At 47.0% G+C, this 231,621-nt stretch overlaps 4 protein-coding genes across 4 annotated transcripts; all 4 read left to right on the forward strand.

Moving 5' to 3' along the window:
- Window positions 1–4,204: 4,204 nt before the first annotated feature.
- Window positions 4,205–14,770, forward strand: LOC119432390 (uncharacterized). Its single transcript, XM_049658372.1, has 3 exons — window positions 4,205–5,611; window positions 9,615–10,095; window positions 14,646–14,770. The coding sequence occupies exons 1-3, from the start codon at window positions 4,205–4,207 to the stop codon at window positions 14,675–14,677; spliced, it is 1,920 nt and encodes a 639-aa protein (XP_049514329.1). The 3' UTR covers window positions 14,678–14,770.
- A 3,315-nt stretch (window positions 14,771–18,085) lies between these two features.
- On the forward strand, window positions 18,086–22,661 carry LOC119432725 (cylicin-1). Its single transcript, XM_037699880.2, has 2 exons — window positions 18,086–18,252; window positions 21,914–22,661. The coding sequence occupies exon 2, from the start codon at window positions 21,954–21,956 to the stop codon at window positions 22,659–22,661; it is 708 nt and encodes a 235-aa protein (XP_037555808.1). The 5' UTR covers window positions 18,086–18,252; window positions 21,914–21,953.
- LOC119432914 (MAGE-like protein 2) lies at window positions 22,551–43,481 on the forward strand. Its single transcript, XM_049658439.1, has 4 exons — window positions 22,551–23,214; window positions 24,995–25,284; window positions 40,937–41,055; window positions 43,337–43,481. Exons 1-4 carry the CDS (start codon window positions 22,696–22,698, stop codon window positions 43,366–43,368), a joined length of 960 nt encoding a protein of 319 aa, XP_049514396.1. The 5' UTR covers window positions 22,551–22,695; the 3' UTR covers window positions 43,369–43,481.
- A 16,701-nt stretch (window positions 43,482–60,182) lies between these two features.
- On the forward strand, window positions 60,183–193,329 carry LOC119433726 (uncharacterized). Its single transcript, XM_037700982.2, has 12 exons — window positions 60,183–60,726; window positions 77,135–77,241; window positions 80,925–81,042; window positions 83,253–83,306; window positions 144,669–144,795; window positions 153,533–153,929; window positions 157,361–157,885; window positions 176,346–176,950; window positions 182,012–182,137; window positions 183,035–183,210; window positions 186,333–186,431; window positions 193,005–193,329. The coding sequence occupies exons 1-12, from the start codon at window positions 60,670–60,672 to the stop codon at window positions 193,149–193,151; spliced, it is 2,538 nt and encodes an 845-aa protein (XP_037556910.1). The 5' UTR covers window positions 60,183–60,669; the 3' UTR covers window positions 193,152–193,329.
- The last annotated feature ends 38,292 nt before the right edge of the window (window positions 193,330–231,621 follow it).

Raw genomic sequence — 231,621 nt, forward strand, 5'->3', positions numbered from 1 at the left:
AGTAACTCGCATTGTCGTCCATACAGTCAGCTGCCCCCAATGAAGGGAAGAAACTTCAACCAAACAAAGCCGAAACACCATTAAGCATCGCTGAAAAAAAAAAGTGTTTATTTCTGGCCATGGAGAGTGAATTTGTACCAAAAGAAACAAAATCGAGTAAAAGTTATTAGTATGGTAATTCATTTGCAGAGCTATACCCACAACTGAAAACTTTACAGCGTGTCATACAGTGCCTGGAATTCGAACAAAAGCCGAAATCTCATCACCAGCTCTCAAGCAGCTTTCACTGATCATGCTGTACGAAAAATACAGTGATCATACCCATCTATGCACTGATGGTTCAACCACCATAGACGGTTCAGCAGGTTCAGTGTTTTTTCCTGCGAAAGTCTCCACCTTGAAGTTCAAGACATCACACCAGACGACATCTACAGCTTCGTCGACAGCTACGAAGCGCTTGCTGCTCTTCGTAGCGCACTTCGCATAATTCGTGAGGAACCACCTAACAAATGGAGTTTTTTCAGTGACTCCAAGGCAGCGCTACATTGCTTGCTTTCCGCCTTACGCCGTGGACCCTACGAACAACTAGTCCTCGAAATCCGAGAGCTCCTTCATCGCTCGTCGAGCGAGGACACGACGTCACCTTTCAGTGGCTCCCTAGCCACTGTGCCGTAATGGGCAACGAATATGCCGATGAAGCTGCTCGATCTGCTCATGAAGTCGGTGCACAGGAACCAATCCCGCTGTCAAGAACAGATGCAGCAGCGAAACTTCTAGTGCTTGCAAACGATGCCAGACAATCGCTGTGGAACACACCTAGTTTGCAACACACACGTCTGTATCGACTAGACCCCCGTCTTCGACTTCGACCTCCACCTGGACTATCCCGACTCGAAACAACGGTACTTTGCCGATTGTGGCTTGAAGTCGCATTAACAAAGTCGTTTGCTTTCCGCATCGGATTCGAACCCGCGTACCCACGCGGGTTCGAATGTCACGGTTCGAATGTCACGGTCCCAAGGCGAACGTCGTAACCACTAAGCTATGCAGCCTTTTCTTTTTCTTTCATGGTATTTATTACACTAACATGTAATCCAATAAAACAGTCACTAATTGTGCATAGTCATAGAATGGCGGGTACAATGAGTCACACACAGAAAAACAGAAGAGGCACTGTTCCGCTTTAAAAGGGAGGCTTAGCTTAGGGATATCCTCCAAAGGAGCTTTACAGCATCGCTTGCAGAACATGTATTTATGCGAACCGTATGATTGCGTCCACAGCTGGCGCGTTCGCACGCGCTCGTGCCAATGCTCTGCGAGGTGAAGAGGGTTTGCGCGCTATGCTCGGGAGAGAGAGAAAGAAAATGAGAGCGAGAGAGAGAGAGAGAGAGCGAGAGAGACGCATTCAAAGAGTGGGTCTGCTGGAACGCATTGTCAGCATTGGAATTAACGCGGTGTCGGTGTTGCAAGCTGCGCTATGCAACGCGCAGTGACGGCCGTAAGTTCGCGAGAGAGAGAGAGAGAGAGAGAGATAGAGAGAGAAAGACACGCATTCACGGAGCAGGTCTGCTGGAACGCGTTGTCGGCATTGGAACTCAGGCGCAGCCAAGACCGAACCTAGGTACTATACCAAGTTCAACCTAGCTACACGAGTATAGGCCTAGCTACAACCACGTTTAACCAAGTTCAACCTAGCTGCAACCAAGCGACGCAATCAATCGGCCAGCTTCGCTGTGTGTCGAGCTTTGCGCGGCCTAGTGCAAGAAGAAGAACGTAAACTTTATTATCAAATCAATAAGATTTGAGTCCGGCGTACCTTTAGTGGGTCTGGGCACCCGCCCCGGACACGGTTCCGTGCCTAGTGCAAGCTTTCACCGTTTTCATTGTCCACTGCATCGTCTTAGAATTTACTCGCTTTAATATATTCACCAAAATTGTACATTTGCTAAATTTATTTACTTAGCACATATATAAAATCTGCCCAACTCTTGGCCAATCCCCGTGAGTGGGTATGCGCCAAAGACGATAAGATCATCATCATCATCATCATCATCATCATCATCATCATCATCATCATCATCATCATCGGCATCATCATCATCACCAACTACCCACCGTGGGTATATGTCAATACACAGAGGAAAGAAGAAGTGCCTCGCGCTAAGCCCAGAAAAAAGGAAAGGGTCAATTACCGCGCCTCGAAGAGCGAGAGAAAATTACCCCCGGTGTATCAGCGATGCGACGCGTTATGATCTAACAGCGGACCCACGGTCCGGGCTAAGGGGGTCCATCACGGGACGTCATATCGGTGCAACTCGCTTCACAAAGGTCAGTCTATCCGTTGTTTGCATACGATGAACTGGTGCATGGCGACCACACAGCACTGGCGTGACTGGGCCCACTACATTTGAAACAACCAGATAAAGCGAGTGATGCGAAGGCTAATGGAACCCAAACGCAGGCAGCAGAAGACACAGACCGGAGAATTTCAAATAGAAACAGCGAAATCGCTAAGTGATTGCAATTCAGGCGCAGGGACAAATTGACGTGCTTGATAAGAGAACTTCGACGCGCAAGGCCCAGTTTGTCGCAGGCGAAGACGAAATGCACTTTGTGTGTAATTAGTCAGAAGAAGAAATAAACTTTATTGAAAGGACCGGCAGTTTGGTTTTGGTGGCCTCAAGTGGCGGCAGAAAACTAGGCGGGGTGATGAAGTTAGGAAATTTGCAGGCGCAAAGGTGGAATCAGCTAGCGCAAGGATTGTTTGCCGCCGGCTTAGGAGCCCCGGTAAGTGGTGCGTGCCCTGCGATTGGCCGTTCGTTGTCACATGACACGTGCCACCGATTTGCGGCCAATATTTGCAAAGAGCCGTTATGCGAAAATTTGTCGTAAGAACTGACAATTTCCCAGCCGATCTTGACACTGGTCATATTATTAATGCGAGAGCATTATAATATGACCTTGAGGCGGATAATCCGGCGTTGAAGAGAACACGATGGTCCAAAAAGTCAAGATAGCCCAAGTGAGCCAATGTTAGGCGTAACGTTAAGAGACATTGTTTACTGTGAGGCGAGTCATCATCATCATCAGCCTATATTTATGTTCACTGCAGGACAAAGGCCTCTCCCATAGGCTGATGATAATAATGATAATACCTTATGCCTAGATAGTCGCGTCTTTCCTGCTGGCAGCGCGCATCCGTTTGTTGAATGCACGGAGCCATGAGCTTGTTCGTCAGTAAAATATAGTTTTCAACTGCGAACACTCTGAAGTGAGTTAGAGCTGGAACACATTGAGTATTCATGATTCGTGGTTATGAAAGCAACAAATTGTGGTTTCATGTTCATGAAACACATAAGGATGAGTGACGCTGAGCGCGGACATGGCTCGTTTAGCACCGATGTGCCGACTTACGCTTGAGAAGCTAAGTAATGAATGGACATTACGGATATCTATTTTGAAACAACGGGGTGGTGGCAGATGTCACCAAGCCTGTTAATTTTACCTTCCTTCTGTGCCTATTACCGCACTTAGTACCCACGTTTCCGGTTAAATAAAGTCATTGATCGCGAAATAATTTTATTACCCTAAAATATGCATTGTCCCCTGCTTCTGCGCCACCAATACTCCAGTCGTTTTCTACTATTCTCCACCTCAGATCCATTAAGCTTTCCTTTAATATCCCTAAATGCCATTGCTTCGGACAGTGATTGCTATCTCCTTATTGACCACGCTGACAAAACATTTTCTTTGTTTCCCGCGCTATCTCCACACGCTGCGCAAATAACATCGTATAGTCGGAATCTCTCCTCCCATTTTATCTCCCGTTTCGATAATTGATGATGATGATTTATTGGCATTCCCTTTGAATCAGGGCAGTGACAGACAGTCACCTAGCCTGCTTGAGTTAATCAGGTGTGCTACACGTTCTCTTCATTCTAGCATTTCTGTAAACGTCTCCTTAATCATTTTTTCTCTTCCTCAAAACTTATCCATCTACCTGGCACCGATACCTGTGCTTGCAACGGATCCGGTCGTTCCCTCCTCCCTAACAGCGCCTCCTAGGGGAAGAGCGGCGAAGCATACAACATGCCGGAGGAAGAGGAAGACGACGACAAAAAGTCCAAGGGCAAGAAAGACGACAAGAAGGCCGACAAAGGCAAGAAGGATGACAAGAAAGGAGACAAAGGCAAGGGAGGCAAGGATGCCAAAGCTAAGGGCTGGCAAGGACAAGGGAGGCAAGGACAAAGGTGACAAGGACGGCAAGGGAAAAGGAGGCAAAGACGGCAAGGACAAAGGAGGAAGCAAAGGAGGGAGCGTCAAAGCGACCAAGTCGGGCAGCGCTGAAGGGATCGCCAGCAAGGACAAGAAAGAAAAGGACCCCACCAATAAAGAGGCGATCATGAGTCCCATGCAGGAATGGGCAAAGGAACCCAAGCCGGGACCCGAGAAGGACAAGCCGGCGGAGAAAGGAGGAGAGAAACTGGTGGAGAAAGGAGGAGAGAAACTGGCGGAGAAAGGAGGAGAGAAACCGGTGGAAGGAGCCAAGGCGGGGGATAAGCAGCCCGACGACAAGGCAAAGTTGCCCGGGTCGCCCATATCTGCAAATGAGGCCGATAAAAAGAGCGGCGGCGCAACTCCGTCGGCTTCGAAGGAGAAAGCGGGCAAGTCCGAAGGCGCCGAGAAGGCCGAGAAGTCTTCCATCAAGAGCGCCACGTCCGTGGAGAAGACCAAGACGGAGACATCGAAGACCGAGACGAGCGACAAGTCGTCCGTGCCCTCCGACAGCAAGAGCGAAGTGTCCGAGGTGGCGCTCGAGCTCAAGAAGAAGTCGTCCGTCAAGGCCCCCAAGGGAGACGAGCAGGCGGCCTCGAGGACCGTGGTTCGATCGCTGACGGCCCGGGGTCCGGCGTACGCCGAGCACTACTACGACGATGAGACGGACGACGACGGGAGCCGGAACTACATCGAGATCCAGATGTTCGGCCGTCGGCACTCGGGCGGCCACGTCGACCAGGCGTCGCAGGGGGGCCAGGCCTGGAACCAGTGCTACTACGACACGGTGCAGCAGCCGTTCTACGGAGCTCCCGCCACCCAGAGGGCGACCGTCTCGTACGCCGGCTACGGCTCCGACGAGGGACAAGTGCAGGCCGGCAGCCGATGGACGTCGAACCAGCAGTTCTTCTCCGGTCCCGATCCCGGAGGCTACAGCGAGCAACACGCCAACTACGGCGACCTCACCGTGTCCGTGTGGCAGGCGCCTCCTCAGCAGCAGCAGAGCGACTTCTGCCGCGACGTGGCGATCGTGCCACAGACGGCTCATTACACTTCGTCCAGGGAACTCAGAGGAGCTGCTCGCCTGGACGCGGCAAGGAATGCGATGATCGCGCAGAAGCTCAAGGAAATGCAGCAGGGTTTGGCGCAGCCACTGCCGGACGACGCGGTGACTACGGAGCGCGTCATTTACGAAGTGACGCGCGGTCAACCGGGTACGCCGGAGTCGCCGGGAGCGCCGCCGTACCGACCTTCCAGCGGACCACTCGACTTGCGTGGTAGCCAAGGAGCAAGCCAGTTCTATGGTGCGCCCAGCGTCAGCCAGGCTGTTGTTCGAGTAAGCTATGTTTCTGTCTTTCGGTACCTTTGTTAGATGCGATCGCGGCACCAAACGACTCGTCAGGATATACGGGCACGAGGAAGCGCAAGAAGCGAGAAATTAGGCGACGTCAGGTAACAGGCTCCAAGCCCTGCCTCACGATACAGAAGTGTGGTCGTCGTGTTGCTCCTTTATTTGACCTTGAGAGCCTGGCCCTATACGCAGAGATGACCTTTTTTTCTCAGGATGCACGTACACGTCACGGTCTCCCCAGGCCTGAGTTACGGACGTTGGCGTGCGCAGAGGCACTAATAGAAGCTTCGGAAAACTGGCGTGAGAATGTGAGACTTTCATGAAGAAGAAACGTTAGCTCGAGGTCTAAAACTGTGATCTATGTTATTTAAACACACGTTTGCACAAGACAGAAATGACTGCATTAAGCAACCACTGAACAGAGTTGAAATAAATTTGGGGCGTTTGGAATAAAATATCAAGTTGTGCAGGGCAGTCATGTTGCTTAGAAAGCAAAATAGTTAGAAAATTCCTAACATTAGTATATTATAAAGAATTGAAAGACCATGTTAAAAGCTTCGTAACAAAAACAAAGGTGCCTCTATTTGAGCGCATAAATTGAAAAGCATATGACTTTTGAGAACCTAAGTGAAGTTATAACACTGTTATCCTGAGTATCAAAAGGATTTTTCGGTAATTATTGATGTATTTCGGTCGCGATATACAGCATATCAATTTTATGCTCATTAAAGCGTAATAAGAGAGGGGGTTTACAAAACTGTCTGTTTTTATTGTGGCATTAGTCTCGTAAACTTAACATTCCGGTGCAAAGGCGTATTGTTATTTTCGCTAATTTCTGTGGGAAAGTTGAAAGCCTAAACAGATAGTCGGCCCCCAAGAGTTACAAGAATGTGTTGCTTTTTAATGCAAATTAATTTGTTCAAGTAAGTTCACTGGCGGTGCTGTGAGAGCCCATCTTCGTTCCACGTGCATTAAACATGAAAAGGGGCGAGCCTTCTTGGCATGTACACATTAGTAATAAGCATAGACGCAAAAAAAGAGAGCCTGTTCTTTTAACACGATAGCATTATGAACAGGATAAAAAAAGACAGATGATACTTGAGGCGCTGCTTTCATGGTACCGTTCTTTTTGCGTTCCTTTACTGCGTCAGTAAATAATGACAGTTCCGCTGCGTATTAGGGTGGTCAAAATAACCCGGAATCTCGCATCGTGGCGGGTTGGTATACTCGTTGAATTACTCTGGGGCTTTCAATCAATCAATCAATCAATCAATCAATCAATCAATCAATCAATCAATCAATCAATCAATCAATCAATCAATCAATCAATCAACCTACGCATCCACTGTTCTGACTGTGCAACTCTTCCAACTTTACGAGAGAGAGAGAGAGACAGAAGAGAGGGGAAAGGCAGGGAGGTTAACTAGATGGGAAGATCCGGTTTGCTACCCTACGCTGGGGAGAGAGGTGAGGGGGAGGTAAAGTGACAGGAAAGTGGAGATAGAGAAAGAAAGCAGCACAGATACACAATCACAGTCGGTGACTTTACGAAACATCCGTTATGCTTAGAGGGACTGAAAGCTTAGCAAGATTGACCGCTTGGCGCTGCCTTCCCTTGAGCATGCGAAGAAGACATTTACCTCCACTGTGCCGCCTTTCATTTGAGGGACGGTGTTTGTGTGCTTTGTAATGTCTTTTTCGTTCCTTAGAGTGTCTGTGTTTGCACGCCTGCCTTTCAGCGCTATGAGTCATGTTTCCGTGCGTACGAGGCGGCCGGGCTTCTAAAGTAAAGCTGTCTAACCAGCTTTCTTGCCTTGTCTCTCGCAAAAGTGTTTCAGCCCGGCAATGAACCATTCTTCATCGAACAATAGCATGACACACTATACCGTGTGCCCCGGCTTACGTTAGCCAAGCTGTTCAGCCAAAGAAAAAAAAAAGCGGTGCACGATACATTTATAAAACCTATGGTGCTCGGTTGTCAGCGGGGGTCGGACGACCGAACAGCGTAGGCCTTAAAATTGTATGTTGCACCGTGTTTTTATAGCGATAACTATTACATGGACACTCCAAGCGTATTTCTGTCGTCGCCATCGCCGTCATGTTCAGGTTAAAGTCCAAACATGATAACATCATCGCAGCGCGCTGCACGCTGTACGTGCGAGTAAAAGCGTCTGAGGGTCAGCCGACGATCGCGGAATCTCGCGCACGCGAGAGAGAGAAAGCGCGCCGTCTTCTGTCGCGCGCGAGTCACGGGGTGGGGGAGGTGAGGAACGGGGGGGGGGGGGGGGGGGGGGCGTTCTACTCAGGCGGCTGCTGCCTACGGCGCTGCTTACGTCTGCTGCATCTGCGACATGGACCAAGTGCGCGTCCGCGCGGGCCTCATCTTCAAAGCGATATGCGATGAGGACCAAGTACGCCCAGCGCCGGTACCTTCGTATGCCGGTAGCTTCGTATGCGCTGTGCTTTCGACGCTTAGTTCGCGTTGAAGTTCGGTTGCTGCTGCTGCTGCTGCTGCTGCTGCTGCTGCTGCTGCTGCTGTGCTTCCTGACTGCAGCTTTTCGACAGCGAGTTTCCGCGGTCATCGAGTGAGATGTGTTCAAGTTTACCTGTGCGCGCATGACACCGTGCTTGCTAAATTAGTAAGTGAATGTTTGCAAGTTTACACGGCCGATAAGACCAATATCCTTACTTCGTATAGCTGTCCACTAATTTGCTATCGCAATCGATGCTTTGCCTTTCGGGCTAAACTGCGACATTTAAAATCTTTTAAAGCTTTCTCTGCCTCTTCCTTTGACTTTTCCACTACTGCTGCTGCTGTCTTGCACGCCGCGTCGGGAGATGGTTAAGTGCGTGCATATGCATGGCAGGAGCGTGGCAGAGACGAAAGGCGACGCGAGAAACTCGTTTGGAGCTTCCCATGGACGGTCGTCACAATGCCCTCTGGATCTCCCTGGGCGTCGGCGTAATACCACCTTGAGAGCTGTAATTATCCGTGAGCCACCGGAAAAGCATAGCAGAAACTGCCGCGCTTACCTTTCTATAAACGTGCAACAGCCCAGACGGGAGATAGATAGAATGGTAGAGCAGGAGGTAGGGAGAGGAGGCATAGAATAGGCAGAACCAACGCAGCCACGAATAACGAGTGAATAACAGCCTTACCACTCTTCGCTCTCAGTTCCCATACATGAGGGGAGGGAGGGAGAGAGAAAGGGTGACGTGAGAAGGTGAGGGAACGCTACTAATATACGCGACAGCGGTTGCGGAAAAACTGGATAAATTCACGTTCGAGGTATACGGTGCCGTACGTTTTTGCTGTTTGCGAAAATTAAAAACCATGCAAGTTTGTCAAGCTGGAAACTGACACACGGCGTGCAGACGCAAAGCCGCATGGGGGCAAAAACCCAGGAGGTCAAAACCCCAATGGTATGGTATGGTATGGTAAAACTTCAATGGTCCTTCGGATCGCGCGTCAGCAAGTAGCGGGCCGCTCCCACGTTAGGGGGGTCCAAATTAATCCGTAGTCCGCCACTATACGGCGTACCTCATAATCCGATTGTGGTTTTTGGCACAGTATCATAATTCAATTACAGTTTAACACTTCTGCCACGACGCGATGTGCCGCGTAACGCGACAATGATAACCTTCTCTCGGAGGTTTTGAACAACGGCCCACAACAACGCCTCAAGCGAACACGTCTCGCTGTTTGTTCTGTGTACTACTCAGACAAACAGCAGTATTGCACGCAAGGTAACGTTTAACAGCAACACACCCCTCTCGTATTCTACTAAACGCTGACGAAATTAAACACGGGCCGTCAAGACCACCGCTAATTACCGCGCAAACAGCACAGAAAGCTTCGCTGACGTCGAATCCCGCAGTGCGTTGCATAATAATTTTTCTGCGTTGAACAGCCCGGCTTAACGTTAGCTGGGACGCCCTATAGACACGCATTCACCCGGCATACATTCTCGCCGCCTACGAAACGCAGCGCGAGATGCGGCAGTCGAGCGCCACGCGCCTCCAGACCGCGAGTCCCGGATTACAAGTGCGCGCCAACAGCAACCACGGGATGATCTGCAACGTGGCCCCTGGTCCGAGCGCGATGCACGGAAGTTCCCACAGCTTCCGCGGTCCAGCTGCGGCTCAACCCGTGTCTCTCAGAGTGAGCAAGAGCGTCGGTGGCGTGCAGCCCCTGCAGCCCCAGGCGGCGGACATCATCAAGCAGCAGGCGAGCATCATCGAACGCCAGTCGAACATCATCAAGCAGCAGTCGAGCATCATCGACCAGCAGCTGAACCTGGTGGACGCGGCGCTCAGAGGGGGTACGTCCGCGGGCTGCGGCCAGCAGCGGGAGGCGTACCACGTGACGCAGGAGTTCCCCGTGCCCGCGCTGCTGCCGGGCGCGCAGGCGGACGGCGCGTACGACAACGAGATGGTCGTCAGCGCCGAGTTCGTCGAGACGAATCGAAGTCAGTGTGCAGGCGTTTCGCGTTTCTTTCAACCCGTCTCGGTCTAACCCCCTTTTTGCAAAGCGTTCTCCAGCGAACGTGACACTTATCGTGATTATTATCAATTTCTAATGGCGGCTTCTCTGAAATGAGGAGGCGTCAAGTAGTCCCCTATAGCATCGCTTGAGCTGATAATCATCGTCATCAGCCTATTTCTTTTAATGTCTACTGCAGGACGAAGACCACTCACAGCGATCTCCAATTACTGTTGTGTTGCGTTAGCTAATTCCAACTTATGCGTGAAAATTTCCTAACTTCATGACAGCACCTAATTGTCTCCCATCCTCGACTGAGCTTCCCTACCCTTGAAACCTATTCTGTGTCTCTAATTGATCACCGGTTATCCGGCCTACGCCATTAGCCTACATCGACTGCCCAACTCAATTTTTATCCTTTTGAGCTGATTACTAAGACCTAGATCCGAGCTAGTTTGTACGGTAACGTCTTCTACTAGAACAGCGTATACAACTGGACATTTGAGTGGTAAAAACACACGCATTGCGCTAAAACTTGATCATGCTTTACGATTGGATAATTCTTTCTACAGAATTTTTAAAAATCGCCTCAGGTGGAGCAATAAAATTCCTGGAGCTGGATTACTCGACGAGGTTTACATTACTTCCACGAGATCAAATAATGAACAAAAGTAATCAAATTCGGTTTATAACTGAGTAAATTGCGGCACATATTGCAATTTACGAATTGAAGCGTGTGTGGGGAGCCCTTTGGAACTAACTCTCAGGAGGATCAATGCTTATGGCTGCCACTTTAGCAAGCTCTTCGGTGGAACACCGCTCACGCTGTTTAACCTATATTAATGCTAATGGAATTCTTGGCATACCTAGGCTAGTTTTAATGCCGTATATCTAGCCATCTAACTATCCCGCCTAAAGTATGTGCCGATCCGGGAGATAGTGCAATCTAAAGAAAAAAAAATGTGGGCAAATCCCGAAGGTAGTGATGCTTAGAAATGGGGGCCGTTCACGTGGGTATTCGTCACTGGCTGTGTGTCTTTCTTCAATGAACTTCCTCGACGCCAACTTGGGTCACTGCATATGTGCCACTTTGAATGGGCGTACTTCATGGCGGCGCCACCAGAGGGCACGAGGCGTCCAGAGAAAAGCGCGAGAGGGGAGTCTTTTCGGCTATCGCATATTTGGATAACATATTGGGAATTTCATTTTGTCCTGGAGTATCCGCTTGCCATATAATTTAGCCCTGTTTGCGAGAGCTTCGGTTCTAGCATTGGGGGGGGGGGGGGGGATTTCTTTTCAATTTTCAATTTCAAATTATTTTTCTTCTTTAGTGTTAGCCACTCGGCGAGACAGCAGCACCCAGCCAGCAGCACGATCAGAGAAAGACCGCGAGGGCTCGCAAAAAAAAAGGAAAAAAAAAGAGAAAAGGCTCTCAAAAAAGTTCGTACGAGAAAACGGCCGCTCTTGTAGAACATTGCACGCGTAATGTCGAAGGCGTGGGTTTGGACCCCACCTGCAGCGGCAAGTTGTCATTTCGTCCACCTTCCATTTTCCCCTTCTCTTAATATTTATACATTTCAATTAAGAGAACGGTAATCTCTCGTATATTTCCCCTGTCTTTATATCTGTTGAATTCATGTGGTCATATTAAGATAAAGGAAAAATCAAAATCGAGCACCTCAATTCCTCCTATCCTTCAAGCTCAGAAAAATGAGTTACGCTACATTTTTTTTCAGAGTGACTACACCCGGTGGCAACATGAGAACTCTGTACAAGAGCAGTAATACTTGCTGTTAGACTAGTCCGTTCGTACTGTATTACGGACCATAAGAACTACCGCCACTTTGCGCAAGTCGACATAAAAAGACATGGCGCTCAAGTTGTCCCTTCGTTCCCCTATTTTTATGTCGATTTTTGCGAAGTGGCCATAGTTCTTACGTTCCGTAATAAAATTATGTACACGCTCCACCAACAAAGCATCGCTGCACCAACCCACTGTGCCTCGGCGCTTCAAAACAGAATTCCAGACGCCATTATATATTAGAAATTCGCCTACGCGGTGAGGCCAGGAAAATGAGCGAGCGATAAAATTTGCCTACGGCATCTACGGGGTGTTTTCTTTAGAGCAGACAATTTTTTTTTTGGTAAAAGATGGCCTGTGGTAGAAAGTCTAATTGTAGTCCTTGAACTGCATTACTCGAAGTGGCGGACATTACTCGCACGATAAATCGAAATGCATAATCGCTGCTACTTAAGTTTTTGATTACTTACTTTATGGCACATATTGCAATTTATGAATTGTAGCCGGTGAGTTGCAAGGCGTATACACTTGGAGCGAATTCTAAGGATCGCATGGTTTTCGAGAAATTTATTCCAAGGGGATATGCCTTGCAAGCTCACCGGCTGCAATTCGTAAATTGCAATATGTACCGGGAAGTAATTATTTATAACAGTTCATTGTCAGTTTTTCTTAAAGTTAGCTCGAATATGCATTTTGATTTCTGCTGCGAGTGATGTCCGCCTTTTTGAGCAATCCAACAGCTCAATGACTAGAAATATGCTCTCTGTCACAGGCGAGTTTTAAATATTCTGTAAGGTCTAAAACACGCACGCACGCACGACGCACTCACGCACATATATCATCATCATAATAACCATCATCATCCTATATTTATGTCATCATCCTATTTTGAGGAACGTGAAAGAAAACTGGTTTCTTTCATGTTTAAAGAAAAGAAAAATATGAAAAGTGAAAAAACAAGACGTTCACGCACAGAGCTATGAGAAACCCGACGCATTCATTTCTTTAACACTGAAAAGAAAATAATTGTTACATTATTTCATCAGAAAAGGCCCATCAGAGCTTCCGGGTTCAATATCTAGGCACGATTTCATGTCAAGGCTTTGATTTCACGTCAAGCTGTCAAGACCGACATATGTATCAATCTGTGTCCGATTACCCAGTCTCCAATTACCCCTGTCTTGCGCTAGCTGATTCCAACTTGCGCCTGCAAATTTCCTAATTTGCTAACTTCATCACCCACCTAGTTTTCTGCCGTGTATATATACATGTATCCAGCGTACAAATTATCTGTGAGGGACAACAATCTGTTCTCGGAGGCTCTTTATTGCGATAACAAATACGTGGACGGCGGAGGCGCCTTCGCGCAATTGCCGTCGGCGTCGTCGTGCTGTTCAACTATATACGACGCATGCGCAGTAGCTTGGGAAGCGTTCTGGCTTCCGCTGCTGGCACGAGCGCTGTGCGCACACCCATTAGCGTTTCTACCACGGTGTAAGAAATGTACTACAGGTGTTGACACTCCGCCCAACGGCGCGACGGGCGGCGAGTGTCAACACCTATATTTCTACACCGTGGTCCCTACTGAGCAGCTATGTATACGGTCGAGACCAAACGTCTAGAGACTATGGCATCATAAAAAAAAATTCTTCTATAGCACAGCCGTGTAACGTGAAATTGTCTTAATGCATGACGCTGGTCCAACATACAAACGCAGGCAGTACCACTTCATTTCAGCCTTTATGCCTAGGCTGCGAAGAAAAAATTAATTTTTAGTGGCACCTTTGGTCCTCAAACGTTTGCTCTCGATTGTATATACCACACTGCAGTGCATATACATTGATCTGAGCGGGAAGGACGGCAAACGTCAAGCTAAATTTATGAACGAAAATGAAATGCAAGAGATACGTTCTTTTTTTTGTATGGTAGAAGGGTTATTTATTAATACAGCTCACAATATTTTTTAACGACCTTTAAATATGACCCTTGTGCACTCAGCGATGACTCTACATTGGTGGCTCGCAATCGGCGTAAAAAGTTGGCCCGCGTACATTGTCTTTTCTCGGCGACCGTTTTTTCGGCGGCTAGCCACTGTTGACAAGGTCTGTGTCTCCGTGATCGGAACCTTCCCGAATGTTGTCGCCGATTCTACAGCGAAATACACTTCTCTAATCAGATTGCGTGTGCTACACCACCAGTGGTGTACATTCTCGAACGAACGCGAGCACCAACCTAGAATTCACGATGAGTCATGTGTAAAGAGCCCCCAACGGACTTGACCTGTAGATCAGTATTCGACGACCAACGACTGTGCCAACGCCACCTATATAGCTCAAGGTCTGTGACGGCTTTATGACGTCATGCTACTATGCCCGAAATTTCCATTGCCAAGCCTGGGGTGACGAAAGCGGTGACGTCAAAATCACCGCGGCTTACTCGGGAGCGTCCCCATTAGATACTATGGCAGTCCGGCCAGGTAGCATGAGGTCATGGATCGGAGTGCACAGGCCTTGTGCACCTAACCTAACCTAACCTAACCTAACCTAACCTAACCTAACCTCCGGTGGCGTTGACTGTGCTCGCCGCCGTCGTTGTGTTTTGATTGTCACTTGTTTTTCTGCGCGCAAGTTCGCCCGTATAAAGCGTTAAATTCGCGGCTCACACTTTTGCTACTGTTTGTTTCTTTACCGCCACTACAGCGCGATAATATTGAATTTTTGTCGCTCTTGTTCCAGTGTCCAGGAACCCTTGGAACCGCCGCCAATGACACCGGTAGGAGCGCGGGGTTCCACGCACCTATAGCCGTCCCTGCACCGGTGTTGGCGCTTATAGGAACAAACGAAGCAGCCAGTTCACTCTCTCTCTCTCTCTCTCCACCAGCATGTTGCAGTCTCTTTATCACGTTCGAATAAAAATTCGCTTCATACAATGTCCTGGTGAGTCGGTGTACCTCTCAACCACAAGCTGAACGCCAGAATAGATCCGACGGCCGGTGAACGAGGAATCGCTTGGACGGACTAGAAAAAAAGTTTGCACCTTTAGGCGAGAAACGAGCATGACGCGAACTCTGAAGCAACAGTTAATGAGTGTCCTGCCGTAGACGCTAAGCAGTGGAGGTTTAAAGCGAAGCTTTCTTCTTCACTTTGAGTGAACGGCTGCTTGGTTGATAAGACTGGGCTGATCCCGGAGGCTGCGTACCAAATGTAGTGACTTTGGGGGCCGATCCTGAGGCCCGCGCACGATGCGTGCCCGCTCGAGGGCTTCAATGTGGTTTGTAACACGGGTCGGTTCTGGAGGCAGCGCAACGTCACCGAACGCACAGGCCTGATAGCATTAACCAGTAGACGCGATCGGTGTGCCCATCTTTATACCTCAGAAGGTCTACCGGTAAGCTATTGCTGACACTGACAGTCATTCTCCGATAATGTCTGCGCTTTTTGGAGCGCAGCTTTAATGGCCCGTTCCTAGAGCGAGCATCGACGTTGTGGCAAGGACTTGGCTTCAACCAACCCTTTAGAGCCCTTGACTGTCGCGTACTGCAGATCCCTCCTTCTTCTGCGGCATGCGAAAGAAACTGGTCCGAGTTTGTAAATGTGCTCACCAAGCTACGCAACAGGCTCACAGGGGATCGCGTGCAAAAATTAGTGTACGTGCACTCGAACCTCAATGTCCGGAAGACTTCGTCCGCTGCACAGCGAAGTGTTGACGCGTCAAGCGGAAATGAATCGGACACAGATTGATAAATATGTCGGTATTGACACCTTGATCTGAAATCAATGCGTTGACGTGAAATCACGCCTACATTTTGAACCCCGAAGCTCTGCTGGGCCTTTTATGATGCAATAATGTAACAATTATGTTCTTTTCAGTGTTAAAAAATATATGAGTCGGGTTTCACATAGCTCTGTGCGTAATCGTCTTTTTAAAAATTTTGTATTTTTCTGAAAATATTATGAAAGAAACCAGTTTTCTTCACGCCCCTCAAAATTTCACGAAATTTTGCTTCTCTAGTGAGGACACTGTAGAAACAACAGTCAATGAACCGATGGACATTCAGTAATTATGTCAAGTGATGTGCATATGTGCAATTGTAAAGCTGTAAGTAATCATCGTATGTAACAAGGCTAGCGTCATTAGACATTTAATCTTCACAAGCTGCGGTGTACGTTTCGCTTCGGCAAATTACCACGGTTCGTGAGTGCTCTTCTACTACCACACAACAGTGCTTCTCATTACTGTAGCGCTCAAATGGAGTTGTGGCTGCCATATCTTTCGTCTCCCACGCGATGACTTTATGGTCGTTAATTGACCACGCCATCTTATACACGTTTCTTGTAACCACCCGATTCTTGCCAAATCCCTCCTTTGCGGGTACGTGCCACTTAACTGTCGGTCGTCATTGTTGTTGTCCAGCTGAATGATTGTGGGATTTTCCTAACTTGGCCATTTGCCCACAGTGGGTATGAGTCACGGTTGGAAACAAACAAACAACCAAAAAAAAACACAAACAAATAAACCAACAAACAAAAGATTGTGGCGCCTACCCACAGTGTGGGATTGTTCACGAATACGTGTACACCACAGTGACTGGGAATGAACTGAAATGTAATGTGGTGGCCGTTCTCTTCGCTAAAGTGTATAGCTCGGCAATTTGTAGAGCTAGCGCTCTGTAAAAGCTTTCTTTCATTACAACTCTAAGTAGCTGCAGAGCCGATTTCGCGTCACCGAAAACTGCCCGTGGCCGATGCCGAAGTGAAGAAGGCACTCGAAGCAATTAAGCAAGCAAGCAAGAACCAGAACCACTGCTTGCAATTCCTTTTTCCAGAGCAAACGTCAACTGCCTTCTCTCAAGTGTCATCCGAGAAGTAAACTGGGACAATCCGAATAATCGCCACAGGCGACTCCGAAAATTGGACCCTAAGATGAAATTTAGCTTACCACCAAGAATTTAGCGCAGCTGTGCCAGCCCTCTGGACAATACACATGAGGCTGGGTGTCACATTTACGCCCGGGTACGCGCACCTAATGCGACGCACCGAATCTCCAGACTTTGAGCTGTGCAATGCGATTGATACCATAGGTCACGTGCTGTGCGACTGCCCTCAGTATGTGGAAGAGCGACAAAAGTTGAACAGCGGTCTTACGCGCCTCGACAGCCCACCGTTGTGGGAGGACGTTATTTTGGGCCCTTGGCCAGACGTTAAATCTCATCTTCAGGCCATACAGGCCTTACTTGACTTGTTAAAATGTACGGGCCGGGACTACAGGCTTTGAGCAAGCCTAATTACTTGTTATATGTTTTACATCCTCCTTCTGTCGTGATCGTGACCCTTGATTAGAGTGCACTAGAATGGGGGAGTGGGGTCCAGCGGACGCCTTGGCAAGCGCCGAGGGTGAAGCAAAAAACGTTGAAATTGTGGCTGCGCTGCCGTCGCCTTATTCTGAATCTCCAGCCAATAAACGTCGGCTCCGGCTGTTTCGGCGGCGCTCATTGGCTGAGGCGAGCTCAGGGGCTGAGTAGCTGTCGTCTGCTCGACGCACCGTCGTTGTTGCGTCGTTTGCATTCTTTCCACCGCTTTTTCCATTTTATTTACAATAGATCGGTGAGGGATAATATCAGCGTTGCCGCCACCGAGTATCCGCCTGTCAAAGCTCCATGCAGCTGCGGTAGGGTCTCCGACGCGACAAGCGTCCGGCTGGCGCCCAGGGCCGCTCATTCGGGAGAAGCGACGGTGGCGCCACCAACTTTTCAATAAAGAAAGCCTCAGCGGGGAGCTTGCGTTGGACCCACTCCCCCAATCTAGTACACTCTACCATGACGCTCCTCTTTCTTCCCGCTTTCTTCCCCTCTCCTCCTTCTCCCAGCGCAGAGCAGATGGCCAGAGGAATGATAGTGATGATGATGATGAACCTCTGTCATGGCTCGCACCCACTAAGGGGGATAGGCATATAACCTCAGGCCGCCATCTCTGCATTTCGTATCATTAAACTTTTTCTCTCTGGTCACATGGGAGCAGCCCGCAGCTCAGCCCTAGGGCAGGGCTTCTCAGGACCTACTGAATAAAGTTCTTTGTCTGTCTGTCTGACGAATCGGGTGGTTGAACGACAAGCGGGGGAGGCAAGCGAAGACGTGGAGGAAGCGGTGGCTGTGCGCGCGCTTTCTGCGCGTGTCCGAGCCACGCAGGGCGTGCCCGGGCCCGTGCCGTATTCCAACGAACGCGAGCGCCGTCGGCACGCAGGTCAGCGGGGCGGCCCGGCGACCGACAGCACGCCCTTCCAGGAACCCAGCCCCGACGTCTTGGGCCGTAGCCTCCGGTAGGGACCCCCGCCCGCTCAGTCGAGGTAAGCCGCCGCCGGCCATCACCGGCTTGGCGTGACGCGGTCAGCGACGGCAGGGAGGCCGGTTAGCGTAGCCCTACTTCTTGTCTTTGTCCGCAGACCGTGGGTCCAGGTTTCGGGGACAACGAAAAAGCTTTAGCTTTATTCGTGAAAGGGGGGAAAGAAAAATTGACGTCCACCCGTCTCGTAGCACGAAGCTGCGAAGGGAAACCCGTACGTGTTTCTCGGGAAGAAAGCGTCACAAATGAAGATTCGTCCTGGTCCGGGACTTCGAACCCGGGACCAACGCCTTTCTGGGACGGTGCTAGAAGTCGGGTGGCAATTTATTCCCCCTTTCATGAATCTTTCCTCCACTTTTCGGACTTCCACAGAACTGATTGCCATATTTACTGACTTACTATTGTTACTCTTTATTATTTACCGCAGAACTGATTTGCCAATACTGACTAGAGCGCGCTCTGGCAATGCGCTCGTTCAGCCGCCATGGGAATGCATTGGCTAGGGCGTGGATTTGTCTAATCTTTGTGCTTGTGGCTTTAGACGTTCTTGTGGCATCGTTAACTACGCTTTATCTGCCTTCATTGGCCTGAATTTCAAAGGAATCTCTACTTTTGTTCTGAAACGCAGAAGACAATAATAATTCGTGAACACGCATAATCGCTGCTAATTGCTGTGGTCCCACTTGTCCATGCGTCCGTCGCGTAATGGTTTCAATATCGGGCTTGTGTGCTTAGGGGGCCCGTGTTCGAATACTGGCGTCGCACAATTTTAATACAGTTTAATAATTTATAGCTCGGTACTTTACTTGAATATGACCAGTTTGCAAAGTCAGGAATCCGTTTTAAAGCCAGAAGGACGAAGTTTAGTCAAATCAACGTTCTGGTTGAACTGAGAGCTCAACCGAGAAGTACGAGAGCTGCCAGCGCCACATTTCACTCTATTAATTGTATGCAATGCTGAGAAGCCACGTTATACGTCACTTCCGGCGAGCGGTAATGACGCGCTTTTTTTTTTTCAGTATAAAAGACATCTATTTTTTTCTGAGCTTTTTCCTATTGATTGTATTTAATGTAAGGAAAGCATGGTTGCGCGAACAGAAAGAAAGACTTGGTAAGAAAAGTAGGAAACGATAGGTTTCAGCGCCTGACCTATCGTTTTCTACGTTTCTTACCAAGTCTTTCTTTTCTGTTCGCGCAACCATGCTTTCCTCAGATGTCAACCAACTCGCCCAGCAACAAGTTCTACTCAAGTATTTAATGTAGCTGCATGTAGAGGGGGGGGGGGGGGTACTTGATGCATCACGACGCGGACTTTTCTCGATTTCTAGTGACGTGGTTTTTAAATATGTTCGTGGCTGCTTAATTGTTCACAATAGAGAAGTGTTAAACCGCACTCTAGGAAAGCGACTGAACCAACTTTTCGGGAAAAGAATAACACGGCACAGAAGTTAACCTATCGCGAAGACGGCGTGTGACGTCATAAGCGCCCTAATAGGCACTGGGTTGGGAAGTAAAACTTAACTGAAACATGATTGGCCCTAATTTTATCAGCTAATTGTCATATTTTTTTCCTGCCGGGAAAATGCGAATTCTTTCGAAAGCTATTATACAATTAAAACTACGAGTGTTATACGCCTGTATACGTTGGTATATATATATATATATATATATATATATATATATATATATATATATATATATTTCCACGGTAGCATTCAAACTAGCCTTAACAAAATAACGCCCATATACGCATACGTTGAAGGCGGGCATATTGAACTCTGGCAAGGCACGCGTCCGTTTGCACCTTTCAGCAGCTGTTATCATCGACCGACAACCAGTGGTCACATGACCTGGCGATGCGACTCTACTCACCTAGTTACTAAAAACTGACGGAACTTTTTTTAGGGTAACGCGTCAACCACATGAAACTTCTCGCTTATTTATGGCGCCTCGTCGGTGATCGCTTAGTGCCGCTGTACGCCACTGACTAAAATCCTTTCTCGCAGTGAAGAACGCTGAACAAATTTCGACGATTGTCTTTGTGGGGGCAGCGCCTGGCGTATACAGGGTGACCCAACTGTCATGCATCAAGATTTAAAAAAATGCGAATGCGACGTAGCTGGACAAAACCAAGGAAGCGTTGTTTGCAGTCGTCTGGAGATACTCAGATATGCTTTGCAATCCACCCAATTACATAATTCGTCTTAAATAATTAATCAACTTCTCAAATTTTATAATTGGATGAAAAGCGTCAATGAGAAAATTGTTGAGCAACATGAAAACCCCGATACAACTTTCTGTTGCTCAATATGTGCCACATAAAAGTGTTTTTCCGGGAGTGAAAGAAGCCCGCAAATACACGCAAAGTGCCTCGAGCGGCCAGTCGCGCGGAAATTTTGCTGTCCATTCGTGGGCTCCTTTCACGCTCGGAAAAAGTTTTACGTAGCACGTATCGAGCAACAGAAAGCTGCGTCGGGAGTTTTTCATGTTGCTCTACAAAGTCCTCATTGACACTTTTCATCCAATTATAATATTTGAGAAGTTGATTAATTAAGACAAATTATGGAATTAGGCGGAATGAAAAGCATAATCTGAGCACAATCTCCAAGCGACGGCAAACAACGTTACCTTGGTTCTGTCTAGCTACGTAGCATTTCCACATTTCTTAAATCATGGTGCATGATAGTTGGGACACAGCTGTCGCACAAAAAGTGCGCGCGGCTTGTGGCTTTCGGCTCAAGCGCAAGCCACATGCTCGCGTTTTTCATGCGCTTCCGCTCAACAGAAAGCGAGTTGGCAGCATCGCTATCGGCGAATAGAGACTTCATATTGTTCAGGAAGGCTTGAGAGCTCTAATGTGTGGTTATATAAATGCACCCCTCTGGGTCGCAATAACATTCGGCTGGTTTCCGCCCATGCGCCTCTTGCAGCAAGGACTTGTACGCGTATAGTGACGCATGGAAAGTACGTGTCTGTGGTTAATCGCAATGCACCGAAGTCGAAGGGCGATTGGACGGGGCTGACGGAGTGGCAGTGCAATGTTGCGGCGTTCTCTTCCCTGGTTCAATCGAGTTCACATCAAACTCCTTTTATTCTCAACTATATTGAGCACATGTTCGTCGTATTTACGGCTTCCGGTCGCTGCATCTCGTGACCGGAAGCCGTGATTGACGCCTCGCGACGTACGCTCTTAAATTTAGCATTACAGTCGAACCCGGATATAACGAACCCACATATAATGAATTATTGTGTATAACAAATTGAAAACTTTTGTATAAAATTTTTATTTTATATATCGAATTATCTATGTATCGAACTTTTTTTGTGATACCCTTCAGATTCGGTATATCCGGGTTCGACTGTATTGATGTTTTACGTTGTGTCGCTCTTGGCGCTTATGTGTCGTTCCAACATTTTTGTTCTTGTTTCGGGCGGAAGTTTCTATCCGCAATGACTCCTTACACGTGACTGTAACTTAGAATACAGAGACCACGTCAAACGCAGTAGAACCTTGTTAACAATGTGGGCACAACCGCCACTAAAATGCTACCATGCTGCACCGTAAATACAGTGACGTAAATTCCACATTACTGCTGCTTTAGAACTGTTTGGAGCGGCGAAGTTTTGAAAACACTGTCCGCGGTTCCTCTTGATCCGTTTTCCAGGTGTTAGTGACTCGGCGAGCGTCCAAATCTAACCGCGAGCATGCCAGAGGAGGAAGACGATGACGACAAAAAAGTAAAGGACAAGAAAGGCGGCAAGGACGACAAGAAAGACGACAAGAAGGACAAGAAAGGGGGCAAGGACGACAAGAAGGACGACAAGAAGGACAAGGGAGGCAAGGACAAGGGAGGGAAAGAAAAGGACAAGAGCCCCAAGAGTCCGACGAAGGGATCCACCAAAGGTTCGGGCAAAGGATCTGCGAAGGGATCGGTGAGAGGCTCTCCCAAGGGCGAGAAGCGCATCGAAGAGTCTTCGGACAAGAAGGTCGAGAAGTCTGACAAGTCGGAAAAGTCCGAGAAATCCGAGAAGAGCGAGCGAGCCGAGAAACCAGAGAAGCCGAAAGAAAAGTCCAAGAAGCCGGCGTTGAGCCCGTACAAGGCACCGCCCCCGTCGGAGACGATGCTCCGGGCAATGGCCGAGCCGGGACCGGTGTACGCGGAACGGTTCTACAACGACGAGTACGAAGACGAACAGGAGGGCCGAAACTACATCGAAGTGCAGATGTACCAAAGGCGATCCGGCACAAACATCAGCGAGGGCGAAGGAGGAGGGCACGCCATGGGGGGCGGTGGTGGGCGGCGGCGGCGGAGGCGCACGCGGCCAGACCTTCTACGTGGACGTGCCTCCTCCGCGGCCGCCGAGGCCGCCCGCGTTCGACGACTACTACGCGGACGAGCCGCCGCCTCCTAGACGCGAGCGGTCGGAGCGGTTGGAGCGACAAAGCATGACTCAGCACTCCGTCTTCTACGACGAAAGCTGCGGCGGCGGCGGCACCCTGCAACGCCAGCGCCAGGACGCCTACTTCGACTACTCGGAGCCTGTCGGCCCGGCCGGACCGGTGCCGCGCCAGGAGCCGCCACAGCCGCCCCGGCGTCCCATCATGCTTCCGCCCACGACCGTGGTCGTCAACCTGAGCGAGTCCGGCGTGCCTCCTCCCCCGAGCGGTCCCCCGGCGAGGCCCGGCAGTTACGACACGCGGCAGGTTGCCACGAGGGCCTCCATGAGGTCCCACGAGGAGTTCCGGACGCCGCAGCGCCATCAGCAGTCCGATATGCAGGTCCGCAACGCGCCCATGACGACGCAGCTGACGCAGCAGCTGCGCGACATCGCCCTGCAGCACCAGAGGCCCCTGGACGACAACGTGATCTCGTCCACCGAGCGCGTCATCTACGAAGTCATTCGCAAGATGGAGTCCACATCTTCGGAGACTAGCGAGGATCGTCCGCAGACCACGATAGTGCGGGTGAGGGCGATGCGTTAAGACATAAGCTGCAATTAGAAGTGTTGGAATAGGCCAACTGCGAATACGAATAGAACGACCCTTGCTATTCGTTTCCTATTAGATTCGGGGATTCACTATTCGAAATTGTCGAATATTGGCTTTTGTTCGAGAACGAGGGTTAACATTAGTGGAGTCTCGAGGGACTCCACTAATGCAGGTGAGCGCTGTTCCAAATGATTCGGCTGAAGAAGAACCGATAACAGAATTTAGATGACAGAAAGCAATTGTTCCTCAGTGACAAGCTCCTGAATTGACCGCACGTACTTTTGTCAACGGCATTGCTTGCATGCACTAAATGATGTAAATAAGCGCAGTATTTCTCCAATAGAACTTTACATATATGCTTAATATTTCACTGTTTGCAAAGGCACACATTTCGCTCTGTTTAAAAAGAAAAAAATGGTCGATATTCGGAGGTAATTATGCTCAAATATTCGTATTCGATCCGATCCGGACATTTTACTATTGGAACACCCCTCGCCACAAAATGTAATGCTTTTTGTTTTTCTTTCGGAGCGTCGACCTCGTTTCGCGTCAAACTGCTGTCGACACCGTGGTTGCGCCTGTTCTTCATTAGTCAATCTGCCCATATTATACTCGCGTACGGCGTCTTCTACTGGTCATTTCAGAGCAGACCGGGAGCAACATCAAGATCTATAAGCTGGCTGTAATGATGACATTGCTACTGACACCTTGCTTATCACCGTGATAACGCTTTGAATGATGTCTTGGGCGACCTTTGCCGGAGCCCTGCGAAAGGACCAGTCGAAGATGTAAATAAAGAAGTTCTCGGATACGCTCCAAATGGCAGTTATGACCCTATGGCACCATGACGCCACAAAGCAGGGCTTCCACTTGCGGTGGCTTTCGATTAGGCTTGGATACGCTAGTCATGGTGTTTCGCGCTCGTACGAGCTGAATAAAAATAACGGCGAGCTTGCGTCTCTAATACCTATGAAATGCATGGACACTACTAAGGCCTTTGGAACTAGGGGACATCTACGGGAGAAGCATTCGCGTGAGACGAGACGTGACAGAGGTATTTCCTATTCGGTAAATGTCCCTTGGGAAAGCGGGGGGAGATAATCCGAACTCTTTTAGCGCCTAAAGGTGTTAGGCGCTAAAAGGGGGGCGCCTAAAGGTGTTAGACGGCCAGACCTTCTACGTGGACGTGAGGCCGTTATAAATTGGACCAGTCCTCGTTTGCATCAATAAACACCCTGTTACTCGGTTGAGTTTTAATTGAACGCAAGTATAAGGTTGATAAAGCGAACATCTGAGCACAACAAAACCCATTCATTTGCCTAGAAGCAAAAGCATTGCTGCAGTCTCAAGCTCTGGACTGAGCTGTAGCACTACACTACGCCTCTAAATACGGTGTTGAGTAGAGGCCACTTAGCGCTGTTTGGAAAGTTTGAAGCTCAACTTTGTTGACGAGACGAGAGAGCACAAAAAGTTCAGTATAAGTGTCACCCATTCGTCCGAGACAGTTTGGGGACGTACTCTGCCGTTCTTAACTGGGACTACCAAAATGGCTAGTACAACAGCGCTAGTTTGATGCCATACTTTGCTTATCCGTGTAACATAACTGTTTTGGAGCACTTTGTTTCGCGTCTTGTTCCGTCTACCATTCGTGTTGTTTTCAAGTAACCTGCGCAGGGTGCATCGCGCATGGAGGGCTAAGTGGCTCCTCTAAATCTTTGCGTTCGCTGAAAACCGCGCGTCTTGCGGCGTCTTCCAGGCACAGAACCAGGGCATGGGGGCCATGTCGCCGATGATGTCCCCGCAGCGCCAAGCCATGTCACCGCAGCGCCCAGCCATGTCACCGCCGGGCGTCATGTCGCCGGGCATGATGCGCGGCCCATCGCCGGGCATGATTCGCTCGCCCATATCCGCGGGAAGCCGCGGGTACCTGGTGCGCGCGCCCTCGGGCCTCATGCGCGCGGTCACTCCCAGAATGCCGGTCCAGTACCCGCAGCGATGGCCACCCTCCGCTCGGGCTACGCCGCTCACACCGGCCGGCAGGCCCAGGTAAGTGCTGCCCCCTCTCGCCTTTATCTTCCTTTGTTTCTTCCTTCGCCACCCATGTAGTTTCACTTTTTTCTTCATCTTTGAAATTTCCGGTAGCACGGACATTGGTCTTTGTATCCCCGCCTTTGATCGGGAGCTAACCCTAACGCTCGACTAGCTGGATGAGGTGCTCTTGGTCACTGCCTCTCAGCGGCCACGACCATCTAAGTCAGCATGCCGCTTTCTTTTTCTTTACTGCAGTTGCCACCTTATTGGTAATTACCGTAATTTCGGCAGCTCGGACATTGTTTTTAAACCCGCTTGTTCGTTGGATAGGCCTAGCGTGATGCTCGACCCGTGGTGGACCTGGCTCCTGCAACTGCGGACTGCTGCGACCGCGCAGTTAATGCGGCCTTTTTACTTTTTCGTTATATTGTCACGAAGATAATTAATTCGAACTCGCCGAAAGAGAACAGCCTTCTTTAATGATGGCCGACACTCAAGAGAACGCGCGCACACCTGCGTCCTTCGTCGTCTTCTCTCTGGCGATCTTGTGCCTGTAGTGGGCAGCTGACTTATGACGATCGGTGCCTGTAGTGGGCAGCTTACTTCGCGTCAATATGTACGCGCTCTTTGTTTTTATGGCAATTTTCGGCGGATTCAACATTGTCTTTTTGTCGCTATTGTTCACATTGTCAACATTGTCTTCGGTGGCTAACCCTAGGGTGATAGGTGACCGGTTCGATTACGGTGTCCTGGTCCCTGTCAGTGATTACTGCTTGTTAGTGAAGCCTGCCCATAAATATTCCTTCTAGTAGTTGATGTATTCTTGGCTAGCTTTGTGCAGACTTTAATTTTGAATACCTTTTTGTCCATAGCCTTACCGTGGCACTTCTTTAAATGAGCAGGGTACTCTCCTGTCATCGACCAGTTTCGCCCGGATATTGTTTACCTCCTCGCTGTTTATAATGCTATTAATTGCTACTGTTTACTATTTACAATTTTGGCCTGTCGGACTCTGGCTCTTTGTCTCTTGTCCGTCGGCTAGTAGCTTAACCATTTTGGCACTCTGTGAGCTGGTCCTGGCTACCTCATCTCTTTCCTATATTCTTTTGGAAGTTACTATACGATTCTACGAAGTGTTTCTATAATAGACATGCCTATCACAGGTTATATATCTTTCATTTTATCCACAAGGATACGCTTACGGCTAAACTTGTGTAGACAGTAGGGTATGGACACCTAACCGTAGCATCATGTGGGTGGTTATCGAGACTTCATCCAACCTTTACGATATTTGCATTTGTTTGTTTGTGACTTATCGGCCCCATTTTTGTTTACTTCAGAGCAGGCAGTTATTTCAGTTCTCCTTAATGCTTTCATTCGTAGAGAGACTGTTAACCGTGGTACTTAATTTATGATTTTTGGAGGGCCCGAAGGCATTACATAAGGGGGGACGTGAAGATGTCCTTTCCTCGTATGTCCTTCCCTCGTAAGTCACCGTAGTTACTAGACAGCCATTTTTTTTAAGGATTTTTGATAATGACAGCGCATACAATGCCTGTTTTGCTGCATTTCGGACATGCATTTACCACTTTTTGCGCGCTTTGATTTTGTCCATCGGATAACACACGCAGAGTGCTTAGACCAATTTAAATTTTGTTTTCTATCTTTAATAATTATCCATCTTGCGTGTCCACGCCCGGACATTTTCCCATACTGTCCCTTCTATTCTTTAATGTTCAGATTGTGATGGTGCAGTCAATGCTTCTGAAGCAGCTTCTTAGACATACTTTACGGCTGGGTGAGCGAGTTATTCGTAGCGTAGCACTCCTCTGGGATGACACAGCCGGGGCTTGTCTATAGTGGGTAGTCCCTAAATTATCCCCCTTCCACTCAGACATACTATATAATTCTTCTGATATTTATTACTTCTCTGTACTGTACCTCTGCTATATTTCACGGTTTCGTTTTTATTGGAACATAGCAGTTTAGACAATGCTTCTTCACCGTTGTCCCTATAGCATTAACGCACTGCAGCATTTGTCTTGGTAAAAGCCACCATGGTTTTGTATTGCAGCGCATTAACTAATAGCGTGTTTTCATGACTTTATCTTCTTCCTCAGACGGTAACGACGGTTGAAACTTTACCTTTTTTTGCCTATCCTCGTTGCGTTGTAATTGCCCATGAATGGCTGTTCTGTGACTAGCCGAATCTCGTCTACCGTCACTTTTTTCCCCCCTTGTGATTTCTTTTCGTGTCTCGACTTTAGCACCGACAGCAGTGAGGTCCTTCAAGTTGTTTTCGTTTCCGTTGTCCGTAGCCTAACCATGGCATTGTACTTAGCCGGAAAGTGGCCGCCTGTTTGCCCCTCCAACCATTTGCTTTTTTAGTCCCGTCTACCAGTCTTTCCATCAGATTCCAGGCGTTTATCAGGTCGGTGTCGTCCTGTTCGTTTCATACACTAATTATTTAGCACAGTGCTTGTCCCCTAGCTAGTCCAAACTCGACCACCCATTGAATGCATTCTGTTCAGTATTCTTTCTTCTGGTAACCTATTTCTTGCGGCGCGACCTAGTAGACAGGGTGCCCCAACTGTCATGCATCAAGATTTTAAAATATACAAATGCCACGTAGATGGACAGAACAAGCGGTAATGTTGGTTGCCGTCGCTTGGAGATACTCAGATTATTTCGTGCATTCCGCCTAGTTACATAATTAGTCTTAATTACCTAATCAACTTCTCAAATATTATAATTAGATGAACAGTTTCAATGAGAAAATTGTAGAGCAACATGAAAAACTCCCGATGGAGCTTTCTGTTGCTCAATACGTGCCACCTAAGTGTTTTTCAGAGCGTGAAAGACGCCCACCAATACACGCAAACGGCCTCGAGCGTTCAGTCGCGCGGCAATTTTGCATCTATTCACGGGCTTCTTTAGTGTTTTAGAATCTTGATGCATGATAGTTCAGACACCCTGTGTATAGGTTTATAAGGATCCTTAGGCTTCTCACTCACACGTATCTTGGTTTTTTCAGCCTGTTGATGAATCTGTTCATGATATGACAATCAGGTTTATAGAGGGCGTGCCGCGTAAGTAGTCCAAACTGCAACCGCCCACGGACTGCTTAAAAAAAAAAATCGTGTTTTGTTATTGGTAGCCTATCTGGTTTCTTAGAGGCGCTACATAAGATACTTAGGTTTATTGTGATCCTTAGGTTCCTACCTATTTCTCCGTTACCCGGGGTGTTTTTCCTTTTTTTGGCTCCTGGCGTATCTGTTCATGGTATTCATGTCGCGGCGTTAGTAGTCGCCAAAAGTTATTCTCACCGAAGGTCTTATCGCGGGTCAGCGAAGTCTGTGTTGCCCTTTCGTTGCTATTGCGATATACATGCAGCCACCGCCATTGCCGCACGGCCACCGAACGCTGTTCAAAGCGGCGCTCAGAGGACACGTATTTTTGAAGTGGCAGAAACACAACACGCTTCCCGCGCATTTGAAAGAACGACGCTTCGCCAGCATACAATTTAGGCAGCCTTGGCGTCATTAACCGTGACGTCATTACGCAGAGCGAAATTTGATGACGTCGTGTCGCTATGAGGGTAGGTGTTAATAAAAGTACTGCTTGAAATTTTTCTGACTGTGGTAGCCGCGGCAACCGCAGGAGCCAAGCGAGGCAATGTAGGAGGGCGTGACTGTGTCGTGACGTCAATGGCTCAAAAAGCGGTCACGTGGGGGAGCAGGACATCGCGGCGTTTCGACCGTCGCTCCAATCGGTCGCCTCCTATGCTGCGACTCGTTGGTACGCCCGATGTAGCAGCACATCGCGGGTGAGCATGCGAGCGAGCCGGAGCGACTGTCAAGACGTCGCGATGTCCTGGCTCCCACGTGACCACCGCCTGCGTCATGACGTCACAACAAGTCAACCCCTGGTAAACGAAACCAGACCGGCTGTGGAATAGCAATCGCACGAAATTCAGTATTTTTCTAGAGATCTAAAACCTTCATTTAACGCAAATAATTATACTACTACTACTACTACTGCTACTACTACTACTACTACTACTACTACTACTACTACTACTACTACTACTACTACTACTACTACTACTACTACTAAATTATTATGAGACGAGCATACTGTCGGTACTTCTTTAACATTAGATTGTTGGTAGGGAACCGCATGTTTCAAAAACAATGTGCGCAAAGTGGGCACCAATTATGCAAGAATGTCCACAATTGGTAGCTCACAAACTCACAGGCGGCAAGTTTTTTTTTTTTTTTGACGTCTACTGTCATTTTCCTTTAATTCATCCTTCCTCTGCACTTCAATTAAAAACAACAAATAACTTCCCCAATGCTTCCCTTGGCTTCAAATATCTGTTGGCTTCTAGCGGTTGCGATAGACAAAAAAATCGGGGCCCCTCGGTTTCTTCTCTTTTCGATTATAGTTCCCCAAAACAACACAAGCTGGGGGGGGGGGGGGGGGTCAACGATAACTGCCGTGGACGGGGGTTTCGAAATATTTTCCATCATCTGGGGTTCAACACGTGCACCTAAATCTAAGTACACGGGTGCCCTTGCATTCGGCACCATTGAAATGTGGTCGCACCTTCTGGGTATCCAACCCGGGACCTCTCGTGCTTAGCAGGAGAACGCCATTGCCATTCAACACCGTGGCGGGTCAACAGCAGGTTTATACCAGGTGTTCAACATTAAGCTTTACGGAATGAAAAAAAAAAAAACGCCTGTGGCAGGTAGCGTAATTCTTATCGTTGAGCTGGGTTATTCGAAGAGGCGGACATTAGTAGCACGAGAGAGGGAAGCACATATTCAACTGATTAACAAAAATCACTAATCAACTTCTTAGTTAATTACTTTACGACACATATTGCAATTTACGAATTGTAGCCGGCGAGTTCGCAAGACGCGTCAACTTCAAATGATGTTCCAGGATGGCACCATTTTCGAGATATTATTTCCCAGAGTGTGGGACGAAATACATGGTCGTTCCAGTTACTTTTGCGCTTCAGTGTATAAAACAGCATTTTGGTAAAAAAAAAAAAAGTAAGTGGAACAACATTGCATTTTTACGGCGAGTTTGATGGCACATATCTCCAAAATGGTGTCATTCTGAAAATTCATTCCAAGCGGATACGCCTGACAAGCTCACTGGCTACAATCAGTAAACTGCAATATGTGCCGTAAAGTAATAATTAAGAAGTTCATTAGTAAATTTTTGTCAATCAGTTGAATATGTGTTTAGATTTCTCGTGCGACTAATGTCCGCCGCGTCGAATAACCCGGCTCAACGATAAGAATTATGCTACCTGTCACAGGCGATTTTTAAAAATTCCGTAAAGCTTAATTCTGAAATTTTGAACACCCGGTATTTACACACATGTGTAAGGCCGTAGCAAGCACATCTTAATTAAAACTCCCGAGTTGCCCTAGGACCACCTGCTCATGGTGGGCGAAAACAAGAGACTGATGCTGGATATATTGCCCTCGTTTTTCATTGCGTTAGCATTAGGAGCGTCAAAGTGGAAGAGAAGTCTGTGTGTGATGGGTGGGAATCCGGTCACGTGGTACAATGTATACGTGTGAGCTCCTAAAAAAAGAAAAAGAAAAAGAAACCTTTGAAATGTGGCGAACGTGAATTAAATCGTAGATCCGGGACCTCCTATAGAGATGCAACGTAATGCTGACGCATTTCTCTCGCCCTTACCGCTGAATCGACACTGAATTCTTATCTGTCGTCTTTTTTTGACACTGGTCTACATAGAGGCTTATAACCAAACCCGAATAACGCACTATGCTCAAATGTTATCGCGTGTTATCCAATCTGTAGAACAAGGTAATGCCGGTTTCCAGTTGCTTCGTCTGCGGAGCTAGCTCTTCATTATACCGTATTGATGAGTGGAGCTTGCAGTGGTCTTTCATATCTCCGCGCTTTCCATTCAATATTATAAGCTGCGTAATTGTTTGAGTGTTGTAGTTATGCGCCTTTCTGAACTGCCTGTGGCCATGACTGGCATCATCATCACCATCATGATCAGCTTGTTTTTATACCCGCTGCCGGACGAACGGCTCTCCCAGTAATCTACAATCACCCATGTCTAGCGCTAGCAGGTTACCAGTTGAGCCTGCAAATTTCCTAATTTTACCAATTCCTAGAAATCGTGAGGCATTGCGCATAAAGGACCGCAAGCTTTTCAAGCATATCCGCTCCATCCTTGAATAAATAGACGATTACTCCATCTTCCCTTGCCTCTTTTCCCGGGGACGTGTCTTGCAAATCCCTTCTCACTTCATCGCTAGTAGATACGAGGAGGCCTCCGTATCGTTTGGTCACTACTTCCAACGGATGTTGCGTGGCTCCTCTGGGTACTGTATACAGCTCAGTATGGAAGGCATATCTACTACCTTTACTATATCACCGAAATTGCTGATATACTGCAATACGCCTGAATTACAATAGACTGTGTTATACGAGTTAAATAATGTGATACATACTGCGCGCTGACTGTCTATAGCAGCGAGTTCTACATAACCTACGTTTTAGTGCGATATGAATCATACGGACACTCGAGGTGCGTTTACGCCGTCGCCGTCGCCGTTGGCATCGGCGTCGCCGTCGCGTTCTCTATCGACGACGCTATAGGGAGCCTACGTGCAAGGCCGTTTTAAAACGGCGTTACATGTAGGCTCCCTAGACGACGCATGCGCTGCACGCGCGCGGTGGCTTGCTTAGAAGGTCTGCAGACACTGCGTTTGGTTGCAAAAAACCAACGAAGCGGACCGCATGCACCGTCAACGCTACGCTCAATCACGTCGGTGGCTTTGCTAGGACAGCGCTCCGCCTTCCGCTGATGGCGCGAGCTAACGTTATGCGCGCGTATACGCTATGAGCACACTGTTAAACTACCGCGTTATGCAGTTTTCCGAGAGGAACGAGCAGTAAACGTCAAGCTGAGGCTACCCGTTTCACAATACTCCGTTTTATAACATCAGGTACAACGCTGTGGAGGCAATAGATACTTTTCCGAGTGGCTGCGTTCGCACTTAGAATAGTTCGGTGTTTTTTGGCCGATTTTTCTGAAAATCTTTTTTTATACAAGCTCAGATCTGAATGAACAGAAGAATTTACCCTTAGGAACAAACAAACCATGTACTCATACGGCTGCTAACTGGTTGTGTTAGATCAATTTGTTTTTCGTTTTTTTTTTTTTAAGCAGCTCGTCGTGGCAGCCTCACATGCATGGTCGCGAGAGCAAACGCCGCTGGCGCGCAGCAAAGCATAGACGGAACGCGCGGAGCGATAAACTGTGGTGCTCGTACTTCTGGCGTAGCTTCCATAGCGTTGCACACGAAACGGAGTATAGGCGCTCACTAACACCGACGGTTTCCCGTTCGCTTCATCTCTTGCGCGATCGAGGTGCGACGCCTGCAATACCGCTGGCGGCACTCTTCATATAGCGCCAGCGCAGTGAGACGCTTGGTAGCTGTTCTTGGTCGACCCTGTGCCGTCGTGCTGCTTGGTGTCACGCTGGTCACGTGACCTGCGAGCGAGAGGGGCAAGATTGAGGCAGACAGCTGCGCCACGCGTATAGAAGGCGGCGAGTGAGTCAGGCAGCCAATGAGCGTTTGCGAAAACTAGGTCAGTGAGAGGCAGTTCTTGCTCCGCATTCGCTCTTCGAGAATGGTCAAGACTGAGGAAGAAGCCGCCCGACGTGAGCGTCAGCGAGAGATTGCGCCCGTCGTGAGGAACGCGCTAGGAACTCTGTCGCCCGTGGACACCGACGCGTCCCATCCACCTGCAACGCGCTAGGAACGCCGTCGCCCGTGGACGCCGACGCGTCCTATCCCCAGCAATTATAGCGCCGTTCGGGCTAGCCAAGCGGCCTCGAATGCACAGCTTCGCTGTTGGACTATATTCACGGAGTGGAAGGGGCGGTGATTTTTTTCTTTATTTTTTTGTTTAATGCGAGGCATTCTTTTCTACGTCGTTAGAGCTGACAGTTGAGCAAGTTGGTAGGGGTTAACTTCGCACAACGACTCCACAGACAAACACGGTTCTTGTCTCTAAGTCTTTCTGTGGCGCCGTTTCGAAGAAATTCTCCCTGCCAACCCAGTTTCTGACTTGTATCTTGTCGTTTTCGTGGGCCGATCACGGATTTTGTGCAGTCTAGACATACCACTGGGGATGGGCTGCTGGGTAGGCGTTAGTGGGTATGTTCCCATGACTTGGGGCTAGAGGGCATTTTCGCTCTTCAATGAACGTATCTGACGCACACTTGGGTATGTGACACTAGGTGTGTGCCACTGAGGCAATAGACCTACGTAGTGACATCTACGTTTGCGTTACGTTAGGTCTCCCTTTCTCTGTAGCATTACTTTAGATGCCAACTGCGGTTGAGCCTGCTTGGATTTTTAGAGCGAAAGCTCTACTATGCTATGTCTCGCAAGGTCATTCATCGCGTCGCGATGACCTTGAGCCGCCGGAGCACGCGCCGACGGAGTGCAAGTGTGGCAGGTGTGACGTCACGCCATGTGATCCACTGCGGCGAGGCACCGCAGCTGCGCTCCCTCGGAGCCTCGCTGCTGCGGTACCACGTGACTAGGCGAGGGTTTAACGACTGCTTCGCCGGCACTTCGTTGCTCAGTCTCGCCATAAATGGTGCGCCGGCTGGGCCGTCTGTGCGTGCGCTTCAGCGAAAGCGACAGGCTGAATCCAATCATCCAGTAGATATAGCTAGACGGCAGGCTGCGAAATCTCAAGCAAAGGCTAAGTTGGCTGCTTAAACACCGGAGCAAAGGGAGGCCAGATTAGAACGTTATAGAGAAGAGCACGGAAGCGTGCATTAATGAAACACTGTGTGCATGATCTTTGCAAAACCAAGCCAAACAGATCTTTCGCTCGTGATAACTAGGTTTACAAGAGTTAAACCTCAGCCAATTTTTTTGTCGCGCTTACTTAAAACTGTTGACAGCACACCTGCACTGGTAATTAAGAAATAAAACTGTTTATCTTCCCCACATTCAGGAGTTAGAAATAAGGTTTCGGGCTTCTTGTCAGAAATAGCCTAAAGAATTTGTTATCACACAGAAATGACTGTAGTTTACATGTGCATTTTTTGAGAAGTTGCAGAAAAACCTTGTGCTGTCATTTATGCTGATACGATGGAGCCCTACGTTGCAATGTCCAGTTTCTGGCTCCATGTGCACGCAATCGGATCTGCATCTTGATATTATTGTCGCAACGTCAAAAACAGAGGTCGCACGTAACTGATCAAGCGGAAAAGCAGCAGGGCACCTTTTTAATACTGCGCGCTACCGCGACTACTACTTCGCTGCGCCTTGATAGAAACGCTCACACCTGCTCGCATAGTCCTCCTATTCATCGGAGTATAGGGCCGCGATTTTGTAGCAAGGCATTATGACTTATTCTACTCTAGTCTTATCATCCACCACTCACGGCCGGCTGATCCCGTTGATAATGCGAGCGGACCGTCGCTCCGACCACTGACAAAGCGCGATAAGCGCGAAAAGGCATTATGACATTAAAGGCATCGCTACAAAATACCGGCCCAGGTGCGGCATTTGCGTCGCTCTGAAGGCAGCATCATCCCGATGCGCAACTTTAGCGTATGAGGGCGGTGTACAAAGGCACAGAGTAACACATGAAAAAAGAAACAACAACAGGAAAGTACAAACAAAACTTAGTTCGACAGATACGGCTTCATCCGCACCACATGCACCACTTCGGGTAAGTGCTTGCGGATACGATCGGTGACTGGAGCTACTGTCACTGTCAGGAACGACCTCGTATAGGTCACGTCGCTCAAGCGTCGGATCACCCGGTATGGCCCAAAGTACTGTCTTAGTAGTTTTTCGGAAAGTCTACGACGGCGTGTGGATATCTAAACCCACACTTTATCGCCGGCAGTGTACAGAACGGATCTGTGTCGAAGATCGTACCATTTTGCATCTTGGTCTTGCTGATAGCAGATGATGATAGCAGATGATGATAGCAGATGATGGCAAGCTGTCTGGCTTCTTCGGCGCGCTGAGTAAATTAGTCATCGTCGGTATGTATGTCGTCATACTCGTGCGACATCATGGCATCCAACGTCGTCGTGGCTTCGCGACCGTGGACCAAGCTGAAGGGTGTCATTCGAGTAGTTTCTTGTCGAGCGGTATTGTATGCGAAAGTTACATAAGGCAAAATCTGATCCCAGTTCTTGTGTTCCACGTCGACGTACATGCATAGCATGTCTGCGAGTTTCTTATTAAGGCGCTCAGTTAGTCCGTTGGTCTGGGAATGATATGTGGTTGTTTTCCGGTGGCTTGTATACACTTAGTCTGAGAACCGAGTCAAGAAGTTCTGCACTGAAGGCAGTTCCCCTGTCTGTGATGACTACTTTTGGGGCGCCGTGCTGAAGGACGACGTTTTCGATTAAAAAAATAAGCTGCTTCGGCTGCTGTGCCCCGCTTCACCAGGCTGTCCTGGTACAGCGTGGTACGTGGTGAAGCTGCTTTGCTGGTCGACAGGTGATCACTGTTCGGGGAACAACGGTCGCCAAAGCGTAGAGCTAGAAGCGGCCGGCGAAAAGCTTGCCACCCCAGCCTCTCGATGGGGACAGTAACGGGCAATGTGGCCAGGTCCCCCGCAGCGGAAACAGAGTGGTCGACAGTCGGCCGTGCGCCACAAGTCAGTACGGCGAACAGGAGGTAGTCTCACAGACTCCCGTTGCCACCACGGCACGGGAACGGTCCGAGGCTGAAATGGCGGTACCTCTGGTGAAGGGGGAGGACGTCGGACCACGTTGGTATAGTCTTAGGACATGCGTCTGGGCATGGAGCTGGTGAGAAGGCTTGCCGCAACTCTTGGCGCACGACTTCGGCAGCAGAAACGACTGGAGACTCAGTAGGAGGAATGCCGAGGGCTCGCAGCTCTTCACGCAGAATGACTCTAATAATTTACCGTAAATAAGTCTGCTCAACACCCCGAGCTGCGGTGCTTATTGGTGTGTTGTTGGGTAGGTGGTCAAAGTGGCGGAAACGTTGCTGAAGTGCCCGCTCGATGATAGTCGCTTCTTTGACGAAGTCGTCGACCGTTGAGGGCGGGTTTCGTACAAGGCCTGCAAACAACGGTTCCTTAATTCCCCGCATAAGATGACGCACCTTCTTGGACTCGGTCATATCGGGGTCAGCTCGGCGAAACAGACGGGCCATATCCTCCGCATACATGACGTCGGATTCATTCGGCTTCTGTACGCGAGCCTCAATAAGTTAATGCGCGTAATCCCGCCGGTCCGAGCTTGCGAATGTATCGAGGAGCTGACGCCGAAAATTGCTCCACGTGTGGAAGCTCGCTTCCCTGTTTTCGTACCATGTGCGAGCACTCATTTCGAGCGCGAAATAAGCATGGGTGAGTTTCTGTTCGGTCCAGTGATTGACCATAGCGACGCGCTCGTACTGATAGAGCCAGTCCTCGACATCTTCAAAGCATCACCATGGAAGATTGCGTGAACGCGAGGCTATTCAAGAGTCACCTGGGGAAGGCTTGGCGCCGTCTGAGAAGGAAGAGTGGTCGATGGTGTAGGAGCTGCCACGCTGGTGGGAGTCGCAACGGGAGGGAATTCCGGGCTGAGGCCGAGCAGGCGCCGACTGAATCGGTGGACTGGAGTCGTGACGAGAGGCGGAGCTTCCGGACTAGGTGTACGGGGCCTGATAGGGGTTGAAAGCGTGAGGTTCAAGGCTCCAGCGCCTCCACCAGTGTCGCAACGTCAAAAACAGAGGTCGCACAGAACTGATCAAGAGGAAAAGCAGCAGGTCGCCTTTTTAATACTGCGCGCTACCGCGACTTCTTCGCTGCGCCTTGATAGAAACGCTCGTGCCTTCTCGCATAGTCCTCTTCATCGGAGTACAGGCGCGGCAATATAAATAATATAATAGTCATATTCGCAGCATTCAATGGCCATATCACATTGTATCTATACTTTCCTTGCCCTTAATTTTGAACCCTTCCTTGTATCCTTCCTTGGATGTGTCCTTGCCCATCACTGATTTTTTTGTCCTATATTTGTTTCATAGACCCCATTTATTATTATTATTTCTTTCCCCATTTATAATTTATTATTTCTTTCTTTATTTACATATCAGATCCACCGCGACGCACTGTCTGTGGAGCTCTTTCCACAGACAATGCAGGATCCTCGTTTTGGGCTTGTTCCCGCCGCTTGACTCGTCGTGCAGCGTTCCGCGCTTCTCTAGCTTCTTCAGGCGTCGCGTACTTCCTAGGCCTACCGCTGACTCCGCTAGAACCTGACTGAGCGTCGTCCATGTCGCAACGAACGCAAGCGAGCATCTGCCGCGTCGGCAGATGCGGCGTTCCCCTTTCCCCAGCTCTGCTCTGTCGAGGCCCGAGCCAGCAAGCGCGAGCCACGGGTCACACGGGTTCCTCAAGCACAGCAGCCGGACACTTCAGCGACCTGCGCCACGAGGGCCCGCGGGCAGCTAGGAAATCATCCTCGGCGTTTGCACGCCGTACTCGCGCATCCCTGAGGCCACGCGCGGACTTCGCGGGCACGCCGCTATGTGGCGCAGCGTGTCCAAAGCGGCGTTTCGCATTAACTTAGTGATGGTGATATGGGTTCTGCTGCAATTCGTTTCACCAACAATTAAACGAAATTGTTTTTACTTGGACTCAGTGATAAATGAAAAAGATATATATATATATATATATAATCCTTCAAAGTTAGGAAGGCGATTCAACCGGTAGTTGAAGTTGATGAAAGCCAACGTATTCCTGGGCGCGTTAAGAGTGAAAAGGGGGCGGAGTCAATGTGCATAGCGCTCTATCGCGTCATCCATTGCATGACGGGAGTATATAGGAGGACCGTCAGACTGCTTAAATTTATTGGCTGCGCTACCTTCAGGATTGACCCACGTGTTTAGACTGCACTTTCTCCTCGATCGGCCCACGAAAAAGGCATAAATTTACATACCCGATACGGAAAAATGACGATAACTCTTTAAGGAAGGAGGCATTGTCTTCAAAATGAATTAACTGTGTGGTATATGGTTAGTAATAAGTTCTTTTAGAACAATTTGCTTTTCGTTGTTTTCCTTTTGAGATTTTTCATTTCCTGCCGCTTGTGCCAGCCTCAACCGCAAGCTCGCGCGAGCATGCGCGATACGAAACTTGAACGCAAAACGCGCGAAGTGATTCATTTTGATTACCGAACTTCTCGAGTAACTTCTACAACGTTGAAAGTTAAGTATGGAACAAGGTACGGAAAATGAAGACAGTGTATCTCGTGGACTTCGCCTTTTCAGAGCATGGTCTACTTCAGAAGGGGATTTAAATTCCCCAAGAAAATTCTTATTACTGCCATAGCAATTATACAGACGCGCGAGGCGTACTTGCGCCGTCTCAGCTGGCGTCGGCGTTGTCATGCTATCCTGCTATTGACGACGCATACATGACCCGCACGGGGCATGAAAAAAGCGACAAAGCTAAGGTGACCGCAGGGTAGCGTTCTGGCTTCCACTACTGGCACAAGCGTTGTGTGCGCACACGCACTAGCGTTCCTGCAGAACAGATGTGTGCGCAGTACACCGGGGTGAACGTCAAGCTAAATTTACGTAACCTTTTCCTTGGCCGCTGACAAACGCCAACGGTTTTCTTGCGGCCTCATCTCGACCATAATCGAGGTTCTACGCTTGCAACGCCGCTGGCACGCTCCTCATCAGCTCCAGAGACGCCTACAGTGCAACGTTAAACCTTGCTGTCGTCGCTTTCAGTGATTTCCCTTCGGGCAAAACTGAAATTTCTAACAGAGAAGCTGTTTACGCTGGTGGTTAGTCCAGGGAGTGTGCGCAGTAAAACCTCGCCGAGCGATGACGTCACTCCGCGTCGCCTAGCAACGCTGAGCCTCGCAACAGCTGTGTAGGTGGAGCTAAGCCGTGACGTCATCGCGCGCGCCGTCCTTTGCCCAGCTTTGCCAAGCCATGACGTGGTCACGCCGAGCTCCCGCATAGCCGTGTCGCCACAGCTGTGGTAGGCGGAACTAAGACGTGACGTCATTGCGATGATCCTCATAATAGCTCCGCGTCGCCGCTGCGGCGACAGAATGCCTCATGTCTCCGGGCCGAGCACATCGCCGCTGAGAATGGGGCAACCGAAGAAGTGCGTTACTTCCGAAGAGAAGGAAGCGCGGCGCGAAAACTGCCGTGCCGCTACTCGAGAGCGGATGAGGCGACTTCGGACCAACCCCGAGTATCGCGCCGTTGAAGCGTCGGCGAGACGTCGGCGATTTGCAGGAGATTCGGAGTTACGAGCTCTCGTTACCGAGCAAAAGCGTGTGTGCAGCCAGAAGAGTCGACAAAACGATCCGGGCTAGCGACTAGGTGGGTTCGACAACTTCGCTGTTTGCACAGTGTTCGCACCACTAGTGTGAAGCTGCCCCCATTTTAAGGCGAAAGCCTTTAACGGCTCATACTCGCGGCGTCCGACCGTCCGTCCGTCCGTGCCCTGGAACGGTGCCAGCTGTGGCCTCTCCCCCTCATGCTCTCTCAGCAATCACGTGATAGCACAGCGGCGCCCGCGGCAACGCTTCTTCGTCAGACGTCTCGTTGCAGCAGTCGAGTTAGTCGGATGGCTCCCAAGCGGCCCGGTGATGATTCCACGGCATGCGGTTCGGAGAAGCGCCCCAAGAATGTGGATTCCTCCGATACCAATTGCCAGAAGAAGAATTAGCGAATGCGCATGCGGCGGTAGTCAGTCGAATGAGCACAGGCTTTCGCCGAACACACTTTGGAATTTACAAAGTGCCCTTCAATTTTTTTTCAAGATCGGTAATTATAGTTCTCGCAGGCACAGCGGGATTCTCGCAATCGCGACGTTTTTCTAAGGTCATACAGCGACGCCATGGAAATAAATTCGCACGGTGGAAGCAGCTGCGTTTGAGCAAAAGCTAGCATCTACTCGAAAGCCGCATGGTGTGCTACAAAGGAAATCGGCATGAGTTTTCTCATAATCACATTTAAAGAAAAATTTGTGCCTGATCGGGTCATGATCTTTCCGGTACAGTTGCCCTACCAGCAGAGTTTAACTGGGAAATAATCGTCATGGTGAACTTGAAGAAAACATAGTATATTCAAATGCGCACTCTTTGTTGCCTCACCGCGAGTGCACAGTAGGTTTGTGCGCATGGTGTCTTATTTTCATTTCCATGAATCTGGTTCGTAAGCCCTTGCTTTAGAAAACGTGGCTACAAACTGGGAAAACTGGGAAACGTGGCTACTGGGAAAACGTTACAGAAATGAGGACAACACTAAAGGCAACGCCAAGCGTTTCGTCTAGTTCTGGCAATTCATTAGATAGCGACAGCTCAGAATAATTACTAAAAATGATGACATTTTTTAGCACATTTCTATCGATTTCCAATCTTTATAATTAGTTTTTTGTTAAAAACGTATAGCGCGAAAAGGTAATTTTTTTACGCGTGGATAATAGGTATAATCTCTGCCGATCATATACTATGTCCGGAGAGGACAATATTAGCCAGATTAAATTCCAGCCGGCTACGCACCGGGCTCGGACTGTAGTCCAGAATTGATATACATATCCACCATTGACAGTTACCGCTCTCTCTCTGCAGGAGGGACGACGATGGCATGACCCTGTTCCCTGAGCGTTCTCTCATCATGCTCCTCGTCTTCCTGTTTTTGTTCGTCCTCGTTGTCGTCATACTGGCCATCTCGGGCATGAACTTCCCCGGTAAGAGGCGTCCATAATAAATTACCTATGCCATCTCTTAGGTGACGTGGCCACTCCCACTCACTTACTCCCGCACTCTCATGCACTCACTCACTCACTCACTCACTCACTCACTCACTCACTCACTCACTCACTCACTCACTCACTCACTCACTCACTCACTCACTCACTCACTCACTCACTCACTCACTCACTCACTCACTCACTCACTCACTCACTCACTCACTCACTCACTCGCTCACTCACTCATCACCAGTCACACTCAAACTCTCGCTCACACTCACGCAATCATGAACTCGCTCACTCGCTCAGTCACACTCAAACTCGCACTCTCACTACCACTCACTCACTTTCACGAAATCACTAACTCACTGTATCATGCTCACTTTCACTCACGCACTCAATCACACATACGCTCACACTCCCACTAACGCAATCACTAACTCACCCCCTCATTCACGCTCTCACTCTCCCACTGAGTCTTACTCACGAAACCGCTCACTCCCTCAAACTCACTCACTCACTCACTCACTCCCTCAACTCACTCACTCACTCACTCACTCACTCACTCACTCACTCACTCACTCACTCACTCACTCACTCACTCACTCACTCACTCACTCACTCACTCACTCACTCACTCACTCACTCACTCACTCACTCACTCACTCACTCACTCACTCACTCACTTCGGCACTCACACCGAAGTGCCGGCGCAGCATGCAGGCACATATGCAGAAGGACTTGTTGGTGTTTGCTTAACGACAATAATGTAACGCGATGGCACAATTACAAAGAAGACACACCCGTCATGTCGTCAAAGGAATTCGTCAGGGCCACGTTGCTTGGCTAAAAGAGTATCTTAAGCTGGTGTCTTAAGGTAGCAGGCAAATTATCTAGCAAGTAGCACATGACTGAGCCCGGTACTTGAGCTTTCAGCCATCGCTCAGCGGCACCATCGTTGAGTGAAGATGCCCTGTAGATCTGGCTTCTCCATGACTTAGTGACACATGTGGCGAAGACCTACTTCGGTGCCTAACTGGCTCCGCAGGGACCCTGTAGTCGCGATCACATTTATTCAATCAATCAATCAATCAATCAATCAATCAATCAATCAATCAATCAATCAATCAATCAATCAATCAATCAATCAATCAATCAATCGACCAATCAAAATACGAAAATTAACTGATTATCTGAAACACTCTTGATGTCGAACAAACGAAACTCGATCCAGGAATATTATAATTTTGTCCTATTTATTTACAAGTAAAGAAGGAGCATTTTGGAGAAGGATCGGCACTATTCGACATAAGCGGCATTTAACTGTGGCGTTTCTATATTTGATTTCTAGTTAGATACAAGTACATTGCTACGCCGAGCGGTGCCGCAGCACATGTTTTTCTCACATTCAAGCAATTTTCACCCCGATACATTTCTCTGTATTCACGTAGTAGCTGTATAAGCATCGGACATTTCGATTCTTAAGCCGCCGTCAGCAGATCATTCATATCGCATATACCGATGACACTACATTGATTTTCCTTGAAACAAACGAAACACACTTAGTAACCTTAGAATAAATTCTCTACTAGCCAGCCCCACTGCTAAAGCTAAGCAGTATCATGCTTTAGACCTCGTGGCAATTGAAGCGGGAAACTCCTTCGTCTCTAGGTGTCACACTATTTAGCAATTCTCTAGAACTCTGTCTTAGGATTGTCTCACTGAACACCGTAGCCGGGAAACCTCACATCTGCAGTTCGCATTTTGTCACTTCTGAGGTACACAGCCCCTCTGGAAGTAAAAATATCAATTCATAGTTCTTTGTGCATTCACTCTAAATACCGCCACGTAGCTTGTCGAGCGACATCGTAATCAAACCGGAATATAACTTACATTAAAAAGAGGTAAGATCTATCTGACCTCCCACCTGATGTATTCACCGAGCCTTTCTTCTTTCATGCAGATATAGCTACTAGTACTTTGTATAACCTGACTTTTTTTCTCGCGTATGAAAAAAATTGCCTTTTATTTTTGTCGCACACCTTACGCAAGCCACCAATATTATACCGACGACACTACATAGCTTTTTCTCGGAACAAAAGAAAACACACTTAATAACCTTAGATTAAATTTGATTGTTAGCACCGTCTTAACCATCGCACACAAAAATGAAAGGCACAACCTGCGCGCCCTACTTTGGTAGAGGGAAGGTCTTGGGGAACATTTAGGTTTGCACCGAGCGCTTTAAACTAAGCTTGGCTTTTCTGTCTTTGAACAGCTTTTTCAAAGAGCAAGAACAGTTCCTCGTAAGCGGAGCGCAATCATGGAGCGGCGAATGAGGACTTCCATCGTGCACACTGCATGCTGTCTCGGCGAGCAGGGGGCTTCCCAACCATCAGCAGGAGGCGATTAAAAAAAGGAGGAACCGAGCCTGTCTGGTCATTCTTTTTTTCAGCGATGTTAAGGATAGTTCCCCAAAGGTTCTGTGCAGCGGAGTGGTTCGGGGAAACTGGCGTCGGGAATGAGCCATTGCTATAAACGGCCAGCAACACAGACATACCAGGCCGTCGGAACGCGCAGCCAGACACCGGCATCAGAAGTGCCGGCGCAGCATGCAGGCACATATGCAGAAGGACTTGTTGGTGTTTGCTTAACGACAATAATGTAACGCGATGGCACAATTACAAAGAAGACGCACCCGTCACAGGCTATAAAACATTGGATTGGATATAATGGAGAGTACAGGGGTTGTACTGCGCAAGAGTCCACCTAGTGGACTGTATTTCGGCCGCCTCTGCTTGGCCGGAGTTGGACCAGCGAGAAGGAAAATGGCTGTGGGCGCCTGTCTCCTCTTCGATCCTGCACCTCCAGCCAATTGGCGGCGGCCGAAATGGACAGTCCACAAGGTCGAGCGCCCGAGAAGCGCTAAGCTCGGATGTACTGAAACAATTGAATAAAGGAACGGTAACAGAGAAAATGCGGAATGCGGATATGCGGTAACAGAGAAAATGCGGATAACTGCGAGAATAAGAGTGATAACCTCTTGGGAGTGTAGAGCCGGATCTTCCGTAAAAGTCTTGCATTTTTCAGCCACAGCACACTGATTCCCGCTCTCTGGTCAGCAGGGCAACATTTTGTATATTCGAAGGATCTTGCGAGACTATGTACCCCGTGGCTGCCGATTCTGGTCATTCGCACAGCACATTAATGCAGCAGACTAACATTGCAAGATAAGGACGCAATGATGGTCGCCATGATTCGGTGAATATTTGGCGTCAGTCAATCGCAACGCTTGGTCTTGCTGCCAATTTACGTTTCCCTTGCATTCATCGGTGCAGGAATAGACTTACCGAGGCAATGGGAACTTGTTACTTGAAAATTCTGCGTTGGCCTCTCCTTTGATACCCTGTCGGCTACTTATTGGATATTGCGCGATTACGAGCATGGATGGAAAAAACTTCAGTGAAAATCCGGCGAAGTTTAATGACCCGGGCTCAGGTCTCCCATGAGGGGACTTCGAGGCCTTGCCTCGAAGCCGCCTCCCGGGCCCGCTGGACGGCCCATTCTTTTGTCTTGAAGTTGGAGCTGCGCAGAGCGGTGGCCTACTTTGACGCAAGAGCCTCCGTCCGGAGCTACTACCATTTTCGCTGCTATAACAGGACACTCCCACAACACCTGTGAGAGAGTCGCCCTAGTTGCCTGACATAACTTGCAAAGAGCACTCGGGTATTGCGCGGGGAAAATGTGCCGCAATCGCACCGGACTGGGGAAGGTGTGTGTCTGTAGTTGTCTCCAGACGACTGCCTGGCGACCTTTCAGTTTGGGGTGAGGCGGGGGCCATATCCTCCCGCCTAACTGGTATTGTTTGGTGATATCGTTATATCTGACTAAGCGTTCTTGCGTGTTTCGCACCAGGAGGTCCGAACTCCAAGAGGGTGTGTCTGACTCTGCGCGGCGGGTCAGTTCTCGCGCAGAACGGTGTGCCACATCATTCAAGTTAGGGGGGCCCTCGTCGGTGGGGGTGGCGACGTGCGCTGGGAACCACATGATGGCATTGCTATCGAAGTGCTGTAGAGCAGCTTTCATCAGGATCTGAAGAGCTTCGGAGGAAATGCGCACCCGTGCGTAGTTACAAACTGCGGATTGTGAGTCGCTAAGAGCTACCTCGCAGAGGGGGTCGTTAAGCGCAAGCGCAATCGCAACCTCTTCCATTGTTTCTGGATGTTCCGTGCTGACACTACACGCGTGCGTAAGCCGGAAGTTAACGTCTAAGACCGCCATGAACCGGTGCTCTGGTGTGTATTCTGCCGCGTCTACGAAGCGCGTAGTCGTCTTCCCACCCAAGAAGCGCAGCAGTGCCTTGGCGCGGGCCTGGCGTTGGCCCCCGTTGGTTCGGGGTGCATGTTTCGAGGGGTAGGGGCGACGATCGGCGTGTCGCTGATGTCGTGTGGAATGGCCTGTTTCTGACCGTGTTGGACGTGGTAATTGAAGCCGAGTTTCTGCAGGATGTACTGACCCATGGTTCGAGTTCCGAGGCTCTTTGCGCATCCAGGATTTCCTCAAGCGTGTTGTATACCTCCAGCTGTAGCAGACGAGCAGTGCTCGTGGACTGCGGTAGGCGAAGGGCGCTCGAGTAAGTCTTGCGTATAAGGGTGTTGAGTTTTCCCCTTTTGGTGACGAGGTACGAGCATTACTTCGAAAGTTCGCGGCGGAAGGCACCACCAAGCTTCATATTATCATTTTTGCTCTTGCGTCGCGTTATTGTCATTTAACACTAGGCGGCAACAGTCACTTCCCTAATACTACTACGATACCTCGAGATTACCACCAACGTCGAAAGCTGAGGCTAGTCTAGCGTTAGCCAAAGATGCCAGAGCCTCGGCAAGGCAAATCATTTGCTCTTGGCCCATTCTTAACCGAGTTGCATTGAGGTAAGCTAACCCGGGAAGGACAAATTAAAGTTCAAGGTACCGACACCTGCTTCGCCATAGTTGCGGAAGCATGGGAATTGCAAATTATGTTTTAATAACAAGGACGCCATCCACTGTTCTGATGAAGGTCTGCTGCTACGCATTTTTGTGATCGTAAGTCATCATCATAATCAACATGAGCCTATATTTATGTCCACTGCAGCACGAAGACCTCTCTCTTTGGTCTCCAATTACCCCCGTCTTGCGCTAGCTGATTTCAACTTACGCCTGCAAATTTCCTAAGTTCATCACCCCACCTAGTTTTCTGTCGTCCTCGACTGCGCTTCCCTTGGTATCCATTCTGTAACTCTAATGGTCCGCCGGTTACCCATCCTACGCATTGCATATGACCTGCCCAGCTCCATTTCTTCCGCTTAATATCAACTAGTATATCGGCTATCCTCGTTTGTTCTCTGATCCACACCGCTCTCCTCCTGTCTCTTAACGTTAGGCCTAACATTTTTCGTTCCATCGCTCTTTGTGCGGTCCTTAACTTTTCTCGAGCTTCTTTGTTAACCTCCAAGTTTCTGCCCCATATGTTAGCACCGGTAGAATGCAATGATTGTACACTATTCTTTTCAACGAGAGTGGTAAGCTCCCAGTCAGGATTTGGCAATGCCTGCCGTAGAGAACTACAACACAATTTTATTCTTCTGTAAATTTCTTTCTCGTGATCAGGGTCCCCTGTGAGTAATTGACCAAGATAAACGTACTCCTTTAAAGACTCTAGAGGCTGACTGGCGATCCTGAATTCTTGTTCACTCGCCAGGCTATTGAACAATATCATTGTCTTCTGCATATTAATCTTCAACCCTACTCTTACACTTTCTCGGTTAAGGTCCTCAATCATTTGTTGGAATTCGTCCCCATGGTTGCTGAATAGGACAATGCTGAGATATTCGCCGATGATCCTCACTGCTAAGGCTTCCCAGTCTAAGAGGTTGAATACTTCTTCTAAGCATGCAGTGAACAGCATTGGAGAGATGCTATTCAAGGAGATGCCTGACCCCTTTCTTGATAGATATTTTTGCACTTTTCTTGTGAAGAACAAAAGGTTCTGTGCAATCCTTGTAGATATTTGCGAAGATATTCACGTATGCCTCCTGTACTCCTTGAGTACGCAATGCCTCTATGACTGCTGGTATCTCTACTGAATGAAATGCTTTTTCACAATCGACGAAAGCCATATAGAGAGGTTGATTGTACTCCGCAGATTTCTCTATTACCTCATTTATGACATGGATATGATCCGTCGTAGAATATACCTTCCTGAAGCCAGCCTGTTCTCTTGGTTGGCTGAAGTCAAGTGTTGCCCTGATTCTATTGCAAGTTATCTTGATGAATATTATATACAATACTGAAAGCAAGCTAATGGGTCGGTAATTCTTAAATTCTTTAACGTTTCCCTTCTTATGGATGAGTATAATGTTGGCGTTCTTCCAACGTTCTGGTACACTTGAAGTCGTGAGGCATTGCGTATAAAAGGTCGCAAGCTTTTCAAGCATGATATCTCCTCCATCTTCTCCAGCAGCAGCAGCAGCAGCAGCAGCAGACATGACCCCTGGTCATGCCTTTCAAGGCCCTTCTAACTCCATCGCTAGTTATAGAAGGAGCATCTGTATCATGTTCATCACTACTTCGAATGAAAGTAGCTTTGCTGCTCTGGGAACTGTACAGGTCAATATAGAATTCTTCCGCTGCTGTTACTATGTCGTCGAAATTGCTGATGACATTAACCTGCTTATCTTTCAGCGCATACATTTTCCCTTGTCCTATGCCAAGTTTTCTTCTTACTAATTTCATGCTGCGTCCATATTTACTGCTTCCTCAATCTTTTGAGGAAGCAGTAAGCTTTTGAGAAAGCGGCGGCGGTGTTTTGCCCGCGTTCGCACCGAACGCGCGCGGCGTTGGTGACGTGTTTGTGAAGAACGTGCCAACTAGGTTGCATGTAGGCTCTCTAGTGCCAACCTTTGCCGTAAACCCTATGGCGGTGTACCGTAGCGACCATAAGGCCATGGCCCCTGTGGTCACTAAATAAATGAGAACCACCGGATCATATTTATTTCTCATTCTTTAATAGTTCAAAAAATTTGTCGCAGTTTCACCCGAAAGGCGAAGCATCAATTGCGATAGCAAATTCGTAGAGAGCTATACGGAGTAAGGATAGTAGTTTTATCAGCTCTATAAACTTGGACATGCAGCAGCACCAGCAACGCGAAGAACTGTGGTCGACGCCGTGACCGTTTTGCCCGCGTTCGCACCGAACGCTCGCGGCGTTGGTCACAGTTGCCGGTGCCTCTGGGGGCGGCTCGGAGGCTTTCGACGAGATCAGAATGGGACACTCGTCGAGCAGCGTCGGAAACCTTACCCACCTTCTCGCCTGGCAACGTTTTATTGCGATAGCAGTTATATGGACACTCAAAAGCAGATTTCTGCCGTCGGCGTCGCCGTCGGCGTCGCTGTCGTCGTCGCCGTCGTCGTCGTCGTCGCCGTCGTCGTCGCCGTCGCCGTGAGGCTCCGTATGACGTCAATGGAGATGAAATCGTCGCCGCGCGCCGAACGCTGCATGTGCGAGTGAAAGAGCGCGAGGGGCGCGCGCTTTCACGGGGAGTGAACGCACGGCGGAGAACAAACGCGCGTTCTGCGCCGTGCTCCCTTAAAGGCTGCAGAAGTAGGCGTCTGTTTCCTCCTTTACAATCACCATATATGTAGAGCAAACGTGCCTTCTTCCGACGCGGAAGGGGGGGGGGGAGGCGACGTTTAGCTGCGGCACCAAGTGCCTATTTATATCAGAGGCTCCGGCAACAGTCACCAATGCCGCACGCATTTTGAGCGAACGCGGGCAAAACGCCGACGGCGTCGACAACGTGCTGCGTGTCCAAGTTTATACAGCTGATAAAGCTACTATCATTACTCCGTATAGCTCTCTACAAATTTGCTATCGCAATTGATGCTTCGCCTTTCAGGTGAAACTGCGACAACTTTTTTTTTAATTACGCATTTGGTGCCGCAGCTAAACGTCGCCTCCCCTCCCTCCCTCCCGTCCCCCCACGGCCTTTCGGGCAAAGGAAGAAGTCGCGTTTGCTCTCTATATATGGCGATTGTAAAGGAGGAAAGAGACGCTTAATTCTGCAGCCCTTCAGCGAGCACGGCGCAGAACGCGCGTTTTTCTCCGACGTGCGTTCGCTCCCCGTGTAAGCGCGCTTCCCTCCCGCCCTTTCACTCGCACATGCAGCATCCGGAGCGCGGCGACGATTTCATCGCCATTGACGTCATACAGAACCTCACGGCGACGGCGACGACGACGACAGAAATCCGCTTCATAGTGTCCATATAATTGCTATCGCAATAATAACCAATTAAACCATCACATCTTAATATAGTCATAATTGGAAATACATAATTCCCACCATAGTAAAGCTTCGCCGGTCTTCCAACTCCACCCCAGTGAAAGGGCTGACAGTTTTTTTTTGTCAGGCTTACTACCTCGAAGAACCGTTGGCAGCACACCTGCACCAATAATTAAGAAATAAGCATGCTTATATTCGCTGTATTCGAGAGTTTGAAATAAGCATTGTTGCTTCTTGTGAAACATAGTCGAAAGGATTTGCTATCACACAGAAGTGATTGTAGCTTAGATGTGCAGTTCTTGAGAAGTTGCAGAAAAACCTTGTACTACCATTGTTGCTGAAACGAAAAGGCCCTACACTGGAATCCTCAATTATTGGCTCCGTCTGCAGTAAAAGATCGAATTGCTGGGCCAGTTTGCAGCCTTCACAGGGTATATCGCACTCTATCTATACATAGTTTGCATGTGCCTTTCTTCCGGTCCTCTTCGCGAGTGCGTCCACCATCGCTGGATAGCTGCGGCGTATACACGGCTGCTCGCGCTGCTGTGTCGTTGATCCGAGGTTCCTACTCACGTCGCGATCATGCCGATCTGTGCAATTTTCGTTTGACGCGCAGCAAGTAAAGACTGCCAAGAAGCTAAACCAGGCATACGTTAGGTCTGCACCGTTTACCAAAATTGGCAACCGAACATCCCGAACACATAGTGTATGCTCTCGGAAAAAAAGTAAATGCCGGTTGCCAGCCTGGGCACACGGATAAATACAAATTATTTCCAGAGTACGATGTTACACCAAAGCTCAATTGTATCAACAGCTTCATGTCCAGCTTCTGCAGTTATGCCCAGAGACGCGCTAAGCACGAAGGATTGCCACATGCTTAAATGTTTGAGGGCTGACTATGCTTCACGAAACAAATTGTTTACTTCATAAACTGGGGGCACCTGCCAAAATCAACACTCGGGAAAAACAGCGAGCACCTCATTTAAATGTGTGTCATCACCTCGGGTTTCACAACAGAAAAATTGTGAACGCATGGATGAACCTGTGCAGTAAGCAGGGCCACCTGTGAACGGAGCACCGCAAAAGATAATGAGACAGGAAAGTTTTCACTGGTGCACGCCAGGGGCGGATCCAGAGACCCTAGTAGCTCCTAGTACCACAAAGAGTGCGGCGAGCATAAGTCGAAGCGAACGGCGAGCACACAGCGGCATACAAGCGAGGTACCCAGCAATGGTGGATGGTCGGGACAGATGGCGGATGTGACGTCACATGCAAACTATCTATACTTCATTTCATTGTGTGCAAAACCGTCTGGAGTCTAGCAATACTTCTTGCAGAACACGAAGAAATGGTTCGATGTTTTCAATGCGATTAGCACTGTTGGGGATGCCCACCCACTTTGCGCTATGGGACGGATTTCTTTCTCGCCTCCTTACGCAGCCGCCTCTTCAGTATTAAAAAATATGCTTCGAAATTTACCAGTGATGGGCGAAATGTAATCCACGTCACATAGATTTCTCAAGCACTGCAGCTCGAGACTTTAGGGAGCTGCGTCACGAATGCCCGCTGGCAGCGAGGAAATAATCTTCAGCGTTCGCACGCAGTTCTCAAGCATCTCGGAGGCCACGCGCGGAATTCGGGGGTGCGCCGCTAAATGGCGCAGCGGTCTAGAGGGAAGTGCCATAGAGGATACCGGCTGCAGTACACGGCTCGTGCATGACATCTTTGGCATTAACCTCCACACTCATTGTGAGTTAAGGTCTGCCCTAATTAGTTTCACCAACAATTAAACGAAATTGTTGTTTACTTAGGCTCGGCGATAAATAAAAATGTGAGAAGGTTTAAAAAAGAAATAACCATGTTTATTTCTAAATTATCGGTGCAGGTGTGATGCCAACGGTTCTTCGAAGTAGTAAGCGTGACAAAAAAACAACAAATATGTGGGCTGCTTGCACTAGTGGTGCAAGGCTGGAGTAAGCAGCGGAGCTGGTGATCGACCTAGCTTTTTCCAGGTTTTAATAGCCTTGGCTAAGTTTTGCTAGGAAATGTTAAGTGCTGCTAGGCAGGGTTTCCGAATCGTCTCACCGCCGACGCGCAGATTCTCGCTTGGCCGCGCGACGCACTTCAAGATGAGTGGCTTCTTCTTCGGGGGTCCGCATCTTCTTTGGTCGTCCCATGTCAAGGCTACATGTACTCGCCACAGAGTCAACGAGAGTTCTGCCGCCGTCGCGGCGGCTCCGAGATTTATCTCCCCGGTGATGTCACGGCTAAGCTGCGTCTCCACAGTTGCCGGGGCCGTGGCTGGTCGAAACATGCCGAGCAGCCGCCGCCGGCTGCAGTCACGGACACCGCGCGGACACCGCACGGACACCGCGCGGAGTCACGGACAACGCGGGGAAACGCGGACGACGTCGGCAGCAGCTCTGCGCGTTGCCTCATTGGTGCTGCTACAATTTCTTCCTCTATCTCTCTCTTCTCTTTCGCTTTCATTTTCTCTTTCTCTCTCCCGAGCATGCGCGCACCGCGCGCATGCTCTCCTCCCCCCTCCTTAACGTCCCATGTCAAGGCAACATGTGCACGGCACGGAGAAGAGGCGAAGCACAAGCCGCCCCGCGAGGTGGTTGCTAGGCGACGCGCGGTGACGTCATCGCAAGGCGCAGTTTTAGGGGCGAAGCACCTTAGGGCCGATCCTTGTCCCTCGTAGTTGTCCGTTGTCCGTAGCTCTGGTTTGCATGTATACTGTGTTGCGCCCTTTCACTCGCACATACAGCGTCCGGCGCTCGGCGACGATTTCATCGCCGTTGACGTCCTGCGGAACCTCACGGTGACGGCGACGACGACGGTGACGCCGACGGCAGAAATTCGCTTTGAGTGTCCATATAATTGCTATCGCAATAAAAGCTGGAAGGCGATTCAACATGTGGTTGGAGTTGATGAAGGCATTGCCTTCCTGAGCGTGTCGGGGGTCAAAACGAGGCGAAGTTGGTGTTGGATGGCAGTCATCCATCCCGTGACGGGAGTAGAAATAGCGTCGTGCGGCTTAAATTTGTTGACAGCACTAGATTCGGGATCGACTCACGTTTTAAATGCGAAGCATTTCTTGGCGAACATTTGCTACTTTAACAGTATCTATCTATCTATCTATCTATCTATCTATCTATCTATCTATCTATCTATCTATCTATCTATCTATCTATCTATCTATCTATCTATCTATCTATCTATCTATCTATCTATCTATCTATCTATCTATCTATCTATCTATCTATCTATCTATCTATCTATCTATCTATCTATCTATCTATCTATCTATCTATCTATCTATCTATCTATCTATCTATCTATCTATCTATCTATCTATCTATCTATCTATCTATCTATCTATCTATCTATCTATCTATCTAGCCGCCTACGACTTTGTGCTCTCATGGTCGTTTCGTTAACTTGGTATGTACCAAAATTGGCCTACTTTGACAACAGTATATGACGAATATAAATGATATGTCATAACATGAATGTCATGACATGCGTGTCATGTAGGTCATGAAACAGCCGCCTACATCTTGGCGCTTTCATGGTCGTTTTGTTAACTTGGTAGGTACCAAATTTCGCATATTATGACAGAAGTGTATGACGAATATAAATGATAGGTCATGACGTCATGACATGCGTGTCATGTAGGTCATGACAATGAACAAGCGAAAAATATTAACACTCAAAAACCATTGAAATGGGTTCGGACGTGGGTACTAAGTGAAGGAAACACTAAAGGATTCTGGTAGAAGTCATAGCCATGAGCGTGACTCAGCAAAAATGACAATGACTCAGCGAAAAAAGATTAACACTCAAAAACCACTGAAAGTGGTTCGGACGAGGGTACTAGGTGAAGGAAACACTAAAGGATGGTGGTAGGGCATATTCATGAGCATGACTCAGCAAAAAATGACAATGACTTAGCGTAAAAAGATTAACACTCAAAAACCACTGAAAGTGGTTCGGACGATGGTACTAGGTGAAGGAAAAGTCAGTCACGAGCATGACTAAGGCTTTCGCCTTAAAGTCTCTTAGGTGTATCTAAAGGGACTCCTGAGGACCCATGACATGAATGTCATGGCATGCGTGTCATGTAGGTCATGAAAGAGCCGCCCACGTCTTGGTGCTCTCATGGTGGTTTCGTTAACTTGGTAGGCTCCTCGCACACTGCTTCGCATAACATCGATTCCCACAGGGCATGGGATCTGCCGGCTTTTTAGACTGCACTTTCTCCTTGATCGGCCCACGAAAAAGGCATAAACTGACATACCCGATACGGTAAAGTGCCGATAACTCGCCAAGGGAGTCATTGTCTTCAAAATGAATTAACTGTGGTACACGGCTAGTAATAAGTTGTTTTAGGCCAATTTGCTTTTCGTTGTTTTCCTTGTCGCTTCTTTTTCGTTTCCGGCCTGTCGCGGCAGCCTCAACCGCAAGCTCGCGCGAGCGTGCGTGCTACGAAACTTGAACACAAAACGCGCGGAGTGATACATTTTGATTACCGAACTTCTCGAGTAGCTTCCACAGCGTCGCAAGTTAAGTATGGAACAAGTTATGGAAAATGAAGACGGCGCATCTCGTGGCCTTCGTCCTTTCACAGAATACGGTACATTTCAGAAGCAGCGCTAAATTGTCAAGAAGTGTGTTATAAAATGCGATGCATTTCTTGGCGAACATTTGCCATTTTGACAGTATCTATCTATCTATCCGCCAACGTCTTTGTGCTCTCATAGTCGTTCCGTTAACTTGGTATGTACCAAAATTGGCATAGTTTGACAGGAGTGTATGACGAACATAAATGGTAGGTCATGACATGAATGTCATGATATGCGTGTCATGTAGGTCATGACAATGACTCAGCGAAAACAGAATAACACTCAAAAACCACTGGAATGGGTTCAGACGTGGGCATTAAGTGAAGGAAACACTAAAGGATGGTGGTAGAAGTCATAGTCATGACCATGACTCAGCAAAAATGACAATGACTTAGCGTAAAAAGATTAACAGTTTAAAACCACTGAAATGGGTTCGGACGTGGTACCAAGTGAAAGAAAAGGATGAAGGTTGATGGTCGAAGTCATAGTTATGAGCATGACTAAGACGTTCGTCTTAAGGTCTCTTAGGCGTAGCTAAAGGGACTCCTGAGGACTCATGACACGAATGTCATGACATGCGTGACATTTAGGTCATGAAACAGCCGCCTACGTCTGGGTGCTTTCATGGTCGTTTCGTTAACTTGGTAGGCTCCAGGCAGGCTGCTTGGCATAACATCGATTCCCACAGGGCGCGGGATCTACCGGCTTTTTATTGCCATAGCAATTAAACGTACGCACGAGGCATACATGCAACGTCTCCGCTGGCGTCGTCGTCGTCGTCGTCGTCACTCACTCACTCACTCACTCACTCACTCACTCACTCACTCACTCACTCACTCACTCACTCACTCACTCACTCACTCACTCACTCACTCACTCACTCACTCACTCACTCACTCACTCACTCACTCACTCACTCACTCACTCACTCACTCACTCACTCACTCACTCACTCACTCACTCACTCACTCACTCACTCACTCACTCACTCACTCACTCACTCACTCACTCACTCACTCACTCGGCTCGCAGCGCATTCATAGACGCTATCACTCGCTCGCATTCACGAGAAAGGGAGGATGCCGCGAAAAGAATTCGCCAGGGCCACGTTGCTTGGCTAAAGGTGTTATTTAAAGCTGGTAGCCTTAACGTTGTGCCAAATAATCTAGCAAGGACCACACGACTGAGCCTGGAACTTGAGCTGGCAGCCGCCGTTAAGCGGCAACATTGTTGGGTGAAGATGCCCTGTAGTAACACATGTGGCGAAAACGTAGCGTACTTGGGTGCCTGAACGGTTCGGCAGGGAAATCAATCAATCAATCAATCAATCAAAACACGATAATTAACTGATTATTTGAAACACTCTTGATATCGAACAAACGAAACTCGATCCAGAAATATTAAAAGTTCATTCTATTTCTTTACGAGTAGAAGGAGAATTTCGGAGCAGGGTCGGCACTTCTCTCGTTTATTAATTGCGATGGTCTCGAATCTGGCAGCCTTGATGTCATTAGGTAGCATGCTGAGGGTTTATTAGGCACGTGCTTGCTCTCCCAAGACCACGTGTTACGTGACGCCATCGGGCCTAAAAGGATGTTCTACATCCGCCCACCATGGTTCTGAGTGGCGCTGGTTAACACTCCTAGGGCTGGATCTAGTAAACATATATACCGAAGCTAGTCGACCAATTGATGGCCGTCGCCGTAACACAATTGGTAGTGCAACGCACGCGTAATGCGGAGGTTGCGGGTTCGGCTCCCGTCGGCGACAAGTTATCTTTTCGTCCACTTTCCCCCATTTCCCTTTTCTTCATTATTTTCAACATTACTATTTCAACCTACTTAATTTCCCCGATGCTTTCCTTGGCTTCATTCTTTGTTGGTATTATGCGACAGAAAGCGAGGAAGATGCAGCAGACTCTGCAAGCCTGATTACAGGTCACCAATGCACGCAGTTGCTTAATGAGCCTCATCCTTATGGGCCACCGTGAAGCGATGAGACTTCTCCGGCTTATCGTCCGACGACTTAGGCGTGGACGGAAGCATGTCGTGTGTGCGGTTCAGCTATGAAAGATGCCATATACTATACCGTATACGACGGTGCACCTACTCCTCATCTGGCTCGCCTCACGTCAGCACGTCTGCACCACGCGGATCTCTATACACGTCATATCTCACGTGGTCTCTCACGCCAATGTCACATTTGCGCCGCTAAGCCGTCTCCACGCCCACGAACCCACGCCGCGCAACTCCTTCGCCTCGTTATGTACCCTAGTCGCTTCTCTTTAGTAATTATATTTCGTTACAACGCCCCTTCTAAACCTAATTAGTAATTTCCTCGCTAACCGTTGCACACACGCGCCGTCCATTCATTTGCTTACTTATTTTGAATCCGCTATAGAGAGGGTGCGGGTTTGAGCGTGGTGCTACGTCACATGGTGTAACAGATATGCAGCCGAGTTCTGAGGACACAGCTAGTTAGGGAAGTACAATTTCAAATTATATCTTTCTGCGACATCATTGCTCTGACGAACATGCATTGTAAAGACGGATTCTCTACGTGTTACAAGCAGCTGCCGAAGGCTGCATGATTTGTAGCAGGAAGATTTAGGTCGAGACAAGATTACATAAGTACCCGCACTACTCGGTAAGTAGTGTTTGGTAAAGTTGGCTTCTTCACGTAGTGGCAAATAATGTACCCAAGAGCGCATCACCTTAGAATGCGGGATGTGAAATTCGCAGCCGCTCTGCTCTGTAAATCTGGCTTCTTTACGAAGTGACAATTAGTGTGGTGAAGACTGCTTGCCTAAAAAACAGGAAGCTTGAGGTCGCAATTGAATTTCAGCCATACGCCTTGTAAAACTGAACAAGTAACTCAGCGCAATATAAAAGACAGAAACAAGAAAGGGACAAACAAGGAACAAACAAACAAGCTTGTAAAGCTGGCTTCCTTGTTCAGTGACAATTAGTGTGGTGAAAAGTGCTTTGCTCAAGGGCGAGGGCATGGCGCTTGCAGTGGCAATTTCATTTCAGCCGCACGCTTTGTAAAGCTGGCTTCTTTATGCAGTGACCATTAATGTGGTGAAGACTGCTTGCCTGACCGTTAGGGAGCTTGAAGTGGCAACTGCATTTCAGCCGTACGCTCGGTAAAGCTGGATTCTTCTCGTCAGGACAAATAATGTGGGAGAGACTACACACTTAAGATAGCACGTCAGCTGGTACCCGTTCGTGCCGTCAACGTGCTCTATAGATTGTTACTATCAAACAGTCATAACGTTACGGCTCGGGATCTACCGAATCCTATTGGTAAATAGGATTCGGTAGATCCCGAGCCGTAACGTTATGACTGTTATGACCAAAAAAAGGCGAGTCTGCATTCGGCTGGCAACCGGCCACCAATGAAAGCCAGTATTCGATCTCGGGTAAGTATGGAGATTATCATCTGTCCATTGGGGGTTTGTATCGATGAGAGAGTGGGGACCATCAGATTCGGCACGCTGATTCTGACATGTGGCAGTCAGTGATCCCGCCTTGTAATATTGCGCATGTTCACAAGTTATCGTCAGCAGGTCCCGCTTACGGTGCCAAGCGGTCAGCAGCCTGCGTGTTCCTGATATTTTGCAAAAAGTGGAACAATAAACTTTTCTTGGCCGATATGCTTATGGCTGTAAATTGTGACAACGTTGCAAAGGCTACGAATCTCGTGTAATCCTAGGTTAATCCTAACTTGACCGTACGTGAGTGTCACGGTGCGTGCCTGACAGGAGGCAAAGTATGCATAAAAGCGCCGGGAAGAAAGATAGAAAAAAATGTTCTTGTTGTGCTAAAGAAAGAGAGGTCGGCCGGAAGAGCGTTTCTTCATTATAGAACTCCACACTGGGATATGAAGAAAGGTAGAGAATGAATAGCGGTGATAATGCAACAATGAAATGAGCTATGCACACAGCGTCCTACAAATGGCATTCGCAGACTACGCGTACACTCTACTGTTAGCATATCTACAAAACACACGCTAACGCAATCGTGCTGAGTTCACACGCTGCACACGGACATGGGCAGCGTCAAGCGTCCAAGCCCGTCTGGGACAAAAGCTGCAACTATGTGCACCGTAACGTAAGGATACGCAAAACCAACGTGACTATCTCGGTTACGCTTAGTAACGGCATAGGAGTGTGTGGCGGCCCGCGTGGCGGCCCCGCCATCCAGGGATCTCAACAGGTTTAACCCGCCCTGTCAACCGTCGGGTCAAACTCTTCACTGTGCTCCACATTCGTGACTGGGAACCCGACAATGTTCGCCATACCGCTGAAGAAAGAAAATACAGGGCTGAACACAAAACACAGGTCAGCATAGAAGAGAGAGAGAGAGAGAGAGAGAGAGAGAGCTGCTCATTAGGTAGTAGTCTCACCACACCGGAAGATATGTCCCGCTACGCTGCCGTGCATACGGAAGCCAAAAAGGCAAAACTGAGAGAGGCATGCATGTAACTAGGGCGGCCACGAGATGTCGCGCAAAAAAAAATAATGATAAAAAAAAAAAACTACAGGGGTGAAAAGGGCGGTGGCGTTAGTCGTGGTGACTCCACCTCTTTTGCGGCCGGAGAGGCGAGCCGAGGTCAGTGTGTTGCCGCCGCGCCTCGCTTCCTCTCCCTCGTACAGCGGTTGAGCGCTCATTACATCAGTCGACGCGCATTTCTTTTTTACTCGTTACTTCAGCGCCCGATCGGCGGCCAGCCTAGCTCCCTGCTGCAGCCCTTGGCGCGAACCCTGCGGTCGTATGCGGCAGCGCGGAGTTGACGTGCTCTATATGGAAGTACTGCTGCGCACAGATGCGAAGTCGGAAAGCGTGCGCGGCAGCATCAACAGAAGAAACGAACTTGTTTATGTTCTTCTAATATTTCTTGTCACATTTTACCAACAGCAAGCGATAGCGAAAATGTATTTAGGATAATATCGACACCTCTCATACTTCGCGGCTCGTTATGGCTAATTAGCGGAAAGTAGGTTGGCGAAATTTTCTTGACATGCAGACGCACACACGTACACGCACGCACCCCTTTCTGTTGCAATGTTTGGTAGCATTGGTTTTAAGATAATGTTATTGCAATACGCATCTTATAGGGGGGGTTGCTTTAGCTTGGTGTCAATAAAGTTCTCGCGTCGTTCGGTTCATCAGGGCATTTTTGATCGTATGAAGTGCAGCGGTATTCCACTGGAACGAAATCGATGACTGCGAGGAAATGCTTCGTTACCGCCGTTACATGTTGGTTACGTGGTGGTAAATTAGGATGGCAAATTGGGCTAATTGGATCAGATTCATGGTTACAAACAAAACTAACAACTTGGTAACAGTAATACATACATCCACACCACGAGAGTTACAATGTTTTTTTTTTAATTTCTTTATTTATGTCTATTGACATGGAGCTTCTTTCCTGCTAGGTATTTTTGGTGTGTTTATTTGTCGTCGGCTTTTGCATGATTTATCACCATAACTTTCTTGACTACACGTGTATTAAAGCGGATGCCTCATTAGGTCTTTGCGCATTGTGTTGACTTCGCTATGTTTACTCCCTTCTCAATACTCTTTTCTACGACTGTGCACTCTGCAAACACCGTAGACAACCGGAAAAAAATTGAGGTCTAAGGTGATAGTGCAGTGTTGAACCCTAAATAACTATCCGAACTCGGCGCACATTTAACAAGGTACAGCTTCAATAGCAGTTACAATACATAGTCGCCGTAGCATGGATTACAGCTTTCGTCTTAAAGTAAAATATCACTCTTCTGCTGTTCGTCGCTGCGACTGCGCACAGGCTCAAGATGTGGACAAAAATTCTGACCGGCTTCGCGAGAAACTATTGAATGCCCAGAGGCGACCTTAATTCGAATAGAACTGTCACGCATTAGCTTCTGGAATGTCCCGAGCGTGAATTCCAGGGAGCAGGTGCAAACTGTGAGCACCCCGGCTCTGACGCAAGACCTCGAGTACCGCTTCATTCTTCAAACGGGGCCTCGTGTGTGCGTTCGGAGTCACGTACTCCACGCTGTCTCCCGGACAACGGCCCGTTTGCAGTGGTCGCATCGACCAAAGGCGAGTGAGGGAGAAAAAAAGGAGAGGGGGAAGGTGAGGACATCATCGGATTCGTATCGCGCAAAACTCGAAACTCTCACTTCGCTCGCTCCCCCCATCGACATCGTTGCTGTGAGGCCCCCTTCTTTAAACAGAAGTTGCCCAGGCAGGGCAAGCAAGCAACTTTGTCTATCCCCCCCCACGCTCTTCGTCTTTTCGTCTGCTACTTGTCGTCGTCTGCTGCTATTGCTGCTGCTATACCTGTAGTCCTGTTTGCGATCGTCTGCTCGGTGTGGCGCGGCATGGCTTGGCTTGGCCGACGGCGTAGGCGACGTTGAACGAAAGGAAACATGCGGGCGCCGCGCCACCCGGTGAAGAAGAGAGAGACACATGCCCCGATGTTTTCTCGGGGCAAACGTTTGAGCAGGCCTCCCCGAGAGGCATGCGTTCGCGCTGCGGCATGATTACCTCGCGATGTTCGGCGGTCGGCTTCGGCTCGGCGCGGCCGTGACACGCCCGCCGAACCCGTGCTGTGGTGCTTGCGTGCTGCCGCGAGGAGTTGTTGGTGCGGGTGCCGCCGTGTCAACAAGCCATGGATCAATCCGGTGAAGACCGAGAGAGTCGCAGGAGTCGACCGCCCTCCGAGCAGGTAAAGGCGAGAGACATTCGCGTCACTCTTAATTCTATTTCTCTGCCCGTTTGCGCCGCCTGGGGGCGAGTCTTAACTAACTTAACCTGACTAACTTAACTAACGAGCGCGTTTCTTTTTTTGACGAGGTCTTCGTGTCCAGCGCCTCGTTTCGATGCAACGTGGACAGTGGTGGGTGAACTGTGTTTTACGTTTGCATTTGTATATTCGTTTATGATATGTTTATGCACTTGTATCTACCGAATGAAACAGCGTTGCTTTTCCTGACGTATCCATTTTTGGTGCGTTATTATATTACTGTTTAAACCCCTAAGTAGCCTTTACAATTGATCTACTTAATCGGAGGCTACTGTTACAAGTTATTTATTAGTGTGTTCGTGAGTTAAAGCGCACGAAATATGAAACATGATTTGAAATTATAGCCGACGCACATTGCCTAACTTTCTTCTCCCGCTTCATTGTTATTCACTACAAATACGAAAGCTCATCGAAGCGTCAAGTAATAGTAGAAGTGATCGGTTGAGATAACAACTACTGATAACGCTGCCTCTACTTTTACCCCTGCACTGTTACTATCGGCTCCGCAGGTGCAGTCCGGGTGTAATGTGAAGAGAGCGAAAGAAAATGCGATGCACGAAAGCGAACCACAAGGACACCTTGTTCACAACCTTTCGGAGACTGACGGATATGAAAACGTTAAAAACACAAGGTTCGCTACCGTGTTGGGAGTGTGAGATTTGAAAGGTTCAAGCATATGTAGAACATTCAAGTTATAGTCCAGGCCGGTGGTAGATGACATAGTGTAATTGAGCTCCAATAACTCTACTGGGATAGCCGATATTCTAATTGACATCAAAAGAAAAAAAAATGGAGCTGGGCAATGCGTAGGATGGATAATCGGTGGACCATTAGAGCTAGAGAATGGATACCAAGAGAAGGGAAATGCAGTTGAGGACAGCAGAAAACTAGGTGGGGTAATGAAGTTAGGAAATTTGCAGGTGCAAGTTGCAATCAGATAGTGCAATACAGGGGTATCTGGAGATCGCAGGGAGAGGCCTTCGTCCTGCAGTGGACATAAATATAGGCTGGATGATGATGATGATGATGATGATGATGATGATGATGATGATGAACTCCGATATCTCGGCATATGATTGATGTGTAGATAGCGTATAATATGCGGGGTTCATAATGACGTGTCAATGTTAGGTGACACGGGATAGACCGAAAGCCTTTTCGTAGTTTTTAAAGAGCTTAGACAGGGGTAACTGGACATTGCAGGGAGATAACTTTGTCCTGCAGTGGACATAAATATAGGATGATGATAATCATGATGATTAGAGCTTCAGTTTAGGATAGTATATATAAAGCGGCGCTATGCAAGTGTGAAATTTTCGGAAGAGTACAGAACCATACCGGTCAGGACAGTGTAGCCGAATCGATTATGTCTGGCTTGGCGTTTCTAAAATAATACCGAAACAGGGCCGAATGAGAGAGTGTGAGAGAAAAAAAGAGAGAGGGAGAACGGGTAGCGCAGTTTAAGTGTACCCGTGAACAGGTAAAACACAAACGCCAACAAGCAGATGAGTTTCGCAGTTCACTTTGAGACAGCATGCGCTTTGGCTTCCCTAAACAAATGCGTATTCAACACTCATGTTCAAATCTATGGGAAGCGAAGCTTAAGTAAAGTAGTTAATGAAATGCTTTACAGCTTAACGGCGATGCAAACAGCCTCCCGCATTTCTAGCTACATCGTGCGAGAACACTATAACATGGTCGTGCGTCGTCCTGAAGGGAACATCGCATTAGACGACTCTTGCACAGGAGAGTGCTTAGTGCACTTGAGAGTACTTCTGCCGGTCTGGCTGATTATCGCCGCTTAAAGGCGCTAAAATGACGCATGACGGACGCTCGCGTGATATAGCTAAAAAATGCGGGAGGCTGTACAATTTCGATTCTACAGGTGTATGCACATGAAAGTGCGACACGTATAAAGCAACATTTAGGGATTCTGTACCTCATGCGTCACAAATGGACATAGCCGTTCTGGAGGATTGGCAAAGAACGGGCACACACACACAGTGGCACATACCGAATGGCTAAATCCAAGAAAGTAACGTAAATAAAAAGAATTCGTGAAATATAATAAGCTGTTCTACTAACAGATCGGTGTGCTTTACCGATATCTGTGAGCCGACATTATATATTCATGCTTTATGCAGGAATCGTACATAGTGGGACATTCTGAAGGATCAGCCATGAGCCCACTGGCACACACTGAGTGACTAAATCAGAGAAAATAAAGTAAATCAAATAATCCATTAAAAATCAGTAGCCCCTTCTCTATCGAGGAGATGGGGGTAAGTGAAGCTTGTCGTGTGTTTCTTCGGTGTTCCTCCGAACGAATCGCACTGACCAGTACCACATTGTACTCGAGCCACAACCGGTCTCACGCACTGCAGCTGACTCCGAAGTTCCGGTTGAAAAACTCGCGCTGAAACCTAGCTGTCGCACCGGGGAAGTTGGCGCTAGTGTTGCGGAGGCGTGCACCACCGTTGTCGGGTTCCCGGAGGGCAAGACGACACTGACGTTTCGCCTGGGCTTCGGAAGCCCTCACGCTCGAATCGGCACGTTGACGACGATCCCTTTCCCGAGCGCGTTCATTCTGGACGGATTTCCATGAAATTTCTTCGGGACGGATTTCCATGAAATTTCTTCAAAATTAAATCTGTCCGTTACGTAAGACAATGAATGGCTCATACCCCGTTGAGCAATGGCTCATACCCCCGTAAACGCGGCCTCCCGATTACGACGACAGAAAAGTGAAATTCTACGTTGGAATGATGAGCGGCAACGCAGCCAGCTGTGGAAGACGACGACGACGACGAACGCGGGAGCAGTGGCACGAGCGCGTGCCGAGCACGAGCCACCTGTGCAGCTCTGAGAGCAGCTGGTTCTTTTAGCGTTACATCGCCGGCGCAGGCTAGTGTATACAAGCTGCGCTTGAAAAATTCACCGTCCATGCACCCCGTACAAATGGTAAACCAGCGAAGCTGAAATGTGTGGCCCCCGTATGAGCCACACGTGATTTACCTTCATTCTTTGTTTGTTTGCTTGTTTGTTTCTATCTTTCTCTTTCTTTCTCGTCCCTGGCTCATACCCGCATATCATTGGCACCTACCCGCACATCCAATGCGGGAATGCCTTTTGATAATCTATAAAAGCCTTTGTATATACCTTTGTATATAAATCCGCAAATATATTCGGCAAGACGGCAGCCACTGTCAAAAAAAGTCTGGGGGAGGGGGGGTCGCAAAGAAATCATCGCTTTGAGAGTACGGTGCATCGCCCATCAAAACGTTCAAATCAACCACACCAAAGCTTCACCAATATGAAGCACCATCAGCTAATTTGGCTGGTTTAGGTTCAATTTTACGACTCTTCTATAATTTCGGGCTAACCCTGACCAATTGGCCTTAACAACCAATTAACCTTAATGAGTATAATCAATTGGCCCTAATTGCAGCTGTAAAACCGCTTCAGCCTTAGGCATTACTGGCGTTAGTTAATGGAGAGTTGCAGTGGCAAATAACATGACATTGTACACGCAGAAATGGCCCATTCTCTCCTTCTCTCATCCTCTGCCACCCTTCCTCCCCTCCGCTTCCATCTAACCGACCACCCGTTCGCACACTTTTGATATAACTATAACAGCGGTGGTCATCAGGCGACGACATTGCGAACAGCCAAGGCCACGGGACCGAACCGTCAGAACAACGTTTTGTCACGCGCTTTTTGTTGTTCACCGTTGTACATGCTTTCACTGATGACCATTGCTGTCATTCATCCGCACGGTAGTACTAGCAGAAGATGAAATTGAAAGTCCCGTCACTCAATAAACAACAACGTTGTTTATCAAATGTGGACGTTGGTGCTAGCAGCAGTATAGCGACATATTCACTCGAGCCAGCGTTTCACAAACTAACAAATAAAAAGAACAAATCTCTCCTTCAAGTCCGGAAGTCCATTCTCCTGGGGGACATGCGCTCACTCATAACCCCGTGCATCTGATTTCCGCTCCAAAACCTTTTCCGGTAGACCATTTTTGTTTTTGGACGTTTTGAGCAGAGGTGCCCTTAATACCTGCGGTCGTCTAACCTTGGGGATTTAAGACCATAACTCCTGAAACTGGGTCTACGTGCTAGGCTCCTGCGTCCGCGGGAGATGCTCATCACTTACTTCGTTCTTTTTCTTTTTTTGCCGAAACTCAGGATATTAGGCCCAAATTCATAGGGAGGCCGAACTTAAGGCTAATGTTCCGGAGGAACATAGTACCGGTAGGATAACGGCCAACAAATGCGCGAACTCATTGTCACAGTACCTGCATCCCACAAAGGTCCGTGAGCTTATTTGATGTCCTCTTTATAAATATTTTACTGCATGTGCTTTGTGACAAATCATCCGGATACAAAAAGATGAAGAAAAAAACGGATAAAAACGTAAAGATTCGGAGCACAAAATACCGGGTAACATTACGCTATAGTTGAACTATTTCCCTATAAGTATATAGCACCGTTGTTATGAATGGCTATTGCACATAACAAGCGCATCCGAAATGATGACGAAGCACACGATCATTGCTGCAAGCACGTGATAAGCAGCAGTGTCATTAAGCCATGCCACCTCCCAATTGCGTTCACGGTTCATTTAGCGAGTACTTCCGCATGCGCGATACCGCGGGAATACATGCGCATATAGCGCCATCTATACTTAAGGTAGTATATATATATATATATATATATATATATATATATATATATATATATATATATATATACTGCGCAGTGTGGATAAAGCTACAGCGCGAGCGTCGACCACTCAAGGGACAATTCAACGATGCAAGTTCACAAAGGACCGTTCGCGACTGGTCAGTGCACGAGCTCAGACAATTTACGCGCTGTTGTGGCGCGCGGACAGCTCCGTAAACTCGGCTCCGCATTGGCTGCTGTCACTCTCCAGCTTCTACAGTGCTGCAATAAGTATTTCAGAAAATGAGAAAAAAAAGAAACGAAACGAAGAGACGAAAAGCGTGAGTGTCGAGAACGCTGCAAAACTTGAGAGTACCTGGCTGTTGGGAATAACGGTGCACGATGCGACAGGCCCGGGAACGCGCGGCAGATTAATGATGACTCGCTTCGCCCCTTACATATTCATGCGCTCCCCACGCCTATGTCGCCTCGCAAGTAGTCGCGCACATTTTTATGCGCCCAAGTTTACGGCCGATGAGTTGGAGAGGACGGCCGGCAGGCTGCGAAAGTGGCGAAGAAATATCACAAAAGCAAACCGACGCGGCGCAAGGCCGTCGCACTTAGTCACGTATATACTTCAGAGAACTTCGTGGGCGTAGGAAGGTCACAGAGAATCGCTCGAAAAGAAAAAAAAAACAATAATTGAGAAGCCTCGAGGACTCACGTGCACTGTCCAGACTGACCGCGGTATTCAGGTCACCGGGGCACGCCTATGTGGTCGTTGCGGCGATCAGCTTGCGACGGTTCTGCGTGACAGAAAATGGACCTAAGCAGAGGAGAAGCTTTCGCACAAAGGACACACGGACAGACAACGACGCGTGTCGAGAATGGTGAAAGACCGGTTCTAAATAATCTTGTAGTGCTTCTTAACGGCGTTTCACAAACGTGTCTCACTTTCTACTTCATGTTCTGCTCCTCACGCTTGGTACCTGTCTCTTGCTTCGTCTTATGTATTGTATTCTTTACTCAAGTGTTCCCATTGGTTTTTGGAGCATTCTTGTCTGAAGCCTTTTATATGTCCTAAGTGCCTTCGCGATGTGCAATCCGCCATTTCACTTGCGATACCAAGTCATACATTTGTGCGGTCGTGCGGGTTATCTTGTCTGATACTCTTTGTGCGTCGTACTTATAATCTGCGCAAAAAAAGAAAAGAAAGGCTTATAGAGAAGTACAAGTGCGCTTCACTATCTCAGAGGCCACAAAGGTCCTTCGCATGTTTCTCTTGTGCTTTCAAACTGCGTCTCCATTGCTTCTGTTCCCCGCCCGGCGTCATTTAGGCGCAGGCGTGTCGTTATTCTCGCCGGCTTGCCCACGTATTCGCAGGTATCGCCCCGCGATCACCCGACGTATCAACCTCTCTCCGCCTCGCGACGTCCGGCTTTCATTAATGAATGCACCGCGACCGCTCTTCGGGTTTTGAGGACGCACATACTCGAATTGGGCGGGGGACGCGCATGATTGGCGGAGGAAGAACGAAGGAGAGGGGAGAGAAGCGAGGGAAGGGTTGGCTAATTGGAAACGCCGATGACATCGCCAGCAAGGCCGCTCGCAAGGTCAGCTCGCATCGACGCCACCTGTCAATAATGATTTTGCTTTGTTAAAAAGCGGCGAAAGCGGCCTCGCGAGGTATCGTACGCGTTTTGCATCGACGCAACATTGCTTCTTCTTTTCTTTCGATTCCTAAAGCGCAGGCGATGTTCTGCGGAAATCAATACGTTTGTTCCGGCAATGCGAAAAAGAGAATCTATTGTGACCTTCGAATTAAACAAGGTCGGCGTTGTGCCGCAGGGATCGCTATAACCCTGGTCAGATGGCACAAGTAGGAACGTAGCGATGTTCGGGTTCGAGTGATTTGTAAACATGACAACAACACGTGCCTGTTTTTGGATTTAGACTCGTCTTTATACGTTAAGAATTTTTTTAAAACAAGCATTGAGGCTTTTGTTTGCAGGTAGAGTCGCTTTTTGTTTTATTTGTATGAGTTACCACGCGGAATAATGTTAGAATGAAATTACAAACAAGCATGGAGGCCCGTTTCAGGCAGATATTTGAACAGCAACATTCGAGTTATCTATTGTCCATGAACCATCGTTCATACATTCTTCGGATTGGTCACTTCTCTACTTCACACCCCTGAGTACACTTTGGCGGACTGTATTTGTCCCGAGGCACATCCAAAGTAAATGACGGGCATGCGCTGTAGACGGCGTAGCGGAGCACTTCGGACATTAGACATTGTCTTCATACGGTTGACCGCAGTTACAAGCGATGGGCTGGTCTAAGGGCCGCCCCATCCGAGAAAGATTGTGAAAGATTGGTCAAGGTTTGTGATGCGCTGTTTCAATATGCAAGAAGGATTTCTTGTTGCGTTGATGCTCTATTTTGTGACGGCGCGTACACCACGTCAGAGGCTCGGAAGCAACTGCATCAGAGAAAATAGAGAAGTAAGGAAAGGCAGGGAGCATAACCAGTTGCACGCCCAATTTGCTACCCTGCATCGGGAGAAAGGGGACATCGGGGACGAAAACAGGGAGAAAGAGGGGCGAGAAAGAGCCCTAGCTGCGCGCACACGTGATGTTGTGCAGAAGCTCTATAGACCTATTCTTCATGGGCGCAGTCCATATTGCGAAGACAGTGGCGCCATCTATGACCTCTCCGCTTTCGCCGCCATGCTGGCTTGTGCGAATGCTCTATGTTGTATGCCAGATGTACGCTCGGCGACAGTTGCTAGTGGTTGTTTTCGGGCTTGCACGGTCTACTAAGTATAGCGTGCATCTTCTAGTTGTAACACGTTATGCGATACGTACTTTAGTGATTCAACTCCACATGACCAGAGTTTCAGCCGGCGTCGAGGCGGACGGAGCACCCAGTGCGATGTATACTTGTATGTTTCAATCAGCCTCTGAAATCAGTTGTGTATACCTAAAGAATTCATTCTACGAAAGTGCCCTTATTGGCAACACTCTCCCTGCTGTCATAAGCTGTGGTTTAGCAGCAATGAGTAGTTATAAGAAACATACGCGATGATTGTAACACTGTGAGTACCGTTCTGGTACGCAATAAGTCCGGCTGCTTACTTTCACGAGTTAAAAAAAATTATCTTTAGATACATTGCACGTCCTGTTCGTGGGGCGCGGGCTTCGCCCACAAGTAAATCGGTTTTGGTTAGCAATATCGGTATACCGTACAGTGTGGATCACACTCGCATGTTGTGGTCCACACTGGCTGGATGAGGATTGCACGAGCGTCCGAAGCAGCTACTTAGCAGTAGCTGCTGGGTTACAGATCTGTTTGTACTTTAGCGCACGGAATTGAGCATGCTGCATAACAAAGTGTGGTTTTACTGCGGCGTTAGCTCATGATTTTTGTCGCAAGAGATGGCGACCAAATCGGCCGATTGACAATTATCGACAAACGTGATTCACACTGTACAAGCCGCAAAGGGGATGAAAGCCAATGTTTTTGTTCGGTCTCCTACGCTCCGTCCTTTGCGACGCACTCAAGCACTTTGCGGCAATAGGCGTCGGATTTTCTTTACGCGATCTCCGTTGGATATCACTGACTTACAGGGCAAAAAGGCAATGTGTAAACGCAAAGCTTATGTATCATGTTCGTTTGCGAGCCGCAGTGATCGCTGCGTTGAGCCACGCCATCGTCCTCAGGCTATCGTAGACGTGGCATAGTAGACTTGAAATGCGTGAGACCGGTGGATGACGCAAACATTCTAACGATTGTCGCTTAGATGTTTCGGCGATGCATTTGGTTGGCCGTAGGCAAGCGCTCTTAAATTTCAGTTCCCAGGACAAGTGATTAGGTGGTGAAAAGATTTTCAATTCGCACTGGCAATCTACAGACGCCGCTGCTATTCGTCGAGTGGAGTCCAATGCACACAGACATCGGCTTGTGATGCACGCCGCATGTTTGCACAGCCGAAAATTTTTCGCATACTGCAGTTACAGCGGCATCTAAAGGCTACACAGTGATTCCGCAACATACTTAATATCACGCAATTTTTGGGGGAGAACGAGATAAAACGTCTCCAAAGCGTTTCGCAGCACGCGATGACCACATATGCAAAACAGGACCTCGCCGTCTTGCATAAGCCACAGAGGAGGAAGGGCTCACCGCGCCTCAGTTGCCACACGTTTCCTCCTCGCCCGATGAAATTGTTTATAAACGCTCGCAGAGACCTGTTGACGAAGTGCTACAGTAATGCTGTCGTTGACTTTTTGCACCAGCGATGCGCATGACCATGGCTCAAGGGTCTTCGTGTCTGAAAACGGTCTCAAGTCCAGCCGGTTCAATGCTCTTTGGAAGTGTACATGCTCGACGTCGCACCGAGGACTAAGGCGCAAAAAGTGTTTGATAGTTTCTTCGCTGCCGTAAGGGTCACACATAGATGTGTCACCCATTCCAACCCGAACGAGCATGTCTGTAAATTCCGCTTCGAGCCAAAGGGGGCACAACAACGTCGCATAAGAGCAAGATGTTTCTTAGATCTAAGGCGACGCTCCTGTGTTTTTTAACATTTTGAGATTCGAAGAACTGATGGCTTCAAAACCGGCACGCTGCCCAACAATACATCCGTGGTCAATTGCAATGGCTTTCAAACATTCGTCGAACTGCAACTCCCAGTCTTAGGAGCGTAGGTTTTTACGCTTTAGTGTAAAGAGGTGCGCTGGACCCAACTGGTGTACCGAGTTCAATCCTTAACCTTACCGGGAAAAGATAAGTATTACTGGCTTTGTTCCTGTATTTTGCTAAGAATATACACCTTGCAATAGGTAGTGTCGAAAACATTGCGACCATGACGTGTTTTCGGCTTCTGCAATCGCTTCCAGCGCTTGCAGTCAGTGACAGAAGCATGACTTTCGTGATCGGTTTCCGTTATATCGAGAGGCTCATCGATCGAGGTGCGATTTGAAGAACACCTATTGTCTGTCAAGGTAGAGATTATAGAGGTACGGACGCGGCATGGTGAGCAGCGCAGACGACGGTACAATCGACAAAACTTGAACCAGCATATTCTGTTCCTGATTTTTTGTTTCTTGTCATGTAGTGCTCCCTGTTCGCGAACCAACTAGCCCAATTTCGTTCTCAGGTAGAGGTACGTCAGGCTGCGGATCAGCTGGTTCACTGCAGCGCATGAGCTGCCAGCGGAGAAGCACATCTGCATATTTCTTGGCATGTTCTTGTGCATACGAAATGCGCCCGCCTTCGGTAATGGTGAGCCATTGATTTCATTACGAGCGAAAACAAAGCAGCAGGTCACCGCGGCCCCACTGCCCTTGTCTCGAAACCGAGCGGCGAGGCGGTCACAATAGCGAGGGGGCGGGCGTTTCGTGGAGTAGCTGTATAGAGCAGAAATGCAGCGTTTTGAATCTTGCAAGCAATGCGTGCGTATCGACGTTCGGACGACCTAATCACGAGGGCAAAGTTAAGCCGGTGAGAGCACCTCAGCTGAAACACCGTGCAGTAGAGCGAAAGCTATGGGCCACGCCAACCAAAATAAAACAGAGGAAACGTTTTCCGCCATTGTCTGCCACGGGTCACCCTGCGCGCGACGCCGACTTAACTCGGGAACTCGTATATCTAAATACATGGAAACGAAGAAATCGTTTTCCTCGGCAGCTTCAGAACCGAATTTGAGGACGTTTGTTCCATTTAGAAGATGTTAAAATCTAGTTACTGTAGGCAGTGAATTTTAGAGCGCAGCTCTTAGGCGCCCGTTATGGCGGCGAGCGTCGGCGTCGGCGTAACCGAGCGAACGAGCACAGCGAACGATGAAAGAGCGAACGCCGAGCGCAGCGCGGCATGAACGACGCGAGGAGGAAAGCGGAGGAGGAGGGAATGGCGAAAGCGTGAGAAGAAAAGGCTAACGTGGCTACGACGGCCATGAGATGGCGCCAGAGTAGCGTGCGTCGTCTGGTAGATTTGTCGGCGGTGGCTGCTGGTGAATTGCGCCCACACGTCACCCACGAGCGGCCTCTTGCGATCTCCAGATTATGGAGGTAGTCGCGCCACACTTCGCTCAGTTTGCAACGTGCCGCACGAGACAGATTGTCCACGCCAGCCAATATATCGGGAAATGAAAACACGTACAGAGATGCGCTCAAATTTCGCTTTGGGGAGTGTCGTAATCGTCGGTGAATTTTTTTATATAGGTGGCCAATTAAAAAAAATTAATGAATATTGGAAATTTGTGAAATTGAAAAAAAATAACATTACAGCTCTTTAACTAAGCAATAAGAAAACATAACACAATTCTGTAAGTTTCACCTAATAATGCATCGACAGCGTACGAAATTGATCTATTACATGGCACTCTGAAATATATTACTAATTTCTGACTAGAATTTAGGCAACACCCTCGTAAATATTGTAACAAATTCAGGTAAGCTGTGAATTCATATATGAAATTTCTTCGCTTTATGTGCTCTAACGCATGCAATTTAGAAAACTGCGATATCTCTTTTAGGTGCAGAGGCGCGGATTCGTAAACCTCGTGTTACAATTTTTTTTTCAACTTCCGAATTTTTCGAATACTGTAAAAACATCCAAGCTCTAAATCAAAATTGTGCTCCCTACATTAACTAGAATTGAACGTTTTCTCTCAAACGCAACACATTTTTGTTGAAATTTACCAAGCGCGGTTATCTCATGAAAGCATTTCGGCGTTTTACATGTATTTGAATAGACCGCATCGGAGTTGGCCCCGACATCCCCCGTTTCTCTTGAACTCGCAGTTGGTTCTCGTTACTGATTGGCTGACGTGATGCGTAGCATTCGCCGCGCTGCGCGGAATCGGTGAGACGGAGCGGGTGACAGGGCCTTTGCCGGCAATGAAAGGACGACCTCGGTGACGCTGCGATTCATTGAAAACAACAAGAGCAAATCGAAGAATCAATGAGGACATTGAGAAGCAGGGGAACCCCCCCCCCCCCCCCAAAAAAAAAAAAAAGAAGAAGGAAAAGAAAGAAAGAAGGAACAAAGGGAAAGAAAAGAAACGAGCGTAAGCAAGGAGGTTCACCATGCGAACGTTCTGTTTTGCTACCCTACATGACAACAATGAGAATGAGAAAGAGTACTGATCGACATCAAGACAATGCACAACGAGGCCAGCAGTATTGCTTCGATGCAAAACGTGTACGAGACCTCGCGAGGCAGCTTTCGCCGCTTTGTCAAAATTATTATGGCAAATCATAAGCAAAATCGTTATTGACAGGTGGCGGCGATGCACAACGTAGTCAGCCGGGCCGCACGCGTGTGATCTATATATATATATATATATATATATATATATATATATATATATATATATATATGCTTATAAGTTAACGTGTTACGTGACACCATCGGGCATAAAAGGAAGTTGCACATCCGCCCACCATGGCTCTGAATGGCGCTGGCTAACACTCCCAGGGTTAGTAAACATAAATACCCAAGTTAGTGGATGGATTGATAGCCGTCGGCAGTAGCATAATTGCTAGTGCAACGCACGCGTAATGCGGATGTTGTGGGTTCGGCTGCCACCGGCGACACGTTACCTTTTCGTCCACCTTCATTTCCCTTGTCTTTATTATTTGCTACAGTTCGAAAACAACGACAGTTAAATTCCCCGGTCCTTTCCTTGGCTTCATTGTCTGTTGGTCTTATATATATATATATATATATATATATATATATATATATATATATATATATATATATATATAGATGGAGAGAGGGAGGCTCTTAAATGAGAACTGGAGAGGTCAACCTGGCGGCACACCTAGCATTCCAGTCCAGTTGAATGCGATTGTAAATGAAATACTACACACAGGACATACCACACTTACCATACGCATAACACAACATGCAGAATTAAAGTTTGTCGTTAAGAACAATGTCTCTCTGGAAAAGTTAAAGTGCCTTGCAGTGTGGGACGCACAGGCGGCTCTCGCCCAAGGACAAAGTACATGTTGTAGCTCAAGGTGTGAACGCTAAAATACATTTAGTGCGGTCGTTAGGACGATTCATTGGAGCGCAATGATGTTGAAGTTGCAGATTAAGTGTGCTTTGTCGGGTTCAGAGAAGTTCGCATTCAATCAACGTGAGCTCTCAAGTGGTGTAGCCTGAAAAGGCCGTTATGCAGGCAATCACCTCCAGCATTTTTTAAACAGATCATCTTTGTGTGGAATGTTTATTTTTAAAGTGCCGTGCCTACAGATTACACAAAATCGCAAATCACTGCTCTCCACGCAAATGGCGAAATAGCCTACCAAGGAACAAGTGTTATACAAAGGCCACAAATCCTCATTTTCAGAGGTGACAATGTATTTTTATACATTTTTTTACGAAGCAATACGCATTTATCTTTTTCTTTGTTCGACTGTCAATAGACAGTTGTAGCGGACCAAGGATATGATCAAAGTCAAAACGAAGTCGATGCCGTGTGGGTGCGCAAATCCCAGAGGTCACGCTGGTCACACTCATTAACTCCGAGCCCGTACCGTGTGCCGCGTACCGTCGCTCTCAGTATGACCTACAACGCGCGACTGCTTTGCCACTTTGTACTTCGCTCATGCTTTGTACGTGCACATCGTAGGTCATACTGAGCGCGGTAGTACATATATATACACCCGTGAACTAACTGATATGCCGTTTCCCTATCATGGCAGCAGGTAGGCTATCAGGAACAGCTGAGTTTTCCAACTACTCTGTGGATGAATTTCAGGCAGAATGAGTGCGCAGAGGACAGTTACACAAGAAAACCTAAAACTCACCTCAGGCGGTATTTTGTAGCGGTACGTTATGCTTTATTCTATACTAGTCTTATCATCCACCGCTCACGGCCGAAAACAAACGCGAGCGCTTGGAGACGCCGCAGTTGAGGGCTCTAGATAATCTTTGATTGTCATGGTGATCCATAATAGCCTTGTTGCGATGTCATGCGCTCGATTTAATGCCACTCTTGTCATCCACCGCACACAGCCGGCCGCTCCCGCTGATAACGCTGGCGCAGCATCGCTCTGACGTCACACTGACGGAAGCGCGAAAAGGTATTGGCATCGGAAAAGACATCACTACAAAGTAGCGGTTCTGGTGATTTTTACCGTACCATCAGCATAATCTAATCTGAAACGCGAACAGAAAGTAATTGATCAAAACACCCGTTACGTTACCGACCACGTAGCACGTAACAGCGTTTTTGATATTCAGGAGTGAAATTTCGGCTGTGGATAGGTCAGAAAATCTTGGAACAACTAGTTATTTTATACTTAATATGTTGCAAGTAAATTAATTTTTTTTCTGTAGGAATGTACTCTTCATAGCCAGAAATATAGGTGAACAAGCTCTTGTAATCTTCGATGTGGAACTGTGTTTGGGTGCTGCAAGGCTAAGATGAAGTCCGAGTAAGTTCGTGCAACACCCAGGATTGAACTGGCAACTAATTCACATAGCTTTTCGTTAGTAAGTGATCTTTTCCATTGCCCGGGCACCTTAGCCAATATATCCAGCACAGAAATTGGCTAGCATTTTCTCTGACGAAACAATTCTAGTGCAAGTGCTTTTTGTGAAAACAGGCTCTGATAATCATACGTATGCCTACTACTACTACTTCTACTACTACGACTACTACTACTACTACTACTACTACTACTACTACTACTACTACTACTACTACTACTACTACTACTACTACTACTACTACTACTACTACTCATAATTATACGTATGTAGACGTATGTATTCAGGCCGCACCACATGACCCACCCATAAACACAGGCGCGCAATGCGTCCCTACCACGCGAGTCGCTGAACTCGGAAGCGCCGTTCGAATCCCTCGCTCAGCAAATATTAATAGCCAACAGTGCGCCAAGCGTTACCGCGACGACGTTTACCTTACGCGAGGACCTAACGATCGAGGGAGACCACAATAACTTTTAATTCGCTCTCGGAGGATCGATCTCACGGCCCTGGCTTGCCGATGTTCCGGTCGCTTCCGTGTCGAGGTGAGCTCTCTGGTTGGGATCCGAGCGTACAGTAGCGTGCTTTAGCTCGGCTCTTTCCTCAATGTTGCAGAAAAGCTCAGACACAATGACGATAACCACAAAAAAAAAAAAAAAAAAATAAACGAAAAAGATACGAGGCGGCTACTTCGTTAGGCTTCACTGCAGTATATAATTTGAAACTGCAACCACAAAACGAGCCTCTCTTGCCGAGCTTTTCGAATTTATAGGTTCCAGTACAAAAGGGCCATTAAGGACTATGTGTGTTGTGTCGCCATGTCCATTCACTGTGCTTCAAGTCCCGCAGTAGCAAGAGCCCCACGCAGACGAAGAACAAAAAAAGCATGCAGTTCGGGGTGCCGCCAGCGCAAGTGATTAAGTTGGTGGAGATGTCAATAATTCAGTACTGAATTCTTTACGAGAATAACCATGAACCACTGCGGGACGTTCGACCGCGTCTGTGTCCGGCGTTTAAGCTGCGTGTCTGCAATGGAAACCGTTGCGACAGAATTCCAACGACTACGTCCCGAAGTTTGAAGCCAGCCAGCTTAACCGCGCGACTGCAGTACCTACGCCCGTGTGCCTTGATTCATATAGCGAAGTGTCAGCGTATATATATATATATATATATATATATATATATATATATATATATATATATAGAGAGAGAGAGAGAGAGAGAGAAAGCTTTACAATAACTGGAGAGGTTAGTTGAGCTGCAAGCTTTGAGTGTGCTATTAGACATGAATTGTAAAAGTACTGAAAGTTGGGCGAGTTGGTAGCACTTCCTCATGAAACTGCAGCGCACACACAAGAAAAGAGAACACGAGCGCGTGTGTGTTACCTTCGCCTTGTGTCCTCGGTTCTTGTGTGTGCGCTGCAGTTTCATGATGAAGTGCAATTAGAGGTGTAATAGAGAAGGTGTATCAGACGATGCGTTCAAAATCCCTAACCACAGCGAAAATGCGATCACTACGTGACTTTATTGGGGTTGTTTATACCACAGAGGCACACACTCTAAAACGACTCGAGGTACTAATTAGACAGGTAATTACGAAAGGTGACCTGAGACCTCAGTAATCTTTAGAACACTGAAGCCCGGCATCTGAGGGGTATGTAACCACTTCCAGGCATGCAATAGGCTGACGATGCCAATTTCTGCAGCGTGCACTTCCCTTGCCCTGTAGCGCTACAAAGGCGTAACAGGACAGCACGTACCAACAGATTAAAGCCAATTACGAGCTTATAAATGCTCTCGCAGTAAAAATAACTACAGCACATCGAAGAAAGAAAGGTTCTTCGGAAGTGAAGTGAATCCTGCTACTGAAATCATCATCTGGTTCATGCTTTCCATAACGAATAAACGTTTTGAGCTGTTGACTGCAACTTTTTTAAAACATCTAACGTACAAAGTCTCCACGAACAAATGTTTATTTTTGGTCAATGGTTAGGCGCTTTGGATGAAATATCGTTTTATTCAAACGCCAATAATACTTTTAGGTCAACCTGTACAGAAGCACTTAGACAAGAAAAAAAAAAATAACGAGCTGAAATTCTTGCACGTTCTCTGTCTTTCTTTTTTTTTTTCCATTTGAACCTCCAACGCAGCTGGTGGATCTACACGTGTACATTATCCCCGAGGAAAGATGGCTGCGAAAGCGGAAGTTGGCTCGGAACTACGTCGTGGACTACGCCATTTCCGCCGGATTCATACGGTACGTCAGCATGATGCAGCACTTCACCAGCAGTTACAGGCGTAGTGACCGGAGAGTTCCAACTTTTCATTTCTTTTTTTTTTGGTAAATGAAAGCCCCGGACCCCGATACCGTAGAGAAAAACATACTGCGAAGCCCTAGAGCACCCTAACTAATTTATACACTAAGGTCTGCACTAAGGTCTATACTAAGCAACCTTTCCTGCAGCGTCGATTACGACATGCGCTGTGACCTGGGCGATGTCTCCTTTGAGGATTTTGTCAGCTCTGATGTCAGTGTGGAGATCAGTGGGACCCTGACCGACAATAATATGCATAGTTGTTGTAATAGCGTATTGAAGTAGGCTGTCGACTATGACAGACCATACTTCACGCATAAAATAAAAGATTGAAATTCATTTATTTTTTCAGCCGTTTGTTAATTAGACTTAGGATATTTCAACTACATTTTTCCCTCACGCAAGAGCCGAATTGAGGGGAGGTGACGGTATAGTAAATTATTTCAAGCGCTGTAACACCTGTCGTTTTTTTGTTCCCCCGACAATTCTGAGGTCCAAGGTTTTCTCTTAACGGAACGAAATTAACAGTCGGAAATGTCGTGTCAGCGCTGTTTTAACAACTGTGCAGACATCAGTAGACAGATTTAGTTACTGGACAGCACAAAAGTGCATTGCGTCGTCAGAAGTTGTACACTACGTATATATGTACAATGTTTGTAATCATTTCCACGAATGATGACATAACTAGTGTTAAAAAATTAAAGTATGGGGTTTTACGTGCCAAAACCACGATCTTATTATGAGGCACGCCATAGTGGGGGACTTCGGAATAATTTCGACCGCCCGGGGTTCTTTACCGTGCACCTAAATCTAAGTACACGGGTGTTTTCGCATTTCGCGCCCCATCGAAATGTGGCCGCCGCTGCCGGGATTTGATCCCGCGGCCTAGAGCTTAGCAGTGCAACAATATATCCACTACGCCAAGACAGCGGGTACTTTTGCAAAACCCTCGTTGTCATTTTCACAATTTCACGTAAGTTATAATTTTATATATAAAATTTGTCCCTTCGGGATCTTCTAGCAGATGCATTTTACAGAACTGCCATGTCTGTTTTTGATGCAGCGTAACGGAATAGTACACTTCGTGCTTCGATTGCTTTAAGGTTAGCAATTTTCAGACATATCTGTAAAATCTTTCAAACATTCAATTAAAATTATGCTTCTTAGAGGCAATGAATAATAACTTTCTATTTCAAACGCAAGAAATGTCATTCGAATCGGTTACGCGGTTGTTTCACAAACAAATGTTTGCGTTTTACATGTACTTGAATAGGAAAATCGGAGTTCGCCTCGGGATAAAATTTTCGCTTAAGTGCTCATTAAATAGACACGTGTTGCGCAGTAGCGTCCCGTGGCGATTCCTTGTATGTGTGGTCGTTTGCTTTGCGCTAAACCTATAGTAAGGAAAATTCCGAATGCACCACTGGCAAGAGAGCAAGGCAATAAGAATATTTTATCTATACCGCCTACCCCAGACTGCGCATGGGCGGGATTTACCACACAAGCGCGGTTGATGGTAGACGGTAGCGGCAAGGATATAATGGTAATGCTACGCCAAATCATTCTACTTGGATGCGGTCTTTCTGGCACTGTTAATAAACTGTAACCAGTGCATGAACGCACTAGTGGTTATTAGACATTTTGTCTGTTTTGTGTTGAAGTATTGAGTACTAGGTATAGTGCTGCTAAATTGGTAAAGTTTTGTTAAATTAGCTTGTTGGAGAGCGATTACGGTGATTTTGTAAATGCGCAGGTTAGCATGTACTGAAGTGAAATGCATCCCCCCCCCCCCCCCCCCCCCCCCTCTAACAGAGACAACCAATCACTTTCTTACGTGTAATTTTATTTTTGTACATCGAATTCGTCTCATGGAAAGATCTAATGACAACTTAGTGCATTGGATGGTTGGCACAAGTGTTCAGCTGCGCACACCCAAAATAGGAGCCCTGAAATTTCAAAATTGACGTCGACCACCCGACAGCCTCGTGCTACAGTCGAGTGGATCACGATTTTTACCTTTCACGGACCTTGCTCCATCTTGCGACCTTTCGCAGAACTGATTTGCCATAAAAGTCCCTTGGCGCAAAAAGGAGATGTCGGTGGCAACAATGGAAAAAAACGACTTTTCAGCACGGCCCCCAAGACTCGCGCACGGCGAATATCGACCGTCCGTGAGGCTGCGGCTTCGGGTAGTTTAGTTGGTCGTTCCTCCGCCAGATAGCAGGTAAAGCTTCGTCGTAAGCCGATGGTGCGATTGATGCGAAGCCAACGACCGTGCGAAACAAAGTAATAAACACTGTGACAAACGCAAAGTGGTGGGCCCACCCATGCAGGCAATTTATGCTGCGCTGAAAATTAGTCTCGACGGTCGACGCAGTAGCGAGTCGGGCGGTTCGTTTCCACCACAAAAGAGTTCGCACTTTTGCCAGCGTAGCGTTTTGCGTACAAATATTCGGGCTGTTCGCGGAGAGCAGCTCAATGTGTCAGCTGTTCAACATTTCTGCGATGAAAGAGGCGGTCAAAAGCTTTCGGATGGTGCAGTAAAGGACGTGCTCTCCACGGAAATGTGTGCGCTGGGCGAGAGAGGTCAGTGAACCTAGCTGGGCGCGTGTGTTTCATTTGCCCCCTCCATGAAAATGCATTCAGGGACTTTCACTTCCAGGTAAACGTTTATTTTATATTTAGCACGTGCCTTTTGCCTCACAAGCGTTGTGAACTGTTCATTTTAAATCGTGCTTCGAGTCAGTTAGAGTTGGCTTGACGAAAAAGTATGTTCAGGGAGGAATGTTTGTGAACGACGCACATCAAAAAGAATTTGTGAACGTCACAGCAGGCTAACAACGCACTTTCGATAAGTGCATTTTTAGGTTAGGCCACACGAAGTACGCAGGCCGTCTATAAATTTCCGACTAATGGCTGTCTATAGGCAGCGATGAAATTGATTTTCGCGGCACTGTCTTTATTTCTGTCTTGTTACTAAATATTGTCCCTGTGTCTGTATACATTTGCATACACTCAATAATCCTTGTTTGCTTTTCTCGTAATTACACTCTTCCTAAGTACTTGCACGTTTAAGTAGTAGTAACTCTCGTCTATAACTTCTTGACATTGTCTGAAATAGAGTACGCGTATATGTAGGGGTATTATATTCTGTGCGGACTGCGCCCACTTCAAGACACTCTGAACTCACCATCCACATGTCCGCCAAACGCCTCAGCCCTTTGTCAACACTTTCCCCCAAATTGCCTTAAACCCGCATTAGGCCTTCTTTAGCGATGAACGAGCAAAGCTTTGGTGGAGCTGAATCTGCTGGCGAGAATTCTGGATGTAAGCAGCATTAGGTGGCATGCCGATGAGCCCATTCTCACTGGCTACCTTAACTAGAAGCCTTCAGTATTGCGACTTACGAAAACACCCCTAGGTGCTTTCGTAAGTCATACCAATCTTCGCAAAATTGAGACGCGCCGATCGGCCAATACCACTGAAGTATCTAGCCCTCTTCTTCCCATCATGACGAAGAACGAACTTAGTCAGTAAACATTTTTTTTTAATTTTAAAGAAGTGTGGAAGAGCAGAATAATTGCTGAACCAAACGATCGATCAATCGAATTGCCCGTGCCGACAGAGTCCTGCCCACTGCTCGCCTGGTGGACGTGCGGCGGGAGATCGACCGGCAGCTTGGCCACGACGTGGTTCCCAAGGAGTACGTCTTCCTTCGCAGCGTCGGAAGGAACTTCACCCAGGTACGTGGCAGCGTTGTCCTCGCGGAAGGACGCTGAGCGAACGCGCGAATCGAATGAGCTCGCCAACAATTACCGCTCTCCCGTAATCACAGAATTAAAACGGATGAATGTCGAAATACATACACAGGCAAGTGCTGTTGTCTTCGTCTTACGGCTACGACTGCGTACCCAGCTTATGACGTCATCAAGAGGCTCAGCATGGCGGACACATGCTTCGGTGGACGTGTACGGCAATACCAGAAGGTGTATCCGAGAAGGACAAGTGTTGGCGGTGACACTTCGTGGCTCTGTGAGGAAAGATAACGAAGTAGAAATGTATGTTCTTAGCCTGCATGACTACTCAAAATATCAGAGAGAGAGAGAAGGCAGGGATGTTAATATATATATATATATATATATATATATATATATATATATATATATATATAAGACATATAGGGGTAGACATTCTCATCGCAGCCCTATACGCGTTGCAGGCATCGCGTGAAGCTCACTCTTAGCCATTCCGCTTAGTGCCGAGCAAGTTCGAAGGCAACTCCCAACCGCTGCCGAACACGGAAGAGGGGGAAATATATTTAAGCACGCCACGAGTGAAGCATATACCAGAGCTTAATAGGTGACTTCTTCTTTTTCTTCCTTCGTGATCATTCGTGAGCACACGAGCCTTCGAAGACCCTAATGTTCGTGAACAAGACTGACGGTTGCTACGCACGCTTCAGACGGAAGCACACATGTTCACGTGGACGTTCGAGCGTACCGGAACCGTGTTAAAGAATTGCGCAAAACTCGAAGCAACGCATTAAGAGAATGCCGGAATTCTGGAACGTGCCCCGAATAAAAAAATATGAAGGGGGTTAGAGCCTCAAAGTCCTTGGAGGCGTAGAACAAGGCACCGGGTAATGCAAGCGCGGTGCTGAACTGTACAAAAACACCAATAAAAGAGTGAAAGACGAGCAAAATCCTTTTTTTTCTTTCTTTTTTAAATGTCCTGTCGTTAGGAAAGCATCTCAGCACTGCTTCACTGAACATCAGCATCCTGATAGAAACTTTGATGGCGGGAATTTTACGAAGCTGAGCGGCTTAAGAAGCACGTCTCGTCTGGAGCGTCGGGCCCGATGCAAGTTGGCCTTCGACCTTTCCGAGGCGCGCCATGGGCTGTTTACCTATGCGGTAGGCGCCGCCTGAAATTTACTGTTTTATATGCAAAACGCGCTCTCAGAGTGGAGCAAGGAATGCCGGCAGCATGCCAAGAGTGACAGCAGCGAGTAATGCCTAAAGTCAACGAAACTTTATCTCGGCAATCTCACGGTATGAATAGAGATTTATAGCAGGCCTATATATATTGTGCCTCTAGATATTCTTTACGAATGGTTCGCAATATAGTTAAAACTAGTAATTTATTATTCAATAGGTTTTCAACAGACACATTGTAAGAGGCAACATTGGACCTGCCAACCTAATATGTGAAAAACACTATATCCTTGAAACCAAAGATACTAAAATATGTTGAAAAATTGTAAACATTTTTTAAATGCAGAGTTGACAGTTTATTTTAAAGAAAATGTATGACCGTGTTCTGGCCACTGTAGAGCAATTCTTATTGCCGAAATATAGAGTTGAAAACTTGATGCTTTAGTTGACCACTTCGGTAATTGTGACTTTGGTCTGTCGAGCTGAAATCCTAAGTAGCGCAAAAAAAGAAAGAAAAAGACATAAAGAAAGACAAGGGCAGACATTTTAAAGTCAAGAAGGTTAATAATATTGATGCTGCAATATTGTTAACCATATTAAATTGAAAATCCGTGTAAACTGTGCTGCTCGAAATTAGTAGCCTGTCTCTCTCGGTCGGTAGAGTATAATATTTCAATTTCGATGCAAGAACGTCCATTTAAATAACTTCAGCGGTGACCATTGAGGGCATTTTTGCATTTCAAGTGTACTTGAAAGACTCGACTGTGAGACGATTTTGTTGGCGCGTTTCTTTTTGCGCAAGACTAAATGTGCTAATATTCTATGGGTCTGAATGGCGCTGTGAGAAAACCACCTTAACATAATAATTTAAACTATTTGACCCTATTCCATTCTATTCAGTTAACTTATAAAAAAAATGTTGCGTCAGTTAAATATCAACACAGCGAACTTATTTCCGAGTTGCCTTGTAGTTTAAGGTGGTAAAGTTTGATTTTGCACCATTCCTTGTTATTTTTTAGGTGAAAGACTTTCAAGAGATGGACCTGAAGGCGAAGAGCTTCCTCCCTCCTTGTGTAAGTGCTATCATGATTATATCTGCATTCGCCTTAGCCGTGGGCTCTTATGCAAAAGAGAAAAAAAAATCGAACCTGGAAGTTTTTGCGGGGTTGGTGATACTATAACTTTCTATTACGTTTCTTTGTGTTAGGCAGTTTCTGCTACTAATACTCGACTGGGAGAAGATTTTGTTGGCGCGTTTATTTTTGTGCAAGAAAACGGTCAAGTGATCGGTCACCCGCAATTTGCATGACACCGGTAATTGCATAAGTTTATAGTGGGAAAATTATATCAGAGCACCTCTCATGTTCATAAGCACTAATCATTGCTTTGTCACAAGAAAGAATGGTATAAGTACAGATGTTCCATGAATTTGTACATCCGGATTCATAAACTGTGTTTGAAAATTGCTAATAATTGTGAAAAAAAACGATGATCAAGATATTTCCGCAGGAGCACCTTTACCGCAGAAACATACATTTTAACATGACTGGAGGTAGTAATTAGATGATTAGAAAAAGTAGACTAATTAGGTTTTTAGGCGAAAGAACGAGACAATTACTAAACACAAACGTAACATTTCGTGTTATGTAGCGTAACATACCATTCCGCGGTAAATTAAAAATTAAACAGTGAGGTTTTGCCAGCCAAAATCACGATATGATTATGAGGCACGCCGTAGTGAGGTGCTCCGGATTAATGTTTGCCTCATGCGGTTCTCTAAAATGCAGCCAAATCTAAGCTCAAGAGCGTAAGTCACTCCATACGCGAACTATGGACATCTTGTACCTAGTCGCTCTGTTGCAAATATGTAAATAGTTCGCCTTCACTTTATCATCTCTCCTTGTTCTTTTATTCAGACGCTCATGAGTGATGCGGCTCATTACGGTTCACCGCCGGGCTTCGCTGAAAGCGCGCGAGATCACAGCTGGACAAGGAATCGCAAACTTTTTTTTTTAAAGTGATAGTTTATTTCAAAAATTTTAAGACCGTGTTCTGACCACTGCTCAGCCGTTCTGATAGCTGAAGTATAGAGTTGTAAACTTGATGCTTCAGTTGACTACTGCCGTAATTGTGGCTAGTTGGTCTGCTCTGCTGGGATCTTAAGTAGCACCTAAAAAGACAAGGACAAACATTTAGAAATTAAGGAGGTTAATAATATTGGTGTTTACGTTCCCGCCCGAGTGTAAAGCGCGGACATGCACGTCACTTATGGACATCTGCTAAGGGCGTGGCAACTGCGCTCTTCCGCAGTTGAGTTCTGGATTCCAAAGTAGAAATCAGCCAAAGTTCGTTAAGTTGCAGAAATTAGTAAAGCTTGCTATTTCACGCGTCTGGAACTGTTTATAAACGCTCCGAAAGATGGAATTCATAGTCTTGTATTAAGATCAATCGTAGGACTCTTTCGGTTCAGACGTTGATTTGGACTGTTGCTTTATAAATGCCTGTGGGAGGAATAGGAAGTGACGAATCTCGGACATGCACCCGCCGAGGCGTCTTAGTGGCTATGGCGTTGCGCCGCTGAACACGAGGTCGCGGGATCGAATCCCGGCCGCGACGGCTGCATTTAGACAGGGGCGAAATTGCAACAAAGCCCGTGTATCGTGCATTGGGCGAACGTTAAAGAACCACAGGTAGTCAAAATTATACCGTAGTTTCCTCCATTACGGCGTGCCTCATAATCAGATCGTGGTTGTGGCACGCAAAACCCCAGAATTTAATTTAATAATTCTCGACATAAAGCACAACAGGCTGGTTTATTCCTTCCCCGAATTAATTATAGTGAAACGTAAAATGCAGCAGATCAGCGGTGCTATTCTGGACACTGCCGTATTCCGCCAATTTGTCCGATTTGCCATCTTGTTAGTTCTGATTGGCCTGGATGGCTGACGCGGCTTCTCTGATTGGCTCAAAATGTCGCCGTCACAGAATTAGACAATATGGCGGAATGTGGCAACTTCTAGAGGAAGGGGGGTATTCTGTAAGTGTCCACCTAGCGGACATGTCCATTTCGTCTGCTGCTGAAGTTCCGATTGGCCGGGCTATGGTACGCGTCAGCAGACATGCGCCCACAGCCAATCAGCACTTCAGCAGCAGACGACATGGACATGTCCACTAGCTGGACACTTACAGAATACCCCTCGCACAAGAATGGATAGTTGGGCGAGTTGGTACGGTAACATATTCTTGATATAAGCGCGAAGAAGACACGGACGGAGGCGGAAGAAGACAGGACGAGCGCCTCCGTCCGTGTCTTCTTCGCGCTTATATCAAGAATATGTTACCCCTCGCACCCCCCCCCCCCCCCCCCCCCCCTTTCCTAGAATAGCACTTCAGTGCTGATGAAGGAAAAGGAGCAGCCGCCAGGTACGGCTCGACGATTCATCAACGGCAAAGCGTGTCCGGGGCCGTGTCGGACATCAATTTCACTGCCGTTCCAACGGCCAACACCGACGGAGCATGAAGACAATAACGCCACATTTTTCGCTGGTAATATAAGGAGGGAGCTTTGCGCTTGGGGTGGTACACGCACGAACGCTTCATGAAGATAAAGCTTGTACGCGAGCGCGTTAATTAAAAGAACCGGCTCGTGAACAGTGAGCTTGCGCGTTCTTATCCCACTCTTCAAGCCCTTACCGCGCTCCACTCTCGAAAGCTTTCTTGCTTTGAGTTCTGAATTAAGGTCTCTGAAGTGGCGCCGCGCATTCGTAGCAACGCTGTGCGCGAAGTTGTTGCGCAAGGCCGATGAACAGAAGTCATCACTTGGAGAGTAAGTATGCCGCGCCAAAGGAGTCCCAGTTGGAACCGGAAAAAAGAAAAAAGGAAGTTGCCGAGTTTCTGAGAGGCGTCTATGGAGACATACGTCGGACCACCTTCGTGCCTCTATTTTAATAAATGGCTTCGAGTGCGCAGTCGGCCTCCGACAGTTAGTTTAATTAAGCCGGCGCCGTCCCTTCATTAATTATTAAAGACGAAGGAAGAAGGCATCCAGAAAGAAAAGGCAGACTAGCAGTCGCATAGTGTCAAATTCTTTGAGGCTCCTTTGGAAATTTGAGGTGCGTAAGACTATCGTTCAGTTTCTTAACTGAGGCTAGAATCAACACAATACTGTTTTAGGACTTCTGTCGTTCTTTATGACGTCACTTTATGATATGCCTAAAGTTGAAGCAGACGCGATAAGAAGAGGTAAGATGCACTTTCGATTATTAAGCTATACGCTTTTGCAGCAATTATCAAGAGAGCTGAATCTTCCGCGGCTATCTCGCGGTGTTTTATTGTGAAAGGCTTATCCGCAGCATGGCAGCCAAGACGGCTTGGGGCATTTTATTAATGCGGAAGCATTATATTTCCCGTGAGGGCCGGAAAGCCGGCGTTGCCCTAAACGAGTGGTACCAAAAATCAACGTGACGTCATCAGCGTCTTGTATGACGACGATGAATTAGAGTAAGGTGACTTAAGGCGGAGTAAAGTTAATTAAGGTGAAGTAAAACGAATGAAGGTGGGTTAAGGTCGATTAAATAGGATTGAGGTGGATTAAGGTTGGTGCAAGTTAGAGCAAGGTGGACTAAGGTGGATTAAGGTAGAGTTGTGAGGGACACGTGACAATGTGTGACGTCACGTATCATGAACGTAACCAATTAATTAGAGAAGTTTTCGCATTCAAATTACATAAGGATACCTAATTGATTGTCAATTTTCAACACGCTTTTAACAATGCGGGTGACGGATTAAGCAGGTACTTTGAGTTGAACGCCTATCTCAGAGTTGTGCAAAAGTGCTCAGCAAACGAGAAGGCTCGTCTGATTGCTACTAGCACACATGCATGCGCTATGATTCCTTCGGCGCGTTGCTTGCGTGTCCAGTCAACCCGCTCGAAGAGAAGGTCAAGCCTGTCGGTTCTTATTTTTTACTTGTCATCGCTGACTCAGCGATTCACTCGCTGTTCTGTTATTATTATTAAATTATTATTAATAATATTATTTGTTTTGAAAACATATATACATTTGACAGAAAGAAAGAGCGAGGTGACAAATGTCAAAAGAATGAAGTAGAACACACACAGTGCAGGTCACACACAGTAGGGCCGGTCACTGCAAGTCACGCTACTAAAGAAATGTTAAATAGAAGAAACAGCGTCTTAGTTACAAACGTGAACAAAAGTTAGCTAATTCTAGGAAAGCAAGGAGAGCGCGATGATCCTGATCGCGTCCAGAGGCGCATCGGGCATAAAAAGAAAATGCAGAGCAAACGCACGTGTTCCAACTTAGGCGAAGCGAACGAAGCTTTAGTCAAGCCGATTGCATTAAATCCCACACAACAGTATCGTTTACATTCATCTTATGTGACGTGCAACATCCCGAAATGCCTATTTTTATATCCCCCACCTAGGTCAGAACTTTAATCTCGTGATATCGCGTTGATTTTGCACTGCACCGGTCACGAGACGTTTACGCAGCAATGTTAAGAGGATGAAAGCGATGAATGGTCCTTGTTAAAGAAAATTAAATTATGGGACTTTACGTGCCAAAACAAGTTCTGATTATGAGGCACGCCGTAGTGGGGGACTCCGGAAATTTGGACCACGTGGGGTTCTTTAACGTGCACCTAAATCTAAGTACACGGGTGTTTTCGCATTTCGCCCCCATCGAAATGCGGCCGCCGTGGCCGGGATTCGATCCCGCCACCTCGTGCTCAGCAGCCCAACACCATAGCCACTGAACAACCACCGGCGGGTTGAATGGTCCTTGTCGAAGGAACAATGGTGACAACAGGCGTATGTGCAGAGGCGCATACGACACATATCCAGCTACATTTAACGGTTCTGTACCATTTTTTTTGTCAATGTGGCAGATGCTAGTACTGGAAGATTGGTCGGAAATCGGCACACACGCAGTGAATAGCGCATATCAAATGGCTAAATAAAGAAAATCGACTAAATTGAGTACGCCGTTGATTTTTATGTGGTGTTTTACAAAAGGTCAGCGTCCTTTATATGTGTACCTGTGAGCCTATATATTCCAGCTAACATACATCGCGTTTTTTTAAAGGAAGACAGGCCATTCTACGTGAAGATAACCAAGTGCACATTGTTCCTAGTCAAGTAGGGGAGCTGCCAGTAATTTTTGTGGTTGATGCCATTCAATTTAATAATTATTTGTAATCAGCTATATTTAATTACTGCTTTGAATGACAGGTGATGAGATAAGATTGTTGAGAATAAGGCAGGATTAGCAACGCAGGCAATGGAAAGTGACAGACAGTTTTGTTCGATGATGGTGCTCAGCTTGAGGGATCCACGCGATACCTTTTGTTTAGGAAGTTGCGGTAGAACGCAACAGCCGCCGGTTGAAAAAAAGTCACTTCGTTCCTTTATTTCTGTTTGCATATACAAAATTAGATGCCCGGCCTAAACTACATTTGTCATGACGTTAATGTACTTGTCGGAAGGCCAGCTGGTTCGTCTCCTAAGAGAGTTGTAAATACGCTAAAGAAGTAAACGAATGAGAGACAGAAGGACGACTTAAACGGGACTTGTGTTTCTGTTTAGCGCTTGCGTATTTAGCATCACACTTGTCATGTTTTTACTCTTCTCACCTAAGTTCGACAGTGATCGTACCAATTGACAACAACCTACAAGAACAATCTGATATCCTGTACGTCATTTTCGCGCTGTGCAAGGTCGTCTTTCGAAAGAAAAACCGGCTTGTTCTTTGACGTGCGACGAACGTCATCCGCCCCGTGACACCCGCAGGGTTGAAGAAAAAACCAACTCCGAAACTTCGGCGATGTTGACGCTAACGCGGCTTAACGCACCTGACGTCAGAGATATCTTTAGTAGCACAGCACACCCCTGCAAGCTAGGCCGAACCAAGGCCACGCTCTGAAAAGGCCGTTGGTCTGGCCGTTTGTTTCGTCGTTATTGCTGGCGACTCGCTGACGTTTTTCCTGGGCTCCTGTCCTGTTCAGCTGTCGATAAACGGAGCTACAAAAGGCGTCGTGTTTCGCACACAAACTTATAGCGTGTCACGGATGTCGCAATGAAGCTTGTCTGACGTTTAGCCGCAGGGTTCAGAGCACACGCGCGCCCGGTCACATCGAAAGTTTGAGATTTCGACATCGCCGAATTCTGTGCTGCTAGCGGGTTTTTTTTTTTTTTTGGATGCCCCGTGTTCTGCCAGTTGTTCTCGGTAAACGCTGTCGTGATCTGTGGGATTCTCAGGTGTGCTTCACCGAAAACTTATTTTTTTAACAACAATACGAAAAAAAAAATGTCTTCGGAAACGCATTATTTGCGCCGGCGGACTTCAGAAATTGAGATAGTTAACGATTAGGTAAGTAAAATTCACTAATTACCATCATCACTATAACGAATCATTGTAATATGCAAAAAAATGTGCTTTTACAAGCTCAAGTTTTAGGTAGGTAGGATTAACTGGTGCATCGCAGAGGCTGCAAGGCCTTGCTCCCTGCCACTCTTTAAACGTAACTTTTACAGGAGTTGAGGCGCTGTGAGCAATATACACAGTACTGAGAGCAAGTAATTGGCCTATAATTCTTCAATTCTTTAACGCCTCCCTTGTTCCGGATTAGTTTGGTGTTGGAATTCTTCCAACTCGCAGGCACACTTTCAGTGTCTTGAGGCATTGCGAATAAAGAGTCGCAAAGCTTTTGCAATATAATATCGCTTCAATTTTTGATCAAATCGACTGTTTACCTTCTCCCATCTCTTTCCCACTGGACATATATTGCAAAGCCCCCTAACATCATCGTTAGTTACACATGAAACTTCTGTATCCTATTCGTCGCTCTAGTTTCAATCAAGGTTGCGGGTCTGCTTTGGGTATACTATACATGTACAGTTCAGTACATGAGTTTCCCTGCTGCCTTTACTGTACCATCAAAATTGATGAAGACATTGCCGTGTTTATCTTAGCTGCGTACCTCTTGCTATTTCGAAGTCCATGTTTCCGGTGCCAGTTAGTGTATATTTCTATTCAGCACGCTCATAATACTCTATCAAAGCTTCATACTACTCAAACATCACGTATGAGAAAGCAGCTTACGGCATAGGTTGCCATGCAACTCGACATGCTATTGAAGCATAGCCCGAAAACGCAGGTCTGGGCACAGTAGCGGAGCTGCACAAATACGATTCTGTGAAACGCGCACACGCTCTGCAGTAAACTCGTCCGCTGAAAATACGCATTCACCATTGTCCTCGCAACGCTGACGTGAAAGTCACTGCGCAAGATCGACCATTGTCAGTCTCTTTGAGGGGACGCCAATTAAAAGGAACAAAGATTTCAGCTGCGTTAGCAAATTATCTGTCTACACTGCTAAAAATATAGCCGGCTTGAATAAAGTGTCATCTACCATGCGTATACGGTACGGACAAACATATAGCATACGTATACACAGTTATATACGGAACATCACGGCGACGCCGATCCCGCCTCGAAGTTGGCGCACCAGCTCGTCGTGATCTCATGAATTTTGACAGCGTACTTTCGGGGGGGGGGGGGGGGGGGGGGAGGCTGTGGGAGGGTCCACTTAGTTGTTCATCAGTAAAGATGGACTACATCGTATCATAAAGGAGCCAAAGACTGGAAATAGGAAGTTTGGATAACTTTTTACTGGCCCCAAAAGAGCCCCCATGTGCACAAAAGTATGTTGAAATCGTGCCGTGAAAAAAAAAAGAAATTAACTTTGAACTTCTGTTTCTCATCTAACAGAGAACCTATTGCTGCGAAATTAACGCTAATAGTGTTCTGAAAGAATAGTTTATCAATAAAAACTGTTTAACAAACCAATCATCATTGTATACCAATTCGATAAATACACCAAAGCCACCACAGCCTAAGCAGCGTGGCTGTTTGGGGGGCTACGCTGTTTGTGGTTACGGAAAACGGGAAGTCGTATCCGCTGTCACGCTGCGGACAACGCAAGCCGGGAGGGATATTGCGCCTCGCTATATTCTATTCTTACCCCGCTGCATTCATTAGCAGACCGTGCGGTCAGCGTTTCTCACGGCGTTGGCTTTATTGCGCAGACAGTGACGATTCTTCTTGCGGGAGGTAGTGCGCCGGCGAGCGCATCTCGTTTGCGGCGTGCGAAAAGAGCACCCAGTGGACGGCGCGCACTTCCCCGCTGCTCGCGGCACGAGGCATCGTGACACATATTGCGTTCTCCGTTATTGGCTTACCGCGCTTCCTGCTGCTAAGAAATCCCGTTGGGAACCGGCATCTACACTCGTTCTTGTATACGGCTGTATGAGCGGGAATGTTTACTGCTCTGTTGCGGACGAAGATAACCCGCTTTAGAACTAGGCAGAAAAGACAAGATCAGCGAACTTTAGCGGTTCCTTGAGAGAGAGAGAGACAGAGAGACAGAGAGAGAGAGAGAGAGAGAGATTGTGGTTCTGAAGAGGAAGAGGCGATTCCTTCAGCTCAGAACTCATTCACAACAGAGAGGGTTAACGTGTCCGTGTGCGTAATTGCCGTTCACAGAATGCCGAGTTTCCGGGCATGTAAACGAGAACAGTCGGGTTGGTGGCCCCATCTTTCGGCCCAGAGCTTAACCAGAGAGAACGCAGAGCCATTATAGCAGTGACTGATTATATTCTACTTATCTGCTGGTTTAAAGTGTAGCCAGCGATGCAGTGGAAAACCTTAAAACCGTTTCGTTTTGTATTGCCGTGGCGAGAACACTCACGTAACGCAAAAACATTTCACAAGTTGTTGTTGGACGAAACATCACAAGGTGTCGCTACCAGCGTTGTTAATGGCGCCTATGTTTGTGTAACATTGCATTTCTGTAGAGGGTTGCGTATACGGACGAGCTAAAGCTATCTAATAACAGCAGCAGGTTCGCACGGCATACACCACCGTAGTCTCAATAACTTCTTTTTGCGACGCACACGCAGCCGTGCACGTGCACTCCCAGGATTGATCGACTGTGTGGCCTCCGAGACATACGCACAGCCGCCGCCACTCTCAGAGTCTGTGGTGGCGCAAAACATTGTGCGCAAATTGTTGAGCACTATCGCACAATAGGCAACACGTCCGGCTCCAAACTGCATATCCTTAGAAAAATCTTAAAGTGGTCGTGTTTCTGTTCTTTTTGTTGCATTCAATGAAATGTCTGTTGCGATTCAATTGAGTGTTGTTATATATTTTTGCAAGTTTATATATATTTTGCCTTAAGGGTTTGAGCTCGGATCTGAATGGCAGTGGCGGATAAAGTTTGCTTTCTTTCACTACACAGCGACGGTGTAGCCGAGGATGACACAATCGCCTGAGGTGATGGCACGGTATCGGCAACGGCCATTTTCAATTCTGGGGGTTTTACGTGCCACCACCACAGAACCATTATGAGGCAAGGCGTAATGGGGGACGCCGGATGAGAATTTCTACCACCTGCGGTGCTTTAATGTGCACCTAATTAATAGAAGTACACAAGAGTTATTGCATTCTGCTTCTACTGAAATGCAGCCGCCACGGCTGGGAGCGAACCCGCGACATCGTGGTCAGTGGCGCCATGCCATAGCCACCGAACTAACGCGGAAGATGACGATGCTGCCGTCGAAACGGAACGGTTAAGACGGACCGACGAAGGAACAGCGAAATAGGCTTAGCTGCTGTCGCAGTAGAACATAAAAGAACCAGATCCTAAGAACAAACGCAGGAAACGGGAAAATGCAGAGAGCATCACGCACCAACTAGCCCAACAGCGAACTCTCCTGACGGAGAGCAACCAGAATTTGATGTAAGAAAGCAGGAACGATGTATGTAACACCTAAGTTGAGTAGATTGTCTCGTCACACAGTATAGAAAGTTCGAATATCTGTCCAAAAGTTGTGTTTGCTGGATCACCAGAATAAAAGAAAAGATTATTTTGATTATACGTTGATTCATGGGGTTCGAGAACAATGGTCCGTAAAGCGCCTTCTAATTACATTAAATTCATTAAATCCAGTTTTCGATATTGGCAAGACAAGTTGAGAAACGAATGAAGCAAAAAAAGATGAAAAAAAAGGAGACCGTGGCAGGTGACGCAAAAATGTCCGATGAAGAAACGATAATTTATGATTGTGAGCTGTATACGCTGAAAGAGCTTTACCAACTTTGAGTTTTTCACTGGTTGCTTTATACTTTCGCACTTTTTAGCAGCCCGGTAACGCTGGGCGTTAAAATTTATGGAGCAACAGTGTAAAAAAGGACAAGAAAATAAATAGAGAAATACAACGCACAAGTTCAAAATTATAGCTCTTGGGTTGAGTTTCTCAAACCTTGCGGGTAAGTAAATAATAATAATAAAAAAAACACCGAAGCACAGCGCATAATTCTTTTTGTATACTCTACGTCTAAAGTGCATTGCGATGTGTGCGGTAGCTTGAACTGAGCAAATTTTGTTTCTTTGTTTCCCTTCCCGGCGCAGTTCATGCGAATTTAATCGTCCGCAACCGGGTGGAAGACGGATAGTGCAGTTTTTAATGTCCTGTTTCTCTCTCTCTCTCTCTCTTTCTTTTTACCTGTGACCCGCGACTATGGCACCGCATTACAGTAATTGCACCGAGGCCAAAACGAAAGAAAATGCACCCAATTCAGGTTATATATGTGTCTCACAAGAAGAAACAAGAAAAGAACATCTCGCGGCGTTTTTGTCGTTTACAGAGCGTGTCGGGTTAGTCAATGGAGTCGACAACAAAAAGAGTATCTGAAGGCCTCTAAACCTTCACTTTAAGAGAAAAGACACAATAAAGCATAAGCCCGTGTTTCATAGTTATAACGCAATAACGTTGTGGAGTCCTGCGTTGCGCGGTGCCTAGTCATAGCAGGGTTACTGTTTTGCCGTTGTGGTCGCCTGCTGTCGCTGTCTGTTGTCACAGTCGAGTGCGGCTCTACTGGAGGCACTGTACGCGGCAAATTCATTACGCCGATCCTGACATACATTTCGTGATTGTCGGTGCTGGCGGAGGGTTAGAATGAACGTAACAAGCAAAATGAGCATGTTTTTTACCTTGGCAGTGTTAGGCAATAAGAATGTGCAAAGTGAATTGAGTATAATGACAATCAATCAATCAATCAATCAATCAATCAATCAATCAATCAATCAATCAATCAATCAATCAATCAATCAATCAATCAATCAATCAATCAATCAATCAATCAATCAATCAATCAATCGATCAATCAATCAATCGATCAATCAATCAAGGAAGTATAGCGCGAGACAGGGGTAATTGGAGATCGCAGGGAGAGGCCTTCGTCCTGCAGGGGACATAAATATGGGCTGATGATGATAATGATTACGCAATATCATCGACAGAACGAAGTGATGCGTTCAGAGCAAACACGCTGTTTGTTGTTTACGCGTAAAACAAATGAAGAGGTGAATACAATCCAGAGTAAATCCAAGTTATAAATTAATCAATCAATCAATAAATCAATCACTCACTCAATCAATGACGCATATTACACAATTTCATCAACAAAAGGAAATGATGGATTCAGAGCAAACACGTTGGTTTTTGTTTACGAATTAAAAGATGAAGACAATCCACAGTAAATCCAAGTGATTAACAAAATCAATCAATCAATCAATTATATAGAGTATCTATCGATCACCCGTTAACTCAATCAATCAATGAATAAAAATCAATCAAATGCTGCAGGCATCTGTAGGCAGCGCATCTTTGTTGGGGACCTTGGTGAGGAGGCCGACATTGACGAGAAAGCAGTATCAGTCGGGTGCAAGAAAGTGTCTGTAGCGTAACGTTGCTGTCTACTAGCTCGGTCAAAGTTAGGAAAGAATGCGCGTGGAAAGTAACGCGCACGAAAAGCATAAAACATATCCACGTGCAAAAGTAATTAACTAGGGCTGGAGTTTTTTCGAACTGCAATGTCGTCTCATCTAGCAACGCTGTCGTCGAGTTTTCTACTGGAGCCCGTTATTCAGGTATAGGAGTACACCGTTATTGCCGAAGTATGGTATGCAAGTCTAAACAAGTTATATATTGCCCCGGAATTTGGAAAACTTGATGTTATCATCATTGGAACAAGTGATGTTTCAGGCTCCAGCCTGGGGCATTCGTCGTCCGACCCGTACTGATCAATTAATTGTTTCTCTGCCGTCAGATAAGCGCACGTGGTTCGATAAAATGGTGAGCGTATGTTACTTTATTTCTGCGCCCCGATTCACTCTGGAAACAACACCACCCACTACGAAGAACAACGCAGAATTTGTCTCTTCGCATTCTAGATTTTATCCGGAGCCAAAAAAAAAAAAAAAAAAAAAAGAAATTGACGCAGGTTTAAGGATGACGTGTGACACGCGAAGCAACAAGCAACGGAGAAAAGCACTTACGGAGTGTACGGCGAGTGATAGAAACATATGCGTAAAAGAAAACATATTTATATGGAGGAATTAAATAAGAACAATGCAGAGAAAATGCTTGACTGAGGCAAAGTTAAGAAATGTGCTGCTGCTAAATGGCTGAAAAAAAAAATCATATTTTTGCGGTGAAGACTGACCGAAGAAGGTCGGAACTTCTTGCCCAAGAAAGTAGTATGCTTCAATGAACAGATGACCTGGCTCAAATCACAAAGCGCGAATATCTTGATATTTCATGTCCGTTTATTTTATTTTTGCACATTTGGACGGTAAAAGCAGTCGGCTGTCCACACTGTTACTGTACTAAATTTTCTTCTTTCGCGTTCACTTTAAAGATGTTTTGTTGTTTGCACGCGATAACACTACAGCCGTGTTTGCGTAATATGCTCGCCGATTTTCTCCTTGCTGGCTGCACAAGCGCATTGCTGACGGGTTTGAAAAGTGACTGAACTCTATTTTGTGGTTCTACATTATATGCATATGTGGTGTGTTGGGGAGGGGCGGGGAAGGGGGGGGGGGTGTCTAGTGTTTCACGAAGTTTCCCTGCGGCCGAAACCAATAGTAGTTAGCTCATACAGTAGTTACCTACTTCGTAATATGTAGTACCAATTTATTTTGCTATAGAGTGGTTAAGGTTGGTCCGATAAATACCAACTATTGCTGGTCTAAGTTAAAATCATTCGCCTTGCCCGGGGAAAAATGCTTGTGTTTGTCAGAGGCCCTGATACAAGGCCCCACACCTAGAGTACATACTTCTCACGAATCCTACCCAACGTTTCGATCATTCGGAGCGCGTCGTAGCGTGCATGTTGGCACGATATGTTTGCTTCATACGACAGTCACTTCACTGAAACCTACCCCCTAAGTTCACCTAAGTCTTCACACACGGGAAGAAGAATCTCTTTTGCACAAACACATCATGTACGCCACCTCGTTTTTTCCCCTTCAAACCAAGAGGAACAACAGCTTTCGCCCGCCAGAGATCCTGCTACACGAACTGAAAAAGACGCTGTCCTTCTGTTCTCCCTCGTTTAGCCTTCGCTGATGCACCTTGGGGGGGCCAACAACACGGCCCACAACCTCCTAAATCCGAAAGAAACGCACGCGCTTGGGACATGGTAGGCGAGATGGAACTAAACTCGACGAAAAAAATACAAAGTCAAAACACGCCACCCGCAACGCACGTTCCCGATTTTACCTGCCCGAGGCTTTCCCCCCCTTTGGGATAAGCTCTATAGCAACGCCACGACGCGGGCAGCGAAGCCTGACTTCCAGGGGGATACCGCAACAGAAAGAAAGAACGAAAGAAAGAAAGAAAATGTGGAACGGGGGCCAAATTGGAGTGGTGAGAAAGGGAAGCGAGGGAGAGGGGGACAAAGTTTCTTTTTGCGTGTGGGGATAGGGAGAAACGGGGACTAAACGACGGTTGGTGAAGCGGCCTTTCCGGGGCCAGGCTCCCCCCGCCGTTGAAACCGGGGTGTCGTGTCGCCGCATGGTTCAGTCACGGAAAGCCAGTGTAAACGTGCTGACCGCAACCGTGGGGCGTTCGCGAAAGTCGTTGCTGCTCAGCGCGACGGTGTGCGCGGTGTCGGCGTGCAGATTGACGGATGTGCTTTGGTTTTTTTGCCGCAGACGGTTTCGGGTGATCTGTTTGTTTATTTGCTTACAGCCCCGTTGCGTACGCTCGCTTCCGCTCGAAGAGTCGTCTCTCCTGGGTTTTACGTGAAGAAGCGGATTACGTGCCAACTTCCGGTTTGGTATCTCAGCGCCGTTCTTTATCGCTTCCGCCACCCGCAGCGCTATGATTTAGCACCGTGTCAGTGCCAGGGCTCCCATTTTTTGTGTGTTAATTTTGACCGTTAGTACAGTTCTAACCTGACAGAAAATCAAGTGTTGCTGTCACGATCAATTTCTGATAACTTCTCGATTACACTCGTTTGTCTTTATCTGTCATTTTAATTAACAAACATTGCAGCGTGTCTGGATATATTAATCAGAATGGATCCTTTTTTTTATCTCCTTGAAGAGCACTCTGCACTTTTACCCAAGCTTGTCGCAATGCCGTTGAAGTAGCTCGCTATTACGAGTCCGAATTTCCGGCTTGACTTGGTTAATCTCTTCCCTGATTGCTTCTGATTTCCGTTGACCTTACACAGCCTCCAGTATAACTGCCCGTCCGCGTCGGAGTTCTTGAAGCTCACTTCTTTGTTCGCACGCTTGTTCTTTTTCTGACCATTTATTTGCTAGTTCGGGTGCACGTAGCTCGCCTTCACCTTTGCGCTAATTGTTTGTTCACGTTGCGACGACCAAGGACGTGCCATATCCGGTTCGTATACCCTATCCGCTTCCGGTTTTTTTTTTGTCTTTCCGGTCCAGTCAGTTTCCTTCATTTCCGTTCTTCTTACTAGTCACTACAGCGGGAAGAGTTTGCCCCTTCTCACCGTTCTTATTCTTTCACTATTATCTCGCTCAGTCTGCTGGCAAATAAACGTAAGCAAACAAACGAACTAGGTCAGCGTTCTCACGAGAGCGCGCTACCATATACCGGAAGCAATAGCGCCGGGTCATCCTAACTTTCTTCTTCTTCTTCTTTTTTGTCATCTTCTCACCAAATAACGCGACGATAGCCTTTATATCCGGTTTGAGGAGGAGCGGAGACAGGAGGAAGCCTTTGCACCCCTTCTCACTGGAGGCCTAAATTGGACGCTTCCGGTTCCAGCTGCCAGCTGCTTCCAGCCTTCTTCCTTGATTTGTCTTTTTTTTTTCGTTCCCGCGCCTTCTCGCTTCCTCTCGAAGTGGCGACGAGGGCCAGTGAAAACATTTTTGTGCGTAAACAACTCCCACTGGTCTAGTGAACAGCGCTAGCCTGCCCTCAGACGCGAATAGAAAAAAAAGAAGAAAGGATTCATAGAAGAAAGCTGTGGACTGGGGAGACCAAGGCGCGCGAGTGGCGGCAGTATTTGCTTGCCGTGTCGTCATCGTCTTCACAGCCTCCGGTAGGGCGTGCGCAAATATTGGAGTAGCACTCTCACGAAAAAAGTTTTTTTCCCAGCTAGCTATAACATTTGGCCCGCCGAGCGTGGACAGAACGCGAGAGGAGGAAGTCAGGGAAAAAACGCGTTGAGGAAGTCAAAGAGAAGGCGGTAGGTTTCTTCGGCGCGTTCGTGGGGCTTGGCGATCGATTTTTTTCTCGCTGGAATATTCAGTGAGCATTCTTGTACACTCGCCCCCCCCCCCCCCCCCCCCCTCATATCTTCTCTCCTCTACTGCAACTCCCGTGTCCTATTTGGTTGTAATATTTGATTGTCATATTTGATTGTTTGTCATACAGCCTTACTGCTTACATAAATTACGCTAAGCCGTTTCCTGGAGGAATAGACACAGAAGTTGGACGCTTTAGAAATCTATGTAGAACATTTCTAGGTGCTCGATCGTAAAAGGGAAGTCAGTATTTGATTTTGATGTATCGCTATAAGTTCTCGGGGAGACTATCAAAACGTATTTCTTTTCATATAGAGCAGGGGTTGCTAGAACAGCCAGAGGAAGAGCTCTAGTCTCCGAAGTCTCAGAAATCAATGATAGATCGTAGTCGAGTTAGTATAAGGAACGCAGACGAAGCGGGACAGATAAAATGGAAGGAGCTCCGAGATCGATTTAAAAGCGAGGCCATCCGGAGTTCTTGTTGTGACGGTCACGTCCGTCCAGCAAAACCGTTGACGAGAACCGTGGGGGTAACCCCCTTCTTAGCCCGGCGGATCAGGCGGATCAAGATTTTGCGATGGTCTTTCGAGTCCGACGACCTTTTCTTTTCGGCGTGACCTCAATGGGAAGCCGAATCTCCCGTCGGGTTTAGGCCGGAACCTGGAATTTAGCAATATACTCGCGACTGAATTCTGCCTGAGGCTTTCGGGAGAAAAGACGAGATCCCAGGAGAGGTTGGCACTTTGATGAGACGAAAAGGTCAGAGGATAAATGCTGGGGGACTGCAAGCGAGTGATATTTACCGAAACCTGCGGCATCGACGGAAATGTTGCCATTTTTTTTTCACGAAAGACTGGACGCCGTGACTAAATCCTTGAAACGCCGGTAGACCATTTGTCTAGCGTTCGCAAAATTTTTTTCGCTTGTGTGCTCGGTACGAGCAAACTGTCGCCTCCCTTTCAAGACTCAAAGAACTTTGCTCTGTGCTCTTAAGCCTTAATTTCCATGGGGCTTTGCTTAGGACTGAGTGTGCTGGTGGCCCCAATAATTACCCCAGAACTCTACCAGATTTCTAAGAGGATTCTCGAAGCGTTGCTTCTCAGCTTCACGCCACACTATGCCATAGCACCCTCTTCGTAACTGATCGTGAGTTCTGCGTTTGCGGCGTGGAATCAACTGAACATCCCAAGAACCAGGAGGTTCAGTATACTACTGAGAAGACGGTTCGGAACATTTTCCGCCATGTACACTTCGATTGAGCTGACTCGTGACTGCAGTCTTCAGTGTCAGTAAGAGAAACACCTCGATGTGCGTCCAAACGGCACAGGTGCAACTGTGGAGTGCGGTGTGATGAACGCTATATGGCTCGGGCCACAACGAGGGTGACGTGATGTTTTCACCGCAACTTCACCGTGAGCACCGCTAAGTTGTGTCAGCGATGAAACCGAAGAACAACTACGCGTCGGCGACGAAAGCACCCACAAGGTCCGTCGTCTTCGGAGAACTTCCCATCGCCTTTATGAGCATCGTAAGTTCCGTCATTTTTGGACCCTCCTCCGAATTATGTGGTTGCTCCGTACGCTAGTGCTCTTTTTGAGACGACTGCGAACGTTTGGAAAGGAAAGTTTGAATCCTCTAGCTCAATAAGCGCAACATCTTTGCCGACTTACACGCATATATATATATATATATATATATATATATATTAGTAACTGGATTTTTCAAGTGGGCCAAGCGTATTTATAAAAATGAGAAGCACTACTTCGCGGTTATCTTAGGTGTATTTACCCAACAGTTTTGGTCGGTGGACCGACCTTTTTCCACAGTGGAAAATTTCTATCATGACACCATCATTACGCGCAGCCTGTTTTAAAAGAAGGCACCAGACGGCCTCCATCCATAACCGATGTGCTCGTCAGACCCTTATCCATTGAAAGAGGTCGGTCCACCGACCGAAACTGTTGGGTAAGTAAACCTAAGATAACCGCCAAGTGGTGCTTCTCATTTATATACAGGGTGTTTCAGCGAACACTTTCAAAAATTCTTAAAGGTTGCCTGTGGCAGATAGCACAATTCTAGTTCAGGAGCTGGTATACTCGAAGAGGCGGACATTGCTCGGCCTAAAAATTGAAATGCATAATCGAATAATTAACAGAAATTCACTAATTAAGTTTTAACTAATTACCTGATGGCCCATATTGCAATTTACAAATTGTAGCCGTGGAGTTCGCAAGGCGGATCCACTTGGAACGAATTCTCGGGATGGCACCAGTTTCGAGATATTAATTCCCGAACTTTGCGGAGTTAACCCCGGAAAGCCTAACTGGAACGCATTGAAGAACCTAACTGGAACGCATTGGCGTTCCAGTTAGGTTCTTAACAAAACGTCGCTTTATGCATTGAAGCACAAAATTAACGAGAGAGTGACCTTGTCGGTATTGTATAAACTTAGTTTACTAATACAGCTCAACATATTTCTCTTTAGTGCCGCTTTAGAGCAACAATTCCCGTCGATGCCTAGTGAGGGGTGACTTAAACGCGACAAATTTCATTCAAATATCCATATTAGTTTTCCATCGAGAACGCCACAGCCCCTTGGCACGGCGGCGGGTAATATCGAAGTTGGTCCCGAGGTAGCGCTTCCCCTTAAATTGAGCGGTTCCGTCGATCCCCACGTAAAGAAGAAGTTGAACGTGACCAAACTCAACCTTTCGATATTGATCGATGGCACTTCTTACTAGCCCTTACGGTTGCTTCCACAGCGGAAACTTTCTATCATGGCACCATCATTACGCGCAGCCTGTTTCAAAAACAGGCTCCAGACGGTCTCAATCCATAACCGATGTGCTCGTTGGCCCCTTATCCATAGCTACAGGTTATTGAGAAGGAGCCGGGAAGATGGAATGCACTATTGCCACAAGCAATATGTGCCAGAAATGACGACAGACGCGGTTTATTCGTAAAATATTGGGCTTTTTAAAATTCATCACGAAGCGTTGCTCTCAAAATGTCTTCTTTTTTCCTTCACTTTTTCTTTCAAATTGTGCCTTTAAACTAGGCAGAGAAATAAGCTTTGCTCTCCGCAAGAAATACGATATCCAATCCATCCTGCGGTTTGGAATTGAGAAAGCCAGAAGGCAGGGACAAAATCAGTGAAAGAATACGGGAAAACATTTTTGTAGATACGACCGGTACTCCAATCGAGCGCCACGTACACAGACTCAGTAGAACAGCACGCCGACGCTAACGGGGATGGCTCAAATGTGCTCCGAGCGTCCGCATAATTGTTATCGTATTAAAAGGAAAGAAAGGAAAATAACTAGCACAAGTTGCCGAGCGCGTATGTGGTGCTATAGCGCGTTGGTTGGCGCGTCCCACTTCAATATTACATTTCCGCGGGGTCGTGAATTAGAAACCCGGTGGCGGGCAATGTTTTGTTTCGAGCGTGCACTTGGCTACCCATCGCGCGTTCGGCCGACGTTGATTTGCGTCACCCAATGTGTTGAAATAATGAAATAATTTAGTATAACGCTTCTATTAACAGGTCTGCGTGCTTCCGAGACAGTCGCGCGCGCGAGAGAGAGAGAAAGCGAAGAGAGGGAAGGCAAGGAGCTAACCAGACGCACGTCCGGTTTGCTACCCTACACTGGGGGAAGGGGGTATAGTAATGAAAAGAGAGAGAATGGAGACAGACATTCGCAAGGCGGCTACTAATGTATCGGCATAAACGCGTTGATTTATTATTTGATTTCGTAGGACTGCGATGCACTCGCTGGCACTGGTTCATGGCTCAGAGCTATACCGTTCTAGTTAAGCTGAGTGGCCGAGGCCTGAATTGTCGGCAGTGCGAGCAATGTTGCGATGGTGAGGAGCGAAGTTTCGCTTTGTTTGTCCCTTTCACCCACGGGGTCTCTTTGTGGAGACGCGACAGACCCTGAATGGTCTGACTAGTTACGAGACGAAATAAAAAAGATACTAACACGGCGCTGAATGAAGACGTAACTTTAATGGAGAAAAAGTCAACCAGGTGTCGACGCTCAAAAAAACAAAATTGACGTACATGGTGGTTTAATACTCTCGTTGCGAGGGCCTTTAGGGGTTTCTTGAAATAAAAATAAATAAATAAATAAATGATTCAATAATGAAATGTTGAATATACCTTTCAATTTTATATTTTTTCCAAGTTCATTATTCACTCACTTCGTATCTTATTTTAACCCTGTTTCGCGCGCAACTACGTCGACCTTGTCTTCTTAGGCGTCGACACTTAGATGCCCTTGTTCAGATTGTGCATTCTATGGTGGTGTTTTTGGACAACATTGGCGCTGATTACGCCCATACCGATAGTTTTTATCTACTCTGCGAATAATTCTCGCTTCTTGCGGGCAACGCGGAAGACGCCTTCCAGACACTACAGCCTCGCGGGAGCCTTACTTAGTCGAAATGAACTCGCCGCATTTCCCAGAAGTGTGCCGTACGGCTAGCTTCGCCTCAGCATTGATGCATTTGCGGCGGTGCACCCTTTACAGGGGTATCGAGCAATCGACAGATGACTATCGATGTTTGTCTTTTGCTCTCACTGTACCGCAAACATCGGTACGTGAGATTTCGAAAGAAACAAGTGGCTTTACACTTATGCCACAACGCAAAGCATGAAGCCATTGCAATGCGTTACAACAAAGCGCAGCGCGCTTTGTACTTGCCGGTTGCCTGCAGTGAGTCGCGGCGGCTATAATAGCAATATCGCGGTCTCTGTTCCTTACTTTGAATCTTAACCACTAATCGCCATCGTCAGTACGGAAAAAGTCTACCCGCAACGTACTTGAACAGTTGGCCACAAAAGTTTACGGGACATAGATTTACAGGACTAACGCGAATATCTGCTTTGTTAATGCATGGTGCTTCTCACACTAGATCACTGTGTAGGACGAGATAACTACTACGGATCCAAAGTTTGAATTTGAAACTATGTTCCAAAGCTTCGCGGAATTAGGCTTTTATTACGGCAGCCATTATACGGACACTCGTGGCAAGCTCGCACCGTCGCCGCTGCTATGCTCTGCTGGAATCGATGGCGCATGCGCTGTGCGCGCGATGGGTGTTAGACCTCCATTTTCTCGCATGCAATGCGTTTGACTGCAAAGGCGACGAACCCAAGTGGACGCATCGTCATGCTAAGCGCAATCGGCTCTGCCGGAGCTGCGGTAGTGTTCCGCCTTCCGCTGCTGGCATGACCCGTTCTGCGCACCAAAACTAGCGTTATTTCTGTGCAGCTGGGGTGCGTGCAGTTGTTTGAGTGAAACCGACAGTATAACCGCCGACGGCTTTCTGTTGGTATCGTATGGTGCACCATCGAGGTGCAGAGCCTGCAACGCCATTGCGGCGCTCCTCATTACACCAGCCTCGCGAGGCGCCTAGTACCTTCCGGGGCGCTGTTTCTGCTGCACAACAGCAGTTCCACCGTGTGCCGCGTCGCGCCTACACCTCCGTCTCCGCACATTGTCGAACACTGTCTGAGGAACTTCAGCGCAACGCTAAGCCTTGTGATCGCTTTCAACTCTTCGCCCTTCGGGCGAAACCGCCAGTTTTTATTGCCAAAGCGATCACGCGGCGGATCGAGGCACGCGAACGATAATACCAGGAGATCATTGAAGCCACGTCTATTGCTGAAGGTAATTGCGTCAGTACGCCTTCGGTTGTCTTGTCCGAAAAGGAACTTTTTTACCTAGAATCTAATTTAAGTTGTTGCTTCTTAAAGATTTGAGAAGTCTTTTAGTTTTGGCAACATGCATCTGCAGTTTAGGTTGTGATCACTTGTGCTAAAGTTCAGTTCGGAGCCGGCGCTTCTCTCCGTCGCTTTTTTTTGCGTTATTTGCCCGCAGCTGCGCTGTGGCCATCATCACCTGATGCATCATGGAGGGCGATACCTACAACAGTACCGGCGGCGCTCCTAATTACGTCAATCTTGTGAAACACCTGGTAGATGCAAGGGCTTTGTTCCTCCTGCCCAGCAGCAGTTGCCTTGTGAGCTGCGTCACGTCATGGGCGCGACGTCTTGCTATCGCTGCGAATGATTCACCCTTGAAACTGCCGAATTTTAAGCATGAAATGCTTTAAGCTCCCGTTGTCAGCGACCTTCAAGAGACCTTGAGCCAAAAGCCAGAGCCGTTATCCGGGCACTCAAGATGAGAACGGAGCGAGAACATCCGGACATCGTTGCGAGAACAAAACGAGATCATCTGGGCAACCAGTCAAAACTAAAGAAAATGTGGTCTCTGGCCCCCAACCCTTTGTACAGGACTGCATTACATACGCTAGTTACTGCTCAAACAAGTTACGAAACAAATATTGCTTCCGATTCCTTTCTAACATTTGTTCACAACATCACTCAAGCTGTAACATCTGGTAAGCTGTAGTTTGATTTGTCATTTCCGATAGCGACGTTCAAAAGGCCGATACAGGGCACCATAAACTTGATTGTCATCTTTTGACGGTGAGACAGTGTTGTCTGTGCTCTTTTGAACGGCAGCGGTCCGTGAGTTCCGTGGCGCGAGTTTTGCGCCATCCCGAGAGATGGCGCCCCGCTGCGTGACCAAGCCGGCAGCGTCCGGCGCACCGCGGATGGTTGTTTGGCCGAGACGAGACTTGCAATGAAGTTCAGTTCAAAACAGGTTCATTTCGGCTCAGTAAGCTTTCACGCCTGCGTCGCGTCGTGGCCGCATACGCTTCTGCATCCTTCTGCATTTCAATGAGGTCGCCGTCACAAATGCTTAAGCCGAGCAACGCAAGGCAATGAAAGGAGAGATAGGAAGCGTTTTCTGGAAACCGATAGCTTAGCGAGTTATACGCCAGAGCACAAAACTGCTCGACTGTGCCAACAATGCCAGGATTATGCCTCCGTTCACGAAGGTGCCAACACCACCACGAACCGCGGCCACCTACCTAAGGCCGCACTTTTACAGCTGACCACTTCGACGCCACAAGAAGAAGTAGCGACAGACGCTGAGCGCGCTGCACTGTTGGATGAAGAAAAACAGCTGAAGGCGGTGGCACCACAGGCAGCGAAAAACGCCATATAGCCGCAATATAGACCAGTGCATTTCATGCTTACACCTGCTCTCGGCTACGGGAGAGCCAGCAGCTTTCTTTTTGAGCTAATACCCTGCGAACCTGACGAGTTACAATAATAATGACACAATAATATCAACTGCGTACTATCCCACATACTTCACACCCACACTTCGTTCAGAGCCAACATAACCTTAACAATAGGACATACATGGTAGAGCACTGCACGGGCCGATTTTTTCAGCCAGGCCCTGCCCGGGCCCGTTTTTACCTTGGGCTGCCCGCCCGAGCCCGATCAAAACGTTTATGGCAAGAGCCGGGCCCGGCCCGGGCCCGGAAATAATCTACGTTACCCGCCCGGCCCGGCCCGCCACCCCTTTACCTTAGGCCCGAGCCCGACCCGAGCCCGACTCGATACCGGCCCGAACCCTGCCCGAGACCGAAAAATACATGTTATTCAGAGTTGAGACGCCCGAGAATAACTCGCTGCACGTTACATGCACACCACCAGAACGCCCGAGCCCGGCCCGGGCCCGGGTCAAAAAGCACACGCCGTGCCCGAGCCCGGCCCGAGCCCGTGAAAAAACTGCTCTACCCGGCCCGGGCTTTCGGGTAAGCCCGAGCCCGTGCAGTGCTCTAATACATGGTACTATAATAAACCTCAGTACGTTTACTGGGTTTGCGACTGGCTTGTGGCGACTTAGTTCTTTAATGCTTGCAAAAAAAGGCAAACTACAAAAGCAGGGCTCAACCATTTTGCCGCCGAGGCAGAGCTTTTATATAATGCGCGCGTAAGAAATGAGCTGTATCAGTGAAAAAGGGATGACTGTGTATTTTTCACGCATCAATGTCCCGTAAGCTGTCGTGACCGACTGTAAATTTATTTATTACATTAGACGTGACCATCCCGTCCGTTGCAGACAATCATCAAGCGCCTTATGCACATTAAAGGGCATCGCACATTACGCGGCATAAACCTAAAGCCTAATGTGCACGAAGACGCTTCGTGAAAGAAATCTTTGGCAGATGCTTGCTTGTTTAACGTGTTTAATTTGCTCTTTAGATACTATTATCTCCTAGTATTAACCATATGAATGAAAGGGAAACGGAGTGGGCTCTAAATGTATGTCAATCTAAGCAACTGATACATCAAAGACAGCGAAGCGGTATAAGCTATAATTCTCACATCTTTCGTACGAAGTACTAAGCGTCTGGGGGCGTTTCCTATGAATGCGTATCACCGAGACCCTGGTCATAAGTCGCTTCGGTGCTCCTACCCGGGTAGCGTTTGATGGACACCACCATCTGGGGAGGTATTCTGTAACTATCCACAAAGGGTCCTCCAACGCCGCTAGGGTGGGTACTCTGTAAGTGTCCACTAAGTGGACTGTCCACTTCAGCGCAAACTGATTGGATACAGCTCAGATACGGTAGAACAGGTGCCAATCTTCACCGGTGGCTTTTAAAGCTCTATCCAATAAGCACACGCTGAGATGGACAGTCCACTTAGTGGACTCTTACAGTTTCCAGTAGTTACCAGTCCCACGTTAACTTCCTCGCACGCTGTGAAGCCTAAATCAAATTGTAGTTGTGGTTCACCTTATGATGTGGGACCTTGTGAGGCTGCCTACTTTTAATCGCAATACGTATATATGTCAGTTTTATACCAGAATAAAGATCAGAGGGAAATAACGCTTGCTTGTGTCTACGCCTTTCATGCCCCGTGTGTTCTGGCAAGCTGTGAAGTGAGCCACAGTGGTCAACCACGGAACGCCTCTTGTTGGACCCCTGTTTGTCACTTACAAATCTCCGTATTACTGTTTTTGAATCTTTGTATTCATTGTTGCAACTAAAGTCCCTAGATATTTTATTAGCGGAGCTGTTGTAGGTCGAGGCTGCGCCATCCGTCCGTCCGTCGGTGTAGCGCAGGTCACGTGACCAGGAGAGGATGAGAGCCACACCGGGTGAGGGCAGGTACGTGACTAGCAGAGGAGGAGATGCGCGCTGGGGGAGGACGCGACGGACGACAAATTTCGCGCTCGGCCTCAACAGTGCAGTACTAAGCCGCTTTTCGTTCGTATTTGATTGTCTGGCTTCATGCCTGAAACTTATATTTGACTCATGCGGTGCAACAGCAGCCGTTGACGGTCGGATGCTATCTACGCGGATACGCCGCTTCAGGAGGTTGGGAAAGAACATGGCGGCCGACGGAGGTAGATGTCGCTACTTAAAGAAGAGCAGAAAATCTAGGGACTTTAGTTGCAAACTGTGTGCACGCACGCACGCATGCACACACACACACGAAAGAAGCATAGCCGGACGTTTAGTTGATGACTTTCTCGGAGTAGCGTTATTGATTTAATAGGAGAAAGGCTGGGTTGTTCACACCACACGATTTCATTTTTTGCCCATGTAGTAGATAGGGCTCTTTCTTTTTTTTTTCTGTCCCTAGATCTGCCCAAAAAATCCCGGCGGTATCACTCGCCACAACCTGGCCGAAAAGTGAAACGTGCGACGACTCCCTAATCAGACCGAAAGGAAAACAAAAGACCGCATAGGTGGAACGCAGGAGGAAGCTTTGAAGCGATTACAAAAAGAGGTGGGAGTATGGGGTCATTGACACCCCTCGGGGCAGTCCACTGTCATTCGCGCTTTTCTTGCCTACACTCTCGTTGTCGATGTTGTTTTGTTGCTTGTTTTCCATCACTCTCCTTGCGAATGTTTCCTTTTGTTCCTTTTTTTCTTTTGTTCTTTTTTTGTTCTCTTTATGGGATACTGATGCAGCTAGCAAGGCTTCAGGTCACGACTTGGTCGCCACGGCGGCTCAATTGCGGCTGCGCATGAATGGATGGAGAGCCTACATAAAAGACCACGAGGATTTCAGGTCAAATAACGGGGCGTCATTTCCTCGGGGCGACCCCACCACGTCTAAGGCAGATCGCAGATGGGAAATAATGGTCGATCTTCGATTCCCGTTCTAGAATTTCGCAGGGGGAAAGCAGGGGCCGAGTTCACGAACCTTTTAAACTTCGTAAGTGCTGTATGCCACTGGCCGGCGTTCTTCGATAATGACATGTCGAACATCAGAGTTGACTGGCATTTGTTCTTACAAGCACTGCTTGCGTAAGAATGTTTGTATATACGGGTTCGGATTCTTTAAATAGAAACCTCATGAAGCAACTTGCGAACGCATATTCGGCATCTTATCGCAATTGTTTTGCCAGTTTTGTGGTTTAGGAGCATAGCGATCTAATAACGACTTGTTGAAGGTCTTTACTGATAACGATAAAACTGATTTGATGTGATTTATGGACATTTAGCGTTCTTAGGAGATCAGAGAGGGGGTGCTAACGGACAACACCGAAGTAAATATTGCTACCTCGTATTCTTTAATGTGCACCCAAGGCTTGGTACACAGGTTTCTGCCTCCGTCTACGTCGGAATGAGGCGGCAATTGCGGGGATTCGAACCCCCGACCATTGCGCTCAGGCAGCTGAATGCCCTTAGCCACGGACCATGGCACTGCCGAACTTGAAAGTCGCCGCGGAGAAGTCACAACATTGCACCACTACGCCATTATATATGCAGAGTACGCAACAGAAAATGACAAGTCAGGTTATATGTGCCCATGGAAACATCTGCGAGGTATGGTGCTACGAATGGAACGTGCAGCAGTGCGATCACGGACAAGAGTCGTCGGCCGTGATTCAGACGACTGACCCAGATGCGGGTGGCTTTCACGTAGCGAGTTGAGTTTATTCACCACATAGACAGGGTGATATCATTTCTAAGTTTTCCAGAATATTTAGAAATTGCCTGTGGCAGACTGAATTATTCTTGTCCTTGACCCGGATTATTCCAAGAGGTGGAAATTACTAGAAAGGTATGCGACCGGCAGTGTTGCTGTTGATCCACGACGTTTAACAGCGCGAACTTGGACAAAGGACGGCGAAAGAGACAAACATGGACAGCGCTTGTCTACGTTTGTCTCTTTCGCCGTCATTTGTCCAAGTTCGTGCTGTTAAACGTCATGATCATTACTAGCACAAGAAATCGAAACACATATTCAGCTGAATAACAAACATTTACTCACCAACTCCTTAAATAATTACTTTAAGGCACACATTGCAATTTACGAATGGCAGCCAGTGAGTTTGCAAGACGTATCCACTTGAAATTAATCTGCAGGATGACACCAGTTTCGAGATATTGTTTGCCAAAGTATGGTACGAAATAGTACATGGGCGTTCCAGTTACTTTTATGCTTAAATGCATAAAAGAACGTTTTGTGCGAAAAGTACGTGGAACAACAGTGCATTTTCACGGCGTCTTTGATGGCGCATACCTCCAAACCGGTTTCATCCTGGAAATTCATTCCGAGTAGATGTGCCTCACAAACGCACAGGCTACAATTCGTAAATTGCTATATGTGCCGTAAAGTAATTAACCGACAAATTAATCAGTATTCTTTTTTTCATTAGTTGAATATGTGTTTCGATTTCTCGTGCAACTAATGTCCGACTCTCTAAATGATCCAGATCAAGGAGTAGAATTATGCTATCTGCCGCCGGCAACTTTTACAAATTCTGCAACACTTCGAAATGATCGCCCGTATACAGTACAGCTGTGCAGCTGCAGCGGAATTTCCCTGCTCCGGTCATCGGCCACTTGTGCTAATCCTTTTTCTGTAGCAGCTGTACGGAAGTGGTTGGGACGGGAAAATAACAGCTGCAGCATGCACAGTATAGTATGCAGTAGTAGCATGGCAGCATGCACAGTAGTAGCAAGGAACAAAAGAGTGCTCCTCGCCTCCTATGATGTGTCCGTGTCACAGGATAATTTTTTCATGGGTGCGCCCGCCCCCTACATTCGCTCATTGTCACGAGGCCATGGAGGAGGGGAACTTCGTTTCAACATCGACGTCTCACGAGAACTGTGGCTGCTCCGTTCCAATGCTTGCTGTAGACGGTATTAAATAGTTGGCCAAGCGGACAGCGGCCATCTCAAGCCTCGTTTCAATTCTGACAAAGCCGGCAAAAAAAAAAAAAATAAAGAAAGAAAAGACAACTTCGAGATAACAGCCTCGAAGCCAAGAATTATACAGACTACTTTTGCGTCCGCACAAGGTGGCGGCTGGGCAGAATGCTTGAAAAATCGACGGGAAGGTCGCCTGCGCACAAGAAAACGTAGTCACGCTTTCGTCTGCGCCTATAATGTAAGCTACATTGTGTTTTTTGATTCAAAAGTTCGCGCACACAGTGTTCAAATGCAGCTATGATATGTTATTTTCGTAGGCTTTTTTTTTCTTGTCGTCGCGAGGTGGCGTCAAGTCGCGGAGACGTCTTCCAGATGTGTTCCAGTACTTCGGCTCGAAGCTGTTATTTTAGCAGTCAACGCAGACGGTCTTCAATGCTGACGAGAACTGTAACACACCATATGTTCAGCAGCCGAGAGATGCAGAGGGCAGGGAGGTTTTGTGGGCTGAGCATGTACTGAAATGTTAGCTTTTTACCTAGGTACATAAATCTGACTGAATATTGTTTTGTAGTTTTCCGGAGGCCTCAACAAAACTTACTGTTCGGCGAGAGGCGCGCCTAGTGTATCCGAAATTTGACTGTGACTGACGATGTGTGTGCTGTGTACGTTATGTGCTCTCTCTCTTTCTCCTCCCCATCTTTCATTCCCCCTCACCCCGCTCCCATGTGTAGGGTAGCAAACCGGTTGTCATGAACTGGTTAACCTCCCTGCCTTTCCTTCTCCACTCTTTCCTTCCTTCCTCCTTGACTAATCGTGGTGTTGTAACATTCTAGAATGTACGCGAGGACCAGGGATTACTCGGGAATGTTCGGTGATGCAGGTACATACAGCGGACAAACTTGACCCATGAGTACAGCCTTGACCATTGAGCTCGCCGTTATTATCGTCATTTGAGAGTTGCTTGTTTTTCTGGGCACAAGTTCGCCCAATAAAGAGTTCAATTCTTAATTCATACGTACGGCAATGCCAGCGTGACACCGTGATAGATAGATAGATAGATAGATAGATAGATAGATAGATAGATAGATAGATAGATAGATAGATAGATAGTGTTCGCTAGGAGTGTTTCCTACAACTGAGGATGCACGAGGCATCGTGAGTTTTACAGCACGCATTATCGCAATAAGTATCGCTGCCTTGGCACGCTAAGGCGAAACTCCTACGAATGATTGAGTTCCATCGGATCGATAAGCAGAACGAAGTATTCAAGCACTACGAGCCTATTGTATTACAACGTAAAGAGGGGACGCATACAAGAGCACGAAGAAAAATAACTTTTCAGAGATAGAAGCGCCTAATCCTGTTACGTTCTATTTCACATTCTTTTCTTCCTGCGATACAAGAATAAACGTATAACGTTGTCTGTTCCTGTTAAATCGTGAACCCAATATACAAAATAAGATGAACAAGGCAGTCGTCGAGTTGCCGTTTCTAAGAAACTCATCGGAATAAATTTAAAGAAAAAAAGAAAGATTCCTTCCTTACTTCCTTATCCAAACTAGAACGCGACAGAAGTAGACTGCTTCGCAGTCATTCTATTCCATTCCTTTGAAGCAATACACGCCTGATAGCTGTTTCCATTGACTCAGCCTCGTGACAATACCGTGCAACGCTTCAGAAGCTGAAGGTAACGTAGGCTTCAGTTGGAGGCTGAAGGCCTGACTCTGATAAATTGTGTAAAAAACGTCTGCGATTCGCTGACGTCTTGGCAAATCGTATCGTTTAATATTTTACTATTGAAGCTGGCTAATGCATATGAAGCTGGACATCGCAACCTAACGTTTGTTGCACGCGCAAAACTTGTTCTAAAGAGGAATGGTTGGCCTACTCCTCAAAGCAATCCGACGTTACAAAGAAAAATGCTGAGGCTCCTTCAGAAAGGAAGAAATTTCTGTCCTTTCCGATGTACCGTATCCAGGGCTATCATATGTCCGGTGTTATCTTTCTACAAAAGGAGGTGAGCGCCAAGCTTAAAAATATCTTCCTCTACCTTGAGGGTGCCGAAGAACTCATCCAGGTCATGTTTCTTAATCTTGTTATGGCATCTGTAATACCTTAAAAGCTGTAATGTGACCTGTAGACATTCTTTGAAATGTACCAATAAAAAAATCAAATCAAAGCTTTGCTGTCTCTGTTTTCGGAGAGTCAATTCCGCTTATCACAGCATTCTCAGATTCTCGATTTGCACACCTAAATTTAGCTGGATATTATCTATTTATAGTGATTTACGATTCTCTGTAAATACAGACACTTAGAGGGATCCTTGCATAACCGTTGAAAAACCTCTGAAAGGTGGGCGTTGATATTTGATATTTTGCTGATAATATTTCCTATTCTTTTAGGATTGCGACACCATGCCGTTTTACTGAATGTCATGACTACATTCGTATCCAACGCGCCATTATATGCAGAGAAATTAAGACAATTTCTTAGGCTTGGACCATTCTTGTTTTCGCCATTTCGTCACCGCCGATGTACTTCTCGACTTCTACATGCCGAATTCGTCTCCGCTTTCCCTCCTGGCTCTGAGATGCAATGCCAGTCGCCTAGATGGTTCCTCGAATGCGGCGCTGGTTGCGAAATGTCTGAATTCTGCCACAGATGAGGCAGCGGAGGCTGTACAACACTGAACAACAGTGAACAAACGGGAATACGAACACGAAAATGCGGTTACGAAGAGTATAAATTTTGCATTTGGGACAGTGGACATGTCAGTTTCCTTGGTTAGAGGTAAGGCGTGCAATGCACGTTGGTCAACGAAGGGCAAAACGACTCTCACTTTTACCCTAACTGTCACCAAACACACTTCAGAATATGTTCTGTTCCTATTTGAATTCTCTCGGTTCAGTGTTTTTATTCGTTCCCCAGCAGTAAATGAACAGTTGTGGTTACGCTCAAGGAGGTTGGTTTCGCCGCATGCTTTTAGCGCGAGTGAATGTGAAATGTATGGCTTGTGCGTTGTCTCTCTCTCCTCTCTTTTCTTTTACTGCCATCGTTGCTTCCTTCCTTCCTAGGAATCACTCGTTCCGCTATCGACAAGTTCTCGGAATGCGAGCTTCGCCAGAAGTACACACATAGGGAACGCTTCCCTCTCGCATAAGTAGATAAGGCAACTCCACCGCCGCCCCAGTCGCAATCTTCCTAGGAGTGTTTATCTCCGCAGGGACGGAATTGTTCATTTCCTTTTTTTCCCTTGGTACAGAGCAATAAGAGGCTCGCTCCAGCTACGCTGATTCCGCGGAAACAGAATCATCTGTGGGCTTTTCCGGGGCAGAATGCACTGCATCCCGCGCAAAAGAAGGGCGCTCTACTTCCCCAAGGAGGGCTCAGAGTGGCCCTGGCGGGGGAAGTGCGTAGAAAAAAAAAGAAAAAAAAAAAGAAAACGGATTGCGGAAGAAGCTTCTCCCCGAAAGTGCACTATAGGACGGGAGTAGCTAGATGGCTTGGGACGCATAGCGAATGCCACCGGCATGAAGCGGAGAGCCACCAGTGCTTTATAGTGCTGTTGTGAACGGTAATGCCTACGTAGGCAGTGGTTGGCAGGGGCCAATCCTATAGCCCTATAGACGAAGGACGAAGATCTCCGGAAGCGGCTGAGAACAATCGCTTATCGAGTTGCCGCTGATGAGCCTCTGATTGGGTTTTCGGGCTTAGGCACCCTTAGAACACCCTTGCCACTTTCGGATGCAGCACGAATATCGCAAGTAGTCGCGAAGTTATACACAGGGGATTTTCGCTAAGAGTAGGGTTGAGTGTACGGATGAATGCGATTACATAGCTGCCTCACGTGTTGGTTTGGTTTTTCCCGCGGAGTGTACATCACGGCTCGCAGAATGCTCTGGCTTCTAAAGATGACACGTAGTGTTTCGTTGTGGCAGGTCTAGGCACGGCACCAATGTGACTCATGAAAAAGCACGTATACCTACGGTAGCCAGTTGTTGAAGATGTTTATTGCTTTGCTGCCAACGTTCGCGAGCTCGGTGGTGATGTGCATGTCGGATAAGTTGCCTAGCAACAGCCTGACTGGGGATCCAACACGAAGAGCACTAGCAGCAGCAAGGTGCAGGTAATTTCATAAACGGTGGTTTTTTAATAGTGCGTTCCGTCCGAGTGATCACAGTCTCTTCGTAGAGCAAAGCGTTGGTTCCGGCTAATGGGTAATCCATATTAGTGTTTTAGCGCAGGATCTACAAAAAATGCACACAGACACACGAACAGAACAAGCGCTAACTTCAAACTGTTTACCATCTCTTCGTAGAGCTAGTAAATTAACGTGGACTCATCTAACGTCAAATTGGTAGACAAATAACGGCACCTCATCAAGGACAGAACAGGGCCACTTGAATACTGATGTGGCCTCTGGAATGATTCCGCCATCAGAACGTGAGGACACCGACCGCATGGTGGCTCCACGGCTATGGCATTCTGCTATTGGGCACAAGGTCGCAGGTTCTGTTCTCAGCTAACGCGGCAGCCCTCACAGGAATACAAGGTAGCTGGTATACTTATAATCAGGCCCGAAAATTTGAAAGTTGGGCTAGTTGTGTTGTGTTGTGGTCTCTTATCTTTCGTGTATACGTTTGTCAGTGCTGTTTTTCTTGAAAAAAAGGGTCTATTTAGATGCGCATCAAATAAAGCAAATTGCTCGATGATAGTTGTAAGCCTTCCAGTACATCGCGACGTCTCTCAATGCCCAGCCGTTGCTTTGGAACGTTAAAAATAATCTGCGCGATCGCCATTTTACTGCATCAATAACATTGACAAGCTGTCGCCGATAATACTTCTGAAGTGTCCACTACAAGAAGCATCACCGCGCGGCCAAGGACGAAAGTGCGACTGGAAGAAAAGAAGGGGAAGAAGAAGAGTTAAGTAGAAGAAATGTAGGAAATATCATCTACTCATGTTTATCCTTTGCAAGTCTAGAGAAATGTGCGTGTCACTATACCCTTTTCTATATTCTTTGTTGGCCACTTTTTTTCAAAAACATCTATGAATGAATAGAAGAGGTGTAGCCAGTGGCACAGCCGACGACGACGACGACGACAACAACAACAACAACAACAACAACAACAACAACAACAACAACAACAACAACAACAACAACAACAACAACAACAACAACAACAACAACAACAACAACAACAACAACAACAACAACAACAACAACAACAACAACAACCCAAGCGATGCCTTCATGATTGCTTCATTCGATAACTCGTGACTGGAAATGTTGTCTAATGACTATCGCTCGTAACCGCAGACAGTACTCGCGTCTTTCACTTATATTGACATTGATATTTAACAGCGCTTCTAGCACGGCGACAAGACAAGCACAGGCGAGCGTTAGTTTAAGCAAGAAATGTCCGTGTACAGTGGTCAGCGATTCAAACGCGATAATCGAACCTCACGGCGGCCAGCGCTTCTTGCGTCACAGGCAAGCTCTTGGTGTTCGCTGGGGGGCCAACTGCAGTTACGATACAACAGAAAGGCTCATGGCTTTCATCGTATACCATAATCATCAGCTCGGTGATCCCAGCACCCACCGGTGGTGCAGAAAGCGCCGGCCATGCACTCCGGGTATAGCCTTTGAATCGCTGAGAACTGCACATAAACTTGGGTAATACCAAGGACCCCAAGACGGCCAAAAATAAATGTGTAGTCTTGTACGGCAGCGTCACAACAGTCCAAGGTGTTGTTTCCGGAGGCTAAAAACTCATCAATCAATCAATCAATCAATCAATCAATCAATCAATCAATCAATCAATCAATCAATCAATCAATCAATCAATCAATCAATCAATCAATCAATTTCTTCTTTCAATGTACTAGCAGGGTCCTTGCAATACTGGTAATAGTTTCAACGAATCTGGCCCAAAACATGCGCAATAGAGCCCCAGTCGTCAGTGTATTTCCAAATCATTACAGCTACACATGGGCGCACTTAGGATAGCAGCATAGTAACCGAAAATTGCACTGCATAGAAAAATCGATGCTTTGGTCATCTCTAACGGGCGTCGAACATACGCTGTGCGACCGGAATGTGTCAGCATCGATGCAGGCGCTATAGCAACGGTGGGTAAAAAAGAGGTGGGTAAAAAAAAAAAAAAAAGACAAGCCACCACAAAGAATTTAGTAACTGTCGCCAGGGTAACCTTCACGGGTGGGCTTCTCTTTACAGCGAAACGCTTTTACAATGGCCACATCGAGGCTGTTGTTGAGACTCATTTTTTTTTTGCTATGCTACAGCCTTTCACAGGAATACGGACGTCAGCGCAGCCCCGAAAAAGAAAATAGGCCAATGCAAGAACAATAACCCTGGAAATCAATAAACGTCACCGACGACAATGCCTTTTTATTTTAGTTTTTTTTTTCCCACGAGGCCCAAACCATTTACTATTTTTCACCAACTACGCACAATGCAGGGAAAACTATGGGTCGCGTCCGTCAACCAGAAAAAGAAAACTAGGGGCCAGATTCACAAAGCTTTTCTTTCACAAGTGCTCTTTGCCATTGGCCGGTCGCGTTAGATAATATGTCTTGCATCTAGATTGGCTGAAATTCTTTCCTAAGAAATTCTAGGGTGAGAAGTTTTTGTGAATTCGGGCCCAGAGCATTAAGGGCTCTTCTATCGCCTGTCTCCGATCGCGCTGCGCGCGACATTGATGTTATTGATGTCATGACCTATCAGTCATGTTAGTCATTCGTTTTGACGACTGTGCTAAGGGACAACTGGCGGCAAACCACCACGCACATGGCGCCGAAATACTGATGATGACAATTTTTTTCTACACGCGGACACGATCCAGGGGAACTAGCCAACAACAGCGTCGCTGTAAAAATCATTTCACCCCTCCAACGAGCCTGAATATCCAATCGTGTCTACATATCCAACTAGAATGGAATATTAGACGAGGCTGAATATCCAGTCAGGTTCTTTCCAAAGAAAATGACGATGTCCGTGTTTTTTTTTTATTCGCAGATAGCATCGCACTTGTGTTCTATCTCACGAACTTGGATTGCGAACTAGTAGTTTTCGTGTCACGACTTCTGAACTACTCGCGGAAAGTAGTTTGCGAGTGTTTTTGCGTTGCCATGACTTTGTTGTTTGAAGAGTAATCATCTTGTCTAACGCACGTCAGTGCAGAAGCTTTGGTGCCTCTATGAAGTGCCAAAATCTGCTTGCATTTATATTTTAAAAATTGGCATTCTCCCGTGTTGTGTTGGCTGTTCTCGACTGCTTCGCTGCGGCATTCTTCGAAGCCATTTCTTTTGTTTCGGCTACAACGGAATATGAGCCACAGCGACAGGTTCATTTAGTATCACCGGCCACGGTGCCTGAGTGGCTATGGCTCTGTGCTGCTTAGACTTGGTCCCGGGTTCGATTTCCGCCCACAGCGACCGCACTCCGGTCAGGGCGAAAAAAAATAAAGGAAAAAAGGCAGTCGTGTGCCGCGCTTTGGGCGCAAGTTAAAGAGCCCCAGGTGGCCAAAATTATACCGGAGCCTCTTCTCTGTGGCATCCATCCATACTATCAAGTTAAAGATCGTGAGCTCGGTGCAAACCTCACTGATTATTACCTTCAATGGGCGTGCGAAAACCAATACTAGCTTGCACTATATTGCACTTTTGTCTTGAACCAATCACTAGGCTTCGGCTATGGGTCGAAGCAGTTATTGCATTTACGTCATACGCCTTGTGTGAAATACAATTTACCTGAATTGAATTGGGTTACCAAAATAGAGAGAAAGAAAAAAGAACTATGCAGCTTTCACGACGCGTCAAACAGCGCAGTTTAAGTTTCTTTAATATACAATCGTCCGCGAAGAAAGCCTTCACTGCGCCCTGTTCAGGCGCACTGCCTCAAGGTTGCAGGCCAAGTTGTAAAACGTGAAACTTCGATTCGTCCCACAGACGCAAACAAATAAAATGTCAGCGATTCTCTAAATGTGACGTGTATTTGTATAGGCTGTAGGAGAGCAAAAGTTAGCGCTAGCCACTCGCGTGCGTTGACTGAAGCACACTATATGTGCGACAAATACGGGCAGAGCAATATGGAGCAACACAGCGCAACTAGCAACTGATTATTGCACTTTGTCGCGGCGACTAGGTCACGTATTGGTGATTAATTCGTACAAGCAGGTCTTATTCACTTTTCGTCCGCGCGTTTGTTGCGCCTTTTGTCACTGTAGCATCGCGTTTTTGAAAAGAAAATACAGTCTGAACACTTTTATTAAGTAATGGCATCGGACAAAAGTCTTACGTGATGTTATATTACAATATAAAGACTAATCGTGGATAAAAAAATGGGCTGAAGTCAGTGCAGGATGGCCGTCAGGTAAAGTAACGACTTCTCTATACAAATGCTGTTATACGCTGCAGTCAATAGTCACTGCTCATTGGTCAATGTTTCAAAGAGTGAGACTTTACACTACCAAAGGAAATCCTCAAGTACCACACGAAGCAGCATTGACCGTTTTGAGGACGGCGAAGGCCAAGTTGACACCAGCAGAAAAGCTATCATCTGATTTATAAGCCAGTGCATTTTTATTTACACAGATCGGGTCTCGCTCTGCCGTATCTGTGACATTTTTGCAAAGTAGCTGAATCTATTGAGCATTTATTTTATTCTGCCGCCGATCTACAAGAAAAAAACGTTTAGAAGTTAAATTTCGCCAGCTTGGGCTATCACTATCTTCGCCAACCATTATCTCCCTTCTCTGGGCTCAGCCACAGGGTCGCCTTTATTGCAATTAACAACTTTATTAGGTAGGCAACAAGATTGCCTTAGTAAATTTCAAACATTATATATTATTTTTATCAGGTATTTTTTATTTTAAATTGCTTTATCTCAATATTCGTTATAGTCTTCTTGTCACTTTTGCAATTTTTTCTCTCACCCAAACTCTGATACTTTGTTTCATTTTGGTCTGAAGTGCTTGTCATCTTGCTTCAAGGCCTTCATTTACCTCTACGACCGAGCCTGTTCTACTTTATTAAGTAAATACTCATTATTACGAAGTTGAAGGGGGAGCCAGAAGTACTTCGTTATATTCATTCACACATGTGCTGCACTCCGAATCTCAATGGGCATTTCGAGGGGAATTTCACGCACTTCGTTATATCCGTTATTTTTTCATACACCGTTTCGTTATACTGAGGTTTTAGAGGACTCCTGCTTTTCCAGACAGCCTCATTGATCGGATTTCTTGAATTTTCGTGAGACTTTATGTTATTTAGTATTTCACATTAAAAAAAAATCAATGCCGTATGCCGTAGCCGTAGAAGGATGACAGCATATCTAAACACGCCGTATAGAAGTGCAATGAGAGCAAAAAAAAAAAAAAAAAGAGTCCACAAGAACCCCCGGTGTAAAATAAACTTGTGAACCAACACATAGTCTGTTTCATCGCCGTTTATTGAGGAATGCCGCGCTTATATCCGCTTTGAGGGCAGCACAGGAGCAGAACGACAATTTCGACTCTCCAATGGAGAGGCAGGACCTCCTTGCCAACATTCTTCGCCTGAACAAGAAAAAAAAAAAAAAGGCTTGGCCGATGGGCGTGCTCCACAAAACTTTTCATGGCGGAGGAATTCGTCTATGATGTCGAGTTCTTGAATTGTGGTGACAGGGACAACAACGACCGGCGAAAAGGCCGAACACTGCAGGGCCCAGAGCAATTAGCAATTCCAAAATAACGCTCGGAAAGCCTTAGCGCCGTGGCTGCGCGATTGAAAATTCGACTGCCTTTTTCAAAACATTTCACGACGATCGCGACTTCTTAGTACCACCTTTTCCACGTCTTCCGGCTTTTGGACTTTGTTCCAACATTTTTTTTTCTCCTGGACTGAACTCAGACGCGAACGACAGCGTCGAAAATCGGTTCCCCCAAAGCCCTTTGAGCTGACGTTTGAAAAGTGGACGAGGCGCGCTCATTAAAATTCAGTAAACAAGTGCTTTGTGCCGCGTGTGGCGGTGCCTCTCCGCTCTGAGGACCTGTCACCGCTCGTCACCGCGCACAATTGTTGTGCTGAAATAAACAGGCTCAACAGCGGCTCAGGGTTTTAAAAGCTTGACTCCCGGGAAATGCCGGTGCCGGCTTTAGAAAGAATTTGCATTTCCTTTATTTCTTGAATGTCGGCTTTGACGTCATTAAAGTTCTAAGGCATCTGTGAAAGATGGCAAACTGTAAGCGGACGCGCCGGCAAAGAGGCAGGTAGAGTGACGGGCCGCATACTAAACTAACTAACTAACTAACTAACTAACTAACTAACTAACTAACTAACTAACTAACTAACTAACTAACTAACTAACTAACTAACTAACTAACTAACTAACTAACTAACTAACTAACTAACTAACTAACTAACTAACTAACTAACTAACTAACTAACTAACTAACTAACTAACTAACTAACTAACTAACATAACCAACCAACCAACCAACTAACTAGCTAACTAACTATAAGTGCGATCCCACGTGCATGCCAAAGCACACATTAATTTCAAGCATGCAGCAGTTAACAAAAATTGGAGGACGCTTTAGCTTTGCCTTTAAGAGTGGAACGAGATAGCGTTATCGGGCTCCGTTCGCATCACATTTTTCTTTATGAGTAGGTTTCACTGCAACACACAACGTGGAAAAGCCAGCTTACAAAGACCAAGCTTACACTGATCCCCTTAAAGTCGGCATTAAACTCAAATCCCATTAAACTCAAATGCATTGCTGGGAAGACATTTTTACAGGAGCAATTTAAGCCTTCTTATATCAAAATGTGAAGGCCCTATGACCTTTTTTCTATTGTTTTATTAATTGTTTGCTGTTGCCCCGAGGCGTGGGCGTGTCCAAAATTTACAAAGGCTCGGTTTTCAACATTCCCCTCAATGTTGCCTTAACTAAAGCACAGCTAAACACCATCAGAATTGAAGGACGCTTAAGCTTCGCCTTTAAGAGTGGAACGCGATAGCATTCAAAGCTCCCTGGCTGCTTATCAGGCTTTCTTCTCGTATATTCAAATTACAATCCGACGCTATCACGCCTGTAGGTTATGGTTAAGTCGTATTTTAAAAATTTGCTCACGGATTTTAATTTGAGAAATTCAATTTTTGTTCACTAATGCCTTGCACCACGCGGAGGGCCTATATGGTCGGGGTGCTTCGGGATGATGCGGTCCGGCATAATTATTTCCGCCAGACGCCGATGCTTAACGCCGACGCCGAAGCCGACGCCGGATTTTCTGCGACACGGGGCCCTTAACGCTATCGCGTTAAAAATATAAGCAAGGTCTTTGAATCGGTGGTGCACAATAAAAGTCTTAAAAAGGACGAAAGAGATCTTTAGACAGTGTCACGCTTTCGCACTCGGTAATGTATCCAGCGATGTCGTGAACAGTTTATCGCGAGAAGCGTAGAATATCTTAACCACAAGAATAATAATCACAAGACATGATTCAGCTGTTCTTCTTTAGCTCACTGCCGAAAGTTCTTTTTCACGGCCCCCTTTTATTGTGGAACATGTACTAAACTCAACTGAAGCGTTGACAGCAAAGAGCCGAGCATGTCGATCACTTTGCTTGTGCTTTATTCAGTGTCCTCCCTCCCTGGATCGTGCTATGGTTCTTGGTTCGGGGTGGCCTGGCTTTCATCCTATTATATGTGTTCCTTGAGGTGTCGGTTTATCACTGAAGCTGCAGAACAGTTTGTCACGGTTTATCGAACGAGCGAGCAGAGTGATTGCAGATTTCCACAAGAATATTTACATTGGGATCGCCGGAAAGCCTTCCATCGCGGTTAGTCGTGATTTATTTCAAATGTAATTGATTGAAGAAGGCATAGTAGAGCGAGATACGGTAAATCAGCCCTGCGGAATCTCGCAAGGTGGAGCAAGGGTCATGAAAGGGAAAATTGGTAGAGCGACCACCCCGGAAAGGCGTTGGTGTCGGGTTCGAATCCAGGACCAAGATTAATTTTTCCTCAGCTGCGTAGCTTTCCTTCTGAGAAACCCGTATGGATGGATGGATGTAAAACTTTAATGAAAGTCCTGAGGTACGCGACTCAGCGCGCAGCAGGCCGCTCCCACGTTGTGACAGTCAGGCCATGCCCGACCGCCGCATCGTGGGCCCTGTGGACAGCCCATAGTTGCGCCCCGGCATCGGGGCTCTTGATAGCGGAGAGCCACTTGTCCTCATTGATTTGTTCCGTGCCTCGCAACGAGGCGCATCGCCAGAGCATATGGTCTAGGCTAGCGAAGTCATTGCAGTGCCTGCAAGAACTACTGGCATAAGTGTCGGGATAAAGCTTGTGTGATAAAGCCGGGCTGGGATACGAGCCTGTTTGCAATAATCTGAGGGTCAATGCCTGCGCTCTATTTAACTTCTTGTGAGGAAGGAGAAAGTATCTCCTGCCGAGATAAAAGTGCTGCGTAATTTCATTATATGTTGTCGGTTGATCTCTGTTCTCCACCACTGCGGGCCGGCCGGGTAATTCTCCATGGTCGCGGAAAGCGAGACCTCGCGCCTTGGAGTGGGCGAGCTCGTTGAGGTTTGTGGGGCCTCCCATGATGGATTCCATGAGAGCAGGGAACCACGTGAGAGTGGGGGGGGGGGGGGGGGGGGGAGGCGATGCTTTTGCCGTCGAGGATGCGGCAGGCTTCCTTACACGGCGCCAACTCTGAAGGCGCGGATGGCTGCCCTGGAGTCGCTGAAGATTTTGGCATGTTTCTCGTCCAGGAGGGCCAAGGCAATGGCCACTTGCTCCGCCGCACATGCTCGGCCGTCATTATTTCCTTTGAGGCTTCTTCGTTGGGCTTGAACAACGGGAAAAGATCACGTTGCAATTGATAGCTTTATCAGAGACAGAAAATTAACGTTATGCTACATTCATGAAAGTCTCCATTGCGCCTTGCTTTCTATTGCTTTTATTTTTTAATCGAAGCTTTATAGGCTCACTTATGTCGGGGTCGGTGTACGCGGTATCATTACCAGCATTGGCTCGAGCGTCGTCGTCTTCTTCCGCAGCTGGCTCGTTGGAGCCCCTCGAGTTGCACTCGTGCTCGTGCTCGGCACGCGCTCGTGCCAGTGCTCACACGTTCGTCGTCGTCGTCTTCTGCCACAGCTGGCGCCGTTGCCGCTCATCATTCCTGCGTTCACTTCAAACACTTATCCAACACCAAGAAGACTACATTTCTACATGGCAGACGAATATCCTAACACACAGTGTGCAGACTGCAATGCACCACTTAGAACATATGCTCTGGTCGTGCAACCGAACCAACGAAAATTTAGCCAAGGATCGCGACAGGGCTAAAGGCAGCGATTCGCAGCCCGGACCTGACCGAGCAACTATGGGCCGTCCAGCAAGCCCACGACGCGGCCAAAAGGCTCTGCCTGCCGGTCCCAACGTGGGAGCAGCCCACTTTGTGAGGCAACTCACAACTTGCAGGACCTAATAAATGTTTGCCTTCCTTCTTCTCTGTCGTCGTAATGGGGAGGCCGCGTTTACGGGGGTATGAGCCATTCATCGTCTTACGTAAGGACAGATTTAATTTTGAAGCAATTTAATTTCGAAGAATCGCACGCGGCAATGGCGGGCGAATGCTGATAACCACGCCTCCGAGCAAACTCGAGACATCGAACGCAAGCGACAGCAGCGACGAGCAGAGAATCGTGCGACGCAACGGAAGGAAAAGTTGCCCGAAAGGGAAGGAAAAGTAGTAGGAAAGCGAAGGAAATGTAGTAGGTCAGGTACAAACACGACAAGCTTCGCTTAGCCCTATTTTCTCGACAGGGGAAGGGCTGGTGATATTTTTTCTTGAAGAATTCTCGCGTCTGTCACTTTCTTTCAAAAGCCTTACATTGAGCTAAGCATAGGGGACTTTGTTGTTAATGTTGTATTTCGATTTATATTATGAGTTATTGACCATTTCTTCGAAACTACACATGTGCATCCCTAATCCGAATAGCTCGCTACCAATTTGCTATCGCAATCGATGCTTCGCCTTTCGGGCGAAACTGCGCCATTTTTTAAGTTCCTTTCGAGCTGCGAAGGTGGCATAGACAGCGGTGTCTGAGTGCGGTAATATATGGTGTATATCGGTCGTAGGAATAGGTGAAGGGTTAACAGCGTTGAGATTTTTACAAAAATTGCTAGAAGCAGCTGATGCGCTGCGCCTGTTTAGCTACCACGGGAACCTTATCGCCGTACACGCATAGATTTTTCTAATATTCGTGCTTCTGGCTTCAGACGTCCTTATGGCGCTATTTATTACACTTTATCTTCGGTAAATTTCCAAGCAATAAAAATTTTTCTAAACACAGCATGGACAATAAGTTACATGCATAGCCATTGCCAATGGTTGAACTTATAGCGCAATACTTTCTTGCAAATGATCCACTTCAAAAGACGCAAAGCCGTTTGAAGCAAGGAAGAGGAAGTTTAGGCAAATGCACGTACAATTCATCGTTCTCACCTTTGGCTTAACCGCAACAATTACAGCTCCCGTAGACGCTAGCTCCATTATTCCCTCTAGTAAATTGCGTAGGAAATTCTGTGATTAAAGCGTGGCCTCCGAGTTCAAACAGAGTGGCATCACCTAATCTCGAAGGCGTGGTTGAAGGGACGCTGACGAGCTTGTTTAGAAACGTGATGCACAGAATTGCGGAGACCGGGCGCGGTCATGTCCGTTGCGAGCTGTAAAAAACCCAGCCAGCGGCGAGAGCGCTTTCGCGGCTATAAAGCAAGTTCCGTGACGAGGGACATCGCTCGTAGACGCGCGTCGTATTTATTTCAAAGCCTGTCCAAGGAAATAGCGGCTGCTTCTCGCATGCGCTCATAACTTCTTGTGCCACAGTTCGCACCACGGAGTCTTCATCACGGACCACCAAAGCTCAGTTTGATGCTTGTAACCGTGATGACAACCGTGAAAACAACGGTTTAGTATTCGGATTATGTTTGTCCTTAGTTCGGGGGTTAATGGCTATGAGTCATGACGAGCATATATGAAATAATGTGGGGTATTAGTATACGAAGTAGTCACGGGACGTCACATACGCAATATTGTTGTCAGGACTATTGATTGCTGGAGATGAGCGAATCGACATAAGGCGCAACTTTTCACCGTGCTAGCTGTACAAACAATATGGCACCCTCGATACACCAAGAATCTGTCCGCGGGCGAAAACGCATAAGACCAACGAATACTCTATGGAGAGAAAAAAAGAATATGCAAAACGAAAACAAAACAATATGGTGCTTAATTTGCTGCCAGACTAACTGAAACAATAATACACATGACATATTTAAGAAGGGGATTTAAAAGACTCCTTTATTAAAGCATTTCGGAGACGAAATAATGTGAATGAAATGGTCAGTGAACAGAGAAAAAGAAGAGAGAGAACTGAAATTTTTGTTTCCGTTTCTTCGGACAACCGGCAACATGGCAATAATTTTGTTTAACTTAGACAATATAGTGCTGCGTGACAAACACCCGCGTGGCTGAAGCCTAGTGTCGAGGCCCCAAGTGCTAGAGCGACATGAATACTTAAGGCTAGTACAATCTGGCAAAGTGTGGCATCGAGTACCGTTTTTATTTTACTGCGAGAGCAGTCACACATACGCTCGAAACACATTTCCGCCGTCGGCGTCGCCGTGATGTCCTGCTATCGACGAAAATGCGCAGCCGGCGCGTGGATGATTAGACAGTTTTTAGAGACACCAAGTGGATGTACCCTCATGGTCTGTTCAAACTAAAGTCCCTAGATTTTCTGCTCTTTTTTAAGTAGCGACATCTACCTCCTTCGCCCGCCATGTTCTTCCTAAGCTCCTGAAGTGGCACTAATAAAAAAAAAGCAATAACTATCTAGGGATCCAGCGGCCGTGGTTGTGAGCTCGCACACTGGAATTCCTGCTGAACAGCTGTGTGCATTCCGCACGGTTGCGAAACGTCAATGCTACATTTATGTAATCCTTCCTTGGGATGCAAATCGGCGCCGATGGTTTTCCTTCGGTCTCATCTCGTGCACACCGTCGATATGCGACATATACATAGTCAACTTTTCTTTTAATCGGTTTATTTTAGCCAGTAATTCGTAAATTTTATTTCTCATCCTTCGCGACTATGTCTACCGGCCCCGACCTGGGTGGAGCCACCGGATAGATTGGCGGGGCCTCCGGCCCCGCTTTAATTCTTTCTCCTCAGGACTTAAATAAAGTTCGTACTCACTCACTCTCATCCTTCGCGTTTCACCGGCTCCACGTTGCTAGTGCATGTAAGAGGAGCCTGGATCGAGCAATAACTCGTTGGAATCGCGTCTAGGGCCTTCCTTCTAAGATCACATTTAGTACGTACGTTCGTGTCGTATACCGTGCCTTTTCTTTTATTATATTAAAGAAAAAAAAAAAAACGTAGGTCTCTGTACAAAGCTCGGAAGTAGTGAAGCAGAAATGCTCAGTTGTAGTGAATAAGTTGGACGAGTTAGAGCGAAGGCGTTTCGGAAGCCCTAGGTAGATTCAAGGAGGTTGGGCAGATTTCGCAAGAAGAGGGTAAGAAAACAAGAGGCGTGAGGCCGAGAAGATGGCCAAATTAAGTGTCCGGAACGGGGGCAAGAACAGACTCCTATAGGGTGTGAAAACTATCTTGTACAGCTTCTCTGTCTGTTATGTATGAGTTGCTTGGCATACAAGGGCGACGGCATTTATTTTATTTTATTTTTTTTTGTCTCGATGCAGCGTGTTACTCAGCGCCATCTCACGCAGCGTTACAGAGACCTGACAAACTTACGAAGTCACCGCCACCGCTCGCATTGCCAACCCTAGCTAACGCCCATCATTTTGCAAAACGCTCTCATGCTCTCGTCTGTAACGCGACATCTTCCGAGAGCACTGCTCAAGAGCCCGCAAAGCCCTCAGGCAAGGAATACATGCGTGCGCACTCACGCTGTGCCTAGCATTGCGGTTACATTCGCAACGGGCTATGCGCAACAAGCTAGCGTAGGCTTAACGAAATCTAACTTTGAAATCAAATATTCCTATGACACCTTCATCCCTCATTCATGTTGCAGTGGTCTTCAAGGTCAGCTGCAACAAAATGTTGAACCGCGTGTTGGCATGGGGCGGGGATTGGGAGGTTGATAGGGGAGGGGGGGGGGGGGGGCGCTGCATGCCAGGTATTCAAAAGTTCGTTTGAGAATTGAACTCCGCACTATGGCCATTGCGGCTAGGGGTCCGAACTAGTTGTGTAATTTGTGTGGCGTTTAAGCATGTATCAGTACAAATCATTCAATCAATCATCAATCAATCAATCAATGAACTTTAAGAACCAGCCCGGCCCATCAGCATGTCCTCCGAGATTAGCGCTAGCGCCCGCAGCGCGCTGAAGCTCTCAGAGGGGATGTGCTGGGATTTGCGCCGCATCCGCTAACCACCAGGTGCACGCGTCGTCTGCTAAGGTGCTATTTAAAGGCTGCTGATGAGAAAGTTAGACAACTGCCAGCCCGGCAGCTTTGCCATGATTGCTTAAATGCTATATACTATGCTCATTTATAACGAATTTTAGCAAAAAATAAATTTCGTCGATGTCGGCCATTATGGTGTATCTACCAACATGGCGATCAAAGAGAACAAAAAGATGGAAGCAGATTCACCCGTACAGCACGCCTGCACCGTTTATTATTGATGCATATTGACAAGGTCAGCAAACACCCCGTAGCAATATTCCTGTCCCTTAGAGCGTTTCGTGCAGAGAAATCTGCGTCGTTGCCATCGATCTCAAATGAACACTACAGTGCGGTGTGTCGGGTGAGCGGGACTCCATGTTTCGTTCGACTACAGTTTCGATCATTCTGATTCTTTTTTTCATTCGTTTCGCTTATCCCTATAGCGGTTCTTGCAACGTAGATTCCACGTTGCACTTTAAATGACGTCGATACTTGCACTACAGTGCATGTTTCACACAACAACGAGCGGATGTAGTAGACGGTCTGGTACAGGTATTATTATTGGATCCGATACTTGATTGCTGCCACAAAGCGCCACCTTCTATGTTGTTTCTATACCACGCGCTTGTTTTTGACTGCCTAAATTTACGTACGAACCTATTTCAGCGGTAAGCTAGACGTCCCAGAGACGTACACGAGCTGATGATTCTTCCGCAATTTCCAAAGAATTTAACTTAGCATGATCATTTCGATGGTTATGTTCAGGTAAGCTACGCCGTTTCTTTCTTTCTTTCTTTCTTTCTTTCTTTCTTTCTTTCTTTCTTTCTTTCTTTCTTTCTTACATTTTTTGACGGCGCGTCTGAATATTGAATAGGCCGGTGGAACCACCCTTGAACGGAACCCACAAATGTCCCTAATATGCACATCTGTACAGCTACCATCGACAAAAACATTCTTTAAAATGATATGCACGCTACGAGATCATCCCATATAGAGCAAACAACTACCTCTTAAGTGGGCAGAAATTTCCAAAATTTCATCGTCTTCACACTTGCACGTTGATGGGCGTAGCTTGCTTGCTGTCACTATGTTCGCTGAGTGCAAAGTCGTGGTTCACATTCGGAACGATCATGCTTGCTGTGTGACACTGTCAGCGCTCACCCCAGCGTCAAATACACATGTTCGGGTGCAGGACTAAAACGATCGAAGCATCACGTGACCATGGCTTTCGCAGGACTCCATATAGGAGCGTGTCAAACCATCTTCACATAAGATAAAGGCAAGAATGCATTGTGTGATTGTACGTGCCAAAATCACGATTTGATTCACCAGGGGATCTTTAACGTATCCCCAATGCACGGGACATGCGCGTTTTAAGCGAAGCTTTACACGCTCACATGATCGGCGGCGGTGGTGGTGGTGTCACGCTGAAAAGTGGGCCGATCGTGGTAATAGTGCAGAAAGGGTCCAAGCTCAATGGCACACACCCTTGTGGGCTCGGGGACCTGTAATGCGCCCATGAACAACCCTTGTCACACGCGGGACCTAAAGAGACAAAATCACCGGCCCTTCTCATGTGGAGAAAGTGGGGCTAAGCGAAGCTTGTCGTCCGATCATAGCGTGAGGGCTTCCAAAGCCTAGGCGAAACGTCAGCGAAGAGCCGCAGACACCGAGTTTAAGGCAAACGAAGCGGAACGCCTGCTACAGCGTCGTCTTGCCACAAGCTTCGCTTACGCCCATTTTCTCTACAGGGGAAGGGCTCTGCATTTCTTTTTTTCTTTTTTTTTTTGCTTTTCGCCCCCCTCCTCCCCGTATGGATAGCTTACACATTTTCTGATGTCATCTCTCTATCTCCTACTCGAGCGCACGCCCCCCCCCCCCCCCCCCCCAAAACACACACACACACACACACACACACACACACACACACACCACACACACACACACACACACACACACACACACACACACACACACACACACACACACACACACACACACACACACACACACACACACACACACACGCACACTCTGAAAGCATTCGCAATGCGCAAACTTTACAGACTATATGAACACGCGCCATGTTCCCTAACTCGGCGGTACACAGCAGGCTTCTTCAGGCAACGGAGCGATGCATTTCGCCACCGCTATCGAGCGTTGGCTTTCGTTCACCGCTTTCATTTGTCGAGACACCTAAATAAAGGCGTCAGTATATTTATCTTCGCGTGACTGTCGGTCAGAGGGGCGCCAATCGATTTCGGTAGTGCGGTGGGAACGTTCCAGATTGAAAGAGAACCCGACGTACCATAAAGACCGCGCAGAAACTCTTCTCCTCACGTCATCGTTCTTCATTGCTTCGCCCGGCTTCGTGTTGGTAACAGGACTCAAGCTTCCTCTGATCCGAAGGCTACGCTCTATTTGCCGTCCCTATATATTGCCTGAAAACAGGCCCGAGCGCAGTGCCTTTACTTACCTTTATTTCTCTTCATATTCTTGCCTTCCCGCATGTCAATTTGGGACTATCCCAACTTTACCTTCATCTTTTTTTTCTCCATCTTTATCCGTTTACGATAACTTAGTTCTGTCACCAGTCGTCCTGCGCAATGTAAACATTCATTAATTCCTTTCCATTTGACCGTCTTGCACTTGCCTTATTCTTTCTTATGCTTTTCTCTCGTTCCTCACTTTTTTCGGCATACAACCTCCATTCAATCGTCCGATCCCTATATCCCTTCCCAAGCTTCCTCATTCCCTCCTTGCCAGCAGGGGAGCCACTGTTATGTACAGTACAGTCAAATGTTAAACGAAACACCTACTTCGCGCTCAAAGCAACAGCGCTTGAGCGTATCACGAATCTCGTGGGAGAACAAGTGCTCAATGTGACGCGCAAGTATAGTATCACATGGGCAGAAAATACTTTTCTACAGAGAGCGTCCTGTTAGCACCGAGCTTTAATAATTCCCTAAATACAGATCGAGCAGTTTCCTTTAACAATGGACCGTACCGCACAAGCGCTTACCCTAGCATTCCTGCTCTGCCTTTTCTTTACTTCGTTTACGTCTCACCACACAACGGCGTGCATCGAGCGTGCGCTCCGTCGGCGCATTGCCCACGCAGAACACGTTTTTTTTTTTTTTTTTTTTTTTTCACGAACGCACCACCCCCTTCCCCCTCGCATCGTGTACCGGTATACACGTCAATTTGCGTTTCCGGCTATATACGTGGCCACCCGGTTGCCCCGGGGCTCTCCCGCGCGGCGCAGTAACGCAGGACGCGCGCGCCGGTATTGATGAGCGCGCGGACCCCCGGCGAACGCCGCTTTTACGAGATACGGGCGAGCGCATATGCGCCCGGTGTCGAGGGGTTCTCCGCCGTGCGTCCAAGTGAGAGGCACGCGGTGGCGTGCTTTTGCTGGTCGAAGGGCACGGTCGTCACGGTCGCGCCAGTCACCGACGTCGCGGAGCGGCGTGACGCGGCCAGAGGCCACGCGTTGCTCCTGCTACGCACCGCAGAACATCGCTTCGCGAAAACTGTTTTGTAAGCATCTCTTCTCTGTCATTTTTTTTAAAAAGCGATATTTCAAGGTTTGTGCCGGGCGTAGTTTCCTACAACAATTGCTGGGGGATTACGCTGGTGCCGCGATCGTCGAGCTATTGCGGGAATGATAAGTAATGCGTAAATTGGTCTCATCTATGACCTTGAGGTTCTCAGACGTTACACTTCATCTTTCTTAGTTTTAAATCAGTGGTTTTTACGTGCCAAAAACCACGATTTGATCATGAGGCGCGCCGTAGTGGGGGGGACTCCGAAATAATTTGGACCGCCTGGGGTTTTTTAACGTGCGCCTAAATCTACTAGGTACACGGGTGTTTTCGCATTTCACCCCCATCGAAATGCGGCTGCCGTGGCCGGGATTCGATCATGCGACCTCCTGCTTAGCAGTCCAACACGTACCGTAGAGTTAGACTAAGCAACCACGGCGGGGTTTCCGAGTTTTCAAGCAACCATAGTTTTCTAAACAGAGCGAGGCAGCAAGTATCCGTGCACCTGCAAATTCATTGCGAATGGTTGTACATACCAGGTGTTTCAGTGAGCACTTTCAAACATTTTTAAGGGTTGCCTGTGGCAGATAGCACAATTCTAGTTCATGAGCTGGTCTACTTGAAGAGGCGGACATTACTTTGACAAATAAATTGAAATGAATAATTGACTTATTAAGAAAAACGACTTAACAAAACGTCGTTTTATGCATTGAAGCACTAAATTAACTGGAACGCCAATGCATTTCTCCACGCAGTTCGGGAATTAATTTATCGAAACTGATGTCATTTTGAGAATCCATTCTAAGTGGGTTCGCCTTGTAAACTGCATGGCTACAGTTTGTAAATTGCCTTATGGCCCATGATGTAATTAGGTAAAACTGTATTACTGAATTTTCGGTAATTAGTTGAGTGTGCATTTAAATTTTCTTGTGCAAGCAATGTCCGCCTCTTCGAGTAGACCAGCTGATGAACTAGAGTTGTGTTATCTGGCACAGGCAACTTTTAAAAACTTTTGAAATTGCTCGCTGAAACACCCGGCATATACTACAGAAGCAGTATTGCGTTGCGATTAATTACATTGTGAAGTGTCAAGGGCTTTTGATGCGAGAATGAGAAAGTTCAGGTAAATCACCTGTTCAATACCATCACTCCCATTGCCGACTGAGCCGGCATGCTTGCAGCTAACGTAGACAATTGGACCCCTAGTCATTTTGTAGGAAACTCTATGGTGTGGGGCGTATATGCTGAGTCGATGCTCAGTAGATAGCTTTATAATGCATAGTGGATTCAGAGCTAAGACACAAGTGATAGGGGAAGTGTCGACAGAACATATGCTAGACGTCAGTTTACTGCACATTATTCTAAGGAGAGGAAGCGCAATTACAGGAAAGACATACGGTCAACTGTAATGATAGCTGCAGATGTAGCCCACGTTCATCCGGCACTGCAGCGTTCGTGTACATTGTACTGCAATGCTCTTTTTTTTTGCTTTTTCTTTTACTGATTTATGTAAAAGCACCCGTTGCGTCAATTATAAAACGTGCAGTGACTCCGGTGTGCAGGCCTGTACTTGGAAGGTCGAGAGGGCCATTAATTGAGACTTTCACAGAAGCTATAAAATACTATACTTGGACCATCGCAAAAGAGATGTGTGGAGTCCGAATCTAGTTGTTACGAGCACTGAACCACGGATGAGCTGGCGTTGAATCGATTGCCACGCACAGCTGATTTTTTGCAATAGAAACAGACACACTAACTGCGCAGTTTCCGACATAAAAGGCTCGTCTTTCGCAACATTATCGCAGGGGGAGTAGAGCTCGGACTTTAGAAGTGAAGCGGTCAAGAAGGACATGTCTGCATATACATTTAACCATGTTAACCATGCTTGAATCACACTGATACGCTTGCGACGGTACATACCATGCATTGGTATCAGGATCGGTCAACGACAAGGTCACCACATTTGATTACGCCGTCTCCGGTATCGATCCAATTCGCTTGGTCAGACAGTTTACTTGACCATGGTGGAATGGAACAGGAGAGTGAACGTGTGTTTGTTCGACAAATACAATGCGTATTTAAGTTTGAAGGTGCACTGCTGTGGCAAACAAGGAGGAGGAGGAGGAGGAACAAACTTTTATTTAAACCAGCAGTTTAGCTGGCTGGGCCTAGGCCTCCCACGTGGGGACATCGAGGTCTTGCCTCTTCGCCGCCTCGCAGGCTTGCTGGGTAGCCCAGAGTTGGTCGTCGAGTTGGGAGCTGCGCAGGGCGGCGTGCCATCTCGACGAGAGGGTCACGGTATTATTTGTCGGGTATTGGTTTTTACATTCCCATAGCATGTGGGGAAGCGATGCTGCCTCAGTCTTACAGATCTTGCAAATGTTACTAGGGTAGGTGTCCGGGTAGATCCTGTGGTAACGTGTTAGTGAGGGGTACGTGTTTGTCTGTAACAGGCGAAGGGTGGTTGCCTGTGCTCTGTTTAGCTTGTGATGAGGGATGGGGAAGGTTCTTCTGTTAAGATAGAATGATTTCGTGAGGTCGTTGTAGCTGGTGAGGCGATCGCGTTCCGCGGGTGCACCTGCGCTGTCTCCGGCACGGTTGACAAGGCCTCGTGCTACGGAGTGAGCAACCTCGTTGAGGTTGGTGAGGTGCGGATGTACGCCGCCAGCGTGCGCTGGGAACCAGACGAGAGTGATTTGCTTCTCAAGAAACTTTTTTTTTTTTTTTTGCTGCTGTCGTGACTTCTAAACTTTTGGTCGCGATGCTATCTTGCATTGGCTGGTCTTTGCACACGCCACACGAGCGAAACGGTCTCTCTGTGAGATACGCAAACTCGATAAAGCCAAGACCTTGACTGCACGTCGGAGTAGTATTCGAAAGTGAACAACAAACTCAAATATACTTCGTGAACTCGCAATGTGCTCAGCGCCAAAGCCAGGTCCTGCACTCAAATCCCACTCGAAGACCGGGAAAGTGCGTTGCAGGCTTTCAGAGAGGCACTATAGGAAAATGCGTAAGTTTGAACGCTGTCGATGGCGCGAAACGCCACATTCTAAAGCCTTCCCGAAAAGGTGCATAGTCACCGTCGCTTTATCGTTCAAGAAGGGTTGCTTATCCATTTTCTCTTCTATGACAACGGAGCCGCATGCGCAGTTTTAAAGGCTTATGCTCTTGACGTTTGAGCGAAAAGCAGTTCTAACTTCCCTAGTTCAACCTTAAAAGCGACCAACGCGCGGCGCGACGCCTACCCCGAAAGCCCGTTCAATCTGGGAACCATGCTATATACGCGCGGAAGAATAGAAAAGTTTCGCCGGAATGCCAAATCATGCATTCGCCTCTTGTTCCTCCATTTCACCTCATTCTCACTCTCGTTGTTATTCTGGCATTCCTCACTCGAGAGAGTCTGGTATTGTGTGCGCAGTTCACAGAACACCCCAACTCTTCAAGCTGCCAGGTTTGAGAAACAGCACTTCTCCCTTTTTAGTGGATTTTCTGATCCCTCGGAGCAAGGACTCGGCGTAGCCGTTTGGCGCTGAAGGAATGAAAGAGGCTTTACATACTTGCGTGGAGGCGGTCTTGTCTTTAGAGGCTCCGAGGTGATGTTATCTATGTTCTCCTCCTATTCGGGCATGCACTTCTGATGGCGCCATCTCGTTTTCTTTTTTTTAATATGGGGACATGAGTTAAAGAGAAAGGAAAACTATACAATTATTTTCCTACTATGTGAAGAAAAATAATAAGGACGGCCTTTTGGGGCCGGCTATACGGATGTCCCAAATGCTACTCCAAAAAAAAAAAAAAAAAAAACGTGACGAAAATAATAACAAACACTGCACACACTGTATCATAAGTCACAAGCACACAAGCAGTGTCATAACGGGCATGAATACCTCACGTGTGGTGTGATGATTTGGTGCAGTCACCGCATCGCGCTGGGAGAATGCCACACAACTCTTAGTAAATATGTGACAGCCGAATGTGTGCATAATCTTTATGCTAGGAATGCATAACATGCAACTTTCACGCTAACATACAACGTTCTCAGTGGCCCCAGTAGGCGCACTTCATGGTCGACGACGACGACAACGACAACGACACCACCACCACCAACAACAACCTACAATAAGGCGCCATTAGATGTATTCATACAGGGTATCAAGCGTAACTTGTGCCAAAATTTAAAAATATGCCAGTTCCACGTAGCTGGACAGAACCAAGTTGTTTTCCGTGGCTTGGAGCAAGTCACACTTCGTTTTGTATTTTGCATAACTACATAATTAGTTATTGATGCATTAACTTCAGATATATTGTAATCAGACCAAATTGTTAATCAGAAAATTGTAGGTTGTAGACCATCATTAAAAATGCCCGATCCATCCTTCTGTTGCTCAATACGTGCTACATAAAAGTTTTTTTCCAAGCTTTAAAGAACGCCCGCAATACACGAAAAAGTACCACGCGAGTAGTCGCTTACCGCGTGATTTTGCGGGCATCAACATTAGCAGTTCTTTAAATATTGTGTAAGAAATTAATGTATTTAAATAAAGGGGGGGGGGGGGTTGTAGTTTTTCGTGAATTTACAACACAGGCAGAAAAATAGGGAGGACGCTTTTAAGAGCGCAACGCGATAGCATTCAAAGATCCCTGACTGCTATACTCATGGTTCCCGACGACTGCAGCTTATGCAACCGTAATGAATACTGGCAAACACTGGCGGCGAACGCTATGCACGTAGGCGAGCTTTCTGGTGGAAACGCGGCCTCTTGCGTGGGCCATTCCCGGAGATGGTGCACAACCGTGCCAGAGAAATGACATCATTTTCAGGTTTCCGTATTTGTTTCGCACTTTTAATATTTCAGTCTGAGAAGAGTTAACATAAAATGCATCTGTTTGTGTTTTGTTTCATGACATATTCATCCATGTTTGTGGATTGTCATTCTCAAAATTCTGAGGAATAGCTTTGCCAAGAATGCAAGACAATGTATAAGCAACATTAATGATAGATTGGTGTGGCATACCTAAACGTGGTTGGGGATAATTTTCTCGGCCGCGGGCGCCAATACCGACGCCGACGCCGGATATTTTGCGACACGGGGCCCTATACGCTATCGTGCTAATATAGCTTCACGAGGTTATCGTACCCTTCCGTGCGATAACCTCATGATGATCTTGTAGTTATGCGCGAACTTTGCCACACCACTACCAGCGTGCACGCATTGGGGCTACTTCCTTTGGTTACATTGAGTGTAAACTACACCTTTAGGAAGCACTTGATGCAGTCTGTAGTCGGCGGTAACCTAAGGATTCGGGAGCAAATGGCACTGCTGTCCGACTCGAAGAGAATTTGGATATTAGCCAGCTAATCGCGTTCGCTCATTTCAGTGACATCACGATGCAGGCGAGCTTCTTTCGTTGTTGACGTCCCTTGGCAGGGTGTCGGAACAAAATCTTTTTTTTCGTTCTGGTTTTAGTTTCGCTCTACTGAAAAAAAAAATGCTCCGTAATGGTTCATAATGGTTTTGGTTCGCATGCAAAAATTTTCGAAGCAAAGTAACGATAAAAACATACTATTCATTTGTCTCAATAAGTAAATCATGAATTCTGAGGTCATGCTCAGTGCCTTGAGTCAAGGCACTGAGCACGATCTCAGAAGCAGTGCGTCATCGAATGCACACGCCGAAATGCAAGAGCGCTGTTCTGATAACACTTCCTTAAACGAACTTAAACGAACATAGACGAACGATAAAACCTCGGTAACAAAGCGTTGCGCCCGTAGAAAACGAAACTATAAGCTCTTCAGCGCCCAAGCCCTGGGTTTCGCAACGATGCCAATCTGCTAGTGCACCGAGAGACAGGCTTAGATTACTGTAGCGTTGGACCGGCTATAGCTCGCCCTATCCTTTCCTGAGATTCACGCTAATGCTGACGTTGTCTGACGTCGGTTGTTTCGGATTGCCGAGTTTCCCCTTAAACCGAAAACCGATAAAAAATATCTCGGTTTCACTCCGAAATAAAACAATAAATAACGTTTCAGTTACGTTTTCATTCCGGTCAAAAATATCGTTTTTTTTACGTTTTTCGTTTTTGTTTACGTTCCGTTCCGACACACTGTCCCTAGGGAACTATATTTTGGAGCGGAGGAACACAGAGAGCAATATGAGTTGTTGAAAAGTTCGGTGGTTTTTATGGGGGGAGTTTGTACTGAATTCTTAGGTGGCCATTCAGGATTGTGATGCTCTGAAAACAGGCATACGCCAGCATTCACGCAAGGTAGAAAGAGAGGGCAGTAGCTTCTTTTTCTTTCTTTTCTTTTTTTTAGAATAACATAAAGAGGAACCACTTCCCTACACGTTCCAGCTGAACTCCGGGATTCAATTGTGCGTATCTACCTTCCCGGCTGTCTCCGATAGCCTTCTTCCATTAATTTCGCTTTCTGCGCAAGCTTCGCAGGCAACGCGACGTGCGCAGCACCACCGACCAACTATTAGCTTTTGCTATTTGAGGTGGGCTACAGAGAGCGCGAGTTGCGAAAGGCCGGTCGAAGCGCTCGTGTTTCCACGCGCAATTTGGTAACGTTGCAGACCTGGAAAATTCTCTTATCGACTGTTCTGGGTGCCTTTCGAAATGGGCGCGTAGATGAAGCAAATAAAAACGTAGAAGAAATGCCGATAAAAACCACGTGCAAGCGCGTACGAAAAAAAAAAGGCGAGTCGCTCGGTTCCCCTTACTATTCTCGTTCATTGCATAGCGAGGGTATCGAGTATGGCTGCCCTGGTGCCGTTAGATACAGGCCGTATGCATTGACGTCATCGAGGTTGCCATACTGACGTACAGCCAGCACGGTGGAAAACTGCGCGTTACATTGATCCGCTTATCTCCGGCGGAGCCCAGTGGAACCTGCGAATAGGACTACAAAATAGATCTTGAGGTCGGTGGCGCGCTGCCATGTTCATGCACTACATGACACCTACGGGTGAGAGGATGTTCGCATGGAGAAAGGAAATAGTTAGCAGTTAAAATTACGGTGTTGCGAATGAAGGCAAATGTATGAGGCCAGCGCGTGATCGTCATGTCAGAGCGCGCGGTAGGTTTTAGTGCTCCCGCTCCGCAGGCACGCCAGGCCGAACAGTAAAACTACCGGGAACCAAACACTCCTGGCAAATACGCTGGATCTCGGAGGTGAGGTGCTGGGCCGATATTGCGAGGGAGAAAAGCGAAGGGAATGGCTTCACGGAGAGTTCGATTGCCGGGGCTGGCTGCGTCACGTGACGTTCGCTCGTAGATTATTTGCTTCCTCCACGGATGTTCGACATCAGTCGCCTTGGCCGTGAGTGACACTGGCTACTGTTCCCAGGGTTAATTTTATTGCGATAGCAATTATATGGACACTCCAAAGCAGATTTCTGCCATCGGCGTCGCCGTCGCCGTGAGGTTCCGTATGACGTCAACGGCAATAAAATCGTCGCCGCGCTCCGGATGCTGTATGATCGAGTAAAAGGGCACGAGGGACGCGCGCTTTCACGGGTAGCGAACACACGTCGGAGAGCAAACGCGCGTTCTGGGCCGTGCTCCCTGAAGGGCTGCAGAATTAAGCGTCTCTTTTCTCCTTTACAATTACCATATATAGAGAGCAAACGCGGCTTAATCCGTCGCGCGAAAGGCCGTGGGGGGACGGGAGGGAGGGAGGGGAGGCGACGTTTAGCTGCGGCACCAAATTGCGTATTTATATGCAAACGTTGCGAGGCGAGAAGGTGGGTAAGATTTCCGACGCTGCTCGACAAGTGTGCCATTCTGATCTCGTCGAAAACCTCCGAGCCGCCCCTAGAGGCACCGGCAACAGTCACCAACGCCGCGCGCGTTTGGTGCGAACTGCGGGCAAAACGACGACAGGCGTCGACAACAGTTCTGCGCGTTGCGGGTGCTGCTGCGTGTCCAAGTTTATACAGCTGATAAAACTACTATCCTTACTCCGTATAGCTCTCTACTAATTTGCTATCGCAATTGATGCTTCGCCTTTCGGGTGAAACTGCGACATTTTTTTTAACGCATACGCGAATACCCGAGAAAGCGGACGGGAGGACGGCTGTTCGGCAAGTGTAGACGTATCGCATAACGTATCTTCAGACGTATTGTAGACGTATCGTAGACGTATCCTAGACGTATACTATACGTATTGTAGACGCATAATGTGGAATATCTAGCTACGGTTCCCACCTGCGGCAAGCTGTATTTTCGCCCACTTCTCTTTCCCTTGTGCTTATATTTGAAGCGAAGTTTTAAACACTCTCCAAGAGATGTACTCCAAGGTAGGCGTCGCACACGTGGATAGTTTCTCCGACGCTTTACGGGCGAGTTGACATTCGTGGGACTAGAACGCGGTACAGTGGTTAGCACAGGATCGTAGGCCTCTCGTCAGAGCCCTTGCTTCGGTTCCGACGAGAGCAGTGCGAAAAGGGTGAATTATGTTTCAACAGACCTCCGGAGGATCGAAATTAGTGGCTTATCGATGCAAGTAACATGTACTGCACTATTGCGATATATTATGCCTAACTTTACCAGAAACAGGTTTCGGCACACCCGTCAACTATACACACTAAGAAAAGTTTGCACCTTTTGGGGCTTATCCTGACCCCAAACAATAAAGATCATCTATCTTGCGTGCCTGCACGTTATCTAACGCCGCGCGCGTCCAGTATTTCCAGGTCACGAACGCGTCATGCGCGTTATCAGAGTTACATATCATTCTTGACAGGAAAGTAGCGAGCGCAGAGGTTTCAAGAAAGGAAACGCAAGCAAGACAAATGACTATCGTTGTTTGGGGACGAGACACGCCCCAAAGGGTATAAACATTTTTATTGTGGTATATGTACTGTATGTACGGAGGTCAGGGCACTTGTCTACAGAACGCGCGAGGCGCGTTCTCCGGACTGTACTGGCAACATTAGCTTCTTGTGATCTGGGAAAAACACTTTTGTGTAGCACGTACTGAGCAACAGAAAGCGGTATCGCGAGTTTTTCATGCTGCTCTACAATTTTATTCTAATTATAATAATTGAGAAGTCGATTAGTTAATTAAGACTAATTATCTAAATGGGCGGGATGCAAAAAATAAATTAATCTGAGTACCTCCAAGCGACGGCAAACAACATTTTGGTTCTGTCCAGCTACGTGGCATTCGCATATTTTTACTGTTTGGTCCAAGTTAACTGAAACAGCCTGTATAAACGTCTTTAGCGACGTGTATACACCAGTGCATTGTTGAGTTGTCACCGTGAAAGTTGCAGCGACCGCCGTCGTCGTTCTAGTATAACCAACTGCTGCTGCTTACTATCGCACAAAGCCTCTGCAACACCGTGCTAGAAGATCATCATAAAAACCTTGAATGACGCTTATACAACAGCAAAAGGAGCGTTATATTGTCACGATACGTGGCTCGTTTTGATGGAAATTGCGCGTATAACCAGGAATTACAGAAGTTAGGTCCCGACAGGCAGGTCTCTCTCTATAGGTGCGTTAATTTCGACGGCTCTTACTGTACCGGCGCAGACTTCGTAATTAGCGCGCTCGTGTCGTTTTTCTAGCTGTTGTTGGAATGGTACAAGGTAGAGTGGAGCCATACGGATATTACCACGCAGAGCACGGCGCTCAAATTATACGAGGGAATGAAGCGCGAAAGAGGGCGTAAGCGGATTATACCTTCGTTTTACTGCGCGCCCTCTACATTTCTCCCAAATGCGCTCATAATGTTTTAGTCCGGGGCCCTACAGTATAGTTCAAGGCCTACTCGTTGCTCTAGCTCGTGAAACCAGACGCGTTATTACCATTTTATCATTAGCGGAAGAAATTAACCAAAGCCTTCAGTTTCGGTGTTGTTGATAGACAAAACAATGTCACTGTTGGAGACCCTGACCTGAGCAGGATAAACGTGTGCGAAGGAAAACCTACCGCTGTGGTTCGTAGGTTATGACCTTCAAGCTCCTGGGCACAAGGCTGCACGTTGGCTTGTTTCCAAGCGACCGTAGTGGCTGCATTCCTACAATCGCGGAGTGCGAAATCGCCCTTGTGGTGAAATTTCAGTGTACATAAGAACCCGACGAGGTTGACATTAGAAGGAGTGACGTAGACACAAGTGTCTGCGTATCTTTGTGCCTGAGCAAATACTTACGCTTCTTTCCCTCTTTACGGCTATCAATCAAAAATCAATCAATCAATCAATCAATCAATCAATCAATCATAAATAAATAAATAAATAAATAAATAAATAAATAAATAAATAAATAAATAAATAAATCAATGCACTGTGAAGTGCTGCCGACCTTCACCACCAAATTTTATTACATTTTCGAATCATTATAGAAGCCGGTTCACCACTCTGCTAAATCTGCATTTCCTTCTCTCCCTTTCATGTGCAAATACTGGCAGTAATTACCTATGGGGTGTAGAGAGAAACGGAGGGAAAACAAGGAGATGAAAAGTAGGGAAGTCAACCGGACGACCGTTTAGTTTGCCTACCCTATACTGGCTGTAAGGGAAAGGGGGAATCAGGGGAGTTACTGCTCACTTTTTTTGATGGCTACAAAACAGCTTGAGACGAAGCTATAAACTACGCAAGGAGTGATGGAAAGGGAAACTTTAGGTGGGACGTTAATATGCAGCACAACGGCAGCACTGATTATGCTAGAGCACGGAGTAAGATAAACAGGAGCGCCGACTCCGCCGCCGCGCAACGCATTCGCTCGGGACAAACCGTGTAACGCTAAATTAGTCATCGCGTAGCGCCATCTGTCGAGGCGCGTGGAAAACACTCAACAACTTGCTTCCATGTGCGCATGCGCCGAGTGGCGGAGGCCGGTCGCGACGGCAGCGCGGAACCGGCAGGGCGTCACGCGTAGAGCTTGTCGTCTGCTAGAAACGTGGGCCCTCGTCCGCCTCAATGTGACAGCAATCAAACACAAAAAATATATGCGCACAAATAATAAAAACGCAAATAAACACGCGGTAGCGCTTTTATGCACGTATGCGAAACATTTTTACATGTCTTTAGAGGAAACAGCCGATAAATGATGCCGTACAAAAAGACACAACCGAAGTACTTGTTTTTCACTCCTCAACGTCTGCGCGGAAGCGAAGGTGCGAAATTTTCGTCTTCCTCGCTTTGTTTACCATGTCTGCAGTATGTTTATTCATGCCTGACGGAACAAGGTATCTTGATACTTGTGCGTGAAGAGACTGAGCAACAGGACAGTGTTTGGTTCCCGGCTGTAAATCTGGGTATGGCAAAGGACGCGAGAAGTTTTCGCTCTTCGCGGCGCCATCTGATCCTCAACTACTGCACCAGTGGCGTCAAAAAATTCCTGAAATAAGCGAGCGCTTAAAGCAATGGACGAAATATGTGCGCGACACTTCGAGAAGCAGCTTATTTTTGATAGTTACTTCAGCAAAGACAAAGACGATGTCCTACTAGATGTAAAGGAAGTGCCTCGACTTCGAAGCGGAGCAGTTCCTTCAATTTGTTTAGGGAATCCTGGCGTAGCTCAATGATGCTGAATGCCAGGAGGAACCAGAAGACGCCAATGCGGAAGGACGAGAGGAGCTCAATTTAAATTTGTCTACAACTACACACAGTGCAGGTGCCTTTCCTTGTCCAGAGACATGCCGTAATGTAGAGAGAGAGAAAGGGAAATAAAGACAAGGAGGTTAGCCAGTGTAAATACCGGCTGGCTACCCTGTGAATTCCTTGCCTTCGAGATGATTCCCCCAGTTACGCAGACACACAATCAGAGCTTCTCTTGGGAAATAATAAGCAGGAAACACTGGCAGGAATTCCCAATTATTATGTTTAGTGAGAATGTGGCGATTCTGCTCGCAAGAGAACCGGGCGACATGAAAAGCACCGCGAGTAACAAAGAAGCAAGCGAAGCATCTTCGCACTTGATGCGTGCTCAGATAAAAAAGAGTGATAAACGTCAGCTTTTGCACAAAAGCCTATTTTCGCTGTCGTCTGTCATTGCTTGAGACCACCCGAACTGCCATTGTGTCGCCTTACCATTTGCTATAGTTTTTCTTTCCGTAATTTGTTTATTTTCTGTTCCTGTACATTGTAAAGTTCCATGTAGGCCACCTGACAAGTGCCCTGCATTTGGCCTGTATAAAATAAATTAAATAAAATGATACATGACTTGTTTTTCCTGCTAACGTCACTCCGTGAACCGCAAGAGCTATGCGTGTTACAGGCGTCAGGGCGTGCGCGGAGCAAGCGACAAAACGGATAGGCAAGTAGGCGCCGCGAGAGAGTCCCCGCGCCTTTGCTCTTTCGGTTTGTTGGGCCCGCCTCTCCGCTGCAGAGTTTTTCCTCATTCGTAGCGCCATCTGGCGAACACGCTGTGAAGTTGGAACCGGCGTTTCAGAATGTGTCCCTTCCAGACGAGCGGAGTCAGCGCTCCTGTCTTATCTTACTCCGTGTGCTAGAGCAAATACGGGTAGCTGATACACCGTCTGAGATCAAGCCGGGCAACTTTCACGTAGCGAGTAGATCAGACAACCGGTGGCCTGTCAGAGTAACAGAATGGGTGGCAAGAGAATGGAGACACAACTGGTGATCGCTAAATAGGGCTCTAGTTTTGCACAGGGCATAAAAACTGGTTAATAATGCTGTACAGTGATCTGAAAGGACAAGAAAGTAAGTTACCTCTTGCTTCCTCGCAGGCCAGCGAGCCCGAAATCTACCTCAAGTCCGGTCAGTTCGCAGACCAAGGCTGGTCGCACGGTGACGAGAGCGGGCTCGACGAAGCCTACCTGGACGCACGGCGAACGCACGAAATCATCGAAAGAAGTGAGAAGGACACATATTTTCCATACGTTTCTTTCCAGATTTAAGCGCGAAAAACACAGTGTGTTTTAGGACTATTTAGGCTAAATTCAGGACTGTATTTCATTTCTGAACCAAACTAGGTTACCCCAGAAGCTGCGGCCGTTGAGTGCCGCAAGAACTGTGAAATAACAGTCACAAATAGGTCTGCGACTATATGAAATTCAAAAGTGTATTACCTGATGGAAGTTTATTACCATGCACTACCCATTCGGCCCATCACTTCAGTGACAAATGTTCCCTCAATTTAACGCGTCCAAGCGTTCATGCTCGAGCAAAGGGAGCATTTATGCTGCGTTTGCTGCCTGAATCAACGCCAAAACGCAATGGTAAGTGTGTCGTCTGCGGATATACGATTCAAAAGATACCGATTGCTCTGCAGTGGAACAGTTGTGCAATCTCTCACCACGCGGAGTATTTCGCCATGTTTTGCCGTAGCGGTGAAAGATGGCGCCACCGTTCCGTTGCAGTGACATCGCGAGCTGCCGGTGAATGACCGCAGGCTAGGCCTTTATCGCTCGATATCGAGAGACAATCTGAAAAAGACTGCCGAGATAACGCTCGAACTTTGCGGCCGAGGTGAGATAACGCGTAGCGAAAGTCTACAATACCGTTCACTTCCCGCGAAGTGGGGCAACGCGTCAGAAACAACTAACCGTTCGGACTGAAGCGGGTAGGCCTAGGTAACGCAGGTGCCACCAAGTCAGGCAATGAGGTAATTTTTGTTGCATCCGTGCAATGAAAGTCTGCGGCAGACCTCGACGACAATACCAACAACGCATCCAACAAGTTCGAACAAGTTTTCACTGGGTCTCTTCGATAATCCGTTTCTGACAGTCCCGGACTGTCGAAGCCGGTGGTTTCAGCCAATGAGCGTTGCGCACGCAGCGTCTCAGACAGTCCGCGACTGTCAGGGACGGATAATCGAAGAGGCCCACTATTATCTCTGAAGCCGGTTACAACAGGCCCTAACCGTCGAGTAGTGATTTGACGGGGCGTTGTTGGGCAGTTCAGATGGTTCTGACGGAACATGTTTTTGTCATTTAGTTGGTATTGCCATTCGTCCTTGATTCGGAAGCTACCACATGTACCTCCGTTAACTCACAGCCTGTCGCTCCTCGTGACGCATAAGAAATGCCGATAAAAAGTCAAAGCAAAAGAAGTATACTATATGACCCTCGGATGCCCTAAATAAAGAGCAACGTGAAATACTAAACTAGAATGTTGCAGCAAGTTGCCCATTCGAAAACCTTCTCTCATTTTTGGGGCAAAAATTTAAAAAAGAAGCTTTCATATGTATACAACTTCAAGAAATTTGTCCACGAAAGACATCGAATCTGTAAGAGGGCGTTTTCACACCCTTCGGAAGTCCAGCCGAAATCTTCCCAGTACTTCGCAAATGCTTCACTATAGTCCTTGCATTTCCTTCGATACACCCGATTCTTTGGAAACGCTTCGCTACATCCGAGCTTGGTAATTCTACACTCCGCTATATCCGACGTATGTTCCTGCGCACTGCGCTTGCTCAGCAGGAGCCAGCGTACGGCTACGCGTTCGCATCGATGCCCATACGGCCTATTCGAAGCTACGATACAAGCTGCGTTTCCGGCCTTTCTATGACTCACATTAAATATCGACCCCGGTGCCACATGCCACCGCCATCGCAGCTGACACACGAAAACCGTTGTTTATTAAGATGTGGTACCTACGAGTGGTACTATACACTCGTATGGCAAAATGTACTAGTAAGGATTGAATAAATGATTGGCAGGTGTCTCGTAGATTTAATTTCTTGCATAACAGAAAGTGGTTTGCTTGGAAGGAATACGGTGAAGCGAACAGGACTCATAAACTTATGCAACCGACGTAGCTCCAAACGTCGATAAACGCTGCCCCCTCAGAACCCGATAAGTAATCGACATTTTCCCGCAGACATTGCTGTGCCCGCAGTCGCCTCAGGTAATCAATAAAACACTGTGTTGACTGTGCCGTACGCGGAGGCTGGCTCGCGGTCAATACAAATATACCAAAACGCTCTTCCTAGACAAATTACGAATGAGCGGGTTGCGCGTCGCAGAGCGTAGATCTTCACTAATGTACTCGAGGTAATGGCCACAGGAGGATTTTTTTTCGAAACGTGCTATGACCCGCCGTACACCTAGTGAAAGCAGCAATCAACGCTGGCAGGTGTATTTAGAACTCATCTGCAGGCTCCCGGCTGTGCAATAACGTGACGAAAATGGCGCTATGAACGTGAAGATTAAAGGAGAGCTAAAGTCGTTTAAACCTACTGCAAATGCCTTTGAGCATGCTTTCATCGCACGTCATGCAGAGAGGACGTGGAAGTTTATTTGGTTGCCATGGAATCTCTTGTAGGGCGGCTTGCACTTTCACATACATGCAATACTTGCGACAAACAAGCATGGGAACAAGCAAGCAAGCAAGCAAGCCAGCAAGAAAGCAAGCAAGCAAGCAAGCAAGCAAAGACAGGAACATCAGTCCCCCCCCACTCCCCCTCTTTCCTCGTTGTCATTTGAAACGGCATTGCAGCATGCCCACATAATAATCCCCTATATCCACATCAAGCAACTTTTTTTTTCTTCATTTTCGACATTTGTGCCAGTATGAACACCGCTCAATTCACGCAAAGGTAATGGGTTTTAATCCTACCAAGGGTACGTATACTATTTTGCCACTTTTGTTTTCCCTTCTCTGTGACTCAAAATTAGAAACAGGAAGTCGACGTTTCCTGCCAATCAAAAGCAGACGGTTAACTTAAAGAAAGTAGTCACGTTCCGGTATGTCTTCCTCTACTCCGTTTCGTACTCAGCCGGCAATGCTGCGGAAGCTACGCAAGTAGTTCGGCCATAGAAGTCTCACTCCGCGCGCTTCGCAGTGCAGTTGTTTTTGATCTGCGACGCTTTCCACTTGATAAGTTCCTCACGCATTACAACTACAACATATGTACGCAAGGTTACACGTCAAATCACGTGTCATTGGTGCACCTTTGTGCAACAAGTATGCGACGCACTATGTTTCGGTCGCGAGCGCGAGCGGTGCACTGTGGCTGCTTTTACCAGAAACGTGTCACTCCACTAGTTTGGTAGTAAACAGAATAAAGGTCTGCGATGCCTTGCGACTAACAATTACGTAATATTTTTATTCATAAAAGTATGAGTCTCTACATCAAATTATAAGAAGCATGTCAATATACAGGGTGTTTCAGGGAACACATTAAAATTTTTTTGAAGGTTTCTGGTGACAGGTCGCACAATTCTAGTTCACGAGGTGGTCTACTCTAAGAGGCGGACATTACTTGCAGGAAACACTGAAATACATAATCGACTAATTAGCCAAAATTCACTAATTAAGTTTTTAACTAATTACCTTACGGCCCATATTGCAATTTACAAGTTCTAGCTGCGGAATTCGCAAGGCGGATCCGCTTGGAGCGTATTCTCAGGATGACACCAGTTTCGAGATATTATTTCCCGAACTTTGCAGAGAAATGCATTGGCGTTCCAGTTACTTTCTTAACGAAATGTCGTTTTATGCATTTCAGTTTCAGTTTCAGTTTCAGTTTAGTTTATTATTCGTACACACAGTTACTTACACAAGAAATAATATGCAGACAAGGGTGCCATAGTCAGAGACTGCACCGGGACTCTTGAATAATTGTCATATAAAAATAAAGCGGAATACAGAGCAGAGAAACAACAAAATGGAATAAGCAAAAATACAAATTTGCAATATAACATTAAACAAAGTTAATCAGACAGCAAATAATTCTTAAGTTGGTGTCTAAATGAGTACAAGGTAGATGACAATTTAATGGCATATGGTAGACTGTTCCAAAGTTTAAGTGCGCAAAAAGAGGAAGCCATCTTTCCGTAATTAGTATGACATAAAGGTAAGAGGAAATTTCCTTCTGCTGCAAACCTTGTGTTATTAGGATTAAGAAGTAGATCAGAACTAACGAAGTTGTAAGAAACTTGTTTAGTTAATAGTTTGAAAAATAATATCGCTAAATGATAGTTGAACAAATCTGCAACTTGAAGAATGCGGTTCGTACGTAGTTGAGAGGAGGCATTAGAGAAAAAAAACGGCTTCGGGTTATAATGCGAATGTGCTGAATAGAGGAACGATGACAATGATAAATATTACCCCATGAAGCTGACACTGCCAATGGACATGCCAATGCCAATGGACATTGAACCACATATGTCCGCCTCTTCGAGTAGACCAGCTCATAAACTATAATGGTGCTATCTGCCACAGGCAACCTTTAAAACTTTTTGAATGCGTTCGCTGAAACACCCTGCATCTAAATGTTTCGCAGCGCTGCCTGCTATGTATGAGACTGAGTATAGGATCCAGTACTTGCGGGCGTGATAGAGTATAGTTATGCTCGACAATGTCGAGCCACACGGCTCCCTCGAGTTCTTTATCGCGTACCTACACGCTGTCAGGATCGATCGCGCGTCGATTCCTCCACACTGCGAGAACCAACAAAGATCACGAGGCACGGGAGGGATGAGCGTCGAAAACAGATCGGGTTTATAAACGCGGTTGCCTAGCAAAGCCGGCACCGCGCGGCGGGAGACTACACACGAACGGCGCGTTATGGTCAAGAGTTCGCGACACAGATCAATGCGTTCGCTCACAGTCACAGGCCGACGGAGACGTACGTATATGCTGCGCAGTACGCAGCCGCAATTGAACGAACGCTGCGGCACTCGTATGGGAGCGGCGACAGCGTAGGAAAAAAACGGAAAACTTTCCAACCAGCAAGAAACAGCAGCAGCGCTGCGTACCGTATCGACGCGTGTAACGGCCACACTCGTCTAACAACATGCCCTTGAAGTGAAACGCATAAATGAAGTCCACTAGGTCGTTGTTGATGGCCGAGGAATGGTCCTAAACTCAGCAGCCGTCAGAGCAAAGTACGTTACTGTGTCCCTGATAGCCCTGTTGCGGCTCTGTGATGTAAAGTCTCCCATAGATTCCAAATTGTTTTTAGGCCACAATTGCGAAATAACCAAATTCCTCCTCGCCATAAGCCACACTGCGGGGCTATAAATCTGACACACAAACAATCGCTGAGCTCTTATAGAACGGCACAAAGTCCCTTACTTGCTTCATTACGAGCGTGAGTAGTGCTTCATAAATTACGCCTGTACACACGTGGCAGAGGTCAAAGAGTCGAAGGCAACGACCTCGCCTCCCGTCTACTGAAATCTACTGGACTACTAGACACTGTGTTGCATTGATGGTGTTCTTTACAGTGCGACAATTATTATTATCATCATCATTAAAAAAGACACATATACACTTGACAGAGAGGAAAAGAAGTGTAGAGAGTGACTTGCAATTGCCACTGAAGGAACACAACACCTGCCCACTCTTAGGGGAGGAAGTGATACAAAAATAGACTTGCAAGATAAGAATAAAAGAAGGAAAGAGAAAAGACAGGACGAGATGACAGAGCACAATGACTCAAGCAAAAAACAATGGCAGAAGAAAGTGCACAGTCACGGTACGCCAATCGAACCAGAGTCAATATTAATTGTCGTTCACTTCACGTTCACGGGTCACTCTATATTGTGGTTGAGGGATTATGTTTTCTTTCTCTATTTCTTTATTAAGTCAAGATATGAAACGACTGAAAACTTTCAGCTCACTCCTTCAATGTACGCAGCCATTGCGCGCATTCATACGGTACGCGCGCACTATGGAGAAATCCGAAGTACCGCGGAAGAAGAGGTGCAAATGCGAGAATTATAGAGGGCTGATAGGAAAGGGCAAAGGTGGACACATACATCGCCGGCGCACCTATAGGCATTCATTTGGAGCTGCCTGCATGGAGAGAGGAACGCGCCACTTCGACGCATCTATGGCTTGAGCACGAGAAAAAAAAATATAGAAAAGGGCGGTGCTTTTTTTTTTTTCGTTGGCTGACTGCTTTCTGTCGATCGAAGCGTCTGGGTCGCTGCAAAGCGAACGGCGCACGGCAGTGCTTGCACGACTACGTTCGGCGCGCGAAGGCGGCTTTTGCATACGGAGCGGAAGACTTGCCCGGGAGATACGCAGTCGACCGTCAGCGAGAGACATGGTAAAAACATGGTAAATCGCCAACACTTTGACTCACCAATATCTCTCACGCACTGCACACCTAGCTCTTTAAAATTTTTTATAGAAGTGAGGGTTGCCTGCGATAACCTCTTGAATTGCACCTTACGCCGGCAGCTTCGAAAAGGCGAGTGAAATAAAATGAATTTACCTTCGACAACCTGTTCAGTCGTAGTTTGCCCTGGCAGCAATTTGAAAGAGCGAATAACCTGGGTGAGCTGCCTGCTTTTCAGTTAAAACCCCACCAGCGTCAAAATACGACGGGCTGTCGGTAAATGTATCGAAGTTGAACGATTTCTAGGCGCTGTGAAATACTCTGTTGTAAGGATTTCGAGGTGGTAGAATGATCGCTCGATCGTTTTCTGTTATTTATACTCGCAATTACAAAGAAATTTAATCTCGATTTAATGTAAAGTCACTCACGTCATGCTTTTCGGTTCATAAAATCGATTGAATCGCCAACTCAATGCCCATGCGCAAGGCAATGATTGGCTGCAGACATTAGAAGAAATGAAAGAAACATATCTATTCGCCATTGTTGGCGGAACGCAGTACATCGAATGAACCACCTAGCATGGTTTCAGCATAGTGGTCGCGTGGGGAAATGCTTAGCACGAGGATTTGAAATGCAGTGCCGCATTAAATATGAGAAGGGTTCAATTTACACGCGGCTCAATTTCAGCGGTTTTCTCCTTGCCACCGCTTCAGCAAAACTGGCAAAAGCAGGTCGCGTACGCAAATATCTGCACCGAGACTGAAAAAAGTTAACACGCTTTTCGCAGGAGCAGCGTTTCTGTTAAGGCGTGAGGAGCTTTGCTGATTACAATTTATTCGACTGGAAAGCAAAAGAAATAGCATGGCACCAAGGCTTTAGCGCACGAACAGCCAGTGGTTGCATATACTCCAGACGTAGTTCAGGAGGTGTGGACAGAAGATGGCGAAGTGTTGCGAGTGAAAGCTCTCGTGGCACTCGTTGAGTCCTAACTTGTACCGATAGCTTCGAGAGAGCAAATAGGCTGCAACAGGTATCGGACTTTGGACAATGCGCTTACGCGTGTTAGATTTTTTTTTCGCTTACGAACGAAATACTCGTTTACCACTGATATAATTGGCTGGCAAGAAGTAGCGTAGCACTGCAGGTATCGATTGCTAATCTCCCTCATTCACTTTACGCATAATGAAAAATTATGGGGTTTTTCGGGAGCCAAAACTACGATCTCTTTATGAGGCGCGCCGTAGTTTCATCAGTTGGAGTTCTTTAACGTATACTTGATGCACGGTACACGAGCGTTCTTGCCATTCCGTTTTCTGCGTTGTCGGAAGGTTTCCTTCTTTTTTATATCAATTTGCGTTATATTATTTTAATAATTGGATAATTTTATGTTTGCGGAGAAGCCGGTGACACAATAGTTGGCACATTTCTAATTTCCATCAAAGCATTCACAGGGTCTCCTATGTTATCTCTAAGACGACTTGAAGGCAAAAGCCCAAGTGTGCCGATGCCTTAAAGACTAACCCTTGACATTCACATGCCCCTTAATTCGCTTAGTCTTCTTCGCTTAGTCATCCCTCTTAATTCGCTTATTCATCGTCTTCATTCGATTAGCCTAATTCACTTAGTCATCCTCTAAATTCGCTTAGGCTACTTCGCTTAGTCATCCCTTATAATTCACTGAGTCATCCTCTTAATTCACTGAGTCATCCTCTTCGCTTAGTCATCCTCCTAATTCGATTAGTCTAATTCGCTTAGTCATCAATCTTAATTCTATTGCCTTTAACTCGCCTAAGCCATCCACTTAATTCCCTTTGTCATCCCTCTTCATTTGCTTAGTCATCCATTTAATTCGCTTTATCATTCATACTTTATCATCCACCTTAATTTTCCTCATGCGACGCACCGAGTCTCCAGACTGTGAGTTGTGCAGTGTGAATGAGACTATAGGTCATATGCTTTGTGACTGCCCTAAGTATGTGGAAGAGCGCCAAAAGTTGAGCAATAACCTTACGCGTATCGACAGCCCACTGTTGTCGGAGGATGTCATTTAGGCCCTTGGCCAGACGCTTAATAGAGTTTTAAGGCCATCCAGGCGTTACTGGACTTTTTAAAAAGTACAGACCTGGATTGTAGGCTCTGAGTATACCAAATTGCTTGCCATATGTGTTACATCCTCCTCTCGTCATCGTCACCCATCATGCGCCTCTTTCTTCCCTCTTTCTTTCCCCCTTCCTCTTCCCCCAACGTAGAGTAGCTGACTATACCTCAGGCCGATCTCTCTGCATTTCGTATCATTAGACTTCTCTCTCTCTCTCTCTCTTAATTCACTTTATCATCCATCTTTATCATCCATCTTGCTTGCTTACGGGGGTAAGAGTGCTTAGGCGGTATGAGCCAATGGTGTGAGCCAATGGTATGAGCCATTGATGATGATAGTTTTTGTACCTTTCGTGTCGTCGACGCGTTGTTCGCTCAAAGACATTGAAGGTCAACTGAACGATGAGACATATAAGGCTTTCGTCTTAATAAAACCCCTTATGCAGTCACTCCCGTCAATTTGCCTCACTGTCGTTCCAGGGATAGGCGTCCTCTCCCCACCGTCCCTGTCGAGCCCCGACGGTTTCCTGCCGCACTTGGACTCGACGCGGCTGCTCCTCTCCCGACCGGGCAAGGCGCGCCGGTCAGCTGGTAACGGCGCGCTCGCGGGCGGCGCCACCACCGCCACCACCACGTACCAGTGGTCCAACGGCGGCACCGCCGGAGCTGGACCGTACCAGCGCGTGACCACCACAACGACCACGACTACGCACCGGTCCACGACCACCGTCGAAGAGACGAGCGTCAGGGACCAGGTGCACCTGCTAAGCCTTCCCGCACCTCCCAAGGAAGAAAAGGACCTAGTGGAGAGGGAGGGGAAGCCGGAGGAGGAGAGTGAACGCCAACAGCAGGCTCTCGACGGCCAGTCAGAGGACCGGTAAGAAAACAAAAATGTGCAGACCCGACGGCACATTCTAGAATCTATACGTACCGAAAGCTTTCGTGAAGCGGTCGTTTAAATACTGTAAAAATTGTTTCATCTTCCGCAACGCGTTTTGCAGCATAACCATCACGTGCATTCCGCAGATCAGCATGGCGTGGGAACCCCTGAAACGCAACCCACGTGATCCACGCGACCCCGGATTAACCTTGTCTCTGGGATCGGTCCACGTTTCGTTACACTATCTCCGGGATCAGCCCAGTTTACTACTGCTGCACTATCTCCAGAACCTTACGTCCCTGACTCGCCCGCACATCAAAGGCCTTTGGGCTAGGGCACATCTATCGCGAAAAGGCGCTTAGGCGAGGTGGCACACGACAAAGTATTATAGTACGTCGTTTCTGGTGAAGTCTCTTGCGGAAGGAGAGGTATTGGAACTTTTTATTACGGGTCTTAAGAGGTAAGCTCGAGCGCAGATTTTCAGCAACACAAAAATTGACGAAATACAATGGTGCCTCAATAACAATTTCAGTGCTTTTAAAAGCTTCTTTATACGTAGCAGTGACGAAATTTGACCAGGCATACTTCCTTTTTATCGTTTTGTCAGTTTCGGTGTCAACAAGCAGCGCCACACATGCGCTTTGCTGCGTTGCTTACTGAAAACGTAAGAAGGAGCCGAATCCGCACTGCATGTTACTGCGGCGAAACTCATTTTGATAAGGTGTCGTCGTTCAGTGTTACGTCAAAGAAATTTAGTTCACCCATGTGACAGTGGTATTACTCAACAAAGAGTCAAGAGAGAAGACGCGTCAAACCCTGGGAAAGAACGCACAGCGAGCTTCGCTTTAATAAAAGAAATTGTGTGCCTTCAGGGGTATGTTTGTCGCACTGAGGATATTAGGTACCATGGAAGAACAAATTCTTCCATGGCGTAATTCCTCCGGAATGAGCCGGCAACTGGCACATCTGCAAGAGTAGTACATATCGGGCGACATGTAAGCCAATTCGTTATAGGTGATAGATAGATAGATAGATAGATAGATAGATAGATAGATAGATAGATAGATAGATAAAGATTGAGATAGATAGATAGATAGATAGATAGATAGATAGATAGATACATAGATAGATAGATAGATAGATAGATAGATAGATAGATAGATAGATAGATAGATAGATAGATAGATAGATAGATAGATAGATAGATAGATAGATAGATAGATAGATAGATAGTGTGAGCTCTTTTCGGCAAGACAGCAGCGACACCAGCCATGCTCAGCAAAGTTCAGAACTGTTGGTCTAGAAAGCTTGACGTTAAAATGTCAGGTGCAGAGATGAAGTGTACATAAGGACATTAAATGCCGCTTGCCGAGGACAAAGCGACAACATCTATGGTGTGCACTGCACAGTGCGCTCGAGCTAGCACCGATCTCGCGCATTTCTTTTGTGAATAGTCAGTCCATAGAGTTTCCTGCAATAATTACTAGAGAGGACTCTGGCACTGCGATCGTTCGGCCACCATGGGAATGATGGGAAGTACATGGATTTGGCTGATCTTTGTGCTTCTAGATTCAGACGCTCCTGTGGCTTCGTTTATTACGCTTTATCTGGGCCTAATTTGGCCTAAATTTCAAGAACATTTATATTTGTTTTTTTTTCGATGCAGAAGGTAGTAAGACTCTGCAAGCATATATTATCGCTTCTAATTGAAGTGGTTCCGCATGTCCGCTTGTCAGTGGCGTAATGGTTTGAATACCAAGCTTCTGTGCTAGGGGTCCAGTGTTGGAATCCTGCCGTCAGACAACTTTAATAACGTGTGTTTAATTATTTATAATGTAGTACTGTCTTACAAATGATCACTTCGCAAAGTCACGAAGCCATTTAAAGCTAGAAGGACGAAAGTTTAGGCAAATAAATTTACTACCCATCATTACCATGCTGGCGGAACCGCCGTGCTTGCAGGTACCGTAGCCACTAACACCACAGTTCCCTCCAGTAATTGTATGAAACTCTATGGTAAAGACAAATTGCAGTATCCTCCAGCGTCTATCTTAATCCCTGCCGTGTAAATTAGGCTGTCGATAAATCCTGTTCCCCCGCGACGAGTTAAATCATTCAAACTAAGCAGTCAAGACGTCTTGGCTTCGCTGCTGACATCACACAACGGAAGCTCGCAATAAAGAGCAGAAAGAGACGTGGAAGATTTACGGCCACTCAATTATTTGATAATATCAGCACTTTTAATACATCACGCCTGCCCCGCCTTGGGACGGGGCGGACGTGGTAGCATTAAGGCGCACGCGAGTGACATAGTTGTGTGCTGCCATTCGCTGAAACCAAGTCTGTCGAGCCACAAAGCGCTGACGCGCTGATATAATATAGGTGCTGATATTATTAAGTAATAGGGCGCTTTACAGAGGACACACGATCGTCGCTTCCTTGGTTCCACTGGGTCATGACTGTCTTTTTTGGGGTTGGTCATAGGGTGCCTCATACAGGAACAGGAACAACAGACCCTACCACAGCTATTGATGCACAGAATCCTCCCAGTACGAGATCGCGGGTTCAAATAGCGTCTCTGGCAAACAGAGTTGGGCGAAAATGTGAATGTCCGGGTAATGAGGCTCTGTCGAACGTTAATGATCTTTAGGTGGTAAAGGTTTCTCTTATTTGACATTTTTGTAATGCAATGCGAAGTAATAAACCCATATAAATACTAAGAAACACCCCGAAATTATTTTGTAATGTGCGGAATAATTACTACTTTGATGCGCGCATTGCTCTGTTCTAACTGCATCTTTTCAGAAAATTTTAATAGAAAATAGATGGAACAGGCGAGGTGAAGCGGAAAGAATAGCTCCAAATCGAAGTTCCATAAAGCACTGTTGCATTTATCGAGATTGAACCATTTGGTGAACCTACCACACATAATATCCCGGGCTTTTAATGAAGGCTTTCATTCGATCAAACGCTGCCACCACCCGTACCACTGCGTTCCAACACCCAAACAGTTTGCTCTCGGTTTCATGTAGTTGGCAGCAGCGAAACTTACCCGCTCGTTCAGTCGTACTCATTGCGTACGCACGCACACATACGTGCGCGCAGGCACAAGCACACACACGCATCTGACACGCGCCCGTGCACAAGTCTTCTTTTGTGAATTGGTTAGCGATATCACAATCCAGCCCGACACGCATATATAGTTGCTCGCTACGCTCGGAAACTCGCAAACAAACTTATCGCTACTGAAACCATTCACAGCGCGAAACGACAATAACTACACAGAAAAGATACGCGGACAAGAGCTGTCCGTGTATGTTTTCTTTGTAGTTCTGGATTACCAACATGCCCAACGTACCGTGCTTTTGAAACACTTAACGCATTCCCGTCGTACCTCGCCCCCCCCCCCCTTCCCCCCATGTGCGCAGGGTTCACGAGGAACACACCGTAGGGGAGGCCGACGGCCCCGAGCTGAGCGACGCGCCCCCGCCGGCCTCGTCGGTTCGGAGAAGACCCTCGGTGGCCTCCTCGTCCCCGGCGGTCACCGGCGCCGATGCGAAGGACCTTGCCGCGTCGCACGAGGTCGACGACGCCAGAGCCAAAGACGACGACGACGACGCTGCGGCCCAGCGCGATCAACAGCGCGAGCCCAGCGAAGCGTCGGCGGCACCCTCGCCGGCGTCCGTCAGAGACCGCCGTAGCCGGAGCGACGGAGCGGGCACGATCACGCTAACGCTGCCGTCGCCCACGTCGGGTGCCGCGTCGCGCGCAACTGTCGGGTCCCAGAGGAGGCCCAGCCTGACCGAGTCCCGACGCAGGAGCGTGGCCACGGTGCCCGTGGTGGAGAGCAGCAGGCTATCGGTGCCGACGTTCCAACAGCAGCCGAGGAAGCTGAGCTTCGCCGGCGGATCGCTCGGACCGAGACGCGGAGACGAAGACAGTGGGGGCCAAAGGCGAGTCGATCGTCTTCTCTGTGTTCTTTCAACCTGCGCCCTTGTGGGTCCCTCGCCTTGGTCGGGGAGAATGACAATTTCTTTTACTGCGTGCAGCAGTTGCGAAGGAGGAAGCGAGCTCGATTAACGTACCCATCCGATCGCTCGCTTACCCCGCTGCTCACCTGATGATTTCTTAAAGAGTCTAAAGTCTAGATTTTTGGCACGTCGTGCAATTTGAAGGACCTTCTTAAAAGATTGCACGAGTTTGTTGCAGAATGAAGAGTTTAGTGGCTTTCAAATACGTGCGCGCGACTATATTGCTTATGTGGGCCGCATATTTATTGCTGGTCTGAAGCCGATGTCCGCGGTGACAACGTCAAGAGAATAAACGATTCGCTGCAGTTGGGGGTTTGCGTATCAACTCGAACGTATACTGTATGTCTGGCTTGCCTGGCGAATGTATATTGTACTTCTGTACACCTGGCTGCCTGCCGATCTTCCTGTCCCCGTCTATCTTTGTGTGTTGGTCGCCTATGTTTCTGCGCCCCTTTTGTTCATATTTCTTTATTTGCGTCCATTGTAAACAATTGAAAACAATGGAGGAGGTCAAAATGAAAGCTGCAATGAGGCAGAATCTTCTGAACCATGCATTTCCCCTGTCTGTTTGTGCTTGCTTGCTGACCGGCATGTGGAACTTTATTCCAGTTTTTGCGCACCACGGTGCTAGTTATTGAGCCATTGCAAAGCTCGTAAGAAATTTATGATCTACACAGTCAAGGTCTGACTGGGAAATTCAGTGGTCGCCGCTCACACAGTGTGTAGTGCAGATCGCACCGCTTCTGTTTTAGGGGCGAAGGTCCTTAGGCTGTGGGTCTGTCCCTCCTCTGTAGTATGTAGTAGTAGTAGGTAGCCACGTCTACTTTTATGAAAAAAAAAATTCCGAAAGTTGTGTGCGTAGCGCGGAATCGAACCAGGGACCTCTCGCTTCCGAACGCGCGGCGCTTACCACTACGCCACGAAGCGCACATGGACAAACGCACCACGATGACAATAAATACCCAAGATTAACGAAAGACTGCGCGTTTCTAACGCGTTTGTGGTAGCGCGTTACGGCCCGTGTAAGAAGCTGGTGTAAGACGCTGTGGCCTCTCCGCCTTACCCCCCGTATTCATAAACGCTCCTTGACTTGAACTTGACTTGCCATCGCCTTGGGCAGCGCGTTCGAAACGTGTTGAAGGCGGTGGCAAGTCAAGTCGAGGAGCGTTTATGAATACGGGGGTTATACTCTCTCAGCAGTCATGTGATGGTGTCGGCAAACGCGGTGCACGTTCCGGCATGTGTAAACGGCTGCGTAAGACGCTGTGGCCTCTCCCCCTTACTAGAGAGTAGTGCACGTTTCTAACGCGTTTGTGCTAGCGTCCCCTTAAGCGGAGATGGTGCAATTATAATGAAGGGCGCTGTTATAAAATAGGAATGACGTCACATATGGCGCGTGTCATTGGTGGAAGTCAATAGTTCGATTTAGTGCGGCGAGACTGGGTGAATTACACGGAAGATTCACGGTTTACCGATGATTCCCTCCGGAGCTTCGCCCACTCATCATCATTCACCCCGTGGATATGCGGTGTTTTTACCGCTTCGAGTACTGTGTTAACGCAATGTCGAGCTTTGGCAATATATATCTTAACTTGTAAATTTGTAAGAACAATGCGCGCGCGCGCGCGCGCGCGCGCGCACGCACGCACGCACGCACGCACGCACGCACGCACGCACGCACGCACGCACGCACGCACGCACGCACGCACGCACGCACGCACGCACGCACACACACACACAGAGAGAGAGAGATGATGGGACAAAAGCATGCGAATGTACGTGCAGACTAGCGAGCGTTGATAAACACTTGCGCGCACATCCCTTTGTTGCGAAATCCGAAGGTGCCCATTCACTGACTTCTCTCGGACGCCCTGGTAAAGGTTTCCTGTAGCGGTTCCACAGGGCGTTCGGCGGAAAAGCGGATTAAGGGATCACGCGAATGCGAGTCCGCTGGGTGCTCGAATAGGTGTCGCTTATTCAACTGGGACCTTTCACGCTTCCGTTCTTTAGAAATAAAAACAAAAAACAAAAACAAAGGCCAAACAGCCGAGAGGCACAGCAGAGGAACGAGCAATACTACCATACAGGCAGCAGGCGTCTGCCGCCTTCCGGTGGGCTTTCTTTCGCATGAGAGACTTCGGCGTGCACCTATTCAGCAGTCGTTCAGCATGCCCCTGAGCAAAGCGCGCGCCCTAAGCAGCGCACTGTAAAGCACGACACGGCGCAGGAGAGAAATCAATGCAGTCCACGGCAGTTGCGCGCGGATTCGGAAATCGTACAGGCGCAGGCGGCGCAGCTCAAGGCACTCAGCTGTATAGGCCTACGCGTGCGAATGTGTTGATAATGGCGCTGTCCTGAAAGGCGTAGAGTTTCCTGCAAAAATAACTACAAGGAAGCTCTGGCTCTTGCGTCTACGGCAGCTGCGAGCATGGCGTTTCTGCAAGCACTGGAATGGTGGCATGGAGGAATGAAACAAAAGGACTCGGAGGGAGCATAAGGTCACTCAGCTAGCCCCGGAACGCCAACCTCCTCTGACAACGCACCCGTCGTCCGGGGCCCATCCGCGCGGTGGCTCTCGGGAAGGAATAAACCCGCAAGGTTGCCGGAGCCTTGGAGGAAGGAAAACGATAGGAGGTAGCATCCCGTAACGTGATCGAAGCCGAGAGTGTCGTCCCAAAACGCGGTGAAAACGTCAGAGCACGTAGGATACGCTAGAGTGCGCGGTAGGTTTTTGAACTGCCGGTTGACTTTCTTTCTATACCCATTCGCATCTTACGGCTAAGCTGTATATGGCTAGGTTCTGGAGGATCGCGTCCGCCAGACCATAGCCTCCTCTAGGAGGCTATGGCCAGACAAAACGACGAGTATAGAACAACAATTTCGGCTCCATGTGCGTGGGAGTTTGGCTCCATGTCCGTGGCGGTTTCCAGCCAGTTGTGCCTCAACGCAGGTATCAAAACGGATGATGAATGGCCCATCATGATACCCCTCGCCACCATCGATGCCTATTTCACAAGTGTCGCGATGCTCGGCGGCGGCACGTCCCACCACTCGTTGTGTCCCTTTGTCTCGTGACGTAGACATAGAACTAGCGCTGTCACCAGCAATTGTCCTTTGGACTCGCAGTGGGAGGGACGCTCGTTTAACCACATCTTCCAGGATCCTGACGATAACGCGCCGTGTGCCGCGGCTACGAACGCTGTGGCTGAAACGGTAGTCTATGACGGTAGGACAGACTCGGCGCAGAAAACGCGCTTGTCCATCACGCCGGGCGAAAGCAAGACGCCGGTGTCCTAGCCCTTTAACGAACATGCCGAAGACGCTCAATATAGTTAATGATCATAATATATAAATTCCCTATAGCAATATTCACTGTAGCGGACTCACCAAAGTCACAGCTTCACTGGCTTCCATCTACACAGTAGTGGAAGGGCTCTGAATTTTTAAGCGAAGATTTATAGGCTCACAAATGTCGGCCGCAGGTGGTGGTGGGGGTGTCACGCTGAAAAGTGGGCCGATGCTGGTGATAGTGCAGAAAGGGTCCAAGCTCAATGACACATACCCCTGGGGCTCGGCGACCTGAAACGCACCCTTGAACTACCCTTGTCACACGTGGGACCCAAGGAGACAAAATCACCAGCCCTTACCCTGTCGAGAAAAGGGGGGTAAGCGAAGCTTGTCGTCCGATTCAAGTGTGAGGGCTCCCGAAGCCCAGGCGAAACGTCCGCGAAGAGCCGCGGACTCCGAGTTGCGGGAGCGCGATGTTGAGGCCAAATGTCAGCGAAGAGCCGGTGACCCCGAGTTTAGGGCAAACGAAGCGGAACGCCTGTGAAAGTGTCGTCTTGCCACAAGCTTTGCTCACCCCCATTTTCTCGACGGGGGAAGGGCTCTGAATTTTTTTCTTCCACCATGCCCATACGAAACCAAACGTCTTGGCGAATCTCGATTCTTGCTCCGTGATCTCGACGCAAGAGGTCACGCAAGAGGACTGGCGTCACGGAGTGTTCGCTTGCCAAGGCTGGCTGCGTGACATTATGCTCTCTCCTGACTTTTTCGTTCCTCCATACGCGGAGCATTCAAGAGATTGCTTGGTTCGTGGCATATTGTACGACACGACAGCCGCCTGCTTCGAATCTATCACGTTGTCGTCCTGGACTGTTTCGTCCTATCGTTCCCAGAAGATGCTTGTGTTTGCTGTAGATTTGAGTGATAATGGTTCGACAGCAAATAATTAATTACGAACGGGCGCTGTGCTTGAGATCCGCGCTCGCTTTCTTTACTCATTAGGATTTACAAGAGCGGCTGTAATAGCTGGAAATTTTATGGCGTTGGTGGCCACACGTGGCAAGAAAAGTGAGGGGCCAGATCTCAGATGCCATACGTTACAAATGTTTTCTTGTTCAATCATCATCACCACCACCACCACCACCACCAAAATCAATCAATCAATCACCATGTTTATTTAACGTGCCCAGGAACAACCCTAAGGTCTGAGTGCTGGCCCACGCATTCATTACAAACCAAAAACAAGACACTCAGAGAAAAATCATTAAAAAATAAATGAATAAAAATAAAGATTGTGAAAAGAAGAGAGTACGGACAACAAAGCGCAAAGTAAATACAAAAGAAAAAGGAGGAGAAGGGCACTTGAACAATACATGATATTATAATACAAGGCAAAGCTCGGAAAAGAACGATGACAAGGAGTTATGAAAGATATCAAGTTCACGAAAGTAAGCGTTATAAAGATTCTGTATTCTGTGGACAGTTGAGTGTTCGTGATGACAGGCAGGCACTTGGAAAGGTCTATGTTCTCTGGTGATCTTGCGTGGGATGCGGAACATGACACAGCTGAGAAGTTCGGGACACGTGAGGTTACCGTGAAGGAGTTTAAAGAGAAACAGAAGGTCAGCGCGATTACGTCGGTCGCGAAGTGAAGGCAATGACAATCCAACAGTGCTAGTACAGGGTGAAATGTTCAGGTTTGCAAAGCGGTGATTATATATGCTTAGAAACTTTTTCTGGACACGATCTATAATGTCACTGTTGGATCTAGAAGAGCCATTCCAGACGACCGACGCATATTCGAGTTGAGGAAGACAGATGGTTGTGTATAGTTTGCGGAACGGTGTAGGAGACTTGAATTCCCTCGATAGTCTGCATACAGAACCAAGAGAGCGCATACCCCGCATTGCAACACGTTTAGTGTGAGCCGAAAAGTGTAAGGTTGCATCAAAAAGTACTCCAAGATCATTGATCTCGCAGACCTTACACAACGGCACAGAATCTATAGAATAAGAAAAATAAATACTTGCTGTTTTTCGTGTGAAAGTCATGACTTTGGTCTTAGCAGCATTCAAGGTAAGGTTATTATCCTTGCACCATTTAGAAAAGGAAAACAGGTCAGACTGCAGGGCGCGACAGTCATCAACAGTGTGAATTTTCTTAAAAATCTTGATGTCATCGGCATATAGAAGGAAAAAAGAGTTCCGAATAACAGAAAGAACGTCATTAATAAAAATTAAAAAAAGGAGTGGTCCTAATACTGACCCTTGAGGGACGCCGCTAGTTGCCAAGTAAGAAGAAGATGTTTGGCCATTGACGTTAATATAACACGATCTATCAAGAAGATAACTGCGCAAGAGATTCACAACTGACGAGTCAACATCAAGGTGCGCAAGCTTGATCAGAAGCAGCGAGTGGCTGACTACATGAAAAGCCTTGCTCAGATCACAGTAAATGGTGTCAACTTGCCCCCTTTGAAGTACCGGCGTGGAGATCTGTGTCATGAAACTTGCGAGATTTGTGATAGTGGAGCGGCCGGTGAGAAATCCATGCTGATTCGGTATGAGCGAGTTCTTCACAGTAAAAGACAATATGTTGTGAAGAGCAAGCTCAAAAATCTTGGACGTAGCACAGAGAAGAGAAATTGGGCGATAATTCGACACATCTGATTTACATCCAGACTTAAATACAGGAAAAACACGAGCAGTTTTCCACATGTGAGGGAAAGTGGAAGTAGTCAAAGAATTATTAAATATAGATGTCAGTACTGGAGCAAATATACTGCCGTAAGCTTTTAGAATTGCGGAGGGGATGCCGTCAGGGCCGCAGGATAGGGAAGGCTTCAAGCGCCTAAGGCATTTGTGGACAAGCTCTTCATCAAACAGCACCGCACTAGATGTAGGAACCGTCGTGTGCTGCTGACTGACACCAGCGTTGAAACCTGCATCTTTATATAAGGAAGAGAAATGGGCTGCAAAACAATCCGGGACTACTTGGACTTCTGCCCCTCTAGAGTCAAGTAAGCGAAAACCCTCTCCATGTTTATTGGAGCGCTTACGGATATACTTCCAAAATTCTGCCGGCCGGTCGGAGGCGCTTTTTTCTAAGAATGCCATATATGAATCTTGATCCCGCTTATAGAGACGTTTACAGAGAGCCCGAAAAAAACGGAATTCTTCTCTGTACTCATTAGGCAACGGAATTCTGGATTTTTGGTGTGCGCGATCTTTATGCTTTAGGGCAATTATGAGTTCAGACGAAAACCAGTGGGGATATCTAGAGCGTCTAGGCCTGTACTGGGGAATGTATTTGCGCATACTGCTCAAAACAAGCTCTGTAAACTGATCTACTTGGTCATTAACATTGCTTTTGTCGGTAACCAGTGACCAGTCGGTGGTGGACAAGGAATTATATAAACCAAGATAATCACCACGCTTGAAAGCAAAGCGTGGGGATTCATTTACGCCACTGGAGGAGCCCTGCCTCAGTGCTGACACAGAGGCAGTTATTAATAATAATAATAATAATAATAATAATAATAATAATAATAATAATAATAATAATAATAATAATAATAATAATAATAATAATAATAATAATTATTATTATTATTATTATTATGATCATCACCATCAGCCCGTTATTATGTTCACAGCAGGACGACGGCCTCGCCCATGTCGCGTTCTCCAATTACCCCCGTCTTGCGCTAGCTCATTCCAACTTACGCTTGCAAATTTCCTAATTTCATCACCTCACCTAATTTTCTTCCGTCCTCCACTGCGCTTCCCTTCTCTTGATATCCCTTCTGTAACTCTAATGCTCCACCGGTTATTCATCCTACGCATTACATGGCCTGCCCAGCTCCATTTCTTTCTCTTAATCTCCACTAGAATATCGGCTATCCCAGTTTGTTCTCTGATCCACATCGCTCTCTTCCTGTCTCTTAACGTTACGCCTAACATTTTTCGTTTCATCGCTCTTTGTGCGGTCCTTAACTTGTTCTCGAGCTTCTTTGTTAACCTCCAAGTTTCTGCCCCATATGTTAGCACCGGTAGAATGTAATGATTGTACACTTTTCTCTTCAACGACAGTGGTAAGCTCCCAGTCAGGATTTGGTAATGCCTGCCGTATGCACTCCAACCCAATTTTATTCTTCTGTAAATTTCTTTCTCATGATCAGGGTCCCCTGTGAGTAGTTGACCTAGATAAACATATTGCTTTACAGACTCTAGAGGCTGACTGGCAATCCTGAATTCTTGTTCCCTTGCCAGGCTATTGAACATTATCTTTGTCTTCTGCATATTCATCTTCAACCCAATTCTTGCACTTTCTCGATGAAGGTCCTCAATCATTTGTTGTAATTCCTCTCCATTGTTGCTCAATAGGACAATGTCATCTGCAAACCGAAGGTTGCTGAGCCACCCCTATGAGCCACCGTGGCCTCGGGGAAGCCTCATAGTCTCGCACCTCGGCGGCCCGGGTTCGATTCTCACCCAGACCCAAATGAACAAAATGTTATTTTTAAATCCATTAATTAAATTTGTTTGCAAAAAACCTCCGTGAGAAATTTGAAGTCAATCCGAGCATTTTTTGACGTGTTTTTAGTCCTTGCGCCGTCGGCCATTTTTGGTGCCATCCCTTGATCAAGCCGGATTTTCTGCCTCATGGGACATACTGTATAATGCTTTCGCATTAAAAAGACAGAATTGTTCCAAACTCCAACCCAGAAAATGCTGTTTTATGCATTGAAGCACAAAAGTAACTGGAACACCAATAGATTACGTCTGACACTTTGAAAATTAATATCTTGAAACTAGCGCAGTCCAGAAAATTATTTCCAAGTGGATACACGTTGTGAACTCGCTAGCTACAGTTCGTAGATTAAAATACGTTCCATAAAATAAGTAATGAAAAGTTGGTTAGTGTAATATGTTAACTATTCAATTAACCATATTGATATCTCGTAGAAGTAATGGCCGCCACATCGAATAATTTAGATCAAGGATTTGAATTGTGCTATCTCCCGCAGGCAATAATGAAAAATTTGGTGCAGCTAAAATAAAGCACCCTATAGAATAAACCGAAAGAATAAAGCTGCAGTAATATTGAACCGCACTGTGTAGTGTATGTCTAAAAAAAACAAAGAAAGAGAGAGAGAGAGAGAGAGAGAGAGAGATTTGTGCGTAGATACCAAGCGCACACAATGCGATCTGTGAACAGCAGTAATATATGGCTTTGTTTTCGCATGGACATCAGATTCTTGGCGCTATTCTATTTTACATGCATGAAGAGAGGCAAAATGCAATGTTTCCCAGAACAAATGCTGCCGTCGATAAACAAAGAATTCAAAGAAAGTTGAGGAAGCGCAGCTTGCTGCATACTGATGAGACAGCTGCCGCGTGCGGATGACGTCTTGCGCAGAGCCCAAAGACAGTGGTGAACTTGGGCAAAGTAACTATCACAACGCGTGCGGTGACTCTATAGTAACGCCAAAAGATGAACGCGAGATGAAGCGTTCGAGTGCTCGAGTCCAAGCAGCAAGCAGCAGCGCGAACTTTCAGCATCGTACCAAAGCGGCGGGGTCTTCAAACGCGCCAAACAATGCATCAATTCGCGCGCGATATACACAGACAGACAATATATGGCGCGCCTTAAGCCTGAAAGCTGGGCGCGCTCACAGCGGTAGAAGCACATCCGGCTTGCCAGAGAATGCCAAGCACTCGCAGACCACAACGAGGCTTCATCGCAACAATTGCGCATCGTGCGAGACAATGAACGGGAGAGAGAAAAAAAAAAAAAAAGAGCGCTAACACTCGAGCTGCGCGTTGCGCCAAGAGAGCTTTTCCGCGCCGACGAGCTCTTTTACCGGCACACCATGCAGCACCCGCAGTTTGTGCCATTACTGCTCGCATGACTCTCCCTCCCTCTCTAGCTCTTGAAGTGACTGTTTGCTCGAGTGTTTCACATGTATCCCCCTCTACACTTCGGCGTTCCCCGGTTCTCTGTGCTGCAGCAGCAACAGCAGCACGCTTGTTCAGCTGTCCGGCAGCCCGAACCTAGCGGCAAAAGAGAAATGGACTAACGCGGCGGAACTAAGAGGAAACAGCAAAGAGACCCTCGGCTGGGTCGCGCAGAGTGGCGTCTGGGTCACCGCGCGGTTGCCGGTATCCAAAAAACCCCAACGCAGTCGGATGCGATGTGAAAAAGAAAAAGAAAACAGAAAGGAAAAGAGAGAAACTGATCATGAAGGGGTGGGGCTGTTTTGTAACCCATGGCAACCATGTTTTTTCCCAGTCATTTCGGCTGCATTCTTGCTGTCGCTTTCCGAACCCCCCCACCCTTTCTCTCTGTGCCTCGGGCCTTATCTTTCGACCTCCTTCGACAATCGCACCCTTTTCCATCTCCCAGTTCCCTAATCCTTTCCAAAGATGCTACTGTCGTTGTGTGTGTTGAGTGTGTGTGTGTGTGTGTGTGTGTGTGTGTGTGTGTGTGTGTGTGTGTGTGTGTGTGTGTGTGTGTGTGTGTGTGTGTGTGTGTGTGTGTGTGTGTGTGTGTGTGTGTGTGTGTGTGTGTGTGTGTGTGTGTGTGTGTGTGTGTGTGTGTGTGTGTGTGTGTGTGTGTGTGTGTGTGTGTGTGTGTGCGCGCGCGCGCGCGCGCGCGCGTGCGTGCGTGCGTGCGTGCGTGCGTGCGTGCGTGCGTGCGTGCGTGCGTGCGTGCGTGCGTGCGTGCGTGCACCGCGTCCGACCTGCGCTCTGTTGCGTGACACACAGTTACACAACATAATGAGACTGCAGATACATTGCAAGAAGCCGGAAATGGAAGAAGACATTGAGAGTCGTGCTTCATTTCACAACTTGGAAATTTATGCTCTTACTGGACAACAGAAGCTGAGCTTAAAGTCGCAAACAGATAAAGTCAGTAGGATCCTGACGTTTTTTAGTACAGAAGCGGGCAAAAAAGGAAAGCGAAACACTCTCAACGGACAAACAAAGACGTCATCCCCGCTATTTGCAGCACTCGCTGCGTGCACGAGACGACGTGAAAGGAAAGATCACGCACGCGCAAGAAAGGAGCAAATCCTACGCACGAACCAATTTCTGGAAGGATGGTAGTCGTAACTTTTCTATAACACAGCTGCTATCAAAAAATATTTCCAAACGAGCAGTACAGTCGCAACCTTCCTACAATCGCAATATCGATATACCGAACACGGATATGGGAAGTTGTCGGAGATAACGAAGTAATTCGAAAATGTTTCTCGCCGATATCGGCATGCAGCGAATATATGCTGGCAAAATTGGATATAAAGAAGTTATTTTCGTGTCAGACACGACTTAGTTATAAGATGAAGCCCAGAAGGGCTGAAGCTATGAGTTATTTGTTCATGGCCTAAAATGAGAAAAGCGTGGAACACGAGGATGCTAGAAAGACAGACACGGTGCCGCTTTTGTCTTTCTTAGTCTTCAGCCCTGGTCTTCAACATTGCGCTCATCTTAGAGCAGCTAATGAACAGGCATGACAGCGTCGCACCATCAAACAAAAAATTTCATTTAAGATAACGTCTCACTTGATGTGCTTACGGCGGCGATGCGTTCATTATATCGCGATATTGGTACATTCCTGGGCCAAGTCAACTAATGCCTCTACAAACCGTGGTCAGTATCAATCAATCCTGTGGAAAAAGTATTTGTTAGTCTAATAGTCTCATTTCACTTCCGTGTTTAGACTTTGCCCTTTGAAAACAACAGAGAACCAAATCGGTGAAAACAAAATAAACACGCAGTATTGTGATGGCCGGGGACCTGGACTTGCAATAGGCCCATTGTTGCGGATATGAGGATCGGACGCGCTGAACTCGAAGTTACCATGAAGCAAGCGTGACGAGTCCTAGCAACGTATCGTTCCTGATTTCCACAACGAATAGACCGAGAAAGGGAACTGCGAAAACAGGGGGAAGGAATAAATAAGAAAAGATGGAAGTGTCTTGTTATCACAGAGCCCAGACTAAACAAGAACATGACCGCGCTGGTCCACAGCCCCCTGCCATGTAGATGTTTATTTGTTTTCGTTTCTCCCTCGTTGTCAAGACAGGGGGCAGTACGGGCGCAGAGATAGCGGCGAATTGCTCAAGTCTCGGACTCAAAGAGGCGGCGTTGAATTGCAAAGGAAGGTTGTCTCTCGAAGGAGCCTTCGCGAATTGTCAATGGCGTGTTTCCACGGCGTTGTACTTTTCGCGGTTGTCTGAGGCTATTCACGAACGACGCCGTCTGTACCAGTCGCGGGTGGTGAAAGAGAGGAGGAGACAGCGAGCGGGGCTTTTCTCGGAACGTCCGATGCAATTCTTCTCAATCTGTCAGTTCGTATTTACGTAAAGCGGAGGAAAGCTGATGTGTACAGAGCAACAGGCAGGAGACAGGCTACCAAGTAAATGGACAAAAGCAACGTGTGGCATTGAAGGCAACAAACGAAATGCGCAGCTAATAACGCTCAAGTGCAGTTGAACACCATCCAAATGGAAACAGACACAAGAAGCAAGCCTCGTAGTGGATGACCTGATTAATTGAGTGAGGCGAAATAATCTCGTATTCAAAGGTGCTCCTGAAAACAGACGGCTGAAAAGTGGAGCGACAGGAAGAAATTTGCTTCTGAATTTGTCACGACAAACCTGGGTATTCAATCAAGTGAATTGGAGCGATCCCATCGAGTCGGTCAACGTAAACCTGATCGCACTCGGCCTGTTTGTGATTAAATATCTGTACTTCGAAGATAAAAACAACGTCCTGAAAAGCGATTTCAAACTAAAAGACCTGGAAACCCCCCGAGTCTGGATTGAGGAAGATTTTTTACCGCGAATGCAACTAATGAGGAAAACGCGCCGCGATTTCGCGCGCGCGCAAGACGACTGCAGAAGGAGAAATTTAAGCTACAGTTTGATAAGCTCACAATGGGTAACGAGGCTCCCGCGTGAGGAAACTAACGTCTCGTCGCACCTCAAGACAAAAAGCTGTCAATTATTGTGGCAATAGAAGTGCTTCCAGAAAACAAGATCACCTTTGTGCGTTTGTCGACTGCTGCTCTGCTGATATCATACAGGGAACAGAGACAAGGCTGTCGTGCGATGTGTCCGTCAATGAATTGTCTTTTTCTAAAGAGTTTATTTCGTTTCGAAAAGACAGAGTAGAAAAATGAGGCGGTGGTATAATTGCAGTAAGAAAAATTCCAAGCGCACCTACTTCAGACGGGTTGTGTAATAAAATTTTGTGGGGCATGCTTCAGCTTTCATGTGTAACCTGTTCTGTTGGGGTTCGTTACCATCCGCCAGACTCAAAAGACACATTCATTAAATTCCTACACGAATTGTTAACTTTTGTGCGTGACGGATTTCCTGGCTCACCTATGATTCTGGCGGGCGACTTTAATTACCCTGGAATTAAGTGGCGGACGGGCACATCCACAGGTAGCCCAGAGAAAGCTGAATGTAAGAATTTTTCTGACGTCATTTTCTCTTACGGATTAAGCCAAATAGTCTCCTTGCCAACACGGGGGATTGCTGTCTTGGACCTAATGCTTACCACTGAACCCGTCAACGTGTCTATTCGAGTGTTAGATTGCATCAGTGACCACAACGTCCTCCATTGTGAATACGAACTAAAGCGTAAAGAAGTGCGCAAGAAAAGAAAAGAATTTATGATTATGCGCGAGCAAATGTTGAAATGATCACCAGTAAGCTCAAGCCTTTTTGTGTAGAATTCTTCAGCGGCATGCATTATTGTGATATCAATGATAACTGAACGATTGTTTGTCGTCCAGTACATGTTTGTCGACAGTACAGTTTGTCGTCCAAGAACAGTACATTCCACAAATACAAATACCTCTACAAGCACATGATTCACCCTACTTACTCAAAACCTAAACTGTCGACATCTGATGATGCCTGGAAGTGCGTGCTATCGGGAACAATTACATTTATGCAAAATCGAAATTGAAGCAGCTAAAGACAAATTTTTAACCATGATATTTCCAGCATGTTAGCCAACAACACAGAAAAAAATTATGAAAAATAATAAACCCCATACCGTCGTCATCATGTTTCATATCCATCATGAAAGAGAATGAGTTCCTTCCACCATCAGAGGTCGCTACTGCATGAAATTCTTTCTTTTGTTCTGTTTTTACAAGTGAACTTCCTGTTACCGCTAATATTGACTTTGATTCTACTACCTCCATCAAGAATGATATCATAATCACTTAAAAGGGCGCAAAAGCTGCTATTGATCGCCTTTCTAACAGCTCGGCTCCAGGCTCAGACGGAATCTGCCCAAAACTGCTAAAAATAGCTAAAACAGTGATATCTTGCATTTTCGTCTGTCTTTTTCAACAATCTATTCATTGTTGAATATTGCAATATTTCACTCTGGTGACCCATCATGTGTCTCTTTTCCCATTTCACTGACCCATTTCACTGACCAGTGTACCATGTGAACTATTACAACACGTTATATCATCTGCAATTATGAAATACCTAACGAAGCACAATCGTGTCTTGATTAACCAACATGGGTTCCAAAAGGGTCGCTCATGCGAGACGCAGTTATTCGGGCTAGACTCCGACCTATACCCTGCTATTAACGACTCATCACAAAAAAAAAATCACCGCATATCCATGACGTGAGCGATGATGAGTGGGCGAAGCACCGGGGGATCATTCGGGTAAACCAGAGCTACGGACGAGAGAGAAAGAGCGCGCGTCGGGAATGAACGCTCTTGTGCACCGCAGCGCCCCTAGCTACGGACGAGAGAGAGAGCGTCGGGAATGAACGCCCTTGTGCACTGCAGCGCCCCTAGCAACGGATGAGAGAGAGAGATAGCGCGTGTCGGGAACGAGAGAGAAAGAGAAAGATAAAGAGAAAAGAACGCATTCGGGTAAACCAGAGCTACGGACGAGAGAGAAAGAGAGTGCGTGTCGGGAAGGAACGCTCTTGTGCACCGCAGCGCCCCTAGCTATGGACGAGAGAGAGAGAGAGCACGCGTCGGGAACGAACGCTCTTGTGCACCGCAGCGCCCCTAGCTACGGACGAGAGAGAGAGAGAGCGCGTCGGGAACGAGAGAGAAAGAGAAAGAGCACAGCTGCGCCTCTAGCGGGAGCGGCGAGCATGGCTACCACAGCGTGACGAGGGACAAGGCTCGACCCTAAGGAGCTTCGTTCGCCCCTAATAGGCGCCATATTTATTGATTTTCGGAGGCTTTCGTCAAGGTAGCTCATAACCATTTATTAATGAAACTTCGCTGTTTTAATATAAATAGCAGGACTACGAATTTGATTATTAACTTTTCAGCTAACCGGCACCAATTCCTAAATGCTAATGAATATCCTTCTCCGCGATCACTAGTGAAATCCGGGTGCCGCAGGGCACTGTTTTGGGACCGATTTTATTTCTGCTTCACGTCAACGACCTCAGCAATAATATTAAACACGTAATTAAGCTATTTGCAGATGACTACGTAATTTATAGACGAATACTTAACCCTTCTGACACTGACACTTTGCAATCTGATCTCGCGAGATTACCGACTGGTGTAGTGGAACAGTGGAGGCGATATCTTTCACTAGAGCCACTAACGCCATGCTTACCCACTACTCGATGAACGGCATTATTATTGCAAATGTGCACACAATAAAACACTTTGGAATTCATCTATCTTCAAACGTTTCATGGATTTAACACATCGATGCGACTACTAGCAGCGCGTGCAGAACCCTTGGCTACATCAGGCGTAACTTATATTCGGCAAACAATCTACTATATAATCAACCTAAACGATACTGGTTCGTTCAAAAGCGGAGAACGCGTCTTTCGTTTGGAACCCCCATCAGTCGTACGTGATGAAAAAGTTCGAGTCAGTTCAAAACAGAGCAGCCCGCTTCATTACGAGAAACTACTCTCGAACGTCTAGTATCACTAACATTAAAATATCCCTAAAGCTGCCCTCACTTGAAAATCGAAGACTGATAGGACTTCTTTCCCATTTTCCCAAGCTTTATCACTGCAGGCCATCTTTCAGCGCATGCCACAACAGGCCCGCCCATCGTATCTTCCCGGGCCTTGATCATCCCATTAAGGTGCAGCCCGTTCTTATGCGCAATAGCTTCTTCAGTCACTCGCTCCTCTTTCTCGCGATATATCACTAGAACATGTTACCAAATGAAATCGTATCCGCTCTAAGTCATGACGAATTCCTAGCAAAACTAAAACACCATTTTAACAGAAAAACGTAGGATGCTCTTGATCACTCATCCAAGACGTCAGTGTGTTCTTGTGCTCCTTTTCTTGTTTCACTTTTTTTTCCACCTTATTTTGGTGTTCCGTGCGCACATGGCTTTGTTTTAGGTTAGCAACGGATTCATTGTACTGCTTAACTCTCTTTCTGGTTGTGTTCTTCTTTGTTTGTAACATACAGTATCTGTTGGAACGTGTACCTATTTTAACAAGCATTTCCATTTAATTACACAGTCGAAGAAACCTTAATTTTTTGTCACACACATTTTAATGAGCATATGGGTCTTCAAGGTTTAGGATGTGTCGTTGTACTGCTTTTACTGCTTTTTTTTTTTCGCTTGTGTTCTTGTTTTAATTTTAATACGCATTATCTGTTTGAATCCGTGCACTGTAAATATAACTGTTTATTGTAACACCCCTATGTAGCGCCCGTATGTGCCTTTAGGGTACTTGAACAAAAAATAAATAAAAAGAAGTAGAACTCCTATGTGGCTGTCAGTGAGTGAGTGAGTGAGTGAGTGAGTGAGTGAGTGAGTGAGTGAGTGAGTGAGTGAGTGAGTGAGTGAGTGAGTGAGTGAGTGAGTGAGTGAGTGAGTGAGTGAGTGAGTGAGTGAGTGAGTGACTTGGGAGGGAGGAAGCAAAATGTCAAAGTTGTAAAGAAATTATTTGGTGGCGCGTGCAGATGGCAATGCTGCATTTACTGCGAATTGAAAAGGCGGTCTCACATTCCAACTCCAGTCGCCTTTACGAAAGGCAGCAGGGCTGTAGTAGCTTCCAGTGTGGGTGACGTTCGAAACCACGGTCCCGATACCATAGCTCTGCGAGTGGTCTGTCGTCCGTGCGGCTTAGGGGAGTTCAGAGAGGAAGACTTCGGCAGTCTGCAGGAAATCAGTGTCTTAATAGGCGCTCAGTAGTCTACTTACGGCCATAACCGCGTAACTATAGCCGCTTCCACGTGAGAGTCATGTTCCTCAATGATTATACGAACTCTACCCTCTTCTCGTGAACAAATCTCCCATGCGGAGGCCTATGCGTAAGGGTGTTGCAAACTTATTTTACTTACCGTTAGCCTGTTCCCAGCTTTTCGTACTGTTGCTTCGCGGTCCGACGAGCCCACGCATACACCTCAACCTGACGAAATTATCACTGCCGTAGACAATATAACAGGCTGATACCATGTGATAACAGGCTTCCGATTAATAATTGTGTGGCTATGTGACTAATTCCGAGTAGGCTTAATATGGCGCAGCCGATTAAGAATCATGCTCTAAGCATGATCTTCAATACTATCTATATCGATGCGCAATAACAACAATGACGAGGACGACGATCAGTAAAGGAAACAGGAGAAATGAAGAGGCCGTACAACACCTTTTCAAATCTGAATCCAGAAATCCGTACTGGCGTTCACATGGGGTCTTGCATAATACATGAGTCATGTACGCATATGCAGCTCCCGAATGCGGCATTTTTACGATGCTCGTTATGTAACAGTTATGCGTCACCTGAAGTTTAGGCGAGTTATGTGTGGCGGGTTCTAACGCTACAACGTCGGAACAAAGCTGTCTTGCCGAAGCACTGCTTCAGCTAAGCTGATGTACATTTTTTAACGACAGCTGAAACATACCGAAGTTTCATCTAATATCGCTTGTTGTCTTTTGCCGTTGTTTTGACGCGTTGTGACGTTCGTGCCTAACAGAAAGTTTCGTCATTCTATGACACGCCCTAAGATGTGTTTGCATCATGAGCATCATTATGTCCATTCCTTCCTGTCTTATCGTCATTTTGGCTCGCTTAGATTCATAAAAAAATACTCACTGCATACTTTATCTTGCATTCGTTCTGATCTTTAGAAAAAGAACGTATCATGTGTTCCCAAAAGGGTTACAGTGCATGTACCACAGGCTGATCGTGTGTGAACCATGGTGACGGTGTTGTGTTCGCAAGCAGTGACTGGTTCTAAGAATACGTAAACTCTATACTCCGTTTCGTAATCATGCTGCACTGCGATGGGTGTTGAAAGACGTGCTCAGGAGCTCGAGGTTGGTCTGGCGACTGTGCTTGAGAGAAAAGAGAGGACGCTCTGACGTGGAGGAACAGGTGGCGTAGGCGCACGTTAATTCGTAGAGAATTTACGCTTATGGCTCGTTCTTGCTAGCAGTAGCCTGTACTCACTGCGAAACCAAGTCTAGTCACTGCATAGGACTCTTTTTTCAAAGCCATTGAAGGAAATTGCAGTCACGGCGCATACTTTGCAAGAAAAAAAGAATACTTAGTATGCGAAGCATTCTTGATGAGTACCACCTAGTTTTCTGTAACGATTATCTGGCCGTTTTCCTAGGCTTATCCCGAAGATAGTGCTGTCTAAAGATGTAGGCTGATGTGCAGCGCTTCGATGAACTTCTTTGACGCCAACTGTGTATTACAACAACAACAAATACCCCCCTTTGCTGCACTCCGCACCAGTTCGCAACCGGTCGCAAAAGTATTGACCGTTCGCTGCAAAACAGTTATGATTTATAAGAACAATCCTATATCACACCTTAAACGCTTCGAATTACGTAGATTTAGGCTGCAGTGAAGTCTAAGGTTTATTTTTGTGGTACCAATGTGAGTGAATGCGTGGTATGTTTTGCAAGCCACGCCAGAGAACATGACGGACAAGCAAGGGGACAACAAGACGATTACAAGGTGCCTCGGGATCGTATTGATGTCTCCTTGCTTGCCCCTTTGTGTTCTCTGGAACCGTTCGCGAGCCACGACAAACCAACAAGCTCGACAATACGTTTTGACTGTAATTCGTTGTCGTCTTCTTGCAGATTGAAATCACGAGCACAGAGTGAAGAGGCACTCTCGCAAGATTTCGAAGGGGAGAGCGAACGACGACCTCGGCGGAGGCCCAGTCGCGAAGCCGATTCGCGCCGCTCGAGCACCGCCGTATCCGCAGACCGCGAGGAAACCGAGCAGGAAGCCGACACCAAACCGGAAGTTGAAGCAAAAGCGGCAGTAGACGCGGCAGAAGCTGCGCGGGACCGCGCCGGCGGCAGCAGTAGTGCGGAGGAGGCATCCTCGGACCAGGAAGCGCGCGCCGGCGGCGGCGACCGCGTTGAGGCGTCGCGTTCGACAGCAGAGGCCGCTAGGGCCGCGTCCGAAGCCGACGGGGGTCGCGACGAGGAAGAGACAAAGGTTGAGGACGGGTACGGGGGGCGCGAGGAGGCGGAACCGGAAGGCGAGTCGCGTGACTACTTCCGCGAGGAAGGTCCCTACCGTTTGGAAGTGACCGAGGAAGAAGAGCACGAAGAGAGCGAGGTCGCGCAGGCGACTTCAGTCGCGCCCGTAGGTAAGGCAGGTGACGTCATCACCGCGCCATCGAGCCAGCGCACGTGGAAGGCAACTGGTGGTGGCGACCGAGCATCCCGAAGGAGTAAGTACCCCAACAGCGTAGGACAACCCCAACTCCAGAAGCAGCTACAAAAGCAGCAGCAGCCGTCCACGCGGGCGCCAGCAGCGACTAGAGGTGGTGCAAGCAGAAAACCGGCGGCAGCCGGTGGTGCGAAGGCGTCACCGCCGACTGCAATGAGCGTTCCCGAAAAAGTTACCGGCGCGAGGAGCCGCAAGCAGTCGCGGGGCCAGTCTTCGGGAGTCACGGTGCAAGTCGCCAAAGTGCGGCTGATTCCAGGCAGGCCTGCGGCTGAGGCCGGAACGGCCGAAGCTGAGTCCGAGGTGTCGGAGATCAGGGAGTACGTGAAGCGAGGTGGCGAGAGGATTCGAGACGACCGTGGCGAACGCGACGCGTCCAGGAGGGTGTCCAGGAAGGCGGTGAACAATGTCGACACAGCGCGCACGGTGGTCGAAAGCTACAGAAAGAGCGACGCTGCCGCGGCGGCGGCAGCAAAGAAGCCGAAGAGAGAACGGACCTTCGACGTTGAAGTGTACGTGACTGAACTGGGCGAGGCAGGAACGCAGACGGGGGGAGTGGCCGGAGCTTCCGGCAAGGGCGTGAAGGAACGTGGATCCTCATCCAAAGGTGGAGGCGGTGGCAGTGGCGTACGGCGCCGGTCCAGGAGTAACAAGTCGTTGAGCAAAAGTGATACTCGCGGCAGCTTGCTAGGCGACATGGGACACGTAAGGGGTGACAAGGGTGCGGACACTACGGACGCGGACGCGAGTAGCCTAGCCGATAGCGCAGGGATTAGTCAAGACAATCCGTCGTTAGAAGACCACGGTGGAGCCGAACGGTCTGAAATTGAACTCGACAGATTAGACAAAGAACGAGACATCGAGGACCCCGGGAACGGCATTGACGGGAATATTTCTGCGGATGATGAAGGTTCTGTTGACGAAAACAAAGTTGAGCGCGCTTCCGCTCTGAGCGAAGTTCCTGATCCTGCTTTGGATAGCGGCGTAGACGGCGACGAAATCAAGCCTTCCGTGGCAGAGTTGCAAAGCTCGGCTAATGCGCCCGAGCTAATGGAGAAAATCAGAAGTGCCGAACAGAGTGAAGTAGACAATGATGTGGTGAAGCCAGTGACGGAAGACGACGCAGGCAAGACAAAATCTAGCAATGAAAGTGCCACCAGTGGAGAACAAGATGGCATATCGGGCCAGAACGCGGCTGATAAGCCAGCTGTAGCCGACGAACCCGAACACGAAGTTGAACCAAATGAAGTCGGACAGTCAACAGGCACACCTGACCAGAAGCAAGCGGAAGGTGACGAAGTCCAGGGGCGTGTTACGGCAGCACCTGATAAGTTTGACAAAACTAAATGTCATGTAGACACCACAGATCCCAATCCGGAAGACATGGTGACCGAACCAGGCGACTTGCACGAAATCCACGCCCAAGAAGAAAAAAAAGAGGCCCGTGGCAGTGACGACCAGAAGGATACCGTCCACAGTCCGAATGAAACAGAAGCAATTAAAGAAATCGAAGGGGACGACGCGCACAAATCCATTCACAAAGATCAAGAAATTGAGACCAGGGAAACAAACGGTGACAGGAGTGCTGTCACGAACGATGAAGGCAAGACATTGGTAGGTGATGAGAATAACGCGATAGAACGTGAAGCTCCTCTTGAAGAAAGGGGACACACACCAGAGGAAGGCAGTAAGCGGTTAGATGGAGACCGCAACGATGCCGTCAATGGTATCGTAGACAAGAAATCCGAGGAACCACAGGACGTCCTTGATAAGGCTGATAGCCATGCTGAGAATGAATGCGGCAATGTTACAAAGGTCGACGATGCAGTGGAAGGACGGCCGGAACTTGACACAGACAGAAATGTGTCCGGGGTTGGGACTCGACCAGGAACAGGTGTAGCAGCAGAGGCAACTTATTCTCAGGGCGATAAAAGCCACAACGAGCGTATGGTTGATGGCGCTTCAGGACCAACTGGCGACCACGCAGACGTCGAAGATGGGGAAAATCAGGCGGGCACTCCAGAAGCAAAAGTTGAACATGGGGATGATATGGAAGGTGTATTGATTGAAGACGTTAACAATGGGAGCAGTGATGCTGCGCTAGAATCACGGGAAGTGCGTCGTGAGGAGAATGATATCGCTAACGCCACTAGCGACGCTGACGAGGAAAGCAAGTGGGAAAGAGCGTGATCAAATAAGCGAGGAGAAAATCAACGGCCTTCCGGATGCCGGTCAAAATGATTCGAATGAAGCACCGGTGCTAAATGCAGAAACGAGCGAATATGCTACGATGTCAAACGAAAACGACGAAAATGCGATCGGAAACGAGGTCGCTGGAAGCGAAGTTGAAGTATCGCCACATGAAGAAGCAAACGACTATATCGCGCACGAGGCTACAACAATCGAGCCCACGACTCTTAGCGAAAAGAACGAAAAAACGAACGGTGTCGAAAATTACGCGACTGAACCTGCAGCCGAGACGTCTCCGCCTGTTGAAGACGTGGATGATGGGAAGGACGAAGCCACACACACAGAAACAAAGGAAGAGCCTCTGTCAAACGAGAAAGCCTTAGAAAATGATGCAAAAGCAGACAACGGGGAAAAAACTCAAGACGGAAGCTTACATACAGAAACAAAGGAAAAAGATGAGCGAGACAGCAATAGTGAGCCAGACGCAGTTGAGCTGGATGTTGTGCCGAGGGATGAAGCGCAGGTGACAAATACTAGCGCCGATATTGGCTCTCGAGACGCAGCAGATAACGATAGTAACAATGAAAAGCTTAACGAAGAAATACAGACACCTAGAACGGGAGCACACACTTCTGAACAAGGTGCGAATCAAGAGAACGCGGAAGAGGTGTTTGCGCACGAACCAATCCGTGACGGCAACTTAGAACAGGGAGATGTATCAGATACGCTGAACAATCGCGAAGCAACAGCCTTGGAAACATTGCACCCTGCAGGGACTACACAAGAGGTATCGGCCACAGATAACGAGGCGAAGAAACAAAAGAATCACAGTCGTAGCAGTGAGGACCCTGTCTCTCCAGATTCAGCGCCGATCGTTGAGACTGAAGAAGGCAACGCGGAACCAATCCTCGCTGCCGGCGAAGAAAATGGCGATGAAGAGGGACAAGGTGACATGCACCTTGAGGACAAAAGCGGTGATAACGAAGACCACAGTGATTCGCTTAGGCATCACCCGCGTGAAGAGGGTCACGAAATAGAGGGAACAGAAGTGCCCGAACAAGAGCAGCAGGAAAGTGAGACCGATGTCGTGGCGCCTAACATGGGTGGCGAGAAAGCTGGAGACGGCGACACGCGGGAGTCAGCCGATGTCTTCGAAGTGAACGTCGAACAAGAAACAGCTGCAGAAACCACTGGCACGAGAGGTGATATAGAGGAAGCTGACATCTCTGAGGGGAATGCTGAACTAGAGGAAACCGCAATGTCTACAGACAGTGGGGAAAGTACGGAACAAACTGAAAAATCTGATGCCAATAATGTGGAAGAAGAACAGGCGAACGCAAAAGAGCTTCGCGACAGTACAAATGATGTTAATCAAACCGACGCCAATGCCAAAGACGCCGTAAAATCCGCAGACCCAAATAGCGTTGCCGAGGAAACGGAAACAGATATACACATTGCTACCACGGACCGCGCTTCACCAACCACTGATGCAGACACGTCGCGTACTGAGGAGGACAGTGCGTTCGCCGATGGTACGTGCACCAGCACTCCTTCGCCCGCCACGAGCAGGGCTGAGTTGACGTCGCCCAAAGACCTCCTCCGAGAGGGAGAGAACCTCGACGAAGGCATCCTAGCGGACGAGCCGCCCGCGACGAGGGGCTCCCAGCAAGACCGGAAGAAGAGAACGGAGAAGGCGACGGCGCGGTCGACGCGACTTCTTCGAGCAGCGGCCGCGGGAGCCGCGGTACGGTCACCGAAGTACCGCTGCCCGTCACGCACAGGCCGCAAATCCGGGGCCCACAACCCAAGGCTTCGAGGAACGCGGAAGCTGCGAAAGCGCCGAAAATCAGGGCTCCGAAGGGCGTCAGCGTGCTGCCGTCGAGGTTCAAGCCACCGGCGACGAAACGAAAAGCGAAGGAACATCCTGCGATTGCCGGGACCGGAGGCGTGCGCAGGGTCCGCTCCGACGGTGAGCACATCCACCAGGCGTCCGTGGCGGCGTCGAGAACTGCGCTGACGACGCCAGAGCAGCATCATCCGGGCAATGCCAGCAGGCTGCTTGGCAGGCATAGCCGCAGTGTAAACATGGAGGAACACGGACTCCTTGAGAGTAAGAGAGCCCCTTGGAAGCGCAGCTCGCACGCCTTCGTTCAGGTCACACTCCCACTCTCTTTATCACTCTCTCCTGTCTGTCTCTCTCTCTCACTATATCTTCCTTCTTGTGTGTGTGTGTGCGTGTGATAGTGTCTTTACTCGTGTACGCAAGCGCGCATGCCGTGAAAACGGCTATTATTTAACAACCAATTTCATCGAAGCTGTTTGCAAAGTCTTCCCGCTCGTATCCTTAGAAGACATTAATGCTTTCTTTAGAACTGTGAAGTAGCGTTAGGTTCAGTAAGAGTAACTGTAATAAGTTGATTAACTTAAAGAACACAAACAAGATTATGAAAGCCATAGAGATACAGCTTTATGAAGCAAATTTTTTAATTATGCATAGCGACAGGCCAAACATAAAACCAGGTTGAAAGTTTCGAGTTCGAACGCCGGAAAAGGTGCGCCAGGACTTCGCCTTGAAAAATATTGGTCGCCCTGTCAAAACATCTTTCGCCTTTCTCGAAGGTTTCCAAATGGTTCAACGTTTTATCTAACTTTGGTCAAGCGGAGTAAATTAGGAGCAATTTATGGCTAAACACTTCCGTTTAGCCTCATTTACCATATATCATTGCCAGTTTTGAGATACGCTATCTCAAGTTACCTACTTCCGAAAAATAAGTCGGAAAAGTTAGTGCCAGTAACACGATGGTAGTAGTGAGGTTCCAGATAGGCAGTGCTTCATTGCTTTTGCTATTTTTCGCTTGCGCTGCGTTCTTCGCAGTCGCGAGGCTACAGAAAAAGCTGGACACTCTTCGGGAGGAACGACTCGCCTGCGAAGCCAAGAGGGAAGACCTTCTGCGACGCGCAAAATTCCTCCAGAGCAAGGCTACAACTACACGAGACCAAGGTGACAACAGCAGTGCTTGCATAAGATAACTTTTGCTCAGTGGCGCAAGAAAGAGTATGCAGTAGGAATATTTCATGGGATAGAAAATATAAAAGTGACGCGATTAGAATCCAAGCTTTCGAGATTAGAGACCTGCTTGAAGCAGTTCCAAGCAACCTCATCTTAATTTACGTCTACACGGTAGCTTGAAAGGCCGTCGAGGTAAAAAGTAAGGCAGATAACTGTGGATGCAACTTTATGGAGCCGAAGATTTCCATCCTTTGAGGACTTGTGTGCTAATGACACTCAAAGCGGTCTGCAACGAATCTCTCTTCTGTCGCATACACTGAGGAACGTAGATGCTGCCAGCAGCCAACTAAGTCAAGGGCATTAAAGAACGAACAGTCGCCCTTTTAAATGGATGGAAAAGATAGGCGATGAAAACATATAATTTTGAATTTTCATCATGTATAAGTAAAACAGGTTTTACGCGTAAGTCACACTGCCTTCGCTTCGAAGCATTTGGCAAACAAATTTTCAGAGCATTTACAATAGTTGCGCTCTTTGGCCATCCCTGGCCCTGGCGCCAATAAACCCGATGTGTCATCATCACCGCCATCATCATTTACGACAGCAATGAAACAAAGAGAAGCTGTCCTGCACCAAATATCAGCTCAGTACACAGGACCTCCAGCTCATCAAAAAAAAAAAAAAAAAAAAAAACAAGTGATGAAAGAGCAGTTTTCATACCGAATGAGGTCTCAGCAGTTTCCGACACAGACTACAATACTGTGTACCTTGCCCAATTTTAAACCCTGTAAAATTTTCAAAACATCTGTCTACACGAGAAGCGTAAACAGCTGGAAATAGCGTGAATTACGCCAGTCTTAACAAAGGAGACGCACGTTTATCTCGCAGCACGCGACATGTGGCGTCGGCGCTACGCCGAGGAAAAGAAGATTACGCCCAAGTTGGAGGAAGAGAGCGCCCGCTGGAGGCTGGAATTGGAGCGGCTGCACCGGGAGCTGCTCGCCAGGGTCGAAGGAGAGCTGCGCCTCACCGGCTACCCACGCTTCGAGCAACCCTCGAACAAGGTGCGCGCGCGCACACGGCGCTTCCAACGTTCGGAGCGAAATTCCAGGGTTTTTGCAAATTCGGAAAGTGCAGTTCGACTGCGAGGAGTCTGGCCAGCCGGCGACCGTGGTTTCGTGAATGCACTGGTTGACGTCACATCATCAAAACTGTCCGTTGTTGAGAAGGAGAACACCTGGAAATGCCTAATGTAGTGCTGACAGCTGTCCTTTGTGTCGCCGAATATTTCAAGTATACAAATCGTCCTCCGCCCCTTATAGAGAGATAGCAAAGGGGCCCCCTTGGTAGGTGCTTCCTTACGCTTCTCCTAAAGCACCCAATCCGAAAGCCGTCAGCAAAGAGGAAATATGTTTTTATGAGCGACGCTAAAGTACGTAAGCATGACCTAAACTTTAAATTTTGTTCAAATTTGTTCAACACAACGTAGACATAAGAGACACAGGCAAAAGAAACCCAGAGAATAGATTAAGAATCTGCGTCACCTACAAAAACCTTGAAAAGCTACAGAACTCGCAGAAACCATGCCTGTGCATTTAAACTTAACCTAGCCCCAGGAGTGTAAAGCAGTGTCACTTACGGTCATGGCAGCGGATGTACAACGTTCTTTGAACTTCAGGCGTGATGTAGTACATGAATTTGGGAGGAGGCAGCTGACTAATTAGCCGTGTATGCAATTCTAACGCACCAAGGCTACCAGGTTCGAGAACCTCACCATGCAATGCGCGAGAATCAGGGAAACTGAGGGGTTCGATTTTGTGTCTGTAACAAACGCATGAAGCCCGCTAACAACGAAGCCAAGGAAGGCCCTCACCAGTGACCAGTTGTCGTTTACTACACTTTAGTTTCCTCTTTTTGTTCATGCAAAAAAAAATAAAAAAATTGTTTTCCTACGTTTTCATTGCCTACGCTGTCGTTGGCTTCGTGCGGCTGTTACTCCCGTAAAGTTGTTGCAGGCAATAATTTGACACCACGCAGCAAACTTGTAGTGCATTTTCGCCACACCAACTTCATCACTGTTCTGAAATCAATGATGTTCGAGCCGGGGTTCACGGCAGGATCATATGAACGCAGCATAGTTTATTAGATGTGCACCCAGCATTAGAGCAGGGATGCGTTAACATATATATTACTATTTCCTCTCATGCGAATTATTCAATTTAAATACATTTTGTTGCGACCATCGTCATATCTTTTATATCTATGAGATAGTTTAGACTCTCCAGGAGATAACGGACACCATTTTTTTTTGCCGTCACCCTTCAAATTCAAAAGCTGTTTTGCCGCACACGTGCTCGTAGAAAGGCAGAGCACCCTTTACAGGACAAAAACGAAGCGGGCGGCAATTGTGAAAGTCGCAAAAGAAGAATTTCATGCGGCCGACGGACTTTTTGCTAAGGAAATGAATGGTATTACTTTAAAGGAAAAAAAAAGAGTACGAGTCTTTGAACACAAATACCAAATGACCCAGATAAGTTTGCCACGCAGAGAAATTGAAGATAACACTACCGCGTAAGAGGAACACGAAATTAGCCATCTATCATTTTCAAATATTCACGGAGGGTCGCACTGTATCCCGCCGGCTAAATCCTGGGAAGCAAACATAGCCTTTTAATTTGCCAGGGTTCGGTAGCTCAGGAAAAATTCGCCATGTCTAGCTTTCATTCCTGGTTCCCATCTCTGATCTAATGGCAGCCTAAGGGCCTCGATCGAGGATTTGTAGCACGCCGCACCAGGGGGTGTGCCACAAATACAACGCTATTCAAAAGTATCAGAGAAAGTAAAAAAAATGTATAGTTTTAAAAGCAGAGACAGTAGAAAGATGCGATTTTCACAGGAATGTACGGAATGGCAAAGGAATTTCTAATAACAATTACTTATACTGGAACTATAGTTACATTTGCCACCGACAGGTGGTGGTTCAGTGGCTTCATCAGTAATTGGTAGTTGAGGCCCGACCCGGCTGCACGAGAAAAGAAAAATGCCGAAGGAAATATTCGCAGCAAAATGAGGCATGTGTCTGCAGCATCGAAAACCCGGAAATGGCTCGGCACACCGCAACGAAATGCCAAGATATTAACGGAAGAGAGAATCATAGAGAACGTCCACTTTCCAGAAGCGCTGAAATTTAAAGCGGATGGAACCACTTGACGAGCAAGGGAGGTTTATAATACTGGTGACAAGCAAAAAAAAAAAAAAAAAAAAACACCCAGGGAAGTCACTGATATAGTTCGGATTCTTTCCGGTGTAGATAGCTGTACCATACACTGAACTTTTAATGCAGAGAGGCAGTATAAAGTAGACATAGGCAAAATCTCAGACTGCTGTAGATGTACTAAAGCCTAATTAGCACAAGCAGACAAGGTAATTCAGTTTCGCCCCCCCCCCTCCCCTTTTTGGAGGAAAAGGCAATATAAATCATTATCATCATCATATGTTCATAACCTACGCGAATATGAAAGGCTACATCCAAATTACGTTCAATAGGCAGTAGTGGCTGAACGCCCACATGCTCCTAAGAAATGTGCTCAACGAAACTAAATGTTGAATGAAAGGCTACTCGTTGCATATACAAAATCAGATTTGAACCCACACATCGCGAGTAATTGTTAATAAAACGAAGTCGGTGTGCTCGCTTATATAAGAACTGCAACCTGGGATGGCTGGTGTTGATTCCTTATTAGCTGCAGTGCGGCAGGAAGACAAAGAACAGAAACGAAGCGAACACAAAAAGCAATGTGTTTTTTTTATGTTCGCTTCCTTTCTGTCGTTTGTCTTCCTGTCACACTGCAGTTAATAATGTTCCCTCATATAGCTCACTACTGTACACTGGCACACGGTGCTACAGCGCTAACTTCTCAGTTTGGCAGTTTGGGAACGTCCACTTTCCAGAAGCGCTCAAAACGTTTTTGCTATTAAGTACATTTCATCTGCTTTTGAACATTTTCCCCCAAATCACACCAAATTACTTTGTAAAAGTTTAGAATTATTAAAGTTCTCCTTTCTCTTTTTTGCTACTTTAGTGTCACCCTGTAACGCCCCCTTTTTGACCATGTCATGAAAAGTTTATATTGGCCCCTTATTTAGTGTACGTACGTAACATGTCTTGTTGTTTTGTTTTTTTCAGCTGAGCTACAAAATAATGATCGCCAAAGTGCTCCAAGAGATTGAGGACCTGAAGCGACGCCTGGAGTACACCCGCATCACCCTCGGAGCCGAAGTCAGGGTAGGCAGGCTCCCTCTTTTACGCACTTGCTGCGTTACACAAACACAAACCGTCTATCATGAAAGGAAAGCCCTTTTCTTTCTGAACTTAGACGCACTGGGGCCGTTCTACTCCGGCGGCAGCGTTTATGGCGCGGCTGAGCGCGGCCGTGCGGTCCCTAACTTGAAAGTGATCCGAGACGGGTACAATGTCTACATGCGCCGAGTGCTGATAGCTTCGTGTGCGATGTGTTCTCGCCGCTTAGTTCGCGTTGAAGCCAGAGACAGAGCGAAGGTCAATTCGCTCACTGTTGCTGCCGCTCTTGCTCACGCGAGCGTTTTTGCTGGTGCTCTTCCTCGTGTGCGCGTGACACCATGCAAGTTGATTTAGTGTGTAAGCGAATGTTGACATGTTAATACGGCCAATAAAACCATATATACATCCTCACTTCGTAGAGCTGTCTAATTGCTATCGCAATAGATGCATTGCATTTCAGGCGAAACTGCGACTTTCCTTATGTACTTGAATTTCCATTTATTCATCACTTCTTTAATGCAATTAAGAACTACAAATAATTTCGCGTATATTATCCTTCGTGTCATTGTTTTTTTGACTTCTAATAATTTGACTAACAATGGTCGAGCCCGTCGGTTTCATTAATTCTCTTGTATATATATATGACACCTGTAATGCTAACGTACTCAAAACAAATTCGGAAGCCGTGTTCTCCAACATATTGGTCACGACTGAACACGAATACAAGCACGCACACAGAGCAAGAAAATTGCAATGAAGTGGACATGTGAAAAAAGGGGAAAAAAAACTTACGACATTTTTTTCGGCAAGTGAAATGAAAGCAAGAAAATACTGTACGTACTGCAGGAACAACGAACAAAAAATACTACATAGCGCATATTTTTCTCGTACCAATATATCATATATACGATAGCGTATTGTTACCAGTGAAGCTGTGCGAAACGTTACTGGCAACGAGAGGCACCCGTTGTGTCTCAAAATGGGTGGTGACGAAAAACGCTCATGTAAGCCCATGCCAGCGTCCATCGTCAGTGAAACCGGCATTGGCGTCGAGTTGTTTGCGCTGCCAGTCACTCTCGTAGATCGATAAAGCCACTGCGAATGTTGGCCGGCCGGTATATCTTACAAGGTCGATCCGAATAGGTCGCGAAGCTTTGGGCGAAAAGCGGTTCAGAACGCATTGTCACCGACATCAGCAAAGGTGGCTATGGGAGCAGCGATTGCAGCGCGACTATGGTTGGAGGGAACAAACATTGGGAAGAAAAAAGCGTTTTTAAATTAAAGCAAGACACAGTTAGATTCAATCAATGAAAATAAAATTCCTAATCAATTTTATATACGCATGGCAACAAAAGCAGAGACAACTCTATTTTACTTGATCATTATCAACAAATACCTTTTTTTTTTCAGCGCCCACCGATAGCGGCGGTCGTTGACCCCGCTATCACTTGCAATGCAATGCAGCTCTTGATGTGAGCAGAAAGGCGCGCTCGCAAAGTTCACCTATTACAATATGCCCCCCTCACATGTTGTGTTGTTTTGCTTGTCGACGTTTGTCTGCATTTGGTGACGCGGGTAGTTTCATGGTTATTAACTTGTTCATCCAAATGTAGTGAGGTGCGACCACAAGGTAATTGTTTACTTAAGTTGTTTTCGTGCGACAGCGCTGGCTGACGGGCTTGGCGTCCGACGAAAGGACGAGCACTCTACTCCCAAAGCGTTCGTCTGCTTCCAAAGAAATCATGTTCAGTGCAGGGATCCGATTTCGACACCCGTACGGCTGACCGTTTCCTGCATCGCTTTCCGCGCTGAAAGCTCGGAACGCCCATCAAGTCGAATGGCGGGGCATTCGAATATACAGCTGTAATGGCAGGCCTCCGAAAACAAATTTCGCGCCTTTGAGAACAAAATGGCGTCAGTTCTGCTCTTAACGGATACGGCGTCACTTTATTTTTTCTTCCGCCGGAAGTATTCCCTCTTCAGACAGATGGCGCTAAGCCCCAAGAACCGCCGATGAACCACCATGTTTTGAACGTATGGGCTTCTATATGGAAGCTTCGCTACCAGGTATATTTGCCTTGTATCTTACATCATTCGAAAGATCGACGCTTGGGTAAAGAACCAGGGCACTCTATTAGTAGTGCCCTGTAGTTCACACGCGGAAGGTGCTCCGAGCTACGAAAAACACTACGAAAGAAAGATACACTGCGCGTTGACATCCTTTTTGCGTTAGGATTTGCGCGCAACACCGGCTTTGCGCGAACTAAACACTTCTTCAATGCAGCCGCAGCAAACAGAAGTTTGGCCGCTATGACGTGAAGATTCCCTTTTTCGCGATTCCACTCCTTCCTTATAATCTACCGTTCATGGTCGGCCGATACCACTTCGACCGCTGACGAAGTGGGAGAATAAATGGCAATGGGACAGAACCATTGCGTTGGTACATTGCATTAAATTACATTACATGATGATAATTATTCCTCCTGGACCAAATTTGCTAAGCACAAAAGTGATGGTTATGTTGGCAAAAGTGCTCTTTCATGTTGCTGTGCAACGTCAAATTCTCGCTGACTTACAAACTAGCGTAATCTGCATGCGAATATCATGGGTGCCGCAATTCAAAAGTGCTTCACTAGAAACCAGGAACTTCGCTCAATGAACGAAGTTGCAGTAAAAGACAACCCGATAACATCTACGTATTTTGTATCGTATTTTTTTTGCAATGTTAATAGATAACCATCTATATCTAAATGTTGGTGTTAGAGGTAACATCAGGCGAACGCACACTTCTATTAATGCTTTTAATAGCTTACAGAAGCGAACAGGTGGAGTTAGGCTACGGTATAAGTTGGCCTTGAAGGTACGTGAAGCTATGATGAAAAACGCGGAAGCTCCGAATAAGAACTCGTACAAGCGTTTCGCTAGGATCGGTAGCGAGTAAGTAAACTTGTCGAACCAAGGCGACGCAATGGAGAGGCAGTTGTTGAAACAGTAAAGTGATTAATATTCGCTCCACGAAATTTGTACGCTAACGGGAAATGGACTACTCGTGTTTTGGGAAGCAAGAATTTCTCAGGAATGCTTCCGGGCGATCGAATATTTTCACACTTATTTACACTAATAATGCGTATTTCAAGCTATTCCTTATGCTTATCCTCAACAGTAGTTCCAAAGCATGTCGCCGCTAAATAACTGCGTTCGTCCGTAAGTATTTATCGATTTTGGTACCAACTGAAATCGGTGAGTGCCGTAAAAAATGCCAGTAGAAACATTGCCTTTAAACCTGGTGCATGCATTATTTATTTATTTATTTATTTATTTATTTATTTATTTATTTATTTATTTATTTATTTATTTATTTATTTATTTATTTATTTATTTATTTATTTATTTATTTATTTATTTTTGTCGTTTATTTCTTTTAATTCGTTCGGAACGCTGCAAAAAATGTGTTTACCTTTCTGAAGTTTGAAAATGGACAGTAAACGGCAGACTAATATTTTTTAAGCAGTACTTTTGTTTCGTAAAAATAATGCAACTTTCTCGAACACAGTTTCTTTCCCAAACATAGCTGCTAGAATATCAGCAAGCAGTGTCAGTATTCTTGAATGAGAACCTACGGGGATACGATGATTGTTCGCGAGATTTCGCGCCTTCGACCTTTCCACCACTGTTCCAAGCTCGCCATCTTCGCCCACTGCCACGAACGCAGCCGGCCGCATTCTCCGACGCGTGCGTCGGTGACTATTCACGCAAGACTTCACGAAGGTGATCGCATCCCAGTAAGTGATAGCTCCGGAATAACGTCCACGAGCTCGTCCAATCGCAGAGGGAAGTGGTTAGTTTAAACACAAGTAAGGATTTATTAAAGCCAATCCTTCCTTGCGAACCGTTCCTGGGCATTCCGGACCGTGGTGCCGCCTGGGTACTGCTGCCGTTTTGCCCTATAGCTCACATTTAATATATATACATACAGTGGAATCTCGTTGATACGATTCGGACTAATACGTTATCCGGATAATACGTTTTTTTCGTATATACAATCGATCAGTCAATCAATAAATCAATCAATCAATGAATCAATCAATCAAATTTTTATCATTTCACAAAAAACTTTTACAGACAGAGGTATACAGAAGGAGATTCCATAGTAAAAACTGAATTGGGACCTCCTGTTCATGGTTAATATAAAAGGTACAATGACAAGAACGGTAGCTGAATCAGTGCAATTACAAAAATGATAAATAATGATACAGATATAAATAAATAAGGATATTAATAGACAACAATCTATCCGCAGTAAGTAATATAGTGAAGCTAGGCAACACTAACGTTGAAGAGGAGGAAAAAAGAAAGGGAAAAACAAAAATTAAAAACAACTTAACCAACATGGTGTCGTACGTAAGAACGGCAGGTCTAAAACGAAATCGGGTTATACAGTGCACTATGTCACATACATATCACATAACAAAAAATAACAAATGCTTCTTATATACGATTATTTTCGGATAATACGATTTTCGGATGATACGCTTTATTTCCTGGTTCCCGTGAGGATCAGTATCAACGAGAACCCACTGTATATATAAAGTTGAATCCCGTGCCCGATGGTGGGATCAAACCTCGGTTCCCAAGAGCAGCAGCCTGACGGCCCCTAACCATTACGGCCACAATCGTCACGTACACGTCTAATGTGCCCACGCCGCCTAGCTCTTTCAGATGACCCCCGAATGTGTCACATTGAGCAGCACCGGTGAGCGAGAGCGCATGCGCGCGCACTCGAGCAGATGAGAAGGGGTTGCATTTGGACAGTCTTTTAACGTGGATGATGTACGTGGTTCGGGCGTAGGCCTTAGCTACGTCCTTGTACTGTAATTGCGAAAGTACAGAAACTAACAAACAAGTTTCAGCGCTCTTTATGAATTTCAAGGGCAATAGTGGGGACACTTGCGACGGTTAGAGCGTTTCGTAATTTTCTCAAGTTTGTCTAAATGAACATTTCTTAAAATTTGCAGGTGTCTTGTAAAGGCGGTCGTCTCTGTGCACACCGAGTTTTATCGAACAAAACTCAGAAGTAGTGTAACTGTAAGCTTTTATCTCTATATATGCTAGTACTTTGGTGAATAAATATTTAAAAATTAACAGATGCACTACGTGAGTGGAACCTTCTTTCAAATGTTGTGCACAAAGCGAGCTTTTTACTGAACTTAGAAAATAGCATTCACTTTCGTAATCAGCTTCAAAATAATATTTTCAATATTAGAGTTCTCATATAAGGGCGATTTGGCAAGGAACATGTTTTTATCTAAAAGATCTTACCTAAAGTATCATAACTGCTTTAGTTCAATGCATTGGACAAACTGCAGCAATCGAACAAAATCTCGCACTGAAAATTGGGTTAGGCACAGAGGCAATGTTCCCTTACTCAGCAAAAATAGTGTTTTTCTTTTTTTTTTTTTTTTTCATAAATCGCCTTTAACGTGGCGGTCTCGCTCCGGCGGCACAAGCCCCCCGTTTTCAGTACTTCTGAAACAACCGTGGCGGCTCTTCTACTTAGGATATAAAGTTGTCGTATATACCATAAAAACGCTTAGTTCTTGTACATTACAACTATATATAATATATAGAAATTGATCAATGTGATTTAGAAATAAACGTTCAAGAACAAGCGTGAGTTACATGGTTTTTGCGAACTGCTGCCTCAGTTGTGACCATATTTAGAAGAAACTGGCAATTATTCTAGCTTTCCTTTTTCGATTGCTTTTGGGTAAAAGAGCAAGACACCAGCGATCTTCGCGGGGCTCGACCCGTGAGCGCGACTTGACCACGTTGTTGACGCAGAGTATAGCATACCGGTTACCGCAGAACCTGCGCTTTTTCTTTAGGCTTGATGGAAAATGAGGCGTTCCCGTCTACTGAGTGCTGCATGTGAGCAGGAAAACTTTGTGTTAAAAATTTCACTGAACTTAGACAGTGAGCGAAATCGCTGATGCACAAACAAGCTTGCTACCGCCAACGGTCATTAACGTCATTTTTGATGATTGTTCAAAAATGTGAAAAGATAAACACAGGTATAAAAACAACAAATCTCAGTTGTAAAAGCAAAAAAAAAAAAAAAAAGCAACCATTTCGACGTTTGTAGCTCTTGCCGCTAGTTGATGGGAGGAGGGGGGGGGGGGGGACTTTAGTAACACGTTTGAAGCACTTGGTGGCATGAAATTGGAAGAATCTATTCTTTATAAGGGAAGTGCTTTTGGAGATAAGATTGAAAAAAAAAAGTTTCTTTTAAAGTTACCTACAAAGCTTCGCTGTATGTCGATTCCAACAAAATTTGCTGGATGTGCCGCAATTTCGTTTCACTTTATAGTACACAGTTCTAGCGTCTCAAACATCGGGTGCTACGCAAATAAATATTCACATTAAAAAAAGGAAAAAAAAACTTATAACTTCCAGAAACAGTGTTGAAGAAGTAAGACAGTCTTGCGAGCAATATCAATATCTTCAATATCAGTTCGCCAATGTTTCTTCTTATTTCCTCTTTTTCTCTTCTTTTTTCAGCTACGGACGCACGCCGAACGGGAGGTAAAGAACCTGAGGGAAGACCTGTTGAAGAAGAAAATCCAGGTCACCCTCACAAAGAAAGAAACACAGTCCGTGATGGCACCGTTCCTCAGAGATTCCTTCTACTTCGTCGGTCCCATTTAAAAGATCGGCGCCGGACACACCAATCTCTGAAATGTATGTCACGCTCCATAGGAGAATAAAAAATAAAGGGCAAAAAAAGATTGCAAGATACTGTAAAAACAAAGTGTTAGCGAAACGTTGCGCAGTGTTACGACACCGTCCTATTGTCCGCTCTGTTCGACGGCTACCAGATAGTCTTGACATCATTTAAGCTGAAAAAAAAAAACTGGAAGTAACTGTATCCAGCCGCAGTTTACAGAGATGACTTGGTTCAGAAAGAACTGTCTGTTTTTACAGCCGCTCTGCCAGCATTATGTCTCGTGTCTGCTAAGAAAAAAAAAAGTATAACCTTCATAACGTCGGAGGCAGAAGCCATAGCGCTTAATTCCGAGGCCAGAATGCGATAAAAGCAGCAGCCAAGTTCATATCAATGCGTTGCGCAAAGGGACGTTAAAGTTTCAGGGGACGAAGATTGCGACGCGGTTTCTTTGGTAGTAGGCGCGGTAGCCTGGGTGCATCGTTTACTGAAAGTTCACGCTTCTCCAAGTGCGTCCGCGTAAATTGGATCGGAGCTTCGTTTTGCGCAAAGAATACAACCCACAAAAATACAATTCACTCCTCACGTACACGTCAGCTTCATGCGATTCGGCGTCCTTTTGTAGCGTAGATAATCCTACTAACTTTTACCGGAAAGCGAGAAACTTGGTGAAACTGCGCTTTTCCAGCTTGAACTCCCGTACACCTGAGCCGTCCCCTCTCATCTTGACGAATTACAACCGTTCGAGGGTTGAGTTATGAGTAGTGACATCAGCGTTTTTTTTATTCTATAGGAGCGGTAGCTGCGCCGGGCGGTGTATAGTTGCGTATACACGCAGGAAAAAAAAAAAGAGAAGCGATCCGCTACTGGCAGGAAGAGAGAACACGTGCCTCACGAAACATCGCGCGACCGGGGGCCATTCATTGGGGCCGTCATATATCAGGAAAGCGCCAGCCCACGGGGGCATAACACACGGCGTCCTTGACGGCGTGAGCGCGCGTTCACGGTATAGTACGTGGCGATGCATGGCTGCCACTCTACTCGCGACCTCGTTTCTCGATGAGAGCAATGGCGTGCCACGGCGTCGTTTAGCGCACGGGTTTCGGAGAAAGACCCTGTGCGCGAAAATGTAGGGGAAAAAAAAGTAAATACAGACCATACGTAATTTACTAGCGTATGTGGCGTGCCGGCCAGCACAACACCATACACTCAATATAAGGTAACGTTTATAAAGATGCGCATTCTCGGATATTAATAGGTAACTGGCACCCTGTACTCCAAGTAATGGTAATACGCCGTAAATAACGGTTCGTCACCCTTAAGATTGAAGATAGGAAACCTTAAGTGAAGTCTAAGGATTACATCATGCGGAGTAGCATTCACAGGAGCTAAGAATGAGTAACTGCGGTGACAGAAGGCCATGTTACAGTGTGCAAAAGTTGACGACTTCCGTCAATCTTAAGTGCAAATTGCCCCTGCAAATTTTAGTAACCTCGATCCTACTTTTAGACCTAACGAAAATTAGTGACGCCTACAATTCGCACGGCTCTTGCACATAGTTACGTGAAAAAGCAGCGCTTACTTAGAAAAATGTGAAACTGTGCACCTCCTTACTCTATTTAGACTGCAGTTCGAAAACGCTGTTGCCATTTTTATTTTCCTGCAGAGATTAAGCTGAACTGACAATGAAATCCACCAGTATATTTCAGCTAGAACCGATAAAATACGCTTAAAGCCTTTTTTTTCTAACGAGCATAAAATAAGCAGGATAAAGAGGAAAACATAATAAAAAAAACCAACAGTGCTTGCAGAACTTGCTTGCCTGTCCCCCCTCCCCCCCTCCCCCCCTACACACACTATGAAGTCGTTGAAAGATCATTAAGCAAAACAATAAGCTAAACTAAGACGGTAGATTACGCTCCTTGAAACTACTAAGTAGGCGGCTTTAAACGAGTGCGCTAACTTCCAATGCCTGAAGATGACGCAATATCAACAGACCACTAGCGACGCCACCTTGAATCTCTCGAACTAGCTTCCCTATGACGTCACAGTATGCGGAGATGTCTTCGCGGGAGCATTTAACTGTTTGAGATAATTTAGATGAAAGCATAAACAGCGTTTCTCAACTGTTAGCAAACTTTCGCGAGCACCTAATCTCGCGAGGTGATAAAGCAAGACCTTTGACGTCACATCGACGTCATCGCCACCGGAGCTCGGGCGTGAAAATTGAAAAGCAGAGGTTAGCGTCAGTTTCTCCGCCAAATAGAAGTTTTTTTTTGCAACATGGAGAAATGGACAAATATATTCAAAAGAGTATTCATTCGAGAAAGCTGTTTCTTTTGTTATTCCCCGTACGCTCTGATCTTTGCCAAACACTTGACTACTGTGCGCTTGATACCCGCTGAACCCAGGATGGTAAAAATTAAACCAAAGCTTGCGAAATCATACCTGTTGTTACGTCACACTTCCAAGCTTCCTCGTAGGCCTAATAGAGGCAAGTCATAATGCGCGTGAAGAAAGCTTATGCGAAAACACTGTACTGTTACTAATGTGAAAATATTGCGTATGACCACCATCGGCGATGTAACATATGTCTTGTGCCTCCATCCTTGTCGGCATCATTACGCAGGCCACATGATCTCTAATATAAGCGCCTGCAAACGCTTTCATGTACATTGACGTAGTTAGATCCGATGGTTTTGGCACGTCTCACTGCCACCTTACCCGCTTTAAAAATCACGGGAAACAGACAGATAGTGTACATATAGCATTTGTGGCATCTTGACTGAGCACGTCTCCCTTACCGCTACGTTGGGCGACGTTAAAAGAAAGAGTTAGCTTAAGGCCAACTCAGATTTCCCCGTTCGAATTGGTGCGAATAGCATAAGTACTATTATTGCGCAACAGATGAACCGGGCTTTATTCATTCAAAAGATAATAAAGGTCTAGTCAACCTTGAAGGCACGTTTTTGATATAAACTTTCAATATTTTTTTTTGAAGAAGTGCCCGTAATGCCGTAAGGTTGTAAGCTGCCTTGCAGTTGAAATTTGAAGTTCACTGATACGTCAAGTTTACAACGACTCCGTTATTTCTCATGAAGTACAACTGTCGCATCTGTATAAGGGTAACGTCTTAAGAGCGTCTGGAACATTCTTAATAATTATGTGTCAGCCTATGTTTCACGAGGAACGGTCACATTAACTTGAGTATATTTTTACCGTATATGGACAAATTACTGGCATACTCAGGAGATGCACTGTCAATTTTTTTTCTGAGTAAATGTTTTTCAAGGGGTGCTATTCCACAGAAGTTATTACAACTATTTATGTTGCTAGGGTGAAGTAATCCCAAGCATACTTAATCTTTTTAGAAACTTGAGTTCTAAGCTGCTGTGTTTGGTGAAAATTGGCAGTCTAAATCGAAATTTGATTTCAAGAGCGACTAGTTTACATTTTAAAGCACAAACTGAGCTCAAATCAGTTCAGCGCTGGCTAAACAGAACCACTTCTGTTCTTCGCGTGTATTCGAACGGGGAGCCAGCCAGCTATAACCTCCATTTGACGGAGCCGCTGGCACGTGTTTCCGTGTATCTTGTTCTCGAATCCACCCTCTATCTTCATGTGATTATTTACCCGATTTTTTAAACGCTCGAATAAAACCAATAAAGCTGGTATATTTAGGTGCTATAGCTTAGAACAATAGTAGAACAGAGCGTTCTATTCCGTAGTCTATATTTTTTTTTCTCGCACGGTTGACCAGCACAAAGCAATGTATTCGCGTTCTGTGCGAGCTCTTCTTCACAAAGAGTGCTGCAAGCAGATTTCGCTTACGTGGTGTTGATGTCACAGTTGACAGGTGTGTGTGCTTTGGCAGCAACTTTGTCATTTTAATGCGATGGAGTCAATTTCAATGTGTTGTTGAAGTGCTGCGTGGAACGTTCATCGAACGATGGCGCTTTCCGTCCGCAGATAAACAATGCGAGAAAAAAAAAAGCTAGAAACGTGGATCTCAGGTGAATAAAGTCAGTGTGTTTATCTTTTTACCTGTGCGTATTATTTCCTCGGCAAGAGGCTGACATTGTTGCTGCTGTCAAGGTAAGAAATCAGTTTTTCTCACCCTGTTTGTCGATTAGCTTGAAAGTGTCATGTGCCAATATTTGTTAGCAGGATTACGTGTCAACGTCGTGCGCGTTGATAACTCGTAGAAAGAGGGGCGCTTTATTGAAAGGTAGAATCAATGCACGCACATGCACACATACCCACACACGCACACGTACGCGCGCACGCGCGCGCACACACACACACACACGCACACACGCACACACACACACACACACACACACACACACACACACACACACACACACACACACACACACACACACACACACACACACACACACACACACACACACACACACACACACACACACACACACACACACACACACACACACACACACACACACACACACACACACACAGACACACACACACACACGCACGCACGCACGCACTGTTGAAAGTTAATACGTTTGAAAACGCGCACACACGTCCGGTGTGTTATTGCAGATGGAAGTTAATACGCTTGACGCCCCCCTTCTTAAAAAAGTTATCGCAGAATCCATCTGACTGTGAACGTCAATGCAATTATCATTCAAGAAATATAGCGACACACCGCGTTCCTCAAGACACAACGGCCGACTTGAAGGAGAAAGTGGAGCAGCACCCTTAACACGCGTTGTTTTATTACCTTTCGTAAATTCGAACCACCGCTAAAAACTTGTCGCGTGTGAGCCGTGTACTGCACTATAGGCCTCCTCACCGCAGCCAGTCTTCGATGATGATGGTTACGAGTGAAATCGCCTTTGAAACGGGGCGGTATCTTGTGCCACCACAGTCTAGTCTACTGTTTAAGTGTTTAGGTCATTTTAATGTCAAATATTTCTAATTTCTACCTTTTTCTGTATGTCATTGTTCGATTCGGCGGTTACATACACATTACACTAGGCTGCACCATCTAGTGGTTAGCGCGCGAAGTCCTCCTCTTTTTGCGTGGCCTCCGATGCGTGCTACCGTAGACACACTAAAAAAAAAGTGTTCAGAGTAGCGCAAAGGTGTACCTTCCGTTGGCAACAGAGAGCGGCCGATCCCATAGGGCTTCCAATTCGCCGCTGCCGTCGTTCGCACAGCGTATCCAAGTCGCGTCCGGATAGGCGTTCGTTTAACGTTTGTGGTTTAGTGTGTCACCACCCTTAGTGCGAATAACCCTCCAGGTGTTTCGGAGACTTCAAAACGCGCGAACGCGCCAAGGCAATGATAAGTGGGATCATGTTGCGTTGTTACATACCGTAAGTCAGTTGGAGTAGTTGATAGTACGTAATGGACATCGCTCTCCGAAGTTCGCTGTATTGTCTCCTGTTAACACTTTGCCTGGCGTTTTAAAAACCAACGGCCCGCAAAACATCGCGCTAAAGGAAACGAACGAAAACAAGCTAGCTAATTTCCACGACGTCTTATGAAGAACCACCGACCGCGTGCGTGTGCACCGCGGCAACTTTTCCCATAGCCCAATATAACTGCGTCGCCCAAGCGTCATTTGGAATAGTTTAGGTTAAATGCTAGCTAACCGGGCGGAAAACGTGTCCCATGTGTACGGCAGGAAAAATATGACATCGCACTGGAGAGTCTTTCGAGAGGGGACGGGGTCATGCCTCATGACACTACGGAGCCATACGTCCCACCGAATGGCTCCATAGGGATTGCACAAAGCAACGCACTCCCAAGCTAGTTACAATATTTGGGTTTGGAAGTAGAACCTGTATCTCGGTGCAAACTCAAAATTCCCAGTTGACATACATTTAAAATGCAGGAATGCTTTCCTTGGACAACTTCTGACACGGTTAGAATAACATTCACTGAATCTAGAAGAGAAAGTTAAATTATACTGAAGGATCAACACAAAGTTTTGAATAAGGGCCTCGTGGAAAACTTCAAAATATCCTCTAGACTTATCAGAGGACGTTTCTCACAGCTCAACGCGATAACAAAAGCGGATATCGCAATTTAGCAGAGAATATCAGAGCGTTACATGCTGATAAGCACGACATACTAATTTGCGATTCACGTGAGATCAGTATGCTGATTATCATGAGTTTTCAAATAGTCCTCTTCAAGAATGAGCGGTACATTTCAGAGCTTCATTTGGAAAACACAAGTACATACGCGTAAATTCATCTCGCTCACTTATAACGGAACAGGTGGCGTTCACAGTACCATGATGTTCATTCATTCCTGAGTTGGTGTTGCAACACTGATGCTTCAATATTTTTCTTTGCGTGTGAAATTGGAAGCGTTTATCAAAAATTGGAAGCGTTAGAAAGTTACTTTCAACAGTCGATTAGTTATTAGTTGTCTTTTAGAGGCATCAAACATTGCCTCCTATATTTAGCTAGCAGATCCCGAGATAAAGTTTTCTTTTAAGGACACTAATGAATGGACAAACAAATTTAGGCAGCTTGTAGGTGCAAATGAATGCGTGGCAAAGAAACAAACAGATAAAAACCCAGCAACATTTTTTCAATCATACCAATTCCTATAAACTCCGCTTCGAAATCCGGGCGTGCTCGTGTGCAATTGCGTGGCGGTTAATGAAGGTTAATCGACTGACGCGCCACCACTGAGCGACAATATCAAACTCGTCAACACATATAGCTTCCTAAAATGTGCCTGAAATGGCTAACATTATTGGAAAAAAAAGTGTTGATTGAGATTAGCATACTTGTTTCCGTTTGACTGCATGCGAAGATCTTTGTTGTTGCAGTGGGGAAAAAAAATAGAAGCGGCGTTTAAACGTTAATGGTCCATAGGCGACGCGACTGTCAGCTGACTCTCCCGCTGCTCTCTATTCGATGTGCCCGGGATTCAAAAATGAGACCTATAGGGAGTTTCGCATGTTATGACTGACGAGCTATGACAAGAACAAAAACCAGAAATAAAAGCAAAGGTGTCTCTTTTTTTTCTCGAGTATTTTCAAGTCTTGCCGAGTTTACCATGAGTTTCTTTCTTTGCTTCTTTAGCAAGGCTGTTTCGTCGTTTAGATCCTAAGGTTATGAGCATGGCCTATACGCACGGGGAACGAAAGTATTTCATTCGACGCTTTTGTTTCAACTTGGTGACGTGGCTACTACGTGAATGAACAGTAAATTCGGAGTCACTGCATCGGAGCTCGATAAGTTGCACTTTTTATTCAGAGATAATAGTACATGCGCGGAGTAGAATAAACCAGATGTGGCACGCTGGGAAAAAAAAACTGTTAGCACCTTGACGAGATAAGTCTGGACCACCACAGATTTGAATGTAAGAGCATTTTCTTACACTCTTTCGCTCGTAGTTGAGATTGTGGCTACTACACGACTACATACGGTACATGAGAAGTTTGCCTCATCGGCCTGCAACTGTGTTTCCCATCTCGAAAAGGGGGAAGAGACGCGAGGAGAACCGGGCACCGCAAAACATGACCAGAAAAAGTGCGTTTGCAAACATGTTCGTCCTTTGAAAGCAGCAGTCTATCGCAACGTACGGAAGCGGCGTGTTCGTTATGAACAAGCGCTCTCGCGCGGCAGAAAAAAAAAAGTAGTGGCAAGCATGGTTCCACCAACTTCCCAAAAAGCGTGTGCCACAAATGTTCTCGTTATTTTTGAACAACAATTTCGTTTTTGCAGTACCTGTTTTGTAGCCTGTTCTAGTTTCTTTCCTTTATCTTTTTGACAAGTCTAGCAAACATTTCCCACCGGTAGCTTCCTTCTTATCGTGTTTCCACGAGCAGAACACTGTGTACAGCAGTTCGAAGCAAAAGAAACAGCCGGTCGCTTATCTGTCGAACACGTCTAAGCACTCTCTGGCCGCAAACGATTCCTCCCGCCAGTCCCTCCGTGCTTTTCTATAACCGTCTTTTTTTCTCTATAGTTCTATCTACTCGCTGGGATGCCGGAAGGTAGCGTTTCCACCTGGAAATTGTCAATGCCGACATATACACGCAACACCGTATCGGTGCACTTTTCTGCGAAACGTGGTAGCGCGAGTGCTTGTTTGCCGAGCCAGGCGAGACAGGCGACACGCCACGTCATGATGGCGAGACACCCGTTATCACCGCTGGCAAGGTGGACCACGTTTTTGTTCAATTTGCGGCCCAACCGAGACGAGAAAGAGCAAACACGACGCGCGAGAAAGTGACACGGCACAGATACATTAGCGAAATGGTTGCTAAAGCAGAACGACCGATGCTTCTTTTCTTTTTTTACAAGGATATCTCACACGGACGATTGTAGGATCGTTCCAGAGACATCATAAAACATTTAGAAAAGCATCGCATCCCGAATTTGCTATCGTGAAAGCATGAATTTTTCAAAGACAGCTTCCGCGGGAGGGCCAATTCACATTTGCATAATGAAATGCACCTGGAAGGCAGAAATGCTACATTCCGACGACTACTCGAGCGATTAGAATGCAATTTTTGCACGAGCCTTTCGTGAGAAGAACGGGAGTGTTCGTTTTTGTTTATAGTCGTTCCAGAGACCGAGCAACGTTTCCAAAAACAATATGCATTAACTAGGCCATGGAGGGAAGTCATGTTAATAACATTTCACTTTGTCGATTTGTCTGTTTGAATACATGCCAAACGCTGAAATTTTCAACAAGGCAATTGGTGAAGCGGCTAGCATGAAATTTCTTTAATATAGGAGGCAAACTTAGGTATTACTTCAAATTCAGGAAATTTTCCGACCTTGTACTGATCCCTTATTTCGTACCAAACAAAGAAACAGATCAATGTCACCAACTCGTCCAAGCATTTAAGTTGATGCATACCCGAAATCGCCTCGTCCAAGCGAACAATTTACTTTGTACCCGAATTCGCTAAAGCCAGCACGTCACACTTTAACTAACTTTGTCTAGCACATCAAATCGCCGCACCAAACTGTCGCTGTATATTCACTTATGTGTACTCAACTTTTAAGAGAGGCGATGCTATGGAATGATATCGTAGTGATGCAAATCTAACTTTCAGGCTTTTGCCTACTGAAAAAGAAAAAAGAACGCATGCCCCACGACTCCCATATCCAATAATCCCATATGGCATATGAGAAAGAACGAGTTCTTATATGAGATCACATGTTTCATACCTGATCATTGGATGCGGAAGTGATGGGGCACATGTAATTTTTCAATAGGGTTGTATCTTATCAGCAGACTGAGCTGTGTCTGCTCAAGTGAACACCGACGAAGAGAGATGTTATATCTATAAAAACATTTGGAGGGCGCTTAAGCTTCGCCTTTAAGAGTGGAACGCGATAGCATTAAAAGATCCCTGAATGCTTGTGAACCTTCCCGGCAACTGCAGCTTTCTTTTTTCTCCACCTTCGCCTCTGCGCGCCGCAGCCGTTTTACGCTGCCGAGGAGGCGAGCGCCATCTGAATGGTGTTTTTGCAAGTAACCTACCCGGCCGCGCCGCTGTTGATATGGTAGAAATGCTGGAAAAGGAGGAAGGAGGAAATAGGAAAGAGAAAAGCAGAAGGTAGAGAGGTTAACCAGAAAACGTCCGGTTGGCTACCCTACACCGGGGGAATGGAAAAGGGGAACACAAAGATGACAGGAAGAGAGAGGAGGGAAAGAAAGAAGGAAATTAGCGGTGAGTTCGCTGACGCATTTGGTATTGCACTAATAGTCAAAGACGTTCACACAAGCCCGTCGTCCTCAAGAAGCAAAAAATTGCCTTCACCGCTTTATGGGCCGACGAGCGATGGGGGGCGGTGATGCAGCAGCACCTGCACGGAAAGCGGCCGATTGCCCAGTTTTTGTAGCGCGTTAGCAAGTTGTTGTCTTTCCGAGGCATATTGTGGACAGTGGCACAGCAGGTGGTCGATAGTTTCTTCGGTGCCGCAGACCTCGCATGCTGCACTGTCGGTCACTCCAATTAATGTAGAATATGCCTTTGTGAAGGCAACTCCTAACCAAAGGCGACAGAGAAGCGAAGCTGAGTCGTGCTCCCTAAAGGGCTGCAGAAAATAGCACCTCTTCTTCTTCACAACCACAATCTCTCTCTCTCTCTCTTCACGTCAAGGAAGTCCGAATAGAGGTCAAATTTGTATTTGAGTTTCCTCGTAACAGAATTTTGTTTTCTCGTACATTGAAATACATTCCGACGCTATCATGTCTGTAGGTTGGGGCTAAGTCGTACTTTACTGTTTTTCTGATGGATTTTACTTTCAGAAATTCATTTACTTCACTAACGCCTCTGCGCCACGCGGAGAGCCTGCGTGGTCGGGGTGGTTCGGGATCATTTTCTCAGCCGCGGACGCCGCACGCCGACGCCGACACCGGGATTTTCTGCGACACGGGGCTGTTAACGCTGTCGCGTTAATAAGCCGCCGGAAACGTTTACCTGCCTGACGTCCCGGCAAGCTACTGCAGGTCTTGGGTGAGAGAGAAAGCCGGCACTGTCGCCCGAGCTTAGCGTAGCGCTTGGGCTCCTCGGACAGTGTTGAAGCTATACGCGAGTGCGACATGTTGGCGCGAAGCAGCGCGCAAGGCAACTCCCGCTAGGCTGGAGGAACAGCACCCTGCCAGCTACCAGGCGTCTCAGAACGCTAGCGTTGTGAGAAGCCTCCAGTTGGCTTGCAGGCGTCGCATCTCGGTGGTGCACAAGGCGAGACCGGTGGGAAACCGTTGGCGTTATTCAGCACGCAGTGAAAGAGTACATAACCCTAAGCTTGACATTTAGTGCTCAGACCAGAGGATATACACACAGCAACTCAGCACGAACGCATAGTGTGCTTAACGTGTGCCTGCTCAAAGCGCTCATGGCGAGCAGCGGAAGGCAGAAAGCAAGCCCTGGATCCACCACCTAGGTCATTGAGCGTAGTGTAGACGTTGCGTCGACTTCGACTCGTCGATCTGGCCGCCAAACGCACTTCGCATCTGTGGGGACCGTCCTCCGCAAGCAAGCCGCGCGTGCGCCTCGAGCGTCCGTATGACTGCTATCGTGATAGTATGATATACAAAGTTATCAAACACACAAACGGTACACACACGAGCAATATTGCACACAAAGTCGACCTTGGAACATTTTACGGAATGTTCGGGCTAGCTCTAATACTGATATTTCATACAAATTACCTCCCCACCCCTCCCCTCTCTGGCCAAACTTATTCACGTAACACCATAGGTACATCAGCTCGTTGAATTAAGTTGCTTTTTCATGAAACTTTACTACATGAAAAGCACTGCGTCCATGCTCCTTCCACAATATACCCTTTTAAAGGGGTAATACAGCACAAAGCACCCCAGAAACCTCGCCGACGCAATAAAAAAGAATCCTTTCTAAGACCTATTTAGGAGACATTTGAACGCCCATATCCGTTGCGGCAGCGCACAACATGTGAGGTTGCTCTCGGTCACGGGCTCAACGTAGGAATTCTATGGTAAGTTAAAATTCGCAAAGCAGTTTCGGTAATGCGCTTTCGCATGAAGCAATTGTATTTCCGAGCATGACCTCGCCCACAAAAATGCGCTTGATCTCATTTTGACTCGTTACCAGCCTTGGTTATGACCAATACAGTCACGTTTCTGCAACCGCACGCGAAATCCAAGTTACGCGCTTTAACATTCGAGGCCGTGGTTTGTCGTGTTCCACACGAGCAAGGTCTACAGATAGCTTTATGGGGGCTTCGCATAAGCCAGACGAATGATGATACGGGATATATAAAAATCCAGGGTTTTTATATGCAGGACGTGGCGGACGAAGACAGCACATGACCTCAAACATGGAGACAGGCGAATATACAACGCGTACTGCTTTCTTTGGTCTCCGACGTCAGTTGTCGTCATCGACGTCGTCAGGCCGCGTTCTCATCATGAACTTCAGCACCGGAAGAGGGCCCAGAAAATAAAGTTTGTCCACAACCACCACCACGGGGATTCACACCCATGTCACTGCACTAATGTGCACTTTGGAGTCGTACGCGCTAACCACTAATTCTATCACCATTTATTTTATTACAGGGAAGCAACGCGGAAGGACATAGACAAAACACATCATTAGTCTATGATCAGGCAAATTTAAGGCCAAATAAAAGAGGTGACACCAGTCAAGCGCGTCGGCAGAGCGCTCGTACATCGCACATGTGTGAATTATCTGTTTCTTGAAGGTGCTCTTGGCCGTTCGCGATAGTTTGGGCACGGCTGCTTTTTGCGTTTCATCGAGCGGCCGTGGTTTGGGATTTCTACCCATCATTCTTGCGCTCCAGAGACAAGGCAAGTTAAAAAGAGATCGTGGGGCAAGTTTATGGCTTTTGCCACATCGAGGTGTATCTAATATTGATCGGAAGTTTTTTTTTTGTCTTTTTCAATATTCGCTGTAGAACATTCCCCCCAAAATTCTGCATCAGCGTAATTGTTTTTTTTTATGTTTTGAATGGGAATACTATCAGCAACGTAGTATGCACATTATTAACATTGAATTTGCGGGCAAACGCAAAGAAAAAAAAAACCCCGCAGTATGCTTAAGAGTCCAATGAAAAATCTGCGGAATCAGCACAACCGGAGCGCTTATAAATTAGCGTAAGGTGTTGCACTCAACACAGACTCCGAGAGCAGTTGTGTCTGGTGATGCATTTCGGAGGCCACAACAAACAATGCTGCTGCAGACGGGAGTTGCATTGTGTGCATCGCGTCGAAGTTGTTTTTGACAAAGCGGTGGTGTGTTGGCGTGTAATATGTCATCATGCTCGTGAAAACAGCGTGAATGGCACAAAAGAGGCGCAACAAGTGATAATAATGAAGATCCTCAAACATGGCACCTAACCACAATGGAGGGCGCGCTAAGAATCAGATGCGTGGTGGAAAACAACGTGATCCATGCCAACAACGATACCATTCAAGTTAGGTCACGTTGAACAAGTATCATAAGCTTTTTTGGTAAACAGCTGCGAATATATGGCTTTACAAATTCACACAATTCGACCATATAATAAAGCTACTCCACTTATTCATGGAGAGTCTGGGACTGCCAAAGCTTGTGCGTGTATTTCGAACTCCACAACACGCACTAAAATACCGCATAGAAAGGAAGTTACGTACATCACAAAAACGAAAAAAAAAGCACAATGTCAACAGAGCACTTACGACCTGACCGGTGTGGACCTGTGTATACTAACGACATGCACACAGCTGCTCAGCGTGAGCGTTAATGAGCCTGCGCACAACGCTCACACCGGTAGCGGAACGTAGAACTCAGTCCACGCTCGTCCATGAATCCGATTGAGCGTAGTGGGAGGGCACATCTACATACCCCTGTATTCTGGAACGTTCCAGCGCTCAACACTCCACCTCCGCTGAAGAAAGTGGGTAGCAGCGCCATCCCTCGACAGAAGTGGTCCTTACTATCCATGATCATTTACGGTAATTCTTGAGAAGCGTAGCGTCTTCATCAGTCGCGGGGCGGCACTGTGCTCATCTACCAGGAATGGAGGAAGAGCTTTGAGTCGAGGATCGTTTGAGGATACGGTGGTTAGTTTCGTTGTCGTTTTGCAGCCAAGGGGCTGACTTCGCGTCGATAGCGTCGCTGGCATTGCTGGTAGAGACACGTTTTAGCAAAGCGAAATCAGTACAGTTATCTGTATCCACCTGAGCGTGTAAATTGTGGGCAGAGCAGAGCGTAAGTAACGGCTCTCCTAAAAATGGGAAAAGTCAAAAACTACTAATGCAAATAACACTTCTCTTTCTCTGATACTCTTAAATTTATAGTCGTATTTTATATTATTTCAGACATTTCATTCTTTCAATTTTGTTGAACTTTTTAATTAAACGTAACGGCATTATACTTTGACCACACCTCTCCCCTATCCCTACAACCAAGTTCTTGGCAATTGCTCTGCAGTGGATGAGCACAATCATTTGATGGACAAGCAACCAAGTAATAAGCAAGTAAGCAAACCAAGATGACAGTCTCCATTGTGGGTGGATTAATGCTACAGGCACCGTAAGTGAGTTTAAAGTCGAACTAATACATACGGCACATAATGCATGAGTCTGCTGTAATTTGTTTGTGTATCAGGTGGTTCAAGTGTTACGCGCGCATTCTTTTGAAGGGTTGGCGCAATGGCGCGTAAAGTGGCCGGATGTTTGCTATTACTTTATAGCTGGCAGTTCAGCACATCAACTGTGCTTCTTACCCTTACTGTTTTTGTCTTAAGCGATGCTACTCGCCATGAATTGTTACCGACCAGTCCGGTTTGTCATCCTAACACGTCTCGCACATTTGAAATCTAGTACCGCTTCATTGTAAAACGGTGAAGAGATGGACCAAGATAGCGACGGAAGACAAAAAAAGAGGCTGCTTTCTCGATCGATCACAGTACCTAAGCACACTACCTTTATCTAAGCGAAAGGGAACAGATGTCACGAAGTAGACGCAAACATTTCGCAGCCACACTGTTTTGACGCCACGTCATTATGGTAGCTCAGTTCCGCGGAAGCCCGCGTGGTGAAGGGACATTCACCAAAGGAAAATTGTCATCCACCTGACTGCACCTCCAAGCTACAAAGGATACCTATGCGGGTTTCTCAGAAAGAAATCAAAATTGGTCCGGGCTCGGGTATCGAACTCGAGGTCAACGCATTGGCAGTCAGTACGGTCGCCCTATTATCTGAGCTAACCCGGAGGCTAGAAGGTTGCAGAGCGAAGCCGATATTAATCGACAACTCGAGGAACAGGGACCCAGAACACAGTAAATCAGGTCGCGTCGTTATCGAGCGCATTGAACGACTACCTTCTAAGACTACTCGAAGCTAAGGCACACAGAAGATGGCAGACCAGTTCTACGTCATTATCGAGCGCACTAGATGAGCGCCAATCGCAGCTGCGAAAACGGCACGCTGTAGTTTACACGTCACGCCAGAGTGAAGGCATCGCCGAACGCAAACCTTTCGAGAATACGGCGTCGTTACGATTGCCACGAGCGCATGACCACGCCGACAACAGGCCTGGCAAAAAGAAGACACAGAGACAGCAAGAACGGGGTCATCCTTAATGTTCAAACAAAGACGCAGAGCACGCCACACACTCATCATTGCGAGCAAGGGGCGACATCTTTGAAGCGTTGCGACCGAATGAAGTTCGACAAACGCACGGCTGAGCGTAGCTAAATTGATTCGCGTACCCAAGGCGCCCGACGGTGCACCGCACGGATAGTCGTACTTGCGAGGAATTGGATGTGGAACGAGCTCCTTGCTTTCGATTTCCAGCCCTATAGCGTTCGTGTCTTTTTTTCTTCAGTCGCAAGCGGTTTCTTCGCTTACCTTTGCCTACGCTTTCCTGAAAAGTAAATGAAAAAAAAAAGAATGAATGAAGAGCTGCGTCGTGTTTGAGGAGCGCTGCTCGCCTGCTTGCTTGATCGATTGTTGCGAGCCTTGAGAAGTGCGCTGCAGTGAAGCTTCCCCCCTCCGGAGAGAAAGTGATGGCACAGCGAGCGTGAGAAGATGGTGGCTGTGTGCTCGACCCGCTTGTTGAAGGTGCCGTGTGTGTGCGGGAGCACCCTGTACCTCGCTCCCGTTTGCGTGCGCGAGGTGTTTCTTTTTCGTTCTGATAATTTTCCGTGAGTTGTTCCTGGATGAACGACAGAAGAGTTCGAAGTAGGAGAACCGGAAAAAAAAAAAAAAAAAACGGGTGCCGGTTACGTGTTACGGATTGCTGCGGGAAGTGCCGTACTTACCATCACGTAACCCGACCGAAATGTTGGTTATTGAACTCCTCTGTGCGCGTGTATGTGCGACGCGTATGATGATTCGGAAGCAAGCGCGAACATATAAATAAAGCTTTTAACTCTATCTACTAGGCGTTAATGCGTAGTAACTGGACCTAGATCATTGCAACGCGAAACGCCAGCGCCTCCGGGGGGAGGGGGGGGGGGTAGGTCAAATTTTTCGATGTAATCAACGATTCGTGAATGTCCCCCTTGTTATATACTGTCATCGTTTGCGAGCTGTCGTTTACGCTGTTTTCTTAGGTGATACTGTTAGTCGTGCTCATTTTTTATACTGCCCACTGTCATGCTGTTATGTCATAGCACCGCAGGACGTCTTAAAGATATACTGCTTCGCGGTCAAAGAAAGGAAGCTTTTCATACATACAATCTAAAAACGAGAGAAAGGCTTCAGTAGGTCATGATATACATCCGAGTAGAAATGCACACTTCTCCGTCCGTCGTCCGTCCATCCATTAATCCATCGTTCTTTGTTTGTTTGCTTGATTCTTTCTTTCTTTCTTTCTTTCTTTCTTTCTTTCTTTCTTTCTTTCTTTCTTTCTTTCTTTCTTTCTTTCTTTCTTTCTTTCTTTCTTTCTTTCTTTCTTTCTTTCTTTCTTTCTTTCTTTCTTTCTTTCTTTCTTTCTTTCTTCGTAGTTGTGTGGATAGGTAAGTCGAACACTCGGTAGTTATATACGGTATGCGTGCTTGTGAAAAGAAGCGAACTATACAGAAAGTTAGGTAGGAAGGGAGAGAGGGACAAGACTCGACCCCACTTTTCTTGATGCAGTTGCTCTTTCGTTTTCTTGGATATCGACTGGGACGTCAATCCGCGGGAGTAGGGCCAGACCCCATTAATAATGTTTGTAGGAGACCTCCGGGACGGCGCAGAGGACGCTGATAACTTCGACCGGCATAAAAGGAGCGGCAACGGCCTCGCCGCCAAGAAGTGAGGATAGGACGAAGAAGCACCAGTGCGACAGCAACGGAATGGGGCCAGCATGTGGATTGTAGTTGGGATCTTAGCCGTCCAGATCCGGAACTCGGAGACCGAGACGGATACGCTTCGCCACCGACGCTTGGCAGACCGTGTCGTAAGTTTTTCTTCACCCACTGTTTCGCACTCCTTTTGCCCAGTTCTTTTGCTACGCCTTATTACAGATGTAAGTCGGGATACCATGAGATGAGAGAAGACCCAACTTCGCTCCGGCAAGCGAGGAAGTAGCTATTTTGTTGAACTATACCGGGCGTTTCTGCAACGACGGTCTGAGGTTATCGACAAAAAGTGAACGATAGCTTTTGGGGACCAAGTTCTTTAGCAGCGGTGTAGACACAAAAGATTGCTGGAAAATCGCTAATACAATTATTATAGCAAATGTTACTAACAGAATGCACATAAACTGCAGGAAAAATATGCTCAATTATGTATCATCTACGACGCAAAAACACTTTAGTGCGGATATATTTTGTTTCCGTAACAATAGAAGTCCAAGGTTCTTCAGCAATTTTTCTATACCGATTCCTCTAATGTAGAAACATCTGTTTGTTCTAAGCTGCCGTCAGGATACCTTCCAAATGAAGCACTGAACTTTATGTCAAAATATTGATTATAGGAAACTAAAGTCGGGTTAAAGTATAATTATTAGAGAGTTTTAAAATTGGGGCCCCAAGACCTTGCGGGCCCCCAAGCCGCGTTGCGTTGGTTGCTTTTGGGATCGGATGAGCATCAAAGCAGCGCCTCTATTTTATTGCGATAGCAATTATATGGACACTCCAAAGCGGATTTCTGCCGTCGGCGTCGCCGTCGCCGTGAGGTTCCGTATGACGTCAACGGCGATGAAATCGTCGCCGCGCTCCGGACGCTGTATGTGCGAGTGAAAGGCCGCGAGGGACGCGCGCTTTCACAGGGAGCGAACGCACGTCGAAGAGCAAACGCGCGTTCTGCGCCGTGCTCCCTGAAGGGCTGCAGAATTAAGCGTCTCTTTCGTCCTTTCCATTTATAGAGAGCAAACGCGACTTTTTCCGTCGCGCAAAAGGCTGTTGGGGGACGGGAAGGATAGAGAGAGGTGAGGCGACGTTTAACTGCTGCACCAAATGCGTATTTATATAAAAACGCCGCGCGCGTTAAGTGCGAACGCGGGCAAAACGCCGACGGCGTTGACAACAGTTCTGCGCGTTGCTGGTGCTGCTGCATGTCCAAGCTTATACAGCTGATAAAACTACTATCCTTACTCCGTATAGCTCTCTACTAATTTGCTATCGCAATTGATGCTTCGCCTATCAGGTGAAACTGCGACAATTTTTTTCAATGCCAGCCAGATGCGGCCGATCCAATGGTTCACCACCCTCTCCGATCGTCCCTTTCCTACTCTCTGCCGTCGGCTAGCTGTTCGCGCCTGCTTTACGGTCGTGAGGGAGAGTACCCTCTGGGTGGCGCCTCACGACGGAAGTCGGAGTAAGTAATCCTGACAGACGCGTGAAGCGTCTACAGCATCCCCTCCGGAACGGACAGCGGCGCGCGCTCAGTGGCTCAGACGCACGCGTGACGCAAGCAGTCCGTACCCTCTGGGTAGCGTCACATTGGAGCAACTAACTGAACTAAGGCGCACCAACCATTGCGGATCGAGCGATTGCACTGGCATTGAAAAAATAGAGAATGAGCATAGCTTCAGAATTGGGACAAAAGCAGCGTCGGGTTGCGCGCTCGGGACGCCGCAGTGGTGGAAATAGAAGGCGCTTGAAAGCAAAAAACAAGCAAAGAAGAAGAGTCTTTTCACAAGTGAAACCTAAAGGAATGCACCTTTAATTATATATAAAAAAGGCTTGGAAATGTTTGCAACAAAAATATTGAGTATGTTGTTATTTGTGCGACTTCTTTCTTTCATTTTTAAGCCAAAGGGAGAGGGCGGGGGTCAAAAGACGCTGACCCGAGCGCATCTAGCGTCTTCTTGCGTCGACCTTGAATCTTGCCTCTAAGAACGCCGAAAATCACCCAAAACACGGAAAGTTTTCTCTGCAACCAACTTGATTGAGCGATCCGAACTCTGAATGGCTGCGGCTCGTATGTCTCTCTTGGCTATCACGCAACTGCTCGTCGCCCGCGCGAGCCACCCAAGGCGGCTTGGGAACCCCCGCTATTTCTCGAGTTTAGCGTCTTTGGTTGACCCTTAAGCATGAACCGCATGGCGCGTTTTTTGCGAGCGAAAAACGCGACGCGCGGCGAACGCACGCGTTGCCGCCGACGCGCGAACACCCGCGCAAAAAAGGGAGCGGCGCTTTCGCGCCGCGTTTTCCGGGTTGCCAGATAACATAACTCCCAACGACATGAATTGTCTCTGTTACCGCATATATAATATTCCCTTAAAAATACAGAACACTATAATAAAAATAATTTTCGTGTATTTTGGAAAATAAAAATATTTTCGTGTATTTTGTGTAAAATGGGACAGCGACATTTTTTTTCCCAAAGTTTATTTATCAAGCTTCAGTTGAAACAGCGAGATTGTGTGCGGAACTGCGACCTTCCGCATGCTTAGCCGCCGCTGCTTGTTTACAGCTTCACGTAGAAAATGGGGTGTTGGCCGCTTATTACCGAGCAGAGGAGGCGATTGCTACTATTTAGGGCCTCGTTGAAGATTGCTTTGTCCATTCTGGGCGAACACGATGCGCGAACGAACACGAGTGGCACGGGTTTCCTCCGACGCGCGCGCCAGTTCTGCCGAGAAAAAAAAGAAAGAAAAAAAAAGTTCTGCCAAAGATGTTCCGCCGATATGCGCCGGGAGCAGGCCCATGTGATGGCAAAACCAAAAAATACAGAACACCACGTGACTGCACTCCGAACTCTGGTTGGTGGACACACGCGCGACGCGCCGCGCGAGGCGTTTTTTTTTTCTACTCCGAGTAGCAGCACGCAGCGGCGCGATTTCGTGATGGATCGTGCTGGGTACGCGTCAGAATGACGCGCGCGTCCTACCATCCGCCCGTCAATCGCGCCTGAAATCGCGCCATGCTGTTCCGGATTAACGCAAAGACCCAAGGCTACCTTGCGTTTTGCGCATGCTCATTTGTGGCCCGCTATCTTCTTGGGGCCCCAAGATGTTTGGGGCCCCAATTCTAAAACTCTCTATTTTTAAGAGTACTGACAAGCGTTTCTCACATTTTGAAGCGAAAGCTTCATTACGCTACCTCGGGCAGCCGTCGGTGACTCAACAGTTTTCACCTTCAGAGCTAGAGGTCAAACCACAAGAGAGCATTAAGGCGCGTTTATAGTCCGACGTTATCGGCACGGGGGCGAGCGTCATCAGACACCGGGCGCGTCGGAGCGCATTGGCCACGCGTCCGGTTACGTTGGCGGCGCCAGCACTTCGAACCATGGGCATAGAGAAAGAAAAAAAACTTTTTTTTTCTTTCTCTATGCCATGGGTCGAACTATAGCCACTGTTGTTCTCGCCAACATGACCTAACGTGTGCGCACGTTCACGCTACGCCGGACTATATTTAGGCATTTACGCAGCCCTGAAAGGAGACATTGCCACCGTTGAACGTTGCCAGGTTCAGTTTCCATTGGCGGCCTGTCCGGACCCAGAGATTCTTAGCACCCTCTGCCACGTCGCAGGTCTGACCGCCACCTTGGTCAGGTGCTCCGCAGCCACTGGGGACTGAGGGCCATGGGTTAATTGTCGGAGTCATCAGGCACGTAGTGGCCGAATACTGCACCAGGGAGGCCAATTCCTATTCTGGTGAGGGAGTGACTTTGATGAAGCTTAGTGGGCCTGCCTAGTTTGGTTGCACCTGAACTAGTATAGCCCCACTAGCTCTCGGCAATATGTATTTTTTTTCTTTGCCGGTGTCAGGCACCACTCCATGCCTGAAAATGTAGTGGAATGGAGCAGGATTCGAAACTTACGATCTTCAGATTTGAAGTCGGGTGTTCTACCTCTACTGCACGCCACAACCCGTATAATAATTACTCCACGCCACAACTAAGTATAATAATTACAGCTAAATCAAAGGTCAAGCAAGTTAAACCAAGACTTAACCGAGATAAACCAAGCTTTCGCTTTACATATCCAGGGTTAGATGAGCTAAGCCGCAGCCATTTTTTAATCTAGAAGCTTTTCTTTCATTGGTAGTACTACGGCCGCTGGATAGTGCTTTAGATGTTAGCAAAACGCACAAGCTTGAACTGAACAGCTTGTGTGCGTGATTTTTTTAAAGCGAATAGCTTTATTTGCTTCTTTCGCCCATTTTCGCGCTTGGCTTTGATTGGTCGGTGGTCGGACTAGCGAAACAAAGGCACCGATGGAAAGGGCGCTTGCTCTCGCGCATCGAAGTTGTGGGGAGGAGAGGTTATCTCCCGCGTGAGTTTGTGAAGCGCCCGGTTAGGAAAACGTTCGTTCGTTAGTTCGTGCGTTCGTGCGTGCAATTCGCTTACACTCACAATCATCGTCGATGGTTCCTGTACATTTTTTTTCACGCGCAAGCGTAGATTCCCCGTGAAATGGTGAACTTATGTTTGTCGCCGCGAGGGAAGCAAGCGCGGGAGGAGGAAGGCGCTTAGAGGTGTAGAAAAGAATCGCCGCGTTCGCGCGCTTTCCGTTTGTGCTTCGACGCCGTGGTGCTCGCTATGTATACGCTTGCGCGTAACCCGCGTTCACGAAGTGAAACGTCACTAACGTTTTTCGCTACTTCAGAAACCACGAAACTGTAGTGACAATGGCGTCGCGCGATAAGCCCGAAGGCGCCGGATCAAATTCCGGCCACGGCGGACGAATTTAGATCAAGGCGAAATGCAAAAAAGCCCGTGTACCGTGCGTTGGGTGCACGTTAAATAACCCCAGGTGGTGGAAATTGATCCGGAGTCCCCCACAACGCCGTGTATCGTAACCTTGGAAAGGTTTTGGCACGTAAAACGCCATAAAAGAACCACGGAACACTGCAGACCGGACGTGAGAATAAACGTTATCGTCTTTCTTACCCCGCGACGAACCACCCGACGCGAGCACACCAATCTGAGAAGCGTCCGCAAATGAGCGACGCCTCCTCACTGCCCTTCATGAAGCCACGCGTCCAACCAACAGCAGACAAACGGGAATTACCGAGCGCGCACGCATTCGGTCTGACACGGAAAGAACGAGCTCGACATCGAAAGAAAGCTATTGACTTTTACATGCGTTAGGGTCGACGAGCCCTGGGGCGGTATTCCCGAGCGATCACTTTCGGGGACGCGATCACTTTCGCGAGAAGTGACGTGAGTCGGCAGCCAGATGCGTAGGATCGTATCCCCGTAAGTGATCGCTCGAGAATACCACCGCAGGCTTGACGTGTATAGATGCCGTGCCCATTAGAACTAGAAGAATCTGGAGACTAGAGGGCGAAGGATCGCCTCCTTTTCCTGAGCTTTCGAGCAGTGCCGATTACAAGTGAAGCTTTTGTTTTCAAGAAATGAAATCGAAGCCTAGATGCGTAAGTGCGGTTCAGTTCTCCTACGTATTCGACGTCCTGGGCGTACAGAAAGGTGAAATATATGTCACGGAGTCAGCTTCGGTCTTGTGCAATGTGACACCGGTTCTTGTGACAGTGGCCATGCCGTCGGCCTAATTAAAACGCGAACAGAAAATAACTGATTGGAACACCTGTTCCACACAACTACCTGTCAGGTGCAACGTGTAATCGTGTCGTAGCCGGCTTCAAAGCATGGGGTAGTACCAGGCGTACATCTTAGGGTCTGAATAAGCCATTGTTACAAACTCAGGCTAACCTATAAGAAACGCAGTAACGCATTAAAGTCGTTTTCCACTTGTTCACATTTGCATTTACGTCGATAGTACAGGTTTTACCAAACTTGAACTATCTGAGTTTTTTCAGGCACCAAGATACATTGCTAACAATGAAATAAATAAAAATTGGGTAATATACTCGGACTCAACAGCAACTCTGGAATCATTGGGTGAATACTGCCTTTATACCGATTACCACTCGCAGTCGTGTGCAGTCGCAAACACACCGAACATCGCTTCATTTTTCGGCCATAGAGTTGGCCATTTCCGTGGATATCTGACCACATTTGCATAACTGGAAACGAGCTAATGGACCGACTGGCGGCTGATGCTCACTCCGTCAATGGGATGACCCGCCAGGAATTTGGTTCAACTTGAGCGCAAGTTGTGTGGAAGGAAGGTTGACAATCTTTATTTCATACGTATGTAACACGTCTGTATTCGTTACGATGCCATTTCATATATAAATCAAAGTTCATGCTTGCTTCTTTGTAGTTATGCCTGTTTTCGCCCTGCTCTATTTCATCACGGCTAATAGCGATTGTGGAACAGTGAATCATAAGGCATCGGTGAATCTATTTCTGCGTCATGCAGATGCCTTTATGAATTTCGTTTTGATGACCATGCGTATGTATATGCGTGGTAATCTGAGAGTGCAAATTTTTTGTGAGGATCCAACCGCGGTTGCTATCCAAGAATGAGTGCAGCGTGCTATGGGAAGTGGTTATTTCTGTCACTATGTTGCGCCATGTACTATGGGTGTCGTTCCCCTTACTAAGCGTGCTTAACCCGCAAGCGAGGGCCAACAGGTACTTCGAGCGACACTTCCTCAAGGACCAGTTCGGAACATCTTGCAGCGTCTGCGACCAGAGGCCTCAGCATGCTCTCTTAAACGAGAGCATCTGTGACCAGAGGCGCAGCGTCGTAACTACAGCGTCTGAAAACGGTGGCTATGACGAGGGAAGAATTCGAGAACGCTCCTATTCCTATATACCATGCCACCATGAAATGGTACCGCGTGGTTGTACCGTACCACCGTGCGGTGTTTACTGCTGTGTTAGACTGCACTACCTTCGGTAATGGCCCACTAAAATGGTTAGGCAGTCAGAAGAAATCGTGGTTAGTTTTCGAAGAATGCTGAAAGCATTAGTAGCTAACAAATAGCCCCGTACGACCCCCTTGTGAGTGGCGTAGAACACAGCGAATCTCTACAGATTTCAAATATAACGTTTAGCAAACATGATGTATTTGACATGATGCGATTCATATCTGAACGCCGGTAACTAGAAATACGCGGAAATAGAAACAAGACTACAGACTAACAAATCTGGTCCATTCTCAGTATACGGGTGCGATCTTTAAGAAAGGAATCTCAGCTCCTCCGTAAGTTACACTTAGTTTTCGAGCTCTCTTTTAGCAAAGCACGGCGTTTTTTTTTTTGTCTTTCAAACGCGCAATAAATTCGCACTTTGTATAAAATCGAGCTTATACGATTTCGAACTTTTAAGAGACCTACTTCGACGCTAAAAGGCATTAATCGACTATTTTCGACGTAGCGGTGCTCCAAGGAGCACCAAGGGGACCGGGTGACGGATGCCTTAAACAGGTTAGCTCTTCTAGCGCGAAAGTCTCTTCTGCTTGCGCTTTTATACCAGAAGCGAGAGCGACTGCACGAGATAGCTACTGCGCGTCGGTCCCTGCTTTACAGAGACGGTACGCGTTAAGAGCCAAGCGGCGAAGATGTCTTCGGGGGGCAACAGTAGGGTCGACAGGGACAACTACTCAGAGACTGTCCAACAGACGTCCGCTCCCATTTTCGGGCACGGTTCAAAGCACCGCCACGAATTTCTCTCGATCGTTATTTTATACTTTCTGTATTTTTTTCCCTTTATATATTTTTTCTTTATTTTCTATTACCAGCCCGCGCTCTTAGCTAATCCCCTTTGTGTGCCCTGTCAATTGCCGCCGCTCGAACACTCAGCTGTCTTCTCTGTATTTTTGTAAAGAATCTTTCCCTGCTGGGCCGCTTTTTCCAAAGCCGATTAGGTTTAGTTCGGCCACTCTCTTTTGCCCGGACAGCGCAAAGCGTCACTGCTGCTACATTCGTTGTATCGTTCTCCAATCACTTTTTTTTCTTCTTCTGGTTAGTTCTCGCCTGGTGGCCCGGTGAAGACAAGACAGTAGCACGGACTGCAGAGTGCTTCTTGGTCGCCGGTTAGTTCGAGCTGACGTGTCGACGAGACAAAGAGTATCGAATGCGCCGCGACGGCGAGAAATAAGATCAAGAAAAATGGTCCGCACTTGTTGGATCTGGCTTTGTTCTGTGTTTTGTAGTTCTGCGTGCGTTTGCTGGGCCCGCGGGGGAAGCAAGAAACGACGTTGACCTTTTGGGCTACTCATTGATTAGAGTTGCGCCCTCTGACCTTTCTTGTTGTATGGGAATGAGAACTAATGACCACCCTGTGTCGAGAAGGCGTTAGGGGTGTCCCCGATATTAGCAGCTAGCCAATGTGTGAGGCTAAGGTCCGCTAGTTGATCGCTCTGTCTTCAACGGTCTTACACTGATTCCGCGTGTAGGCACTTGGATTCTTAACCAGAATCTTGTTTTGCTGCTTCGCCAAATCCTTATCTGATGTACATAAATGAAGATAGAAAAGGAAATACAGAAGATGACTTGATAGAAATGATACAGAAGTTGATAATTTTTGTGTGAGTGCGTGTTAACTACTCTGCGCGCATGCGTGTGCGTGCGCATGCTTGTGTATGCGGCTATACCGGAATCACGGGATGCACCGACGAGCATTGTAGGAAAGCCGAGCCTTGCAGTGCTCCGCCGGCACGATATCGAACTTATGACAAGATGAGCGAGGGTTGGTATAGTGTCAGCAGGTGAAGCCGGCGACCCAGTAACTTTATTTGCATGCGTAGCATTTTACAGAGGGGCTCGGTGAGGCGGCGCCATAGCCACGGAAAGCCACATGATCTGTTGCGCGTGATTTATTCCGCCGTAATAACACATAGTTACACGGTATGTAGTCGCAAAACTGCTAACATGGTTACATTGAGCAGTTGCATTAAGTTTGCTACTTAAGTTACTAATACCCCCAGATAGCCTAGTGTTCGACTGAAGCGGGCTGTTCATATTGCGTGTATATATATATATATATATATATATATATATATATATATATATATATATATATATATATATATATATATATATATATATATATATATATGACGATAAATACTTCCCTTGGCAAATGGAGGTGTCCGCGAGACGTGCTGTCGTTACAGCGTTGGTTTTATGATGTTCGGTACATTGATTTTTCTAATATTATGTATATTGTAAGATTCATGTTGAGATAGCGTCAGAGTAGATGACTGGGCCAAGCCAGGACCACTTTCTATTTCGAAGAATAGAAATTTCATCGAATTGGGTGAGCGAGAGAAACGAAGAGGGAAAGATAGGGAGGTTAACCAACGACGTGCCCAGTGGGCTATTTATTCTACACTTGTAGAGGGCGAAACGGGGAACAATAGATAAGAAGAAAAGAGAAGAAAATAATGAAATTTTCTGTCATTATAAACACATTGGCAGAGCAATGTCCGCTGTCACAAGCGCTCGTGCAGTCCAGTAGCGTTCAAGAAGTGTAGAAGGGCTTTTGTGGCCTTGTGTACGCAATTATGCATAGACCATTGTTCCAGGATCTTTTTCACGGAGAGCACTCTATCATTAAACAGGCTGAGCCTAGCTTGTAGAGCACGTCATTGAGCGTCAAAGGAAGGGCAGTGACGCAGCAGGTGCTCTAGAGTCTCATCTCATCCTCACAAATTGCACGCCACATTGTTGGCCATTCCTATTAGGGATGAATAGGCATTTGTAAATGCGACGCCCAAACACATGCCACACAATAAAGTTGTTTCGCGACGGGAAAGTCCAGGTGGCAGGCGAAGTAGCAAGTTAGGGTCGACAGAGTACAAGCTCCACTACACAATACTGATGGCTTACCGCTAACTGACACTGATGGTTTACCGCTAACTGAGACTGATTGTCCCACTGCGTTTAACAATTTTTTTGCTTCAGTGTTTACAAAGAAAGATCATTCCAGTATGCCAATTGTTCCTGATTGCGACTACCCATTCATGGAGCCCATCAGGATTAGTCCCAAGGGTATTGCATTTCTAACTAACAACCTTAAGTTGTCCTCATTTGCCGGAGTGGACAACATAAATTCAAAAATTCTTAAAAACACCATTTCAATTTCTAGTCAGATTTTGTGTCATATCTTTGAGCAATCATTGTCATCCGGAGAGCTGCCTTCCGAGTGGAAAATAGCAAAGGTCATTCCCGTGGTCAAAACGGGCTACAAAAACTCACCTGATAACTATCGTCCCATTTCTTTAACATGCATATGCTGTAAGTTACTTGAACATAATATCGCTTCTCACATCTACAACCATCTGGAACGAAATTACTTTTTCTTTTCAAATCATCATGGCTTTAGGAAAGGCTACTCGTGCGATACCAAGTTATTTGAATTTACTCCTTACCTGCATTTTAACATGGATGAAAAGCAGCAAACAGATTGTATTTTTTTAGATCTTTCAAAAGCGTTTGACAGAGTTGCTCACGGCTCACGGCATGACAAAGGGTGAAATTATTCACCCTTTGTCTTGATTCTCTCACAATATCTTCTCTTCCTAACTTTATCTCATTCCGTCAACAATTTACAGTTGTGAACGCGTTTTCCTCTCTACTATGTGACGTAACCTCTGTTGTACCACAGGGAAGCATGCTTGGACCCTTACTTTTATCTAATTTACATTAACGACCTTCCCTATAACATTTCATCCCGTTTACGTCTTTTCGCAGATGACTGTGTTGTTTACCATAAGATCACTTCAGACACTGACCACCTGACCTTTCAAAATTATCTTAACACTATTGTTGATTGGTGTGAAAACTGGCTCATGATTCTAAGCCCTACCAATTGTAAATATGTGAATTTTAGCAGCAAGCATGATATTTCCAATTTCCACTACTCTATCAATAACACGTTCCTGTCCAAAGCTATGCCGTACAAATATCTCGGAATTCAGTTCACACCAAATCTTTCATGGTCCTGTCACATTTTAACAATTTGCAACAAAGCATCGAAAACATTAGGTTTCACACGCCGAAACCTGCGAAACTCGGCTAGCTCCGTTTGAAAACTAGCATATGCAACAGTTTCCAACATGATATCCAACAGCATATCCAACAGTTCGTCCACAGTTTGGAATTCGCCTCATCTATTTGGTTTCCCCATCAAAAATACCTCATTAAGATGCTTGAGTCCATTCAAAACAGAGCTGCCCGGTCCATTTCTAACAATTATAGTCCCCTCACCAGTGTCTCCCAACTAAAGAATCTTAATGATATACAGTTACTCGAAAATCGTCGTTCTATTTCACTTCCGTGTTTATTTCATAAATATGTTCACACCCGAGCTTCATTTTTGCCTCTGCAATCGCCTCCTCGATCTTCACGGCGTTTCCATAATCATCTCCGCTTTAACTGCATATATAAAAAAAATTCAATAATTCAAATCATCTGCATTAGCTCAAGCGATTAAGCTCTGGAATGATCTTCCTGGCAATTTAGTCTCTTTTTCTCACCTTGGCGAGTTCAAAAAACACATCTGCCAGCATTTAATGGCTTCAGTATTGCCGTAATTGCTGTTTTCTGCTGTACTACTCTTTCAGCTGCTCCAAATGTTTAATTTTGTACTACTGTTTAGCTTGCACTTGCTTGTCCCTTTTTTGGCATTTTCGCGTTTGCTTTGCTTCTTAAGCTCTGTGTTAATATGGTATTTTACGCCCTTTTGAATCAACGTTTTGTTTCTTTTGTGCATTTGCCTTGTACAGCGTCTGTTGTACCGTTACTCTCGTTTATTATTTCTGGGCATATCAATAGAAATAGTTCTATTGATATGCCCCCCTCACCCAATGTTTTTCGGGGCCTGTGAGGGATAAATAAATAAATAAATAAATAAATAAATAAATAAATAAATAAATAAATAAATAAATAAATTAGTGAAACCCGGTGAATTCCATCGTAGAAGCGTGATGCGGTGAGCAAGTGATTAAAGTTGCCCCGCAGTTCTTGAGAGTTGGTTTAGGCATCCGCTGGTCGTTTTGATGAGTCGAGCGCTGTCATTGCCGACAATTCCGCATTGGCTCGGCAACCACCGAAATACAATTTCGTGTCATTTCTCGAAGCGCGTGGTGATGAGCGAATGGGTGACATTACCGATATCCCATTCCTTCTGGTACTCCCACTGGAAACAGACAGCACAAGTGCGCATGCTCTTTGACGCACGCAACATATCGTCACGGTGTAGTAACGACGAAGAAGCAGATGGTCTACCGGAGTCGCTGTGGCCCCATCAAAATACGGCAGCCGCAATTCGACAGTGGCGAAATGTTAAACATCTTGCGTATTTAGATTAAGGTACACGTTAAAGAACCCCAGGTGGTTCAAATTACTTCGCGGTTTCACACTACAGCATGCCTCATAATCAAGATTGCGCTTTCGGACCGTAGAGCCCCAGAATTTACTTTAAATTTTGCGCCATTTGCTGGTGCATTAGGAACATTAAACAACCATCAATCAACCAGGTCCGTGCGTGCTCTCTAATACCGCTTCAGAGGGGGGAAAAGCATTATCGGACAAAAAAGAACGGGTGAAGATAACGATACCAAGAATAGAGTACCGCCCGCACAGGTGGGAATGATTTCCGTTACTTGTAACAGATCATCGAGTTTCGAGAATAGCTTCTCGGGAAAGACGCGCCTTTCCACGAAACCAAGGTACGTCGAATAGAAATAACCAGAAAGACCCTGTCACTATACACGGCTGAGTTTGCCGCGTAATAGGGAGAGGCCCCACATATAGAGGGCGAAACGGATAGTGGCGCCTTTGTAGTCCCTGGCGGCGGAGCCGCGAACTGCGAAAGTCCAGAGTAAAATCGATGACGCGCAGCGCCAGCGCGACTCGCATAGGAGAGGCCGTGCTTTCGTTGCGCGAGGAGCGGTTTGCAGGCGTGGAGGCAACGTCTCTGCATTACCGCTCTGGTTCACCGAGGGCTCAAATTGACTTAACGAAGAGAGACGATGAAATGCGAGTCGGATGTTGTCTCAGTAGTAAAATGCTGGCGGATTAGTGGAATTTAAAGAGGGAGAGAGAGAAGATCAAAATGAGAAAGAGAGAAAGAGAAAGCAGGGAGGCTAACCAGATTCGCGTAGGGTTTGCTACTCTACGTAGGGTTTAAGGCGTCAATGGATTCAAAAAGAAGCAAAGGAGGGAGGCTCGTAGTTGTCTTCTGCTCTGGGTGTTACACGAAGAAAAAGAAGATACGAAATGAAGGGACGACACAAACAAAGCTACGAAAGCCCAAACTACAAGCTGTCAAAAGCTATTCGTGTCAAAAGCATGTGGTGACATCATCGAGCATTACAAGTTGCCAACTGATCGCCACGTATAAACCTGTTTTTGCAATGAAGAAAGAAGTTGGCAGTTCGCGCTTTCACGCCTTCTTTTGTGTTGTCCATTCCTTCCATGCTTTCCAGCGTAAAACAAAGTGCAAGAAACGACAGTCGGGCTCCTCTACAACGAAATGACCTGTATAACGAATGAGTAATTATGTCACGTTTCTATTGTCAGCTGTGCGGTGCGCGACCTTTGCAACGAATATACCTGTGTAACGAATGATTTAAGAAGCCCCAAGCACTTCGTTATAGATAAAGGCGTTCGACTGTATAGGAACGTTCGCTAGGTACACGCCGTTTCTTGCATTGCTGGAAGGAAAAAGACATTTGGGAATGCTTTTACCCGGGGGTGCACATAAAGACTACTTACGTCAGTTGACTTGACTTCACCGCCAAAGAAACGACGTCAGCGTCACGCGCAATCAGCATGCCTGTGGTCGGTGCGGCCGACGATACAGCCCCAGGTGTGTCTGCCTTTGGTAACACTGGAAGAAGATAAACCCGAAAGGGGGCAAATTTTTCTTGCAGCCTGGCTAGTCAAAACACTGCTGCAGTAAAAAAAAAAAACGAAAAAAAAAACGTCACAGGCCTGCGCGTCACACGTAGCACAGTCACAGCGTAATCTGGTGGAGCGGCTCAAGAGTAGCTCCAATTTCGGCACCACGCAAACCAGGATCTTCGCGACAAAGTCTCTTCGCCTCGTTTTCACGAGAAGAATCTGAACTGTCCGCCCTGCATCGACGGCGGCTGCGGCTTGTAATGCTCTCTGCACAGCAGTCTGCAGAGCCCGATGATGCCTGGTTGTAGCTGCGCAAGTAGCTCTACGATTCGCTTCTTCAGCAGCGGTTCGTACCTTGCGAGGAGACGCCATAACGTGTGACGAAGAGGTATCCAGAATACGTGGCGCACATCTCACATCGGAATCGCGTTGATTACGCGCCTCGTCTGAATCGCATCTCGTCGTCTGTGCCTGCGCACGCAGCGTTTGCAGGCACCTTAACTAGATCGCGCCACCATACTGGCGGAGGCTCGGGTCGTCCAACGACGGCGGCGGCGGCGACATCGCGAACCGGAACGGATATTGGAATGAGCTTACGCTGTAAAATGATACACCGCACTTCAAATTGGTGCAAAGGACCGCAACTGGGCATCTCACAGCGAAGCTGCCACTGCAACTAGATGCGGTTTGGTGATGCCAGCCCAAACTTGGTTGAAAATTTATTGAGATACTCATTGCGACTGGGAGCCGCAAAATTTCGAACCGTAGTTGGGCAATCAATAACGATTAAGTCAGGTTGTAAGTTGGTCATTCAATTCAACTCGGTCCCTTTAAAAAGAAAGGGTCAACGAAGCGCAGAAGCTATAGAAGAAACGGTCGACGTACATTTTAGTTTAAATGATTCGATGAATAATTGTTGATTGTATACCTCTATTTTGTCTCACGCTGCCTCTTTCTTATGTTAAATTTTCACTCATTTCGTATCTTATTCGTGTGGTATTTCACGCACAAATGCGTCGACCTTGTCTTCTTAGGTGTGGAAAACTTGATTTACCCTTTATTTTTTTTACCAAAAGGCCAGGTCGGCCGATGCCCGATATAGTACATTCTATGGTGCAATGTCACTAATTTTCGACTATTTTGGCGCTAACCAAGCCCGTGGCACTAATTTTACCTAGGCCGGTATAACGCAAAACTATTCTAATCTGTTTTATTCCAAATCCAACGTTAGCCCTCCATGATAGGTTAGAATGGCTTGATTCCAGCCCATACGGGTGGGCACCAGGCCCAAATCAGCAGAGTCCATTTTGACCTATCACGGAGGGCTAATGGCCGACTTGGCATAAAAACAGATTGGAATAGTTTTACGTTATACTGGCCCTAGCATGCCACTAATTCTCGCTTCTTGTGCGCACTGGCGAAGCCACCTTCCATAAACCGAAGCCTCGCGCAAGCCCTGCTTATTCCAAGCGAACTCACTCCATTTTCCAAAAGTGTGCCGTGTGGCGGCTTTGCCTCAAGATTTCCATATCGACGGTGGTGCACCCTTTACAGGAGTATAGCATAATGTGGCTATTTTTCTTACCATACTGGCACTAATTACGTTCGCACCATTAATTTTATCCGCTGTGCGACTAATTCTCACTTCTTGTACTGTTGAGATCTATATTTTTATACCACTTGCGACTCATTAGGACGCTGTGTAGAGCGGAAGCGCCACGTTTTCTTCCGGAAGTGGTTAGAAGATACTTAGATTCCAGATACGCGAAACCCGTGTGAGGTCACATAAGAAAAGTTTGCCTTCAATTGTGGGGCTTAATGACCCATAACTTTGAGTGGGTTATAAATGATGCCATGGTAGATGGCTCCGAATTAAGACTGACCACCTGGGGTTCTTTACCGTGCACTCAATGCACGGTGCCTGAGAGTTCTTGCATTCCGATCCCTATGAAATGTGGCCGCCACGGCCCTGATCAGGCCCGCGACTTTGCGTTCAGTAGCGGAACGTTATAGCCAATGAACTACGCACGGTAGTTTGATTGTCCGAGCAAGGAGTGTTCGTACACTGGCTGTGCGCCAACAAAAAGATTAACTCTGAAGGCTCTACGGGATTTTCTCTAATACGGTGAATTGATAAATTTCTTGTGAAGGCAATCTGGGCATCCTTTATTTCCTCCAAGTTCGCATTACCTTTTCATGATTGTGTTGCCCTTGTAGTCATACAAACGTTTTACACCCTCCGTGATCCGCGGAATTGCACAGCTAGGGTCTTGCCATTATCTTCTAGAGTTCTGACACTGTCTCGTATTTTCGTTGTCTTTCTTTTCTCCCAACGTATGGTTAAAGATAGACGGCCCTATCTGTGGCTAAAGGTCTCATGTTTCCCACTGGGCCTCTTAGATTTGTCGTCAAGGACTGACCCGGACGACCCTAAACGCTGCTTACGCGAAGTTCATTGGTTGAAAGCGCTTCCTAGGTCAGACCGCGACTGTCAGTGACGGATAATCGAAGGGGCCCACTTAACAGTGAGTTTTAGTGTGCCCGGGTATTCAGCTATACGCAATGGCGCTGGCGTAATACCGGGTTACCGGAGAAGCGTGCGGTCAGCAACAACGCTGGCAGCGACATCCTCTGACGCTTCATAATGCCTTATAGACACGTTTGTCGTGTTGCATGAGTGTTCTCATCGAAAAGCACACTTAAATGACAACGTTTTCCCCACTGTGCCCCTGCCGAATATTTACGCCAGCAGCGAAGTAGATACAACACTAGCTAGTTAGTAGTTAGTAACACTAGGTTACTGCAATAATAGATCCCTGTTTCCCGGTTTGGAGCTCTGCGCCACCAAACCGGCCGCTCAGGTTTACGCCTCGTCTAACCTCGTAAACCGCAAACGCAACTCCGTATACCGGAATACCGGACACGCTATCACTCTCCAATAAAGAAGACTTAAGAAGGAATTGGTCGTTTGGTGTCCGTTCCATCCACTTCCACTCCATGCACTCGCAGCCGTACAGCTCCCCGCCATTCAATGCCTCCGCGCTCACCTCTTCCTCGCCTCTTCGCTCATCTCTCGCCCTTTCCCGCTCCTCTCGAGAAGAGAGAAGCCGGCGGCTCTCACACGTGCCGCGAAAGCTGGTCCGCCGCATTCGGGCTCCAGCGTCTCGGCGCATCGCATCCTCCTCCGCGCGAAAGAAAAAGAAAGAGATCGCAACCACTGTCGCCAGAGTTAAGCAATTCTTTCCGCACGAATGAATGGAAGGTCGCAGAAGGGAGTCCCCAACTTCTTTCTTTTCCCTTAAGTCGTTCCCGTTTCCGTCTCCTAAATGACGTCTCCGGCTCGGACGTAGAGCATGCTTCCGCTCGCATCGCGCAGACGCGCGTCCGGGCTCCTCGGCACATCTGAGTGTCTCTCCCCACTGCCCCAAAAACTCGCGTCAGGAAAGACCACAACGTGCATCCAACTACTGCGGACACGCCGTGTCGTCTACAAAGAGCCGCGCCCGTACGTAGTTCTTCAATATCAGCAGTGAGTGTGCTTGTGTAGTTTCGGTTGAGCGGCGACGAGTGAAAAAACTGCACAGCCGCACTCTGGCTTGAGCGCGCTCAATACAAACTTTGTTCCTCGTTGGTCTGGCCACTGGAATAAGTTGGATGCACAAAAGATGGTGACGTCAAGCCGCTTCATGAGTGCGCCTGGTCGTGGGAACGGTCATCTGCTCGTGGCTTGCTTATCGTGTGCAACGCTCGCAGTTCGTGACAGGCTTTGTTTGGTGCAGTGAAAAAAAAAAAAAAAAAGGCTCGCTCGCCCGCTTGCGGTGACTTCGACGGAGACAACTTTGCGATGAAAGTGTGAGTTTCAAGTGATGTTTTGTGGGTCGATAGACGAAGGAGTAACGCCGGTCACCGAGAAGTCCCGGAATAACTCGTGCGTGCCTCGTTCGGTGCGAAAGGTGAGTCGATACCGAATACCTCTCTTTCCGGCTCCTAAAACTGCAACCACTTGTGGCGCCTGCCAGCGCGCGCGGTTGGTATCGGGCTTTGACCATGCTTACGTCAGTGCGAGTAGTTAATACGCTGTGACATTGCACAATAGAGCCGTAAAACTTATAATCACATTATATGTCAAGCTGTTGCTCTTTAATAACAGTTTAGGAGCGTAAAGGTAGGCTAATAAGAGTCTGGCTCACCCATTACACGGTGGAGATAATGAAGCTTTACCTTTCCCCATGTAAACCGCACACACATTTCACAGACATAACAGCATACTGCGTCTACAGGTGAAAACGTTGATATCAACAAACAAAAATCTTGAAAACTGAGTGGAAGAAGTATCCTATATGCACCCGAGTTTATTATTTGAGGTTCATGCCCAGTGTGCCATAAAAACACTATTTTACTAACACAAATACCCGCCGTGGTTGCTCAGTGGCTATGGTGTTGGGCTGCTGACCACGAGGTCGCGGGATCGAGTCCCAGCCACGGTGGCCGCATTCCGATGGGGGTGAAATGCGAAAACACCCGTGTACTTAGATTTAGGTGCACGTTAAAGAACCCCAGGTGGCCCAATTTTACGAAGTCCCCCACTACGGCGTGCCTCATAATCAGATCGTGGTTTTGGCAAGTAAAACCCCATATTTTTTTTTTTTTTTTTTTACTATCGCAAATGACTGTCACACTGTTTTAGTAGTTCTGAAAGCAAACACAACACGCAAGCAGACTTCGCAAGAATCTACAAATCGAAGCAAATGAATGATTTCGCTGCCCACAAGCAATTCCCTTAGGGCTACCAAAGTACTTTTATATTTAGCAGGTCACGATCATGAACCCAGCGTATTGGTTATAAAAAAAAAGAAAAAAAATGTTTATCCACGTGAGTTAACTTATTGCGCAAGTAGATTCTCCGAAGATCATATTGCAGACTTATGAAAAAGTGCTCAACGGAAGCGTCTGGGGTGTCATAGTAGGTGCTGCTGTATGTCATCTTCTTTCTGGTGCAATGCAAATAAAATTGCTACGCATACAAGTGCTGTCAATAGGTGTTCCGCTGAACGTATTTCCGTTACATGCTTCTACCGTTTGACTCCAGTTTTGGTGCGCGGTGCCGAGTGGATGGTGGGAATACCACGATATCGATATTTGAGTGTCTCTTTTTACTTACGTGCATGACGTCGTCCCGTCCATTGCACACCACGTAATATTTTATAGCAGAAATCCCGCCCGTCAGCTGCCAACTTACATTTCCTGTCGGCGTCTCCACGCATCCAGAAATTTAGATGAAGGATGCGGTGGTTGTATCGGGAACTATCGACTGCACGTTATCGATTCGAGGGCACGAATGCAGACAGCTGTGAATCTTTTTTTAGATGCGAAGCAGCTTATGGCGGGGGCTTTGTCCGTCCCTCCTCCGTCCCGCGGCGTCCCACACCCCCACAGCGCATGCGCGTCCCCTACCCCTCTCTCTCCTCTCCTACGCTCCCCCTTTCTCTCCTCTAGGAATCCTCTATTGTACGGAGCGGCGCCCGTGTCCTAAACCCCCACGGCGCATGCGCGTACCCTCCCCCTCTCTCTCCTCTCCTACGCTCCCCCTTTCTCTCCTCTAGGATTCCGGAGTGGCGCGCACGACAGGTGGTGCAACAGCTGCATACTCCGCTGGGGGTGACACGGTAGTTCCGCGGTATGAAAATGCGGAGTGCGCGCGCCTCATTCTCTCTAAAGCTTTAATTCTCTCTCCTGTGCAGCGCCGCGATGAGCGCTGGGCCGCTGCCGCGAAACCATCTCCCGCTCAAGCTAACCATGTCCCCGCTGCTTCGCATCCACACATGGTTCCCTTTAGCGGGAGATGGAGTAATTTTTTTCTCCGATCTCATGCTTTAAAAAAAAAAACGTTTGTAGTTGGGAGTACGCGAGTTCTCTAATAAAGACCGTAAGCTGCGTAAATACTTAAACGAACTTTCCCACCACGTCTGCTTTGGAGCGTGTCTATAGCAGAACCTATTAAAAAACATTACCTCGCTATCCCGGCCCGGCGAAAGTGTATGTCCAGCGAAGCTAATGACAACCACCCGTACAACTTCTGCGGGGGGTATGCGATGCTTCATTGATTTATAGCAACGATAGTAACGGTAATGTAGTGTGATAGTATTATTGGGAGTAATGGTGATTTCGGCAGCACGCTGCCGCTGGTCGTGTTGCCGTTTCTTTTCCCTTTGCCGCTCATCGTATTCACGCGGCACCTCGGGACTCCTTACTACGTGTTGCCTACCCATAGCGGTGCTGCAGCAACAATGAAATAAGCTGCTAGGCTGGTTTATATATATATATATATATATATATATATATATATATATATATATATGAAAGGCTAGTGACGTCGCATGCTGCCGCCGCTGCGGCAGCTTTCGCAACAGCAATTTTTACCGGGCAACGTATGCGGGGAGCGCTACATGCTTCGCATTCTTATCGGGAGCGCCATATATATCATCAATGACGTGGTTTGGATGCTTGTTTTGTGCTTGTTCTTTATTGAAACGAATGCTGTGCTGTATGTTGTGAGTGATACAAAAAGATGCATGCACTTCTCGCTTCAATCGCTGAAGGTTTTTTTTTTTTAATTTTTAAGATTATTTTCCGTGCGGACGCGCCGCGAAATATCCCGACCAACTAGAGGCTAATAGCATCGCTGTAAAATGCAATTTATCCCAAATTATGGCGCATAATACGGGTGGCTACGTTTACCTTTGCGTAGACGACATTGCGTTGAGTTTCCAAGCATTATGCTCAGCTGCCATCTTGTTTGGACAGCAATGTAACCCGCATGGTATTTGACTTCGATGCTGTTCTGTTCCGGCTTCATCAAAACCGGAAAGAGGTTTAAGATGGCCGCTGTCCACTTTGCGGTCTATTTAGGCGTTTATGATGAATATTGGACAATGGCCTAGGACAGCACCATTGTTCTATTTTCTGTACAGTGTAGGACGAACGCCTTTTGCAGCGATCTCCAATTGCAGCTGCATTGCACTAGCGCACTTCAACTTATATCCGCAAATTTCATCATCGCATTACACCACCGACATTCTCCACCACTGTCAAGGCCATTCACCTTTTCTTGGTAAAAATTATGTTACTTTATCAGACAACCATCTTCAAACGACAAGCATCAGTATCGCCTATGGCGATCGAAATCAAAGAATCGTGATGGCACTTCATATCGCATCGCAACGACCTCAGTGGCGCTAATTTTCCTCGGAATTGGGCCCGGTTATGCATTCCTAACATGGACCTTTTGGAAGCCGTTGACACCATTCTGTAGAAAACGAAACGCCACGCCTTACGTCACTGTTGCTGCCATCAAATATGTATCTTAATAGACGCTAGTTTTTACCGGAGCACTTTATCGGCGCCTCTTGCTTTCTGCGGCATTTGCAAAGATTTCCGCATTATTTACACGTACGTCCATCAATAATTTAGAGCGATTGATGTGTTTACCCGCCGCGGTGGCTCAGTCAGCTAAGGCGTTGCGCTGCTGAGCACGAGGTCGCGGGATGGAATCCCGGCCTCGGCGGCCGCATTTCGATGGAGGCGAAATGCGAAAACACCCGTGTGCTTGCGTTGTAGTGCACGTTAAAGAACACCAGGTGGTCAAAATTAATCCGGAGCCCTCCACTACGGCGTGCCTCATAATCAGGACTGGTTTTGGCACGTAAAACCCCCATAAGAAAGAAGAAGTGATTCATGTGGTTGTATGACGTAAGAAACGCAGTAATTAAGAGCTTGCAGCTTCGACAGTGCAATGGCACTGGCTTTTTTAGAGCAGTGATGTCTATATTCCCAGGTCATGTGT

This window comes from Dermacentor silvarum, chromosome 11 (genome assembly GCF_013339745.2).
Source record: "Dermacentor silvarum isolate Dsil-2018 chromosome 11, BIME_Dsil_1.4, whole genome shotgun sequence".
In the NCBI taxonomy this organism is placed as follows: Eukaryota; Metazoa; Arthropoda; class Arachnida; order Ixodida; family Ixodidae; genus Dermacentor; species Dermacentor silvarum.

Excerpts from the sequence above, each read along its gene's own strand:
- LOC119432390 (XM_049658372.1), top strand. The coding sequence starts at position 4,205 with ATGCCAAAGCTAAGGGCTGGCAAGGACAAGGGAGGCAAGGACAAAGGT. Across the intron at positions 5,612-9,614 it reads TCAGCCAGGCTGTTGTTCGA|CGCGAGATGCGGCAGTCGAG; the intron begins GTAAGCTATGTT and ends TACGAAACGCAG. Across the intron at positions 10,096-14,645 it reads GTTCGTCGAGACGAATCGAA|TGTCCAGGAACCCTTGGAAC; the intron begins GTCAGTGTGCAG and ends CTCTTGTTCCAG.
- LOC119432725 (XM_037699880.2), top strand. The coding sequence starts at position 21,954 with ATGCCAGAGGAGGAAGACGATGACGACAAAAAAGTAAAGGACAAGAAA.
- LOC119432914 (XM_049658439.1), top strand. The coding sequence starts at position 22,696 with ATGACTCAGCACTCCGTCTTCTACGACGAAAGCTGCGGCGGCGGCGGC. Across the intron at positions 23,215-24,994 it reads CGCAGACCACGATAGTGCGG|GCACAGAACCAGGGCATGGG; the intron begins GTGAGGGCGATG and ends GGCGTCTTCCAG. Across the intron at positions 25,285-40,936 it reads ACACCGGCCGGCAGGCCCAG|GAGGGACGACGATGGCATGA; the intron begins GTAAGTGCTGCC and ends CTCTCTCTGCAG.
- LOC119433726 (XM_037700982.2), top strand. The coding sequence starts at position 60,670 with ATGGATCAATCCGGTGAAGACCGAGAGAGTCGCAGGAGTCGACCGCCC. Across the intron at positions 144,796-153,532 it reads GCACGAAATCATCGAAAGAA|GGATAGGCGTCCTCTCCCCA; the intron begins GTGAGAAGGACA and ends CTGTCGTTCCAG. Across the intron at positions 183,211-186,332 it reads TCGAGCAACCCTCGAACAAG|CTGAGCTACAAAATAATGAT; the intron begins GTGCGCGCGCGC and ends TGTTTTTTTCAG.